This window comes from Elephas maximus, chromosome 1 (genome assembly GCF_024166365.1).
Source record: "Elephas maximus indicus isolate mEleMax1 chromosome 1, mEleMax1 primary haplotype, whole genome shotgun sequence".
Taxonomy (NCBI): Eukaryota; Metazoa; Chordata; class Mammalia; order Proboscidea; family Elephantidae; genus Elephas; species Elephas maximus.
In genome coordinates this window covers 42893764-43182121 of record NC_064819.1, presented here as the reverse complement: position 1 = coordinate 43182121, position 288358 = coordinate 42893764, and the positions used below count along the sequence as shown (strand labels likewise).

The window sequence follows — 288358 nt, the reverse complement described above, 5'->3', positions numbered from 1 at the left end:
TGAGCTAAGACTCAAAAATAGGCTCGAATTCAAAGCCCATGATCCCTCTGCTGCCCTTCTCCACCCCTTGGTGAGTGACTGTGGTACCAGGGGGTGGGGCAGTGAGAGGTAGATGGTTATAGAAGGAAGAAGGACAGATGTAAGAGGGGGCAGCAGTCAACTCAGTGGCTGCTTTTGATTGCACTCTCAAAAGATTACAGAGCAGAAGGAAATTCCCCTCAGACTTTTACAGTTGTTGAAGATGAAGACCCTCTGCCTAGTGCCCATTTCAAAATAAATTTGGAGCATTTTCTCAATAGGAAATCAGAATACCTAAAGTATCAATAAATAAAAATTTCCCGATGGGTAGGTGAGGAAGTGAGACCTGATCCCTACCCTGCCCTGTTCCTCCATCCTTCCCTGAACTCTCACAATGGGCATGGCTCTGAGTGGTGCTGAGTCATGGATTTAATAATGTAGCCATTCCTTGGTAAATTCTACCTAGCTCAGCTCTCACCCCATTTATGTCTTAGAGTTTTTCACAACTTTTCATTCCATGTTGCTGAAACCCAGTTTAAACTGGATTAGGCAGAAAGAAATGGGGGATTACTGGAAGTTTCAAGCTACCATGAAAACCGCAGAGGTGCTGCTGGCATTAGAAACATCTGTAACTAAGGACTTAAATATCTCCAGGCTCTCTCCTTCTCTTGACTGCTTTATTTCCTCACACTGGGTTTCTTCACATAGCAGGAAACACGTTCTCACACTTCTAAGCTTCGTGGCCAAAGAAGAAACAAGTCTTTCTCTCTATGATCCCAGGTTCAAATACTCCAGGGAACAACTTGGGTCAAGTGCTTATACTTTATGAGCATCAAAATAAGCCAACTTAGTGATATGTTCTCCCCTGGGCAGAAGGTGAGGGGGACTAGGCCTCTGAGACATTCACAGCTCAATCGCATGTCACATGCTTAGAGCAGAGAAAGCACATGTTCTTGAATAAAAGGGACTTCTGTTATGGATACACAAAATCATAGACATCCACCATAGCTGTCCAAGAAAATCTTCAACAATTCATTCCTGCCCACTGCCAGTGAAATGGATCATAGCATTGGATATTAAACCAGTAGTTATCTGTATTGCAACCTGTTGTAGGCAAGGATTAAAGTCCAATAGAGGACTTTACATGAATTTTATGTTTAAAATATTATTTAATTTGAAGTTACTATCACTACCTCATATGCATATCTTTAGATCTCAACAAATCTTTTTTAAAAGTATCCTTTTGGAGCTGGAGCAAGGTAGTGGCACAGGCAGCTATGCATTCCTGTCCACCCACAACAAATCCAGAAGAACAAACAAGCAAAGTTGGTGAAATCAACAGTCTTAGAACTCTGGACACCAAAGGGTTAGACGATTAATGTGAACACTGAACTAAGAAAAAGTCAATATATAAAGGATAGGGAAACATAGGTTCTACACTTGTCTGCTTCCAACACCCTTTCCTGGCTCAACGTGACCATCTCAGGGCAGCTGTGCACCCAGCACCCCCAGGCAGGGAGTCTAGTGGTGAACCAGTGACAGCTGGCACTGTCGGGGGGGGGGGGTGTCAGGTGGTGAATCTGCAACAGCTGGCACTCCCAGGTGTGTGTGTGTGGAGGGGGGCAATCTAGCAGTGAATTGGTGACAGCTGGGCCCCTGGGCAGGGATTCTTGTGCTGGGGTAGCATGGCCAGCACCCCCAAGCAGGGAGACAAGTGGTAAAGCAGCCATGGCAGGTGAGCCAACACAGGAAGTCTGATGTTGCAGTAGCACAAATCAGTTCCCCAAGGCAGAAGCCTGGCATTGTAGCAGTGACAGCTGGTGCTTCTAGGTAAGGTGTCTACTGCTGAAGTGAACTATAAAAAAAAAAAAAAAATTTTTTTTGAACTATAGCCTTCAATAATTTACAATAATAATACTAATAGTAATAAAGAAGAGCAAACCCTAGAGAAGGGGAAGACGCTAATCTCTGAATTTACCACAGTACTAGCTAAATGTCCCAGTCACAAGGGATATGAAGAAATAGGAATGGATGGCCCATGCAAAAAACCAAAATAAAGTGACAGAGACTGTCCCTGAGGAAGGACAGATAATGGACTCACTAGACAAAGGCTTTAAAACAACACTACTAAATATGCTCAAAGAGTTACAGGAAAACACAAAGAACTAAAGGGAATCAGGAAACAATACAAGAATGAAATAAATATTTCAACAAAGAGAGAAAAATTTTAAAAGAACCAAACAGAAATACTGGGGCTGAAAAGTACAATATAAGAAGTGAAAAATGCACTAGAAGAAAAAGAATGAAGGAATGAAGGGAAGTGAACTGAGCCTTAGGGGCCCGTGGGGCATCATCAAGTGGACTAATATACATATTATGCAAGTACCATCGGAAGAGAGAAATAAACAAGTAGAAAGAATATTTGAAAAAATAACGGCCAAAAATGTCCCAAATTTGAGGAAAGACATCAATCTAAACATCCAAGAAACTTGATGAACTCTAAGTAGGATAAACTCAAAAAGAGTCATGAGGAGACACATTATAATCAAATTCTCAAAAACCAAAGATAGAGAATTTTGAAAGCATCAAGAGAGAAGTAAATTACCACATACAAAGCATTTTCAGTAAGTACTAATTTCTCCTCAGAAACCAGGGAGGCCATAAGACAGTAGAATAACATATTTAAAGTGCTAAAAGGAAAGAATTGGCAATCAGGGATACTATTTATATCCAGCAAAATTGTCCTTCAAGAATGAGGGCAAAATTAAGACATTTTCAGAAAAACAAAACTGAGAAGGTTCATCACCACTAGACCTGTCCTACCAGAAATGCTAAAGGGAGTCCTTCAGATGGAATAGAAACAGCCTAGACAGTAACTCGGAGCTGTACATAGGAAAACTCCAAACATTGAACGAGATAACTCCTATTGTTCTTAAATTTTTCCAGACACAGAACAGGAGGGAACACTTCCTAACTCACATTCTATGAGGCTAGCATTACTCTGATAAAAGCCAGAAAAATATATCACAAGAAAACTACAGACCAATAAACCTTATGAATATAGATGCTAGGATCCTTAACAAAATACTAGAAATCTAAACGTAAAAGGATATTAAAAGGATTATATGCCATAATCAAGTTGGATTTATTCCAGGAATGGAAGAGTAGTACATTAGAAAATCAATCAATGTAATATACTACATTAATAGAACAAAGGAAAAGGACCACATGATCATTTCAGTCAACACAGAGAAGGCTTTTGACAAATCCAACATCTTTTCATGAGAAAAGCACTCAAAAGCTAGGGACAGAAGGGAAATTCTTCAATCTGATAAAGGGCATTCATTAAAAATCCACAGCAAACATCATACTTAATGGAGAAATACTGAGAATTTTACTATTAAAACCAGGAACAAGACAAGGATGCCACTCTCACCACTGCTATGTAACATGGTACTGGCTGGAAGTCCTAGCCAGAGCAAATAGAAGGTATCCAAATTGGGAAAGAAGAAGTAAACCTATCTTATATGATCTTATATATAGAAAATCCCAAAGAATCCACAAGGAGGCTACTTCTTGTGTTGTTGTTAGGTGCCGTCCAGTCGGTTCTGACTCATAGCGATCCTATGCACAACAGAACGAAACACTGCCTGGTCCTGAGCCATCATCCTTAACAATCGTCGTTATGGTTAAGCTCATTGTTGCAGCCACTGTGTCAATCCACCTTGTTGAGGGTCTTCCTCTTTTCCGCTGACCCTGTACTCTGCCAAGCATGATGTCCTTCTCCAGAGACTGATCCCTCCTGACAACATGTTCAAAGTGTGTAAGAAGCAGTCTCGCCATCCTTGCCTCTAAGGAGCATTCCGGCTGCACTTCTTCCAAGACAGGTTTGTTTGTTCTTTTGGCAGTCCATGGTATATTCAATATTCTTTGCCAACACCACAATTCAAAGGCGTCAACTCTTCTTCAGTCTTCCTTATTCATTGTCCAGCTTTCACATGCATATGATGTGATTGAAAATACCATGGCTTGGGTCAGGCGCACCTTAATCTTCAAGATGACATCTTTACTTTTCGAAACTTTAAAGAGGTCCTTTGCAGCAGATTTACCCAATGCAATGCGTCTTTTGATTTCTTGACTGCTGCTTCCATGGCTGTTGATTGTGGATCCAAGTAAAATGAAATCCTTGACAACTTCAATCTTTTCTGTGTTTATCATGATGTTGCTCATTGGTCCAGTTGTGAGGATTTTTGTTTTCCTTATGTTGAGGTGCAATCAAAACTGAAGGCTGTGGTCTTTGGTCTTCATTAGTAAGTGCTTCAAATCCTCTTCACTTTCAGCAAGCAAGGTTGTGTCATCTGCATAACACAGGTTGTTAATGAGTCTTCCTCCAATTCTGATGCCCTGTTCTTCTTCATATAGTCCAGCTTCTCGGATTATTTGTTCAGCATACGGATTGAATAGGTATGGTGAAAGAATACAACCCTGACGCACACCTTTCCTGACTTTAAACCAACCAGTATCCCCTTGTTCTGTCCAAACAACTGCCTCTTGATTTATGTAAAGGTTCCTCATGAGCACAATTAAGTGTTCTGGAATTCCAATTCTTCTCAATGTTATCCATAGTTTGTTATGATCCACACAGTCGAATGCCTTTGCATAGTCAATAAAACACAGGTAAACATTCTTCTGGTATTCTCTGGTTTCAGCCAGGATCTATCTGACATCAGCAATGATATCCCTGGTTCCACGTCCTCTTCTGAAACCAGCCTGAATTTCTGGCAGTCCCCTGTCGATATACTGCTGCAGCCATTTTTGAATGATCTTCAGCAAAATTTTGCTTGCGTGCGATATTAATGATATTGGCCTGTAATTTCCACATTTGGTTGGATCACCTTTCTTGGAAATAGGGATAAATATGGATTTCTTCCAATCAGTTGGCCAGGAAGCTGTCTTCCATATTTCTTGGCATAGACGAGTGAGCACCTCCAGCGCTGCATCTGTTTGTTGAAACATCTCAGTTGATATTCCATCAATTCCTGGAGCCTTGTTTTTTGCCAATGCCTTCAGAGAAGCTTGGACTTCTTCTTCATCATATGCCACCTCTTGAAATGGTTGAACGTTGACTAATTCTTTTTGGTAATGACTCTGTGTTTTCCTTCCATCTTCTTTTGATACTTCCTGCGTCGTTTAATATTTTCCCCATGGAATTCTTCACTATTGCAACTCGGGGCTTGAACTTTTTCTTCAATTCTTTCAGCTTGAGAAAAGCCGAGCGTGTTCTTCCCTTTTGGTTTTCCATCTCCAGCTACTAGCACTAATAAATGAATTCAGCAAAGTTGCAGGGTATAAGATCAACACACAAATATTAGTTGGGTTTCTATAAAATAGCAGTGAGCAGTCTCAAAAGGAAATTAAGAAAACAATCCTATTTACAATAGCAAAAGGATAAAATACCTAGGAATAAATTTTGCCAGGGAGATGAAAGGCTTGTACAAGAAAAACTAGTAATAAACTTTGCTGAAAGAAATTAAAGAAGTCTTAAATATATGGGAAGATATTCTGTGTTCATGGATTGAAAAATTTAATTATTTTTAAGATATCAATACTACCCAAAGTGATCTATAGATTCAATGCAAACCCAGTCAAATTTCTAACACCCTTCTTTGCAGAAATTAGAAAGCCAATCTTCAAATTTAGCAAGGGGCCCAGAATAGCCAAAGAAATCTTGAAAAAGAAGAACAAGTAAGAGGACTCACATTTCTCGATTTCAAAACATACTATAAAAATACAGTTATCAAAGCATTTTGGCACTCAATGGAATAGAATTGAGAGTCCAGAAATAAACCCATACATTTACGGTCAATTAATTTTCAACAAGGGTGCTAAGTCCATTCGATGGGAAAGAATATTTTCCTTAATAAATGAAGCTGGGACAGCTGGATTTCCACATGCAAAAAAATGAAACTGGACCCACATCACACACCATATATGAAAATTACCTCAAAATAGATCAAGGACTAAATTGTTATATCTAAAACCATAAAATTCTTAGAAGAAATCCTAGGGGTAATGCTTTGGAATCTAGATTTTTGTAGTTGTTGTTGAGAATATACACAGAAAAACATACACCAATTAAAGTTTCTGCATGTACCGGTTAGTAAAGTTGATTGTATTCTTTGAGTTGTGTAACCACTCTCACCTTCCTTTTCTGACTTGTTCCTCCCCCCGTTAACATAAATTCACTGTCACCTAAGGGTCTTATATAATCTTTCAAGTTGCTGTTGTCAATTTGATCTGATATACCAAACCAAAAAAAAAAAAAAAAAACAAACCCATTGCTCTTGAGTCTATTCCAACTCATAGCAACCCTGTAGGACAGAGTAGAACTTCCCCATAGGGTTTCCAAGGCTGTCATCTTTACGAAAGCAGACTGCCACATCTATTTCCAGTGGAGAAGCTGGTGGGTTCAAACTGCCAAACTTTCATTTACAACCGAGTGCTTAAAAGCATTGTGTTAGACGTGAGATTTGAATCCATGCCTCCATTTGGGGAGCTCTGGCGCTGCAGTGGTTAAAACTTGGTTGCTAACCAAAAGGTCGGCAATTTGAACGCACCAGCCACTCCTTGGACACCCTGTGGAACAGTTCTAATCTGTCCTATATGGTCGCTATGAGTTGAAATAGACTCAATGTTAGCAGTATGGCCTTCCTTCGCAGACTAGAAAGCCTGCAGGCAAGGTGTGCACCTTGAGCCCGGCGCCTTGGACCATTCGGCCATCTGACACTCAAGAGTGGGTTGGCTCCCTGACCTCATATAGATAGTTTTTAAAAGAGCATAATGCTCAAGGTAGACATTTTTCACTAGGTAAGCTAAACTGTTGCTTGCCTTTAAGAAGACTTCAGGGGATATTTTTGGCTTAAGGTTTAAAGATTATCTCAGGGCAGTAGTTTCAGGGCTTCACCCAAACTTCATAGCTCCAGAAAGTCTGGGGTCTATGAGATCTTTAAATTCTGTTCTGCATTTCCACCCTTTTTGATCAGGATTCTTCTGTAAAACCTTTGATCAAAATGCTTACTAAGAGTAGTAGGCACGAACCAGTTCTTCTTGTCTCATGGCAAAGGAGGCAGTTGTTCATGGAGGCAATTAGGCACACGTTCCATAGCCTTCTTCTGTTGCTGATGTGAGGTCACACAATATTTGTCCTTTTGTGATTGACTTCACTCACTCAGCATAATGTCTTCCATCTCATCCATATTGTAAAGTATCAAGATTTCATCTCTCTTACTGGCTGAGTAGTAGTCCATTTTATGGATGTACAACATTTTGTTTATCCATTCATCTATTGATGGCATTTAGGTTCTTTCCACCTTTGGGTTGTTGTGAACAGCGCTGCAGTGAACATCAGTGTACAAGTGTCTGTTTGAATGTCTGTTCTCAAGTCTTTTGGGCATATACCTAGGAGTGGAATTGCTGGATCATAGGGGTTGCTCTATTTTTAGTTTTTTGAGGACCCACTGCACTGTTCTTCACAACTGCTGTACCGTTTTTGCATCCCTATCAGCAGTGGATAAACGTTCCAATTTCCACACATCCTCACCAACATTTGTCATTTTCTGTTTGTTTTTTAATCTTAGCCATCCTGTTGTTGTTAGGTGCTGTTGAATCGATTCTGACTTATAGCGACCCTATGTACGACAGAATGAAACACTCCCCGGTCCTGCGCCTTGCTCACAATTGCTGTTATGCTTGAGCCCTTTGTTGCAGCCACTGTGTCAATCCAGAAGGTCTTCCTCTTTTCTGCTGACCCTGTACTTTACCAAGCATGATGTCTTCTCCAGGGACTGATCGCTCCTGACAACATGTCTATCCTAGTGTGAGTGAAACGGTATCTCGTTGTGGTTTGATTTGCATCTCTCTGATGACATTGAGCACCTTTTCATGTGTTTGGTGGCCATTTGAGTGTCCTTTTTGGTGAAATGTTTATTCAAGTTCTTTTTGCATTTTATGATTGGGTTGTCTTTTAGTTATTAAATTGTCAAAGTTTTATATATATTTTTGTTATTAAATTCTTGTTGGATATATGGTTTCCGAAGATATTCTCCCAGTTGGTAGCTTGTCTTTTCACTTTTCTAGTAAAGTCTTTTGATGAACAAAAGTTTTTGATTTTTATGAGGTCCCATTTATTTATTTTGTCTTTTGCAGTTTGTGCTTTTGTTATTATATTAAATAATCCACTGCTAAAAGCTGGGCCCTGACAGTGCTGTTCCCACTTTTTACTCTAAGAGTTTTACGGTTTTAGTTTGCACATTCAGGTCCTTAAACCATCTGGAATTTGTTTTTGTGTATGGTGTCAACCATGGGTCCTGTTTCATTTTTCTGCATGTGGAAATCCAATTTTCCCAGCATCATTTATTGAAGAGACCCTTCTTTCCCCATCAAATGGACTTAGCACCCTTGTCAAAAATCAGTTTATCATAGATGTATGGGTTTATTTCTGGACTTTCAATTCAATTCCACTAGTCTATGTGTCTATTATTAAACCAGTACCAGGCTGTTTTGATTATCATAGCTGAATGGTATATTTTAAAATCAGAAAGTGTGAGTCCTCCTACTTTGTTCTCTTTCAACATTGCTTCAGCTATATGGGAGCCTCCTGCCATTCCATATAAAGTTGAGGATTCATTTTTCTATTTCTGTAAAGAAGGCTGCTGGAATTTGATTGGGGTTGCATTGAATCTATATATTTCTTTGGGTAGTATTGACATCTTAACAATATTAAGTCTTCTAATCCATGAATATGGAATATCTTTTCATTTATTTGTGTCTTCTTTTGTCTCTTTCAGCAGTGTCTTAGAGTTTTCATTGTATAAGCTCGTCATAGTTCCTGTTAGATTTATTCCTAGGCATTTTATTCTCTTAGATGTTACTGTAAATGGAATCATCTCCCTAATTTTCCTTTCATATTTCTCATTGCTGATGTATACAAACCCAACTGATTTTTCTTTGTTGACCTTGTACCCTGCAACTTTGCTAAATTCCTCTATTAGCTCTAGAAGTTTTCTTGTGGACTCTTTGGGGTTTTCTATATATAAGATCACATCATCCACAAATAGAGATAATTTTTCTTTTTCTTTTTCAGCCAGTATACCTTTTATTTCTTTTTCTTGCCTCATTTCTCTGGCTAGGAGGAACTTCGTTTTTTAACAATTGATTCTTAGATATGATGATGAAAATATGAGCAACAAAAGAAAAAATAGGTAAATTGACTTCATCGAATTAAAAACCTGTTTGTCGAAGGACTTTATTAACAAACTGAACAGACAACCTACAGATTGAGAAAAAAAATTGGGGTTCAACTGTTTAATCTGATAAGGGTTTAATATCAAGAATATATAAAGAACTCCTACAACTTAATGACAACAACAAAAAGCAAACAACCCAATCAAAAAATGGGTAAAGGACTTGAATAGACATTTCACCAAAGAAGAAAGTGGTCAACAAGCATATAAAAATACACTCAGTGTCATCAGTCATTAGGAAAATGCAAAGCAAAACCACAATAAGAAATCACTTCATCCTAAGATTGCTATGATAAAAAGCAAAAACAGAAAACATCAGCTGTTGGTGAGGATGTGGAGAAATTGAAACTCTTCATCCATTGCTGGTGGAATTGTTAAAAGGTACAAGTGCTGTGGAAAACAGTTTGGCAAGCCCGCAAAAAGTTAAATATTAATTACCTATTACCCAGTAATTCCGTTCCTAGATATATACCCAAAATAATTGAAAACAGGAATGCACACAGATATTTGTACACCAATATTCATAACAGCATTATTCTCAATAGCCAAAAGGTGGAAACAGTGCAAACGACCATCAATAGATAAATGGATAAACAAAATATGGTGCATGCATACAATGGAATACTACTCAGCCGTAAAGAGAAGCGAAGTCCTGATAGATGCTACAACATGGATGAACCTTGAAAACATTATGCTGAGTGAAAAAAGTCAGACACAAAAAGACAAATACTGTATGATCCTAGTTATATAAAAAAAAACCCACTGCTGTCAAGTCGATTCCGACTCACAGCGACCCTATAGGACAGAGTAGAACTGCCCCATAGAGTTTCCAAGAAGCGCCTGGAGGATTTGAACTGCTGACCTCTTGGTTAGCGGCACTTAACCACTACACCACCAGGGTTTCCGATCCTACTTATATATGAATAGGTAAATATATAGAGACTAAAGTCTATTAGTGGTTACCAGGAATTGGGGGGAAGAGGAATGAGTGAGTCATTCATTAGGGGCACTGAGCTTCTGTTACGGTTGATGGGAAATTTTGGAAATGGATAGTGGTAACAGTTACACAACATGATGAACATAAATAACATCATTGACTCATACGTGTAAAAATGCTGAAATGGCAAATATTTTGTTACGTAGATATATACTTAACATGATAAAGTTTTTTTTTTTTTGCTTAAAAAAAGTATGGAGGGAGAAAAGGAGATAAGGATAGAGGGGGCAGAGAACATATTTGTCAGTTTAGATTGGAGTTCACTCCATTCCTGTTTGAATATCAAGCAAGCTGACGAAAAAAATCTGATTTTCATAGCATTAAAACTGAACCAAACCCATTGCTGTCAAGTTGATTCTGACTCATAGCAACCTTGTAGGACAGAGTAGAACTTCTCCATATGGTGGTGGATTTGAACTGCTGACCTTTTGGTTAGCAGCCAAATGCTTCACTACTGTGCCATCAGGGCAATTACTAATATTTTGTAACAATCATATATAAGTGGCCAAAAAATAATATTCCCTTACTTTTATACAGCACTTGAGGGTTGATAAGGTACTTTTCACCAATATTATCTTCTCATAAGAAACTTCCAATGTAAAAGCAGGTCTGAACAACAATGGAAAGGCCCTGCAGCCATCATGTGCCTCACTTTATTGCTGAGAAAACTGAGGTCTGAAGGAGTCAAGCGACTTGCCAGGGATTGAACGATGGCTTTGTCTCAAAATTGAGTTGTCACAACAACTGGAAAGATATAGAATGTACATTTTGATTTAATGACTCATCAGCAAAATGGGGAGTTAGCTTAAAGAGGCTTTAATGATGTGGGTAACAACTCTGCATCTTCAAACTGCATTAGCTTTTAGAGGTTATTGCAATTCACCCTCCTCTAGGAGATAAAGAGACCGAGGCTTTAGCAAGGCTAATGTTTTATGACTCTAGAAGCTATTCAAATCTATTTCATGACTTAACAGTTTAAGGAATGATTAATTTTTTATTCTACTTATTAAAACATCATGGAAAGGTAAAGAAGCACTGAATTTGCAAGCATAAATATATTGCAAAGGGACGTGGGTCCTGTTTTCAATACAGAAGTGGAACATTCATGCCATATTCTAAACTGCGTCCATCATTCCCAGTCGTACCACAGAAGCTAAGCTGCCAGACCTAGGAAAACAACCTCAAGATATGACCAATTCATTGACCTGAATAGAGAAAGTCACACCTACACTATCAGAGACAGGGGGATGTCTACACTTAAACATCACCATCTTCTCCAGCAGGTAAAGTCAATGAAACAAGTGCTTGCTGAAAACCCACTATGAGGCAAACATCATAGGGTAATGACATTATTGCTATTCTTGCCCTTGGACAGCCTGTGATCTAGTGCCAAGGAGACAGAAGGTGCAACATTAACCTTCCAGGTGGGACGCTGGCAGAGGAGGGAGCCATTTATTCTACCTGCATGGCAAGTGAAGGCTTCACATTTTTGATGGCTCTTGAGGCAGGATTTCAAAAAAACAGAGAATAGAAGCAATGCTGCATTCCAACTCCAACGCTTTTCTGCTTCAGGAAACAGTGCAGGCTGCCAGCTGGCTGTGTAACTTTCACTCGGCATAAGGAAATACCAGACCCAGGACGTTGTGGGTTGCTCAAGCTGATGGCTGCAATGGCCTGTGGCCCCTCAGAGCTGAGTGTAAGCAGAGCACTCCATTCCCCAGTCACAAGAGGCCCTCCTTGTGTCTGCACTTGAGAGTCAAGCTTCAAACACACGTGGTACGCTGTGTTCCCTGCACCCAGCCCAAGGGAATTTTTGTTTTCACTGCATTTATTTTCATTAACTGTAAGGTGAGGAAGTGGGGAGGCAGGTGGAGAATTTGCTGCAAAATGAAGCCCATGTATTTTTATGCCCCAGGAGGGAGCCAAGTGAGTAAGAAATTATTGGAGATACGCAAGAAGCACAGAAATCTGCTTGTTCAAAAATACCTCTTCCCTCACAGCCCAGCTAGCCCAGGTTGGTGACTTTGGCCAAATTAGAACAAACACACTCTTTTTAAATTTTAGCCTTCACACTTCCCTCCCAGCCAAGCACCCCTGGGCCTGGGGGACCTGCACAGCCACACAGCGGCCTTGTTTTCCCTACAATTTTGAATATGGCTAACTTCAACCAGCTATACCTGGACTCAATCAGCAGTTGTTATTTGAAGGGGCTCTGAAGGAGGAAGGAGTGGGGACAAGGGAGGCAGGCCCCAGTGGTATGGGGACTTTGTCCAGGCCTGGAGGTTTCCTGAGGGCACAGGATATCTTTGGAGCATGGAAGAAAGGTAATGGTACAGGTAGGGAGGCAAGAAGACACACAGGCAGTAGTGCCATGGGTCTGAGACAGCCCACCTGCCACTGAAGCATCTTTCTCAAGTACTGATGGCAGGTGCCACAGAGTACTGTATGTGGCACAGGAGAGTTCTCAAGGTGTGCTCATAAGACCAGCAGCTTCAGCATCAGCATCACCTGGAAACTTGTTACAAGAAACACAAATTCTTTGACCAGATCAGAAACTCTGGGAGTGGATCCAATAATCTTGGCTTTAACAAGCTCTCCAGGGGATTCTGATGCTCCCAAAAGTCTGAGAGCCATTGGCCAAGTGGTCGAGTTTATCAGACCATGGGTTTGGATTCTGTCTCTGTTTGCCCACTAGCTCTGTGGCCCTGGAGGAATTAATGAACTTAAGTCCCTGTGTGGTCTTCTGTGTGTAAACTAAAGACCACAGTATGAGCTCATAAAGTCACTGTAGAAATTGAGATACTATAAGTAAGACACTTTGAACACAGAATAGGCAGTATATGAATGCTTGAAATTATTGCTGCTAGCCAGAATTAAAGCATCACATTTACCTAGAAGTGTTTGCAACACCATCGCCCCCAGGCCAGCCTTCCCATTCAGCTGGCCCCTCAGAGAAGGAAACAGGAAGGATGTGCGGGAGGAGCCACCTTGGCCATACACTTCTATGCTCTGCTGGTCGCCCACTGTCCTGGAGCCCAGTTGGCACTCGGGACCCTGCAAGGCCTTGGGACATAGGTGGGTCCTGGCCTCTCATGCCTGACTGTCCACAGGGAAAGACCAATATCAGCTAATGGCCCCCTGGGCCCCTGTAAAACTGCTAGAAGAGCTGTAAGCCAAAGGACACAGGCTGTGAGGGCACATAAAGGCAGGGAGCTGGCAGGAGGGGCATCTGACCTAGCCTGAGGGGTCAAAGAAGGCTGCCCCAGAAAGCAGTGTCTCAGCTAAGGTGGGCATGGGTAATGGTGACAGCTCACTCTTTATGAGCACTGACTCTGTCAGGCATCACCAGGTGCCAGCACTTACATACTTTAAATCCACATTGTAAGTAAGTAATATCTTGGTCCCCATTTTACAGATAAGGAAGGTGAAAAACAAAGATGGTTACCTTGACCAAGGTCACAGAGCAGAGGAATGGCAGAGATGGAATTCCAACCCAAGCAGACAGTCTCCTGTGCCAATGCTCTTACTATGCACAGTTGGCAGAGAGCTGCCACCTGGTAGCTGGTGGGCAGGGAGGACAGGATGGTGGGAGGTGTGAAATGGTGCTGGAGGGGTAGGAGGGAGCAAGCCATGCAGGTTGGGTGGGTACGTGTTTTTGTCCTGAGAGCAGAGAGGTACCATGTAAGGGTTGACAGGACGCAGTCAGATGTGTGTTCTTCTTCACTAGCTGGAGTGGGGAGACTGCGTTGTAGGGCAGTGAGAAGGGTGTGCAGAAGTCCAGGGAAGGGATGAGGCTGGAATAGTTGAGGGTGACAGCAAAGCAGATGAAGGAAGTGGGTGGGTCTGCTGCTCGTGTGAGGTCCTCCAAACATATTCCACATCTCTGTAACTTTAGCGCCCACCTTAGAGCAACCAATGTGAACAGCAAGCCCTGTGTTGTGTAGCATACAACCTGTGAACCCACCTCCCCCAGCCCCCACAAATTACACAGCAAGAGACTAATTCGTGATGTGGAAAACCATGTGGCTAGGTGGAAAAAAGCAAGCTATAAAGCTCATGGTATCCTGTATGTTTCCAATTTCAGTGCACACACACACACACACACACGCACACACACATCCACATACGGAAACTACCCGAAGGATGTATGCAAGAACGTTAACTGTAGCTATCACCGAGAAGAAATAGTACAGTTGATTTTTATTATTTTCCCATGTGGGGTTTTTTTTTTTTTTTTTTTTGCATCCTCCTGTTTGGAAGTGATCATGTATTATTTTAGTAAGCAGAAAAATAAATAAGTAAAATTTAAGGCTGCTTATTAATATGTGAGGCTAATCACAAACGCTGGAACTCAAACTTGGCATGAGTTTGGCCATCTGCACCAGACAGAAGCTTGGAAGGGAGGCAGCTTACAGACTGGCTCAGTTCTATCACAGCTTACGCCTGACTCCTGGTGGACAGGGGCACTATGGGCAGACTTCTATTTTAAGACAGCTATGTAAATATGTCGTGAAAATTTACTTATTGATTCATTTTGTCACTTAACAAACATATAGATCACATTCTATATACCAAGCATGATGGAAACATACAAGTAAACTTAGGATAGTACTGTTTAGGAACTTGGCTTATCTCTACTTTTGGTCAGGCTTTGTATTTATGATTCGATAGTTTGGTATTTTATTCACATAGGTTCTGCTCAGTTACCGTTAAGTTTATTTCTAGGCTGCTATTGAGAATGGGGAGCCCTGGGGGTGCAGTGGTTAAGAGCTACAGCTGCTAACCAAAAGCTCGGCAGTTCAAATCCACCAGCCGGTCCCTGGAAGCCCTATAGGTCCTTATAGGGTCACTATGAGTTGGAATTGAATCAACAGAAATGGGCTTTGGCTTTCTTGAGAATGGACATTTTTTGGGGGTACATTTTCTGATTACAATTAGTCCAGAAGCTACTGATTTTTATATATTTGTTAATATCTGATCACTTTACTGGACTATGTTAATTTTTCAAACTATCCTCTTTGGTTCTCAAGGTGTACATTCGTGTGGAAAGCGTTCTGTTTCTTCTGAAATAGAGCCATTCTGCTTTCAGAACTCTGTCCATACTGGATTATTACTCCTTCAGATCCACCCTCCTCCTCTACCACCTTCACCTCCTCCAGGCCTGGAGGTGCAGCTGCCTCCCTCTCCACGCCTTGTAAATAGTCCCAAGTTTAAATGCCTTTCCCTTTGAGTGCCCTCTGGGTCCAACCAGGGGTTGGGGGCTGACTGCTGGGCCAGTCTGTGGCCGATAGCGTTCATTTGTATAGCAATGAGAGCAGGTAACTGCATCTCCCCTCCCTCCCCCCACCCCAATTTTAACGGGAATGTCTTGAGGTGCTGTAGAACATTTAGTTTTAAAATTATTGGTTTTATGAATATTCATGGTTAACCCTACTATTAAAAATATTTCTGCCTGGTTCTCACTTAAGTTATAAATGCCTTCGAGGGCTAGAGCTGTCTGGAATACATCTACAAATGTCTGCTACAGTGCCTTCAAACTGTAGTCACTACACAGACACTAATTCATTAAGAAGTAAGATACAGCATTTAAAGTATAGGAAATCTATACTTTCTAATATAACATCAAAATCCAAATTCCTCATTTGGAATAAAAAACATTGCCCAAGTTTGAAGATTTCTACCTGGAAAAAAGATGAGCAACAACTATCCTAATCGTACCGAATGGGACAATTCTCTACAAATCATTATCAACATTATTATAATTAAATCCAGAAGTGTGGCCATATAAGGATGAACAAAACTACAAAAATAAACATAGCACATGAGGAGTAGGGTGTGTTTTTGTGATTATACTGATTTTTTTCAGAATCGGTAAATACTCAATGTAAGTGGCTTACATTGGGAAGGCCTGTCCCCAGTCGAAAGTTCCACTATGTACAAAGGATCTGACTCTTAATGGCACCTGGTTACTGATTGGCTTTTCCTAAGTTTCAGCTAACTCGGTGCTTTCACATCCATGATTGTTATCCTAGGTGCTACCAGTCAGGCAGTGGTTCACTGCTTTAAACTTGAAGTAAAGACTCTGTTTCTATAGGCAGGGCCAAGACGGCGGAGTAGTCAGACACTCCCCGTGATCCCACTTACAACAAAGACTCGAAAAAACAAGTGAGGCGATTATATGTATGACAAGTTAGGAGCTCTGAACATCAAAGGCAAACTTAGGATATCAGACTGAGTGGCAGGGGGAGGGAGAGATGGTTCAGAAGTGGCGAGGAGTTGCTGGACATGACTTGGCGGGAACTGGAGCCCGAGGCACAATCCCCTGGTGCAACTGCAGCAGGGCTGACAGTGTTCGGGACCCGGTTTCCGCAGGAGAGACAGCGAGCTGCACAGACTACTCACACCTCTGGAACCAGAGAACAACAGCTCTCTCAGCAAAAGCGAAGTACTTATGTTTATTTTACCATGCCCCCAGCCCCCAAGCTGGCTTCAGTGGCTGTCGATTTCCCTGGGCCCAAGATAGGTCCTACTGCGTGCTCAGTAGCCATTCTCCCAGCCTTGGAGAAAGAATAAATTAACAATTGGGGGAAAGGTAATCTGCCAGCTCCCTTAAGCTAGGAACTCAGGGCATAAGTGACTCCTGTCCAGGCACAAACAGTCCACGGACTTTGAATGCCTTTCACCCCTGCATGGACCTGTGTGGGCCCGTTTCAGGAGCTTAGGCCCTTGATGGCAAACTGCAATGGTGTATGTGCCTGAAATCTGACTTCAACTGTTTCAACTGTGTGCTGAAGAGGCGGTTTTTTTTTTTTTTTTTAATATTGCACATCACTCTGTTATTATCTTGATCTGGAAAAAAGATTTAGTACAGTTATGCTCAAACTGAGTACGGGGCCCAAGTGGCAGGGCCAAGCAACTGGAACATGATTCAGAAATCAGACACAGAAAAAAGACACATTTGGACATGACTGATAGGCATCTCACTGCCCCAAAACAGTAAGGCAGGGGACGAATTCTAAAATACGGAGCAGAATGAACTCCTACCCCTTAGAAGTCAAGGAGGGTTTTTGATGTTTGACATTGCTCTGCCTATTAAGCAGGGTACTCACCTACACATATCAGGGGACTGAGGACTAGTGGCTCCACCCACGCCACCTAACCACCCACGACAGGGGTCCAAGGATAAGTGGTGGCTCCCTGTCAACCAAAAGTATTGGGTGCCCATAGTCTGACTGCAGAACCCACCCACCTGTGCATTTTAGAGAACAGGGATATGCTTTCCTCACAGACACAAGGGGAATGGTTGTCAGACCCCTGCCTGGCTCAGAGCGTGACCCTACTGCAACCAGATACCTGTGCCCACACCAATCACCGTGCCCCTCTAAGACTGTACAAGAGAGCCTGCACCATGGACTTGGTGACCGACTGCCTGGACACCTGAGCTGAATCCATACAAGAAGAGTGAATGGACTCCTAGGCTTATACATCTGGAAACAGCTCTAGCCATCTGGTGACAGGACGTGAGAGCTTCAAAGGCACAAATAATCAAGCTAGCTCTCTCAAGCAACCTATTTGGGCATATCAAAACAAAACAAAGCAAAAAGCTAGGATACAGTAAGCAAACATAAAATAATACAATAATTTATAGATGGCTTGGAGGCAACTGTCAATATCAAATTATATAAAGAAGCAGACCATGGTCACTTCAACAAGCTCTCAAAGCAAAATATCAAGGAATCTTCCAGGCAAAGATGTTTTCCTGGAATTACCAGAGGCAGGATACAAAAGATTAATTTACAGAACTCTTCAAGAGATCAGGAAGAAGATCAGGCAAAAAGCAGAACAAGCCAAGGAACGCACAGATAAAGCAGTGGAGGAAATTAAGAAGGTTATTCAAGAGCATAATGAAAAATTTAATGGGCTGCAAGAATCCACAGAGAGACAGCAATCAGAAATTCAGAAGATTAGCAATAAAATTGCAGAATTAGGCAACTCGGTAGAAAGTCAGAGGAGCAGAATTGAGGAAATGGAAGGCAGAATAAGTGAGATAGAAGATAAACACTTGGCACCAATATATTTGAAGAAAAATCAGATAGAAAAAAAAAAAAAACCCTAAGAATCACGTGGGATTCTATCAAGAGAAATAACCTATGAGTGACTGGAGTACCAGAACAGGGAGGGATAACAGAAAATACAGAGAGAACTGCTGAAGACTTGTTGGCAGAAAACTTCCCTGATACAGTGAAAGATGGTAAGAAATCTATCCAAGATGCTTACTGAGCCCCACATAAGGTAGATCCCAAAAGAAAGCCACCAAGACATACTATAATCAAACTTGCCAAAACCAAAGGTAAAGAATTTTAGAGTGGCTAGGGATAAATGAAAAGTCACCTAAAAAATAGAGTCAATAAGAATAAGCTCGGACTACTTAGCAGTAACTGGGCATGCAAGAAGGCAATGGGATGACATACATAAAGCACTGAAAGAAAAAAAATTGCCAGCCAAGAATCATATATCCAGCAAAAGTGTTTCTCAACTATGAAGGTGAAATTAGGACATTTCCAGATAAAGAGAAGTTTAAGGAATTTGCAAAAACCAAATCAAAACTGTAAGAAATACTAAAGGGAGTTCTCTGGTTAGAAAATCAATAACATCAGATATCAACTCAAGACTAGAACACAGGACACGCAACCAGATACCAACCTAGATAGGGAAATCAAAACAAAGAAATCAAGATTAAAAAAAAAAAACAACAACACTCAAAACAGGGAACAGCGATGTTATGATGTAAAAGACAACATTAAATCAATAAAGAGGGACTAAAAAATGTAGCCATTGATCTTTCATATGGAGAGGAAATCAAGGCAAAATAAATAAATGAAAGTTTGGCTTAAACTTACAAAAACAGGGGTAAATATTAAGGTAACCACAAAGGAAACTAACAATCCTACACATCAAAATAAAATACAAGAAAAAATAGACGCAGCAAAAACAAAATCAACAATGAAAAATAGGAAAAGATGATAAAGAACGACTCAGCACAAAAACAAGTAGGAAAAAGAAACTGTCAACAACAACAAAAAAAGACATCAAAATGATAGCACTGAAGTCATACCTATCCGTAATACGCTGAATGTAAATGGACTAACTGTACCAATAAAGACGCTGAGAGTGGAAGAATGGATTAAAAAAACGTGATCTGTCTATATGCTTCCTGCAAGAGACACACCTTAAAGAGACAAACTAAACTCAAGGGATGGAAAAAAATACATCAAGCAAACAACAATCAAAAAAGAGCAGTAGTGGAAATATCAATTTCTGACAAAACAGACTTTAAAGTAAAATCCACCACAAAGGATAAGGAAAGACACTACATAATCATTAAAGGAACCATATTAAATATCTATGCACCCAATGAGAGGACTGCCAGATACATAAAACAAATGCTAACAGCATTGAAAAATGAGATAGACAGCTCCATGATAATAGTAGGAGACTTGAACACACCCCTTTTGGTGAAAGACAAAACATCCAGAAAGAAGCTTGATAAAGACACGGAAGATCTAAATGCCACAACCAACCAACTTGACCTTGTAGACATATACAGAACACTCCACCCAACAGCAGCCAAGTATACTTTCTTTCTTTTCCAATACACATGGAACATTCTCTAAATAGCCCACATATTAGCGTCATAACGCAAGCCTTAACAGAATCCAAAATATTACAAAGTATTTTCTCTGAACATAAAGCCATACAAGTAGAAATCAATAACAGAAAAAGCAGGGAAAAGAAATCAAACACTTGGAAACTGAACAACATCTTGCTCAAAAATGACTGGGTTGTAGAAGACATTAAGGATGGAATAAACAAAGTCATAAAATACAATGAGAATGAAAACATTTCCTATCAGAACCTTTGGGACACAGCGAAAGCAGTGCTCAGAGGTCAACTTATAGCAATAAATGCACACATCCAAAGAGAAGAAAGGGCCAAAATCAAAGAATTATTCCTACAACTTGCACAAATAGTAAGAGAGCAACAAAAGAAAACTTCAGGCACCAGAAGAAAGCAAATAATAAAAATTAGAGCAGAATTAAATGAAACAGATAACAGAAAAACAACTGAAAGAGTTAACAAGACCAAAAGCTGGTTTGTTGAAAAATTAACAAAATCAATAAACCACTGGCCAAACTGACAAAAGAAAAACAGGAAAGAAACTGAACAACCTGAAGTAGAAATGAGATGGGCAATATCACAACAGACCCAACTGAAATTAAAAGAATCATAACAGTATACTATGAAAAACTGTACTCTAGAAAATCTGAAAACCTAGAGGAAATGGAGGAATTTCTAGAAACACACTACCTACCTAAACTAACACAGAGGTAGAACAACTAAATAAACCCATAACAAAAGAAGAGATTGAAAAGGTAAGTAAATCCCGCACCCCCCCCCCAAAAAAAAAGAGCCCTGGCCCTGACGGCTTCACTGGAGAATTCTACCAAACTTCCAGAGAAGAGTTAACACCACTACTGCTAAAGGTATTTCAGAGTATAGGAAAGGATGGAATACTCTCAAACTCATTCTATCAAGCCAGCATATCCCTGATACCAAAACCAGGTAAAGACACCCCCCAAAAAGAAAATTACAGACCTTATCCCTCATGAACTTAGATGCAAAAATTCTCAACAAAACTCTAGCCAAAAGAATTAAACAACATATCAAAAAAATAATTCACCCATGGCCAAGTGGGATTCATACCAGGTATGCAATGATGGTTGAATATTAGAAAAACAAAGTAATCCATCGTATAAATAAAACAAAAGACAAGAATCATATGATCTTATCAGTTGATGCAGAAAAGGCATTTGACAAAGTTCAACACACATTCATGATAGAAACTCTCAGCAAAATAGGATATAGAAGGGAAATTCCTCAACATAATAAAGGGCATTTATACAAAGCCAACAGCCAATATCATCCTAAATGGTGACAGTCTAAAAGCATTCCCTTTGAGAACGGGAACCAGACAAGGATGCCCTTTATCACCACTTTCATTCAACATTGTGCTGGAGGTCCTAGCCACAGCAATTACGCTAGATAAAGAAATAAAGGGCATCCAGATTGGCAAGGAAGAAGTCAAAGTATCTCTATTTGCAGATGACATGATCTTATACACAGAAAACCCTAAAGAATCCTCAAGAAAACTACTGAAACTAATAGAAGAGTTCAGCAGGGTATTGGGATACAAGATAAACATACAAAAAACGGATGGATTTCTCTACACCAACAAAGAGAACGTCAAAGAGGAAGTCACCAAATCAATGCCATTTATAATAGCCCCCCAAAAGATAAAATACTTTGGAATAAATCTAACCACAGATGTAAAGGACCTAAACAAAAAACTCTACAAGACACTACTGCAAGAAACCAAAAGAGACATACATAAGCGGAAAAACATACCTTGCTCACAGATAGGAAGACTCAACATTGTAAAAATGTCTATTCTACCCTAAGTGATATATAGGTACAATACTATTGCAATCCAAATCCCAACAACATTTTTTAACGAGATGGAGAAACAAGTCACCAACTTCATATGAAAGGGAAAGAGGCCCCGGATAAGTAAAGCATTACTGAAAAAGAAGAACAAAGTGGGAGGCCTCACACTACCTGATTTTAGAACCTATCATATCGCCACAGTAGTCAAAAGGGCCTAGTACTGGTACAACAACAGATACATAGATCAATGGAACAGAATTGAGAATCCAGACATAAATCCATCCACATATGAGCAATTGATATTTGACAAAGACCCGAAGGCAGTTAAATGGGGAAAAGACAGTCTCTTTAACTAATGGTGCTGGCATAACTGATATCCATCTGCAAAAAAATGAAACAAGATCCATACCTCACACCGTGCACAAAAACTAATTCAAAATGGATCAAAGACCTAAATATAAAATCTAAAATGATAAAGATCATGGAAGAAAAAATAGGGACAACTCTAGGGGCCCTAATACATGGCATAAACAGTATACAAAACATTACTAACAACGCACAAACACCAGAAGAGAAACTAGATAACTGGGAACTCCTAAAAACCAAACACGGTCACCCAGTAACTTCAACACAGAGTGGGAAAAAAATTTTAGCTATGAAAATTCCTATCACCGTCTGATCTCTAAAATCTACACCATATTGTAAAAACTCAAGAACAAAAAGACAAATAACCCAATTAAAAAATGGGCAGAGGATATGAACAGGCACTTCACCAAAGATGACATTCAGGCAGCTAACATATACATGAGAAAATGCTCACGATCATTAGCCATTAGAGAAATGCAAATCAAAACTACAACGAGATACCATCTCACTCCAACGAGGCTGGCATTAATCCAAAAAACACAAAATAATAAATGTTGGAGATTTTGTGGAGAGGCAAGAACACTTATACACTGCTGGTGGGAATGTAAAATGGTACAACCACTTTGGAAATTGATTTGACATTTCCTTTAAAAGCTAAAAATAGAGCTATCATACAATCCAGCAATCCCACTCCTTTGAATATATCCTAGAGAGGTATTTGCACACCCATGTTCACTGCAGCACTGTTTACGACAGCAAAAAGATGGAAACACCAAGGTGTCCATCTACGGATGAATGGATAAATTATGGCATATTCACACAATGGAATAATATCCATCCACCTACTGCCATTGAGTTGATTCCGACTCATAGCGACCCTATAGGACTGAGTAGAACTGCCCTATAGAGTTTCCAAGGAGTGCCTGGCAGATTCAAACTGCTGGTTAGTGGTCATATAGCACTTAACCACTACACCACCAGGGTTTCCAATGGAATAATACACAAGGATAAAAAACAATGATAAATCCGTGAAACATCTCATAACATGGAGGAATCTGGAAGGCATTACGCTGAGTGGAATTAGCTGCAAAAGGACAAATACCGCATGAGACCACTATTATAAGAACTCAAGAAAAAGTTCAAACGCAGAAGAAAATATTCTTTGATGGTTACAGGGTGGGGTGAATAAGGGGTATTCACTAATTAGATAGTAGACAAGAGCTATTTTAGGTGAAGGGAAATACAACACACAATACAGGAGAGGTCAGCACAACTGGACTAAACCAAAAGCAAAGAAGTTTCCTGATTACAACTGAATGCTCCCAAGGCCAGAATAGCAGCGGCAGGGGTCTGGGGACCATGGTTTCAGGGGATATCTAGGTCAACTGGCATAAGAAAATGTATTAAGAAAACATTCTGTATCCCACTTTGGGGTCTTAAACACTACCAAGTGGCCATCTAAGACGCATCAATTGGTCTCATCTCACCTGGAGCAAAGGAGAATGAAGAACACAAAAGACACAAGGTAATTATGAGCCCAAGAGACAGAAATGGCCACATAAACGAGAGCCTACATCAGCCTGAGCCTGGAAGAACTAGATGGTGACCAGCTACCACCAATAATTGCCCTGACAGGGAACACAACAAAGAATTCCTGACAGAGCAGGAGAACAGTGGGATGCAGACCTCAAATTCTCATAAGAAGACCAGACTTAATGGTCTGAGACTAGAGGGACCCTGGAGGTCATGGTCCCCAGAACTTCTGTTTGCTCAAGAGTAGAGCCAACTCTTCAGACACAGATTGGACTGGAGTATAAGACAGAAAATGATACCGGTGAGGAGTGGGCTTCTTGGCTCAAGTAGGCACATCAGACCATGTGGGCATGTCCTGTCTGGAGGGGAGATGAGAAGGCAGAGGGGAACAGAAGCTGGCTGAATGGACATGGGAAATACAAGGTGGGGAAGAGTGTGCTTTCTCATTATGGGGAGAGCAACTAGGAGTACATAACAATGTGTATGTAGGTTTTTGTATGAGAGACTGACTTGATTTTTAAACTTTCACTTAAAGCACAATAAAAAAACAACCTGCTTTCACTTTTAAAGTTTCTTGAAACAAACAAAAAACATATCCTAACTTTCAAACTTAATTTTACAATGACAAAGTAGGTGGCCCACCTAACATACTGCAGGAAATATGGACTGTATGAGAACAGGTACAATGTCTGTTTCATACAAGTGATATCAATGCCAAAAGTCTAATAAAACAAATGATCTCCAATAGTTCTAATCATCTGTTGGTTTGAGTTACAGTGTTTGAATCACCGGCATAGACTGATTCCCAAGCCTGACTCCCATAGCCTCTCTGGAAATAGGTAGGCGCAAACCATTTGTGGCTGACTCATAAAGGATCGTTTTAATTTCCGCTCCAAGTTACATCCAGAACACACTATCTTATCTGAAAGTGAATCTATCCCTTTATTTTTGAAGAATCAAACTCAAGGAAAATTGAGATGCAGACCTCTTAATGAAATATTAGTAAAGATGATGGATTGAACCTACATCTAATTTCACTTCCTCCGAACTCCCCGCCAAAACCACAGGAAAGGAATTTTTAGAAGACATTAACTCCAAGAATGGGAGAACAAGATCATAGCTTTGGAAACGCTATGGGGCACACAACAACATCATGTAGGAAGGAGAAAACAGAAATAAGAAATAATATCCTTAGGGAGAGAAGAAATGCAGACACCAAATAAATGCATACATACGGAGATGGCAGTTCCCAAGCAGGAGGACACTGAGTGGGGACATCAAACTGACAGATTACTGGGTGGGTCAGTCCTTGTGGAAATCTGTACAAAATGGCTACTAAAGAGTTTGAAGAGAATTGGGAATGGGCACTGAAAAAAAAAAAACACAAGTCGAGGGAGGGGGTGGAGGCATATTTAACTTCAGAAGACATCGAAAGTAAAAGAGGAATATATTATTTAGAAATATGGGCTGCAAGAAGAGACAGCTGGGGAAGGAGGAGGTATGCACAGGGACTGCTGGATTCTGGGATAAGCCTTCTGACACTGTGTGAATGCATCACTTTAATAAAATTAAAATTGACTTTCAAAAAGACATACTAACTTCTCACTAAGCTCTCCAATCTTCTCAAATATAATGATTTTTCTTTCACAGTATCATTTAGCTACCAAAATGTGCTAGCGACAGATATATCTCAGAGCCCAGGTAGGCAAAAAGCTTAAAGAACTGAAGAGTACTTTGAAATAGTTTTATTGGTTCATAAGACCTTTGCATATAAAAAAAATACCCAAAACACTATGCAGTATTAAATCACAATTACCTTTTTTTTTAAACCAACTGAAACTACCCAGAATATACATTTTTTAAACAAACAAAAAAATCCTATAGAACTGAAATTCTGAAATGACGTTATGACTTAAATACTATGACAAAATAGATAACTCCTTAGAACGTGAACTGCACAAGGCTGCCAGATACTTCCACAAGCGTAACCAGTGCACAGGGTGCAAACAAGCACAATTCCAACGCTACACATGTAGGTGAAGTAACTGTGCCACCACTTAGGGAATTCTTAAAATTCTGGCACAAACTGTTGGTCTGTCTGAACTCCCCCAGGCAGTCAACTTCACAATCTGTTACTCCTTCTCCCTGGCCCGCCCCAAAAAGAAACAGCTTTCCACTGTTGAGTCTGAAAGAGTCAGCATCGCCTTTGCTTGAAGAAGTCGACCCCTCGTAATTCTTCGGGCAGGTACTCCTGGTCCACAGGCTCACTGTACATGGGGTTGTACTTGTAGCCTTTGCCATACCCCAGATCCTTCATCAGCCTGGTTGGCGCATTCCTCAGGTGCAGCGGGACGGGTGGCAGAGGCCCCTGGTGGTTTCTCAAACAGGCTTTGACGTTGTTGTAGGCGCTGTATACCTCAACAGACTTGGGGGCTCTGGCAAAATAGACTACACACTGGGCCAGAAGCACCTACAACACAGAAGGTGAACATTTCATCACAAAGGTGCCAAGAAGGTTCTGTTTTGCAGTATGCTTTACAACACCTTTAGCTAATTCTTAAGTTTTCCAGCATGTTTTTATTATCCACTTCCCTGTTTTGCCTACAGTCTGGATAGCCAACTATCACAAGGAAAAAAAATTCCTATACAAGGTGACAGAATGAATTAGATGAGTGCTTTTCATTTTTTTTAAGCTGCAGAACTTTTGTTAAATAAAATTTTTCTTCAAACCCCAATGTATAAAATAGATAAACACAAAGGTGCTCTGTTTGGAGGTGAACTCTGCAAGGCTTTCCGCTCAGCTTCCTTAATGCTTCTGCGCCCGGAAGGCCCGAAGCCCATCCTTTGGACCCTAGAACTCCTAAAAACAGCTGGAAGACATGGCCTCAGGCCCGCGTCTCTCTAGTGACCTAAGAGCTAACATGAGAGTGAAAAAGGAGGGCAGCTTCTTCAGTGGCTCATTCATTAGTGGTGAAGTCTGACACAGTCAAATCCACAAAGGGACAGAGCACAGGAGAAGGGGGCTGACTGCAAAGAACTGAGCTGATTACTTTACCTCACATTCGGGCATGCCTATAAAATGACAGCCTTGGTAGGCAGCAACCGCTTGTGTTAATGCAGCCGGGTCTGCCAGACCTGCCACACATACAGAGACAAAGGAAAATTTAAGTCACAACACACAATATCATCCCGACCAGCGCACGTGCTTTCAGGACAGTAGACAATCACTACACATAGACTTTGCTGACCCGAAACAATCCCATTAGCACAGTGGATTGGTTTTTCTCTGATCTCACTAATTTATTCTAGAACTATTTACTGAGTGGTTACTGTGTACAAGAGAGGGTGCTAAGAATGGTTTCCTTGTGGATAAAAACTCTATAGTAGGAAAAACAAGGAACTGGGTACAACAAACAGAAGTAACAAGGGTCATAAGACATTCACAAGGATGAATACCTTAAAAACAAAACATTTATTAAGACCAATGAAAAGTAAAGCTTTTCTGATCTTTTTCTTTGAACAGTGTCCAGATCTTCCATTCCTATCTCAGGAGCTACCCAATGAAAATCTGAACACCTAGCTGCAAAGCAAATTAAAATTTTTTTTCTTTTAGTTCAATACTCTGAGTAAAAACGTTATCAAAGAGGAAACAGGAAATGGTGACTTTGTGACCACACTTAAAAGCACACACAAAGCAAGAAATAAACTTCTGAGTTCATATTTAAAAGCCCTCTTATATCCTCCTTACCTGTCCCACATGGTATATCAAGATATTCTCGGGCCACAAACAGGCAACACCTCCCCTCACCCCACATGGGCACCAGGTTCTGGGGCCTTCCCACTACACTTACCTATGTCCTCGCTAGCAAATCTCACAAGCCTCCTTGCCACATACAGGGGGTCCTCTCCTCCTTCGAGCATGCGGGCCAGCCAGTAGAGGGAGGCGTTCTGGTCGGAGCCGCGCATAGACTTATGAAGTGCAGAGATGCAGTTGTAGTGCTCTTCCCCTAGACGCCAGAGAATACCTCAGAGAGTGACAGGACAGAGGGCCCACAGAGCTCACGGGGCAGAATGATGCCCACATTATTCAACTGGCTGATTTTACGGAATTCTGTCAAAACACATGGACTCAGAAAGCTGGAGGACAGTAAAGTTTGACAGCTGCTCGCAAACAGCTCAGCAGGAAGGTGCAAAAAAATGCCCCTAGCATACCAGACCAAATAAAAACCAAACCCGCTGCTGTCAGGTTGATTCCAACCAGCAGCACAGAGTACCAGAATATGCCTCCAAATGGACATCTTTGGGGGTGGTAGGCTTCTCTGGGACCTCCGTCATCACTGAGAGGAATGTGATGGTACTGAGAAAGCCCTTGGCTGTCTACCCGGAGGGCAAGCAGACACTCCCTTTGTAAAGGTGGTCCTCCCAGAACCACAGGGAAGGGAGGGTGGTTCTGACGCCTTCACATGTCCTTGCTGTCCATGGGAAAAAAAACGACCATGGGCCTGGGTAGCCTTGCTGTCCGTGGGAAGAAAAAAGACCATGGGCCTGGGGGTAGCCACTATGATGGGGAGTCAAGTGGTAAGGGCAGCTGCTCAGCCCATGTGTCCCTCAAGTGTCATTCCAGCTGGTGTCATTTAAACCTCTCTCCCCCACCGCTGGTGTAGGAAACCAGTGTGGCTGGACCCAGAAGGACTGACTGACACCTCTCACTTGGGAGGTACTGCAGTACCTCTCTCCTCACTAGATCTTACCCTATTTCTGGCCCTAGGTTCACATGCAAGCAGATCAGTGAACTGTGTTTTAGAAAAACACCTACTTAGGAGCAGACAATCATGGCTACACAATCCTCTGTAAACGCGCAGTCCTTTATATGTTCTGGAGTGTTCTGCAGAGCACCCCCCTCCTGACAGGGCACAGGGCCTCCTCTCTATTTGTCTCAGTCCTTCAGGAGAAGCTCCTGGTCTGTGGTCACCATCAAGCGAACATAAAAGGTCAGACTGGAACTGCTTCCACCGCATGTGGACTCCGGTCACAAATCCTGGTAGCTGAGCTTGCCAGTCAGACACACTTGCCTCAAAGTGAAGGAGAAGGAGTGGCCAGAGTTGCCCCCTGCCAGAGAGTGAGGCGCACAGGGCTGACTGCAGAGGCCTGGGCAGTTCCCATCTCAAGAGCACAAGGGCTCATCCCAGTGGGCAGATTGACAGAATGAGTTTTCCCCCGGCCCATGGCTTCCTAAGTTAAAGCACACCACGGAGAAAGGCTGGACAGTGTCCCGAGCGAAATCCACATGGTTCTGGGCCCAGGAGCCTATCCTACTAGCCTGGGAACTCTAATTTTGTGCTGTCGTCCTCTCTGAAGATGACTGTGGTGTCGGGAAGAGGACCGGTGAGTCCCCTCCAGGGCAGGCTTGGCACCCGTGGACATGGAGGGAACAGAAAAAAAAAAAACACCGCTAGTTCACTTTGTCAAAATTAAATTAGGAGATGGACACGGGTCACTCCTTTCTCCTACCTTCACTGGGGCCCAGCGCAAGCAGTGGGCTATGGCGGACGCAGCACAGGCAGCTGGCTACAGCGGGTAAGGGCATGGGCTCTGATGTCAGGCAGCCTGGGTTTGAACTCCAAACTACTAGCTATGTGACCATGGATAAGTTACTTATCCTTTGCATGCCTTAGCCGTCTCATCTGAAAATTGGGGACTGTTAGAGTACCCACCGTGTAGGGTTGTGAGTCTTCAATAATATATGCCTGGTACAAAGTAAGTGCAATATAAGTGTGAGGTATTATTTTATTCTATGCTACCTTCCCTTTTTGCTTTTATTATACTGCTTTATAATCTGAAATTTCACATTTTTCATGTCAGAACTTGACTTCAATGCATGGTAGAGAACTTGCTTTCATGTGGAAAATTTTCACTCTGATGCAGAAGTAGCTGAGCTAGTTACTGGATCCCACAAATGACTACATACTAGCTGACATTAGGAACTCTGGTGGCACAGTGGTTAAGAGCTATGGCTGTTAACCAAAAGGCTCGTAGTTCAAATTCATCAGCCGCTCCTCAGAAACCCTATTGGGCAGTTCTTCCCTGTCCTGTAGGATCACTATGAGTCAGAATTGATTCAATGGCAGTGGGTTTTTAGGTGACATTAGAAGAAATAAATATTCTGGGGGCAAGGATCTTTGTTTCCACAGAGTGGCGAAAAGGCCAGAGTAACACCTTACAGGTTTCCAGGGCGATACTCCTACCACCCCTATTTACAGAACGGCACCAGTAGGGCAGTCTTGGGGACAGGACTGCTGAGGTCTGCAGACCTCCTGGGGAGCAGATGTGCTATGGTGGTGGAGGGGGTGTGCCCACGTGAGGCAGAACACAGACCTGCAGAATGTGGCGCTCTCAAGGCCTGTACTCCCAGCCACCTTCATGGCCCCAGCTCTACCTGGGACAGCACACAGCTGGAGAGGAGACCCCCAACATGCTTGGCTCCCCTGGACAGGATATGAGGCTCTATGAGTAAAAACCAGTGTTCTGTGTGGTGAGGAGGGCTCCAAAAGGGCCATCAGTGACCATGACAGCTCGACTTGGAGGCACCAGTAAACAGTTCCTGGAATCAGTCTGCTTTGTGAACTTAGGACAATGGGGATGATAACAATTGCTACCTCGAATGGTTATTTTTTTTTTTTTAGTGGCACAGTGGTTAAAGTGCTCAGCTGTGAACCAAAAGGTTGATGGTTTGAATCTACCAGCCATTCTGCAGGAGGAAGATTTGGTAGTCTGCTTCCATAAATATTCACGGCCTTGGAAACCCTATGGGGCAGTTCTACTGTGTCCTATAGGGTTCCTATGAGTCAGAATCAATTCAATAGGAAGAGGTTTGGTTTGGGTGGTGAGGCTATTTTGAGAATTAAAAAAGATAATGTATTTAAAATACTCAATGAGTAAGTGGTTTTTTTTTTTATTGTTATGGTAGACGGTAGCTCTCTGGTTTTTAACTGACAGTCTGATAAAACGGCAAGAAGGAGCTCCAGCTGGTCTTGTCACAAGAAGACAGTCTACGGGGGACACTGCAGAGAAGGGGGAAAGACCCCAGAAGCAATGAAGAATCCAGCATGTGGGAATTCTGCCTCTTAAATATTGTATTTATTCCTATCTTCAATTCTTATTTCTGGCCAAAATTAAAGTAGGGTTCTACACCCAGAATGCTTTGTTCTCTAGACTTGTCAAGCATTCATATGACATTCGCCAGCACGAGAAGAGTGGTCACCCAAACCCCTTGGGTTGTGCTAGGATAAGGGCCCTGCCAAGGGGCACATCCCCACCAGAATGCAGACAGGTAGCTCCACACGTCTCAGGATTTTTCACCAAATGTGTCTGATGTGTCCTCTGCACTGATTAACAATCACCACACGAAAAGCGTTACTTGCTTTACCAAGACTGCAGTGCTCACTCATGACGAGGCAGTGCCCGGACAAAGGTCACTCGTAAACCCCTCCACCCCTTCTCTAACTAGTAAGAAGTACTCTGTAATCAGAAAGCCTTCAGGAATACTGAAAATATGGTTCAGCCTACATGATACACTGGAATGTTCAATTATCAGCTTCCTTTTCTGGTGCAGCTTGTAAAGATGTGGAAATCCTATCCCACTTACTGCAATATAACTCTACCCAGAAGCACACAAACATATAAGTGTAAGTCCAGCCTAATCTGTGTGATGCTATCTTCATCACCTTCTCCTTCTATAAAAAGATATAAACGTGTTGTGCTTATGACATTGAATCCTGCCAGGCTACGACTGGATAAGAGCTGGTATCACATTTGGTCTTTGTAAGCGTCATTCTACGTCAGCAGATATGGGCACACAAAATTAATTTTTTAAAAAGCTTTCGTTTTAAAAGCTCCATATAAACTTAGTTTTTAGTTTAGATTCTAGGGGTTTAATTCTCAATCAAAACTAGTAAAAATAAGTCACTTATCGTAACAGTCCTCTTATCACTGACTGCCATTGTAAATGACCATAAGAATGCTTCACTGTTATCTGAGTAAACAGGCTTTTCAAGACACTTGTGTTCTAAAAGGTGCCATCACAGAGTAAGTGAAAAGGTATCTAACTACCTCAAAAGATAAAATTTGAAGCCTGCAATGTCAAACCCCAGCACCTCTCAATCCGGCCAGTGCAGCTCCTGTGTTACACAGTTGTTAAGAATGGTCAGGATGCCACTTCTCTGAAGGGTAGCTCTGTATGGGTTTACTTCTATTACCAACATGGAGCTCCTGGAAAGCAGGACATACGGACACGACTTCTTCCATCAGGGTTTCACTCTTTCCACCTTTCAGTGACTTACCTGCTCGGTCATATAAAATGTGGGACCGCTGCAGCCCCTCCTTCACATCGTTTTCCGTGATCAGAACTCTAGCGGGAGAATAGGTTTGCCCACTTTTCTTACAAAACATCTTCCTTGAGCTTAACCTGGCCAGAACTGCCAGCTGCAGCCCATTTAGTCCAGCTCTGGCATCCCCATCACTGAGATAAGCCAGCGTGTCCACAGCTTTATCTTCTATGAGCACGGACGGCCTGCAACACAACCAGTGGTGATTACTGTCACATGCACATCACACACTCTTCATTCTGCAGCACAACTTACTGACTCACACTTCTTAGGAAGGTCACTGACAAACTACCTTAGGTTCCAGGCAGTTTGCCCCTCATTCTTACCTCATGTTGTTAACATGGTTTTGCATTATCAGAACAGAGAACTGACCCGGCCTTATAAACCACAAGGGTACTTCACTGTATAAGCACACAGAGATATAAGCACACTCACATATAATCACGTGTGAAGGAGACACTGAATGTTTTGGAAAGTCACTGTTAACACATGGTCTCTCTGATTCTACCCTACAAGAGTTGGGCACTTGCAGCTTCTAGTGAAAACTTTTATTAAAAACGCTAGTACCTTACTATAACCCCGTTGCTGTAGTGTCGATTCTGACTCATAGCGACCCTATAGGACAGAGCAGAACTGCCCCATAGGGTTTCTAAGGAGCACCTGGTGGATTCAAACTGCCGACCTTTTGCTTAGCAGCCATAGCTCTTAACCACTACGTCACCAGGTTCTCCCGGTACCTCACTATAGTATACAGAAAGTGTAGCTCCAGACTACGCCCAGGTCTAAAAAGAAAGGTATGTTATAACACTGTGTGGAAACACGGGAAGGGGCAGCATCACATCAGAATGTCAGCTCTGAATGGCTCTAGAGACCCTATAGTTTAACTTCTGTGTCTTACAGATCACAAACGAGGGCCCGGTTATGATCAGGGCATGCAATAGGACCTAGCAGTGTGTCTCTGGAATAGCAGTGGACTGCTTCATGGTGGACATTAATCATCAGATGGTAACACAGAGAACAGAGGTCACTTGCCTTAGAATCAATCAGAAGACTGCCAGAACTCAGCTGTGGGGCTCGGAACATCAGGACTAAGATTCTACGATTACATTTCTAAATTTGGACCTTCATAAAGAAGGCCTAACTATGATTAGTTTCCAAGTCAGCAAAAGTTTCTATTCCTAGTCTAGTTAAACAAGATAGCTAATGTATTTAGGTACTTAGAAAGGTCTTATTAATTCCTGGCTGAGCTGCTAGCTGCACATTTGTGAAGCAAAAAAAATAATTTTTCAAAGCTCACTCATGCCATTGCCAACCTTCGGCTAAAAATATCAGTAGTAATTAGTAAGTCATCAGGGCCTTTCCAATTAGCTTCTTAGAAAACACTGCACAGGCACTGGCTGGGCTGGGCTGAGGAGGGAGGATCATGAGGGGTTCATCTTGCCTCTAAAAGTCAATACAGAATTCTTTACAGCCATACTACTTGCCTTTGTGACTGACTGGAAGAGTGCCAGTTTTTATTTCACTCACTAGAAGATTTAGTTCTATGATTTTAAACACTGGGTCGTCTCCTTCCCCTATTTACTGAAAGCCTGGCTTGTCTTCACTCTATAATGAATGACTCTCTCATCATTCATGTCACCACCGCATGGGTCCCAGGTCACAGCATGGCCTGGAGACCAGTCTTCTCCCTTCCTGAGAGAGCTCCACCTCAACAGAGATGCCCAGCCAGATACTCAAAACAGACACTGAGGCCATGTTCAAAAACCTTTGGGCCATTTCTCAATCAGATACTGTTTAGCAGACTTTCTGGAAGATGTAGGGACCGAAGTCAGAGGAGGGAGCATAGGCTTGCAATGTGGCTGAAAAGGAATTACTCTCATGGCTTTTGTTTGTACACTGTGGAGAGGGGAAGACAGGGTGAACCAGGAAGGCCTCAAAATCTCAGTTCAGTCTTGGAACTCATTAACGCAACGCCTTCCACCCTCTTGGAAAACTTCCTAGCAATAAAAGGCCTGTACGACACTCTGTAGGAAGAAAAAGAAGTAAAGGAGGGGCCGTAATCAATGCTGCCTTAGTAACTGACTGAGCCCTCACCAGAGCTGGCTATCTGCTGAGTTCATGTCATCCCTCTCCCCCGACTAAGTACTGCGTGCTCCAGGGCAGGAAGCATGATGTATTTATTCTTGTATCCCCAGTGCCTGGTAGATAACAGGCACGCAATATACACACAATGAATAGACTAACTACAACTATCCCACAACCTCACAGGGCAACTTTCATTTTTAAAAAATTATACTGTATGGAAAGTATAAAGAAAACAAAACACATAATACTGCCACCACCTAGAGAGGGCAACAGCTAATGTATTGTTGTTGGAATCTCCTTTATGCAGCCTGATACCCCTGCAACCATCAACCTTTCATCTAGTTTTTTCAACAAAATTGGGATAGTACTGGGTATAGTTTCACATCCTGCTGTTTTACTTAATAGTTTTTTGAAAAATAAATGAGCTACTCAGAACTCTGAATATCACTTAAAACACACACACACATACACACATTATATTACATCAAAAAAACGCAGACAAAGGGGCAGGGGGCAGAAGTCACGTGTACTACCTTGACATTACTCTGCTGGTTTGCCCTATGTGTCTATTTACGGCACATGGTGCCCTTGGGACGGTTACAAGATGGGTGGTCTTGCACAGTCTAGTCCTTACTATACTGCCCCCATTTCCATTAGTCCTCATGTAAAGGCAGGGAGTAAGCCTATTAATTATGAGAAAAGCAGACTGCTCCATACTAAAAAGTATGCTGTGAATAACAAGCCTTTTAAAATGGGTATATATTTTCGCTGGAAAACTCCTAACCAAAGAACAAACTGTTCTATTGTGGCCTTTTGTCATTAGGTTGAAGTCATGGGGGATGGGGGTGCCGTGACAACACAACCAGAGCTGAGTGCTTTGAACCAAGAACCCACTGCTCCATCCTCCTTCCTCCCCTTGGATAAGAAACAGATTTCAAATTTCACCCCTGGCCAAAATGAGGGAGTGTATTTTTATACACAAATGAATCTGTCAACAACTCTATTCAAGTAATAGAAGGAGGCAGCTGAGGGCAATCACAATGGCCATACAGATGAAATTACAAAACTGAAATCCAGTGTAAGAACATTGTGCAGGATGCTGAAGAGGTTCTACCTACCACCCAATACATCTGGAACCCCAGCTTAGGCTAGCTATGGTCCTAAAGACTATTAAAAGAAGATGTGCTAAAATACCCTGAGATCTCAGGAGAGGGAGATAGATTTGTAAAACTCCTCAGCAAATAGTAACTATTGCACAAAATATCTTGAAAGAGTAACCCTACTCTGGAGAGTTTAACATTATTTTTTAATTTGGGCATTAAATTTTAACGGGAAACTTACAAAATATTTTCCATCTGGAGATACCCTCTCACAGGTAAATTAGAATTAAGTTAGGCAAAATCTGCCTTGGGGAAAGAATGCTCGAAATTTAGTATCATCGTAACAGCCTGGGTGGCACAATGGTTAAGCTCTCATCTGCTAACCAAAAGGTCGGTGGTTCGAACCCACAAGCGGTCAGTGGTAGAAGAGACCTAGAGGTCTGCTCCTGTAAAGATTACATACAGCCTTGGAAACACCATGGGGCAGTTCTACTCTGTCACGTAGAGTCTGAATCAACTTGACTGCACACAACAACATAGGGAAATAGGCAAGAGATAATTACACCGTGCAATCTTTCGTCCCTGTTCCCTGTACAAATGAATACTGTTAGCCTCACACAGAGAACCCAGAAAGGTCAGAATGTTAACACTTACTGTAGCATTGACCCTAATTTTAACTTGGTGTCTAGATCCCTTCTAGCAACTAAGGTAGCTCAGGAGTTAGGCTCCATCACTTTCAAACTGGGTGACGTTTGACAAGTTACATAGCCTTTTTGTGCCTCAGTTTTCTCATCTATAAAAGGAGACACTATCTACTTCACAGAGCTATACTGTGGATTAAATGAGATAATATATGCAAAATGTTTAAATGTTAGATATTTTCATGGTTAATGAAGAGAATAATTTTATTAGCATACTCTCCAGAATAGCAAATCTTCAGGGCAGAGCCCAAATACTGCTGCTTCCATTATCACTGTAGGGAAAGCAAAACATAAAACTTACTGTCTCCACAAGGAGGGAATATACACTTCACAGATTCTGCCACCTTCCTGCTTAATCCCATGGAGGACATGTCCTTCCTTATCACACTGTACCTTATATCTGGTAGGGGCCATTATAGGATAATGGGCCCCAAAAAGATACATCCTGGTCCTAACCCCGGTAGCTATGAATGTGACCTTATTTGGAAACTGGGTCCCTGTAGGTGTAATTAAGGATTCTGAGATGATCCTGGATTTGGGGTGGGCCCTAAATCCAAAGACAAGTGTCCTTAGAAAAGAGAAAGGGAGTAGACATAGAGACACAGGGAAGAAGGCCATGTGAAGATGGAGGCATTGAAGTGATGTGGCCACAAGCCAAGTAACAGCAGGAGCCACCAGAGGTTGGAAGATTCAAGGAAGGATTCTCCCCTAGAGCCCTGGGAGGGATCACGGCCCTGCTGACACCTTCGTTTTGGACTGCTGGCCTCCAAAACTGTGAGAGAGTAAGTTTCTGTTGTTTGAAGCTCCCTGGTCTATGGCATTTTGTTATGGCAGTCCTAGGACACTAATACCAACTCAATGAGGTCTCTGTTCCTGGCTGCCAGTGTTTCCATGTCATCATTTTAATAACCTATACTAATGTAGGTGGCATAGTGGTTAAAAACTGAGCTGCTAACCAAAAAAGTGGCACTTCAAATCCATCAGCCGCTCCTTGGAAACCCTATGGGGGAGTTCTACTCTGTCCTATAGGGTTGCTATAAGTCGGAATCCACTTGACAGCAATGGGGTTTATACTAATGTGGAGTTCCTAGGTGGTGCAAACGGTTAATGTGCTCAGCTGCTAACCAAAAGGTTGGAGGTTCAAGTCTACCCAGGGACACCTTGGAAGAAAGGCCTGATAATCTACTTCCGAAAAATCAGCTACTGAAAACCCTATGGAGTACAGTTCTACACTGACACATGTGGGATCACCATGAGTCAGAGTTGCCTAAACTGCAACTCATTGTATTAATATAGCTTTAAATGTATACACATATAATTAAAACACTTTAAAGAGAAATTATTAAAATCTATACTCACAACTCATTCTGGTGAAGGTATACCTTCTATTCTGGTGTCCCACTATCCTTCTATTTGGTGTTAGAAAAGACTGAGAGGCAGGAAAAACATAAAAAAAGAAAATATAGCCATCTTGTTTGGGGCTCCCCTCTCATGACGACCAGGGAAACGCCCCAGCACCTCAGGTAGAAGCCCCGTGGTCTACACAGTTAGTTAGACACACTGTAGAAGCCACTGTGCATCCTTCAACCAGCTCTTGGAACTCTGCCAAGATAGACAGTAACAGGGCAGGTCCTGCTTCTCATTTCATTCTCTGCATCTCCACAATCTTAAGTGCTGCATCTGGTCCACACAGAGCTGACCCTTCAGATGACCTGGGACTCTACACCCTTCAAAGCAGTAAGCAGTGCAGGGTGGTTCAACACTATCTTACCTTCTCATTTCTGCAGCACAAGCTCGTCTTACAACAGGCCCGTCTCATTTTTTTTCCTGGCCTCCAAAACTGAGCCAGAACACAGAGAACATGTGCTTCTTTTTGAATCATGTGATCAAAATGCTTAGAGTGCAAAATACACTCTGTTACCCATAAAAACCAAGGAACTATGGCATAAGTACTTCAACAGAGATTGCCAGCTTACCTGTATCTTTCTCTTCACAGCCAAACTGCTTAAGACATCTGTCTATCCTTGCTACCTCCTTCTTCCCCTACAGCCATTCCTTCCCATGCTGAAGGCTGGAGTCTATCCCCACCACTCTACCAACATGGTTCTGAAGACATCAACGGGCAAATGCTGAATCCAATAATGCATTTCCTCTATCTCCTTGTGACCTTTCTGAAGCCTTTGACTGTTGTGGAAGAGCCTCCGAGTTACATTCTAAGCCACTGCCCCTCTAATTCTCAGCAGCCACCACCTCAAGTAAGTGTGGAATGCTAGTTCGCAGCCATCTCCCTAAAGTGGGGAGGGGATGCTGTTCTTTGACACTTCTTCCTGTTACCTGGAATGCAAACATACTGGCTCGAGCTCCAGCAGCCTCCTCAGAGCATGAAGTAGAGCCATGTGCTCGGGGTGGTGGAGCAGAAAAACAAGAGCCCAGGTCTCTGATGATACAGCATCATGCCCTGTCTACCTTCAGACTTCTACACAAGAAACAAACCTCTACCTTGTTTATGCCACAAGTAATTTGATTTGTTTCCATTACAGGCAGCCAAGCCTAACCCCAGCGCTCTTTCTTTGCTAGAACTCTCCTCTCAAGGGCTCCCTCTGGTTTTCCTCCTTCCTTCCTGGACTTTCTGTCTCCTTAGGCTCCTCTTCCTTTCCCACCCAATTTATGCTGACAGTACTCAATTTATCACCCGTAGCTCCTGGCTCTCTTCAGCTCTCCCTGGGAGAATTATTCAAATGCATGGGGTATACTCTCTCTTAAACGTTGCTGACTCCCAAATCTCTGTCTCAAACCTTTCTACTGTTCTCTTGAGGTCTGTATCTACCTGCCTAGTAGACCTCTCCATGTGGATCTGCTCAAGGTCCCACAAGCTGAACAAGTCTCAAACTGAATTCTGCAACATTTTCTACCCCCACCCTCCACCTTCTGCTCCCTGTCTCTTGCTCAAAGGACAACTGAGCCACCCTGATCTGAGCTTCTCGGACCCCTCATTTGTACAGCTTCATCACACCCTGGCCCCATAGACCTTACTTGCTCACTGTTTCTCACAGTTTTATCCTCCTCTGTTTCTGCTGCTCCTGCCTTTGTTCAAGTCCTTTGCATGTATCTGTCTTTTGCATCAGCCTTTTGCCTTCCTGCCTCCTGTGGGAGCTCCCTCCAACCAACCCTCTCCAAACTGCCAGTGAGCTTCCTGAAATGTACATCAGGGCATGACATTTTCCTGCTCAAAATCTTTCCATGGTTTCTCATAGCCTTCCACATCAACTGCTGACCCCAGAACACAAGCTCTTTAATATTCTGACCTCGTCCACCATCACTCCCTCATACCACTCTCCCATCCCACCACAACGAACGGATCGTGCTCATTATTACGTTTTTCCACAGGTTGTATCCTTTGCCAAAATCAGCTTTCTAATTCATCCAGTTAAACTTGGTTTATGCTTCTAAACTCAGTTTCAGCATAGCCTCATCGAGAAGGTGAAATTCTTTTTTCTACCCAGAGGCACCCTGGAAGAAATACCCAGAGATCCACCTCCAAAAATTCTGCCATCAAAAACCCCACGAGCACAGTCCCATTCTGACACACAAGAGGTTTTGATGAGTTTGAATGAACTCAACAGCAACTGGTGAGACAGCAGAACCATGCTGTCCAAAGATGTGAAATATCTGACCTCACACATTCTAGATGCCTCTTCTCTACACCCCACTGCTCCTTGCGTATAACTCTATTAGAGCACGTCCCTATAAGCCGACTGCGACGTGAGGGATCGCCTGTATACGGCCTTTCTCACCATGGTCTTATAACTCCCAACAAAAGACTGGTGGGACTATGCAACTGAGGGCTTGTGGCCCACCAAGGGGATTAGATAGCTTGCTAATAACGTAGATCAGGTGTATGGAACCCTAACAAGGGGATTAATTCATTTTGCCATCCTGCTAGTATTAAAAGAGAGCCGGGGGGGACCTCACTACCACCAAGGAGAGACAGGAGTGGGGCGTGTCCTTTGGATCTGGGATCCCTGCACGGATACCCTCCTAGACCCAGAAAACAGAAAGAGAGCTGTAACACTAAAGAGGGCAAGATGGTGAGAAAACATCAGCAGAGAAACGACGGCAGGAAAGGCAGCAGAACAAGCAGACTGGCAGGAGATGGCATAGTGGCTTCCTGGCCAAGGGAAAAGAAACCTTAGTGCCTTTGGGCAGGAGGCTTGCTGGTGGAGCAGGGTGCCTCCAGGCACTTGACAGAGCCAGGTTTGCCGACCCACAGAGCTAGAGCTGAGCACCTTTGGGCAGAGGCTTACTGGTGGGGTGGGGTGTCTCTGGGCACTTATACGCAGAGCTAAAAGAGCTTTATAACTCTTGCCCAAGCAGGGCAGAGGCTGCATCAGCCCAAAATCAGAGAGAGGCCTGCTTGCAGCACGGCTGAGATGAGGCTGTCCTGATGGAAGAACTGTATCCTGAGTGTTCCTGAACTTGAGAATTGTAACCTGTTACTTCCCTAATAAACCTCATAGCTATATGGTCTCTGAGTTCTGTGTGGCCACTGCAATAAGTTATCAAACCCAGGAGAGCAGAGTGGCATGGAAGGGATGGTTTGAGGGTGGAGGCATGTCTGACCTCCTCCTGATCGAAGAACTATATCCTGAGCACTGCTGCACCTGAATTGTAACCCGTTACTTCCCTAATAAACTCCATGACTGTGAGTATGGTCTGTGAGTTCTGTGTGGACATTGCAACCAATCATCAAACCCAGCAGAGAGGTGGAGTGCCGTGGGAGGGTCGGTTGGAGGATGTAGGCAAGTCTGACCTCTGCCTCATAGGAATCAGCCTTGGGCTGTTGATGCTGTTAACGATTCTCTCTTCTATTCTTAGAGGAGGTGAGACCCGCCCCTGTGCCATTTGCATACCAACCCACTCGCCTATCCCTTTCTCATATAACAAAGCTCTCTAAAGGCACAAGAACATGCTCTTTTCAACGCTCAGCCAAGGCCTAGCACAGGCAAAACTGTCAATTTCTACTAAATTAATAAGAGCGGGAAAAAAATTAAACCCTATGCCTCCCGGCACTTGTCGGTAGAGTTAGGCATGTAGACCCAAAGAGTGAGAGAGCTGAGAGCCTTCCTGCCTTCCTGCAGAGAAGCCAAGACACCAGAAGTTGAAGAGAAAGGAACACAGGAAGCAGAGCTGCCTCGGTCTTGAAGGGTAGGGTCATGACCTTTGGGGTCTCAAAGGGTGGAACCAAGACCTGCTGGGCCTCAAAGGATAAGGCCACAGTCTCCCAGATTTCAGAGAGTCAGATCTTCACCAACTCATTGTGTGGGGCGGCCATTCACAAGTGCCAGGGGGACGGGGCCAGATTCACTGACCAAAGCTGAGAGGGCGGGACTGTCATAACCAAGGGGCAGAAGAACAGGGCCTGCTAGGGCTTAACAGGTAGACTAGGAGAATGAGGCCAAGTTGCCATCCCAGTGGGCCTAGAAGGCAGAGCTGAAGCCCAGGGCCAAGAGGCCTCCACCCAGAATCCAGACAGGATGGCCAACGCCTAGAGGCTGGAGGGCAGGACTGCTGTCTAAATGGTCTCAGAAAAGAGAGGATTATTTTCAAGGCTTGAGAGGTAACGTAAATTATCCTGTTGGCTTTGGAGTTGATTGATGCCCATAATCTCTTCTTTCCCTCCGTTTTTTCCCATTTGTAATGGAAATATCTACCACTGTACTTTGGAAGACAGTAACTTGTATTTTAGATTAAGATGAAAAGCAATTTTGAAAAAGGTGAGATTTTGGACTTAGAGTTGATTTAAGACTTTTGGGACGATATGATGGGGTGAATGTTTTACAATGGTGCAAGGACATGAATTTTGGGGGCCAAAGGGTGGAATGTTATGGATTGAATTACACCCCCCCAAAATGTATGTCAACTTAGTTTTTAGGGCAAGATTCCCAGTATTATATGGTTGTCCTCCATTTTGTGATTTGATGTAATTATCCTATGTGTTGTAAATTCTAACCTCTATGATGTTAACGGGAAACCCTGGTGGTGCAGTGGTTAAGAGTTTGGCTGCTAACCAAAAGGTTGGCAGTTCAAATCTACCAGGTGCTCCTTAGAAACCCTATGGGGCAGTCCTATAGGGTGACTATGAATCAGAATCGACTCAACGGCAACAGGTTTTTTTTTGGTATGATGTTAATAAGGCAGGATTACAGAAAGTTATATTAATGAGGCAGGACATAATATATAGGATTGTCTCTTGAGTCAATCTCTTTTGAGATATAAAAGTGAGCAGAGAGAACAGGAACTTCATTTCTACCAAGGAAGAAGAGCCAGGAGTGGAGTGCATCCTTTGGGCCCAGGGTCCCTGTGCTGAGAAGCTCCGAGATCAGGGGAAGACTGATGACAAGGACCTTCCACCAGAGGCGACAGAAAGAAAGTCTTCCACTGGAGCTAGTGCCCTGAATTCGGACTTCTAGCCTCCTAAACTGTGAGAGAATAAATTTCTTTTTGTTAAAGCTGTTTACCTGTGGTATTTCTGTTACAGCAACATTAGATAACTAAGACATCCCGAATACTTTTATGTCAGTCTAGACAGATTGGTTTTAGACAGAATTTATTATGTACACATATAGACTATGGGAATTCACAATTTCTCAAGTACAATCTGGGATGCTGTGTCAGTGTGATTGGTTTCGAGTCCAGTCCCCCTACCAATCTTCTCTCATGCACAGCGGGGATAGTCTAGAATTTCTCTGTAAATGTTCTAGCTGCCATACAGTGTAGTACAATGGGACATAAGAATTCAAATGTAGACTCATGCCTTCCCAGAGAAAGCAGTTATTGGTGTTAAAAGTCCTTTATTCCAGTGACATTAGTATAACCCGAACTGACTTATGTCCACAAGAAGGTAGACATAGTTGAAGCTTGTCAACAGGCATTTGAAAGTAAAATTTCCCCTGAAACAGCTTAAAGACAATACAATCTACTCTGATTTATACATAGCAGCTGGGGTGGCAGGCACTTATATTATGAAATTACACATAACATAAGAGCTCTCTGATGGCCTACTGACATCTAACTTATCAGGATTGCTACCAAGTAGCCTTATTAATGCAGCAAAGTTTAATACTCTTTAATTTCATTCTGTTTGCTGATGATGAGATGGGTAATAGCATTAAAGACAAAGGTTCTTCATACCCGGGCAATGGGCCAATCATCCATTATTTTGGTCTATAATTCCCTTCCTCTACCCTTCTAAATTAAATTACGTCTCCCATATCGAAAGCTAGGATTTACTGACTTAATAGCCATTTATTAGCCCACATCGTACGTCAGGCACTGTGCTAGGTGCTGGAAATCCTGGTGGTGTAGTGGTTAAGTGCTACAGCTGCTAACCAAGAGGTCAGCAGTTCAAATCCACCAGGCGCTCCTTGGAAACTATGCGGCAGTTCAACTCTGTCCTATAGGGTCACTATGAGTCAGAATCAATACAACAGCAGTGGGTTTGGGTTTTTAAAAAAACATTTCTGGTGCTAGGTGCTGGGAATACGAGCAAGAAAGACAAGCTCCCAGTAAGGTGGGGGATATAAATGAGTAAACAAGATACAAGTTTAGGGATGATGGTGAGAAGAGAATGAGAAGCCATAATTAAAATCCATTATAAGCAACTGCTAATGATAGCAAAAGAAGTAATCTATTGGATATGGAATGTTTTCTCTGACTGAAATGTAATTTTAGTAATCTACAAATCACTGACTCTCTTTTAGATCGGGCTCTTAGTTTCAGTAACCAAAAAGAAATCTTAAATCTTTCACTTGACCCTCTCAAGCTTTAATATGCATACACATCACCTGGGGAGGCTGTTAGACTGTAGAACAGGGCTTCCAACAGGTTCCCCAGTTCACAAGCCTGCTGAGAATTTGCATTTCTAACAAGTTCCCAGGAAGTTATTATACATAAGAATCACCTGGGAATCTTGTTAAAATGTAGACGGTGATTCAGCAGATCTGGGATGGAAATGTAAATTCTCAGCAGGGGTTCAAATCAGAACAAACAGGTTCAAAGCTCTGCTACAGCCCTACACTTTAAGAGGAGGAGCTCAAAGTGCTACTGCCTATTTGGTCCAACAGGTTCAAAGCTCTGCTACAGCCCTACACTTTAAGAGGAGGAGCTCAAAGTGCTACTGCCTATTTGGTCCGTTCCAAATTCAGACCCATAATTTAATAATCTGGCAGTGACTGGAGAGAGGAGAAAACTTGAGGGTATCTGAAAAACTAAATCGCAGGAAACAACGGCATGAAACAAATAAAAATTACCTTAAATAAGTAAAAATACAGGATAAAATGTTGTAGATAGATCAGATAACCAGCACACTGAAAAAAGTTAGAAGGAAATACAACAAAATGTCAGAGTGGTTGTGTTAGGAATAAGGAATTTTTTTCTCCCTTCTCTTTCAATTTTTATTACTTGCTTATATTAGTTTTATAACGAAAATTTTGTTTAAAGAAAAGCTATACTAGATAGGAAGGGCTAGCAATAGCCACCGTCAGGCAGTGATAAGCATCCAGCTTACAAGGGGCTCTTGAATATTAGGACAAAATCAATACAACACAAAAATGTCCATCACTTATTTTTGGCCACAATTCTGAAGGCTAGCCCACCACAATCTATTCTAAAACAAGGATACTTCGTTCTGCCTGAGGGTCCTTAGCCAAATGCTTCCAGGCTGGTGCCAGGCATAGAAAATTCTTCTTATATGTGAGACAGGAGCAAATGGGAGAGGTCAGATGCATAAGGAGAATGTTGAAACCTAAACCCCAAGCTAAAGCTATGCCCTGTACTTTAATCCCCACAGAAAAGTGTCTCCAGGACTTAGCCTCAGGACAGGCACCAGCAGCTGTGGTGCACACAGTGCGAGGAGGAGGAAGGGCTCAGCCTCTTCCCAGACCAGATTATGTTCCACTGCTTATTTCAGTAATGAGATAAATAACATCTGAAGAACATGTTTTAATATAAATAAAAAGAAAAATTTTCTGACCCAAATAATCTAATTGGTTATTGGTGATGCACACTTTGTATTAATAAACTCGTTATTCATGATACAGAAACACATCACCAAAAGGAAAGGGACAGCACCCAGATGGCCATTTTCAGTTAACATTACTTTGATTGAATTCAGTTTGACTTTCAGAATGTGCAAAAAAAAAGGTTTAAAGAATTGTGTGCTAATGTTTACATTTTTAATTAATATTTTTAAAAGAACAGTAAAGAGCAAAAAAAAAAAAAAAAGGAATTTGAATCTGATTACAAATCTCACAAGGTTTATAAATTAAGAACCAAATCCCTAAGCACAAAAGCAAACATCCAAGGGCTAAGATAGAAGGCAAGACAATGTTAAAGGCTGAAGAACTGTAGACACACTCATTACAGGCCTAAGCATTAAAATCGCATTCTAAAAGAAATGTTTGCAGTCATATACTTGTCGGTATAATCTGGCACTTGCCTCCTCTTTTATTTTCATCACTCTTAGATCAACATTTTCTTCTCCCTGTCCCTAGTCTCTCCCTATTGACTCCCACAGCCTTTCCTGGCCCCCTGCCAAGAGATTCTTTGGGCAGTGTGCACCCTCATGATAGGGCATAACCAACTTACTCAGAAGTGCTGTTGCTGCTGTGGCTCAGAGGGTCAGTGGGTTGGCTAGAGTCTAGGACATGGATTCCCAGGGAGTTGATCGCTCGCATTAAAATAGTCACCATTGCCTCTACTGGAAGCTTCTCAAGAACGATCACCCGGCAGCGGCTCAGAAGAGCAGCGTTGACCTGGAAGGAAGGGTTTTCCGTGGTGGCCCCAATCAGAGTAATCGTCCCACATTCCACGTGAGGAAGAAAAGTGTCCTGATCATGGGAGGAAAACAGAAGACATTGACTCCAGTTAACAATAACCTGCAGAGTCCTATGTAAGTTGGCTATCAATGCCTCCCTTTTCCTAACTTTTATCTCTCAAGTTCACTGTGAAGATGAGTGTGACATTTGGGGAGTGCAGCCCTGGCTTTTTAAGTCCAGACGTGTCTTCTGGACACCAGTGTCTCAGCCTGGTCTCTCACTGGTAGGCAGATAGTGCTGAGGACAATTTAGCTTCACCAAAAATCATTTATGTAGAGAAGTATTTTTTCTCTCAAGGCTGAAATGGTATGTAACTTAAGCACAGCAAGACAGAAGAGGCTGAGAAAATACCAAAACATTAATCTTGATTTCCAAAACCATCTTCTATTGCAGTCATACTGTATTCTACCTGATGGTGTCTTAGGGGAAGAAATACTAACATGAGTCAATGGTCCAATGTTAAAGGTAGAGTGCTAGCATCCCATCAGAACTCCAAATGGTCTGTTTATTCAAGGAGATTCAAATCAGTAAAAAAAAGCTTATTAGGGTTTTGTGAAATATTTCTATCTGTGGCTGTAGTGGGTGGGTGGCTGTAAAACTGCAACAAAATATAAATATCGAAGAAAAAATTCTAGCTAAAAAAGAATTTTAATGTCTCTTTAGGAAGAATTGAGTGGTTTTCTTTATAAAAATGTATCTTGTTATTTCAGAAAGTCAGAAAATTAATAGGAACTACTGGATCTTGTAATGTTCACCTTGATAAGAGCCTGGAGTCACAGAGACTATAGACTCTTTAAGTGTGAAAACAAAAAAGTAACACTTCATAGGAAAAAAAGAAAATATATTCAAATAATGATCTTAAAATCAAGTTAAACTTCACTATGACTACAAATATAGATTAAAAATCTCTAAAAACTGGAAGGGGCTCTTGTGGTGCAATGGTTAAGCGCTCATCTGCTAACCAAAAGATCGGGGGTTCAAACGCACCCAGAGGCTTTGCTGGAGAAAAAAACCTGGAGTTCTGCTCCTATAAAGCTTAGGAAACCCTATGGGCAAGTTCTACTCTGTCACACTGAGTGGCTAGCAGTCTAAATCGACGCGACAGCACCTAACAACAAAAACTGGAAACTTGATCCAAATGCCAACCATTTCATTTTCAGATAAAGAATGCATTTTTTTTTTGGTCGCACACACAAAAAAATTGAGAAAAATAGGCTTGAGGCAGATAGGCTGACAAGTCTCTGTTTCTTTGTAGATGGAGTCGATAATGATAATGAGCACCTAACATGTGCACAAGGCTTTATACTTGTCAAAGTTATTTCACATGTATTTGATGTCTGCAATGTCCAAAGGTAGAAGAAAGATAATATACCTGCTGAGATTTATTGAAACGATGAATCTCATCAATAAAAAGGATTGTTTTCCTTTTGAAAAAGCTCTTTTCGTTTTGAGCTTGCTTTATGACGTCTCGCACATCATTTGTCTTGGCATTTGTCGCAGACAAAGTCACAAACCTAATGCTGTGCTTCTTGCTGTTGTTGGCGATGATGTGAGCCAGAGTGGTCTAGAACAGATGACAACAGAGCTTAGGGAGCCGATATGACAGAGAAAGAAGCGCACCCAGGGGTACTAACACAAGGAGAATCAGCACTGTTTAACTAGTGACAGCAAAGAATGCTAGCAGCACACATATAATCTGCAATTTCACTACACATTTTTAAAAATTAAAAACAAGGACATTACCAATAAAAAAGGAAAGCAGCTAAACCTTAAGCTAATCCCAACCTTTACTTTGTATTTAACCTGTTTTGATTCCTTTTCTTGGGGACTCTAAGATCTTTGGAACCCCAGTAAAAAGAGCGGCTGTCTTCATTTAGCAGTCTGGATGACAGCTGTGATCTCTCACCAAAGAGATAAAAATAATTCTCCCTGCTCCACCCAAGAAAGCATTGCTGCTAAAGGAACCCAAGTGTAGAACTGGACTGCACAGAACTAAGGCTGAACTGGAAGCTCACCAGTGTAGCTGCAAACCTTCCCCCTCCACCAATAGAAAATAGTGAATGAATTAGCTTTTGAGTTGAAAGACCAATGACAGCTACCTAATATTTAAGAAGACTGCATGCCAACTGTCTACTTTAAAAGTGGATGAAGTAACAGCACTTTGCTCATGTTAGTACTTATCAGAAAACAAATGAGATCCATGGAAAGCATTGCTCAGGTGGTTGATAAATATGTACATGCTGTTGTATTACTACTGTGAGCAAAGAAGCCCTGGTGGCACAGTGGTTAGGAGCTATGGCTGCTAACCAAAAGGTCAGCAGTTCAAGTCAACCAGCTGCTCCTTGGGAATCCTATGGGGCAGTTCTCCTCTGACCTGAAGGGTCGCTATAGGGTTGTTATGAGTTGGAATCAACTTGATAGTGATGGTGTTTTTTCAATTGTGAGGAGCATGATAATAAGTATGGGAATCAGAAAAAGGGAAAACTGTCCAATAACAGGAACAAATTGGCTCCTGGAAGGAAACGTGGCACTTTTTCTTAAGGTTGTGCAGCTGCTTCTTTACCAAACCCCAGCCTACCCACCTTTGGAACTGGACTGTGCCTAGGCTTGCGCCTGATCACCAACCATCATGCTGAGCAGCAAGGCCTGCTCAGTCACTTGCCTGGCTTTTCTGAGCTCACCCTCATCTCCCTGGGGGCTTTTTCTTGACATCTGGGACCACCAACTGATTATCCATTCTCACATTGTATGAAAAGAACCCACTGACAAGTAGTAAGAACACCACCACCCAATTCTCTAATGGGGTTACAAAGTAATACACAGGGATAGATGTCAACACCACCACTACTATCGTAAAAGGTTATCTGGGATAGATCTGATTTATTCTCAGTCAGAAGGAAAGCATGAATGCATAAGAGTAGAAGCATTCCAATGAACTGGCTGGAGCCCTGATGACAAAGTGGTTAAGTGTCTGACTGCTCAGAAAGAGGTCAGCAGTTTGAATCCACCAGCTGCTCCTTGGAAACCCTATGGGGCAGCCCCGCCCTGTCCTGTAGGGTCACTGTAATCCCAACTTGATGGCAATGGCTTTTTTTGGTTGGAGTAAAGGGTGGTGTGGTTAAGCTGTTGGAGATGAAGCCTGGGAGAAAAATGATAAGGGTTCTGAACCTCAAAGCTAAGAGAGAGCCTTTAAACTTTGATTCTGTATTTTGCCTTTCACTCACTGGTGCTCATTCTGCTCCTTCCTACAAATTTAAAAAAAAAAAAAAATTGAACACCTCTTAGTCTTCTCTTTCTTCAGGCTAGATTCTCCCAGTTTCTTTCAAGTGCCCTTAAAATAACATGCTTTGTAGACCCACAATATCCTGATTACCCTACCCTGGACTTGTGTTAATTTTTAACTACAGTAAGCACAACTGGACACCAAAATGCACTGATGTTTATTTTTCTAAAGTACAAGGCATACTGAAATACTAGCTCAAACTGACTTCAGAGGTAAAAGAGTTTCGCTGTAGTCCTGTTAAAGAAATATACTTTCCGGGATAAATAAAAACCAGTCTTACAAAATAAACCAAGAGCTAGAGGAAAGAGAAGGAAGTACGACATAGAAATAACAAAACTGTTTGATTATTTTATTCAAAGTGGAACCCATGTATGTACAAATGGAACATAAATGTCCCTCTGCAATTTTTGTAGTATGTTTTTTGCTTGACAACTGGGTCACTAAAAGTCGGGGGGGGGGCGGGTGGTAGAACACAAAGATGGATCAAATCTAAGAGTTCACATATTCATGTTAACCTGTGAATTAATAAGCATCTTAATTTTGAAGACGACTAGAAAACGTCTTAAGAATGGGCGGGGGGGGGTGCTGTTCCAGCACATAAGACTCCACCTGCGGGCTGAGCACCGCCCCAGCTCGGGCGGTATCTGAGCCTCTGGACTCTCAGGTGAGCCCAGGAGACTCCCTGGGAGACCGCAGCACGCCACCTTTTCTGAACCCCAAATACCTTCGACTGCTGGATCCGTTCCCGAGTTTTCCAGGCGAGTACACATCAGAGATGAAGGCCCGGTACCCCTTCTGTCAAGGCGGCACTCACCTTGCCACAGCCCGGCGGCCCCCACAGTATGAGGGAGGGGATTTCGTTCGTCTCCAGAAGGGACCTGAGCAGGGTCTCCTGCCCCACGGCTCTGCTCTGCCCGATGTAGTCCTGCAACGCGTCAGGACGCATCTTATCGGCCAGAGGCTTGGCCTCCAGCATCTGCCGGATCTCCTCGGCAGCCAGCGCCCGGGAATGCGGTCGCCCCCCGCCGCTGCCCCCGAAGGCCGCGGCGGCCGCGTCAGCATCCCAGGGGCCCTGGTCGTCCTCGCCGTCTCCGTCCGCGTCGCCATCGCCCACCGCCTCCTCCTCCTCCGGCGCCTCCACCTCGTCCCAGCTCCGCGGAGAAGCGCTCCCCGCCGCGGCGGCCGAGGCGGCCGGCCTTTTGCCCGACCCCTTCCTTCCGGGACTGCTGGCCCGGGCCACTGGGAAGTCGGGGATGAGGCGGGCCCCGCTGGGTGTGGGCGGAGCGTCGTAGCTCTCCCGGCTCTCCGTCTCGCCGCCGTCGTCGCCCTCCTCGCCCTCGCCCTCGCTGCTCTCGGCCGCCGTCGGGGTGGCGGGCTGCTTCAGGGCAGAGCTCTCTGACAGCCGCCGCCTCTTGGAGCGTGGCGGCGAGGGCCCTTTGGCCGGCTCCCCGGCGCCATGCGGCCCGGCCACGGGCTCCGCGTGCCCGGCGGGGTGCAGGAGCAGGCAGCGGTCCAGGTGCGAGTTGATGTGGGCGGCCGGCATCATCTGCTGGCACACAGGGCACTGCACCTGATGGAGCTGCGACAGGAAGGGGTCGTCCTCCGGCCCGCTCACCTCCATCGCTGCCGCGGTAGCCCCAGCTCGTGAGCAGGCCTCACGATCCCCGCCGCGTAGGCCCAGCGCCGCGCGACCCTCGGGAAGGCGGCAGGACGAGCGCGGGCCGCGGGAGGGCGCGTCTCATGCCGCACGTCCGGAGCTGCCGCGTCGGCCCGCCCCCTGGCCCCCGCCTGAGGCGCCTCGAGCGGCACTCCGGGAAGTGTAGTCCGCGGCCGCCGGCCCCAGGTCGCCGAGCAGTCCACTTCCGGGCCGCGCACGTCCACTTCCGGATCCGCGGTGTCTTGTGCAAGGCCAGAGGCTGCGGGTCGGCGCGACGAAGGAAGCGGTGCCTCACCCCCACCGTTAGGTGGGGGAGCCCGGGAGCGTCTTCGGTGCTACGAGGCCCGCGATGGCCTAGGAAACGTCGATGAAAACGCGCCGAGATTGCGGTTTTATGCGAGAACGGCTTTATGCGCTAGCGAGCTGAACTGCGGAGGAGCGCGCGGATCCCCACAGCGGGTTGTCTGTAATTTAAAGGAAATGGGATGAAACGTTCTAATGCAAACTGGAAGACTGACTTGAGTAAAAACAAAACAAAACAAAAAAACCCACTAAACAAGTGAAAAGCAAACATTCGTCATGGTAGTGGACAGAGAAATGCAAACAAAGAGAGTCGTTTTATTTTGCTTTTTTAGGTTTTTTTGGACTTTTACCCAAGGGCACTATCACAGCACCACTGAAGGTCCTACTTTCAGAGATGCTTATCTTTATATAATAGCAAAAAATTGGAAACAGACTTAATTCATTTAGATTTTTAGTCAGATTAGGGTATATGTCCCAGTTAAAACATGATGTTATGCAACCATTTAATATAGAAAGTGGAGAAAATTTCTACCTTAAATGGAAAAAAAGTTAAGATTAAAACATAAATATAGCATTCTACATCTTTGAATGGTAGGGTTATCAGTCATTTTATTTTCTGTAAAACTCCCCTTTAGAAAATGTACCCAAAATGCATTTTTATACAGGAGGAAAAATGAATTGAGGAAGAATGGCAATTTTTCTGAAATTTGACAAAAATGGAATTTTTATCTCACATACTACACAAGAGAATCACGTTGAAAGTTACCCAAAAGCAAATATTTAAGGGGTTTATGAGCCTTTTCACATCAAATGATTTTACGAAAAGAGGAATGACTCACGAAGAACTACAATGAGATAAGAGTAATAATAAAGTATGCAGGAAGTATTTTTTTTCAATTGGTATAGGCTGTCAAGTATATGTTTCAACCTGGCAATTGTAAGAGGAGTGAAATCTGATGTCTTGATGACTAATAGTTTTTCTAACTTGAAATGTTAGACTCAGGATAGAATAGAATAGAAAAGCTAAAGAAAGATGAGTAAAGAATATTCTTTGACCATCATATAAATTGAAATTGTGCAAAGAAATGGTGGGTTATAAACTTTTTATACCCTTTTATTTATCCCTCAGAGTGACCATCAAAGGATTTTTCCTATAGTTCAGCAAGTACTTTTTTGAAAAAAAGTTATAGGACTTCCATCAAAACAAGTTGTGCAGAGAAGTGTTACTAAACATGGGAATGTATATATATGTGGTCACCTTTAACATGCACAGATTTTTTTTTAAAGTGAAAACTGCACAACTGAAGTTTCTTGAATTTTTTTTCTATAAATATAAGCCTTAAAATTTTAGTTTTAGAAATTGTTGTTAGGTGTCATTGCATGACGGTATATGCAACAGAACAAAACACTGCCTGGTCATGCACCATCCTCACAGTCTTTGCTGTGTTTGCGCCACTGTGTCAATCCATTTCCTTGAGGGTCTTATTCTTCGCCGACACTCTACCTTGCCAAGTATGATGTCCTCCAGGGACTACTTCCTTCCGATAACAAAGTACGTGAGATGAAGGAGTGCTCTGGCTGTACTTCTTCAAGACAGACTTGTTCATTTTTCTGACAGTCCGTGGTATATTCAGTATTCTTTGCCAACACCGCAATTCAAATGTGTCAATGCTGCTTTGGTCTTTTATTCATTGTCCAGCTTTCATATGCACGTGAGGCGATTGAAAATATCATGGCTCAGGTCAGGTACACCTTAGTCTTCAAAGCGACATCTTTGCTTTTGAACACTTTAAAGAGGTCTTTTCAGCAGATTTGCTCAATGCAATACGTCATTTGATATCCTGGCTGATGCTTCTGTGGTTGATTGTAGATCCAGGTAAAATCAAATCCTTGAAAACTTCAACCTTTTTCCATTGGTCATGATGTTGCTTATTGGCCCAGTTGTGAAGATTTTTGTGTTCTTTATGTTGAGGTGTGATCTATAATGAAGGCTGCAGAATTTGATCTTCATCAGTAAGCGCTTCAAGTCCTCTTTGCTTTCAGCAAGCAAGATTGTGTCATCTGCATATCGCAGGTTGTTAATGAGTTTTCCTCCAATCCTGACTCTTCATGTAGTCCAGCTTCTCGGATTATTTGTTCAGTATACAGATTGACTAAGTATGGTGAAAGGATACAACACTGATGCGCACCTTTCGTGACTTTAGACCACTCAGTATCCCCTCGTTCTGTTCGAATGACTGCCTCTTGATCTATATACAGCTTCCGCATAAGCACAATTAAGTGTTCTGGAATTCCCATTCTTCGCGCTGGTGTCCATGTTTTGTCATGATCCACACAGTCAAATGCCTTTGCATAGCCAATAAAACACAGGTAAACATCTTCCTGGTATTCTCAGCTTTCAGTCAAGATCCATCTGACATCAGCAATGAAATCTCTTGTTCCAGCTTGAATTTCTGGCAGTTCCCTGTCTATGTACTGCTGCAACCATTTTTGAGTTATCTTCAGCTAAATTTTCCTTGCCTGACATATTAATATATTGTTTGATAATCTCCACATGCTGTTGGATCACTTTTCATTGGAATGGGCACAAATATGGATCTCTTCCAGTCAGTTGACCAGGTAGGTGTATTCCAAGTTTCTTGACATAGATGAATGAGCACTTCTGGTGCTGCATCAGTTTGTTGAAACATCTCAATTGGTATTTCATCATTTCCTGAAGCCTTGTTTTTTGCCAATGCCTTCAATGCAGCTTGGCCTTCTTCAATACCATCAGTTCTTGACCATATTCTACCTCCTGAAATGGTTGAACATTGACCAATACTTTTTGGTACAGTGACTCTGTGTATTCCTTCAATCTTTTGATACTTCCTGTGTCATTCTGGAAACCCTGGTGGTGTAGTGGTTAAGTGCTACGGCTGCCAACTAAAGGGTCAGCAGTTCGAATCCACCAGGCACTCCTTGGAAACTCTATGGGGCAGTTCTGTTATGTCCTACAGGGTTGCTATGAGTCGGAATCGACTCAACGGCACTGGGTTTGGTTTTTTGGGTTTTTGTGTCATTCAATATTTTGCCCATAGAATCTTTTAAAATTGCAACTTGAGGCTTGAATTTTTCCTTCAATTTTTTCAGCTTCAGAGATGCCAAGCATTTTCTTCCCTTTTGGTTTTCTAACTCCAGGTCTTTATACATTTCATCATAATACTTTACTTTGTCTTCTTCAGCTGCCCTTTGAAATCTTCTGTTCAGCTCTTTTACTTCCTCATTTCTTCCATTAGATTTAGCTACTCCATGTTTAAGAGCAAGTTTCAGAGTCTCTTCTGACATCCCCTTTTTGTCTTTTCTTTCTTTCCTGTCTCTGTTTTTTAATGACCTTTTGCCTTCATGTGTGATGTCCTTGATGTCATCCCACAACTCATCTGGTCATTAGTGTTCAGTGTGTCAAATCTGTTCTTGAGATGGTCTCTGAATCAGGTGAGATATACTTAAGGTCAGTTTTTGACTCTCATGGACTCTTTTAAACATCAGCTTCAACTTGAACTTGGAAATGAACAATTTATGGTCTACTCCTGTCAGCCTACTGCCCTTGTGCTGACTGATGATATTGAGCTTTTCTGTTATCTCTTTCCACAGATGTAGTTGATTTGGTTCTCGTGTTTTCCATCCAGTGAAGTCCATGTGTATAGTCACCGTTTATGTTGTTGAAAAAAGTATTTGCAATGAATAAGTCATTGATCCTGCAAAATTCTATCATTCGATCTCCCACATCATTTCTATCACCAAGGCCATATTTTCCAACTACCGACCCTTCTTTGTTTCCAACTTTCGCATCCCAATCACCAATAATTATCAATGTGTCTTGGTTGCATGTTCGATCAATTTCAGGCTGCAGAAGTTGGTAAAAATCTTTAATTTCTTCATCTTTGGCAGTAGTGGTTGGTGCATAAATTTGAATAATCCTATTAACTGGTCTTCCTTGTTGGTGTATGAATATTATCCTGTCACTGACAGTGTTGTATTATTTCAGAATAGATCTTAAAATATTCTTTTTGATGATGAATGAGATGCCATTCTTCTTCAATTTGTTATCCCTGGCATTGTAGACCATGTGATTGCCTGATTCAAAATGGCCAATACCAGTCCATTTCAGCTCACTATTAAAGCCTAGGGTTTTGATCTTCATGCATTCCATTTCATTTTTGATGACTTCCAATTTCTTGGATTCGTACCACCACGTGTCTATCAGTTTGTCTTACTGTGGTGTCTTTCATGTTGCTGTGATGCTGGAAGCCATGCCACCAGTATTTCAAATACCGGCATGGTCATCCATGATGGACAGATTTCAACAGAGCTTCCAGACTAGGACAGACTAGGAAGAAGGATCTGGTGGTCTACTTCTGAAAAAATTAGCCACTGAAAACCTTGTGAATAGCAGCGGAATGCTGTCTGACATAGTGCTGGAAGATGAGCCCCTCAGGTTGGAAAAGCCAAAACCCATTGCTGTTGAGTAGATTCCGACTCATAGTGACACTATGGGACAGAGTAGAACTGACCTATAGAGTTTCCAAGGAGCGCCTGGTGGATTCAAACTGCCAGCCTTTTGGTTATCAGCTGTAGTGTTACTGGTTGGAAACCTCAGGTTTTGCTTGGCATGACTCATATCGGCCAATAAATGAGAGACCAAGGTGGAAGAATGTAAAGGTGCCTTTTATTTCATTGCTCAAGGAAGGAAGCAGTCAGTGCTGCTGCCTCCAAGACTGTTTTATGTAGGCAAGGAAAATAGTTACTTTTAAGGGGTTTAATCGACTTGAGGGCACTGGGCAGGTATGAGTAGGGAGTTCATACAAGTTATATCAGCAACACTCAGTCATACCACACAGGGGCCAGGATTTCCAGGGGGCAGGCCAAGCAAAAGAACAGCAATTCTGATGCAGATTTGCCAAGCAATGGTACAGAAAATGGTGAGGCTGGCAGAGCAAAGGAGCCAACTCTGATGCAGATTGCAAGGCCAGCCAAAGGAGCTGCAATTCTGATGCAGACTGCAAGGCTGGCCAAGCAAGCTGCAGTGGAATTTTCTGCAGCCTGAAGACCTCTGTATTATTTCCTCATTTTCTTTTTTTGGACATTGGTCACTCAAAACTAGTGTCCATTCTGAACTATAGCCTTGGCTTGGAATTGTTTGGCATGTTCTCCTGGAGGGGGGCAAATATTGGACATAGGCTTGAACAGTTGGACTTTTTAACCAGAACATGCAGGCAGGGTTACATTGTACGCAACAGCAGGAGCATATACCCACGACCATTATTAACATTATAAAGATAACCAATGATTTTAACCATACCCATCATGGGTAACCATGGGTAACGATGATGCTAGCCAGCTAAAATTAGGACCCAAAGGCATCATTAATTGTTCAGTGGTCACACGATCTTGTTGTAGTTTTCTGACTACTAAACTCAGCTTTTCTTGTTTATGTTCAATCTGTTTAGATGCATTGACTAAAGAGCAACAGCTAGCGTTGATATAGAAACTTCTCTGTAAGAAGCTAACATTACATTTGAGGCAACCCGATTTTGTAGGAAAATGGTTTCGATGGAGTTTACTTCAGACTGCAAAGTTTGGGTCAGGCTTTTGGTGATACTGGCTCCTGTCTCAAGTGACAGAGATACATTCTTAATGAACTGGTGTAGGGTATGAATGTCATCATAATTCTTCCCAACCCCAAGCACTGGGAATAGCACCCTCAGTGCCTTTTCGCAAGCAGTCTTAGTAATATCTATGGTTTCTCTGTTAAACATATGGATGCTTCAGGTGGAATACAGAACCTCTTTAGGGAGAGTAAATGTATGCCTCCTGCCCACATCCAGCCCAGCGTACATGCGCCAGTATGATTAGCTGGCCATATCTTATAGGCTGAATACCCACACAACCAATAAAATCCTGATGTCTTAATGAGTAGGCTACAGGGGGAAATTGGAAGACTGCTTTTATAATGCTTTGATGGGTTACACTGTGTCCTAGTTTTTCTGACTTAACCGTGCTAGATCTGACCCATTTAAAAGAGGTGTTGGTATTGAATTTGGTCCATGTTTGGTTAGAGTAGACCCAGGTAGTATTGTATTGAGGCCACTGTCCTAGTGTTGAGGCATTATGGGTAGGATGCCACTGTATGCACCAAAATATGGGGTAGTCAGACCTCACAGTGGTGTATTGGACTCTGTCTAGGGTTTTGTTTTTATTTATTAATTATGCACCCTCTTCTTTTAGCCAGTAAACTGGATGAAGGGTACAGGGATTATGTGTAATCCTTGCCCTACATATGAGGGGAAATGTGAACAAATCCAGCAATTGTTAGCCCATGCAGTATGGTTTACAACTTCCTGGTACAACCTATTAAGAACATTGAAATCCCATTCAGCATTTACACACAGGGTGACTCCTAGGAATAACCACATTACCCTGCTCATGATTGGTTCTGCTCACTCAAAGGTCTATAGCAATCTAACCTGTTTAAGTAGAGTATACAGGTACAGGAAACATAATACTAATACCAAGGTTATTAGCAGTGTTAAGAGTCTTTGGGGGATCTCACCCATGCAGGAGGGTGAAAACAAGTACTTACGGTCTTGACTGGCTCACAAGTCCATTCCTCACAGTTCTGGTGAGTTTGTCTCTCAGCGTCCGGCAGGGTGGTTTTCTTTACTCAAGTATGGTGAATCCAAGCTTTGAATCTGTTGAGTTTGACAGCCATCAGGGTGGCCAAAAGAACTTCAAAGGGGCCAGTCTACTTCTGCTGAAGGGGGTTGGCTTTCCACGCCTTGAGAAGGACCCAATCACCAGGCTGCAATGGATGGACGGGCACCTCTGGCTCAGGTGGGCTCCTCAGGTGAGTGTACCTTTAGAGAGAAGACAGAGTCACCCAAAGGGACTGCAAGTATTTAGTAACTTGAACATCTCCAACCTCATGGATGGGGAGAGGTCTGTCATCATTAAAGCAAGCTACATTGGTCATATTGGGGTTCTCTCATAAAGGGTGTTCGTATAATAGCTCAAATGGGCTAAGTTTTAGTTTGGCTCTAGGGGTGGACCGAACTCTCAAGAGGGCCGTTGGCAATGCCTTTGTCCATACCAACAGCTTTGCTGGGTGTCTCTTTAGAATCTGGTTAGCCTGCTCTCCTTTACCACTGGACTGGGGTCTCCAGGCTGTGTGTAAGTTCCAATTAATATCCAGGGCAGTTGTCACTGATTGCACCACCAAAGCCACAAAATGGGGTCAGTTGTCACTGTCAATGGAGACAGGAAGCCCGAATCAAGGGATGATTTTGTTCAGGAGGTGTTTCACAACCTCAGTGGCATTTTCAGTCCTGCAAGGAAAAGTTTTAACCCAGTTAGTGAAGATGTCGATAAAAAGACAAACATATTTGTAATTCCAGGGACCTCGAGGCATCTCAGGGAAATCTACCTGCCAGTTGTCTCCAGTCATTGCCCCAGTTCGCTAGACCCCTTGGGGTGCTTCAGCAGTGTTTTGGGGATTATTGCACATCTGGGGCAGCTCTTCACCACTGCCAAAATAGTGGCATGGACTTTTGGTCCAATTAAATAGTTCTTAACCCAATCATATAGTCCATCGTGTTCATAGTGGGTGGACTGGTAGGTTCTCTGTAGAATAGGGTGCATGAGTTTTGATGGAATGAAAATATTTCCATGGGGGGTGTACAGCCATCCATCTTTGCTTAGAGTGGCCCCCCAGGTTTTGGCAATGTCTTTATCTTGTTGGGAACAGTCCGGGTGGAGGTCAGGTGGCAGTAACTCCAAATGGGGAATTAGCAGGGCTACTACATAGGTTTCTGTTGGATTGCAGCTTTCTTTGCTGCTGCATCTGCTTTGTAATTACCCTTGGCCACTGTGATGTCCCCTTTCTGATGCCTCTGCACTGTACTGCCACTACTTGGGTAGGTAGGAGAACGGCTTGTAAAAGTTGTAAGATCTCTTGAGAATATTTAATGTTTTTACCTCCTGCTGTTAGGAGTTCTCTTTCCTTCCAGATTGTCCTGTGTGCATGCAATACCCCACATATGTACTTTGAATCAGTAAAAATAGTTGCTTGCTTACCTTTGGTGATTTTAAGGGCTGGCAGCATGGCAATGAGCTCAGCCTTCTGGGCAGAGGTACCTGGGGGAAGTACATTAGCTTCTAGAACCTTCTCCAAAATGACCACTGCATAACCAGCTTTTCTTTCTCCTTGTTCCATGTAACTCCTTCCAGTTCAACTGTAACTCCTCAAACAGTTCAAGGTCTAGGTTTTAGAAAGGCTGTTCAGCAAGGTCAGGTTGACTTGCATACACCAGGTCAATGGTCCCGAGGCAATCATGTTCCTTTTCTTGCTTTGGCAGGGTAGGCAGTAGCATGGTTGAGTTTAAATTGACAGATTCTCATAGGGTACTGGCTGGGTTGTCTTACAGCACTGCTTGGTACTGGACCATTTGCCCCAGGGAGATCCAATGTGACCCTCTCTGCTCTAAGATAGTCAGAACTGAATGGGGCATGATCAGCTGAGAGATTGGCCAAGGGTGAGTTTCTAGGCCTCTTTGATGATTAAAACTGCTGCCGCTAGTGCCTGAAGGCACGCTGGCCATCCTCAGGTGACCAGGTCTATCTGTTTTGAGGACTACGCCTCCAGCTCCTTCCAAGTCCCATGAGTCTGGGTAAGCACCCCGGCTGCCACTCTGGCAGACTCCTGTATGAACAAGTCAAGTGATTTATTCATACCAGTCCTAAGGCAAGGGCCTCCATCTCCTTTGTTTTAATGGTATCAAAAGTCTGTTACTCTGTCCTGGTCCATTCTGAGGGGTCTGTGTATTTTCCCTCTAAGGCTCAGTACAAAGGCTTGTCAATAAGTCTGAAATTTGGGATCCAGATGCATCAAAAACCAGCCATTCCCAAAAAGCTGTCTCCAGTTGGTAGGGGCCGCCCATCTACAGATAGCGTCTTTTTGGGTGGGGCGGGGGGGCGCGGTTCTTATCTCCCTGTCAGGTTTTAAAACCCAGGTAAATCACCTCCTTTTGATTGACCTGAGCTTTTTCTTCTGAGATCCAATACCCTGCATTTCCTGGGAAGTTTAAAACTTCTACGGTGTTCTGAACTGAGTTGTACTCACTGAGACTGGCTATAAGTAGGTTGTCCACATATTGGAGGAGGGCACCATTAGTTAGGGTCAGTTGTCTCAGTTCTTGGGCCAAAGCTGATCCAGAGTAGGACTGTTTTTAAAGCCCTGTGGGAGGACTAGTCAGCACAGCTGCTGTTTCTGTCCTGTTCCTGGGTCCTCCCACTTGAAGGTGAAGATTTCCTGACTTTTCTCCTCCACTCGGATGCAAAGGAAGACATCCTTCAGGTCTAGCACAGAGAACCTGGAAAAGGTGGGCAACAGGGTTGACAGCAAGGCATATGGGTTGGGAACTACAGGGTAAGTCATGACTGTTGCCTGGTTGATGGCTCGTAGATTCTGAACGAGCCGGTATTCTCTGTTTTTCTTCTTCACTGGCAGGATGGGGGTGTTGAACTGTGACTGATATGATCTGAGCAGTCCATTTTTCAGGTATCTGGTGATTTTTCCAAAAGTGCCTGTCAGGCCTCTGCCTGGGTGGGGTATTGCTTAAGTTGGGGGAGAGCTATGCCTCGTAGGAGCTTGGCTGCCACTGGGGGAGTGTTTTTGGCACATCCTGACACCTTGTTGGCCCATACCCATGAGATTACTGCATCCTAGACATCTCGCCCTACCGATTATGAATAGTGTCCTTCTGCACTGTAGTTGATGGGTGACTCAGCAGTAACGGCCATCTGCCGTTGCCATCCGTTTTCTGGTGGTACCTGCATCTGCATGGTCCCTTTATTAAAGCTTGCAGTTTGCACAACAGATGCCTTCCCATCAAGGGAACAGGACAGTCGGGGGTGTAGAGAAAATAATGTATTAATGACTTCCCTTGTGTGGAGCAGGTTAGAGGCTGGAGGAAGGGAGGATTCTCTCCTTTACCTGAGACTCCCACAACTGACACAGTTTGTTTTATTTGTGCTGTCTTTTTCTGGGTCAGGACAGAGTGGGTTGCTCCAGTATTCACTAGAAACTGTATAGGTTCCCCTCCCACCTTCACTATAACCAGAGGCTCAGATGGGGAACTCAGCTCCAGTCCTCCTCAATCTGAGTCTTCCCCCATTGGCATCACAGGGCACTGGGCAGTCCCAGGTTCTTTCTTACCTCTGGGTAGAAATTTAGGGCACTCTCTCTTCCAATGTCCTCTCTCTTTACACCAGGTGCACTGGTCTTGGCCTAAGGGCGCTGGAGCCTCTCACCTCCTTCTCTTCTCAAGGACCCTCCTTTTCTTGGGCCGCTGGGAGACAGGCCATTTCTCTGCAAAGCGGCAGCCAGGAATGCAGCCTGTCTCCTCTGATTGGTGATTTTTCTCTTTTCCTATTCCTGGTCCTGATTGGAATATACCTGGCAGGCAAGCTCAACAAGCCATCAGATCCCTAACTTCACATCTCCCTCAAGTTTTTGGAGTTGCTTCCATCTACCTGGGGCACTCTGCCTGATAAAAATCATATTCTTCATGCAAGTGTTTTCGGGACTCTCAGGGCCTGTGTCTGTGAACTGTTTAAAAGCCTCATAAATTCTTTTCAGAAACTTAGAGGGATCTTTGGTTGGTTCTTGTTTGATCTCATATATTTTGCTAAGGTTTTTCTGCTTAGGCACCCCTTTTTAAGCCCTTTTAAAAGGCACTCCCTATGATAAGCGAAGTGGGCCTGTCCCTCAGCTGTATTCTGATCCCATTAAGGTCCTCCACAGGGAAAGTCTCTGCTTCAGGCAGATTTACTGCCTGCACTTAGTGGCAAATGTCGTCCTCAGCCTTAGCCTTTTCTAGGACCGTGCACCTTTCTTCTGGGGTGAGGAGCACATCTAGCAGCATCTGACAATTTTTCCCAGTTACGGTTATGGTTGTGGGAGATGAAGGCAAAAAGCTCCTGCATTCTCTTAGGCTCTTCCCAATACCCGGGGCAATGGTTTTTCCAGTTAAAAAGGTCACTTGTTGAAAAAGGTACATGGACTCAGACCGTGCTGGTGTCTTCTGCTGGGACTTGTTGGAAGGGGTGCATGCCCCTGGGCTCAACTGTGCGGCTGTCCTGAGAACTCGGTTGCCCTCGTGTTACTTTTGTTCTCCCTAGTCACTGAATTGGGGCACCCGAATGCCATTCCACTCTGTATATAGGGTGGAGAGCCTGACATTGGGGTGAAAGGGCTTGGGGGATGGATACAAAGGTTGAGGAGGCTTAACTGTGAGGGCTCTCACTGGCTCGGTGGCCCCGTGGGGTGGAGGCAGGGAGTAGGGAGGGGGTGGCAAGTTTGCTAAAGTGGCGGAGGCTGGGGTGAGGGTGGACAGCCAGCAAGCTGGTAATGTGGGGCCAGAAAATCCTTCTTGGGGTCAGGTCGTGATCTGCCTGCCCCCTTCTGGACTAGACTTTTACGTTTCTTCCGTAACCCCTCTTCCTGATATAGAGTCATGAAAGCTTCTACCTAATACTTCTCATTCAACTTTGCCTCTCGAATACAGAAAAGGTCCAACTGAAAGATGGTATTAAAAGATAAAAAAATTTTTTTTTTTTTTAGGGACCCATTTTTTAGCCATTCCTCCTCATCTGCTAATTTATACTTTGGCCAGGCAGTGAAAAAGAAAAATCATTTTTTCTTTTTCATGGGGCTTGGCCCTAAAGATTTCCAATTCACAAGAATACATCTTAAGGGGCTGCAATTGAGAATCCCTTGAACATTCCCCATTCTCTGGACACACACACACACACACAGTCACACAACCTAATTCAGTGCACCACCCTAATAATAGCAACCTTTGACACCCTGAACAGTCAGCTTCTCCCGCTTCTTGGGATTCTTCTAAGGCCTTACCTAGAAATTACCCTGTTATTTACCAAATGACCTCAGATGCCTAATGCCCTCAATGGTCAATTCCTCCCGCTTCCTGGGATGCTTCTAAGGCCTTACCTAGAGACTTAGCAAATAACCCAGGCAGGTTTCGTGTCTCCCACGGAGAAGTCATTGTTAGGTCCGAGGAGGATCACCTTTCAGAGCCAGTCCAATGTCTCCAGAAGAAATCTGGTGGTGCCAGATGTCGGGGTTAGTCTGTTGCCTGATCCACCTCTGGAACCAAGTGGATGACTCCTGGCTAGCTCACCAGAAATGTTCCTGGGTGGAAACCCCAGGTTTTGCTCAGCATGACTCGGATCGGCCAATGAACAAGAGACCTAGGTGGGAGAACATAAAGGTGCCTTTTATTTCATTGAGCAAGGAAGGAAGCAATGGAGAGCGCTGCCTCCAAGACTACTTCACGTGGGTGAGGAAAATAGTTACTTTCAAGGGGCTTACAAGTAAGGAGTTCATACAAGTTACATCAGCAACACTCAATCATACCACGCAGTGTCCAGTATTTTCAGGGGGAAGGCCAAGCAAAAGAACTGCAATTCTGACGCAGATCGCCAAGTAATGGTACTGAAAATGGTGAGGCAGCAGAGCAAAGGAACTGCAATTCTGATGCAGATTACGAGACCCACCAAGCAATGGAACTAGAAATAGTGAGGCTGGCCAAGCAAGCTGCAGTGGAATTCACTGCAGCCTGGAGACATGTGTATTAGTAGCTCTTAATCACTGTACCAAAAGGGTTTCCTCAGGTTGGAAGGCACTCAAAATATGACTGGGGAAGAGCTGCTTCCTCAAAGTAGAGTCAACCTTAATGACGTGGATGGAGCCAAACTTTCGGGACTTTTCACTTGCTGATGCAGCATGACTCAAAATAAGATGAAACAGCTGCAAATATCCATTAATAATCAAAATGGAATGTACAAAACAATGGCATCTGCTTTATTGGATTCCTTAGCATACTCTGAAATTACTGAAAATACACCTGATCTTCTCTGAGAGCTTTTGAGAGGAAGGTCAGGGTGGGAGTGGGGAGGTAGTTTCTTGGTTTTCCCATAACTGACTCTGAGCTTGTGTTGTCTCTTCCTTTTAATAATGGAGCTAAGAGCCACCGAGGACTAGACATACATTATAATTAAATTATTTAATCGCATAAAACTCTTGCAAGCTAGATACTTTTAGCCCCATCTTACAGAGAGTTAATGGGGGTTTTGAAAGTTTAAGGAATATCCTCGAGGTCTCATGACTAGTACATAGCAGATGTGGTATTTTAGCCAAAGTCTTGAACTTCAAAGCCATTGCTTATCCCATTTCTGCCAACTTGTGATATACTCAGCTTCATTAGGGGACATGTGACTAAGGGCCCAGCCTTCTTGGTTGGAAATAATGAGCATTTCCAAGGCTGGGCTCAGTGACATTTAGGGAGACTTTCTTCACGGGGTATCACAAATTACTTTTAAAAAACGGCCTTTATTTTTTAGAGCAATTTTGTTGCTGCTTTTGTTAGTTGTAATTCCATCAATTCCAACTCATGATGACCCCACATGTGCAGAGGAGAGCAGCTTTAGGTTTCCAGAAAAATTGAGCAGAAAGTACAGAGAGGTCCCATATACAGCCTCCCTACTCTCCCTCCGGCACAGTTTCCCCTATTATCAACATCTTGCTCTAGTGTGGTTCATTTGTTACAATCGATGAATGAGTTTTGAAAATTGTTTTTAACTATTGTCCATAGTTTATAGTAAGTTTCACTCTTTGTGTTATATAGTTCTATGGGTTTTGACACATGCATAATGTCATGATACCATTATGGTGTCATAGTTTCATTGCCCTAAAAATGTTCTGTGCCCACCTGTTCATCTCACCCTCTCTTCTCCTGAACCCCTGGAGACTACTGATCTTTTTTACTGCCTCTATAGTTTTGCCTTTTCAAAAATGTCATAGAGTTGAAATCATACAGTATGTAGCCTGGCTTCTTTCACTTAACAATATGCACTTAAGGTTACTTCATGTCTTTTCATGGGTTGATAGCTCATTTTTTAAAATCACTGAATAATATTGCATTGTATGGGTGTACCACTGTTTGTTGATTCATTCACCTGGTAAAGGACATCTTGGTTGGTTCCAAGGTTTGACAATTATGGAAAAAGCTTCTACAAACATTCATGTGCAGGTTTTTGTGGGAACATAAATTTTCAACTCGTTTGGGTAAACACCAAGGAGTGTGACTGCTGGATCATATGGTAAGACCTATGTTTAGCTTTGTAAGAAACTGCGAAGTGCCTTCCAAAGTGAGTACTATTTTTCATTCCTATCAGCAATAAATGAGAGTTCCTGTTGTTTCACGTCTTCTCCAGCATTTGACATTGTCAGTGTATTGGATTTTAGCTATTCTAATGGATGTGTAATGGTATCTCATTGTTGTTTTAATTTGAAATTCTCTAATGATATATGATATTGAGCATCTTTTCATATGCTCATTTGTCGTCTGTATTTTTGGTGAGATGTCTATTCAGATCTTTGCCCATTTTTAAAATTGGGTTGTTTGTTTCCTTACTGTTGAGTTATAAATGTTTTTTGTATATCTTGGATATCCTTGTTAACTGCCATTGAATCAGCCCCTGTCTCATGACAACCCCATGCACAACAGTATGAAATGATGCCAGGTCCTGCACCATCCCCACGATTAGTTAGTTACAGATAGGACTGTTGTTATCCCTTAGGTTTTTATTGACTAATTTTTTAGAAGTAGATCACCAGGCCTTTTACACTAGCCTGTGCTAATCTGGAAGCCCTGCTGAAGCCTGTCCACCATCATAGCTTCAGGCAAGCCCCCCCTGACAGATGGGTAATGTCTTAGATATCTAGGGCTGCTATAACAGAAATACCACAAGCGAGAAGTTTTAACAAACAGAAATTTATTTTCTTACAGTTTAGGAGGCCAGAAGTCCAAATTCAGGGTGCTGGCTTTAGGGGCTCTAGGGGAAGGCTTTCTCTCTCTGTTGGCTCTGGAGGAAGGCCTTTGTCTCTTTGAGCTTCTGCTCCTGGGCGAATCTTCATGTGGCTTGGCATCTCTCTCCCCCCATCTCTGCTTCTTTCGTTTGCTTGTTTAATCTCTTTTACATCTCAACAGAGATTGACTTAAGATACACCCAACTATAATATTGTCTCATTACCATAACAAAGATAGCCCATTCCTAAATGAGATTATAATCACAGGCGTGGAGGTTAGGATTTACAACATGTATTTCTATAGGGCCGCTATGAGTGGGAATCGAAGGCACTGGGTATTTCTGGGGGATGCAATTTAAATCTATAACAGATGGTGACTGCACATAAGGATACATATTTTCTCCCAGCCTGTGTGTTATCTTTTCATTCTGTTAGTGATGTCTTCAACAGAGCAGAATGTTTAATTTTAATGACGTCCTACTTATTAATTTTTTTTTTCCTGGATCGTTCTTTTCATTTTGTATCAAAAAAATCATTGCCAACCCCAAGGTGATCTAAAGTTTCTCTTATGTTGTCTTCTAGAGGTTTTAGATCTTGCATATTGTATTTAAATTTATAATGCATTTTTGAGTTAATTTTTTTGAAAAATGTAAGATCTGTCTCTAGATTCATTTTTTTTTTTTTTTTGCCATGTGGATGTCCAGTTGTTCCAGCATAATCAATTAAAAAGACTCTTTTCTTCATTAAATTGTCCTTTGTTCCTTTGTGCAAGATCAATTGGCTATACTTCTGTGGGTCTATTTCTGGGTTCTCTTCTGCTCTGTTGATCCATTTGTCTATTTTTTTCACCAGTACCATACTGTCATGATCATTGTAGCTTTGTAGTAAGTCTTGAAGTTGGGTAGTGTTAATCTTCTAGCTTTGTTCTTTTTTAGTATTGTGCTGGCTATCCTTGATCTTTTGCCTTACCTTATAAACTTCAAAGAATAATTTTACCTATACGCACAAAATAACTTACTGGGATTTGGATTTGGATTGCATTCAATCTATAGATCAAGTTCAGAAGAATTGACATCTTTAGGTTCTTATTGAGTTTTCTTACCTATGAACATGGAATATGTCTCAATTTATTTAGATCTTCTTTGATTTCTTTCGTCAGAGTTTTGTAGTTTTCCTCATGTAGATCTTGTACAATTTTTGTTAGATTTATCCCTAAATACTTCATTTTTTGATGCCAGTGTAAATAGTATTATGTTTTTAATTTCAAATTCTAAATTTTCACTGCTGGTATATAGAGAAGAATTGACTTTTGTTTATTAACCTTTCATCCTACAACCTTACTATAATTTGTTCTAGGAGTTTTTTTCTTGATTCTTTTGGGTTTTCTACATAGACAATTACATAATCTGTGAACAAAGAGAGTTTTGTTTCTTTCTTCATAATCTGTATACATTTTGTTTCCTTTTTTTTTTTTTAACTACATTAACTAGGATTTCCAGTGTGTAGTTGAATAGGAGTGGTGAGAGGAACATCTTTGTCTTGTTCCCAAACTTAGTGGGAAAGCATCTAGTTTCTCACTATTAAGTATCACATTAGCTGTAAATTTTTTGTTGATGTTCTTCATCAAGTTGAGGAAACTCCCCTCTATTTCTAGTTTGCTGAGAGTTTCTATAATGAATGGGTGTTGAATTTTGTCAAATGCTTTTTCTGCATCTATTGATATGATCACATGTTTTTCTTCTTAGGCCTATTGATGTAATAGATTGCATTAATTGATTTTCAAATGTCAAACTAGCCTTGCATTTTTTGAATAAATCCCACTTGGTGTTTTAGTATTAGAGTAATGCTGGCTTCAGAGAATAAGTCAGAAAGTGTTCCATCTACTGTTTTCTGGAAGAGATTGTAGAGAATTTGTGTATATATACATATACATATATATATATGTTATATATGTATCTTCCGTGGTCAGATGCCTAAATCCAGAGAGTTTGGCTATACAGATGTACTGTGTGGTGGTTAAGATTATGTGTCATCTTGGCTAGGCTATGATTCTCTGTGGTTTGGTAGATACTATGTAATCATCCTCCGTTTTGTGATCTGATGTGAGCAGGCAGTCAGTCGAAAAGGGAGTTTCTTTGGGAATGTGGCCTGGATCCAATATATATGAATGTTCTGGCAAAGCTCTTTCTCTCTTGATCCTGCATTCTCCTCATCATCCTCTGACCTCCAGTTCTTGGGACATGAGCCAGCAGCCTGCTGCCTGACCTGCAGATTTTGGGTTCATCAGCCCCTACTACCGTGTGAGTCAGGAGAAGCCTCCAGCCTGCCAGTGATTCATGGATTTGGGACTTGCTGGCCTCCACAATTCGTGAGCCACATCCTTGAAATATATCTTTCTATATATTTTATATATATATTTACATATAAGCTTCACTGGTTTACTTCTCTAGAGAACGCAGCCTAAGACATACTGTGATGTAAAAGTGGCACTAGAATAGGACTTCAAGGATCTGGGTTAGAGTTGACCACTACTTAACTTCTCAGACTCAGTTCTCAAACCTAAAAGAGGAGTAATAATGCCTACTACAATTCTGTTGAGAGAATTAAATGAATTTGTAAATGTCAAAGTATTTAGTATGGTGTTTACTACACAGAATCCTAGCTCATTCTGTCTGAAGTTCAGTGTTTTCTCCACTAGATGGTGGTGGAAGAGAAATACCATAAACCCATTGCCATCTAGTTGATTTCAACTCATAGCAACCCCATAGGACAGAGTAGAACTGCCCTATAGAGTTTCCAAGGCCGTAAATCATTGGAGCAGGCTGCCACATCTTTCTCCCAGGGAGCAGCTGGTCGGTTCAAACTGCCAACCTTTCAGTTAGCAGCCAAGCACTTAACCACTGTGCCACCAGGGCTCCTCTAGGGAAATAAATAAACCATAGCAATAAGGACTTAAAAAAAAAAAAATCACTTCTCTAATTTTGCTTTTCTAACCAAATTTAAACTTTCTTTTGGAATCAACATGCTGTTGTTGTTGACAACATAGCGGTTCTGACTCATAGCGACCCTATGTACAACAGAACGAAATGCAGCCCACTCCTGTGCAATTCTCACAATTGTTGCTATGTTTTGAGCCCACTGTTGCAGACACTGTGTCAGTTCTGTCTTTGAGGGTCTTGCTCCTTTTCTCTGACCCTATGTTTTACCAAGCGTAATGTCCTTCTCCAGGCACTGGTCCCTCCTGATAACATGTCCAAAATACATGAGACAAAGTGTCGCCTCCTTTGCTTCTAAAGAGCATTCAGCAGTAAATCCAAGACAGACTTGTTTGTTCTTCTGCCAATCCATGATATATTCAATGTTCTTCACTAACACCATAATTCAAAGGCATCAATTCTTCTTCGGTCTTTCCTTATTCATTTTCCAACTTTCACATGCATATGAGGCGATAGAAGATACCATGGCTTGGGTCAGGCGCACCTTAGTCCTCAAAGTGATATCTTTGCTTTTGAACACTTTAAAGAGGTTTTTTGCAGCATATTTGTCCAATGCAATATACTGTTTGATTTCTTGACTGCTGTTTCCATGGATGTTGACTGTGGATCCAGGTAAAATGAGATCCTTGACAACTTCAATCTTTTCTCCTTTTATCATCATGTTGCTTATTGATCCAGTTGTGAGGATTTTTTATTTCTTATGTTGAGGTGTATCCATGCTGAAGACTATAGCCTTTGATCTTCATTAGTATGTGCTTCAAGTCCTCTTCACTTTCAGCTAGCAAGGTTGTGTCATCTGCATATCACAGGTTGTTAATAAGCCTTCCTCCAATCCTGATGCTCTGTTCTTCTTCGTATACTCCAGCATCTTGGATTATTTGCTCAGCATACAGACTGAATAAGTATATGGTGAAAGAATGTAACCATGACCCACACCTTTCATGATTTTAAACGACACAGTATTCCCTCGCTCTGTTTGAACGACTGCCTCTTGGTCTGTGTAAATGTTTTGCATGAGCACAATTAAGTGTTCTGGGTTTCCCATTCTTTGCAATACTATTCATAATTTGTTATGATCCACACAGTCGAATGTCTTTGCATACTCAATAAAACACGGGCAAACGTCTTTCTGGTATTCTGTGCTTTCAGCCAATATCCATCTGACATCAGCAATGATATCCCTCATTCCATAGCCTCTTCTGAATCCAATTCAAATTTTTGGCAGTTCCCTGCCAATGTACTGCTGCAGCCATTTTTGAATTGTTACCTTTTACAAGTAGGTCATTTTTATTACTGTATTTTCTTGCTGGTCTTTATTGATGTGTAATAAATGCTTTGATTTTTATAAATTTATTTAATATGTGGCCTTTTTCTGAATTCTTTTATTAGTTCTCAGATGTTTTCAATTGATACTTTTGTCTCTTCCTTTTTTTTTTTTTCCAATAAATTCATCTATTATTTTGTTTTTCTTTTGAATTGCCTTGGCCACTATTAAAAATGTTTTCAATTGATACTTTTGTCTCTTCCTTTTTTTTTTTTTCCAATAAATTCATCTATTATTTTGTTTTTCTTTTGAATTGCCTTGGCCACTATTAGGTAATGATAAATTATTAGAGCAGGCTTCATTATCTTATAAAGGGAAATGTGAAATGACTCATCACCTCTTGCCATCGAGTTGAATCCGACTCATAGCCACCCTATAGGATAGGGTAGAATTGTCCCATAGGGTTTTCAAGGCTGTAATCCTTACTGAAGCAGACTGACACATCTTTCTCCCTGTGAAATGACATATGATAAAATTATGTTTCAATACCTGATTTACAAAGCCGTATAGTAAAATAGCAAATGAAACCTCTTTAACAAAAAGCCCTTTTGCCTTAAATTAGCAGCCATCATTACAGTCATTGTTATGCTTAATGGCTAAAAACACTGAAGGTATTTTTTGTATTCTTCACTAACCCACCCTGCACATCTTACTTCCTTGTCTTGGAATAACTTTCCAGCACCCTCTACTGCCCCTGCTATATCTGGGCAACAATTTACCCTTCAGTTTAGATATAACCTTGATAGCCTTCCCTGACTTTCCAGGCTAGTTTTGTACTCTTTGCCATATACTTATTTGACACTCTGTCTCTCATTTATAATAGCTACCTTACCATATTATAATTACCAATTTACTTGTCTATTTCCACACTGTATGCAACCTCATTGGAGGATAGTTTTTCCACCCTGCATCCCCAGTGGCAGACACCTTGCCTGACATGTACGAGGTGCTAAAGTGTGGTCGAGTGGAATCAGTGAGAGAAAACAATCAGGCAGGCTTTAAACCGCCTACTTTTGATTAGCAGCTGAGGACTTTAACTACTGTGCCACTAAGGCTCTTCAGGCAGGCTTGAGGGCTTATAATTATAGAAAGGTTAGATGACTTTCTGCTGATATAGAGAACACTTCCAAAAAGAAAAAAAAAGATTTTGTTTTATTATTTTTTTGAGATGAGAATAAAACGGTCATCTAGGAAGAATGGAGAGTTGCTCCTAGGAAGAAAGATTGTGTTGTTTTAGGAAGAGATGGGTTTTTAATTGAGGAAAAAAGAAAACATGGAGGTTATACTGTGGCAAGTTTTCTTTTTTGTCCATCGAGCTGTATTTAAAACCCAATGGTTAAAGGGCCAAAGACCTGGAGATGACCAAACTGTTCACAAGAAGCTGGATGTCCTGGGCATGAATGGTGCTGCTTCACAATCTAGAAGACCATGTGCAGCACCAAGCTAGAGAGGAAGCTGTATTTTCTGGCTCTGCCTGGGCACCTGAGGACAAGCAGCTTAGGGAGCACCTGCTGATAGCACTCACGGCCCAGACCTTGTTGTTCTCACCATAAGCACTGGTCAGAAGTACCAGTGGTCAGACTTCTTCAAGAAGTGTCTTGAGCAGTGGACTTCTGTCCAGGAATGGACCAGTAATGTGAAACTTGCCTCAAAAAATGGAAGATGGCGAGAGATGGAAGAAAGAAGCAGGCAACTCCAGTGTAAGTTTATTAGGGAGACTTACATATAAGGCAGTCTTATGTGGCTGCAGGACCAAAGCATATCTCTGTGCCCTGCAGTGGGAGGGCTGAGGTTTTATAGTGGCAGTGGACAATAGTGGCTACATGTCAGGGACTTACATAAGGATAATTTAGCAAACTGTAGTGAACTAGTGGACTAGATGAGGGTGCTCATGTTTGGCCTTGCAAAGCCTATTTCTCCTTCAGTCTATCCCTTGAGGCTGGCTCCTACCATCTGGCACATTCCCCTGCTTGTGCCAAAGCATGAGAGACCCTGTTTCCTCCCTGCAGTGAACAGATATAGAAGTGGGGTTGGCCAGACGCTGTATGGTGCCCACACATATATAAGAGACAAAGAAAATTACTGTGTGCCCAGAGCAGTGGGAAAGCTTCTACGATAAAGAGAAGGAACTAGGAGAGAGAAGGTGACCCAATTCTCAGCCTTCTTATCAGAGAATGTTCTGGGCCCAAGATCTTTACTTAGGCAGCCCAGATGGGAGGCGTAGAAGTGTACCATTAGCCCAACAGTCCACCCCCTGACTCCCATCAGGGTGCCAGAAAAAGAAGCAAAGTAGTACCAAGTCTGGTATGCCCATCACCCATTTTGGATGTTAAGCTGTATGTCCATGGTTTAGTGCATAACTCTGGTGAGTGTTGTATCTGTGCATCATTTGAGGCAGCATTTAATGAGGGTTACTAGTAGGACTGTCCCCAGCAGATAGATCAGGCTTGCTTGGGGGAAAGATCCCAATCTGCTGCCCTAGTTGTGGCTTAATCTAAGCCAACTGAATAGATCAAATGGCTGCATTTGTCCAATCTTATGTATGTATAACATGTCTTGATTCGTTTATGTAAAGACAGCATATTTCTCTCAGCTTAGCACAATTTATGAACAGTACAAGTAATACAAAATCCCTCTTTATCAGTGCAATTGAACAAGGTATTAGGATTGCCAGACCAGGCTAAGTCAGACTTATTGTAGTCAGTCAATGTACATCGGACCACCTGGTCATATTCTGTAAGTTTTCCATGTCCAGAGTAATGTCAAACTGTCTTAAAAGTACTGTTCTCAGAGTCAAACCATCCAGTCCCATGCCATTTACGCTTTTAACACACAGGGAGAAATTTCCTTCTCTGTAACACTGTGGGAAGATGACTCGTCATCTGAATTCAAATGTTAACAGAGCCAACAGTTGGTCTGATTGGTAGCTCTAACAAAAGCCTGTATCATTGGGGCCCATGGATGATGGGCCTGACCATCATTGTGAGATAATCTAGGAAGAAAAACAGACAAAATTAACAATTTCCCCCTTCCCATCCCTATCTCCCATGGGACTTGAGGTGAGGGTTGCCCTGGTATAGCCACCCAGGCTGTCTGTCATAGTCTTGAGGCAGTGATCTCTGTGGGAGCCCAGATCTTTTGACAGGAACTGTTGCGTACAAAAGAAACACATTTTATGGGATAGGCAGTTTGATCAAACATATGGTGTAAATGAGAAATGCCCTTGCAGGGAACTGCTGCACTGAGACCCCAGACTGCTTTCCTGAGATGTATAGTTCAGGTTGGTATTGTCTTGTCCCCTCCCATTAGCCATTAAAGCCTGTCCATTTAAGTGCTCAATGGCTCCTATGGCTTGAGGGTGATATAGAGTGTGAAGAGTTCATTCAAGATTCAGTGGTGGCCTCTGTACAGAATAAGAGGCAATGATACGATTTTTCTGCCGAGAATGCCCTGGCCTCTTGGCTTGGGAATCTGTCTTTGGGCAGGTATTATTTATTAAAAAAATTTTTTTTTTATTATTACATTCTTTTTAAAAATTTTTATTGTTTTGGGTGAAAGTTTACAGCACAAATTAGTCTCTCATTCAAAAATTTGTACACAGATTGTTTTGTGACATTTGTTGCAATCCCTGCAATGTGTCAGCACTCTCCCCTTTCCACCCTGGGTTCCCCATTTCCATTCATTGTGAGTTTTTATAATAGTGTTCTCATACAATATTTGTCCTTTTGTGATTGACTTCCTTCAATCAGCATAATGCCCTCCAGATTCATCCATGTCGTGAGAAGTTTTGAGGATTCGTCATTGTTATCATTATGTGATATTCCACTGTATGTACCATAATTTGTTTATCCATTCGTCTGCTGATGGGCACTTAGGTTGTTCCCATCGTTTTGCTATTGTGAACAGTGCTGCAGTGAACATGGGTGTGCATATGTCTATTCGAGTGATGGGTCTTATTTCTCTAGGGTATATTCCTAGGACTGGAATTGGTGAATCATATGGTATTTCTATTTCTAGCTCCATAGTGGTTATATCATTTTACATTTCCACCAGCAGTGAATAAGTGTTCCACTCTTCCCCACAACCTCTGCAACATCTGTTTTTTTTTTTTTTTTTAATGCCTGCCAGTAGTGTTGGATGACATGGTATCTCATTGTAGTTTTGATTTGCATTTCTCTAATGACTAATGATCTCAAGCGTCTGTTAGCTTCCTGAATGTCTTTGGTGAAGTGTCTATTCATATCCTTTGCCCATTTTAAAATTGGATTATTTGTCTTTCTGTTATTGATGTGTTGAAGTATTCTATAGATTTTAGCAGTTAGATCCTTCTCAGATATGTTGTAGCCAAATTTTTTTTCCCCAGTCTGTATGTTCTCTTTTTACTCTTTTGGTGAAGTTTTTGCTGAGCATAAGTGTTTAATTTTTAGGAGCTTCCAGTAATCTAGCTTATCTTGTGGTGTTGGTGCATTGTTAGTTATGGTTTGTATTGAATTTATGCCATGTATTAATTAGAGTCCCTAGCATGTCCTTGTTTTTTCTTTCATGGTCTTTGTTGTTTTAGGTTTTATATTTCAGTCTTTGGCTCATTTTGAGTTAGTTTTTGTGTATGGTGTGAAGTATGGGTTCTGTTTTATTTTTGTACCGATGGACCTACAGTTTTGCCAGCACCGTTTGTTAAAAAGACTGTCTTCCCCATTTAATGGACTTTGGTCCTTTGTCAGAGATCACCTGACCATAGGTGGATGGATTCAAGTCTGGGTTCTTGATTCTGTTCCATTGGTCTATGTGTCTGTGGTTGTTCCAGTATCAGGCTGTTTTGATTACCATGGTTGTATAGTAGGTTTTGAGATTAGGTAGCGTAAGGCCTCCTACTTCTTTTTCTTCAGTAATGCTTTGCTAATCCAGGGGCTCTTTCCTTTCCATATAAAGTTGTGTTAGTTTTTCCATCTCGTTAAAGAATGCTGTTGGTATTTGGGTAGAAATTGCTTTGTATCTGTAGGTCACTTTTGGTAGAATTGACATTTTCACAATGGTGAGTCTTTCCTTCCCTGAGCGTGATATGTTTTTCCATTTACGTAGGTCTCTTTTGGCTTCTTGCAATAGTGTTTTGTAGTTTTCTTTGTATAGTCTTTTACATTCCTGGTTAGATTTATTCCTAAGTATTTTATCTTTTCAGGGGCTATTATAAATGGTTTTGTTTTCCTAATTTCCTTTTTGAAGGTCTCGTTGATGGTGTATAGGAATTCAAGTGATTTTTGTATGTTGACCTTGTATCCTGATACTCTGCTCAATTTTTCTATTTGTCGCAGTAGTTTTTCTGTGGACTCTTTGGGCTTCCCTATGTATACAATCATATCATCTGTGACTAGGGGTAGTTTTACTTCTTCCTTTCCAATTTGGATGCCCTTTATTTCTGTTTCTTGCCTTATTGCTCTAGCTAGGACTTCCAGCACAATGTTAAATAGGAGTGGTGGTAAAGGGCATCCTTGTCTTGTTCCTGTTCTCCAGGGAAATACTTTAAGCCTCTCTCCATTGAGACTGATGTTGGTTTTGTATAGATGCCCTTTATTATGTTGAGGAATTTTCCTTCTATTCCTATTTTATTGAGAGTTTTTATCAGGAATGAGTGTTGGACATTATCGAATGCCTTTTCTGCATTGATTGAGATGATCATGTGATTCTTTTCTTTTGTTTTATTTATATGGTAGAGTACATTGATTGATTTTTTAATGTTGAACCATCCTTGCATATCTAGTATGAATCCCACTTGGTTGTGGTATATGTATAAATATATATATTATATGATGCTGAATTGTATTGGCTAGAATTTTGTTGAGAATTTTTGCATCGATATTCATGAGAGATATTTGTCTGTAATTTTTTTTTAGTGGTTCCTTTCCTAGCTTTGATATCAGGGTTATGCTGGCTACATAGAATGAATTCGGGAGTAATCCTTCCTTTTCAAACAAAATAGTTTTTGTGGTACTGGTGTGAGCCCTTCTCTGAATGTTTGGTAAAACATCTCCAGTGAAGCCCTCTGGGCCAGGGCTTTTTTGTTGTTGTTGGGAGTCTTTTTATTACCTTTTCTATCTCTTCTCTTGTTGATTTGTTCAGATTTTCTTTTTTCTTCTTTTTTGATGTGTGCATTTATTGATATAAATTGACCTCTAAGCACTGCTTTTGCTGTGTCCCAAAGGTTTTGGTATAATGTATTTTCATTCTCATTTGATTCTAGGAATTTTTTATTTTCTCTTTGATTTCTTCTATTACCCAGTTGTTTTTAAGCAAGGTGTTATTCAGTTTCTTTGTAAATGATTTTTTTTCCCTTTACCTTCCTGCTAGTGATTTCAACTTTTATGGCATTGTGATCGGAGAGAAATAGTAACCAAAAAGAGCAGGAGTGGCAATTCCTACTTCAATGATTTGGATTTTATTGAAGGTTGCTTTGTGGCCTAAAATAAAGTCTATTCTGGAGAATGTTCCATGTACACTGGAAATGAATGTATACTGTCCTGCTGTTCTGTGGGGTGTGCTACATATGTCTGTGAAGTCAAGTTGGTTAACTATGGCCTTTAAATTTTCTGTAACGTTGAGTTTCTTTCTAGATGTTCTATCCTTTACTGAGACTGGTGTGTTGAAGTCTCCTGCTATTATCGTGGAACTGTCTATTTCTCTTTTCTGTGCTGTTAGAGTTTCTTTTATGTATTTTGGAGTCTTGTCGTTGACTGTGTAGATATTTATTAAGGTTATGTCTTCTTGGTTGATTGTCCCTTTAGTCATTATATAATGTCCTTCCTTGTCTTTTATCGTTGATTTTGTCTTAAAGTCTATTTTATCTGAGATTAGAATTGCCATTCCTGCTTTTTTTGGTTACTATTTTTTTTATCTGCTTGATGTATTTTTTCCATCTTTTGATTTTTAATGTATTTATGTCTTTGTGTCTAAGGCATGTCTCTTGTAGATAGCATATTGATGGGTCATGTTTTTAATCCATTCTGCCACTCTCTGTCTCTTTCCAGGTGCATTTAAGCCATTTACATTCAGTGTGATTATCGATAGGTATGAGTTTATTGCTGTAATAGTGTTGTGCTTTGTTTTTTTGTGGTGCTCACATTTTCTCTATTCCTCTTACTTTTCTGTGCTGAGTTCCTTTTGTTTGTAAAATTTCTTTTCTTTTGTTTTTGTAGATTTTGTGTTTTCTGAGTCTTTATGGTTTTTTTTTTTTTTTTCTTTTGAGTAGGTTTGTTAACTTTCTTTGTGGTTACCTTGAAATGTACCCTTATTTGCATAAGTTTGAACCAGTCTTTTATTACTTTATATTTCCTTGACTTCCTCTCGAGTTTACAGACTGACATCTCTGTTTCCCTGTTTCTAGCCTTTTAGCTTTGTTTTTTTTATTGAGAGTTCTTTATCTAGTTGGTGTCTGGCTGATGCTGTCCTGTGTCCTAGACTCCAGTTGTTGTCTGATGTCGTTGGTTTTCTAACTGAAGGACTCCCTTTAATGTTACTTGTAAGTTTGTTTGAATTTCTCAGATTCCCTTGATTTCTGTTTATCTGGAAATGTCCTAATTTCGCCATTGTGTTTGAGAGAGTTTTCTTAGTTGGCAGATTTTTTTTCTTTCAAGGCTTTATGTATATCATCCCATTGCCTTCTTGCCTACGTAGTTTCTGCTGAGTAATCAAAGTTTATTCTTATTGTTTAAGTGTTTGGCTACTAACCAAAAGATTGGCAATTTGAATACACCAGCTGCTCTTTGGAAACCCTATCAGGCAGTTCTGCTTTGTCCTATAGGGTTGCTATGAGTTGGAATCAACTCAGTGGCAATGGATTTGGTTTGGTTTTCTTTGCAAGTGACTTTTCTTTCTTTCTGGTTTTTTTTTTTTTTTTTAAGCTTCTTTCAGGATTCTTTCTTTTTCTTTGGCTTTGGCAAGGTGATTATGATATGTCTTGGTAACTTTCTTTTGGGGACTATATGGGGCTCACTGAGCTTCTTGGCAGTCAGCTTTTCATCTTTCATGACATTAGGGTTGTTTCCCCTGGGCAGATTTTAGCCTTGACCATGGTCTCATAGGTAGGTCAGGTTTTCTATGCTGTCTGGCATTTTCTGATGACAGTGGCAATCCATACGTGGAGGCCAGTGGGTCCTTTCTTAAATATGGAGGTGTTCAGTTGCATGTCTCTTTTCTCTGGAGCAGAGGATGCTTCAGCCTCTGTAGTCATTTGGTAAGACTGGTCTGCTCATTGGTTGTTTTCTCCTTTAAGCATTGGGGCCTTTCTGGTGACCCTCCACACAAGTAACAGAAGCTTATCAGAAGCAGAAGTGATTTTTTTTTTTTTTTGGTCCAGATGTCTCATCCCCATAGGGTGTTGCTTTATACATCAGCCTGAGGGTTGTCAGTGACCAAATTGAATGGCCAGGCTATTAGCTATAGCCCACGTCACAATTTCCGTGTGCCTCCCCCACCCCCCCACCAAAAAATGGCCCTAATGGCAGCAATTCTCATCATGGCTTGGAGGCAAAAGTTTGCAAAGTATACAATAATACATCATTGCCATTAATACATACAATAAGGGTTTTTAGGGACCCAAAAGAGACTTATTCATAGGCTTGGGAAAGGGTCTCGATGATAGTGACCTCACACCCAGAAATTTTCCTCATTTTGGTGCCACAGATTATAGTCACCTGTGCAATAGTATCTAAAAACCCAAGATATACAATTCTTTTCATTTCCTCATTAAATTTTAATTGTAACATAAAACCTTTGGTCCTCCTTGGTGACAAAGGGACCTAGGCTTAATTCTCATCTTAATTATTTCTGAAAGGCAGAAGGTCTGGACAGAGTTGGCAGAGCCCTCAGTCATTTACACCTCCACCACATCAAGTGTAAGCCTGAGTTCAGCCTAGTCTCCTGGTAACCTGGAGGAGTGCCCTCCTCTTTTAGTTTCCCCCCTTAATATTGCAGCTGTGATTACTTTGCTGCTCAGTTATCTTGGCAGGGGCAATTATCAGAGAATTCCAGAGAGGACCTCTTAAGTCTTTTCAAGGCTGCTCAACACAAGCTATCTTGAAGGGCTTTTTACTGCTTTTCTTCCCTGCTGTTCTAGCTCTTGCTTTGAGCTAGGTATTAAAGGTTATTGTCAGCACCAGGGACCTACTTAGCCCCTCCATCTATCTCTGGTCTCCTCGTTGGAAGGATTTGAGCAATGGCTATGGGATTGCTCCACTAGTCATTGAATCTCGCGTTTTTACAAACCTGCACGCAAGCATTTTCAGTTGCTCATCCCATTGGCAGACATGGCTGCTCAATATGTCAGTCGTGGCCACACACAACTGCCACACATCTCTTTCTAACTGTAACTCTGCAGCTCTTATACATGCTTCAACAGCTGCCTGGGCTTTGGTGGCCCGCTAAACAGCCCAGAGCAGCAGCCATTTCACAGCCACTACTGCTCTTCTAGCTTTTTTTCCACACTTATGAAGGCATGTGTCTGCCCACAACTGGGCCATACTGCTTGGCATTTTTAGGGTGTCCCGGTACTCATATGGCAGTCAACAGAGAATAGCATAGGGCCAGACCTCCTCACATGGAGGTCACTGGCCAACCTGGTATTTCTCCCACAGAGATATCACTGACACTCGTCATTTCCTCAGTAGTCTGGTTGGCTCGCCAATTGTGCAGGCACAGACCAGTAGAGTTAAATTTGCCTCTAAAGATGGAGGGTGGTGAGAGACTGAAGAGGCGGGCAAATCTAGTGTGGCTGCGGAGGAGTTTATTAGGGAGACTTACATACAAGTCAGTCGTGGCTGGACACAGGAACAAAGCAGATCTCCACACCCAACAGTGGAGGCAGAGGTTGTATTGTGGTGGTGGACGATAGTAGCTACGTACCAGGGACTCACATAAGGATGACTAGCAAACTGTACTGAAGTTGCTGACTACATGAGGGTGCTTGTGTTCAGCCTCACAAAGACTGTTTCCCCTTCAGCTTCACTAAGTGCAAGTGATAGAACCTTGCAGACGTAACACATGACTAGCTGATGGAATGGCTTGGAGGACACTTAGGCAACTCTGAGGAATTCCCAGAAATAAGTAGGGGACACGCTGGGAGCTGCTGACTGTTTGATGGGGTGGTGTGGTGTAAAGGATAATCTCACAGACTTTGTTTAAAAGGCATTAAAAAATAAAGTGAAGATCAACAAATGTTGCTTTCAAAAACTGAATATCCAAAAGAAGAAACATGAGCCTCTACAACACATGCAAAAATTGATTCAAGATGGATCATGAGCCTAAATGTAAAAGCTAAAACTATAAAAGTTCTACAAAGAAAGAAAGAATATCTTCATGACTTTTGGGTACATAAAGATTTCTTAGAGAGGACACACAGCACTAGCCATAAAAATAAATAAATTGGTCTTCATTGAAGTGTGAAAACTTTTGCTTTTTAAAAGACATCTTTAAGAAAGTGAAAAGACAAGCCACAGACTAAGAAAATATTTATAATACATATATTTGCATTGGACTTGTATTCAGAATATGTAAAGAACCATTGCAACAAGACATCCCAATTGAAAAATGGGCAAAAAGTATGAAAGAATACTTCACAAAAAAGATACATAAACAGCAAAAAAACAAAAAAATTAAAAAAATTATGAAACATGCATAGTGAAATGCAAAATAAAATCACAATGAGATGCTACTATATACCCACTATCAGTACAAGTTGCCATTGGGTTGATCCTTACTCATGGTGACCCCATGTTTTTCAGAGTAGAGCTACTCCATAGAGTTTTCAGGGCCTTTTTGTTTTATTTTGTTTTAATGTTTGATTTGTTTTTCTGGAAGTAGATTGCCAGACCTTTCTTCCAAAGAGCCTCTGCATGGATTTGAACCTCCATTCTTTCGGTCAGTGGCTGAGCACTTAAACATTTGTGCCACCTAGGGACGTATTACCCCCATGTGTCTGTCAGTTTGTCATACTGTGGGGGCTTGTGTGTTGCTGTGATGCTGGAAGCTATGCCACTGGCATTCAGATACCAGCAGGGCAACCCATGGAGGACAGGTTTCCGCTGAGCTTCCAGACTAAGACGGACTAGGAAGAAGGATCCGGCAGTCTACTTCTGAAAAGCATTAGCCAGTAAAAACCTTATGAATAGCAGCGGAGCATCATCTGATATAGTGCTGGAAGATAAGCCCCCCAGGTTGGAAGGAACTCAAAAGATGACTGGGGAAGAGCTGCCTCCTCAAAGTAGAGTCAACCTTAATGATGTGATGCAGTAAAGCTTTCAGGACCTTCATTTGCTGATGTGGCATGACTCAAAATGAGAAGAAACAGCTGCAAACATCCATTAATAATCGGAACCTGGAATGTACAAAGTATGAATCTAGGAAAATTGGAAATCATCAAAAATGAAATGGAACACATAAACATGGATATCCTAGGCATTAGTGAGCTGAAATGGACTGGTATTGGCCATTTTGAATCGGACAATCATTATAGTCTACTATGCTGGGAATGACAACTCGAAGAGGAATGGTGTTGCATTCACTGTCAAAAAGAACGTTTCAAGATCTATCCTAAAGTACAATGCTGTCAGTGATAGGATAATATCCATATGCCTACAAGGAAGACCAGTTAATACGACTATTATTCAAATTTATGCACCAACCATTAGGGCCAAAGATGAAGAAATAGAAGATTTTTATCAGCTGCTACAGTCTGAAATTGATCAAACATGCAATCAAGATAATTTGATAATTACTGGCGATTGGACTGGGAAAATTGGAAACAAAGGAAGGATCAGTAGTTGGAAGATATGGCCTTGGTGACAGAAACAATGCCAGAGATCAAATGACAGAATTTTGCAAGATCAACGACTTCTTCATTGCAAATACCTTCTTTCACCAACATAAACGGTGACTATACACATGGACCTCGCCAGATGGAACACACTGAAATCAAATTGACTACATCTGTGGAAAGAGACGATGGAAAAGCTCAATATCATCAGTCGGAACAAGGCCAGAAGCGGACTGTAAAACAGACCATCAATTGCTCATATGCAAGTCCAAGGTGAAACTGAAGAAAATCAGAGCAAGTCCACGAGAGCCAAAATATGACCTTGAGCATATCCCACCTGAATTCAGAGACCATCTCAAGAATAGATCTGATGCATTGAACACTAGTGACCGCAGACCAGACGAGCTGTGGAATGACATCAAGGACATCATCTATGAAGAAAGCAAGAGGTCACCGAAAAGACAGGAAAGAAAGAAAAGACCAAGATGGATGTCAGAGGAGACTCTGAAACTTGCTCTTGAGAGTCGAGCAGCTAAAGCAAAAGGAAGAATTGATGAACTAAAAGAACTGAACAAACAATTTCAAAGGGCCTCTCCAGAAGACAAAGTAAAGTATTATAATGACATGTGCAAAGAGCTGGAGATGGAAAACCAAAAGGGCAGAACACACTCGGCGTTTCTCAAGCTGAAAGAACTGAGGAAAAGATTCAAGCCTCAAGTAGCAATAGTGAAGGATTCCATGGGGAAAATATTAAATGATGCAGGAAGCATCAAAAGAAGATGGAGGGAATACACAGTCATTATACCAAAAAGAATTATTCGATATTCAACCATTTGAAGAGGTGGCATATGATCAGGAACCGATGGTACTGAAGGAAGAAGTCCGAGCTGCTCTGAAGGCATTGGCGGAAAACAAGGCTCCAGGAATTGATGCAATATCAACTGAGATGTTTCAACAAACAGATGCAGTGCTGGAGGTGCTCACTCGTCTATGCCAAGAAATATGGAAGACAGCTTTCTGGCCAACTGACTGGAAGAGATCCCTATTTATGCCTATTCCCAAGAAAGGTGATCCAACTGAATGTGGAAATTATAGGCCAATATCAGTAACATCACACGCAAGCAAAATTTTGCTGAAGATCATTCAAAAATGGCTGCAGCAGTATATCAACAGGGAACTGCCAGAAATTCAGGCCGGTTTCAGAAGAGGTTGTGGAACCAGGGATATCATTGCTGATGTCAGATGGATCCTAGCTGAAAGCAGAGAATACCAGAAGGATGTTTACCTGTGTTTTATTGACTATGCAAAGGCATTCGACTATGTGGATCATAACACACTATGGATAACACTGCAAAGAATGGGAATTCCGGAACAGTTAATTGTGCTCATGAGGAACCTTTACATAGATCAAGAGGCACTTGTTTGGACAGAACAAGGGGAGACTGATCGGTTTAAAGTCAGGAAAAGTGTGCATCGGGGTTGTATTCTTTCGCCATACCTATTTAATCTGTATGCTGAACAAATAATCCGAGAAGCTGGACTATATGAAGAAGAACAGGGCATCAGGATTGGAGGAAGACTAATTAACAACCTGCGTTATGCAGATGACACAACCTTGCTTGCTGAAAGTGAAGAGGACTTGAAGCACTTACTAATGAAGATCAAAGACCACAGCCTTCAGTATGGATTACACCTCAAAATAAAGAAAACAAAAATCCTCACAACTGGACCAATGAGCAACATCAGGATAAATGGAGAAAAGATTGAAGTTGTCAAGGATTTCATTTTACTTGGATCCACAATCAACAGCCATGGAAGCAGCAGTCAAGAAATCAAAAGACGCATTGCATTGGGCAAATCTGCTGCAAAGGACCTCTTCAACGTGTTGAAGAGCAAAGATGTCACCCTGAAGACTAAGATGCGCCTGACCCAAGCCATGATATTTTCAATCACATCATATGCATGTGAAAGCTGGACAATGAATAAGGAAGACCAAAGAAGAGCTGATACCTTTGAATTGTGGTGTTGTCAAAGAATATTGAATATACCATGGACTGCCAAAAGAATGAACAAATCTGTCTTGGAAGAAGTGTGGCCAGAATGCTTCTTAGAGGCAAGGATGGAGAGACTGTGTCTTACATACTTTGGACATGTCATCAGGAGGGATCAGTCTCTGGAGAAGGACATCATGCTTGGCAGAGAACAGGGTCAGCGGAAGAGAGGAAGACCCTCAACGAGGTGGATTGACACAGTGGCTGCAACAATGAGCTCGAGCATAACAACGATTGTAAGGATGGGTCAGGACTGGACAGTGTTTCGTTCTCTTGTGCATAGGGTCGCTATGAGTGAGAACCTACTCGATGGCACCTAACAACAACGACAACAAGGGACATATACCAACTAGAATGACTGAAAGTAAAAAGACTAGCAATATTAAATATTCGTGGACATAATGAGCAACCAGAACTGTCATGCATTGCTGGGGATGAGTGAATGAATGAGTACATGAATGGTTTTTTTCTCATACAATGGAATTCTTTTCAGTAGAAAAGGAATAAACTACCAATACATACAACAAAACAGGTAAATTGTAGAAATATCGTGCCAAAAGAAACCAGACACAAAAGAATATACATGTATGATGATTCCAATTATGTGCAATTCTAGAACAGGCAAAACTCTAATGATAGAAGCTGTATCAGTGGTTACTTGGAGTAGGGGTTACAGGAGTGTTGATGGTGAAGGAGTATGAATGATTTTTGGAGGGCGATGGAAATAGGACATACATTAAGGAGATGCTTACACAGGTGTATAGGTTTATCAAAATTTATCAGACTGTACCTTTAAAATGAGTGCATTTTATCTACGTAAATCCTATCTCAATGAGGTTAATTCAAAAAATATGAGATCACTTCACACCACCTAAAATAACAAAAATTAAAAAAGCTGACAATATGTGAAAAGTTGGATAGGATGTAGAACAACTGGAAGTGTCATACATTGCTGGTGGAAGTGTAAAATGATACAAATACTTTGGAAAACTTTTTGGTAGTTTCCTATTCAAATTAAACATATACCCACCCTATGACCCAGAAATCGCGTGTCCAGGTATTTGCCCAAGGGAAAGGGGAACATGGCTACAAAAAGACTTAACCATTGTTAATATTTGGTATAGCAATCTTACTTATTTTCCTAGCTATATATGTCTCTGTAGAGGTCCCGGCATGGCACAAATGGTTTTCGCTAAAGGTCGGCAGTTCAAATCCACCAGCTGCTCCTTGGAAGCATATGGGGCAGTTCTACTCTCTCCTACAGGATTGCTGTGAGTCAGAATTGACTCAATGACAGTGGGTTTACCAACCTAAATGTTGGCAGCTTGAACTCACCCAGCAGCACTGTGGAAGAAAGACCTCATCTGCTTCTGTAAAGATTATAGCCAAGAAAACCCTATGGAGTAGTTCTACTCTGTGACACATTGGGTTGCCATGCATTAGCGTCTACTCGACAGCAGTGAGTTTGGGTTTGTTTTTTTAAAATATGTATCTGTATTATCTTTCACCTATGAGTCGGAACCACCTTGATGGCACCTGATAACAACAACAACAAATAAATGTTGATACTGCATCTTACTTTAATCAAATTTGGGTCCTACTGCATATACTAGTCCATAATCTGCTCTTTTCCCCCTAGCTAGAACATGGACTTTTCCCCATTTTGTTAAATATTCTACAGACGACTTAATGGAAGCGTATTATTCTTTCTTATGGAAACACCATTATCTATTTAACCAACTATCGTACTTAGTTTCTATTTCAGCATTTTAAATATAACTACATAATTGATATATTCAAAGATAAGTTTTTGTGTACAACTATTTCTTCAGCTTTCTTAAAATTCTTAGAAATGGAATCGTGTCATCCAAGAGAACAGCCAAATTGCCTCCCAGAAAGGTCAGAGCAACGTGCACTCTGACCAGAAGTGTCTGAGAGTGCCCATCACCTGACACTCTCCCAGCCTTCATTTACACCTTTAGTTTACCGGCTGCTGTGGTCCTTTTGCAGCAAAATATTTCAATACTTTTGAAGGTATAGAAGAAAACCTAACAACAGTTATGAACCATTACATAACCGCCCAATTTCTTTCCTACCTAAAAATACGCTTTTTACTTTAATAGGAAAAAGCACATCCCTGAAAGTGTGTGCAGGTTTCACCCTCTTCTGTGGGCCCTCAGTGCGTCCCTATGGCAGTGTTTCCGTGTGGAAAATTTCTCTCTGAACCTCACCCTCATGGAGAAAGCAGGGCAACATTTTGTGGAAAGAGCACGACTTGGGCTTTGCACTCCTGTAATTTCATGCCTTGTTACGATCATCAGCTTATTCTAGCTCTTGAAACTCACTTCCAATTTAGAAAAGTATTCCCGAGAATGTAAATATAAATATGCTCCTCTGTTTCCCCAAACTGGAAAATGATGATTCATGCTGTAGAATGGTCTTTTTAAAAATTCGGCATAGATACCCAATTGTTTAGAAGAGATATTCACAACAGCAGCATGAATTTTACTTTGTAGCAAACATATCAGGTTTTCTTTTGTTCCTCCAGTTTTAGATATAAAGAATTAATGGGTGGGAGATACAAATACAGAATGGTGTGTTGGAATTAGAAGTATAAAAGCATGAACTTTTACGATTATTTAAAAATGGTATTTCCTAGGGTTTTTTTTTCTTCCACTGAAAGGCCTAGAATCGATGACAGCCCAGTAGTAAAGAACACTTCCAGTGCCCACGTCTTAATGTCTGAATACCATTCTCCTCTAAAAGGAACCAGAGCTCCTCAGAGAAATGGTAGGCTCCAGAATTAGGGCCGGAAAAATATAAAATGGGCTTTGAACATCTTGTTATGCCACAAAGTAAGGAAATATTTTAAAAAAGTAATAGTGATATGTCAAAAGTATACAGGATCTAGCTTGAAGGTGCTCCCACCGGCGAAACCTAGGATAAGTTGAGCATCCAAAAGAATGAAGTAGGGAGTGTAAAAAAGAATCCGTAAGTTCGTACTGACACTAAAAAGGGGGACAAGGATAGGGATGAGAGTCCTTCCTAATAGAAGAATAGTAATTAGTAAATGCAGAAAAATGATAGAATTAAGACGTCACCATTCAATAATCACTGTGGTGATAATTCAAGCACTAAAAACACGGGATGAAGGATTGTTGTAGAACAGGATATCCACAGATTACTTGCTAATTACAAATAGAAACCCACTGCTGTTGAGTGGATTCCTATTCATAGCAACCCTATAGGACAGAGTAGAACTGCCCCATAGAGTTTCCAAGGAGTGCCTGGTGGATTTGAACTGCTGACCTTTTAGTTAACAGCGGTAGCACTTAACCACTACGTCACCAGGGTTTCCAATTACAAAGAGAAGAAGGGTAAATTTACTGTGGAGAAATCTGTCTGGCACCACGTTACTTGGGTCATCGAGCTTAACATCACCAATAATGAGACAGACTGATATCATGTGTATGTGTGTAAAATTCTGGGAAAGACACAAAATCACTTACGTCATTTTTCATGCCTCGATATTTGACTTGATTCCCAACATGAAGAAAAAATCAGGCAATTCAAATGGAAAGACATTTTATGAAGGAGTTGGTCTGGACTCAGAAAAAAAAAAAAATCAGTGTCGTAAAGGCTATAACACACAGAGAGACAGGTGACTCTTCTCTGAACAAAGGATCTAAAAAGACATGACAACTAAATGCAGTGCGTGGTTTGTGATTGGATCCTGTCACGTGAGAGCGAGTGTTCTTAGGAGACTTATGCTAACGTGTTTAGGGGCAATGTGTCCTGCATGACATCTGCAACTTACTCTCAGAAAAGGGAAAGACAGAATAAGGAAAACGTTAACATTTGGTGAGACTAGGTGGAAGATTAGGGATGTTCATTGTGCTATTCTTGCAAATTCTCTGCAGATTTGAAGTTTCTCAAGATAAAAGTTGAGGAAGTGTTATGGATTGAATTGTGTTCCCCAAAGATATTTATTGTAAATCCTAACCTTCTTGCCTGTGGTTATAATACTGTTCAGAAAAGAGTCGGAATTGATTCCACAACAACGGGTCTGGTTTTGTCTTTGTTATGTTAATGACAAGTGTGGAATGCGTCTTGAGTTGATCTCTTTTGAGATATAAAAGAGACTATACAAGCAATCGAGCCTGCGGAGATGGGGGAAGATTGATGGCAAGCCACATGGAGATCTCCAAGGAACTAGGAAACAAGCTAAAAAGACAAGGACCTTCCTTCAGAGCAGACAGAGAGAAAGCCTACTAGAGCCAGTGGAACCTGACCTTACTAATGCCCTAAATTTCCATTAGTCCTTAAACTAGCCCAAATCAGATTTGGCCTGCCCCGCATGCACAAAAGGGTCAGCTGTGACTGCTAATTGACCTCAACAGAGGACTCAGCAACAGGAGGAATGAATCAGAAGGAAATCATCACTTGGACTGTATTTCGAAGGGAGCAGCCTGACAAGAATCATGTCACCTTCTGTTTCTTGGCCACCTTTTTCCACCTTTTTCTCTCACCAGAACACCTGCTCAGCCACCATCTTGTTGCCCAAATCACAAATAAGCCCTGCCTAAATTTTTTTTTTTTAAACCCATAGCTCGGAAACCCTGGTGGTGTAGTGGTTAAGTGCTATGGCTGCTAACTAAAAGGTCAGCAGTTCAAATCCGCCAGGCTTTCCTTGGAAACTCTATGGAGCAGTTCTATTCTGTCCCATAGGGTTACTATGAGTCGGAATCGACTCGATGGCTCTGGGTTGGGGTTTACCCATAGCTTGAGGAGCTGCGTCTAAGGAACTTCCTCCGGGCTCCTTGCTCTGCGCATTGTAATAAAATTACTTTCTCAAAGACTGGTGTCCAGATAACTGGCAAGTCTGACCTTTCTGGACAAGGACCCACTCCCTGGATTTGGTAACACCAGCACACTGAATTTGAAATTTTAGCTTCCTAAACTGTGAGAAAATAAATTTCTCTTTGTTAAAACCATCCACTTGTGGCATTTCTGCTATAGCAGCACTAGATAACTAAGACTGGGGAAGGGGGCAGAAAAAACTTTAACAAAAATGACATGAAAGTCATATATGAGCTTTGGAAATTTATTTATGAATTTATTTATGAGTAGCAGTTGCATAATGAACTTTGTTTCCACTGAACGACACACGTTTTCCAAACAATACATTTACTCAGTGGCATATGTTTTCATTTTACAAGAATTAATGGAAGGATATAATTAGATGAACCATTTGTGCAACCATTACAGAAGCAATAACCATTACAGATGCAATAAACTAAAACATGTAATATTTCTGAAAGAGGTCAATTTTTATATGATCCCATTCATATTTTACCTATTTTTTAACACTCTCTTTAACTTTTATTATACAAAATTAACTTCCAATTGGAAAATTTAAGGGTCTAATATCAAACTGGGTGGTAAGTCTGGACATTTTGTAACATTACTATCTTCGTAGCTCCAAGTATTCTATCTCCAAGCAGAATAAGTCTAATGGGCTTGTGAAAAACTGAGCTCCTGACCTTTTCCCCAAAATTTGCTTCCACCAAGGCCTTCTCCACCTCAGTTAATGTCAGCTTCGTCCTTCAAGTGTCCAGGAAAGCATTTCTGAAGTCATCCTTCTCTCCCTTCTTTCTTTCACACCTCATACCCAGTCCACCACGAATCCTATTGGCTTTAAATGTAATGAGGAATTCTGATGAGATTCTGGAAGGGAAAAAGGTTATTAGGTAAAAAGTAATAAAATCTGAACAAAGTATCAGGTTCATTAATTGTGACAAGCATGCCATTACAAATGTAAGATGTTAAAAATAGGGAAAACTGGTGCCGGGTATTTGGGAACTTTCTGTACTAATTTTGCACCTTTTCTGTAAATCTGAAACTACTCTAAAATAACAAGTTTTTTTTTTTTTTTTTTTTTTTTAAAGAAAACAAAGGAGCAGTCTGTTAGTCTCTGGTTCGCTTGGGCCTGGGGTTGGGGGAGCAGATTTGTCGTCTTATCGGTAGTTTTTCACAATTTAATTGCACCAGGAACAACTGGTAACCTCAAATCAGTTCAGCCTTTCCATAATTTTGCCAGATAATTTAAACTTATTAGTTGTTTTTCCTGAAGAACAAAGTTCTCTAAGCCTGGAAAAATACCAAAAATTCTGTTTTTTAAGATTTTGCTGTAATTTTTTATATACTACTTAAGGTATTGAAAAATCTGTTTTTACTTTGAATAGAATACATTGCTCTGAATTAAAAATAACTCTTTTTTTAAAGCAAGAGTGCCCCACTAGAGGCTGGGGTTGGTGGTGGGGTGTGCAGGACTGGCAAAGGCTCCCAAGAAAGGAGCTTGAGAGTTGTAGGATGGTCTGTAGTGAGGGGAGTTTATGAAAATTCATCCCTATTCTTTCCACCTATGTGGATGCTGTACCCACTGGAGCTATCAGCAGTCAGCAGGTGCCTTTCAGGATTGCAAAAGCTAAAACATAAGTTGTCTAAATGCTTTCGGAAGATCTCTGACAGCCCAACTGGATATGCTCAAAGTGTAAGGTGAGTGAACAAAGTTGACCATGAAGGCCCCACACCCACAAGGCTGCCAGAGAGGGCAAACTCTTGTCATTCATTTGAAAGGCAGAGGAGGCTGGGCTTGAGACCGCCAAAGACAAACCCAGCTTTGTAATTCTGATATGACTGTCACCTGGGTGAGAGGGAAAGGTGAAGTGGTATTTCATCCTGTCCCCAGCTCATCCTCTCCTTACCTGACCTCTGAAATGGAGCCATTGGCCTTGAAAAGCCAAGTGTCTAAAATTAATGTTCTTCTTCATCTGACTAAGAAGGAACAGCTGAGCAATATGAGCTCAAGGACCATATTAGTTTAAACAGGGGCTGAAAGTGGCATTTGAGACAGAGGATACTTCCTTTCACAGTGGGACATGTCTGCTGACAGTAAAGGCTTTCACCAGAGAATTCCACAGTCAGTTTGAATTCTGCAAGGTTTCCTTTTATCTGTGGTACTTACACTCTACACCTGGACTGGCCAAGTGCTATGATGTCATCCTATACAAGGTAATTACCCTTTTTTTTTTTTAAATTGGTACAACCTCTCAAATCTCCTTTTCATCCTCTCCATGTTGCCTTAATAATAAGTTGTACTAACCTTCAGGTAGGGTTTATTTTTATTATATCTTAGATAAAAGCTTTTATTTTAATATGGTAATTTTCATGTGGCTTCCTGATTAAATTTGAGCACCATCTGCATTAAATACTGTATTTTATTCATAGTTTGCCTTAGAGATAGCCATGCATCTGTTTCCTTGTTTTAATAATGATTATTTTGCAGGACAATTTCAAAGATTGCTAATAATGGTCTATAATGTATCTATAGAGCTCTGATTAATAATTTTTAAGTTTGGATTTGTTTGAATATAAGCTCTTTATTTTTTTTTTTATATGGCTAAGTAGAATTTTGTGGAGCATTACATTTTAAATACTTTGGAACGCAAGAGTATTCTTGTATTATATGAGTTGAGGCAATGAAAGCGTTCTGGAGATCATCACAGATGATTTTTAAGCTGAGAAACAGCAGTAAGAAGTAATTTTTAGAAGTTCTCCAGCAGGGGGCCTCAGGATTCAGCCGTAAGAACACAGCATGTATCCTAATCTCAGTCTCTCCCTCCCCATCTCCCTCTTTCTCCCTTTCCCTGTGGGATCTAATGACGTGTTGATGCATGCACAAATGTCTCTAGCCAAAGAGCAGTGTCATGTGCTATGTGTATTATTTAATTTGTGAGAGAAGTATTTCAAGGAAAACCCAGGACTCTGAACCCCGTAGCCTTTAATGAAAATGCCTAGAAGTATCTGGGTACCTTCTCAATGTGAGAAGGCTGTAAGGAAACAAATTTCTTTCTTAAAATACACACCAACTGTTTTAAAGTATAGGCAGAGAAGAGTTCTGGAGATGGCATCATTTGGTGGAGATGGCATCATTTGGTGGAGATGATTCCCAGGAGGGGAAGTGTGAGAAAATCCTTCTGCAGAAAGCCTTCCACCATGGGGCCTGCCAGTGGCACAGAAGGCCATTCACAGCCCCTCTGCAGGACAGGACCGACACCTATGACTCCGAGCAAACTGAAAAAACTGTAGATTCTATATTTAAGCTGGCTACTAGATGTAGATCTTGTTTTAAATAATGAGGACATATTTAGTCACTGAATGAAACTCAAGCTTGCTTCTTGCTGTTTGCTTTTGTAGAGAAATGTGAAAAACAAACAAAAAATGTTTTCCTTTCTAAGTTCCAGCGTTTGAAACTGGACGTTAATATTAGTATCTCTCTTCCTAATTTTAGGTTCTCTCTCCAGCTTAAATAGAAGAGACTTCGAAATTCATATTGGTAATTTTCCGAAAGAGTCAAGTATTAAATAAGTGACCAGTACTTTCTTTGTTTCCCTTCTTGACAGCCTACAAAATGGGGCACTGAAAAGTCATGATTGCGTCATGATTTACAGATCGGAGTCTGAGGCAGACGGAAACCACACTCCAGACAGTACCCTGACCGAGCTGCCCACCACCGTGCTAACGGTCAACAGGCTGGAGGAAATCAACACCTGCTACAGCAGCGCCCGGCTGGGGGAAATGGCCTTTTTTCAGTGTATGGAAAAGGTAGGGAAAGTGAAACGTTATTTGGAAGAAAATTCTTATGAACAGGATTCAAGGTCCGGAAAGGATGAGGTAACTATCTGCTGATTTTGTCCCCTAAGAAGTGTTAGTTCTACACTGTCTTTTCCGATATCTTGCAGCCATTTATTAGGCCCTTTTCAAATTCTGTCTTGTCACTCGTGTCTGGAATTAAGGAAAGTTTACGAATAGAATTTCCATTGTGTTTCCCTGGAAGTAATTTGTGTAAACTGTCCATTTGAGCTTTGGTCAGTAGTTAAGAGGGTTGTCAGGGTCCATCTCTACCTGCAGCCTACTCCATGTTGTGTTTTCTGGTTCAGAACATACGAAAGCAAACTTTTGGTAACACGCATTTAAGAAGAATCACTTAAAGTGATGGATTTGGGCTTGACATTCAGAGTACTGTCAGGGGCACAACTTTGCTGCTGAAGAAGCTTCTAATTTCTGCAAGATCGTGAGTTCATGGAAGGCAGGTGGCAGGGCTGCTGACTGGGCAGCTGTGCTCAGACAAGGGGCGAGCGTGCTATACAAGGCTGTGCTGCGTGAACCCCACATCCTCATGTGTGTGGAGCATGGGCCTGAGTACATTCCAGTGGCCTGAACTTTGCCAAGTTACTAACCTCAGCCTTGGTGGCCTTGTTTGAGTAATGGGATTATAGTAGCCCCTATCTCACAGTGTTGGTGTGCACAATAAGTGTGATGAAGTGTATAAAGCAGCACCATAAGTGTCACCATAGTAACCATTCAGTAAGTGCTAGCCCTCATCATCACTATCACCGATCCCTCCCCTGCCTTGGCTTAGTCCATTCTCACTTATCAATCCACACGTATGAAGTTCCTTGCTCAGCGGAGGCCTCACAGCCTTTCGTCCGAGCCTTCATTCTAGCACATGCCATCGTTCTGAATGTGTTTACACCTTTCCTTAGTCATCTAGTGCTGCTATAACAGAAAGTGGATGGCTTTAACAAAGAGAAATTTATTTTCTCACAGCATGTTAGACTACAAGTCCCAATTCAGGGTGTCAGCTCCAGGGGAAGGTTTTCTCTCTCTGTTGGCTCTGGAAGAAGGTCCTTCTCGTCAGTCTTCCCCCGGACTGGAAGCTTTCCTTGCAGGAACCGCAGGTCCAAAGAATGTACTCTGCTGCCGGTGCTTCTTTATTGGTGGTATGAGGTCCCCAACTCTCTGCTTGCTTCCCTCTTTTACCTTTAGAGATAAAAGGTGGTACAGGCCACACCCCTGGGAGTCTCCCTTTACACTGGATCAGGGATGTGACCTGGTAAGGGTGTTACATCCCACCCTAACCCTTTTTAACCACAGGAAGAGATTATGATTTATATAACACACAGGAAGATCACAAAATGGAGGACAATCACAGATGGCCTAACCAAGTTGACACATATTTTTTGGGGACACAATTCAATCCATTACATCTTTCCCAGAAGAATGCTCCTCCAGGCCAGGCCCCTGTTACTCACCATGCATCCATGAAACACCAATGACGTTTATTGGACGGATAGATCTCTTTAAGTGAATGAAAAGATCTATCAAGCTCTAGTTAACAGAAGAGAGGACAGACCCTGGGTAGTGCAAATGGTTAACAGCTCAACTACTAGCAGAAAGATCGGAGGTTTAAACCTACCCAGAGGTGCCTCAGAAGACAGCCTGGTGATCTGCTTCTGAAAAGTCACAGCCTTGAAAACACTATGGAGTAGCTCTACTCCGCACACGTGGGATTGCCATGAGTCGGTGTAGCAAACACACAGACAAGGCACGTGACTGAGGAAGCTCAAACAAACCTAGACAGCAAAAAGCTGGACACAGAAGACTGACTTACATGTATGAACATGTCTGTCTTGTGGACTTTGAGAATTTTATATAAAAAATAAGCTAATAGTGAATTATGTCTGTGCCATTGTGAGCATAAAGAGGCATTACCCTTTGGCACTGGTTTCTAAAATGGCCTGGCCTGAAGTCCCAAGGTCCCACTGGAGCTGTATGCTTCCCTGTGAGTTCGTGATAGTCATTATCAAACAATAAAGATAATTATAAGAATGGTAACACGAAAAGTCAGCTGCCTGGTAAAATGGTACCCTGTACCCAGGACTTTGGTTAACTCTTCATAAGGCTTTGGACAGTGTTAGAATAATAAAGAGTGGTGCTTAGACCTCCACTCTAAAAGCCAGGAAACTCTCATGAGATAAGATTTACCATAGAAAATTACCAAACCTTGATGCTAATTACTGTGCTTTTAGTTTATGCTCTGGTACAGGCTTTGTAGCTTTTCACATGATAAACCAGGAATTCAATGTCTCACTATTTGGGACAAACATTGTTTTAAGCACCCTCTCATAGTCTGGATTAGTTTCAACCTCAACTTAAATGAAAGGAAAAATTAAGTGAGTTTTATTAAAAATGACAGTGTCTAAAAAAATCCATATTGAAGGAAAAAACACCTCTGGGCTAGTATGGTGTTTAGGCCCTAAGCTCACACACACAGGCTGCCCCCAGCCAGCCTGGTCTGTGCTTGTCACCCCAGCACGAATGTTCGGGTTGGCCCCTTTCACTCCCCAAATGGCCAGATTTATATGGTAACTTACACAGCTGCTCTATTAAAACCGCGTCCTGCTCTGGTGTCAAGATTGCCTCTCAGAGAACGAAACCAAAGGATGTGGAAGACTTTTAAGAGGGTGAGCATTTGGAAACAAATCCAGCAGTTGCAGTGGGGAACCGCTCCATTTCCCAAGCAGGGAGGAGGCTCAGCATACTGGACAGGAGGTCCTAGCCACCTGGAAACCTTAGTCCCACCCAGGAAAGAGATATGGCCTGTCCCCATGTAGATTACGCACACCTAAACCATCATCTTTGCTGGGTTCAGTAGGGACACTGAAGTAGAAAGGGGAAGAAAAACAGACAGGATTATGGATTCCTGTCCTGACTAGAACGATGTTTCTGTTGGAGCCTCCCAAGTAAGTACTTCACTGCAGAGTGGGAAAAGCTACAGAAGGCAGCAGGTGAGACTCTGAGTCTAGAGATCCTCAGAATGAGGAGGAAATGCAGCTGAGGACGCAGGCCACCCCTTCTGGGACCCTCAGGCCCTGTTCTTGCAGAGCTTAGGAAGTCAGTTGACAGGGAGCAAGGGGGTGTCTCCACTACTTGTTGCTGAAAACTTCCCTTAAATGTATAAAAACCAGTCTCCCTAATCGCATTCCACTCACGACGACCCCATATGTGCTGCATAGGGTTTTCAGTGGGTGACTTTTGGAAGTAGATTGCCAGGCCTTTCTTCCTAGGCAACTTCGGGTAGACTCAAAGGACCAACATTTTGGTTAGTTGCTGAGTGTGTTAACTGTTTGCACCACCCAGGGGCTCCTCAAATGTATAAATTGTGTAAATTTATATACGCAGCTCTGAACACTAGTGCCAGGGGAAACTGGGATGGACTATGCCCTCCCTCACTCTCCTCCTTAAATGTTGCTGGCTATGTTTGTTTGTTTGGGAAGGTATTTTTTAATTCAGGTTTTAAAAGTTGTAACAATGTTATCCATGCCCACTGTTTAAAGAACTGGTGGTCTGCTTCCAACATCCTCCCTGCCCAGGGACCACCTTTTGGGGGATACTCAGGTAATTGCACTGGAAATTTGATTTTTAGTTAAATGATGGTCTGTATGCCACAACAGTCAGGAAATCAAATCATGTGTTGCATTGAGCAAATCTGCTGCAAAAGACCTCTTTAAAATTTTAAAACGCAAAGGTGTCACTTTGAAGACTTAGGTGTGCTTGACCCAAGCTATGGTGTTTTCAATCGCCTCATATGCATGCGAAAGCTGGACAATGAATAAGGAGGACCGAAGAACTGATGCCTTTAAATTATTGTGTTGGCAAAGAATATGAATATACCAGGGTCTGCCAGAAGAATGAACAAGTCGATCTTGGAAGAAATATAACCCGAGTGCTCTCAAAGTTTGTCTCACATACTTAGGGCATGTTATCAGGAGGGATCAGTCCCTGGAGAAGGACATCATGCTTGGTAAAATAGAGGGTCAGCGAAAAAGAGGAAGACCCTCAATGAGATGGATTGACACAGTAGCTGCAACAATGGGCTCAAACATAAACAATTGTGAGGATGGCACAGCACCAGGCAGTGTTTCGTTCTGTTGCACATTGGGTTGCTATGAGTTGGAACCGACTTGACAGCACCTAACAACAGCAACAACATGCCACAGATCATGTGACAGGTAAGACATGCAGGTTACCAGATCCTCCTCTACTGATTTGGATTCTGGCTGAGGGCTGGAATCAGTAATTTTTTAATCTATTTTTAATTTTTTATTTATTGTGCTTTAAGTGAAAGTTTACAAATTAAGTCAGTTTCTCAAACAAAAACTTACACACCTTGCTATGTAGCTATGTATTCCTAGCTGCTTTCCCCCTAATGAGACAGCACACTCCTCCTCTCCACCCTGCATTCCCTGTGTCCATTCAACAACCTCGTGTCCCCATCTGCCTCCTCTTTTTGCATCCAGACAGGAGCTTCCCACATAGTCTCATGTGTCTACTTGAGCTAAGAAGCTCACTCCTCACCAGTACCATTTTCTGTCTTATAAAAAAAAAAAAAAAAAAATTATTGTAGTTCAGTTCAATCCCTGTCTGAAGAGTTGGCTTCGGGAATGGTTCCAGTCTTGGGCTAACAGAGGGTCCAGGGACCATGACCTCCAGGGTCCCTCTAGTCTCAGTCAGACCATTAAGTCTGGTCTTTTTACAAGAATTTGAGGTCTGCATCCCACTGTTTTCCTACTCCATCGGAGATTCTCTGTTGCGTTCCTGTCAGGGCAGTCATCGGTGGTTCTTTCAGTCTCAGGTTGGTGTAGTCTCTGGTTTATGTGGCCCTTTCTGTCTCTTGGGCTCATCTTTACCTTGTGTCTTTGGTGTTCTTCATTCTCCTTTGCTCCAGGTGGGATGAGATCAATTGATGCATCTTAAATGGCTGCTTGCTAGCGTTTAAGACCCCAAGCACCACTCACCAAAGCAGGATGCAGAACATTTTCTTAACACATTTTGTTATGCCAACTGACCTAGATGTCCCCGGAAATCATGGTTCCCAGACCCCTGTCCTGGCTACTCTGGTCTTCAAAGTGTTTGATTGTACTCAGAAAACTTCTTTGCTTTTAGTTTAGTCCAGTTGTGCTGACCTCCCCTGTATTGTGTGTCTTTCCCTTCACCTAAAATAGTTTGTCTACTATCTAATTAGTGAATGAATACCCCTCTCCCTTCCACTCCACCCTTGTAACCACAAAGAGTATTTTCTTCTGTGTTTGAACTTTGTCTTGAGTTCTTATAATAATGGTCTCATACAATATTTGTTCTTATGCAGCTGAGTAATTTCACTCAGCATAATGCCTTCCATATTCCTCCATGTTATGAGATATTTCACGGATTCATCATTGTTCTTAATCATTGTGTAGTATTCCATTATGTGAATATACCATAATTTATCCATTCGTCCGTTGATGGGCACCTTGGTTGCTTCCATCTTTTTGCTATTGTAAACAGTGCTGCAATGAACATGCGTGTGCATATATCTGTTCATGTGAGGGCTCTTATTTCTCTAGGATATATTCCAAGGGGTGGGATTGCTGGATTGTATGGTACTTCTATTTCTAGCTTTTTTTTAAAAAAAAGAAGTGCCAAATCAATTTCCAAAGTGGTTGTACATTCCCACCAGCAGTGTATAAGTGTTCCAGTCTCTCCACAACCTCTCCAACAATTATTACTTTGTGTTTTTTGGATTAATGCCAGCCTTGTTGGGGTGAGATAGTATCTCATTGCAGTTTGAATTTGCATCTCTCCAGTGGCTAATGATCATGAGCATTTCCTCATGTATCTGTTAGCTGCCTGAATGTTATCTTTGGTGCAGTGCCTGTTCATATCCTTTGCCCATTTTTTAAATTGGGTTGTTTGTCTTTTTGTTGTTGAGTTTTTGCATGTGGATTTTAGAGATCAGGCGCTGATCAGAAATGTCATAGCCAAAAACTTTTTCTCAGTCTGTAGGTAATCTTTTTACTCTTTTGGTGTAGTCTTTGGATGAGCAGAAGTGTTTGATTTTTAGGAACTCCTAGTTATCTAGTTTCTCTTTTGGTGTTTATGCATTGTTAGTAATGTTTCATATACTGTTTATGCCATGTATTAGGCCTCCTAGAGTTGTCCTTCTTTTTTCTTCCATGGTTTATATCGTTATAGATTTTATATCAGGTCTTTGGTCCATTTTGAGTTAGTTTTTTGCATGGTGTGATGTATGGGTCTTGTTTCATTTTTTTGCAGACGGATATCTAGTTATGCCAGCACCATTTGTTAAAGAGACTATCTTTTCCCCATTTAACAGATTTTGGGCCTTTGTCAAACATCAGCTGTTCATATGTGAATGGATTTATGTCTGGATTCTCAATTCTGTTCCATTGGTCTATGTGTATAATAGGTTCTAAAATCAGGTAGTATGAGGCCTCCCACTTTGTTCTTTTTCAGTGCCTTACTTATCTGGGTCCTCTTTCCCTTCCATATGAAGTTGGTGGTTTGTTTCTCTATCTCATTAAAAAATGTTGTTGGAATTTGGATCTGGATTGCATTGTATCTATAGATTGCTTTGGGTAGAATAGACATTTTTACAATGTTGAGTCGCCCGATTCACGAGCAAGGTATGTTCTTCCACTTACATAGGTCTCTTTTCGTTTCTTGTGTAGCATCTTGTAGTTTCTTTGTATAGGTCTTTTACCTTTCTGGTTAGATTTATTCCTAAGTATTTTATCTTCTTGGGGGGCTATTGTAAATGATATTGATATGGTGATTTCCTCCTCGATGTTCTTTTTGTTGGTGTGGAGGAATCCAACTGATTTTTGTATCCTGATACTCTGCTGAACTCTTGTATTAGTTTCAGTAGTTTTCTTGAGGATTCTTTAGGGTTTTCTGTGTATAAGATCATGTCATCTGCAAATGGAGATACTTTTACTTCTTCCTTGCCAATCTGGATGCCCTTTATTTCTTTATCTAGCCTAATTGCTCTGGCTAGGACCTCCAGCACAATGTTGAATAAGAGTGGTGATAAAGGGCATCCTTGTCTGGTTCCCATTCTCAAGGGAATACTTTCAGACTCTCTCCATTTAGGAAGATGCTGACAGTTGGCTTTGTATAAACGCCCTTTATCATGTTGAGGAATTTCTCTTCTATCCCTATTTTGCTGAGAGTTTTTATCATGAATAGGTGTTGGACTTTGTCAAGTGCCTTTTCCGCATCAATTGGTAAGATTATGTGATTCTTGTCTTTTGTTTTATTTATATGATGGATTGTATTGTTTTTCTAATGTTCAACCATCAGATTATGTGATTCTTGTCTTTTGTTTTATTTATATGATGGATTGTATTGTTTTTCTAATGTTCAACCATCATTGCATACGTGGTATGGATCCCACTTGGCCATGGTGAATTATTTTTTTGATATGTTGTTGAATTCTATTGGCTAGAATTTCGTTAGATTTTTGTGTCAAATTTCATGAGGGATATAGTTCTGTAATTTTCTTTTTTTTTTTTTTTTTGGTGTCTTTACCTGGTTTTGGTATCAGGGTTATGCTGGTTTCATAAAATGAGTTCGGGAGTATTTCATCGTTTTCTATGCTCTGAAATGCTTTTAATAGTACTGTTGTTATCTCTTCTCTGAAAATTGGGTAGAATTCTCTAGTGAAGCCATCAGGGCCATGGGTTTTCTTCCTGTTGGGATTTTTTTTTTTTAATGACTTCTTCGATCTCTTTGTTTGTTATAGGTTTATTTAGTTTTTCTACCTGGGTTTGAGTTAGTTTAGGTAGGTAGTGTGTTTCTAGAATTTTCCATTTCCTCTAGGTTTTCAAATTTGTTGGAGTGCGATTTTTCATAGTATTTTGTTATGATTCTTTTAATTGCAGTTGTGTCCATTGTGATATCATCCATCTCATTTCTTATTCAGTTTATTTTCTTCCTCTCTTATTTCTCCTCTGTCAGTTTGGCAAATGGTTTTTCAATTTTGTTGATCTTTTCAAAGAATCAGCTTTTGGACTTTTTACTCTTTCAATTGTTTTTCTGTTCTCTATTTCATTTACTCCTGCTCTAATTTTTATTATTTGCTTTCTTCTGGTGTCTGAGGGTTTCTTTTGTTCCTCTCTTTCTATTTGTTCAAGTTGTAGGATAGTTCTTTGATTTTAGCCCTTTTGTCTTTTTTTTTTTTCTTTTTGGATGTGTGCATTTATTGCTATAAATAGACCCCTGAGCACTGCTTTCACTGTGTCCCAAAGGTTCCGATAGGAAGTGTTTTCTTTCTCATTTCTGTATTCTACCCTTAACTTGTTCTATAAACCATTAGTTTTTGAGCAAGGTGTTGTTCATTTTCCATGAGTTTGATTTCTTGTCCCTGCTTTTTCTGTTACTGATTTCTATTTTTATGGCTTTATGGTCAGAGAAGATGCTTTGCAATATTTCGATGTTTTGGATTCTGTTAAGACTTGCTTTATGACCTAATACGTGGTCTATTCTGGAGAACGTTCCATGTGCGTTGGAAAAGAAAGTATACTTGGCTGCCGTTGGATGGAATGCTCTGTATATGCCTATAAGGTCAAGATGGTTGATTGTGGCATTTAGATCTTCCGTGGCTTTATTGAGCTTCTTTCTGGATGTTCTGTCCTTCACTGAAAGTGGTGTGTTGAAGTCTCTTACTATTATTGTGGAGCTGTCTATCTCTCTTTTCAATGGTGTTAGAATTTGTTTTATGTATCTTGAAGCCCTGTCATTTGGTGTGTAAATATTTAATATGGTTGTATTCTCCTGGTATATTGACCCTTTAATCATTATATATTGTCCTTTCTAATCCTTTGTGGTGGATTTTACTTTAAAGTCTATTTTGTTAGAAATTCATATTGCCACTCTTGCTCTTTTTTGGTTGTTGTTTGCTTGATATATTTCTTTCCATTCTTTCAGTTTTAGTTTGTTTGTGTCTCTAAGTCTAAAGTATGTCTCTTGTAGGCAGCATACAGAAGGATTGTGTTTTTTTAATCCATCCTACCACCCGCTGTCTCTTTATTGGTGCATTTAGTCCATTTACGTTCAGTGTAATTATGGATAGGTATGAGTTTTGTGCTGTCATTTGAATGTCTTTTTTGTATGTTGTTGGCAGTTTCATTTTTCCACTTAATTTTTTGTGCTGAGTAGTTTTTCTTTATATATTTTTGTTGTTGTTGTTGTTTTTGTTTTTGCTGAGTCTTTATGTTTTTCTTTTATTTTGATGTGTAAGATTGTTAGTCTCCTTTGTGATTACCTTAATATTTACCCCTATTTTTCTAAGTTTAAACCAAACTTTATCTCTTTATATCGCCTTGACTTCCTCTTCATATGAAAGATCTATGACTACATTTTTTAGTCCCTCTTTATTGATTTAATGTTGTCAACTTTTACATGACATTGCTGTTTCCCTGTTTTGAGTGTTTTTTTTTTTTTTTTAATCTTGATTTATTTTTGTGATTTTCCTATCTGGGTTGATATCTGGTTGTTCTGTCCTGTGTTCTAGTCTTGGATTGTTATCTGATGCTATTGATTTTTTAACCAGAGGGCTCCCTTTAGTATTTCTTGTAGTTTTCGTTTGTCTGGAAATGTCTTAATTTTGCCTTCACATTTGAGAGACAGCTTTGCTGGATACATGATTCTTGGCTTGCAATTTTTTTTTTCCTTCAAGGCTTTAAGTATGTCATCCCATTGCCTTCTTGCCTTCTGCTGAGTAGTCTGAGCTTATTCTTATTGACTCTCCTTTGTAGGTGACTTTTCGTTTATCCCTGCTGTTGTTAGGTGCCGTTGAGTTGGTTCCAACTCATAGTGACCCTATGCACAACAAAATGAAACACTGCCTGGTCCTGCGCCATCCTTACAATCGTTGTTATGCTTGAGCTCATTGTTGCAGCCACTGTGTCAATCCACCTTGTTGAGGGTCTTCCTCTTTTCTGCTGACTCTGTACTTTCCCAAGCGTGATGTCCTTCTCCAGAGACTGATCCCTACCCACTCTTAAAATTCTTTCTTTATTTTTGGTTTTGGCAAGTTTGATTATATGCCTTGGTGACTTTCTTTTGGGATCTGCCTTGTGTGGGTTTCGATGATCATCTTAGATAGGTATCTTCTCATCTTTCACGATATCAGGGAAGTTTTCTGTAAACAAATCTTCAACAATTCTCTGTATTTTCTGTACTCCCTCCCTGTTCTGGTACTCCAATCACTTATGAGCTATTTCTCTTAATAGACTCCCACATGATTCTTAGGGTTTCTTCATTTTTTAAAATTATTGTATCTAATTTTTCTTCAAATATATTAGTGCCTTGGAAACTCTATGGGGCAGTTCTACTCTGTCCTATAGGGTCGCTATGATTTGGAATCGACTTGACGTTACTGGGGGGATATTAATGCCAAGTGTTTTATCTTCAATCTCAGTAATTTGGATTTCCATTTCCTCAATTCTGCTCCTTTGACTTTCTATTGAGTTATCTAATTCTGAAATTTTATCGTTAATCTTCTGAATTTCTGATTGCTGTCTGATTGCAGCCTATCAGATTTGTCATTATACCCTTGAATAGCCTTCTTAATTTCCCCGACTGCTTCATGTGTGTGTTTCTTGGCTTGTTCTGTTTTTTGTCTGATCTTCTTCTTGGTGTCTTGAGGAGTGCTGGATATTAATCTTCAGAATTCTACCTCTGGTAATTCCAGGAATATCTCTCCATCCAGAAGATTCCTTGATTCTTTGTTTTGGGAGCTTGTTGAAGCAATCATGGTCTGTTTCTTTATGTGATTTGATATTGACTGTTGTCTCTGAGCCATCTATAAGTTACTGTATTAATTTATTTTATGTTTGCTTACTGTGTCCTAGTTTCTTGCTTTGTTTTCTTTTGATATGCCCAAATAGGCTGTGATCTAGCTTGATTATTGGCACTTTTGAAGCTCTAACGTTCTGTCACCAGATGGCTAGAGCTGTAACCAGGTATATGAGCCTAGGAGATCATTCAGTTTTCTTATATGTATTCAGCTCAGGTCTCCAGGTAGCCAGTCACCAAGTGCGTGGTGCAGGCTCTTGCCTACAGTCTTAGAGGAGCAGGGGTGATTGGTGTAGGCACAGGTATCTGTTTGCAGCAGGGATTCATGCTCTGAGCAATGCAGGGGTCTGACAACAATCCCCTGAGTGTCTGTGAAGAAAATGTATCCCCGTTCCCTAGATTGCACAGGTGGGTTGGCTCTGCAGCTAGACCATGGGCACCCAATACTTTCGTTGTAAGGACTGGGAGGTACCACTTATCCTTGGACACCTGTCACAGGTGGCTAGGTGGCATTGGGGGAGCCAGTAGTCCTCAGGCCCCTGATGTGGGTAGGTGAGGATCTTGCTTAATAAGCAAAGCAGTGTCAAATGTCAAAAGCCCACCTTTCCACCACACAGGGAAAACAGTTGAAGTCAGACCTCAGGCATGTACACTGTTGCACTCTGCCAACAAAGGCCTAAGCTGCTCAAATGGGCCCACACAGGTCCATGCTGGGCTGAAAGGCACTTAAAGTCCATGGACTGCTTGTGCCTGGACAGAAGCTGCTTCTGCCCTGAGTTCCCAGCTTAGGGGAGCTGGCAGATTATTTTTCCCCATTTGTTAGTTTGTTCCTTCTCCAAGGCCAGGAGAATGGCTCAGGATACTCAGCAGAACTTATCTCAGGCCCAGGGAAATTGACCACCAGTGAAGCTGGCTTGGGGTCTGGAGCAGAGGGAGGAGGGATCAGATAAATGGGAGAGAGTTCTTTCCAAAGGGGTGCCTTTTGATCTGCATGGTTTATTAGATCCAAGTACTTATCTTTTGCTGAGAGTGCTGTTCTTCACTGATTCCAGAGGCATGAGTAGACTCTGTGTTGCTCTCTTTCTTTCGCGGTGGAAAATGTGTCCTGAACACTACCACTAGCCCTGCCACGATCATGCCAGGGAAGCAGGCCTGAGGGGTGCCGGTTCCCACCGAGTCAGGTCCGGCAACCCCTCACTGCTTCTGAACTGTCTCTCCCACCCCCTGCAGCTCAGTCTGCTCTTAACTTTGTCTTTGACGTTCAGGGCTCCTTGCTTGTCATATGTAATCGATTCACTTATTTTTTTAGGTCTTTGTTGTAAAAGGGACCACCAGAAGCATCTGACTACTCCACTGTCTTGGCCCTGGCTGGAATCAGTGTTTTTAATCATTAGAACAGATGGTTTTTTTTCAGTCAAGCTTGGGTACTGTCCTTTCTTGCCCAGCACTGTTCTGACAATAGGACAGATGGAGAAATGGAGATGCTGGACACAAAGGACATGCTGGATTTCATGTACCTGAATGAGGAGCAGTAAAATGTGCTGAGAGAAGGAATGAGGTAGGTTTGAAGTTAGGGTTTTGAGACCTCCACTTTCCCTTTGAGTTGATATCTTGTTCAGTACAGACCAAGAAGAAATTTCCACAGGCAAGGTTAAATTGGATATGGAGTTCCTCACTAGGTCTGTTTATAAGACGAAGGAATAAACAGAAGGTATTCTGAGGGGATTTTTCTGTTCCTTAATTTTCAGAGGACCCAAAAGACAAATGCTGCTCCTGGGTAGCTTTGAAATTGTCATGGTTTACGTGCATTTGATTATTTTTTAAGTATCTTTTTCTCAAGTCCTGTATATAATTCTTGTAAGTAGGCAATATCTTTAAAGAGTGAGACAGTGATAAGTTGGAACATTAATGTTTTTTGGAAGAATTACTTGTGTGATAACAGACTGCTCCAGAATGTTAGAAATCTAATTATTTGGAAGTTAAATATTTTTATGATATTTTGAAAGGAAAGACTGAGAATGTTATGTGTGTATATAAACCCCAAAATAACATCCTTAATAATAAGTCTGTTCATCCATATTGCCACTTGGGGCCCACTGGCCTCAACTCTGCCTCTGGGGTGTCGGTGTAGAGGAGGAGGGAAGGACCAATAGCTCTAAATATTCCATTCAGTTTCTTATCTGAAAATGGTGAAGGGCCCAGAGATGTCAGTAATAAATTTTCCTCCTCCTCTCTTTCCCTGTGGGGAAGGGGTAGGCTTGTGGGCGGAGGCTCATACTTCTTCCTGTAGGGGCCCAAGCCTCTCTCTGGAGGGTCTTTCTCCCCTGTCAGGGAGCCCAGAGCAGCCCGAGGCCTTGGTGGGGAGGGTGGAGGGTCCTAGCAGCTCAGATGTCTGCAAGGTATGCAGACAGGGCTAGGTTAGCCGGTCTCCCTCTTCTGCCTGTAATGCAATAAATCTTCACAATGCCACTTTCTCTCCGGGGACTGTTACACAAATGCCTGTCGTGACTCCCCACTTATTCTCCTTTCTCTTTCATCCCTTCTCACTGTGAGAAGATTAGCACTGCTAATCATAGTGGAGACATTCTCTGTGGTGCCCTGAAAAGAATTCACTCTGAATTTGAGGTGCATTGGCAAAATTGAAGCTTTGTCTTGGAAGCTTGGAGGGCAATTTCTAGAAGAGCCTTTAACTACTCTCCAGTTCCAAAAGGGGATGAGGGATATTTAGAATTTAGAGTTAGCTGGTGAAATATTTACATGAAATTTATATATATATATATATATATATATATATATATATATATATATATATATATGTATGTTGGTAAAGCTCAGATTGTTTTTCTTTTTTTTTTTGCTCTTAACTGGGAGCCCTGGTGGTATAGTGGTTAAGAGCTCAGTTGCCAACCAGAAAGTCAGCAGTTGGGATACAACAGCTGCTCCTTGGAAACCCTGCGGGGCAGTTCTACTCTGTCCTGTGGGGTTACTATGAGTTGGAATCGACTTGATGGCAACAAGGCTTGGGCTCTTGACAGAGTTTTTTTAATTTAATTTTTTCTCCTCTGAGTTTATTTTTAACAATCCATTTTTTCTATCTTTTATTTTTGTTGAATTTTTTTCAATGCAATATATTTTTTATATTTTACTTAAGTTTCATTCTTTTTATTTTTCTACTGTACTTTTTTTCCTGCTTTCTGATGACTTTCCAGATTCTATTACATTCTAAAGGGTGTTCAAAATCACTTAGGTAGTGTAGGATTTTAAGTTTAAGCAGATAACCATACGTAATAGTACACTAAATCTAAGAATACACAGTTGAAATCAAGTAAAATTTATTTAACCATTCATCTATTGATGGACACCTTGGTTGCTTCCAGCTTTTTGCTATTGTAAACAGTGCTGCAATAAACATGGGTGTGCATGTATCTGTTCGTGTAAAGGCTCTTATTTCTCTAGGGTATATTCCGAGGAGTGGGATTTCTGGGTTGTATGGTAGTTCCATTCGTAACTTTTTAAGAAAATGCCAGATAGGTTTCCAAAGTGGTTGTACCATTTTACATTCCCACCAGCAGTGTATAAGAGTTCCAATCTCTCCGCAGCCTCTCCAACATTTATTATTTTGTGTTTTTTAGATTAATGCCAGCCTTGTTGGAGTGAGATGGAATCTCATGGTAGTTTTAATTTGCATTTCTCTAATGGCTAATGATTGAGAGCATTTTCTCATGTGTCTGTTAGCTGCCTGAATATCTTCTTTAGTGAAGTGCGTGTTCATGTCCTTTGCCCACTTTTTGATTGGGTTGTTTGTCTTTTTGTGGTTAAGTTTTAACAGAATCATATAGATTTTAGAGATCAGGCGCTGGTCGGAGATGTCATAGCTGAAAATTTTTTCCCAATCTGTAGGTGGTCTTTTTACTCTTTTGGTGAAGTCTTTAGATGAGCATAGGTGTTTGATTTTTAGAAGCTCCCAGTTATCTGGTTTCTCTTTGTCATTTTTAGTAATGTTTTGTATTCTGTTAATGCCTTGTATTAGGGCTTCTAATGTTGTCCCTGTTTTTTCTTCCATGATCTTTATCGTTTTAGTCTTTATGTTTAGGTCTTTGATCCACTTGGAGTTAGTTTTTGTGCATGGTGTGAGGTATGGGTCCTGTTTCATTTTTTTGCAAATGGATATCCAGTTATGCCAGCACCATTTGTTAAAAAGACTATCTTTTCCCCAATTAACTGACACTGGGCCTTTGTCAAATATCAGCTGCTCATCTGTGGATGGATTTATATCTGGGTTCTCAATTCTGTTCCATTGGTCTATGTGCCTGTTGTTGTACCAGTACCAGGCTGTTTTGACTACTGTGGCTGTATAATATGTTCTAAAATCAGGTAGAGTGAGGCGTCCCACTTTCTTCTTCTTTTTCAGTAATGCTTTACTTATCCAGGGCTTGTTTCCCTTCCCTATGAAGTTGGTGATTTGTTTCTCCGTCACATTAAAAAATGTCATTGGAATTTGGATCGGAAGTGCATTGTATGTATAGATGGCTTTTGGTAGAACAGACATTTTTACTATGTTAAGTCTTCCTATCCACGAGCAAGGTATGTTTTTCCACTTATGTAGGTCCTTTTTAGTTTCTTGCAGTAGTACTTTGTAATTTTCTTTATATAGGTCTTTTATATCTTTGGTAAGATTTATTCCTAAGTATTTTATCTTCTTGGGGGCTACTGTGAATGGTATTGATTTGGTGATTTCCCATTCGATGTTCTTTTTGTTGATGTAGAGGAATCCAAGTGATTTTTGTATGTTTATCTTGTAACCTGAGACTCTGCTGAACTCTTCTATTAGTTTCAGTAGTTTTCTGGAGGATTCCTTAGGGTTTTCTGTGTATAAGATCATGTCATCTGCAAATAGAGATAATTTTACTTCTTCCTTGCCAATCCGGATGCCCTTTATTTCTTTGTCTAGCCTAATTGCTATGGCTAGGACCTCTAGCACGATGTTGAATAAGAGCAGTGGTAAAGGGCATCCTTGTCTGGTTCCCATTCTCAAGGGAAATGCTTTCAGGCTGTCTCCATGTAGAATGATGTTGGCTGTTGGCTTTGCATAAAAAAATTTTTTTTTTTTTTTTTTTTGGCTCTGTATAGATGCCCTTTATTATGTTGAGGAATTTTCCTTCAATTCCTATTTTGCTGAGAGATTTTATCATGAATGGGTTTTGGACTTTGTCAAATACCTTTTCTGCATCAATTGATAAGATCATGTGGTTTTTGTCTTTTGTTTTATTTATATGGTAGATTTACATTAATGGTTTTTCTAATATTAAACCAACCTTCCATACCTGGTATAAATCCCACTTGGTCGTGGTGGATTATTTTTTTGATATGTTGTTGAATTCTATTGGCTAGAATTTTGTTGAGGATTTTTGCATGAGGGATATAGGTCTGTAATTTTCTTTTTTTGTTGTGTCTTTACCTGGTTTTGGTATCAGGGATATGGTGGCTTCATAGAATGTGTTAGGTAGTAGTCCATCATTTTCTATGCTTTGAAATACCTTTAGTAGTGGTGGTGTTAACTCTTCTCTGAAAGTTTGGTAGAACTCTGTGGTGAAGCTATCCGGGCCAGGGCTTTTTTTTTTGTTGGGAGGTTTTCGATTATTTTTCAATCTCTTTTTTTGTTATGGGTCTTTTTAGTTGTTCTACTTCTGATTGTGTTAGTTTAGGGTAGGTAGTGTTTTTCTAGGAATTCATCCATTTTTTCTAGGTTTGCGAATTTGCTAGAGTACAATTTTTTGTAAGAATCTGATATGATTCTTTTAATTTCCGTTGGGTCTGTTGTGATATGGCTTATCTCGTTTCTTATTCGGGTTATTTGTTTCCTTTCCTGTATTTCTTAGTCTGTAGTTCCTGTAGTCTGGCCAATGGCTTATCAGTTTTGTTAATTTTTTCAAAGAACCAGCTTTTAGCGTTGTTAATTCTTTCAATTGTTTTTCTGTTCTCTATTTCATTTAGTTCAGCTCTAATTTTTATTATTTATTTACTTCTGGTGCCTGATGGATTCTTTTGTTGCTCGCTTTCTATTTGTTCAAGTTGTAGGGACAGTTCTCTGCTTTTGGCTCTTTCTTCTTTTTTTATGTGTGCATTTATCAATATAAATTGACCTCTGAGCACTGCTTTTGCTGTGTCCCAGAGGTTTTGATAGGAAGTGTTTTCATTCTCGTTGCATTCTATGAATTTCTTTATTCCCTCCTTAACGTCTTCTATAACCCAGTCTTTTTTCAGGAGGGTATTGTTCAGTTTCCAAGTATTTTATTTCTTTTCCCTGATTTTTCTGTTATTGATTTCTACTTTTATGGCCTTGTGGTCTGAGAAGATGCTTTGTAATATTTCGATGTTTTGGATTCTGCAAAGGTTTGTTTTATGACCTAATATGTAATCTATTCTAAAGAATGTTCCATGTGCACTAGAAAAAAAGTATACTTTGCAGCTGTTGGGTGGAGTGTTCTGTCTAGGTCTATGAGGTCAAGTTGGTTGATTGTAGCAATTAGGTCTTCCATGTCTCTATTGAGCTTCTTACTGGAAGTCCTCTCCTTCTCCGAAAGTGGTGTGTTGAAGTCTCCTACTGTAATTGTGGAGGTGTCTATCTCACTTTTCAGTTCTGTTAAAGTTTGTTTTATGTATCTTGCAGCCCTGTAATTGGGTGCATAAATATTTAATATGGTCATGTCTTCCTGATCAGTTGTCCCTCTAATCATTATGTAGTGTCCTTCTTTATCCTTTGTGGTGGATTTAACTTTAGTCTATTTTGTCAGAAATTAATATTGCTACTCCTGCTCTTTTTTGATTGTTGTTTGCTTGATATATTTTTTTCCATCGTTTGAGTTTTAGTTTGTTTGTGTCTCTAAGTCTCAGGCGTGTCTCTTGTAGGCAGCATATTGACGGATAGTGTTTCTTCATCCAGTCTGAGACTCTCTGTCTCTTTATTGGTGCATTTAGTCCATTTACATTCAGTGTAATTATAGATAAGTATGTGTTTAGTGCTGTCATTTTGATGCCTTTTTGTGTGTGTTGTTGACAATTTCACTTTTCCACTTACTTTTTTGTGCTGAGATGTTTTTCTTTGTAAATTGTGTGTTCCTCATTTTCATAGTAGTCGAATTCATGTTTGCTGAGTCGTTATGTTTTTCTTGGTTTTTATTTTGAGTTATGGAATCATTGGACCTCTTTGTGGTTACCTTAATATTTACCCCTATTTTTCTGAGTAAAAACCTAACTTGTATCGTCCTATATCGCCTTGTTTTCCTCTCCATATGGCAGTTCTGTGCCTCCTGTATTTATTCCCTCTTTTTGATTATTGTGATCTTTTACATCATGACTTCAATGATTCCCTGTTTTGAGCATTTTTTTTTCTTTTTAAAATTAATCTTAATTTGTTTTTGTGATTTCCTTATTTGAGTTGATATCAGGATTTTCTGTTCTGTGACCTTGAGTTGTGTCGTTATCTGATGTTATTGATTTCTGACCAGACAATTTTCTTTAGTATTTCTTGTAGCTTTGGTTCGGTTTTTGCAAATTCTCTAAGCTTGTGTTTAGCTGTACATGTTTTAATTTTGCCTTCATATTTGAGAGAGAGTTTTGCTCGATAAATGATCCCTGGCTGGCAGTTTTTCTCCTTCAGTGCTCTATATATGTCATCCCATTGCCTTCTTGACTGCATGGTTTCTGCTGAGTAGTCTGAACTTATTCTTATTCATTCTCCATTGTAGGAGACCTTTCTTTTATCCCTGGTTGCTTTTAAAATTTTCTCTTTATCTTTGGTTTTGGCAAGTTTGATGATAATATGTCTTCATAATTTTCTTTTTGGATCAATCTTATATGGGGTTAGATGAGCATCTTGGATAGATATCTTTTCGTCTTTCATGATGTCAGGGAAGTTTTCTGCCAATAGATCTTCAATTATTCTCTATTTATTTTCTGTTATCCCTCCTTGTTCTGGAACTCCAATCACACACAAGTTATTGTTTTTGATAGAGTCCCACATGATTCTTAGGGTTTCTTCATTTTTTTAGTTCTTTTATCTCATTTTTCTTCAACTATGTCAATTGCTTTATCCTCCACCTCCCCCACTCTGCATTCCAATTCCTTGATTATGCTCCTCTCACTTCCTATTGAGTTGTCTAATTCTGTAATTTTACTGTTAATCTTTTGGATTTCTGAATGCTGTCCCTATGGATTCTTACAGCTTATTAATTTTTCCACTATGTTCTTGAGTAATCTTTTTGAGTTCTTCAACTGCTTTATCAGTGTGTTCCTTGGCTTTTTCTGTAGATTGCCTTATTTCATTTTTGAGGTCATCCCTGATGTCTTGAAGCATTCTGTAAATTAGTGTTTTATATTCTGCATCTGGCAATTTCAGGATTGTATCTTCATTTGGGAAAGATTTTGATTCTTTAGTTGGGGAGTCGTAGAAGCAATCATGGTCTGCTTCTTTATGTGGTTTGATATCGACTGTTGTCTCCAAGCAATCTATAAGACATTGTAATGATTTATTTTATGTTTGCTCACTGAGTCTTGTTTTGTTTTCTTTCAATATACATAGATGGGCTACTAGATTGCGCTGTCTTGATTGTTGTAGCCTTTGAATCACTTATGTCCTCTTACCAGCTGGTTTGGGCCATTACCAGAAATATAAGCCTAAGAGTCCGTTCACTATTCTTGAGTAGAATCCAATTTGGGGTCACCAAGTGTGTGTGGGTAGACTGTCACCTATTCGCTTAAAGGAGTAGTGGTGATAGTTGTGTGCACCAGATTCTAGTAGCAGCAGGGGATCACATTCCAGGGGGGCAGGATGCTGACAGGCCTCCCCCAAGTGTGAGTGAGGTAGGTGTGTCTGTATTCCTAAAGCACTTTGGTGGGTGGGCTCTGCAGCTGTACCTTAGGCACCCAATGCATTTACCTCTACAGATTGGTAGATGTCACTATCCTCAGACCCCTATGGCAGGAGGTTAGGTGGTTTGGGTGGAGCTTCAGCCCTCAGTTCCCCATTGTGGCTCATTGAGGGCTCTGTTTAATAGGTAAAGATATCAGACCTGGGAAACTTGTCTTTCCAGCAATCCGCTAAAGCAATCACAGTCAGATCCCTATCAGAATTGCCTTTGCATTATAATAGCCACCTTGTTCCCTGTAGGGATGAAAGCCCAAGACTGTGGATCTCATATGCTTGGCTGGAGCTGGTTCTGTATTTTTAGTCCAATTTCGGGAAATCAGGGAAGGATTCTTGGTCCCTGGGTTTTTTGTAGCTGCTTCTCTCAGGCCAGTAGAATGTGTTAGGAAAAGACAAAACAAACAAACAAAGAAAACAACCGCAGAGCACTTCACTGTCTGGCCCAGGAAATTCCAATGTTAATGAAGCCGCCTGGGGACGGGAGGGGAAGGATCAGATAGATAGAAGAGAGTAGCACTGAGGAATATAGACAAAGTTACTTATCTTTCTTGGTGAGGAATGTTTTATCTGAGATTCCCAAGGGGCAGGTAGCCTGTGTGCATTGGCTAGGTCAAGATTGCCCCCGGGGGTCAGGCCCACGTCCTGTGCTTGTGCTGTCTCAGAAGCCATGGTCAGTGCCTCCGCTCCCTGTCCAAAGCCCAGCACCACGGATCCCCGGCTGGGATGCCGCACTCCCGGCTCCAAAACCAGTCACTGCTTCCCGGTGACTTCTCCTCCTGTCAGCCGCATCGCTGTGCTGCCTGCGTGCACTGGCTGGGCTTCCCCCGAGGTCACGTCTGAAGGCTAGGGCTGCGTCCCATGTTTGTGCCATCTCAGGATGCCATTCTTAGCTCCCCTGCGCCCAGTCAAAAACCCGGCGCCAAGGTTTTCTGACTGGGATGCTGGATGCAGGCTCTGAAAACAGTTACTGCTCTCCGTGGTTGCTCGTTCGTTCTCTCTTTAGCCCCATTAATGTGCAGCCTGCTTGCGCTGGCTGAGTCTCTACGGAGGTTACCCCAGGGGGCTAGGGGTTAGGGCTGTGTCTTGTGCCTGCCCCGCCTCAGCAAGCCACTATCAGCCCTGCCACTCGGCACCAGAGAACCGGGAGGGCTCAAGGCTGTGGAGTGGGTCACGGGTTCCAGAAGTGGTCGCTGGTTCAGGTCTCAGCTTTTCACTCACCTGTCACTCAGGTGAACTCTTTAGATATGTGTTTGATGGTCAGGGTTCGTAGATTGTCATGTATGTGATCGATTCACTTGTTTTTCCAAGTCTTTGCTGCAAGAGGGATCCGAGGTAGCGTCTACCCAGTCAGACATCTTGGCCCCGCCTCTCCAGAGCTTTTATTTTATGGGGGTTCCATTCAACTGATCGAATCAGTGACCACGTGGTTGACCCTAACTTCCAGTCCCCTTCCCCTGAGGTTAGGCTGATATCATATGGTGGGCCTTTCTAGCATGTTCCCACCCAGCAAGAGTTGCCTCATAAGCATAAACTCTCCTGTGTGGTCTGGGGCCCTCACAAATAGCAAAGGCTCCAATCACTGAGGAAATTCCAAGGTGTTAGAGGTTCTGTATCAGAGATTCATTCATGTTGTTGTGTGTATTGGAAGTCTATTTTTTATTGATGAGAGATATTCCTTTGTATTGGACTTATGGCGACCCCATGTGTGCAGAGTAGAACTGCTGTATAGGACTTTCAAGGCCGTGACCTTTTGGAAGAAGATTGCCAGACCTGTCTTCCAAGATGCCTCTGGGTGGGTTCAAACTGCCAACCTTTTGGCTAGTAGTTGAGTGCTTAACTGTTTGTGCCACCCAGGGACTCCATTTTGTTATTCCTCAGAAGCTGAGACAAAGACCAAATTCTTTGGGTAAAGTTGATTGTAAACCCCATGCTGTTTAATATAATCACACACACATGCATATGTGCACACACATATGTACATGCACACATGCTTGGACTTGCACACATGCACACATGCACTCTGTATACATGCACACATACACTCATGCATGCGTGTATACACACAGGTGCCAGATGGTGTTCTCACACAAGCAGGGTTCCATTCACCCCTTCAGCTCTGTTTGCTTTCTTCTTCCTTCCCCATACACTACACACACACCCACCTTTTATTCCCAAGATTACTGTTTTCTGTACTCACCAAGGAGCCCTGGTGGCATAGTGATTAAAGAGCTCAGCTGCCAACCAAAAAGTCAGAGGTTCGAACCCACTACTGCTCAACGGGATAAAGTTGTAGCAGCCTGCTCCCATAAAGATTTCCAGCCTTGGAAACCCTGTGGTACAGTTCTACTCTGTCCTATACGGTCGCTATGAGTCAGAGTCAACTCGATGGCAATGGTTTTTGGTGCTCACCAACTTGGCCTCAGTTTTCTGCCACCTTCCTGTAATCCATCATTACCAATCCTCCTTCCAGAGGGCCTTGTCAAGAACGGAAGCTTTAGGACCAAGAATGTGGATGATTATTCTTCAGAACATCTACCACCACTGCACATCAGTGCTAGAAGACTTCTTATAAGTAAATTATTTCTAATTTATCTTAAGCCTCTTTGATTTATGTTTAAGTGTTCTCCTAAAACAGAGAATAGTGACTTTTAAAAATAGTGACTTTTAAATTTTCCAACTAGGGGAGTAAGAAGACTCTGTGGAGGTACAGGGCAAGGGTGGCCCTAACAGAGGCATGGGACCTGGCTACCCCTGGTGCAAACACCTCAAAGACCAAACAAAACAAAGTATTTACTAACAAGATGCATACTAGGATAGAGTGGGCTGCTGGGTCATGAAGCAAGGCTCCCTCTACTTTTATTGCAATGGGCCCATTTAATAGGGGATGGCATTTCCTGACTAGCTGCTATGAAATTGTACCATCAGCCCTGCTCATAATGACTCTAATTTAGGTCTCAAAATAACATAGCTGAGGGCGGAGGTTTGTGATTTTTTAAATTGCATTTCCCTCCCCCTATCCCTTTGCTCCTCAAGGCAAGGGCAAGAGATGGCCAGCCCTGGGCTGTGGCCCAGCCATGTCCACAGATGCCAGCTACAGTGTTGTTAATCGTCCTTGAACTGGTGACAAGTGCATTCGTGTTGCTGCAAATTACATCCAGCATGCCTCGCCCTGTTCTGCACCTGTCTCAGACCTGTCACACATGGCCATAATATTTTCCCTTTTAAAGAGGCAGATTATTTGTTGACCATGTAACCGGAAACACCCATTGCAGGACCCTGCCCCAACCTTCTGCAGTTTGGTGATGCCCACTCTTCAGAACAGAGTGTGGAAATGTCCTTGTGCTCCATCAAGAGAGGGAAAGAACCTATAAGCCAGGGACTGATGTGACTGCTTCCAGAGAATGGCTTTCTCGCTTAGAAGGCAAGGTGTTTGGGCTGTAGGTAGTTTGTGCCTTGTCTCTTCATGTCTCTGGTACGTGTTCTGGTACGTGATGACCCGGGGAAGCCACAGACAGGGTGCTGCTCTTGAGGATGCACAGGTAGTGGAAACGCTTTCACCAAGGGCAGAAGTGTTTTACAGCTCTGTTCTAATGTTTCCAGCCAGGGTGTGTTGCCCGCCAAAGGAAATGGAATGCATGCCTGGCTAATCCTTGCCTGGGACTGTGTGTCTTGGGAGGGGTTGGGATAGTAATAGTGCATGTGGCATAGTCAGTATTTCAAACAGTTGCAGCCACTTTCGGGGGAACATCCCAGCCATGTGTGGTGAATATTAAAGCTGGTCATCTATTTTTGTTTGTTGGAGCTAAAAATGATGTTAACATCAGAGGGACATTCTCCTACTTCTTGAATTAAATTACTTAATTATTAAAGTAAAATAAGACAAAAACAGCACGTCCTCCCCCCTTACTGAGAAGTCCAGTGCAGAGGCCATCCTGAAGAGTGACCACTTCTGCAAAAGCAATCTAGTGTGGCCTTCTACGCTTTTCCCTTTGAAGCATTGCCTGATAGTGCTTCTTGTGCAATACTGGAACTATCACAGGAATGGAATTCAGTCGGGGAAACAGAACTCTGGAAGAAGAAGAATTTAGATTGTAAGGAATTACCTGTTGCCATGGAATTGATTCCGACTCATAGCGACCCTATAGGAGAGAGTAGAACTGCCCCATAGGGTTTCCAAGGAGCGCCTGGTGGATTCAAACTGCCAACCTTTTGGTTAGCAGCCAAGCTCTTAACCACTGAGCTACCAGGGAGCCTCTGAAAAATTATCACTTTCCAAAGAAAGTATTCAAATCTGGGAAAACAGCTCTTTCCACATACTGTATTTAATTCTTTGTCAATTAGCATATGATAAAATTATTTTTAAAACAGTAGACCACAGTTTAGCGAATACCATAAATAACAGCCTGTACAAATCATTCTTCTGATACGAAGGTGGATTCACAGTAATGCTGCTCAGGCTTTTTCCCATTATCATCTTTTTCTCACTGGACATCTTATCCTAAGAACCTGTGTGCAGCCGGATGTCCCAGGGTGGGCTTGGGAAGAGGGGGTAGGGCAAGAGGCATTTGGATAGGGGCCTGACTCACACACAGGTTTCTCTCACTGTCAGTTGTGGGGCAGGAGCTGTTTGTTACCTTCCCTTTACAGACACAGGCAGGTTAAATTACCTGCTTGAGTCACATTTAGCAAGAGGTGGAGCTGGGCTTTGAAGCTGGGTGTCCTGTCCCAAGCCGCCACCCAGAAGGGTCTCTGGCTATAACTTGGTGCTTAACAGGTAAGTATACTGTTACAGGTGCTGACAGAGGTTGGGTGAGGGCCACTGAATTCAGGATGTGGGTTCTGATGCTGACTTCTGCCTCAGGGAAGTCCTTGCATTCCCTCCCTAACAGTTCATGCCTGATAATTTCTACACACACACACACACACACACACACACACACACACACACCATGAAGACCTATTGCAAGGGTCAAGTGAAATATATATCTGCAGTGGTGCTATGTGAACTGTAAAAAATTGACAGCAATTTTTTTTTGTTGCTGTTGTTGTTTATTTCTATTATTACACCAAATTGTTCCTTTTGGTGCTTCAGAACATCCTTGCATGGAGTCCACCTAAAACTACAACCTGTATTATTACTCTAAGTGATCCTTTCAGCCTCATTTACAATTGTTAATTAGGGAGAGTGTCCCTTGACCGAGCTTAAGCTGATACGTGCGGCATTCAGATACCAGCAGACACCTGTACTAGAACCCTGGCTCACGGCTTCCGCCTTTGGTGCTTCTGAGGGGTCAGCTGCGTGGTACTTTCATAGTGACTCAAAGATCAGGGACCTCGGAAGCCTAGATTTCAAGGAAACTTGGAGGTCAGCTCATCCAAGTCTTTCTTTGCAGGAGGCAATCAAAGTCCAAAGGAGGCTAAAAGTCCTGGCCAAGACCCATAACGAGGGGAGCATATGCCTCCCTAGACTCAGGATCTCCACCAGCCAGGGCCTGCCTGCCAGGGCTCCTGCGGCCGTCTGCCCACTTGTTTGCTCAGAGCCGCCCTCTCCTTGGAGGCAGTGGCAGAACCGTGCACGGTCGCTGTCACTGGCAGAGCCATCGCAGCTTCCCATGGTGGCCGCAGGCCGGCCGGAGAGGAGGTGTCTGCGAAGCCTGAGGGCCTCCTGAGCTGGGCGGTTAGGGTCGGCCAGGGGGCTTAGGTCTTGGCCCCGCCCCTTGGAGCTAAGCCCGCGCCCCGCCTCCTGGAGGCTCGGCCTCCAGAAACGCCCTGCTCCCCGCGGAGGTGCGAAGGCCGGGCCGAGGCTGGGCTCTGAGCAGGCGGGGGCTCCGGGGAGGTAAGGCTGCGGCAAGCAGGTTTGGTGCCCAGGTCCGTGGCCTGGTGTCTGGAGCCCTGATAAGGGCTGTGAACAAGCTGGAAGGGAGGGACGTGGGAACCTCAGCTGGGCCTCGTCCTTAGTATTTGCAGTTCATGGCGATGTAAAAATGTTCTGTTCTATACTTTCGTTGTGGTTTAGGGTTTATACTAACTTAGTATACAGGGTAATGAGTATAAAAATGAATCAGAGTATATCAAAATTTCGGTGTTGGTTTAAATCCTTATGCCCAGATTCCGAATTAGTTTATTCAACAAATACTGATCCCATCTCATCGAGGGTTTTCCTCATTTTCGCTCTCTCCCAAAGGTGATGTCCTTCTCCGGTAATTGGCCTTTCCTAACGATGTGAGGAAAGTAAGAGAGCCAAAATCTAGCCATCCTTTCTTCTGAGGAGCGGTCTGGTTATATTTCTTCTAAGACTGATTTGTTTGCTCTTCTGGCAGTCCACGGTATAGTCAATATTCTTCGCCAGTACCAAAGTTTGAATGCATCAGTTTTTCTTCTGTCTTCCGTTTTCACTGTCCAGCTTTAGCATGCATATGAGGCATTTGAAAAAAACATGGCTTAGGTCAGGTGCACCTTAGTCAACAAAGTGACATCTTCACTTTTCAGAACTTTAAAGAAGTCTTTTGCAGCAGTTTTCCTAATGCAATACATCATTTGATTTCTCAACTGCTGCTTCCATAGACATTGATTGTTGATACAAGTAGAATGAAATCCTTGATGACTTCAATTTATTATCCATTTATTATGTTTATTTGTCCAGTTGTGAGGATTTTCATTTTCTTCACATTCAAGTGTAATCCATGCTAAAAGGCTTTAGTCTGACCTTCATCAGTAAGTGCTTCAAATTGCCTCCATTTTGGGCAAAGTTTGATAACATAGAGGGCCAACCAAAACGAGGGAAACCCCCAATGAGATGGATTGACACAATAGCTGAAAAAATGGACTTAAACATACCAATGATCGTGCAGATGAAGCAGGACCAGGGAAGGTTTCATTCTGTTGTAAGGTCACCATGAGTTGGAGATGGAACTATGGCTGTTAACAGTAGCAACAAAAGTGTATGCAAGCCATATTCTAGTCATCCTGGGCCTCTCCTCAGGGAGTTTAACTCCAATAATTGTTGCCAAATATGACTCTGGTCTGGAGGGCAAATACTTGAAACCCAAAGACGTTCAAAGTTTCACCTATTAATGATTACTGATGGTCACAAAGATAGGCAGAATCAGATGAAATTGTTTATTTAAAAGGTGAACAGAGGACAAGTCTTCAGTTTACTAATTGTTCGTTCTCTGTCTGCAGCTTAGTGTTTCCCCTCAGACTACTCAGCATCTTAAAAAAAGGTTATAGCGAGGGTTTGGCCTCATTTCCTCCCAACCTTCTGGAATGAGCATGCTGAATTGATATCATAACATAGATAAGATTTTATATTCTTAAGGCTGTGTTGGTGTTTTATGTATATTAGTTACACATTTAACTTGAGTCTATTTATTTGTTTACATATTTTATTTAATAAACACAGAAATTGCCCTTACTGTAAGCCAGATCCTGTTCTAAGCAGTTTACAATATGAACTCTTAAACTTTGCTGCCTCGAAAAGTAGCTAGTCCTTGACGGCTCTGTGGACAATGATCATGATGGCTAAACTTTAGGTTGTGTTTATTGTGTTTCAGGCACTGTGCTAAGACTTACACACAGTATCTCAATTCTCACAACAACCCCGGGAAGTTGGCACAATTCTTGCCTCTGCTTTACAGATGAGTAAACTGAGGCTTAGAGAGGTTAGGAACTTGCCCAAAGTTATGCTCTAAATGCCACTGTATCCTTTTTCGAATGGATTAGCTTGTACAACATGTAGGACAGGCAGTTAGGTTTATTTGTAGAAAATTTAACTAGGATTTATTTAAAAAAAATTAAACATTAAGTATTTGAAAACAAGTCATTTTACTAATGAATTCTCTAAGGACAGTTTGCATTATCTTCACAAGATTTGAACTACATTTCACATTTGATGATTTTTTTTTGGAGGGGTTGTTTGATTTCTTTATAAAAATGCATCCATACTTGGTAGACAAAAACACTTTGTTTTCTTTGCCAGGACGAATTTTCTTCTCTGGAACAACGATGTAGCTGCTCCCTCCACTGGTGAGAAATTGCAAAGGTTACTGAGGCCACACAGCGTTCAGTGAGGGAGGCTCAGGTTGATCCTTGGATTGTTGAGACCTGTGTCCTGCGGCTGCACAGCCAGTCTGCCTTCAGCCCTGGTTCACGGACACAGGGGAGGCCATGAAAGAACACACAGGAACTAATGATTCCCTCAAGAATAGATTACCCATACCCAAACCCATTGCTGTCGAGTTGACTCCGACTCATAACAACCCTATAGGACAGAGTGGAACTGCCCCCAAGGGTACAGAATAAGGATATAGAATAAGGCTAGAGAATTATAAATTACATACTGTTTGTCAGTGTGCTGTAAAATACTTTTTATAGTTTCTATGTTCTTAGTACTTTATTAATCATAATTAAATCTTGAATGTTGAATGGAATTTACTTTTCACTAAAGATACCTCAGGAAGGTGGATAATTCAAAGATTATTTAATTTAGGTTTAATAGTATGACTTGGTATTTTTTTAGGTTTAGCTACTAAAATGGTTTACCTAATAATGAGAAGGTATAATATGATACATTTGGATTGTGCGATATAGTTTAGTTTAAGACCACAAGTGTAAATTTAATTTCTGCCTGTTGTCACCTCTGTGACACTGAGCATATTATTTAGCCTCTCTCAGGCTCCTTCCTCACTTGGGGCTCAGAGCACCTACCCAACGGTTGTTGCATAAAGCATTTAACACTGTGCTTGGCATAGAGAAAGTGCTCAATAGACAACACAATGTCGTTGTTGTTGTTAGCTGCTGTCGAGTTGATTCCAACTCATAGCAACCCTTTGGAACAGAGTAGAAGTGCCCCACAGGGTTTCCAAGGAATGGCTGATGGGTTTGAACTGCCAACCTTTTGGTTAGCAGCCAAGCTTTTATAAGCTTTTATTATTAATGGTAGCTAGACTTTTGCAATGTCCCAGACATCTTTTTCTGTGGCCTGATCTCTTTCTTGCTTCAAGTCGCACATTTCCAGTTTCCTGGAGGACGTAACTTTTACTCCGAAATGTCTCTAATACAGCAAAAGTTGCTTATAATTAGAGCCAAGAGCCATTGCAAATTCTGAATTCCCTTTTGGAATCATCCGAGAAAAAACTTAATTTGAACACAGTTTTTTTTGTGTCTTTTACATATTCTGGCCTTTGACAGTTGCTGTTTTATGTGTGATGCAACTGGCCCTTCACCACCAACTAGAATCTTTCAGGGTGTGGCCCACGGCTCCTCAGCATTGTCTCACCTCGGAACTGACTAGAAATGCAGAATCCTAGGCCCCACCCCGACCTGCTGAATAGGAATATGTGTTCCATGAGATCTCTAGGTGATTCATGCACATATTAAAGTTTGAGAAGCACTAGAATATGTGTTACTTCATACAATTGAAAATGAAGGATGAAATTGAAGTTTACTGTAAAAAAATTGCTGAAAGAAAAATAGGTTAACATTTACTGCCTCAGTTGTGAATATATGTTTGTTATTGTTGTTGTGTGCTGTCGAGTGGATTCTGATCATAAGGACCATATAGGACTGAGTAGAACTTCCCTATAGGGTTTCCTAGGCTGAAAACTTTACGAGAGCAGATTGCCAGATGTCTTAGATATCTCATGCTGCTGTAACAGATATACCACATCAATCCATAACATTCCATCCTTTAGACCCCCCCAAATTCATGTCCTTGCCACATGTAAAACACATTCACTCCATAATATCATAACAAAAGTCTTAAGTTAACTCCAAGTGTGAATCCCATCCTGGAGCAAAATTCCTCTTCATCTGTGAAATCTAGATTACAAGTAATCTGCTTCCAAAACACAGTGGTGGAATAGGGACAAGCTAGACATTTCCATTACAAATGGGAGAAGTTGGAGAGAAAGAAAGAATAACAGGCACCAAGCAAGACAGCAGAACACATTACATTAGACCTCAAGCCTTGAAAATAATCCTGTTCTCTGAGACCATTCATTCACACAATAGCCCTGCCCTCCAGACTCTTAAGTATTGGCCATACTCTCCAGATTCTGAGTGGAAGCCCTTCAGCCCTGGGCTTCAGCACCAACTTCCAGGGCCTACTGAAACAGGAAACTTTGCTCCCTCAGTTTTGGGTGCACAATTCTCCTTGTCCATCTGAGTGGCAACTCCATCCTTTGAGACTGAGGCAGCTCTGCTTCCTGTGTTCCTCTTCTCTTCAGCTTCTGCTTCCTGGTTCCTTGGCCTCTTGGCCCTTTGGGCCTTACGACCCATGTCTGCCCTGCTGGGGCAAGTGTTCCAAAGCTCTGTAGCTCCACTGATAAGTGCCCGAAGGCACCCTACTCCTCCAGGAAGTCTCCTGTGCAAAGGCACTAGGCTCTCTAGCTGCATGGGTTGGTGTGCTGGTCTCCTGGTTCTGCTGCTGCTTCTTGCTGTCTGCACCATCTCCAGTGTAGTAGTTCTCCTCACATTCTTCTGAGTCCTCACCAGAATTGTCTGACGTCCATAATTCCACCAACAGTCTCTTCAAGGCGATCTAGGCTTTTAGTATGAGGCATTTTAAAACTCTTCCAGCCTTGATCCATTCACAGTTTCAAAACTGCTTCCACATTTTAGGTGTTTGTTAGAGCAGCACCCCACTCTTGGTACCAAATTCTGTCCTAGATATCTCATGCTGCTATAACAGAAATACCACAAGTGATGGCTTTAACAAACAGAAACCCATCCTCTCACAGTGTAGGAGGCTAGAAGTCTGAATCCTGGGTGCCAGCTCCAGGGAAAGGCCCCCTCGCTCTGTTGGTTCTGGGGGATGGTCCCTGTCATTGCCTTCACTGGTGGAGGAGCTTCTCATTGCAGGGACCTCTTGGCTCTCATTTCTTGGAGGTATGAGGTCCTCCTGTCTCTCTGTTTGCATCTCTCTTTCATATCTCAAAAGATACTGGTTTAAGACACAGCCTAATGTTGTAGATTGAGTCCTGCCTCATTAACATAGCTCCCTGTAATGCTGCCTCATTAACATCCTAGAGGCAGGATTTAGAACATACAGGAAAACCACTTCAGATGACAAAATGGTGGACAGTCACATAATGCTGGAAATCATGGCCTAGCCAAGTTGATAGACATTTTGGGGGGACACAATTGAATCCATAACACCAGGTCTTTTCTGCCACTGAGCAGCTGGTGGTTTTGAACTGCTGACCTTTTGGTTAGCAGCCAAATGCTTAACTGTTGCATCACCAAGGCTCCCTGAATATATGCTTACCTAAGTAATATGTAAGGAGCTATGGTGGCACAGTGGTTAAGTGATTGGCTGCTAACCAAAAGTTTGGGGGCTCTAACCCACTGGCCAGTCCGTGGGAGAAAGATGTGGCACCTGCTTCCGCAAAGCCTTGGAAACCCTACGGGGCAGTTCTACTCTGCCATATAGGGTCACGATGAGTCAGAATTGACTTGATGGCAATGGGTTTGGTTTTTGGTTTAAGTAATAAGTATATTACACATCTACATATATTACATATATATCTATATATTACAGAATATATATAATTGTGTGTGTGTGTGTGTGTGTGTGTGTATGCACACACACATGTATTTTCCCAGGGGTTTCTCAGGCTATTCCTTGGAAACCAGGCCATATCCTTCCATGAACATTTTAAAAGCATATTTTCCTTGATAAAATAAGTATGTCTAATAATAGTTCTTTCTGTTAGATTTCCCGGACAAAGTTCAGACTTGCACTAGTGCCAGTTAGGTCTGTGGGGTGAGAGGACTGTTTGCACTAGTGCCAGTTAGGTCTGCAGGGTGAGAGGACCGTGGCATGCCGGGTGGATCCTGTCTCCCCCTGGGGCTGCCCCATCCTCTCCAGGGAAGGACAGGGACAATGAGTGATGAGACACTGACAGGGGCTCTGCAGGGTGGGAATCCTCAGTCTATTGGTCACAAAGCTGTGCTGGTCTAACCAAAAGCCAGTATGTGCTGAGTGTAGCACTGACCTGCTGTGCTGTGTACCCACTGACCTCGTTAGGCGCTTCCTAGCCAAGGTTGTAACCATGAGCCTGGCGGATGGGCGTCACGTCCTAAGGCATCCATGGTAGTGATTTTAGGGTGATGTTTGGCTCAGTCCCAGGATGGAGTGTAAGGATCACTGGTATCATAGTCTGTGGGTCCACCTGGGCTTTGCCACTCACACAAGGCACGTGTCCTTGACTTTGAAAAAGTGATGTGATGCTCCAGCACTTACTTCTCAGGGATGAGAACCCCTGTTCCAATGCGGTGTTTCTCAGACCTTCCTTGGTGGTGTACAAGTCCCCAGTACCCTAGGACTCCTGGAGCTGGGGATCTGTTCTTGACCCTCCTAGACATCCCTATGAAAAGTGCAGTTAGCACTCCTAGGCTAGGGGTCACTTCTTCTGCACCTCCAAACGGGCTTCTTTCAGGAGATGCCAGTTGGCAACTGAGAAGATGATATTGTGTCATTGATGGGATTTGGCTAGACTAAAAGAAAAAAAAGATTAAACTCTGAAATACTTGGTCTTTGTCATAGCCTGGGTTCTCTGTTGTTCTTGTTACGTGCCTTCCAGTCAGTTCTGACTCACAGCAACTGCATGTACAACAGAACGAACTGCTGCTCTATCTTGCACTATCATAATCAACAATGGGCTTGAGGCCATTGTTGTTGCAGCCACTGTGTCAATCCATTTTGTTGAGGGTCTTCCTCTTTCTCGCTGACCCTCTACTTTACGAAGCATGATGTCCTTCTCCAGGGACTGGTCCCTTCTCATAACTTGTCTGAAGTACGTGATATGAAGTTTTGCCGTCCTCGCTTCTAAGGAGCATTCTGGCAGTACTTCTTCCTTGAGTGTTGACAGTTTCATTTTCCCACTTGATTTTATGTGCTGAGTAGATTTGCTTTATATATTGTCCTTTCCTCATATTTATTGTTGATTTTGTTTCTGCTGAGCCTGCATTTTTCCCTTGTATTTTATTTTGATGAGTAGGATAGTTTGTCTCCTTTGTGGCTACCTTATTATTTACCCCTATTTTTCTAAATTTAAGACTAACTTTCATTTCTTCATATTGCTGTATCTTCCTCTCCATATGGAAGGTCTATGATTACATTTCTTAGTCCCTCTTTATTATATTAATGTTGTCTTCTTTTATTTAATAACATCGCCCTTACCCTGTGTTGGGCTTTTTTTTTTTTTGGATTTCCCTGTCTGGGTTGACTTCTGGTTGCTCTGCCCAGTGTTCTAGTCTTGGGTTGATACCTGATATTATTGATTTTCCAACCAAAGAACTCCCTTTAGTATTTCTTGTAGTTTTGGTTTGGTTTTTACAAATTCCCTCAACTTGTGTTTATCTGGAAATGTCTTAATTTCACCTTCATGTTTAACAGACAGTTTGGATGGATATATGATTCTTGGCAGGCAATTTTTTTCCTTCAGTTTTTTAAATATGTCATCCCATTGCCTTCTTGCCTGCACAGTTTCTGCCGAGTAGTCCGAGCTTATTCTTATTGGCTTTCCTTTGTAGGTGACTTTTCTTTTATCCCTCGCTGCTCTTATAATTCTCTCTTTATCTTTGGTTTTGGCAAGCTTGATTATGATATGTCTTCTTAGTGATTTGCTTTTAAGATTTACATTATGTGGAGTTCGATGAGCATCCTGGATAGATATCTTCTCATCTTTCATGATATCAGGGAAGTTCTCTGCCAACAAATCTTCAACAATTTTCTCTGTATTTTCTGTTATCCCTCCCTGTTCTGGTACTCCAATCACTTGTACATTATTTCTGTTGATAGAGTCCCACATGATTCTTAAGGTTTCTTCATTTTTTAAATTCTTTTATCTGATTTTTCTTTAAATATATTAGTGCCAAATGATTTATCTTCGAGTTCAGAAATTCTAGTTTCTACTTGCTCAATTCTGCTCCTCTGACTTTCTATTGAGTTATCTAATTCTATAATTTTATTGTTAATCTTCTGAATTTCTGATTGCTGTCTGTCTATGGATTTTTTCAGCTTAAACTTTTCATTATGTTCCTGAATAATCTTTCTAATTTCTTCGGTTGCTTTATCTGTGTGTTCCTTGGCTTGTTCTGCATATTGCCTCATTTCCTTCCTGATGTCTTGAAGGATTCTGTATATTAAACTTTTGTATTTTGCATCTGGTAATTCCAGGAATGCACTTTCATCTAGAAGCTCCCTGGATTCTTTGTTTTGAGAGCCTGTTGAGGTGATCATGGTCTGTTTCTTTATGTGACTTGACATTGACTGTTTTCTCCGAACCATCTATAAGTTATTGTATTAGTTTATGCTTGCTTACTATGTCATAGCTGCTTGCTTTGTTTTGTTTTGGAATACCCCTACGGGTTGCTTGAGTGAGCTAGATTGATTATTTTCACCTTTGGAGCTCTGGTGTCCTGTCTCCAGCTGGTTAGAGCTGTTATCAGGTATATCAGTCCATTCAGTTTTCTTCTATGAATTCAGCTCAGGTTTCCAGGTAGCTGATATCAAGTGTGTAGTACAGGCTCTGCCCTACAGTCTTAGAGGGGCAGGGGTGATTGGCGTATATACTGGTATCTGATTACAGCAGGGGGTCACTCTCTGAACAAGGCAGGGGGCTGAGAACTGACCTCCAAGTGTCTCTGAAGAAAATGCATCTCTGTTCCCTAGAGCATGCTGGTGGGTGGGTTCTGCAGAGGGACCATGGGCACCCAAGGTTTTTGGTTGTAAGGACTGGGAGGTACCAGTTATCTTTGAGCCCCTGTCATGGGTGGCTGGGTGATCTGAGTGGAGCTACCAGTCCTTAGGTCCCTGATGTGGGTAGGTGAGGACCTTGTTTAATAGGCAAAGCAATGTCAAACATCAAACACCCACCTCTCCACCGCACCACTGAAATGGTTGGAGTTTGCCCACAAGGGCCTATTCTCCCAAAATAGGCCTACACAGGTCCATGCAGAAGGGAAAAGTGCTCAAGGTCCATGGACGGTTTATGCCTGGACGGGAGCCACTTCTGTTCTGAGCTCCCCCGGTTAATGGAGCTAGCAAATTATCTTTTCCCCCCAGTTGCAAATTTTTTCCTTCCCCAAGGCCGGGAGGACAGTTTTAGTGCTCAGCATGGTCTATCTCAGGCCTAGGGATTCAGCCGCTGAAGCTGGCTTGGGGGTGGGGGAGGGTGTGGTAAAATATACGCAAGTACTTAGCTTTTGCCCAGAGCGCCGTTCTTCTCAGATTCTGGAGGTGTGAGTGGGCTGTGTGGCTGGCTGCTTCTCCCTGAGGAAACTGCGGCCAAATGCTAGTACCAGCCTGCCGCCGCTGCCGCCGCCACTGCTCTGGGAATGGTGCCTGAGGGCTCCCCACGATTCAGGTCCGTTAACTCCTCTCCAATTCTGAACGACCTCTTCCTCCCCCTGCCCCTCACTTCATTGTCTAAGCTTGCCTTTGATGCTCAGGGTTCCCAGCTTGTCAAAAATATACTCGTTTCACTTGTTTTTTTTGGTCTTTGTTGTAAAGAGGGCTTGACAGAAGCGTCTGTCTATTCTGTCATCTTGGCTCCACCTCCTGGCTGTACTTCTTTCAAAACAGATTTGTTTGTTCTTCTGGCAGTCCAAGGCATATTCAGCATTCTTTACCAACATCATAATTCAAAGGTGTCAATTTTTTGGACTTCCTTATTCATATGAAACTTTTGCATGCATATGAGGTTACTGAAAACACCCTGGCTTGGGTCAGGGGCACCTTAGTCTTCAAGATGATGTCATTGTTTTTTTTAACATTTTAAAGAGATCTTTTGCAGTAGATTTGCCCAATGCAATATGTCCTTTGATTTCTTAATTGCTGCTTCCATGGATGTTGATTGTGGATCCAAGCAAAATGAAATCCTTGACAACTTCAATCTTTTCTCCTTTTATCATGGTGTTACTTATTGGTCCAGTTGTGAGGATTTTTGTTTTGTGTTGAGGTGGAATCCATACTGAAGGAGTGTAGTCTTTGATCTTCATCGGTAAGTGCTTTAAGTCCTCTTCACTTTCAGCAAGTGAGGCTATGTCATCTGCATAACGCAGGTTGTTAATTAGTCTTCCTCCAGTCCTGATGCCCCGTTCTTCTGCATATAGTCCAGCTTCTCAGATTATTTGCTCAGCATATAGATTAAGTATGGTGAAAGCGTACAAACCTGACACACACCTTTTCTGATTTTAAACCATGCAGTATACCCTTGTTCTGTTGAAATGATTGCCTCTTGGTCTAAGTACAGGTTCCTCATGGGCACAATCAAGTGTTCTGGAATTCCCATTCTTCGAAATGTTATCCATAATTTGTCATGATCCAAACAAAATTCAATGAATGAATGCCTTTGCATAGTCAATAAAACACAGGTAAACATCTTTCTGGTATTCTCTGCTTTCAGCTAAGATTCATCTGACATCAGCAATGATATCCCTCATTTCACATCCTTTTCTGAATCCAGCTTGAACTTCTGGCATTTCCTTGTTGATGTACTACTGCAACTGCTTCTGATGATCTTCAGCAAAATTTTACTTCTGTGTGGTACTAATGATGTTGTTCAATAATTTCTATATTCTGTTGGGTCACGGTTCTTTGGAATGGGCACAAATATGGATCTTTTCCAGTTGGTTGGCTAGGAAGCTGTCTTCCAAACTTTTTGACATAGATAAGTGAGCACCTCCAGTGCTGTGTCCATTTGTTGAAGCATCTCAATTGGTATTCCGTTGGTTCCTGGAGCCTTGTTTTTCACCAATGCCTTCAGTGCAGCTTGGACTTCTTCCTTCAGTACCACTGGCTCTTGATCATATTCTACCTCCTGAATTGGTTGAATACTGACCAGTTCTTCTTGGTACAGTGACTCTGTGTATTCCTTCGAGCTTCTTTTGATACTTCCTGCATTGTTCAATATTTTGCCCATAGAATCCTTCAGAATTGCAACTGGAGGCTTGAATTTTGTCTTCAGTTCTTTCAGCTTGAGGTGTTCTTCCTTTTGGTTTTCTAACTTCACGTCTTTGCACATTTCTTTATAATAGTTTACTTTGTCTTCTTGAGCCTCCCTTTGAAATCTTCTGTTCAGCTCTTTTACTTCATCATTTCTTCCTTTCCGTTTAGCTGCTTGATGTTCAATAGCAAGTTTCAGAGTCTCTTCTGACATCCATTTTGTCTTTTCTTTCTTTCCTGGGTTTTTAATGACCTTTTGCTTTCTTCACGTATGATGTCCTTGATGTCATTCCACAACTCATCTGGTCTTTGGTCATTAGTGTTCGATGCATCAAATCTATTCCAGAGGTGGTTTCTAAATTCAGGTGGGATATGCTCAAGGTCATATTTTGGCTATTGTGGACTTCTTCTAAATTTCTTCAGTTTCAACTTGAACTTCCATATGAGTAATCGATGATGTGTTCTGCAGTCAGCCCCTGGCCTTGTTCTGACTGATGGTAATGAGCTTTTCCTTTGTCTCTTTCCACAGACATAGCCGATTTGATTCCTGCGTATTCCATCTGGTGAGGTCCACGTGTGTAGTCACTGTTTATGTTGTTGCAAAAAGGTATTCGCAATGAAGAACTCATTGCTCTTGCAAAGTTTTATCATGCGATCTCCATCATCATTTCTACTACCAAGGCCATATTTCCCAACTACTAATCCTTCTTCTTTGTTTCCAACTTGCACATTTCAATCACCAGTAATTATCAATGCATCTTGATTGCATGTTTGATCAATTTCAGACTGAAGAAGTTGGTAAAAATGTTCTATTTTCTCATCTTTGGCCTTAGTGGTTGGTGCATAAATTTGAATTAGTTGTATTAACTGGTCTTCCTTGTAGGTGTATGGATATTATCCTGTAACTGACAGCATTATACTTCAGAATTGATCTAGAAATGCTTCTTTTGACCATGAGTGCAATACCATTTCTCTTGAATTTGTCATTCCTGACATAGTAGACCATATGATTGTCTGATTCGCAATGGCCAATACCAACCCATTTCAGCTCACTAATGCGTAGAATATTGATCTTTATGTATTCCATTTTATTTTTGATGACTTCCAATTTCCCTAGATTCATACTTTGTACATTCCATATTCCAATTATTAATGAATGTTTGCAGCTGTTTCTTCTCATTTTGAATCATGCCATATCAGCAAATGAATGTCCTTAAAGTTTTACTCCGTCCATGTCATAAGGTTAACTCTACTTTGAGGAAGCAGCTCTTTCCTAGTAGTATTTTTGTGCGACTTCCAACCTGAGGGGCTCATCTTCTGGCGATATGCCAGACAATGTTCTGCTGCTATTCATAAGGTTTTCACTGGCCAATTTTTTTTAGAAGTAGACCACCAGGTCCTTCTTACTAGTCTGTCTTAGTCTGTAAGCTCCACTAAAACCTGTCCACTATGGGTGCCCCTGCTGGTGTTTGAAATACTGGTGACATAGCTTCCAGCTCACTGCAACACCCAAGCCAAGAAGCAAAACCAGTAAAGTGTATACACACAACACACACAGGCACACATATATATTTACAGAGAGAGAGAGATTTATCTCAAGCAAATGGCTCATGTGACTGTAGAGGCTGGCAAGTCCCGAGTCCGAGGGTCAGGCATCAGGCTGGAGGCTTCTCCTGACTCATGTAGCTGCAGGGGCTGATGAACCCAAAATCAGCATGTCATATGGTAGGCTGCTGTCTCACGGGCTGTGGAGGCCAATGAATCTCAAGATCAGAAGGTACTATGTGTTAACTCAAGTCCCGAGAACCAGAGGTCAGATGATGATGAGCCGGATGCAGGATCTAGAGCAAACAAAAGCCAGTGAGTTTTGCCAGAATGTCCATATATATTGGATGAAGGCCACACCCCTTAGGAAACTCCCCTTACAACTCATTGGCTGTCACATCAGATCACATCATGGAGGTGATTACATTATATTACAAAATGGAGGATAACTGCACCATTACATAACTGCCAATTATATCACTCCACAACTACCAAACTATATCATTACATAACTGCCAAACCACTGAGAATCATGGGCCACTCGAGCTGACACACAACCTTAACCTTCACAGCCTCTTTCTGGGCTGACTAATCACCCTACCTCTTACAATGAAATCAGTCTTTTAAAAAAAAGTTTGTTTAGCTCACAGCCAAGAATTTCTTCTTTCCCGTCATTCCTTACCTTAATGTGACAAAGCCTAGTTCATATTCTCTTTTCCTTTACCATCTTCTGAAGGGAAGTCATTAAAATTGGATATGATGGGATCAAAAATGCAAGACCAGATGGCATTTCTTTCTACTAGCCGTCTCCCAGAACTGCCCTATGTGCAAGTCAGGAAATTAAAGAAGGACCTTTTAAAAATAGAGGAATGAGAGAGGAAAGCATCGTCACCTATATTCTACTTCCAAGTGGAGAGTGTATATCCCAGTGGTGGGGACAACTTCTAACAGCTGGGCTTCAAATCTCAGCTCCTCTGCTTCTCCACTCATTACCCACAGAACTTTCTGCAAACATCCAGCCTCCACATGCCTCCATTTCCTTATCTATTGAATGAGGTTGATAACAATATGCACCTCTTGCAGAGTTCTTTGTATTGAGCACATGCTACATGATTGTAAGTGATATCCAGCTTCATGCTCCTGCTATTGTTTGCTTTATCTCTGAGGTCTCTTGATCTCTGGGGATTCTGAATTCATGGAAAATTTTGGAAAGTATAGTTTTACCTATATATTTTCATTTCTATTATAGCTCTTACTTCTGTATCAGTTCTATCAAGACTAAAATAAGAAATGTGTGTGGGATTAAAAATTTGGTTCTCTCATACCTAGTAGGCTCTCATACCTAGTAGATTCAGAAATCTTTTTCTGATAGAAGACTGTTTCTTTCATGGTTTGGTATAAGACCTATAGCATGTATTTTTGCACATGTAGTATATATAAGATATAACATATATGGAAACCCTGGTGGCGTAGTGGTTGAGTGCTATGGCTGCTAACCAAAGGGTCGGCAGTTCGAATCTGCCAGGTGCTCCTTGGAATCTCTATGGGGCCGTTCTACTCTGTCCTATAGGATCGCTATGACTCGGAATCGACTCGACGGCACTGGGTTTGGTATAACATATATATGTATAATATGTAACATATATGTGTATAATATGTAACATAATATGTAATCTGTAATATATGTAGAAATGGAGGGCAGTGGTGGTTCAGTGGTGGAATTCTCATCTTTCACATGGGAGACCTGGGTTCCATTCCCAGCCAGTGTACATTGTGTGCAGCCCCCACCCACCTGCCAGTGGAGGCTTGCATGTGACTGTGATGCTGAATGGGTTTCAGGGAGCTCCCAGACTAAAACAGACCAGGAAGAAAGGTCTGGTGATCTATTTCTGAAAATTAGCCAATGAAAAGTCTATAGATCACAAGGGTTCTATCGTGAGTAGGTCATCACGTTTTGGGGGCTACTCAAGAGCAGATAACAAAAATATATGTAAATGTATCACATGTGGGTACAATGTGTAGAAATACTAGCAAAAGGGATTTATGCTGGATAAATCCAGTAGATTAAAAATAAGTTAAAAAGAAAGATATTATACGAAAGTTTAAAGAAGCACTGAGTTGAGGATCATTTGCACCGTGTGAAATCAGGTAGAAGGGTCTCTCACTGTTTATAAATAAACCTTCCTTGAATGTACTTGAGAAATGGAATGAAATCCAACCCTAGTATTATTTGCCCAGAATGCATCTACAAATAGACGGAGAGGGCAGATGGGGACAGAGGGTCAAGGAAGGCTTCAAGTGAAAGACTATTTGGGATGAACAGCCCTGGCCAGGTGGAGTGAGGCCCAAACTCTCTGCAAAGTGGGTTCACTCTCAGCAGGGACAAAGCACGGCTTGTACCCTTGGCCTTTCCTACAAAGCCCTCTAGAGTTTCGGTTTTACAGCTCTGGAGGAAGACTTGGCAAATGTCTATCCCCGTACCTCCCCAGGACCCTCCTGCTTCACTAGTCTCAGGGCCACTCAGCAGGACCTGGCCATCGTGGTGCTACTAGGTTCACTGCTGAGGTGGCCGGAAACTCTAGGCAAGACCGGGGTCCACCTCAGACGGCCCCAGCAGCTGCAACAACTGTGCCCATAAACAGAAGGACCTGCACCGTTCTGCTTTGGTCACATTGGAGGCGTTTCTTCAGTGCTTTCTGCAAGCCTGAAACCTGCCAAGATCTGCAGGGGAGGCCAAAGAGATGGGACTTGCAGTCCGATCATCAGCAGCTGCTGGACCTGTAAAAAGTCCTTCAGTTTGCAAGCAGGTATTTGAAATACCGGTGAATGGGCTGCTGCTGTGCAGAGTAAACAGATACTGTGTACTAAGGGCTTCCCACTGTGCCTGGTACAGAGTAAGCACTCAATAAATGGTAGCTGAAATGGTTATGAGTATTATTGTTCCTGCTACACTAGGATTTCATTGCTTAATTGGAGTTGGGATGTCTGATTATATGAATCAAGGAGAAAACGAGGCAGGCAAATTCAAGCCTGGGCCTGTGGGACTGTAATTTACCAGGCACTTTACAGGGCAGGCTGGTCCCGCCAGGGCAGGCTGGTCCCGCCAGGGCAGGCCTGCAGGCCACGGCCTCTGGGGAGTTTGTGTGGCAGTGGAGCCAGCCCTCTGCACCAGCCTGACTGCAGCAATAGCCTGGCCCCTGTGCATGGGATAACACTGTCTGCTTGGTAGTTACCTCCCCTGGTTTCCTCTCTCTCTTCTCCAGCGAGCCCAGTAAAATTCTAACTTTGTAAGTAAAACCTCTGAGTCCTTTTGGCATAAAAGATAAAATAGGCTGTGAGGCTGGAGTCCCAGGGTCTGGCATTCATTCATTTCACCAATTCTTGGTGAGCACTCAGTGGGGTGCCTGGTACTTACCCGCACAGCGTCGGGTGGGGAAGTTTGGACACAAGGGTAAAAGAAACAGTGCCACCCTCACAATCTGACAGCCATGACAGGTAACTGAAAGGGTGCTGCGGTGTTGGGGTGCAAAGCAGGGCAGCTTACCTCACCCGCATGCTCTTGGTGAGTGCCCTGGGGCTGCCATAACAAAGGGCCACAAGGTGGCTGGTCTAGAACAATAGAAACGCATCCTTTTAGCTCTGGAGACAGAAAGTCTAAATTCAGGGTGTTACCTGGGCTACACTTTCTTTGAAGGCTCTCGGGGAAGGGCTTTCCTTGCCCGTTTCTGGTTCTGGTGGTTCCTGGCAGTCCTTGGTGCTCCGTGATTTATAGATGGACCATTCCAGCCTCTGCTTCTGTCTTCATGTGGCTGTCTTCCCTGTGTGTCTGTCTCTCTGTCTCTCCTCTCATCAGTACACCCGCATATTGGCTTAGGACCCTCCCTACCCCACTGTGGCCTCATGTTAACTGATTACGTTTTCAAAGACCCTATTTCCACACAAGGTCACATTCAGAGGTACAGGGGTTAGGACTTCAACATAGCTTTTTTGGGGACACAAAAGGATGAGCAGGAATAAAGCCAGGGCAGCATACCCAAAATCCAAAACCAAACCCATCACCATTGAGTCGATTCTGACTCATAGTGACACTATAGGACAAAGTGTAACTGCCCCATAGAGTTTCCAAGGAGCACCTGGTGGATTTGAACTGTTGCCCCTTTGGTTAGCAGCCGTAGCACTTAACTACTATGCCACCAGGGTTTCCAGGGCAGCATATATATAAAAAAAAAAAAAAAGAAACCAAACCCGTTGCTGTTGAGTAGATTCCAACTCATAGCGACCCTATAGGACAGAGTAAACTGCCCCATATAGGGTTTTCAAGCAGCGCCTGGTGTATTCGACTTGCCGACCTCTTGGTTAGCAGCTCTTTACTACTACTCCACCAGGGTTTCCCACAGAAGAAGAGGCCTGGTGATATACTTCTGAAAAATCAGCTGTTGAAAACCCTAGGGAGCACAGTTCTACTCTGACAAATGTGGGGTTGCCAGGAGTCAGAGGTGACTCAGCCGCAGCCAGCTTTGCTGGTTGTGAGTGAAGGAATGACTGAGGCAAGGCAGAGGGAGATGGGGAAGAGCACTGGAGGCCCTGGTTCAAGGGCAGGGGCGGGTCAGGCTCGCCTGCCTGGAGCCTAGAGAGGGGACTCTGCAGACCCCACCCGTGGTGCGCCTCCCTTCTCCGACAGGCTTGATTTCCTGCTAATATCCCTACCATTATTTTGTCAGCCCTAAAAGTTAATTCTGGCAGCTCTAGTGCTCCTTCCTGGGACTTCTTAGAAATGAAATTATAGTTGGTGCCATTTCCCCTCCTTCTGAAATTACTGCTGCTATATTTTTAGTACATTTTATGGGAGTGAAAACCATTACTTACCTCTAGTTTTCCATATAACCACTTCTGATGACTATCCATTTAAATTTTTTTTTTTCAGGCTCTCCAGCCTGAATTAACTTTTCTGTAAGAAAAGGTCTTTCGTGGTTTATAAATTTTAATGCAGGATGGTAACTGCCAGGATATTTTTGGAGTCCAACCAGGGACCTTAAGCAGCCTCCCTCTCCAGATGGAATGAGGTACAGCCTCGGCTGCAGCTGGACACAGTGGCTCTTTTCATATTTCAGTTTCAAAGTTATGACACCTTCTGGTTTTAACCTCTGGACAGCAGGAATTTTCTTTCAAAACCTGTTTCCTGGAAATGGGTTTCTGCTGTGCTGATGGATAACTTTTCAGTTCATTTTTTTTAAGGTGTATAAACTCTATTTTTTTCCTCCTGCAAGATAGGAAACAATCCAGGGTATGTGGGGCAGTAGTGAGCGTGTCCTGGGTATTAAGTAGGATGCGGCATCCCTCTCCTGGACTTCCCAACATTTTATTAGCAACAAGGGATTCCTACACTGTCCTATTCGTGCCTGTTCCTCTGCAGATATTGGGCTGATTATTTTGATGAAAAGTGCTGAGTAAGAGAATGTTGCCTGAAAATTAGCCCCTAAGTGAACACCAGAGCCTCTAACTCCATAGGGGCCTGTTCCTATGGCTATCTAGGGTCCCATATTCAACGCGGCCCGGAAGGAAATCTGGGTTTTTGAGACTTGCAGTCTACTTGCGTTTCTGTGTCCTTTCTTCCCCTCTGCTGGGCTTTTGCCAGGGATGGAGGGTTGCTCCAGCCTGACAAAGTGTCTTTCTACAAAGTTAAAAAAGTTGCTCCCTCCAGGGCAGTAGACTTGGAGGAAGGCAGCCCTCTGTGCCCTGCGGGCTCACAGCTTGGCCAGCTGATGGAGCCTTTGGAAGAGAAAGCTATCCCTTCTTGGACTTAAAGGGAGAAGCCGCTGGCCTTGGGCCTCAGTGCAGTGTGTGGACTGCACAAATGCACGTGGATACCTGGCTGGAGTTCACCCCAGAGCTTTGTTCCCGGCCAGCTGTCCCTTTGCTCCTGTTGAACTGCTGGTATTGTATGAGCAAGACCCCAGACAATGTATTTGTGAAGGTAGTGCAGTGGGTTTCCTGGTAGGCAGTGCTTTGGGGAGAAGAGCTATCACTTGAAGTTCTTTTCTGCTTGGAAAATGGTAAAAAGTTGCCTTGGTGATCCTTTATGTTTGTAAATGAAAATAAATGAATAAATAAACAACAGAACACACAGACCATTGCCTGAGGGACAGTCTTTTACAGTTTGCCAAAATCTTTTCCCCCAGTAACGGTTGGTATGTAAATGTTGAGAATTTCCTGGGGAGGATCCTCCTAGGAACAAAGGAGACCCTCTCCCCTTCTCTGCCTGTACCTGTGCCCCTCCCCCCATGTGTGTCAGAGTAAGTGTGCTGCATAGGATTTTCTATGGGGCAGTTCTACTCTGCCCTATAGGGTCACTATGAGTCGGAATTGACTCAACGGCAGCAGGTTTTTTTTTTGATAGGATTTTCAATGGTTGATTTTTCTGAAGTAGGTCACTAGGCCTTTCTCCCAAGGGGTCCTCTGGGTGGACTTGAATGTCTAACCTCTAGGTTAGCAGCTAAGCATTTGTACCACCCAGGGACCCCACCCCCTCCCCAGTGAAGTTCAAAGTCCTTAGAACCTAAGTCTGCAGCTTGGAGACGACTCTGTGAGGCTTAAAAGAGAGCCTCTCCTTGAGGGAATCTGGGCTGCTACTCCTGGCAGGGTCCAGGATAGAGCTTCCAGGTAAAATAAAAAAATACAGGAGTGAAATTTGAATTTCATATAAGCAATGCATTAGTTAAGTATAAGCATGTCCATGTAATATTGGGGGCATACTTATACTAAAAAGTTATTGGTTGTTTATCTGAAATTCAGATTTAACTGGGTGTATTTTGGTTTGCTAAATCTGGTAACATCGTTCCAGGAGAGGATTTCTTTGGGCATGGCCTGTAACTAAGAGAGCTTTGTGGCTGTGCGGGAGGTGAGCTACAGAGCCCAGTTTAGAGCACAGTTGGTTGGTTGTATAAAGAAGGAGTGGAAACTCTTTGAACAATTGTGTGGTCATGAGCATATGGACTGGCAAAGATTTCACGACAGTGTCCACAAGATCAACCTCACAGCAAAGTGGGAGGCAGGTGCAGCAAGAAGAGCCACAGGGAACTGATGAGTTAAATAAAGGACATAATAATGGCCCTTTTGGAGGGAGGAGGGACCAAACCCCTCCTGTTCTAGAGAAAACAGGATTTATTCCATTGCCTTCATCTCACAGGTGAAAAATACCTTAAAACAAACATGAAGAAACCAAGTATACAGCTTTGGAAGTTGCGACCTGCTTGCTACCACTTGTTGGTACTTTGTTTTTCAAACTGTGGTCCCTGGCTCACCTCAGGATGATCTGAGCTATTTAAAAGTAGAGGTATTGGCTCTGCTATTTACTACCCAAGTGACTTCAGACTGACTGCTTCACCTTTCTGTACCTCAATTTACCTGTCTGTGAAATGGAGAGAAATTTAGCACTTGTAAAACCTTGTGACGGTTAAATTAGGGTAGTGCCAGGGCTATTGTAAGCCCTCGAGAAAGATAGCTATTAATAATAAAGAGCTACGAACCAACACATTATTTTTTTCGTTTCTGAGCCCCACCCCAGCCCAGCTAAATCAATCTCTGATCCTTGTGTTTAAGTACAACCCTGAGTTGTTCTTGGGCATTGGAATTTCAGAAGCAGTGACCTTTTGTTTTCTGTTGAAGAGTGGCTGTCTTTTGGGGGCCTCCTGATCCATCACTTAGGCTGGGCTGTGTTCCTGGAGGTGCTGGAGGTGCCCCTGCCCCAGCCCTTTCTCCTGGCATTGCTCCCTCAGTTTCCAATTTCAGTGTTTTCCCTGAAAGCCTGTGGGGCTTTCCAGTTTCTGACTCCTTCCTTTAGGTCAGACTCTTAGAGTAGTAGAATCCAAATTTTTTATATTTGAGGTCAAGAGGTGGCTCAAAATAGTTTTAAAGGGTTGCAGCCTTTGACTTTGATCTAGTTCATGGAGCCTGGTCTTTAAGATTCCTGACAATTGACAGAGAGAGCAGAAACAACAAATTCCACTTGTCCTTCAAGGTCTGCCAGCTCTCTCTGCACTTGTACACTCAGAAATGCAACATCTGACATCACTGGACTACATTTCAAACAACAGGATCTGACACACGTTTAGAATTTCAAAGGATAACATATAACGAAACTAGTCTTTCCTGCTGTGTAAACTGTAAGATATTTACATTGAAATTTCAATCGATTGAGTTATACTTTGGTTAACTGATATTTACATTGAAATTTCAATAGATTGAGTTATACTTTGGTTAACTATCTAGTAGGCAAGGCTAAAGATTTGAGGATTAATTAGGCTTGGGATTCTCTTGGACCACTCCCACTTTTTACTATGCTTTCTTACCTCATGTAATGATCTGGCTACTCTGGACATGGTTTTTGTCTCCGCTAAGTTGGAGTGAATAATTTTCTCAGTGTTTGAAAAGAGAGAGTGTTAGGATGGAATTTACTTAAGCCGGCATGACACTGAAATCTGGTTTCAAGCAAACTACTCACCTGCAGTCTTAAAACCATTTCCTGGTGGAATGTGTGCCCATAGAGCCTTCCTTCCTTAGCTCACTGCACTTTCTTTGCTTCTCATTACAGCTGTCTAGAACCTTAAATATCTTACTTTTTGCAATTCTGCAGTTACGAAGTCTCGATATGATTTTTGGACTTAACAAGCAGTACGCATTTCCTAAAGGTGTTGGATATGCTGATTATTTCATAACCTTTTTAGAGATGTTTTCATGTCCCTTATCTCAATCTCAGTGAGATATGTGGTCATGTGTTCCACAGGTAATGAGAAAAGTCAGCCAACAGAATGGACGGCTCAGCTCCCTCAGACACTACTTGCTCCTTGGTAAACCCCTAAAAGTCAGTGTTCCAAAGATAAGAGATCAATAGTGTTAACCTTGGTAAAAAAAAAAAAAGAAAGAAAAGCGAAAAAGGAAACCCTGGTGGCAGTGTTAACCTTGGTACATAAGAATAAAAAATTAAAAAAAAATGGAAAAGAAACCAGGTGCCATGGAATAAACTCTGACTCACGGCTACCCCATGTATGTCAGAGTAGAATTGTGCTCCTTAGGGTTTTCAGTGGCTCAATTTTTGGAAGTAGATCTCCAGGCCTTTCTTCCAATTTGTCTCAGGGTGGACTCGAACCTCCAATCTTTTGGTTAGCAGCCGAGCATGTTATTAACTGCACCACCTAATGACTCAAACCTAAGAATAAAAAACAAAACCAAACCCATTGCCGTTGAGTCGATTCTGACTCCCAGCGACCCTATAGGACAGGGTAGAACTGTTCCCTATGGTTTCCAAGGAGCACCTGGTGGATTCGAACTGCTGACCTTTTGGCTAGCAGCCATAGTGCTTAACCACTATGCAACCAGTGTTTCCAAACCTAAGAATAACCCTTCCAAATACCGAGATCATTCAGTAATTGAACAGGCTCATGAGGTAGTAGGCTTGCTGCTTGTCAGAGATATTATAAAAGGAGGTTGAATGAGATACACTCACATGCCCCTTCAAACTATAGGATTCTTTGAGTGTTTTTATTTGGCATTCCCCAGTACCTGTGAGGTTAGTTTTTTTTTTTTTTTAAATGCTCTGCATATCAAGATTTAATTCAAAAAGGTAAGTCCAACATTCTACTTATCTATAACACATTCCTAACTATATATAGTTTAATATCCTTAAGTTGTTGTGTTTTGAGCCTTAACTTAGGAAGTTATGTTTCTTGAGTTAATAGAATATGTAATAGCTGATTTCATATGAGGCTTTCCATGTCTTTGTTACCATCAGGCACTTACTCATTTTTATCTGTGTGGTTCTGTACTGTGTACAGCGGTTAGAAAGTTACACAGGCCAGGTTGTGCTGTACATGTTCACCCATCACGGCAAAATAATTCCCTTAAGAGACCCAATAAATGAGCTTTAGAGTAGATCCCAATGTCTTGGTTACTTAGCAACTGACTATAAAGGTCTAAGGGATGAATTTCTGTAGTGTGATTTTTTACTCGGCCAGAAAAAAAAAAAGCTTTATTTTTGTCTTCACAACTTCCCCTATGGTTCTCGCGGATCCTCCCCACTTTCCTTCCCCAGCAGAGGGTGACAAAGTACCCCTAAATGCCTTTGACATGAGTTAGGGTTTGGTTTCTCCCAGCCGGATCAGTCAGGGCAGCTGTTTCATAAAAAAAAAAAACTATAAATGTGAACACACTCTGTGTTTTTCTTTAACATAACTGGACCCAGAGTAAACCACTGCTGGACCCTCACAGGCAGCAAGGTCAGAAACTCCCCAGCCCGTTGCCTTTGAGTGGATTCTGACTTGTAATGCCCTGGGTTTTTTGTAATGGTGACTAAGAAGCCTCTGGAAAGTTCTTCATGTGCATAGCTTATGTGCAGCAGGTTCAGGGTGAAGAGGTAAAGAAACCTCATTCTTGGCTGCAGGGAGACTAAAAGAGGACAAAGTCCTGTTTAAAATGATCACTCAATGTAGCCGGTGTGAAGACTGTCGGAAACAGACAGAATAACTGTGTGGAAGACAATCAAGTTGCCCTAGAGCCAGCCCTACATGTGGTCCAACCGCTTTGACTTGTGCTCCCCTTTGGAATGCTGAAAGCCCAAACCGTAGCTTTTTGAGCACTCTGCTGGACCACAAAAACCTGATTCCCACTGAAAGGACAAATGCAGAGCCTGGGGGCCAGTGAGAGTGAGACAACTTCAAGATAGCTGTGTACAAGGGAAGCCACCCAGTTTTTGGAGAGACCTTTATATCTTTCGTATTTCCAAGGATTTGATTGTTTGTTGAATTGCTTGAGCAAATTTATCTCAACTTAGAGTTTTAAAAATAAATTCTTCCTGATATTCCACAAGGATGAAAACAGGTTACTCTTAAAACCTTACTTAATCATCTTAATAATTACAGAGCTCATATAGCTTTTTATTTTTTTAAAAAAAGCAAAAATATTAGAAGTTGGTGTATAAGTTAACCCATGTGAATTATTAAGTGTAAAAATAAATTATTAAGTGATACAGTAGGTCTCAAATTGTCATACAAACATTAGGGCAGCCTTCCCATAATAAAAAAATTTATATATAAAATACAGAGAAATATTTTTACATAAAAGCCTTCATTTTTTTGTATAAACTTTTCATACATGTTATACATTCACATAGTTTAAAGATTCATGCAACTCTATAAAGGCTGTGGTGAGAAACAGTAGTTCCTACCCCCCATCCACATTTTCACCTCATCAGTGGTAAACTTTTTCATCTGGCTTAGCTGATTTTTTGTTATTTACCTCCATATGTCTAAGAAACATGCACATATTCTTTCTTTTTGATTTCATATTTATTATTTTTTTTACTTCTATAGAGAGAAATATGAGGACTAGGTCTATTTCATCTCTCACCTCCGATACACACATTCATGCACACAAACACACATAGACATACACACGAGCACACACATACATGCACAGAAACACACAGACATACACACATATATGCACAGAAACACACAGACATGTACACAAACACATACATGCACACAAACACACATATACATGCACACAAACACACACAGACATGCACACAAACACACACAGACATGCACACAAACACACACAGACATACAGCTTTTATGTTTGCCTCCAGACCTCCATCTTCCCAGCAAAGTTATGTTATAATTTTTGTTTAAATAAAAATTCAGTGTTTAAATTATTGTGACTTTGAAAATGCTATTCGTAGCTGAGAACAGTCAGAGTGCAGCTGTGAACATTCATTTCTTGCTCTGCTCTATCTTTTCCCTGGAGTTACTGGTTACCTTGAATTTTTAGGAAACCCTGGTGGTGTAGTGGTTAAGTACTATAGCTGCTAACCAAGAGGTCGGCAGTTCGAATCCGCCAAGTGCCCCTTGAAAACTCTATGGGCAGTTCTACTCTGTCCTGTAGGGTCGCTATGAGTCGGAATCGACTCAATGGCAGTGGGTGGGTTGATTTTTTAATTTACTGATTCTTTAAAACACTTACCACTAGTTTGACACCAAATGATCTCAATTGTCTGAATCTTCTCTGCATACCTTCAGATGTATTTATCTTCTTGAAGACGTTTATTCCAGAGACTCAACAACCTGGCCTTTATTCCACTCTACAGCGGCTGCCCTCTGAAGCACAGCTGGCACCTGAGGATTTCCGTTCACCATCAGTCAGGAGAGGCCCTCTGTCTCTGCTGGGTTAGAGAGCCTCTGTTGGATAGTGTCACAGATTGAATTATGTCCCCCCCCAAAATGTGTGGATTAACTTGATTAGGCCATGATTCCCAGTATTCTGTGTTGTCCTGCATTTCTTGATTGTAATTTTATGTTAAAGAGGATGAGAGTGGGATTGTAACACCCTTATCAGGTCTCATCCCTGATCCAATGTAAAGGGAGTTTCCCTGGGGTGTGGCCTGCACCACCTTTTATCTCTCAAGAGATAAAAGGAAAGGGAAGCAAGCAGAGAGTTGGGGACCTCATACCACCAAGACAGTAGCGCTGGGAGCAGAGTGTGTCCTTTGGACCTGAGGTTCCTGTGCTGAGATGCTCCCAGACCAAGGGAAGACTGATGCATCACAAGGACCTTCCTCCAGAGCCGACAGAGAGAGAAAGCCTTCCCCTGGAGCCAGTGCCCTGAATTCGGACTTACAGCCTACTGGACTGTGAGAGAATAAACTTCTCTTTGTTAAAGCCATCCACTTGTGGTATTTCTGTTATAGCAGCACTGGATGACTAAGACAGATAGCCTGTGCTTTTCTTTCTTGTATAACTCCTTTGTTTAGATGGAATACATCTTCCAGTAGTCTCATGAGAAATGGTGGTGGGATATACTATTTTTGAAACCTTGCATATCTGAAAAGGTCTTTATTTTACATGTAACTTGGATAACAGTTTATCTGGGTATATAATTCTAGGTTGGAAATAATTTCTTTTCAAATTTTTGAAGACATTTCACCATTGTCTTCTAGCTTTTATGTTGCTATGGAGAGGTCAGCATAAGTTTAGATTCCCGATCCTTTGTTTGTGGCCGATGTTTTTTTCTCTTTAGCAGCTTATGTGTGAGACCTGTTTGTCCCTGATATTCTGAAATTTCACAACGAAGGGCCTTGTACGGGTGTTTTCATCCATTGTGCTGGAGGTTTGGTGGACTTTCCCATCCTTTAGTGTGGGAAACTTTAGAGTTCAAAAACCAGAGGGGAAAAAAAAACTTACTTTCTCTTGCTCTTGAACTCCTATTATTTGAATGTTGGATCTCCAAGTCCAGTCTTCTAAATTTCTCATCTTTTCATTCCCATTTTTCTTCTCTATACCTGTTTGCTCGACTTTTAGAGAAGCTTCTTTACTCTTTCATGGATTTTTTTTTTTTTTTGCATTTTCCTTTCTGCTATCAGAGTCTTAGTTCCAAGAACTTTTTTCATTCTGCGAATGTTCCTTGTTCATTATTCCTGCTTTTATTACACAGATTTAATACATTTCCTTATCTCCCTGTGAATATTATGAGTTTTTTCTTCTTTTTTTAAAGTTTCCTTTCCCTGCAAAATCTCTGTTTCCTCCAATGTGCTGTGTCCTGTTAGTCTTAGTCTCTGTTTTTCATATTAGGCAGTGGTTCCCAAACTTGTCTGTACATTGGAATAATCTGGAGATCTTTGGAAATTCCAAAGCTCAGGCCACATGCCAGACCAATTAAATAATAATCTCTGCAAATGGGGCATAGGTATCAGTGTTTTGGGGGGCTTTCCAGGTGAGTTTATGGGTGTTCTCTGTAGTATTTCAAGTTGCTTCTCAGCTTTCTCTTCTGTTGTCTTAAGATTTAGCTTTCATGGGTTGCCCAGTCAATTACCACTTATCCATCTACCTTCTAGTTTCCAAAATTCTGTTACTGTTGTCTTCTCGCTTGTCTTTTTTTGGCTGTGTGTGTTCTATTTCATAAATCTCTTTACTGTTGGGGTTTAAAGAAGGAGCAGGGAGTGGAGTAAGCTAGGTAGTAAAGGATACTCTGAAGAAGTGGGATTTGAACTGGAGGGATCCCAATGACATATATACAAATATGTAAGCAGTAAGGTTTTTTTTTTTTTTTATAAGGTTGCTATGAGTTGGAATCAACTTGATGGCAATGTTTTTTTTTTTTTGTATACAGAAATATATCAGCATATATATATTTATATATATATTCACACAAATATATCAGCAGTAATTTAGACTGTATATTCAAAAAGACAAACCACATTTTCTTTAAATATGGGAGCAGTGGTATCATAGTTACACAGTAAAGCCTTATTTATTCAAACTCCACTAATATATAATTAGTAATAATGGACTTGGTTAATTTTATCTTTGCCCTGTTTGGCAGGGAGAGGACTAAAAAATATTAGTGTAAGCGCAGTTACAGGTTGGTTGTTAACCTGGCTAAGAGAGAAAATATTTAAGGATATTACTAGTATTTATGTGTAGGAAGACAAATTAGTTCTTTCGAGTATAGGTGAGGCTGATTAATGTGAACCTGATAGGACATATGCTTGAACCGCCCTTTGTAAGCTGTTAGTCTGTATTGCTGAAATAACAGGTCTAGAATAAACTTTGTGCCCCTTTTTAAACATATTTCATAATTTTTTTTTTTTTTTTTACAAACTAGTGTCTTCTCATATACCTGAACTTGAAAAGGTTGAGGGGTTATTCTAATGAAATTAACAGAAAACACAAACTGTGAAACATAATGTGTCATTTATAATTAATAAACCACTAAACAGACATGAAGCCCTGGCGGTACAGTGGTTAAGAGCTTGGCTGCTAACCAAAAGGCTAGGAGTTCAAATCCACCAGTCACTCTCTGGAAACCCTCTGGGGCAGGTCTACTCTGTCCTATAGGATTGCTATGAGTCAGAATTGATGGCAATGGGTTTTTAAAAACACAAACAAGAAATCCAAGGGCTATAAAATGCCATGAATATTCGCAGTCAGTTAATACTAAATCCTTTGACACAGTCAGTTCTGTAGCTGGGTGGGAAATTACTATATTTAACTGCTTTAATATATTTTGTGAATTGCTTTCAAATTCACAATTTTACCTGTGCAATGGTGGCCCTCTTTTGAATCTTTTAGGAACTATTATAAAACCTGGGGGATACTGTGCCGCAGGATTCTAATTCACCGAACAAATTGTTGGTTTGTTTCTTTCTAATACTCCCCATATTTGATCTGAGGATGGTCAAGATTCCCAAAGAGCAACATCAAGAAACCAAGCAGATGGATCCAGATGTTGCCAGTTTCTGTACGGATGTGGAAGATGATCTTGAAGCAAGCCCGAAAGGAGGGCGTGGGTGCTCTATGGCCATGCAGCAAGTAGTTATTGTCCTTCAGCCAGTCAGGGAACACATCATATGTACTGACTCTCTAATGCCCCTCCCAGACCTTACGCAAAAACTCCTCCATCTTCTCCATGGCGTGGTGGGCTTGCAGGGGAAGCGTCAGTACCTGCGCCTCCTCCTGTTCATCCTGGGACACTGGGCATGTTTGCTTTTCTTCAGTTTTGGTTGGATTGGTGATTGACTGTTTGCCTTTCTCTTCTAGCAAGGATCCCAGTTTAGCCAGTTCCACCGCGTCAATTTCCCTGTTACTGGCAGGGTTTGTTTCTTTCTAATACTCCCCATCTCGCATGTGTCTGACAGTTTGGTTTGTTGTACTGTGGGGGGTTGCATGTTGCTGTGATACTGGAAGCTATGCTGCTGGTATTCAGATGCCAGCAGGGTCACCCATGGACAACAGGTTTCAGCTGAGCTTCCAGACTAAGAGAGACTAGGGAGAAGGACCCCGTAGTCTACTTCTGAAAAGAATTAGCCACTGAAAACCTTATGAATAGCAGTGGAATGTTGTCTGATACAGTGCCAGAAGATGAGCCCTCCAGGTTGGAAGGCACTCAAAAGACGATTGGAGAAGAGCTGCCTCCTCAAAGTAGAGTCAACCTTAATGACTTGGATGGAGTAAAGCTTTCAGGACCTTTGGTTGCTGATGTGGCACGACTCAAAATGAGAAGAAACAGCTGCAAACGTCCATTAATAATTGGAACCTGGGATGTATGAAGTATGAATCTAGGAAAATTGGAAATCATCAAAAACGAAATGGAATGTATAAACATTGATATCCTAGGCATTAGTGAGCTGAAATGGACTGGTATTGGCCATTTTTAATGGGACAATCATGTCGTCTACTTTGCCGAGAATGACAGCTTGAAGAGGAATGGTGTTGCATTCATCGTTGAAAAGAACATTTCAAGATCTATCCTGAAGTACAATGCTGTCAGTGATAGGATAATATCCATATGCCTACAAGGAAGACCAGTTAATATGACTATTATTCAATTTACGCACCAACCACTAAGGCCAAAGATGAGGAAACTGAAGATTTTTATCAGCTTCTGCAGTGTGAAATTGAACATGCAATCGGGGTGCATCGATAATTACTGGCAATTGGAATGTGAAAGTTGGGAACAAAGAAAAAGGATAGGTAGTTGGAAAATATGACCTTGGTGATAGAAACAATGCTTGAGATAGAATGATAGAATTTTGTAAGACCAACGACTTCTTCATTGCAAATACCTTTTTCACCAGCATAAATGGTGACTATACACATGGATTCCACCAGATGAAATACACAGGAGTAAAATTGACTACATCTGTGGAAAGAGACGTTGAAAAAGCTCAATATCATCAGTCAGAACAAGGCCAGGGGCTGACTGTGGAACAGAGCATCAATTACTCATAAGCAAGTTCTAGTTGAAACTAAAGAAAATCAGAGCAAGTCCATGAGAGTCAAAATACAACTTTGAGTATATCGCACCTGAATTTAGAGACCATCTGAAGAAAAGACTTGATGTGTTGAACACTAATGACTGAAGGCCAGACGAATTGTGGAATAACATCAAGGACATCATACGTGAAGAAAGCAAGAGGTCATTGAAAAGACAGGAAAGAATGAAAAGACCAAGATGGATGTCAGAAGAGACTCTGAAACTTGCTCTCGAACATTGAGCAGCTAAGGCAAAAGGAGGAAAAGATGAAGCAAAAGAACTGAACAAAAGATTTCTAAGGGCAGCTAGAGAAGACAAAGTAAAGTATTACAATGACACATGGAAAGAGCTGGAGATAGAAAACCAAAGGAAACTTCACAAGCTGAAAGAACTAAATAAAAAATTCAAGCCTTGAGTTGCAATAGTGAAGGGTTCTATGGGGAAAATATTAAATGATTCTGGAAGCATCAAAAGAAGATGGAAGGAATACACAGAGTCATTATACCAAAAAGAATTAGTTGATGTTCAATCATTTCAAGAGGTAGCATATGATCAGGAACCGATGGTACTGAAAGAAGAAATCCAAGCTGCACTGAGGGCATTGGCGAAAAACAAGGCTCCAGTAATTGACGGAATATCAATTGAGATGTTTCAACAAATGGAAGCTGTGCTGGAAGTGCTCACTCGTCTATGCCAAGAAATTTGGAAGACAGCTACCTGGCCAACCGACTGGAAGAGGTCCATATTTATGCCTATTGCTGCAAAAAGGTGATCCAACTGAATGTGGAAATTATCAAACAATATCATTAATATCACACACAACCAAAATTTTGCTGAAGATCATTCAGAAACAGCTGCAGCAGTATATCGACGGGGAACTGCCAGAAAGTCAGGCTGGATTCAGAAGAGGACTTCGAACCAGGGATATCATTGCTGATGTCAGATGGATCCTGGCTGAAGGCAGAGAATACCGGAAGGATGTTTACCTGTGCATTATTGACTATGCAAAGGTATTCACCTGTGCGGATCATAACAAATTATGGATAATGCTGCAAAGAATGGGAGTCCCAGAACACTTAATTGTGCTCATGAGGAACCTTTACATAGATCAAGAGGCAGTTGTTTGGATAGAACAAGGGGATACCGAGTGGTTTAAAACCAGGAAAGGCGTGGGTCAGGGTTGTATCTTTTCACCATACCTATTCAGTCTATGTGCTGAGCAAATAATCTGAGAAACCAGACTATATGAAGAACAATGGGGCATCAGGATTGGAGGAAGACTCATAACAACTTGCGTTATGCAGATAACACAACTTTCCTTGCTGAAAGTGAGGAGGACTTGAAGCACTTACTGACGAAGATGAAGGACCACAGCCTTCAGTATAGATTACGCCTCAACATAAAGAAAACAAAAATCCTCGCAACTGGACCAATAAGCCACATCATTACAGATGGAGAAAAGATTGAAGTTGTCAAGGATTTCATTTTACTTGGATCTTCCAATCAACAGCCATGGAAGCAGCAGTCAAGAAATCAAAAGACCAGCACTGGGCAAATCTGCTGCAAAAGACCTCTTTAAAGTGTTGAAAAGCAAAGATGTCACCTTGAAGACTAAGGTGCGCGCCTGACCCAAGCCATGGTATTTTCAATCGCCTCATATGCATGTGAAAGCTGGACAATGAATAAGGAAGACCGAAGAAGAATTGATGCCTTTGAATTTTGGTGTTGGTGAAGAATGTTAAATATACCATGGACTGCCAAAAGAACACACAAATCTGTCTTGGAAGAAGTACAACCAGAATGTTCCTTAGAAGCAAGGATGGTGAGGCTACATCTTACATACTTTGGACATGTTATCAGCAGGGATCAGTCTCTGGAGAAGGACATCATGCTTGGTAAAGTAGAGGGTCAGTGGGAAAGAGGAAGACCCTCAAGAAGATGGATTACAATGATTGTAAGGATGGTGCAGGACTGGGCAGTGTTTTGTTCAGTGGTACATAGGGTCGCTATGAGTCGGAACCGACTCGACGGCACCTAACAACAACAACAATACTCCTCATTGGTCTTCCCTTCCCTTCCTTGTCCTCACTCCCCACACCTCCTAGACATTCAGTGTGCTGGTTTTTATGTGTGAATCTTACTGGAGTATTTTCTCCCATGCGTGGGTGGATGTAATTCAAGATCATTGTCATTGTCAGGTGCCGTTGAGTTGATTTCAACTCATAGGGACTAACACAAAATTTAGCCCAATACCCTGTCCTTTGAGGTCTTTTATATGAAGAGTGCTGGCTTTCCCTAAGAAGCCCCAAAGGTCCTGGGGCCCCTTTTTTGCTCTCTCCTTGATGGAGGGTCTGAATGTCCAAAACGGTGTCAGTGGGACAGTGGATAGAGCCACATTGTGTGTCCAGGGGACTCGACACAGAGAGTCACCTTAAGGGCCAAATGAGATCAGTGACTCCTAACCTTTTCAAATGTGAGCAACCTCTTTTAATGTCAAAGAAAAAAAAATTCACAAACTCCCTTACGATAAAAGCTGTACTTTTGTTATTTGCTGTTGAGAAAAATATATGACTTTATTTGGCAATTCTGTCAAATAAGTTTGAATTTTACTATCTACATGAGTTTAAACAAATATTTGAGTAATATCCATGCATTCAGTACTTGATAATATTTAGGCAGTATATTTGGCTTCTAGAAACAGAGGTCTAACTTTCTTGAACGGAGGCCTCATGGCGCAGTGGTTAAGAGCGTGGCTGCTAACCAAAGGTCAGCAGTTTGAATCTACCAGCCGCTCCTTGGAAACCCCATGGGACAGTTCTACTCTTTCAGACTCCGTCCTATAGGGTCACTATGAGTTGGAATTGACTTGACAGCAACAGGTTTGTTTTTTTTTAACTTTATGGGATAGATTTAGAGCCTCGCAATAAAGAAGCCCAGAGGTGTGAGTTTATAGCCAAGGTCTCTGAAATTTTCTGGGCTTTCCCTCATGGCCCCAGGGTGATTGCTGGAGCTCCTGACACATCTACTTTTCTTGCAGCCAGAAGGAGGAATGGTGATGACAGGGCAAAAAGTTTCCCTTGAAACCTTTTATCCTTTTATGCATATATCTCAATGGAACTCCACCTGCAAAAAATGCTGAAGAATGCCGTTTTTCAGCAGGGCACATTACTAGGTATCTGTCAAAGGAAGATGGGAGAGGAGATTGGATAGGCTGCTAGCAGCCTGTGATGGAGTCAGTCTACAGATGATGCTGGGAGTGTGGCTGCTAGCAGTCTGTGATGGAGTCAGTCTACAGATGATGCTGGGAATGTGGCTGCTAGCAGTCTGTAATGGAGTCAGTCTACAGTTTACACTGGGAGTGTGGCTGCTAGCAGTCTGTGATGGAGTCAGTCTACAGTTGATGCTGGGAGTGTGCAGGTAATCACAGACCCCACTGGGGCCTGCACTGTATGGATTGGAGACCACAGGGCTGGATGTTCCCAATTTCTTACATCTTTAACGCTCCATGACCCAGGAGGCTGACATCTTAGGGAGCAAAGTTTGAGTCATTTCTCAGAGAAGGTAGTGTGTAGCAGTGAAAAGTGCATTGAGGGGGTGGAGCCAAGATGGCGGAATAGACAGGTGCTTCCATTGAGCCCTTTTTACAACAAAGACCGGAAAAAACAATTTAAATGAGAATATTTGTGACAATCTGGGAGCCCTGAGCATCAAAGGCAAGCTTAGACAATGAACTGAGGGGCAGGGGGAGGAAGAGGCCATTCGGAGTGGAGAGAAGTTACAGGACCTGAATCACAGGGAGCCCTCAGGCACCATTCCTGGAGTGGCGGCGGCAGTGGTGGGCTGGTACTAGCATTTAGCCACAGTTTCCTCAGGCAGAAGCAGCCAGCCAAACAGCCCACTCACACCTCCAAAACCTGAGGAGAACGGCATGCTCTGGGCAAAAGCTATGTACTTGTGTATATTTTAGCACGCCCCCCCCCCCACCTCAAGCCGGCTTCAGTGGCTGAATCCCTGGGCCTGAGATAGACCCTGATGAGCACCTAGAGCCATCCTCCCGTCCTTGGGGAAGGAAAAAATTTGCAACTGGGGGGAAAGATAATTTGCTAGTTCCATTAACCGGGGGAGCTCAGGACAGAAGCGGCTTCTGTCCAGGCATAAAATGTCCACGGACCTTGAGCACCTTTCCCTTCTGCATGGACCTGTGTGGGCCTATTTCGGGAGAATAGGCCCTTGTGGGCAAACTCCAACCATTTCAGTGGTGCGGTGGAGAGGTGGGTGTTTGATGTTTGACATTGCTTTGCCTATTAAACAAGGTCCTCACCTACCCACATCAGGGACCTAAGGACTGGTAGCTCCACTCAGGTCACCCAGCCACCCACAACAGGGGTCCAAAGACAACTGGTACTTCCCAGTCTTTACAACCAAAAACCTTGGGTGCCCATGGTCCCTCTGCAGAACCCACCCACCAGCATGCTGTAGGGAACAGAGATGCGTTTTCCTCAGAGACACTTGGGGGTCAGTTCTCAGCCCTCTGCCTTGTTCAGAGAGTGACTCCCTGCTGTAATCAGATACCGGTATATACACCAATCACCCCTGCCCTTCTAAGACTGTAGGACAGAACCTGTACCACACACTTGATATCAGCTACCTGGAAACTTGAGCTGAATTCATAGAAGAAAACTGAATGGACTGATATACCTGATAACAGCTCTAACCAGCTGGGGACAGGACACCAGAGCTCCAAAGGTGAAAATAATCAATCCAGCTCACTCAAGCAACCCGTAGGGGTATTCCAAAACAAAACAAAGCAAGCAGCTATGACATAGTAAGCAAGCATAAACTAACACAATAACTTATAGATGGTTCGGAGAAAACAGTCAATGTCAAGTCACATAAAGAAATAGACCATGATCACCTCAACAGACTCTCAAAACAAAGAATCCAGGGAGCTTCTAGATGAAAGTGCATTCCTGGAATTACCAGATGCAGAATACAAAAGTTTAATATACAGAATCCTTTAAGACATCAGGAAGGAAATGAGGCAATACACAGAACAAGCCAAGAAACACACAGATAAAGGAACTGAAGAAATTAGATTATTCAGGAACATAATGAAAAATTTAATAAGCTGGAAAAATCCATAGACAGACAGCAATCAGAAATTCAGATTAACAATAAAATTACAGAATTAGATAACTCAATAGAAAGTCAGAGGAGCAGAATTGAGCAAGTAGAAACTAGAATTTCTGAACTCGAAGATAAATCATTTGGCACTAATATATTTGAAGAAAAATCAGATAAAAGAATTAAAAAAAATGAAGAAACCTTAAGAATCATGTGGGACTCTATCAACAGAAATAACGTACAAGTGACTGGAGTACCAGAACAGGGAGGGATAACAGAAAATACAGAGAAAATTATTGAAGATTTGTTGGCAGGAAACTTCCCTGATATCATGAAAGATGAGAAGATATCTATCCAAGATGCTCATCGAACTCCACATAAGGTAGATCTTAAAAGAAAGTCACCAAGACATATTATAATCAAGCCTGCCAAAACCAAAGATAAAGAGAGAATTATAAGAGCAGCAAGGGATAAAAAAGTCACCTACAAAGGAAAGCCAATAAGAATAAGCTCGGACTACTCGGCAGAAACTGTGCAGGCAAGAAGGCAATGGGATGACATATTTAAAAAACTGAAGGAAAAAAATTGCCTGTCAAGAATCATATATCCATCCAAACTGTCTCTTAAATATGAAGTGAAATTAAGACATTTCCAGATAAACACAAGTTGAGGGAATTTGTAAAAACCAAACCAAAACTACAAGAAATACTAAAGGGAGTTCTTTGGTTGGAAAATCAATAATATCAGGTATCAACCCAAGGCTAGAGCACTGGGCAGAGCAACCAGAAGTCAACCCAGACAGGGAAATCCAAAAAAAAAAAAAAAGCCCAACACAGGGTAAGGGTGATGTTATTATATAAAAGAAGACAACATTAAAATAAAAAAGAGGGACTAAGAAATGTAATCATACACCTCCCATATGGAGAGGAAGATATGGTGATACAAAGAAATAAAAGTTAGTTTTAAATTTAGTAATATAGGGGTAAATAATAAGGTAGCCACAAAAGAGACAAACTATCCTACTCATCAAAATAAAATCAAGGGAAAGATAAAAACTCAGCAGAAACAAAATCAACAACAACAAATATGAGAAAAGGACAATATATAAAGCAAATCTACTCAGCACATAAAATCAAGTGGGAAAAAGAAACTGTCAACGTGCAAAAAAAGACATCAAAATGATAGCACTAAATTCATAATAAAAAAAAAAAGAAAAATTCATACCTATCAATAATTACCCTGAATGTAAATGGATTAAATGCACCAATAAAGAGACAGAGAGTGGCAGAATGGATTAAAAAACAAGATCCATCTATATGCTGCCTACAAGAGACACACCTTAGACTTAGAGACACAAACTAAAACTCAAACGATGGAAAAAAATATATCAAGCAAACAACAATCAAAAAAGAGCAGGAGTGGCAATATTAATTTCTGACAAAATAGACTTCAAAGTTAAATCCATCAGAAAGGATAAAGAAGGACACTATATAATGATTAAAGGGACAATATACCAAGAAGACATAACCATGCTAAATATTTATGCACCCAGTGACAGGGCTGCAAGATACATAAAACAAACTCTATCAGCATTGAAAAGTGAGATAGACAGCTCCACAATAATAGTAGAAAACTTCAACACACCACTTTCGGTGAAGGACAGGACATTCAAAAAGAAGCTGAATAGAGACACGGAAGATCTAAATGCCACAATCAACCAACTTGACCTCATAGACATATACAGAACACTCCATCCAACAGCAACCAACTATACTTTCTTTTCTAGTGCACATGGAACATTCTCTAGGATAGACCACATATTAGGTCATAAAGCAAGCCTCAGCGGAATCCAAAACATTGAAACATCACAAAACATCTTCTCTGACCATAAGGCCATAAAAGTGGAAATCAATAACGGGAAAAGAAGTTAAACACTTGGAAACTGAACAATACCTTGCTCAAAAAAAAGACTGGATTATAGAAGACATTAAGGATGGAATAAAGAAATTCATAGAATCCAGTGAGAATGAAAACACTTCCTATCAGAACCTTTGGGACACAGCAAAAGCGGTGCACAGAGGTCAATTTATATGAATAAATGCACACATCGAAAAAGAAGAAAGGGCCAAAATCAAAGAATTATCCGTACAACTTGAACAAATAGAAAGAGAGCAGCAAAAGAAACCCACAGGCACCAGAATAAAACAAATACTAAAAATTAGAGCTGAACTAAATGAAATAGAAAACAGAAAAACAATTGAAAGAATTAACAAGACCAAAAGCTGGGTTTTAGAAAAAATCAACAAAATTGATAAACCACTGGCCAAACTGACAGAAGAAAAATAGGAGAGGAAGCAAATAATCCGAATAAGAAAGGAGATGGGCGATATTACAACAGACCCAATTGAAATAAAAAGAATCATATCAGATTACTGTGAAAAACTATACTCAAATTTGAAAACCTAGAAGGAATGGATGAATTCCTAGAAACACACTACCTACCTAAACTAACAGAAACAGAGGTAGAACAACTAAATAGACCCATAACAAAAGAAGAGATTGAAAAGATAATTAAAAAACTCTGAACAAAAAAAAAACCCTGGTCTGGACAGCTTCACTGCAGAGTTCTACCAAACTTTCAGAGAAGAGTTAACACCACTACCACTAAAGGTATTTCAAAGCATAGAAAATGATGGAATACTACCTAGCTCATTCTATGAAGCCACCATATCCCTGATACCAAAACCGGATAAAGACACATCAAAAAAAGAAAATTATAGACCTATATCCCTCATGAACATAGATGCAAAAATTCTCAACAAAATTCTAGCCAATAGAATTTAACAACATATCAAAAAAAACAATCCACCATGACCAAGTGGGATTTATACCAGGTATGCAAGGCTGGTTTAATATTAGAAAAACCATTAATGTAATCCACCATATAAATAAAACAAAAGAGAAAAACCACATGATCTTATCAATTGATGCAGAAAAGGCATTTGACAAAGTCCAACACCCATTCACGATAAAAACTCTCACCAGAATAGGAATTGAAGGAAAATTCCTCAACATAATTAAAAAAAAAAAAAAATTTTTTTTTTTTTTATACATAGCCAACAGCCTACATCACTTTAAATGGAGAGAGTCTGAAAGCATTTCCCTTGAGAACAGGAACCGGACAGGATGCCCTTTATCACCGCTCTTACTCAACATTGTGCTAGAGGTCCTAGCCAGAGCAATTAGGCTAGACAAAGAAATAAAGGACATCCGGTTTGGCAAGGAGGAATTAAAATTAACTCGATTTGCAGATGACATGATCTTATACACAGAACACCCTAAGGAATCCTCCAGAAAACTACTGAAACTAATAGAAGAGTTTGGCAGAGTCTTAAGTTATAAGATAAACATACAAAAATCAGTGGGATTTCTCTTTCCCAACAAAAAGAACATCGAAGAGGAAATCACCAAATCAATGCCATTTACAGTAGCCCCCAAGAAGATAAAATACTTAGGAATAAATCTTACCAGAGAAGTAAAAGACTTATACAAAGAAAACTACAGTACATTTCTGCAAGAAACCAAAAGAGACTTACGTAAGTGGAAGAATATACCTTGCTCCTGGATAGGAAGACTTAACATGGTAAAAATGTCTGTTCTACCAAAAGCCATCTATACATACAATGCACTTCCGATCCAAATTCCAATGACATTTTTTAAAGTGATGGAGAAACAAATCACCAACTTCATATGGAAGGGAAAGAAGCCCTGGATAAGTAAAGCATTACTGAAAAAGAAGAAGAAAGTGGGAGGCCTCACTCTACCTAATTTTAGAACATATTATACAGCCACAGTAGTCAAAACGCCTGGTACTGGTACAACAACAGGCACATAGACCAGTGGAACAGAATTGAGAACCCAGATATAAATCTATCCACATATGAACAGCTGATATTTGACAAAGGCCCAGTGTCAGTTAATTGGGGAAAAGATCATCTTTTTAACAAATGGTGCTGGCATAACTGGATATCCATTTGCAAAAGAATGAAACAGGACCCATACCTCACACCATGCACAAAAACTAACTCCAAGTGGATCAAAGACCTAAACATAAAGACTAAAATGATAAAGATCATGGAAGAAAAAATAGGGACAATGTTAGGAGCCATAATAAAAGGCATAAACAGAATACAAAACATTACCAAAAATGACGAAGAGAAACCAGATAACTGGGAACTCCTAAAAATCAAACACCTATTCTCATCTAAAGATTTCACCAAAAGAGTAAAAAGACCACCTACAGATTGGGAAAAAATTTTCAGCTATGACATCTCCGACCAGTGCCTGATCTCTAAAATCTATATGATTCTGTTAAAACTCATCCACAAAAAGACAAACAACCCAATCAAAAAGTGGGCAAAGGATATGAACACACACTTCACTAAAGAAGATATTCAGGCAGCTCACAGATACATGAGAAAATGCTCTCGATCATTAGCCATTACAGAAATGCAAATTAAAACTACGATGAGATTCCATCTCACTCCAACAAGGCTGGCATTAATCCAAAAAACATAAAATAATAAATGTTGGAGAGGCTGCGGAGAGATTGGAACTCTTATACACTGCTGGTGGGAATGTAAAATGGTACAACCACTTTGGAAATCTATGTGGCGTTTTCTTAAAAAGTCAGAAATAGAACTACCATACAACCCAGAAATCCCACTCCTCGGAATATACCCTAGAGAAATAAGAGCCTTTACACGAACAGATATATGCACACCCATGTTTATTGCAGCTCTGTTTACAATAGCAAAAAGCTGGAAGCAACCAAGGTGTCCATCAAAAGATGAATGGTTAAACAAATTATGGTATATTCACACAATGGAATACTACACATTGATAAAGAACAGTGACGAATCTGTGAAATATTTCATAACATGGAGGAACCTGGAAGGCATTATGCTGAGTTAAATTAGTCAGATGCAAAAGGACAAATATTGTATAAGACCACTATTCTAAGATCTTGAGAAATAGTATAAACCGAGAAGAACACAATCTTTTGTGGTTATGAGGAGGGGAGGCAGGGAGGGTGGGAGAGGGTTATTTACTGATTAGTTATTAGATAAGAACTACTGTAGGTGAAGGGAAGGACAATACTCAATACAGGGAAGGTCAGCTCAACTGGACTGGACCAAAAGCAGTTTCCTGGATAAACTGAATGCTTCAAAGTTCAGCGGAGCAAGGGCGGGGGTTTGGGGACTATGGCTTAAGAGGACTTCTAAGTCAATTGGCAAAATAATTCTATTATGAAAACATTCTGCATCCCACTTTGAAGTGTGGTGTCTGGGGTCTTAAATGCTAACAAGCGGCCATCTAAGATGCATCAATTGGTCTCAACCCACCTCGATCAAAGGAGAATGAAGAACACCAAGGTCACACGATAACTATGAGCCCAAGAGACAGAAAGGGCCATATGAACCAGAGACTTACATCATCCTGAGACCAGAAGAACTAGATGGAGCCACAACTGATAAGTGCCCTGACAGGGAGCACAACAGAGAACCCCTGAGGGAGCAGGAGAACAGTGGGATGCAGACCCCAAATTCTCATAAAAAGACCAGACTTAATGGTCTGACTGAGAGTAGAAGAATCCTGGAGGTCATGGTCCCCAAACCTTCTGTTGTCCCAGGACAGGAACCATTCCCGAAGACAACTCATCAGACATGGAAGGGACTGGACAATGGGTTGGAGAGAGATGCTGATGAGGCGTGAACTACTTGTATCAGGTGGACACTTGAGACTGTGTTGGCATCTCCTGTCTGGAGGGGAGATGGGAGGGTAGAGAGGGTTAGAAACTTGCAAAACCGTCATGAAAGGAGAGACTGGAAGGAGGGAGCAGCCTGACTCATTAGGGGAGAGTAAGTGGGAGTATGGAGTAAGATGTGTATAAGCTTATATGTGACAGACTGACTTGATTAGTAAACTTTCACTTAAAATAAAAATTATTTAAAAAACAAACAAAAATTTTAGACCTATATCCCTCATGAACGTAGATGCAAAAATCCTCAACAAAATTCTAGCCAATAGAATTCAACAACATATCAAAAAAATCATTCACCATAACCAAGTGGGATTCATACCAGGTATGCAGGGATTGTTCAACATTAGAAAAACAATTAATGTAATCCACCACATAAATAAAACAAAAGACAAGAATCACATGATTTTATCAATTCATGCAGAAAAGCATTTGACAAAGTTCAACACCCATTCATGATAAAAACTCTCAGCAAAATAGGAATAGAAGGAAACCTTCTCCACATAATAAAGGGCATTTATACAAAGCCAACAGCCAACATCACCCTAAATGGAGAGAGCCTGAAAACATTCCCACTGAGATCGGGAACCAGACAAGGATGCCCTTTATCAACGCTCTTATTCAACATTGTGCTGGAAGTCCTAGCCAGAACAATTAGGCTAGACAAAGAAATAAAGGGCATCCAGATTGGCAAGGAAGAAGTAAAAGTATTTCTATTTGCAGATGCCATGATCTTATACACAAAACACCCTAAGGAATCCTCCAGAAAACTACTGAAACTAATAGAAGAGTTCAGCAGAGTATCAGGATACAAGATAAACATACAAAAATCAGTTGCATTTCTCTACACCAACAAAAAGAACATCGAAGAGGAAATCACCAAATCAATGCCATATACAGTAGCCCCCAAGAAGATAAAATACTTAGGAATAAATCTTACCAGAGATGTAAAAGACTTATACAAAGAAAACTACAGTACACTTCTGCAAGAAACCAAAAGAGACTTACGTAAGTGGAAGAATATACCTTGCTCGTGGATAGGAAGACTTAACATTGTGAAAATGTGTATTGTACCAAAAGTGATCTATACGTTTAATGCAATTCCTCTCAAAATCCCAAGGACATTCTTTAATGAGGTGGAGAAACAAATCACCAATTTCATATGGAAGGGAAAGAGGCCCTGGATAAACAAGGCATTACTGAAAAAGAAGAACAATGTGGGAGGCCTTACTTTACCTGATTTTAGAACCTATTATACCACCACAGTAGTCAAAACATTCTGGTACTGGTACAACAGCAGATACATGGACCAATGGAACAGAATTTAAAATCCAGGCATCAATCCATCCACATATGAGCAGTTGATATTTGACAAAGGCCCCAAAACAGTTAAAGGGGGAAAAGACAGTCTTTTTAACAAATGGTGCTGGCATTCCTGGATATCCACCTGCAAAAAAATGAAACAAGACCTCATACCATGCACAAAAACTAACTCAAAATGGATCAAAGTCCTAAATATAAAATCTAAAACGATAAAGATCATGGAAGAAAAAAGGGACAACATTAGGAGCCCTAATACATGGCATAAACAGTATACAAAACATTATAAAGAATGTAGAAGAAAAACTAGGTAACTGGGAGCTCCTAAAAATCAAGCACCTATGCTCATCCAAAGACTTCACCAAAAGAGTAAAAAGGCTACCTACGGACCGGGAAAAAGTTTTTAGCTATGACTTTTCTGATCAGTGCCTGATCTCTAAAATCTACATGATACTGCAAAAATACAAATAAGCCTATTAAAAAAATGGGCAAAAGATATGAATAGACACTTCTCTAAAGAAGACATTCAGGTAGCTATCAGATACATGAGGAAATGTTCACGATCATTAGCCGTTAGAGAAATACAGATTAAAACTACAGTGAGATTTCATCTCACTCCAACAAGGCTGGCATTAATCCAAAAAACACAAAATAATAAACGTTGGAGAGGCTGTGGAGAGATTGGAACACTTAGACACTGCTGGTGGGAATGTCAAATGGTACAACCACTGTGGAAATTGATTTGACGCTTCCTCAAAAAGCTAGAATCCCACTCCTTGGAATATATCCTAGAGAAATAAGAGCCTTTACACGTACAGATATATGCACATCCACGTTTATTGCAGCAGTGTTTACAACAGCAAAAAGATGGAAGCAACCAAGGTGCCCATCAATGGATGAATGGATAAATAAATTATGGTATATTCACACAATGGAATACTACGCATCGGTAAAGAACTGTGAGGAATCTGTGAAACATTTCATAACGTGGAGGAACCTGGAAGGCATTATGCTGAGTGAAATTAGTCAGTTGCAAAAGGACAAATATTATATAAGACCACTATTATAAGAACTTGAGAAATAGTTTAAACTGAGAAGAAAACATTCTTTGTGGTTACAAGAGGGGGGAGGGGGGAGGGAGGGAGAGTGGGAGGGGGCACTCAGTAATTAGATAGTAGATAAAAACTACTTTGGGTGAAGGGAAAGACAGCACACAATATAGGGGAGGTCAGCACAGTTGGACTAAACCTGAATAAACTGAGTGCTTCGAAGGCCAGCATAGCAGGAGCAGGGGCCTGGGAACCATGGTTTCAGGGGACATCTAAGTCATTTGGCATAATAAAACCTACTAAGAAAACATTCTGCATCCCACTTTGAAGAGTGGCATCTGGGGTCTTAAACACTAGCAAGCAGCCATCTAAGATGCATCAATTGGTCTCAACCCACCTGGATCAAAGGAGAATGAAGAACACCAAGGACACAAGGCAATTACAAGCCCAAGACACAGAAAGGGCCACGTGAACCAGCGACTACAGCATCCTGAGACCAGAAGAACTAGATGGTGCCTGGCTTCAACTGATGACTGCTCTGACAGGGAACACAACAGAGAACCCCTGAGGGAGCAGGAGAGCAGTGGGATGCAGACCCCAAATTCTCATAAAAAGACCAGACTTAATGGTCTGACTGAGACTAGAAGGACCCTGGTGGTCATGGCCCCCAGACCTTCTGTTGGCCCACAACAGGAATCATTCCAGAAGCTAACTCTTCAGGCACGGATTGGACTGGACAATGGTTTGGAGAGGGATGCTGGTGAGGAGTGAGCTTCTTGGATCAGGTGGACACTTGAGACTATGTTGGCCTCTCCTGCCTGGAGGGGAGATGAGAGGGTGGAGGGGGCTAGAAGCTGGTGAAATGGACATGAAAAGAGAGAGTGGAGGGAGAGAGCATGTCTCATTAGGGGGAGAGTAATTGGGAGTGTGTAGCAATGTGTATATGGGTTTTTGTGTGAGAGACTGACTTGATTTGTAAACTTTCACTTAAAGAACAATAAAAACTATCAAAAAAAAAAAAAAAAAAAAAGGCATTCAAGGTGGAGCCAGCCAACCTGAACCCAAATCCCTATGTATTAACCATAGACTCTGGCAATACTAACTCTCAGAAGCTCAGTTTTTTCCCCTATAAAAAAGAAATCATGTCTACCCAGAGGTTTGTGGCCAGGTTTAGATGAGAGAATGTTTGTGGAAATGACTTAATGCAGATTCTAAACACATAGGTGCTTACTCAGCATGGTGCTGAGTTGTGAAGCCCATGGGTACACTCTAACCTCACTTTGGGGACATGTCGTAACCCAAGGTGATAGGTGGGTTGTGCTGGGTCTTTGCCTCTGAATCCCACCTAGCAGGGACTGAGGCGTACATGCCACAAGGCCAGTGCCTAGTGCCACGCCGCTGGGTTACAAATTCCCCAGCCCAAGAGTGGGTGTGATTGGGTTGCCGAGGTGTGAGGCTGCCGCTGGCTGCGTGTCTGGACTCTGGGGTCTGCTTAGGTATGTGCTTTACACTCCAGAATTTTCATTTTTTATACCAGCTCATTTATAGCTGTTTGATCAGGTGTGAAGTTGTACCAAGAAGACCATAAAAAGGAAATTTAACAAGAGTCTGAAATGCCATAACCAAGGGTCAGACTTACTGGACTTTCACGGCAAACAAAGTTGCTCTTTCTTTTTTGTTTCCTGGAGACACTCCTGGAAGGAACATTCAGGAGTTCACGTAGTTGTCCACGTGGTCAACTTCCACACCTGTGCTCATGCTGTTCCCTTTTCCTAAAATGTCCTTTCCCCCTCCTCCCCTGGCAAAAAACCTGTTTATCGTTTAAAATCTTGCTCAAACAGCATCTCTGCTTAGAAGCTTTGATAACCAGGGCCTGGGCAGAAGTAATTACTCACAAAAAAGAAGCCCAGAGGCGCTGGTTTATAGCTAAGGTCTCTGAAATTCTCTGGCCTTTCCTTCATGGCCCTAAGATGGTTGCTGGAGCTCCTGACACAATATCGACTTTTCCTGCAGCCTGAAGGAGGAATGGTGATGGAAGGGCAATGCCCAGCAGTGCTGGCATAACACCTGCTTCCTATGTTTACTGCAGTAACATCAGACACTGACTGGGCACTTACTGCCAGGCTCTGTGACAAGTAATTTACATATATTAATTCATATAATATTTGTGAAAACTCTGTAAGGTGAGAACTGTAACTATCCTCATTTTATAGATGAAAACTGAGGTACAGGAGGTAAGTAGCTTTCTGAAAGCTACACAGCAAGGAATGGCCAAGTAACGATTTGAAGCCTGGTAATCTGGTTCAGAGCCCAAACTCCCAACCAGTTACAGCACACATATGTAACTATAAAGAATTTTCAGTCAGGCCTCTGTCTTATTCTTCTGAGCATACCCACCCTTTTATCATGAATGAATGAATGTATCTGTACATATATACACACACATACGTGTATACACACACACACGCACGCACACACACACACACATACACAGTCATGCCCACATCATGTCCGTTCAGGCAACATCTGACTGCACATAAGTCTGTGGTCCCATAAGATTATATGAGGAAATAAATGGTGTGTTTACAGCGTTTGCAACCTCAGCCCTCCCCAGTGGCCAACTCTTGGACTTTGTGGTGCCAGGAGGCCAACAAATAATTGCTTAGCAACAGAGGTGCGCAATTTGCATGCATAGCATTTGTTATTTCAAAGCTGAGGTTGCAAATGCTGTAAACACACAACTGATTTCCCCATATAACTTTATGGACCACAAGGATATGCGATCGGGTGTTTGCAACACATGACTGTGTGGTGTTTGCACAATGTCTGAATCACGTAATTTCCTATTTCACAGAACATATCATGGACGTTAAGCAACCCATGACTGTATATATAGGTGTAAGTATATATACTGTATATATATGTGTATGTACTGTATATATGTATGTATATATATAGATACACACACATATATATATGTTGTTTTAGGGTTGTTGTAGTTAAGCACTGTCGAGTCAGTTCTGACTCATAGCAACCCTATGTACCACAGAATGAAACACTGCCAGGTCCTGGACCACCTTTACAATTGTTGCTGTGCTTGAGCTCATTGTTGCAACCACTATTTCAATCTATCTCCTTGAGGGTCTTGTTTTTCATAGACCCTTTACTTTACCAAGCATGATGTCCTTCTCCAGGGACTGATCCCTCCTGATCACATGCCCGAAGTAAGAGAGATGAAGTCTTGCCATCCTCGCTTCTAAGGAGCATTCTGGCTGTATGTCTTCCAAGACAGATTTGTTTGTTCTTTTGGCAGTCCATGGTACTGCCAACCCCATAATTCAAAGGCATCAGTTCTCCTTCGATCTTCCTTATTTATTGTCCAGTCCTCACATGCATATAAGGCATTGAAAACACCGTGGTTTGGGTCAAGCGCACCTTAGTCCTTAAAGAGACATCTTTGCTTTTTTTTTTTTTTTAACATTTTAAAGAGGTCTTTTGCAGCAGATTTGCCCAATGCAATATATATTTTGATTTCTTGACTGCTGCTGAAGCCAAGTAAAATGAATCCTTGACAACTTCAATGTTTTCTCTGTTTATAGTGATGTTGCTTACGGACCCAGTTGTGAGGATTTTTGTTTTCTTTATATTGAGCCGTAATCCATACTGAAGTTGTAAGTGTGTGTCTATGTATGTATGTATCTATAAATATACACACACATCTATCTATACACACACACTTCTATCTATACACACACATCTACCTACTTACCTATCTATCTACACACACATTTATCTATCTGTACACACACACACACGTCTATCTATACACACATGTGTATCTATCTATACAAACACACATCCATCCATCCACCCATCCACCCATCCACCCATCCACCCATCCACCCATCCACCCATCCACCCATCCACCCATCCATCCATCCATCCATCCATCCACCTATCTACACACACGTCTATCTATCCATACACACATGTCTATCTATCTATACACACATGTGTATCTATCTATATACACACACACACATCTATCTATCTGTCATCTATCTACACGCATTTATCTATCTATACACACACATCTATCTATCTACACACACATCTATCTACACACATACACACACAGTTACTCACATGTGGTAATAAATTAAAACTGTACACAAAACTCTAATATCAAGTGAGATTACTCTGTGGCCCCAACTCAAGTATCTCTCACCATAGTAAACACTCTTAATAGTTTCTTGTCATTTCTTCCAGAAGATTTTATGCATATACCTGCATATATGCATACGATTTAAGGGATTTATTCAAGCAGGATCACATGTAAACACATTCTGCTCCTTGTTAGGACATATAGGTCTAACTGAAATTATTTTCAACCTACAGAAAGTGAAAAATCAAAGAAGGGATGTTTCATGATATTTTGATTAACTGTCATACCTTGGAAAGTCCACTGATTTTGTGTCCATAAAGATGTTGGTCATTTAATCTTAACCCCAAATCCAATTTAAAAAATGCTCTAGCCACATGATAGTAACCTCCAATCCTTTGTGGAATAGGAAATGAAGTATGGAAAGAGATAATTACACATCTTAACCAAGATGCTTGTCAGCAGAGCTCACTGAGAGTCATTTGGTTTCTGTTATTCTTCTGCCTTTACAAAGAAGCTTTTACTGGGGTTAAGACAAAGGCGAGGGTGGTTCCAACTGGGACCAGAATGGGAAAGCTCTCGAAGCCACAGTGGCAGCTGACTTGGTAGCCTGGGTTGTTGTTAGGTGCCGTCGAGTCGGTTCCAACTCATAGCGACCCTATGCACAACAGAACGAAACACTGCCCGGTCCTGAGCCATCCTTACAATCGTTGCTATGCTTGAGCCCATCGTTGCAGCCACTGTGTCAATCCACCTCATTGAGGGTCTTCCTCTTTTCCGCTGACACTGTACTTTGCCAAGCATGATGTCCTTCTCCAGGGACTGATCCCTCCTGACAACATGTCCAAAGTATGTAAGACGCAGTCTCGCCATCCTTGCTTCTAAGGAGCATTCTGGTTGTACTTCTTCCAAGACAGATTTATTCGTTCTTCTGGCAGTCCATGGTGTATTCAATATTCTTTGCCAACACCACAATTCAAAGGTGGCGAGATATAATGAACCATGGATTCCTGGACCAGGGCAGAAAAGGTTCCATAAATCTTGGATTTTCCAAGGGCCTTTGGTTTCACACATGTTCTGAGTTACTCTACTGTGTAAACATTCATCTCATTCTCTAGCAGGGAAAACACCTTCATTTTCCATATGGTGCAAATATGCACCTTTCTCTAAAAGGGAGAAAGCAAGGATTTCTGCCACTGTGAGCCTGGGAAGAGCATACTCATGAGTAATGTTGATCCTCACCTACAGACCCGATTCAAAGTGGGACTAGTTGATTCTCAGAAGTGAGTGAGAGCTTTGACTTGGTTCTCTTCAGGGCTCTACCCGCTTTAGCATTTTAGATAAAATCTCCACTGCACAGGCCTTTTGTGCTTCAGGAGGGATCTTAACACCACACTTTTCTCTGCATACAGGGGTCCGGATCAGAGGACTATCTCCTCAGAACGTTCCCAAGCAGCAAAACAAATGGAATTAGCTTTCAGTACTTTTCGCATGTGGTTCGGTGGTAGAATTCTCCCCTTTCATGCAAGAGACCTGGGTTTGATTCCCAGCCAGTGCACCTCAAGTGCAGCCACCACCCGTCTGTCAATGGAGACTTGTATGTGTTGCTATGATGCTGAACAGATCAATGACAACTAACAACAACAAACTTTTCACCCTCAGCCTGACTTTGGGAGGGAGTGGCTGTGAGTTGTGCGTGTTTTGAAGAGGAATAAGAAAGGGCAGATTCTCCACTGACTGGTAGTTCAGGGCCTAAATATGGGATGTGACCTTTAGAAGCCAGGGTGGGAAACCCAGCACCACCTGCCTGTGCGAGCACTCAGTGAGCTCCCCTGGATTACGCCCCGTCCTGATGTGCGAACCCTCTGACATAACACCAGTGGCGTTTTTGTGGTATCTGTTAAAGGGGGAGTGCTTTTCCAAGCTCCAGGGTCAGGCACGGACACTCCTCATATTTCAGTGGTGGTGACAAAGACCTGACACCCCTCACACGGAGTCTCTTTCATGGAGAACTTTCCCTCTTGGCAGTAGAGAGAGGATTAAGTGCGCTGCTCTGTTTGCCACAGACACCTGAAAATCCTTTCCTGATGAAAGACTAATCAGTGTAGTGTTTATGTTGCTTTCTATTTTCCAGGACACTTTCACCTTTGCCACTATATCTGAAGCTCACAATAATCTTTGGAACATGTTGAAAGTATACCAGTTTGGCAAAGAGAAAATCTGTCTTTGAGGTACTAAATGCCTTCTTCAAGGACATGCAGTTGATCAGCAGGACTGGGACTAGAATACAGGTATCCTGACTGTAGACCACTAGCTGGCTTTGACCTAGATGTTTACATCCAGGTGTTTAAATGTTGTGGATATGAATACCCCATCTTCTTCAGGATTTTTATGGCTTGAAGCAAGTTACTCTGCTGAGCAGTGGCAGAGTATCATGTGTCTGGCCCTTTTTCCATAAAGCCTTGGTGTGCTGAAGCCCCAGGCAGGTGCCTGTCCCTGTGAGTACTGGCACATCTAAGCTGGACCTTTTTACCCTCAGAGAATACTACTTCGTACTCCTCAAAACTATTAGAAACTTGGTTTGGTTAATTCCACTTAGCTTAAGTTTAGAAACCATTGTTTGTGTCTTTCATGATCATTAAAACCAAGTCCTCAAAACATGAATGTCTTCGTCTAATGACATGGCTGTTTTTTTTGTTTGTTTGTTATTGTTGCTCTGCATAGCTCAACTCAGAGATAACTTGAAATTTTATATCACTGACAATGTTTTGTGAATGACTGTTGGATTTTTACCTGATTTTTAAAATGCCCTGAAGTAGATATACAGGCTTGGGTAGAACACATCAGGCTACCCATCAACGGCCCATCTTCTGGAATGTGCTAGTGGAGGACCTGAGTGTCCAGCACTCAACAGGTGGTGCCGCGGAGGGACAGAGGGAGCCAGTTTAGACCCATGGCTTCTACCCACAGAGGTCACCCATCTGCTCAGGGACCTCTGCTGCAGGGGGGCCACAGAGCATGACTAAGCTGCCGTTACAGGGAGGTGGGTGCTGGGGCTTTAGAGTTTTAGATTACGAAGAGTATTAGTAGGAAAATGTGATACCCATTATATACCCATTGCCGTCAGGTTGATTCTGACTCATAGCGACCCTATAGGACATAGTAAAACCACCCCATAGGGCTTCCAAGGAACACCTGATGGATTCGAACAGCCAACCTTTTGGAGCAGCTGTAGCTCTTAACCAGTATGCCATCAGGGTTTCCGGAAAATGTGATAGTTTATTTAAAGAAGCCAGTTAATGGCAGTTCCTCTTTTGCTTTAAAAGGTAAGAAAAAAACCTACTTCTGATGACCAACTCCAATACATATCTATCTGCATAATGTATGCCTTTTATTTATATTATTACATCTTTATGTAAACACCTTCCGTCAAGGGTATCATGATTAGAGTAGGGAGCTTTAATTACTGTGAAAGAAGTTTATCACATATATGCTGTTTTTGGAATGAAATCCTCAAAGCCTACTTTGTATTACCTTAAATTTAAATTAAATTTGCCTTATTTTTATTTAACCCCAAACACCCAACTTTAACTTCACTTGAAACATTTAAGTAATAGATCATGTTACATATTAAATACATGTCTCTGATCCTCTGCCAAAGCATCTTTGCCCTGTGGCTTCTCAGATAATACCACCTTGTTAAATCTTGTTGCTGTGCAATAGTGTTCATCCCATGAGGCTGACATCCCACAGCAAAGCCCACCCAAGATAACCAGAAAATGTCCTTTCTGTGTCTTTTTAAAATAATGTTTGAAAATTAAGTAAAGAATCTTTCTTCCATTTCATCTTTACTGAGCCATACAAAAAAATAAAAACCTGTTGCCTTTGAGTTGATTTCCACTTATAGCCACCCTGTAGGACAGAGTAGAACTGCCCCATAGGGTTTCCAAAGAGTGACTGGTGGATTTGAACAGCCAACCCTTTTTTTTTGTTGTTGTGTTTTAAGCGAAAGTTTACAAATCAAGTCAGTCTTTCATATAAAAATTTATATACACCTTGCTATGTACTCCTAGTTGCTCTCCCCCTAATGAGGCAGCACACTTCTCTCCACCCTCTATTTTCGTGTCCATTCGGCCAGCTTTGACCCCCTCTGCCCTCTCATCTCCCCTCCAGACAGGAGCTGCCCGCATAGTCTCATGTGTCTACTTGATCCAAGAAGCTCACTCTTCACCAGTATTATTTCCTATCCCATAGTCCAGTCCAATCCCTGTCTGAAGAATTGGGTTTGGGAATGGTTCCTGTCCTGGGCTAACAGAATGTCTGGGAACTATGACCTCTGGGGTCCTTCTAGTCTCAGTCAGACCATTAAAAAAAAAAAAATTTTTTTTTTTTTTTGGTCTTTTTTTGAGAATTTGGAGTCTGTGTCCCAATGCTCTCCTGTTCCCTCTGGGGTTCTCTGTTGTGTTGAACTGCCAACCTTTTGGTTAGCAACTGTGCTCTTAACCACTGTGTAGGCAAGGGAATTTAATGTGAAAATTTGGAAGCAACTGGCAACTCAGAATATTTAGGATATAGAACCTCCCGGGATGAATGTAGGGAAAGACTATTACATAAAAAACACTAAACAAATTTTTTTAATTTACATTCATCAAGAGAATGTCATGCTAAACTAATCTTACTCTCTTTTCTCCTGGGTTACTAACAGGCAGATTATCCAATGCTTACAAGAGCATCTGTAGTGAACAATTCCACATTTTTTCACTACATCAAAGATTTGCACCTAGATATGGCTGGCATCTATCTCTCTCCCAACCCTATAGCACCATTCTACAGAGTCAAAGCCTCTTTTCAAATTTAAAATCCCTGACAGGGGCGAATGACACAGTAATCAAGGTAAGCGTGGGCTTACTTATGCTTACTTACTAATCTCTAGTGAACAATGTCACATGGGTTTCGCCACAGCAAAGAAGTGACATTGTTCGCTACAGATGATCTGGTAGGCAAGGTAAGCGCCTATTGGTTACCAAGGTAGGCATTACCCCTGGTTACTAAATTAACCAATGAGGAAAATGCAATTAATTTCCGCAATTAAGTTTCTTCCCGTGTCCTTGTGTGAAATTCAGAGACATGCAAACTGGATAACAGAAGAGCTGGGTGAACTTGTGGTTACTGAAGGAACATACACAATGAGTGCTTGTTAAGGCGCTGATTCAAGCCAGGAGCATGGCCCTCCAGCTGCTTTCCAGGTGGCTCACGTGGAGGACTCGCGTCAGGGTCTTTTGTGGTCGTGTGCAGTCCAGCCATGCTGGCTGCAAGTCTAAATGTTGCCCCCACTCAAGAAAACATGACTGCACACAAGGAAGGGAAAGAGACAGGATTATAAGATTAAACCTGAAATGACTCTGATTTAGAAAAAGAAAAACTCACTAATTTCAATTCTTTGAGCATTATTGGTGACAATTATTTGTGATACTATAAGATACTATAGTATCTGTGATATGACACAGCCCCTTTGTCCCTAGGTCTCATGCTGGTCAACATTTTCAACACCAGCTCTAAAGAACACTAAAGGTTGGTATGATTTAATCTCCTGAGGAACCATCTCGTTTGAGAGCTTCTGACACCAAAGCTGAAAGCAACCTGTAGGAGTGAGACATAATCAAAAGCTGGAAATGGCTTTCAGTGCCACAAAGCCTATAGGTGAGGGGAGCTCTAGACCAGTATTAAAAAGTTGTTCATTTTTGAGAATGTATTCTTCATACCTCTACAAAAAAAAAAAAAAAAAAAAAAATTGAGGTGTTTTATTTCTCTAAGTCTTCCTCCTAGTGAAATTCTCTTATAAACAGAAATGTCAGTGTGGCTAATTATTAATTAGTTAAATATTTTACTCTTTTAAAGTAATGATTTCTTATTTTAATGAAATATATGTTCAAGTGTAGAAAATCTTATTTTCCTCTACCTCTGGACTGTTAGTTCCTTGAGGGCAGGGACAATATTTCTCTGTCTTTAAATCCTAGTGCATGCCCAACACACATTATTAAAGTTTATTGAATTAAACCCTAGTTAACCAAAACTGAAAGAGGAGACTTGGCTAGGGCTTCAGAATTCACTTTCCACTTAAGACAATTTCACAATGCAGTGCAATGAATCACTTTTATGTGACCTTTCTAGCCACGGCCTTGTATCTTCCATGGAATGATTGGGTGGGAATATGCAAATAAAGTGCATGGAGCCCTTGTGGGGACTGGACAGTCTGATAATGCAAATAAGGTGCATGTAACACTTGTGGGGTTGAGACTATGTAAACAAGCTGTGTAAAATTCTTGTAGGATTGGCTGGGATATGCAAATAAGTTACCATGGCCCACCAAGGGGATTGGTTAGTTTTGTCATCCTGCTAGGCTTAAAAAGAGCCAATCCCAGAGGTGGGGGATGGGGGCTCAAGAAGAAGTGTTGGGAGTGGAGCGCATCCTTTGGACCCAGGGTCCCTATGCTGAGAACCTCGTAGACCCAGGAGACAGATTGCTGTAACACTGGAGGCAGCAGCAGCATGGGACTGGCAGATAGCTGCAGTGGGTTCGCTGACCCAGGGAGCAAGAGAGCTGAGCGCCTTTGGGCAGGAGGTTTCCTGGCTGAGTGCGGTACCTCTGGATACTTAGGCATGAGCTAAAAAGCTGTAACACTTTCCTGAGCTGGACAGAGGCCAGGCCTGAATGGGGCTGGGTAGCAGGGGCCTGCCTACAGGCATGACCAAAAAGAACCTGTCGTGATCAAAGACCTGTATCCTGAGTTGTTCGTGTTACTTCCAGGTTGTTCCTGATCCTGAATTGCAACTTGTTATTTCCCTAATAAAACTCAATCATGAGTATGCTCTGTGAGTTCTGTGTAGCCATTACAATGAATTATCAAACCCAGCAGACAAGCAGCGAGTGCTGTTGTAGGGACATCTGGTGTCAGAATTGGTACAAAGCCTGAGGAGTGGAGGAATATTTGACCTCCACCTCATAGGAATCAGCTTTGGGCTGATCCTGATCTTGATTCTTACTCCTGCCCCTGAAGTTAGACGAGGTGTGACGCTGCCATTTTACATGTGGATTCTAGGAACAGCACCTTAGCCAGCTAATACTAGGACAACTGTTCTTAATCCTTGACTGCACATTAGAATCATACAGGGTTGCCATGTACAGGACACTAGTTGACATTGAATTTCAGATAAACAATGAATGAATTTTTTAGTATAATTGTATCTCAAATATTGCATGTGACACACTTATGATAAAAAATATTAACCATACTTACGATAAAAAATATTAAATGTAACCACGTGTCCTGTAGGAGCAGTGGTTAAAGTGATCACCTGCTGACTGAAAGGTTGGTGGTTTGAAATCATCAGCCACTTCGAGGGAGAAAGATGTGGTCGTCTGCTTGAGTAGATATTTAAAGCCTTGGAAACCCTATGGGGTTGCTATGAGTCTGAATCCACTTGACGGCAGTGGGTTTGGGTTTGGATTTTGGTCTGGGATAGGACACCAGTATTAGTATTTTTCGAAAGGTCTCTCCAGGTGATTCTATTGTGTTGCTAGGGTTAGGAATCATGGCCCTATAATGTGCATTTTAACTTTACTTCAGGGACTTCTGAGTGAAAGGTCCACCTCATTTCCAGGGTCGCTTCGTGCCTTAGCCTCCCCAGGCCAGTCTCGGTGATCTCTGAACCCTCAGGCTCAGTGTGAAGCAGAACCACTTGTGCAGCTTTGGCCTCTCTGCCCTTCCTGGTACAGTGGAGCTTTCGTTTTGGGAACTTCTTCCTATCAGAGTCATTGGGAGATGGATCGCCTCTGTGTGGACACTGGGCTCGTTTCTGGACCTCAAGCCATGGCATGAAGCCTAAGCTGATCTTGGTGCTTTGTGCTTCACAGATGTGCAGCTCACCCTTGCTGGCACCTCAGAGTCTCATAATGAGTCTCCTAGGCCTGGGTCTCCACAGCAGAGTGCTCCATTTACCAAATATGACCCAGATATCAGGACCAGGCTCTGTCAGTCCCCATTCCAAGATGTGGTTGTATGTACAAGAACTAAATCTACACTAAGCCCTTGTTGGACTCAGTCCTAGAGCCTGGACTCCCTCCTTGGACCTGAGCTCGGTAGCTAGGGCCCTACTAACCATGGGCAGGCCTTTCAAAATTTAGTCCTACTGGCTGGAATTCAGAGCAATGTTTCCCTAGATTCCCATGTGCTGTGCTCTACTGACCTCCTAGATTCCTGGTGTCATTGCATGACTAAACTTTGACTGGAGCCTGTCGTGGCCTTGTATCCTAAGGTGGGTGAACCTCCTTTGTTATATATGGCCAACGGGAGGATGAGGACTACTGCAAGGCACAGATCCAGCTCTGTCTTGCTTCAGGTGGGATCCCATGCTTTATTGATAGATCCACCAATCAGACAGAAGTATCGTAAAACTACTGACAGAAATTGGGACAACAGGAAGGCAAGCCAGTTGAGGTGTACGATGTTGAGTCATATTTTAGATACGTAGAGTTTAAAATTCTTGCAGCATGACCTAATGTGAAGGTCTAGTAACCACTGAGGTTATGAGAATAGAGATAACATTTTGGAATCATCTGGATAGTTTGGTTGAAAGGGTTGATAAGTTGTCCAAGAGGAATAACTCTTCATTCAATGTTCATAGATGTCAAGCAGACAAGGAGACCATCAGACTAGTAAAGTGTTATAATGACCAAAGCAGAAATAAATTTCAAACTGCTATCAGTTTCTAATTACGAAAAATAAAAGGATAAGCTCTATGGCATCCCTAGTCAATTTTGTATTATCAAGCTGCAGAAGTCAAAGGCTCGTCTAAGGCAATAAGGGGCAATATAAAATCTGATAGGTACCTGGTTTGAGAAAGGAGGTTTGACTTTTCAGATTTAAAAAAAATTGCTATATTAGAGTTTCTCATTTAGAAAGAAACCAGACAGTGTTTTCAAGGATATGAGCTATGCAGGAAAATACACTGAGATATAGAAGCCAGAAGACAAACCCAGGCCTTTCTATAATATAAAGATTTCAACGTTAAAGAAACTATGTAGAGATGAGATCAGAATGTTTAGTTATGAGCTGGAGCACACATTAACACACCAGAAGATTAAGTGAACTGGAACATATTGTCCTGGGCATACCAGAACAAGAACCTTGTGAGATGTTGAGAGCTGTCAGAATTCTCAGAATACTCTAAGCATAGTTGGAGTAGCCAGTTGCCTCCTGGGCTGCCTGGGACTAATGGTAACTTAAGTTAATGCAAATATGCTTTTTTGAGATTGGATAATAATTCCTTCTGCTTTGTTACCATGATTTTTTTTTTCATTGCAAAAATTCATGATAATGAAGGCTGTGTTGTATGGCAAAGGTTTTGTGAATCATTTCTCAGAGAATACAAAGAGCTGATATTTGCTTATCTAAGCTTAGCAAAGATCAGCTTTTTGGTATCCTCTGGAAAATGATTCACAAAGCCTTAGGGGGAGAATGTAACAAAATATAATGCTAAAAGTCAAATTTTAAAAAATGGGGTTTTCATCAAAAAATATTACTCATAAGCACGTAGTTTTCTTATTTCTAAGCACTAGTATATGATAGATTTGCTATAATCTTTCTCAACTTCTGTTTTGGAGCTGGTGTTATTATTTGTACTTACACTTAGTAAGATAAGTTATTTTCAATTATTATTAAAATAAAACATTGTTTGGAAAAATGTGTTTAGATATAAGGTAGTGATTACTACTATCAAAATTCCTACTTTTAAATTTTATTAAAGATATGAGATTACCTAGAGAGAAAAGGTTATGTACACACTTTGACTTGGATCTGGTTAAATCAATATTGATGGGAGCAATATTTTAATAAAAATACGGGTACAGATGAAATACATATGAATGGTATACTATTTCATTTAAAATATATATTCATATTGTATTATAAACTAGTCAGTTATTTAATCACTTAAAAAATACAGGTCTGAGGGTTTTGAGTTGAGGATTTTTATAGGATATGGATTTTCATAGAAATTTCAATCCTCATTTGGTTAAAATACTTTAAAATTGAAAAGAAAAGCTGCATTTGACTTTGATATCTCTCATTATTGTCACAACTTCTGGTAAAGAAAAATTCTCAGCTTATACTAACTAAAAGAGTAGAATTCGTAAAATGTACTTAGTACTTTTGTAACATCTACCTGGAGACTGAACTTAGCTATTTTTAAATAACCTACCTTCTCTATTAGGTAGGAAAAGTTGGTGCCAATCTGAATAAAAATGAACAACAGCAAAGTAATAGCATATAAAGAGCTTTTCATGGTCAGACTTGACTGATGTCACTATAGTAAATTACATATTTGTATAAATGTGTTCTACCAATAATGAAATCGGTTTGAAAAATATGTTGCTATATATCTGATTAAATCGAAATGAGAAATTTTACAGTGATGGTTAGTGCCAAATTGAACTGATCTCATTACATGTGAAATTCAAGTATATTTAGACTATTGCCTAAATATTAATACATGAAAATAATGAGATATGACCAGAATAATTGGAAAGAGTTACTATTTTTAAGCAATTTCTAATTTCATAGTTTAGGTTTATTTTTTGAAAGCTGATGAAATCGCTTAGCTCATGAGTATGAAGTATATAGTACCTCGCAGTTCACAGAGGGATAGCAAGTGGTGTTTTACACAGGCATTTTGCTCCTGATACTTAGTTAAGGTCGTTCCCGTTGTGTGTAGGTCAGCGTTCACAAAGAAAAAGTTCGTTAAATGTGAGGAAGGTGCAGCTGCATGTAGTAAACATAGATGGTGCATTTTATATGTGACTCCTAACTGAAAACAGACTTCCATTCTGCTCTTGGAATACCCATGGTTGAACTTGCCATCTGTGAGTGTACCCTTCTGCTGCTGAGGCCAGCTGTCCCCTCCTTGTGGTGTTTATTTATTGCTGTGCTGGGTTAGCTGGCAGACAGTCTCCTTGAAGGTAGAAGCACAAGTCAGCGTGGTTTTGCTCTGATGGAAATTCTCCAGTGGCATGGCCCTGCCCCTCTCCACTTACAGAGCCTCCAAGTAGGCTCTCTGGAGGCAGGGAAGGCGGTGCACATGCTCTCTCTGAAGGTTACAGACTCTGTTTAGATATTTTCTGCAGGTGATAATATAATTCTCTTCATCCTGTCCATTAGGATGTTGTTGTGGATTGAATTGTGCTGCCCCAAAATATGTGTCAACTTGGCTAAGCCATGACTACTGGTATTGTGTGGTTGTCCTCCATTTTGTGATTTGATGAATTTTCCTATGTGTTGTAAATCCTAATCTCTGCCTGTGGTTAATGAGACAAGGTTAGATTATGTTTAAAAAGATTAAGGTGGAATGCAACACACTTACTCAGGTCACAGCCCTGATCTGATGGAAGGGGAGTTTCCCTGGGGCGTGGCCTGCATCACCTTTTATCTTACAAGAGACAGAAGGAGAGAAAAGCAAGCAGAGAGAGAGACCTCATGCCACCAAGAAAGAAGAGCTGGGAGTGAGCCTGTCCTTTGGACCTGGGGTCTATGTGCTGAAAAGCTTCTAGGCCATGGGAAGATTGATGAAAGGACATTCCCATAGAGCCGACAGAGAGATAACCTTCCTCTGGAGCTGGTGCCCTGAATTCAGAGTTCTAGCCTCCTAAACTGTAAGAGAATAACTTTCTGTTTGTTAAAGCCATCCACTTGTGGTATTTCTGTTATAGCAGCACTAGATAACTAAGACAGGTAGATGTTTTATATGAGAGCATTTTTTCCTCCTACAGAAACACTCACTTTAGAGTTAAATTGACCTATCTCTGCACCTCTCGGTAGAGTAACCTGGCACCAAACACAAAATTAATGCTTATGCTTACACCAATAACCTCAAAAAACCAAATCAGTTGCCCTCGAGTTGATTCCGACTCATGGCAACCCCATGTGTGTCAGAGTAGAACTGTGTTCCACAGGGTCTTCAATGGCTGATTTTTTCTGAGGCAGTTCTGGGTGGGCTCGAACCTCCAACTTTGATGTTAGCAGCCATGCACTTAACCGTTTGTGCCACCTAAGGACTCCAAGCTTGTTCTGATACCTAACATAAATTAATCTACATATGCCCACTTCTTCTAAACGTCATAGAAAACTGCAGTATAATAACAAATGCAATGTTGAGAACTATGTGTGCGTTTGAAAGATGTGGAGATGGGCAAGGGTTTAATGAGAGAATAATGACGGAAAGGCTGTCCTCAACTGTGCCCTGTAACGTTTTTAAAGATAAATATGTTGGGGATAAAATCACCAGTAAAATCAACAGCCACCCCTTTTAGTAGAAATATTTTAAACGTTATTTAAAATGTCCTATAATTAGGGTAAATAAGTCGAATTTCATTTTCTCTACTCCAGTTGAACTGATTGGGCTTACATGCTTTTAAGGTCTTTCCAAATTCAAATGCATTTCATGATTTGGGAAGTTTTCTATTTCTTATTTTGAACCTTTCAAATGTTGTGTTCAATTAGTCAGGAATCCAAAAGAGTTGTGTTCATAGTCCACTGGATCGTGAGGCAAACTCCTACCATTACCTTCATTTCTTTCTAATATCTCATTTAAATCTGTGATGTTAGATTTAAGCGGATTTCTCCTTGTTTTGCCTTCAGCCAAGATGTGGAATAAACAGCTGATTTGCACCACAAAAAACTGCTACCTTCTTTGCGTTTGTTTTGATTTTGGCTGCTGTTCATTGAACAGCCTCTCCTGCCTTAGAGAACAACAGATTGTAATTCCTGTTCAAATCAGCTGATACAGTTCCCTGTGAAAACAGGCAGAATGGGGTCATTGCCATGGCTGGTAGAAACCAAGAATTTGAAATGCAACTGGGGAGGGGATCTTACAAGCTCAGAACCCTTCTCACCTCCTCACTGATAGCTACAGCAGAACAATGCTTGAGAAGAAGTTCGAAGAGCCCCAAGGCTATTCCTGTCACATTCCTTCCCCTTTGTAGAAAGGGGAAAATGGGAGGCTTTACTGATAAAGTCCCACTGAAAACTCCTTTTATGTTGTTGGTGGAAACCCTGGTGGTGCAGTGGTTAAGAGCTACAGCTGCTAACCAAAACGTTGGCAGTTTGAGTCTACCAGGCACTCCTTGGAAACTCTATGGGGCAGTTCTACTCTGTCCTATAGAGTTGTTATGAGTCTGAATAGACTCAATGGCAACAGGTTTGGTTTGGCTTTATGTTGACGGGGCCTAATGCAGTGGGGAGAGCCTTATTACTTCACAGCAGCAAAGCCCTTGCCTACTGAGAAATGGAGAAGAATTAAATAGACAATAACAGGTAAATAAATAAATAGACAAATAATGAGTACACAGCCAAACAAACAAGTACATCATTTCTTTCTATGATTTTCCACCCATTCTTACTTAAGAATCTGGGAACACACCAGAGAAACGTTCTCTTTCACGCACATCAAAAGCTTCTGAGCATGCTTATTAGCTGTGCCAAGCTTTCTTACAGGTGATGCGGAGTCATATAACTTTAGAGCTGAAGGGACCTTATAGTTAAACCGGCTACTTACTTGCCTTTAGGAATATTATCTAGGACTTTAGTGGTAAAATGCAAAGTCATTTATTTTAGTGTTGGGCTAGGTGATGTACAAAGAAATTTAAGCAGTCATTTCAAAGGAAAGAGCTATTGCAAATTGGCTTGACTCATGGCGCCCCGTGTACAACAGAAGAAAGCGTGGTCTGGTCCTGCACCATCTTCACGATTGTTGCTATGCTCTAGTCCATTGTTGAGGTCACTGTGTGCTTTGAGTGCCTTCCAACCCAGGGGGCGCATCTTCCAGCACCATACCAAGACAAAGTTCTGTTGTGATCCATAGGGTTTTCATTGGCTAATTTTTGGAAGCAAATTTCCAGGCCTTTCTTCCTAGTCTGTCTTATTCTGGGATCTCCACTGAGACCTGTTCACCATGGGTGACCCTGTCGGTATTTGAAATACCAGTAGCATAGCTTCCAGCATTGTCACAACACACAAACCACCACAGTACAGCAAACTGACGCAAGTATTATTATGAAATGTTTCTTCATACCAAGTCAGCACGGATGTTATCTAGGCCCATGTTTCTTGAATACAGTGTGCACAGGAGTCCCCTGGGATTGGTTACATGCAGATGCTCATGGCTGGGCTGTGCGGAGGGGCTGAACCTGCATATCTAACAGGCTCCCAGGGGATGTCGATGCTGCTGGCCCATGGACCCACCTCAAGGAGAAGCGACTAGACAACGAAATGTTTGGGGATATAAATAACTGATGGTTTTATATCTACAGGGTTTGTCTTACATATTCCAAATTCAGAGACTTTTTAAGACCTTTGCAGCCTCTTACTGCTTTTCAGAGCTAGCTTTTTAAAGCTACTTTGCTTTGTCATATGTGTGTAGAATTTCCTGTTCAGGGGAAGATGTGGAAAGGTAAACTATTAGGAGGTTAAATATTTTGCCCAAGATCAGAGAGGAAATCAGCGAGTCTAGAGCTCAGCTCTCAAGAGGTCCCTTACAGCCCACGGGACCATACCTGGCCCCACATGGGAAAGGCTGTGCTCCGTGACCCCTGCGGGCCTACCTGCCTCCCTGAGCTCGCCGGTGAGGAGAGATGGACTGCAGCTTGGCTGCTTAAGCTTGGACCAGGAGACAGGAGATGGGGTGATAAACGTGAACCTGAAATAAAAATTAAAAAGCATACCAAGAACATTCTGTGAAATGAATGCTTTATAAAACTGTCTGAGGCGGGAAGAAATCAAAGCATTTTATTAGGTGATGAAAAAATGCTGTAAACTTCATGTAAAAACATTCCAAGGTTTACTCTTGTATAGTATAATAGACTCATTTTAATCAAATGAACAAAAATAATTCCATTTATACCTGCTTTTGAAATTGGTATTAACACACACACACAAACACACACACACAAACACACACACACATATGCACCATTGCAGTGTCTTTGCAACCTTATCACATAGATTTTGAAATGCTCAAGGGCTTTTCTGGTTACAGAACCCTGAACCCTGGGGGTGGCAAACACATTCCATGATTACGTCTTTCATATATATATATATATATATATATATATATGGAGCCCTGGTGGCGTAGTGGTTAAGAGCTTGGCTGCTAACCAAAAAGTCAGCAGTTCAAATGCACCAGCTGCTCCTTAGAAACCCTATGGGGCAGTTCTACTCTGTCCTATTGGGTCACTATGAGTCAGAACCTACTCAACGGCATCTAACAACAACAAACATATATTTGTTTTGATTTTTACATTTTTAAAAATTTTAGTGTGTGTTAGGTAAAAGTTTACAGCACAAATTAGTTTTTAATTCAAAAATTTTAGACGCAAATTGTTTTGTGACATTGGTTGCAGGCCCTGCCATGTGTCAGCACTCTCCCCCTTTCTGCCTCCCCCCCGGGTTCCCTGTGTCCGTTCATCTAGTTTTCCTGCCCTTTCCTGTCTTCTTGTCTCTCTCTTTTGGCAGGTGTTGCCCGTTTGGTCTCCTATAGTTGATTGAACATTCCTCACATGTGCTATTGTTTGTTTTATAGGGCTGTCTAATCTTTGACTGAAAGGTGAACTTCGGGGATGGATTCAGTTCTGAGTTAGCAGGGTGTTCGGAGGCCATAGTGTCAGGGGTCCTTCCAGTCTTTGTCAGACCAGTAAGTCTGGTCTTTTATTGTGAATTTGAATTTTGTTCTACACTTTTCTTCTGCTCTGTCTGAGGCCCTCTATTATGATCCCTGTCAGAGAGTCGGTAGTGGCACCATCTAGTTCTTCTCAGATATATTTTTGTGTAAAGTGCTATACACAATTCTGTGCCCTGTACGGAGTCCCTGGGTGGTGAAAACGGCTAACATGCTCAGCTGCTAACCCAGAGGCACCTTGGAAGAAAGGTCTACTTCCGAAAAATCAGCCACTGAAAACCCTGTGGAGCACAGCTCTGTTCTGGCACATGGGGCCTCTGAGAGTTGGAGTTGATTCCACAACAACTCGTATAGTAGCGTTTCTCAACTTTATCCCGGCTCCTTCCGTTTTAGTGAGAATTAAGTCACTTTCCATTATTGAATTTTGGCCAAGAAGCAAGTCAGGAAGGTTTCGGGCTGAGGGCTATGAGACATAGTGTGCACATTGGCTGCCTCATTGGCTTGCACCCCTGGATGTCTCACAGGTAATTTTCTGAGGGGAGGTTTTGTGGTCTCCAAGGTGGTCTGCCCTTAAGCTCATTTCCCCATATGTGCCCCTGGGTGGGCGATGAGGAAGAGGCAGTGGCTTGGTAGATAATCCAGGCCGGAAAGGATCAAGGGCACTTGCTGAACGGTGGGAGGAATCAGGGATTAAGAGAAACACTTGGTCTCCGTTGTTATCACTGCCATTCAGACCTGGGGCTAGCGGAGCGTGGGTGAGTGGAGGCCTGAGAAAAGGCCAGAGTGACTGCGGCTGATGGGGCGGAGGGTCCAGGCCTCCCAGCACATTAGATCCGCTGAGGGAGCATTAAAGAAAATACCAGTGTCCGGGCTTCTCCCCAGGCTGGGCCCAGACATCAGCATTTTCCAGAAGTGCCTTGGGCGGTATTAGCATGGAGCCAGGCTTGAGAAACACTGTGTTAGAGAAAAAGAGAGTTTGGGCAAGCTGAGGCTGGACAGAGAGGTGAGGGCCACCAGGCAGGGCCTCAAAGGCCACGTTAAGTCGTTTTGGTACTTTTAGTGGATTAAAAGAATGGCAATGAGTCAGAAGTTCCGGTATTTTCTGTTTAGGGAAGACAGGCAAGGTGGTAATGGGGAGGAAATAGAAAAGTATGAATCATTTTTAAGATGTTTTAGTTAAGTTCATCCATTGGGTATGCTGTTGGGCACAAGAACCAATGTGCCCAAATATTTAGGTGAAACGTTTTAATTTGTTCAAAGTCAATTTTATCTGTTTTCCTTCAAATTGATAAGGATAGGCAGGACATAAAAATAAGGGAAAGCAAACATTTTTTAATAGTTTGTAACTTTGGTCCTCACCTTAAATTCTGGTGGCGATGGGGTAGATGTGTCCACAGGATTTTTAATGGCTACTTTTTTTGGAAGTAAATTGCCAGGCCTTTCTTCTGAGACATCTCTGTCCTCTACTGCACCCAAAGTCCATCAGCGTCCTTGGTCTTGCCACACTTCCTCAATATCAAACACTTCACCCCATGGTCTCTGCTATAACGAGGGGGTTACTGGAATAAGCAAACTTGAAAGCATATTAAGAAAGAAAAGGCAGTTTCCAGTAAAAAATAAGTGAATAGAGTAAATGTAACTAGCACTTTGTTCTGTCCAGTCTTTTCTTGCTAGAGGGGCTGTTACATGTGATAGTACACTTTTTTAATTATTAAATAGTACTGCTTACTGCATATTATAATTGGATAGAATTAAAATTATCCATGCAAGTTCACCTGACAGCTGGTCCAATTAGACTTTCCTGAATCAGCACCTTAATTTCAGGTCCTTTCTTAATCTGTGTTTTTGAAGAGCCGTGTTTATGTGGCTTCTGAACGAAGCACTGTTCATGTCATTGTGGATGTACCAAAGGCTTTAATTTTCCTGGCAGCGTTATTTTCTCAGGTGAGCGTGCGATCACTCTCATTCCCTCAGCAGCCTGGGGAGGATCCACTTACTGAGTTCTGAGGTCAAGGGTAACACGTTCCCTTCCTGAGCTGGTCAGCCAGATGCTGTCCTGCTTTACACCAGGCTGGTCCCCACAGGCCACAAACAGGCCACGCTTTGCGAGAATTCCTTCTATCTGCTAGGACTTTGGGCTGTCTACTCACTTCACACACAAGGAATATGAGTGTGCACTAAGGATGACTTTACAGAATGATTTCTAAAATTCTTTTATGTTCAAGCAAGGAAATGGAGTTTTAATATTTCTTCCGAAAGTCCTCTCTTTGTATTCTTTTAGGGTTTATTTTTTTCTCTTCTTTCTTAGGAGTCTAATCCAAGTTTAAGAGTCATTACCAAATGTTATAATTTTGTTTTTATATTTCTAAGCATTAGGTTAAAATTACTAAAAAGCATTGATCTTTTCAGCCTTAAGCAATAACTTGAAAAACATTTAGTTCAGGGCACATAGTTCCATCACCCATCTGTCAGTTTGTTGTACTGTGGAGGCTTGCATGTTGCTGTGATGCTGGAAGCTATGCTACCAGTATCTCAAATACCAGCAGGGTCAGCTCTGGTGGACAGGTTTCAGTGGAGCTTCTAGACTGAGACAGACTAGGAAGAAAGGTCTGGCAATCTACTTCCAAAAATTAGCCAATGAAAATCCTATGGATCACAACAGAACATTGTCCAGTATGGTGCTGGGAGATGAGCCCCCTAGGTTGGTGGGCACTCAAATTACACAGTGGCCCCCAAAATGGACTCAAGCATGCCAACTGCTGTGAAGATGGCACAGGGCTGGCAATATTTCATTCTGTTGTACATGGGTTACTGTGAGTCAGAGCCAGCTCGATGGCAACTAACAACAAAAACAACATAGTCTAGTTGCGTCCCATATGTGATGTTAAACAAATCATTCGCTGTGGCAGCTCTAACCCCAAACTGCAGGGCTGTGGATATTCAATGAAGTGATGCAAAGATATGAGAACCGTGACAGTAATTGTTACTCAATGGGAATGAGAGACTAGGCAAAGTCGTCCAATTGAGTGAATTCCCTTTTAGGTTATTCTATCACTTTCAGGAAAAGTGGAAGATTTTTACTGACGTGTCCTGGGTGGATGATGCCAGGATGGTCCGGCTCCTCCAGTGGTTCTGCCTTATGAAGGAACGTTCTCACAACGGACGCACCATTTCAGAAGCACAGGCTTCTTCCTTCACTGGCACCTTTGTTCATCAAGCCTTTGGGGAGCCCTGTGCCCCGTGCTGTGCTGGGGATACGAAGCTCAAGAGGGGACCTACACTCCACTGGGAGCATAGACCTGACCACCAGCAGCACAACAATGCAGAAAACTGGCACAGCTTTGTAGGGGTCAGATGAGCAGCAACAAAGTTAAATTCGTGTTAGGATCGATCTTTTACATTACTTGTTATTGAATGGTAATGAAAGAGGGACTAGGCAAAGTTGTCCAACTGACTGACTTTCCCTTTAGGTTACTCCGCCACTTTCAGGAAGAGTGGAAGGCTTTTAGTGACCTGGGAAAGGCTTGTGCTATAGGGCCAGGGTGAGCTCATTTCCAGTGGCTGGGCACACACTGTGGGTTTATGCTGCCCTCTTGTTAAAGTCCTAATTCTATGGCAATAAGTGAAGCTGCAAACAGAGACAGGAATATACAGTGCTTACAACTGCCTTAAATAGTCAAGTAGGCATTTGAACAATTGAATAGTGAATGATCTTTAAACTATTTTGATTTTGCACTGCTATCAGAAAAAAAAATGAATACACCCTCAACATATTTATTATTTATAAATTATACACACTGACAACCAATACATGTATATTTATTTTAATAAATAATATTTATTTTAATAAATAATATTTAATGTTATAAAAACAGTGTTTATTTTTATAAATAATATTTAATATGTTATAAAACCAAAACACATGGCTATTAAGTCAATCCTGACTCATGGCAACTGCAAGTGTTACAGAGCAGACCTGCTCCATAGGATTTTCTTGGCTGTATTTTTTTAATCTTTACAGAAGCAGATTGCCAGGCCTTTCTTCTGTGGAGCCACTGGGTAGGTTCAAACTGCTAACCTTTAGGTTAGTAGTTGAATGCAAACCATTTGTGCCACTTGGGGACCTTTTTTAATATATTATAAGTACGTATAAATTATGTGTGTATACAGTTTAATTAATATATATCTTGAAACATATGTAAGATATAAATTTCAAAGGAATGGAATAAAATAGGGATAAGAGCACTAATATCTTCTTCCTGCACCCTGAAAGGCTGCCTTGGACACTCCATGGGTACACACGTTCCACTAGGAGACCAGTCTAGAAAGCTCCACAGAGTGGTCAGAGCACAACTGTGAATTGGGTACTTGGGAATCTGGGCCAAGTCACCTGTCTTCCCTGTGTCATTCCAAATCCACTGATACATTATTATAAGAGAAACCGTTAGATAGCTACAAAAGGAACGGATATACAAACATGAAATGTTTATTAAGTGAATGGATTTGAATAAAATGAGACCCTTCTGCCTTCTCAGCCATCACCGTGAACTGGGCTGAGGGGCAGAGCCCGCGGCATGTTTTCTATTAACAGGGAACGAGGATTGGAATCCTTTCAGGAACATCATACTTAACAACATTGGTTCTAGTGGCTCTGATCAGTAGAAAACTGCTTCAGTTTTGGACAACAAACAAGGCTCATCCAAACAGCAATCTGTTTGCTTCTTATTTTAGCAACTTCTACACATAACTTGGAAATACTAAGCGAACGTGCTTCGTTTTGAAGTTTATACAGTTGCTGTCAGCAAACAGAAAAGGAGAAATACCACCTCTGTTTTTTTGAAAACTCTCCAGCTCAAAATGCCTCTAGATGTCAGTATTATATAGGAAAATAAAAATATGATAGCCTGTAGCAATGCCTAAATGCCTCCTTACACTCTTTAAATGATAAAACATATGTGGTATAATTGGAAAAGAAAAACCATCCTCATCTGGAAGCTGGTTCTGATATCCCTCAGGACTGACAGCTCTGCTGGCCGGTGCAGTAGGACTGCTGGACCCCAGGACGGCATTCACAGCCTGTGGGCGTTCCGCTGTGGATGCTTCACTGGCCTTAGACTAACGCTGCTTCCTCAGCATCCAAGGATTCTTACAACCAAACACTTTGATTGACTGGCCTTGACAATGTACACCATATGCTTTTGCCACAGTATTCATGCCATACAAAATAAACCTAGAGGCACAATTCCTACCCACCAGGGGTTTTCACTTGGAAAGGGAAGCAGCGAAAGACAAAGTTCTAAAATATCTTAAACACGACATTTCATAAAAAGTGTTTTTGAACTTAGTTAACTAATTTGGGTATATGGTTTTAAGACTGGACTTATTGTTCCTCTCTTTCATGTTAATTCCAATCTTTTGACAATAAATATCTATTTCTTCATTCTGCTAATTTGTTTTCTGTCCTTCTGTCCTAATCTTTTTTCTTATCTACTGGGGTGCCGACTATGTAGTAAATATTCAATAAATTTTAACAATGTAACTTGGCCGAAATCCTTCTATTCCTTTTTTTTTTTTTCAGAGTAACAGGAAAATGTAGTGCCTAAGAGCACAGACTGAAGTAGACGGTGGAATTAGAATGCCAGCCCTGCCATATCCAAGCTGTATAACCTTGGGAAATTAGCCAACTTCACTTATAAAATGGGGTTAATAGTTTCTACCCCAAGGGGTTGCTATGAGGAGCAACTGAGTTAATAATGTAACGTGCTTAGAATACTGCCTGGCAAACAGTCAGGCTTAATACATGTTAGCTGCCATCACCGTCATCACCATCATCATCATCACCGTCATCACTATGTGCTAGCCTGTGGGCTAAATGCCAGGATTCAAGAATAAGCCAGTCTTTTTGTCCATTTAACAAACAAACAAAAGAACAAAAACAGTTGCCATGGAGTTGATCAGTACTCACAGCACCCCCATGTGGGCCAGAATAGAATTGTGCTCCATGGGGTTTTCAATGACTGATTTTTCAAAAGTAGATTACCAGGATTTTTTCCAAGGTACTTCTGGGTGGAATTGAACTGCCAACCCTTCCATTAGCAGCTGAGCACATTAACAGTTTGCACCACCCAGGGCCTCCATTTGTCCATTGTTGTTGTTGTTAGGTACCATTGATGCGGTTTTGACTCAGAGAAACCTTATGTATAACAGAACAAAACATTGCGCAGTCCTGTGCCCATTGTTATAAACACTGTGTCAGTCTAGTAAAGGGTCTTCCCCGTTTTGCTGACCCTCTACCTTATCAAGCATGATGTCCTTCTCCAGGTATTGGTCCCTCCTGATAACATGTCTAAAATAAGTGAGATTAAGTCTTGTCATTCTCATTTCTAGAGAGCATCATGGCTGTACTTCTTCCAAGACAGATTTTTTCATTCTTCTGGCAGTTCCTATCCTTTGCCAACACCATAATTCAAAGGCATTGATTTTTCTTCTGTGTTATTCATTGTCCAGCTTTCACATGCATCTGAAAATAACATGGTCTGGGTCAGGAGCGCCTTAACCTCAAAGGTACTGATGGAAGAAGTACAAGCTGTACTGAAGTCATTGGCAAAAGACAAGGCTCCAGGAATTGGCAGAATACCAATTAAGATGCTTCAACAAATGGATGTAACACTGGAAGCACTTATTGGTCTATGCCAAGAAATCTGGAAGACAGCTACCTGAATAAATTACCTGGAAGAGATCCATATTTGTGCCCATCACAAAGAAAAGTGATCCAAAGTAGTATGGAAATTATTGAAAAATATCATTAATATCACATGCAAATAAAATTTAACTGAAGGGAATTAAAAAACAGTTGTAGCAGTACATTGACAGGGAACTGCCAGAAATTCAAGCTGGATTCAGAAGAGGACATAGAACAGGGGATATCATTGCTGATGTCAGGTGGATCTCTGCTGAAAGCAGAGAATGCCAGAAAGATGTTTACCTGTGTTTTATTGACTATGCAAAGGCATTCAATTGTGTGGATCATAGCAAATTATGGATAACATTACGAAGAATGAGAATTCCAGAACACTTAATTCTGCTTAAGCGGAACCTGTACACAGGCCAAGAGGCAGTCATTTGAACAGAACAAAAGGGGGTAATGAGTGGTTTAAAATCAGAAAAGGTGTATGTCAGGGTTGTATCCTTTCACCATACTTATTCAGTCTGTATGCTGAGGGAATAATCCCAGAAACTGAACTATATGTGATATGTGAATGACACAACTTTGCTTGCTGAAAGTGAAGAGAACTTGAAGCACTTACTAATGAAGATCAAAGACAACAGCCTTCAGTATGGATTACACCTCAACTTAAAGAAAACAAAAATCCTCACAACTTGGTCAATAAGCAACATCATGATAAACAGAGAAAATATTGAAGTTGTCAAGGATTTCATTTGACTTGGATCCACAATCAAAATCCATGGAAGCACCAGTCAAGAAATGAAACGATGTATTGCATTAGGTAAATCTACTGCAAAAGAACTCTTTAAAGTGTTAAAAAACAAAGGGGTCATTTTGAGGGCTAAGGTGTGCCTGACCCAAGCCATTTGTTCATTAAACCAAAAACCAGTTGCCATCGAGTCGATTCTAACTCATAGCGACCCTATAGGACAGAGTAGAACTGCTCTGTAGCGTTTCCAAGAAGCGGCTGGTGGATTCAAACTGCCAACCTTTTTTGGTTAGTAGCCTGAGTTCTTAACCACTGCACCACCAGGGCTCCGTTTAGGACCTTACAATCTTGTGGCAAAATGACAGGAAAAAAAAAAAACTCAATGATGTTGCAATGGCTACTGAGGGGTGTATGCTGAGTGCTGGAGAAGTGCAGGGTGGTTGGACTTTACCTGAGGAGCTGAAGAACATTTTCCCACAGGGGAAGTGCTTGTTCTCTTAAAAAGAAAACTATAAAATCCAAGGCTCTAATCTCTACTCTTGGTGTTTCCGCAGATTCACCAAACATGCCTCTGTGTTTTAAAATCCCATCTGAAAAATGAAACTGTTCCGAACATTGTTGAAAAGTTATTTGCAATTTGTCTTGATATTGCTGCTCTGCACTGACACTGTGTTACTTGCCTGCAAATCTCCTGAAGGCGATTCTTTCTGTTAGAAGGAAAAAGAAAAAAAAAAAAAGACTGATTCGTTGGGCATCCATACAATTTCACTTACTCAGAGTAGATAACTTCAGGATTTGTGATAATTTGGGGGGATTGGGCTAATGTTTACCTTTTACCTGGTACTTTGAAAGGATTTGCGAAAGTAGTTGAGAGTAGCCAGGATTTTGAGCAGAATGTTTATCCACTTAGGAAAGTAGCCATCTGGTTCTAAGCAATGGAAGCGCTCCTGTGTATGAAAGCATACTCTAGTCTCCTACTTTCTGGTTTACAGAGCACATCCACGTATATCCTCTCATTTCTATTTGATTTATGTATAAATGGTATCAAGACAATATAAGCAGAAGTCAAGGGTAGCACACAAATTATCAATATCCTTTCATCTATGCATTAAGATGGACTTTCTTCCACAAACAATGCCAGAGTTTTACAGAATCTCTTTGGAAGTAGTGAATACATTTGCTTCCAAATACTGTAGGCTATGAAGATTATCATTAATTCAGACTGTCTTGCCCTCTAAATTACTGTTAAATTTTGTATTTGAATCATGTAATATAATGGTTCTCAAAGGCAGACAGGTTTACCCCCAGGGAACATTTGGCAATCTCTGGAGACACTTTTGGTTGTCACAACTAGGGGGGGGAAGGTACTGACATCTAGTGAGTAAAGGCCAGGGATGGTGCTCAGCATCTTACAATGCACAGGACAGCCCCCCCCCCCCCCGCAAAGAGAATTATCCAGCCCCCAATGTCAATGGAGCTGAGACTGAGTAACCCTGATGCACTGTGTGACCTCAGTTGCTCTTTGTGTACCCACAGGCTAAAGAAAAGGTATGGTCGCACTCCAGCCTGAAGGACACAGCACCTGTCACAAGCAAAAGGACCTCAGCCCTCACAGGTAACATCTCTTGAAGACTAGATATTTACGGACAGGAGAGCTCTGTTACAAAAGTCATTTTTGCTGTTGTCGTTCTTATTCAGAGGAAGTTACACATTCACAAAGCTCAGATGTAGGGAGAGGTGTAGTTTGAATACCTTTGTCTGACTGGCTTTGGATCCAACTAGTTTCAAACAAAAAAGTCTTTAGGACCCCAACTTCGGTCAACCCGGAATATTTGCTTCTACTTTGCTTTTTAAAAGCTTATGTCTGCTGATAAAGAGAAGCCTGAATAGAGATACCATTATATGCAGCCAAATTACACTGATGACATGTGTCTACATTAAAATATTTTGTGTCCTGTGGTAGCTTCTAGAGAGATCTGGTCAGAAGAACCAGCCCTCCTCTGTGGAAGAAAAGGTTAATAAGCTCAGCAAGAAAAAAGTGGAGAAGACCAAGGCTTTCTAGTTCAAAAAAGTCTTGCCCCATTTCCTGCAGAAAGATGGCAGGACAAGGGAGAAGCTTTTGCTCCAAGAAATCCCATAGAGCCAGGAGCGACTAGAGATGGAAGAGACATTTCATGCACAGAGAGATGGAAAAGACAAGAACATGATAGTGTTGGAGATGAGAAGGAAGTCACTATGGATAGAAATGAAAGCCCAGTGTGCAAAGGAGAGAAAGACAGGCTTCATTCTAAGGAAGATGCTAGTGGAAGAGAAGCCAAGGAAAAGGGGGAACCAGAAACTGCAAAGGAATCTGTGTGGGACAAGTGTGCAAACAGCAACCAGTGTGTTGATGGAACTAGTGGTGATTCATTCTATGAAAGGTAGGGCTCACAGCACAATATCCACAGTACATCTGCATGCCCTGGCAACCTGAAGGCCATGTCAACTGCCAAGTCAAAGGATATCAAAGGCCAGTTTTCAAACAGTGATTGAGAACCCAGCTGCCCGGCTTATGTAGTGTTTTCACGGCCACATTTTCTTGTCATTTGACATTTTTAGCTATCTTATTGTTTTCTAATTCTTCTACCAACTGGTGGACAGAGACAATGATTATTAGTACTCACATGAATCAATATATTTTTTAAGATCAGATGAAAAGGTTTTATTTTTAGCAATATTCAAAAAAAAAAAAAACCCAAAATAAACCCATTGCCATCAAGTCAATTCTGACCCATAGCGGCCCTATAGGACAGAGTAGAACTGCCCCATAGGGCTTCCAAGGAGCAACTGGTGAATTCAAACTGCTGACCTTTTGGTTAGCCACTGAATGCTTAACCACTGCACCTCCAGGACTCCTTTTAGTAATACAGAGCACATCATTCCTAAAATCAAGTATTAAATAATAACCAGATTTACCTGTGAAAACTCGTATCTTAAAATAGTGTACCTACTCCATAATATATGACAAATTGGCTATTTTCCCACAAATATTGCGAGGGTTGAGTAAAAAGTAGATTATTGAATGATTTTCCTCCTGAATTGGAAAGTTTCGTATATAAACTTAAGTAATTTTGTAGCCAATCAAAATCAATTTTTCTAGGTTATAATGAAGCACAGTATCTATTTGAAACAAATAATATCCAAACATCTTTACTTTTTTTAGGGATTTTAGATATAACTTTTACTTTATTTGAAAATACTATATTAAAATCTAGGAGAAGTCTAATTCTCCACGAATTACAAATAATAGCTATTACTAAGAAAGTCCATCACTGTAAAGGAGGTCAGGAGCAACTGAAATTAGGTAAATTCTTTCACCAATGTACTCTCATTGCTGTTCATATTCAGAGTGATTATTGCTTCCTTTGCCTTGCTTTAGTTTCGTCATTTCTCTCTTCTGCATAAATGAGAGTGAAAAAAACGAAGCTCAAATGAGTTACGTATTACCATAAAATGACTGCTTTTGTAAAGGGTCTCAGTGAGGTTTAGAGAGACTGTCTGGATGCCTGCCAGGCACCTCCATCGTCACACCTCACTAGGGTCGACGGGAAGCCACAGCTTCACGTGATCCCAAAAGGCTGACATGCTCAACTCTCATCACGAAACTCATGTCTGCATCCACAAATGCCATTCTAAGGAAGTGTAAGAACATAAGCACTTGAATCTTTCTCCTTGACACTTTGAGCACTGTGATTGGATTCTGTGTTCCAGGTGCATCAGCGAGGCCAAGGCCATTCCTACCTCTCGACTCCCTGGAAACTCCACAATAGGACCCATTTTCCAGAACGCAGAACAGAGAGGGCACGCTGGCAGCAGCAAGTGTAGAATGACAAGAGAGGAGCTTCCTCAGGGAGGGCAGTAAAAAGTGCAGGGAAGCTGTAGTGGGTGCATGTCAAGACGCACGGGAAGCCAGGGAGGCCTAGGAAAGCTCACCAGGCAAGCGCCAGGAGCCCGGTGTGATTCAGCCCTGCAGAAAGCAAGCTCTGGTGGCCCTATTGGGTAGGATGTTGCTTTCGTTTCGGCCTTTTACAGCTTCTTAAGCCTTTCCAGCAAGGATTTCCCTTAGTCTAATATTTCTTCACGCCATATTGGTGCCGTTTGTGCTCCTAACTCGATCACTCCTTTTTTTTTTTTTTTTTTAATCTGATGAGATGAATGCCACGAAGAGAGCTCTCTCACAACCACTTTATTTTTCAGCTTATTTATGGCGTGAGAGGTGAATGTCTATGTCAAATGGGAAAATTCAGTTCCTAGAGTTTTATGTTATCTGGTTTTTACAAATATTAACACCTGCCAGAGTGCCTTGCACAAAACAAGTGCTCAGGAAATCTGTGTTGAATCAACTTGAACTTCCAAAAGCTCCACGCCTCCCTTAGGCTCCTCAGCGTAGGCTTGCGCAGACGGGTAATACGTGAACAAATGTAGACCCGCGCAGGTCGGTGGCAAGCTCGCCTTCACAGCCGCAGTCATGGAAACGTAGGAAGAACACTGGGAGAAATGCTGTCCAGTAGTTGCACATTTGAGAAATGCTGCTGATGTAGACAAGAGGCAAATGCTCGAGATGGAAGGTGGGAAGTGGAAGGAATTTAATAGCTGTACAATACGCACTTACAAGCTTTATTGAGTGTTTTATTTCCAGCCAGGAAAAATTCATCTCTGTGAACCAAATGTGTCTTAGATAAAGCCTAAAATATTTCACAAAGTAATATGTAATATCAAAAATTTTAATAATGTGAAGAAACTTTACCTTTTTCTCCCCATTTTTGTGAAAATAATGGGCTATATAGGTGGTTTTTTTTTTTTTTTTTAAATGGATCAAACAGTTTCTCACCTTAAATTAAGGTGCTCTCAAGTTTGGAAGTATGACCTGTTTGGACTATGCTGAGGCTGGAGATTTTGGCTATTTTAATATTTCCAAAAGCAGCCCTGAAGATGGTATGAACAGTAGTTGGGTGGCCCTGATATTCTTTCTTAAAGATGTTAGGCATTCCCTTCATGAATCACAGATAATGATATGCAAGGAAAACTTACATTCCTGAATCACTAGGAATAAAACATATGGCTCATTGTGTTTTGTGATTAAAACCAAAAACCAAACCCAGTGCTGTCGAGTCGTTTCCAACTCATAGCAACCCTATAGGACAGAGTAGAACTGGCTGTTGAGTTTCCAAGGAGTGCCTGGTGGATTCAAACTGCCGATTCCTTTAGGTTAGTAGCTGTTGCACTTAACCACTACACCACAAAGGCTTCCCTGTTTATACTGAGCAAATTTCTGTTATAAGGCTCAGGACTAGGTGCCATAAAGAGGTCTGACTGCTTAACGAACGACCCCTTCTCCCTCTCACTTCTAGAGGATGTCCCAGCTCCTCCTGCCCCATTTGATCATCGAATTGTGGCAGTCAAACAAGCAGCAGTCAACAGTTTTTACACCGTGAGCAGGACAGAAATTTTGGGAGGGTAAGTCATGCTGAATCTTAACAAGAGAGCTTTTGCAGAGACAGAGTCTAAGGATCTCATAAATATTTGCCAGCCTCAACCTGAGAACCAGATACATTACAAACGCACATTTAAGAGATTTTAGCCACTTCTTAAAACTGTTACTAGTGCCAGAGAGGTTGATGTGGTGACAGTGACTGAATTCTAAATTTATTATCTGCTTTCCTTCCCATGTTGTAATGTCTGAAAATGAGAGAAACCCAGTGAGTCACCAGAAGGTTTAGCAGTTGTCTGGTGCCTTGGCTTAAACACCAAGAAACAAAACGTGGAGATGAGTGAATACTGTGTATTTCTCGAGGCATGTGTAACTTTTTATCCTTGTTACTTGTTTTCCATTTTTTCCATTTATGGTGTTACTGCATTACTTACAGTTATCCACTTCAATTGATTCATTCATCACTGAAGAACTTATTTGGGGGCATCTAACCATCAGGGACTGAATTTATTTCTGGCAATGTTCTTTCTTCTTCTATTTCAGCCACAGTCCCCTATGATAACTCACTGCTTAAAACCTGAATTATAAAGTTTGCTACTATCAGCATTTCTATGTAAAATAGGAGAGAGAGAGCAGAAAGCATATATAAATATATTGAAATCTACTTACCAATGCAAAGAAAATATGCACAGTGACTGTAGTACATGGCTGTGCAGTTGGTCACAGGGGGTAGCTGACACTTAGGAAGTCCCTTTCTCCTCTTGCTGTTCCTTATTTCTTTTGCCCTGTGTCCCATGGCACCATCTGAACGAGTTCTCCCTCAGCTGCTGTTCAGAGGGCCTCCCCATGAGACTATGGGAATGAGCTGAGGGAGAAACTGGGTTCAGAGCGTGAAGAGGAGCCACGAGGACTGCACATGACTTGGGCAGCTTGTTTGGGTCTCCAGAGATTTCAGTGGCAAGTCTGGAACTATTTCTCTAGAGCAGAACGGTTATTTGCAGATGAGGGTACGGCTTTGTGACAATCCCTAGGGTTTATGCTGTTCCTCCAGTCAAGGTTTTCCAAGGGCTCCTTAAAAATGTCTTTCTGTTAGCGTGGCCCCCATTGATCTTCTCAGTCATAGGATCCAAGGGGCAAGGCAGGTTGTACTGCACTTGGGAACAACAACCTGCTGTTCTGGGCTCCACTCACAACTGGCAACCATAAGTTGCTGTTGTTGTTGTTGTGAGCCGCCATCGAGTTGGCCCCCAACTTGTGACAACCCCATGCACAATGGAACAAAACACTGCCTGGTCCTGGGCCATCCTGGTTTTGAGTGTGTTTCTGTATGTGATTATATATGTAAGAATCTGTCTTACAAAGTATGTATAGGCTTCAATCCAAGCTATACCATCAAAAATCTCATAGGTAACTCTACACTATGTATTTTTTATTATATTTACCTATGTGTAATGTCATTATAACTTATATTTATATGTGGAGCCCTGGTGGCAAAGTGGTTAAGAGCTCGGCTTCTAACCAAAAGGTCGGAGTTTGAATCCACCGCCGCTCCCTGGACACCCTATGGGGCAGTTCTACTCTGTCCTAGAGGGTCACCATGAGTCAGAATTTATTCTAACAGTAGTGGGTTTTTTTTTGGGGGGGGGGTTATATGCAATATTGTTATGCTTCTTATTTACATGCATTTTCTTATTTACATGCATTTTCCAAAAAAGTAATTTGATGTGTTATGTTCTTAAGCTTGGAAGTCCCCGGGTGGTACAAACAGTTAACATGCTTGGCTGCTAAGTGAAATGTTGGATGTTCCAGTCCAGCCAGAGGTGCTTTGGAATAAAGGCCTGGCAATCAACTTTAAGAAAAAACACACACAAAAAAACAGCCATTGAAAATCCTATGGAGCACAGTTCTCTGACACACATGGAGTTGCTGTGAGTTGGAGCCAACTCTACGGCAACTAGTTTTCAACTGCTCACAAAGCCTCGCTTATTACATTCACAAGTATTCAGAAGGCTATATTATCTACATAGGTGGTTCTCAAATTTTAGGGTGCATGTGAATCATCAGGGAAGCCCTGGTGGCGCAGTGGTTAAGTGCTACGGCTGCTAACCAAAGGGTCAGCAGTTCGAATCTGCCAGGCGCTCTTTGGAAACTCTGTGGGGCAGTTCTACTCTGTCCTATAGGGTTGCTATGAGTTGGGATCGACTCAATGGCAATGGATAATGGGTATGAGTCACTGCAGGGACTTGGTAAAAATGCAGGCTCTGGGACCTCACCCTGGAGTCCTACCTTGGTAGGGCAGGAGTGGGGCCCAGAAATCTTCATTCTTAATAAACCCCAGGTGTTTCTGATGCAAGTGATCTACAGACCACACTTGGAAAAACAATGTTTGCAAAGCTTACTGGATACAGTAGATACACTAATAGGTTTGCTCCTTCACATTCAAAAGAGGAAAGCCAGTGGCAGTAATGCACAAAGAACTTGGTAGCCCCAAAATCCAGGGCTCTTGCTGGATGGTAACACCTCACACTTGCACTCTTCCTTTCCTTTGCAGGGGGCGCTTTGGCCGGGTTTACAAGTGTGAAGAGAAAGCCACAGGTCTGAAACTGGCAATCAAAATCATTAAGACCAGAGGCACCAAGAATAAGGTGAGGATGGTGTCATGTGGGTTTCTCCCTTCTGGTTCAGGCATCGCCACACTGAAAGCCCTTTTCTTCTTCACAGGATGAAGTGAGGAATGAAGTCAGCGTCATGAACCAGCTGGACCACGTAAATCTCATTCAGCTCTATGATGCCTTGGAGTCTAAGAACGACATGGTCCTGGTCATGGAGTAGTATGTGTCCCTTCCTCACCTCCTACGTGTGCCCCCCTTCTCTTCCCCTGCCAAACCTCGGGCACTGCCAAGGGCCTCATCCGTCGCTATTTTCTTCTACCTGAAAAGTGGCTGGAACCATGTTTGGGACATCACTGATTCTGTTCTGCTTGAATTAGACACTCTCATTCAGTTCAGAAAGGAAATTGTTTATGAATATGCAATTTCCACATGTAATTTTATTTATCAGAGGTAGGATGGAAAAGCAGATTTAGCTTTTTATCTAAGCTATACTGTCAAAAATCAACCTTAAATATGATTCTGAATAACCTGGAGAAAAGTGATTTCTGAACTGCATTTCACTCTCAACCTGACCACTAATAAAAAGCTTAGCATAAACGCTGATGATTAGGGCTAAGAAGCTTCAATTTAAAGCCATCTTTATTTAAAAAATGTATATATATGTATATACATAACTGGTTACTCAGTTATAAGAAATGAGTAGTTCTAACTAAGACTGAATCAATATTGTGATTTAGTTAATTTTTTTTTCATTTTGGGTTTTATTTATCACTGTGCAGTAAGAACTTTTGGGTAATGAAGTATCTAGCATCGAACCCTATAAGCGGTTTATCACTGGAATTAATCTGTGTGCTCCAGTAGTTCTCTTTTATCTTCAGCATACATTAGAGAATGGCAGATGTGGACTCCCTCAAACCCCACAGCCACTGGATGAAAGGGACGTTATGATGTCCCATTGTGAAATTGAATGTCCATAAGATAAAGACCTTGACTATCAGAATCCTCTAATGAGGCAGTGGAGAAGGTAGAGAGACAACAGCATGCACAAAGCTTTTGGAAGAGTTAGAGGAACGTAAACACCACGTTGGGACGAGAAAACCATGTGGTCATTGAGGAATCCTGCTAAGGGCTTCTCACCTCTCCCCGCTGCAGCGTGGATGGAGGGGAGCTGTTCGACCGAATCATTGATGAAAACTGCAATCTCACAGAGCTCGATACCATCCTGTTCATCAGGCAGATCTGCGAGGGCGTCAGGCACATGCACCAGATGTACATCCTCCATTTGGACCTGAAGGTGGGGACAGAGCGCGTGTCTGCATGCCCTCAGCTCTGAGGCCCCAGTTCAGAGTCTTACATCCTGCCCATATTAAGGGAATCTACATGGGGGATGGTTTCACTAAAAGTTTAAAACCGCAATGACAAAAGGAGTTCTGGTAGTGCAATGGTTAAGTACTCGGTTGCTAAGCAAAAGGTGGATGTTTCAAACGTACCCAGAGGCTCTGGGAGAAAGATGTGGTCAGCTCCGGTAAGGATTATAACTTAGAAAGCCCATGGGGGAAGTTCTGCTTTGTCCCATGAGGGTGCTATGAGTTGGAATTAACTCGATGGCACCTTACAACAACAGCAATAGGCAGACATTCTGGCTCGCCAAGAGTCCCCATCACTCTCCTGAAATCTTCAGGAAAGTTCTGGGCTTTGGGGATTGACAGAGCACTGAGTAGGAACTGCTGGCAAAACAGGACTGCAGGGCAGCCAGAAGTGGGGTGCTGAAATGCCCAGGAGCCTAGAGGCTGCGTGTGGGGTTGGGGCGGCACACCGGGAATGGTAAAAGCATATGTGAGAACTGAGGGAGCGGAGCCACCTGCCGTCTTCTCTTGCTGATTGCTCCTTCCTGTTTCCGTCTTCGTGCTCTTCCTAAAACCGAGCAGCATATAGTTTCCATTTCCACCAATAACAGACCCAGGCCCCATAACCCTGGTCAGCTCTAGTATAGGGGCTCAGCATCACCAAGTGCATCTCCTTGTGTGGCTCCATCTCATCTTATTTCCCCGTTTGCATAGCATGACAGTGAGATAAAGTATTCTTAAATATAAACCACCATATCTTGTGAGTCCCAGGGACTGCAGAGCTGAACTTAGTCTCCTTAACTAGGCTTCCATGAGCCTGTCTTCCTCTCACGCAGGCTGCCTTGCTATCTTGATTTACACATTCCCCCTCCCATTCGCTCTCGTGGGAGGAGGGCAGGAGAAAGTAGCACAGAAAACGACAGTCAGAGGTTGGAAATCATCGGTGATGCACTTGGCTGTGAACTGAGCTTGATGATGTGTATTTTCATTCAGTGTAGACACTCTGCAGGTATTTCCACAGAGATTTGATAGGTGACTGGAACTAAAAGCTGACCTACCACAAGTCAAATTGCTCCACAGCTGGCTTCATGACGTTTTTTGAGGACTTGCAGTGCACAATTTCACTCACGGTTTTTATGTAGAGTATAATCAAGGTGAAACCTGGGTGGATCATTTAAGACTGTTCGTCACTTTCACATATCTCCCTTGGAAGGAGAGCCAAAACCCAAACCATTTCCTGTGGAGTTGATTCTAACTCATGGTGACCCCATGTGTGTCAGTGTAGAACTGTGCTTCATAGGATTTTCAATGGTTGGTTTTTCCAAAATAGATTGCCAGGCCTTTCTTTCAAGATCATGTGGGTGGATTCGAACTGACAACCTTTCAGTTAGCAGTAGAGTGCATTAAACATTTGCACCACCTAGGGACTCCTTGGAAGGAAAAGGACCAAACACAATAATGGCTGTGATTTTAAAATATTCTCCTTTATATTTTTCTGTGCTTTGCAAATGTTATTCAATGAACATGCTATAATTTCAAAATCAGAAAGAAATAACTTTTTGAAGTAACTCAAAGCTGTTTCTTTACATTTTTCAAATAAATGTTTTTTAATGTCATAGTATTCTTTGATAATTGGACAGTTTTATACATGATTGATTAGTTATTTAAGCATGAAACCAAATTTCTTACATAGCACCTACTTCTCTATAAATAGCTTTTACCCATAGAAATCTGTTTTACAGATATTTGAGAAAAAGGCTGCCAAATATATGTCCAATCAAATGGACTACTGAATATTGTTAAAGAGACATTGCATCATTTCATAAAGTGCTTCTGAATTTCTTATCTCCCTTGACCCTCTTTTCCACTCAGACAGGAAGAGGGAGCAGCATTATCCTACCTAGGAAGTGAGGAAATGGAATTCCAGGAACTGGGCAATTGGCTAATGTCCCCAGCTCTTAGGGCGAGTTGGAGCTTGAACTTGAGATTTCTGGGCTCTTCCATGAAAGCTTTATTTCTCTTTTATTGATGACCTGACTTTAAATCGAATCCCTTATTTTCCTCAGATGTCAGTGCACTTGTAAGGCATCCTATTAACACAGAGCAGTAGGGCTACCATCTATATTCTTCCCCCCATCACCCCAAAGACCGCGGGTAAAAATTCTTACCAGAGTCAAACTCCAAGGAAGCACTCAGTCAAACGTTTTGGGCATTGAAGCCAAGTTTAGCAGAACTTTGGAATTGCCCAGAATGAAGAATGAGAAGGGAGGAAAGCCTCCCTTTGACATACGACTTTCCCACTTGACAATGCTCAAAGGGAAAACCAAGCGAGCAGGAACATTCACATAATATTGCATATTCAGAGTGGCTGTTTAAATGAGCCAGGCTGTTTCTATCAGAGCCCTTAAATCTCTGGAAACACACTCCTCCACAGAGGGAAAATTCATACTTAATAATTCTGGGAGGCAGATGTTAAGTAGAGACAGCCTCCACTAGTCACCTGGAGAGCGCTGAGCTCTCTCTTCTTCTCTTGTGCATGGTGGTGACTGTGGAGCCAGGAGAGGGACAGGCGGGGGATTTCGGAGCCAGGGAGAGGGACAGGCGGGAAGTGCGAGGCTGGCAGGGGCCCCACAGCCTCACCCACCACATAATGAAAAGAGAAAGTACCCACACAGACAAGCCAGCTGCGACGTGAAAGGCCTGATGTGTTTTTCTGAGCACCGTTGTATTTTTAGTTGTGGTTCAAGGACAATTTGAGTGAATGATGGTTGTTTTCATTGCTAATGTGTCTCTTTCTCCTGCAGCCTGAGAATATCCTGTGTGTGAATCGGGATACTAAACAAATAAAAATTATTGATTTTGGATTGGCCAGAAGGTATGTCTATTTGGACTCTGGATATGAATGGAGTTAAGGCAGACGGGTGCTCTTTCTTTGCAAAGAAAAATCTTACGTACCCCTTGGTCCCAAGTTCTCATTTAGAATTAATTTAGCAAAAAGTATGCTCAGTCTTAAATTGTGAAATTTGGCATTTGAATGTTTGAAATTTTTACAGTGTATGCAAGAAAAAATAAGAAAATTAAAACCTAATATGGTAAATTTATTAAACTACAAGCCATTAATTTAGACTTTGTAAAAGTTTGTCTCAATCTTTTATATTACTCCCATCTGTACAGAGATTTATTTTTAAAAAATGAGTAGTGTAAACAAGAATGCAGAAGGCTCTAGCACATATAAGCTTCTTAAGGGAGCAATGCATTTTTGTGGAATTTGGCCCATTAATGAGGCATAGGACATGGCTGTTGTAACGGCAGTTTTTTTTTCTTTAATACAGGCTTATTTCAGCCATCTCCATGGCAGTGGCTGTGACAGTTTTCCTTTAAAGGTCTTCTGTCATGCAGATGTTCTAATTATTGTTAAGGTGTTTTACAGTATGAATTAGGACTTTTAAAACCCTTAGATTTTCTTTACAAGTTTTTGACACTGTCCCTTTACATACGTAATTTCCTTTAGAGTCTATTTTAAGTTCACTGTAGAACTAAATTAATTTGTCTTCCAGACTACATCTTTTCAATTTTCAAGATTTTTTTTTTTTTTTTTAATTCCTCCACATGCTCTTAAATTTCAGATATAAGCCCAGAGAGAAGCTGAGGGTGAACTTTGGCACCCCGGAATTCCTTGCCCCTGAAGTTGTGAACTATGACTTTGTCTCCTTCCCGACGGACATGTGGAGCGTAGGAGTCATCGCCTACATGCTGTAAGGGAGCTCCGTCTCCGTCTGACCTTCGTTCACAAACCCACAGGTCTCCTGTGAGGATTGGCCATTTTGAATAAAAGCACTAACTTAGGTCTTTTAAATTAATTAACATTGTGGAAACAGCCCAAGTGTCCATCAACAGATGGTACATTTGAACGGCCGACCTTTTGATTAGCAGCCAAGCTCTTAACCACTGTACTACCAGGGCTCCAGTGAGACTATAGGACACAGTTAGTGGCATCACTGGGGAGGTTCAGACTGCACTGGGTGACACTGTCACAGTGGGTGACACCAATACGACAGTCTGTAAAATTTTTGTGCAGTGTTTCAGTAGAAATTTATTATTATTTTACTGTGCCTTAAGTGAAAGTTTACAGCACAAATTAGTTTCTCATACAAAAATTTATACACATTGTTACATGACCCTAGTTTCTATCCTTATAATATGTCAGCACACTCCTCCTTTCTACCCCGAATTTCCTGTGTACATTCAACCAGCTCCTGTCCCTTTCTGCCTTCTCATCTTGCCTCCAGACAGGAACTTCCTTCTCATTTAGTCTCGTGTATCTACTTGAACTAGGAAGCACACTCTTCACAAGTGTTTTATGTCTTACAGTCCTGTCTAATCTTTTTAGAGTTGGCTTCGGGAATGGTTTTAGTTCTGGGTTAACAGAGAGTCCAGGGGCCATATCTTCTGGTGTTCTTCCAGTCTCAGTCAGAACGTTAAGTTTGGTCTTTTTATTAGAATTTGAGTTCTGCACCCCACTTTTTTCCTGCTCCATCAGGGACTCCGTTGTGTTCCCTGTGAGGGCAGACGTTGGTGGTAGCCGGGCACCATCCAGTTCTTCTGATCTCAGGCTGATGGAGGCTCTGGTTTATGTGGACCTTCCTTTCTCTTGGGCTAATATTTCCCTTGTGTCTTTGGTGTTCTTCATTCTCCTTTACTCCGGGTGGGCAGGGACCAATTGATGCATCTTAGATGGCCTGCCCACTAGCTTATAAGACGCCAGATGCCACTCACTGAAGTGGGATGCAGAACATTTTCTTAATAAATTTTGCTATGCCAGTTGACCTAGATGTCCCCCAAAACCATGGTCCCCAGACCCCAGCCCCTGCTACTCTATCCTTTAAAGTGTTTGGTTGTATACAGGAAACTTCTTAGCTTTTGGTTTAGTCCAGTTCTGCTGACTTCCCCTGTATTGTGTGTTATCCTTTCCTTCACCTAAGATAATTCTTGTCTACTATCTAGTTAGCGAATACCCTTCTTCTCCCGCCCCACCCTAGTAACCATCAAAGAATGTTTTCTTCTGTGTTTAAACTTTTTCTTGAGTTCTTATAATAGTGGTCTCATGTAATATTTGTCCTTTTGAAACTGACTAATTTCATTCAGCATAATGCCTTCCGGATTCATCCATGTTATGAGATGTTTTGAGGATTCATCATTGTTCCTTATCATTGTGTAGTATTCCATTGTGTGAATATACCATAATTTGTTTCTCCATTCATCTGTTGATGGGCACCTAGGTTGTTTCAGTCGTTTTGCTATCATGAACAGTGCTGCAGTGAACATGGGTGTGCACATATCTATTCGTGTGAGGGCTCTTATTTCTCTAGGATATATTCCAAGGAGTGGTACTTCTATTTCTAGCTTTATGAGGAAGTGCCAAATCGACTTCCAAAGTGTTTGTACCATTTTACATTCCCACCAGCAGTGTATAAATGTTCCAGTCTCTCTACAGCGTCTCCAACATTTATTATTTTGTGTTTTTTGGATTAATTCTAGCCTTGTTGGGGTGAGATAGTATCTCATTGCAGTTTTGATTTGCATTTCTCTAATGGCTAATGATCGTGACCATTTCCTCACATATCTGGTAGCTGCCTGAATATTTTCTTCGGTGAAGTGCCTGTTCATATCTTTTGCCCATTTTGTAATTGAGTTATTTGTCTTTTTGTTGCTGAAGATTTGCAGTATCTTGTAGATTTTGGAGATTAGACCCTGAATGAATATGTCATAGCCAATTTTTTTTTTCCCACTCTGTAGGTTTTTTACTCTTTTGGTGAAGTCTTTTGATGAGTGAAAGTGTTTGATTTTTAGGAGCTCCCAGTTATCTAGGTTCTCTTCTGGTGTGTGTGCATTGTTTAGTAATATTTTGAATTCTGTTTATACCATGTATTAGGGCTCCTAGCATTGTCCCTATTTTTTCTTCCATGACCTTTATTGTTTTAGATTTTGTATTTAGGTCTTTGATCCATTTTGAGTTAGTTTTTGTGCACGGCGTGAGGTATGGGTCTTCTTTCATTTTTTTGCGGATGAATATCCAGTTATGTCATCACCATTTGTTAAAGAGACTGTCTTTTCCCCATTTATTGGACTTTGGGCCTTTGTCAAATACCAGCTGCTCATATGTGGGTAAATTTATGTCTGGATTCTCAATTCTGTTCCATTGTTCTATGTATCCATTGTACCAATACTAGGCTGTTTTGACCATCATGGTGGTATAATAGGTTCTAAAATCAGGTAGTGTGAGGCCTCCCACTATTTTCTTCTTCTTTAGTAATGCTTTATTCATCTGGGGTCTCTTCCTTTTCCAAATGAAGTGGGTGATTTGTTTCTCCATCTCATTAAAAAATGTCATTGGACTTTGGGTCAGAATTGCATTGTAACTATAGATCATTTTGGGTAGAACTGACATTTTCACAGTGTTGAGTCTTTTTATCCATGAGCAGGGTATGTTTTTCCACTTACGTAAGTCTCTTCTAGTTTCTTGCAGTAATGTCTTATAGTTTTCTTTGAATAGGTCTTTTATGTCTCTGGTTAGATTTATTCCTAGACTTCCAGCAAACATGGCACCATAGACAGAAGCACCATACCATCCCTCCACAGCAAAGACCCAAAAAACTATGTAAAACACAAACAAAAGTCGTTCCTGGAACCTGAAGTACCAAATGAAGAGATAGAGAACTCAGCCAAACACTGAGTGGAATAAGAAACTGACAGAGGACGGAGAGCGAGGAGAGATATGTGTGGAGGGCCCCAACAGCTAACACAGCACTGATCTACCATCTTGGACTCCAGCTGGGGATCAGAAGACAAGGAGCACAGGAAAGCAGCTTTGTGGAGCTCCCAGCAGGAGACAGAGCACCCGGTAACCTGCAATACATGCTTTCCCACCCACCATTCTCTCCGATGCTCTACCTCTGAGCTTCCTGGCTGGCTGCAGAGGTTTGGCCAGCCAGGAAGTGCAGTGTCCGTGCTGGTTGGATTTACCCCATCCACATCAGAGATCAACAGACAAGGAGTACAGGAAAGCAGCTTCATAAAGTTCCCAGCAGGAGACAGAGCACCTGGTAATGAGCGATATACGTTCTCCTCGTCCCGCTCCTTCTCCCCCCACCCACTCTTGGCCTCTTCTGCTTCCTGCCATATGCAGTCTCTTGGCCAGGAGGCAACTGCTTTGGCCTCAGGCTGCTTGGATTCACTCTGCCCACACTGGCCGGGCCCCTGAGCTGTTATTGCTTCTTTTCATCTCTTTTGGTTTCTTCTATGCCTCCTACCACCTCCCCCTCCTTTCTCTGGAATACCTGGCTCCATGTGCCATCTTTGCTTCTTCTTGAAAGGCTGTGAAGCCACACTTGAATGGGAAAACACTCCCCTGGCCTGCAACACCATGCTGGTATGATCCCTGGGGCTTTTTTTTTTTTTTTTTTACTTGTTTTGCTTTGTTCTGTTTTGTTTGCTTTCTTTTTCTTTTTGCAGCTTGGGAACCCCTTCTAGCTGGGCTGCACTGCATGGCTTAGGAACCACTCCCCCAATCTGTGCAGCCCCCAATCTGTGCAGCCATGTAGGTGGAATCCCTGGGGGCATTTCTTTTTTCTTCTTTCTTTCTTTTTCCCTTTCTGTCTGTCTTCATTTCTCAGCTCTTGTCTCTCTACATTTATCTTCTTTTCCTGTCTCCTGAATACCTGGTGCTAGGTGACATCTATACCCCCTCTAGCCAGGCTACACTGTGCAGCCTGGGAACCGATTCCCCAGTCTTAGTAGCCCCACCAGAGGGACTCCGGGACTCCTGGGGGCTTTTCTTTTTCTATTTTCCAAATTTATCTAGGTATTTTTTCCTGTTTTCTTTTTCCATTTTGCTATTCTCCATTTCTCAGTTTTCATCTCTCTGCTCCAATGGTTAAGTTCCCTTAGCATTCTTTCTTTTTCTTTTTTTGCTTGTTTGCTTTTGGCTCGTGTTTTTCTCCCCTCTCTCTCATCTTTCCCCTACAACTCTTAGTTCCATACATCACAACCTCCTCCCCTCTTTCCTGCCTACCTGCACTGTGCACTGAATATCACACCTGCGAGCAACACAGGCATGGCCTACTGGAACCTGCCTGGCACTGATCCCTGTCCCCCCTCCCCGCCGTTGGCCCTAGTATGACTTGCCACAAACAACCCATCCCAGCCCCACCCCTTCAGCTTGACCTGCCCTGCTGCACCATAGCTGAATGACTGGCCCTGCCCATTGGGCAAGGAGGTGAAATTATCATGACTACAGACAAAAAAAATGAAACAATTCAAGAAAGTAACACAGGAACAAAATGCCAAAATAAATTCACAACTAGAAATCATACAAAAACAACAATTAGAAATCCAAAAGATAAACAACAAGATTTCAGAAATGGAGAGTGTCATAGAAGGGCTGAGGAGCAGGTTTGAAGCGATGGAAGACAGACTTAGTGAAATTGAAGACAAACACTTGGTTACGACACTGTTTGAGGAAAAATCAGAAAGAAGAACAAAGAAAGATGAAGAAACCCTAAGACTTATGTGGGACACAACCAAAAGCAAACATTTGCAAGCGATTGGAGTTCCAGAACAAGGAGAGAAAATGGAAAACACAGAGAGGATCATTGAAGAATTGCTGACAGAAAACTTCCCTAATACCATGAACGATGAAAAACTGACCATCCAAGAAGCTCAGCGAAGCCCATATAGGATAGACCCCAAAAGAAAATCACCAAGGCATATCATAATCACACTTGCTAAAACCAAAGACAAAGAAAAAATCCTGTGAGCAGCTCGAGAAAAACAAAAAGTCACATACAGAGAAGAAACAATAAGACTAAGCTCTGATCATTTGGCAGAAACCATGCAGGCAAGAAGGCAATGGGATGACATATATAAAATCTTGAAAGAAAAAAACTGCCAACCAAGAATAACACGTCCTGCAAAACTTTCATTCAAATATGACGGTGAAATTAGGATATTTCCAGATAAACAGAAATTAAGGGAATATGTAAAAACCAAACCAAATTTACAAGAATTATTAAAGGGAATCCTTCAGTCTGAGAACAAACAACATCAGACCACAGCCTGAATCTAGGATGCAAGATTGTACCAGCCAGATACCAACCTAGGAAATGAACTCTCAAAGACTATCCAAAACCAAAACAGTTGCAACAGGGAACCAGAGAGGTTAATCTGTAAATGACAACAACGTCAGAACAATTAAAGGAAGGAATAAACAGTATAGGTATAGAACTTTCTAATGGAGAGGAAGGCAAGGTGATACTAAGTAATAATAGACTGGTTCAAACCTAGGAAGATAAGGGTAAATTTCAAGGTAGCCACAAAGAAAGTTAACAAACCTACTCATCGAAATAAAAAAGAAAAACAAAGTCTCAATAAAAACAAAATCTACAAAAACAAAAGAAATGAAAAAGAAATCCATAAACAAAAGAAACTCAGCACAGGAGAGTAAGAGGAACAAAGAAAACATTAAAAACAAAAACCCAGTGCCGTCGAATCGATTCCAACTCATAGCAACTCTATAGGACAGAGTAGAACTGTTCCATACAGTTTCCAAGGAGCGCCTGGCAGATTTGAACTGCCGACCCTTTGGTTAGCAGCCATAGCACTTAACCACTACGCCACCAGGGCTTCCAAAGAAAACATTAGCACCACACACACAAAAAAAGATGACAGCAATTAACTCAAAAATAAAGAACAACAGTGGATCTGTGAAGCATCCCATAACATGGATGCATCTGGAGGACATTATGCTGAGTGAAATTAAGTCAATCACAAAAGGACAAATATTGCATGAGACCACTACTGTAAAAACTCGTGAAAAAGCTTACATATAAAAAGAAACAATATTTGATGGTTATGAGTGAAGGGAGGGGTGGGGATGGAAAAACTCCTAATAGACAATAGAGTAGCAGTAACTTTGGTGAAGGGTAAGACAGTACACAATACTGGGGATGCCAGCACAACCTCTACAAGGCAAGGCCACAGTAGCTACACAGACTCATCCAAACTCCCTGAGGGACTGAATTGCTGGGCTGAGGGCTGTGGGGACCACAGTCTCAGGGAACATCTAGCTCATCTAGCTCTTTATAAACTCCATAACAGAGTTTATAAAGAAAATGTTCTGCAGCCTACTATGGTGAGTAGCGTCTGGGGTCTTAAAAGATGGTCTTGAGCAGCCATCTAGGATACTCCACTGGTCTCACCCCTTCGGGAGCAAGGAAGAATGAAGAAAACTAAAGGCACAAGGGAAACTTTAGTCAAAAGGACTAATGGACCACGTCTGTCACAGCCTCCACCAGACTGAGTCCAGTACAACTAGATGGTGCCAGGTTACCACCACTGACTGCTCTGACAGGGTACACAATAGAGGGTCCTGGACAGAGCTGGAGAAAAATGTAGAATAAAATTCTAACTCAAAAAGAAAGACCAGACTTGCTGGCTGGACAGAGACTGGAGAAACCCTGAGAATATGGCCATCGGACACCCTTTCAGCTCAGTGATGAGGCCACTTCTGAGGTTCACCCTTCAGCCAAAGATTGAACAGGCCCATGGAACAAAACAAGACTAAAGGGGTGCACCACCCTGGGGCATGTACAGGAAGGCAGGAGGGAACAGGAAAGTTGGTAATAGGGAACCCAGGGTTGAGAAGGGAGAGTCATGGTGTTGTTAATCAATGTCATACAACTGTGTGTACTAACTGTTTGATGAGAAACTAGTTCGTTTTGTAACCTTCAACTAAAATTAAATTTTTAAAAAATGCAGCTTTGCCAAAAACAAAAAAAGATTTATTCCTAAGTATTTTATTTTCTTGGGGCCTTTTGTGAATGGTATTGATCTGGTGATTTCCTCTTCGAAGTTCTCTTTCTTGGTGTAGAGGAATCCAAGTGATTTTTATATGTTTATCTTGTATCCTGATACTTTGATGAACTCTTCTATTAGTTCCAATAGTTTTGTTGAGGATTCTTTGGGGCTTCTGTGTATAAGATCATATCATCTGCAAATAGGGATATTTTACTTCTTCTTTACCAGTTTGGATGCCCTTTATTTCTTTTTCCAGCCTAATTGCTCTGGCTAGGACCTCCAGCACAATGTTGAATAAGAGTGGTGATAAAAGGCATCCTTGTCTGGTTCCCATTCTCAAAGGGAATGCCTTCAGACTCTCCCCATTAAGGATGATGTTGGCTGTTGGCTTTGTATAAATGCCCTTTATTATGTTGAGGAATTTTCCTTCTACTCCTATTTTGCTGAGAGTTTTTTTTTTAATCATGAATGGGTGTTGAACTTCATCAAATGCCTTTTCTGCATCAATTGATGAGATCATGTGATTCTTGTCTTTTGTATTATTTATGTGATGGATTACATTGATTGTTTTTCTAATGTTGAACCATCCCTGAATACCAGGTATGAATCCCACTTGGTCATGGTGAATTATTTTTTTGATACATTGTTGAGTTCTATTCTCTAAAATTTTGCTGAGGATTTTTGCATCTACGTTCATGAGGGATAAAAAAACTAGTGATATTGGTCTGTAATTTTCTTTTTTTTTTTTTTTTTTTGTGGTGTCTTTACCTGGTTTTGGTATCAGTGTTACTCGGGCTTCATGGAATGTTTGGGAATATTCCATACTTTTCTATGCTCTCAAATACCTTTAGTAGTAGTGGTGTTAACTCTTCTCTGAAAGTTTGGTAGAATTCTCCAGTGAACCGTCCAGGCCAGGGCTTTTATTTGTTGGGAGTTTTTTAATTACCTTTTCAATCTTTTCTTTAATTATAGCTTTACTTACCTCTGTTTGTGTTAGTTTAGGTAAGTAGTGTGTTTCTAGAAATTTGTCTATTTCTTCTAGGTTTTCAAATTTGTTGGAGTACAATTCTTCATAGTATTCTGTTATGATTCATTTAATTTCAGTTGATTCTGTTGTGATATCACCCATCTCATTTCTTTTTTTTAATATAATTTTTATTGTGCTTTAAATGAAAGTTTACAAATCAAGTCAGTCTCTCAGATAAAAGCTTATATACAACTTGCTACATACTCCCAATTACTCTCCCCCAATGAGACAGCTTGCTTTCTTCCTCTACGCTCTCTTCGTGTCCATTTCCCCGGGTTCTAACCCCCCCTACCCTCTCATCTACCCTCCAGGCAGGAGATGCCAACATAGTCTCAAGTGTCCACCTGATCCAAGAAGCTCATTCCTCACCAGCATCCCTCTCCAACCCATTGTCCAGTCCAATCCATGTCTAAAGACTTGGCTTTGGGAATGGTTCCTGTCCTGGGCCAGCAGAAGGCCTGGGGGCCATGACCACCAGGGTCCTTCCTGTCTCAGTCAGACCATTAAGTCTAATCTTTTTATGAGAATTTGGGGTCTGCTCTCCTGCTCCCTCAGGGGTTCTCTGTTGTGTTCCCTGTCAGGGCTGTCATCGGTTGTAGCCGGGTACCATCTAGTTCTTCTGGTCTCAGGATGCTGTAGTCTCTGGTTCATGTGGCCCTTTCTGTCTCTTGGGCTTGTAATTACCTTGTGTCCTTGGTGTTCTTCATTTTCCTTTGATCCAGGTGGGTTGAGACCAATTGATGCATCTTAGATTTGCTAGCATTTAAGACCCCAGACACCACTCTTCAAAGTGGGGTGCAGGATGTTTTCTTAATAGATTTTATTATGCCATTTGACTTAGATGTCCCCTGAAATCATGGTCCCCAAACCCCTGCCCCTGCTACACTGGCCTTTGAAGCATTCAGTTTATTCAGGAAACATCTTTGCTTTTGGTTTAGTCTAGTTGTGCTGACCTCCCCTGTATTATGTGTTGTCTTTCCCTTCACCTAAAGTAAATCTTATCTACCATCTAATTAGTGAATACCCCTCTCCCACCCTCCCTCCCTCGCTCCTCTCCTAACCACAAAAGAATGTTTTCTTCTCAGTTTAAACTATTTCTCAAGTTCTTATAATAGTGGTCTTATACAGTACTTGTCCTTTTGCAACTGACTAATTTCACTCAGCAAAATGCCATCCAGGTTCCTCCGCGTTATGAAAGGTTTCACAGATTCCTCACGGTTCTTTATTGATGCATGGTATTCATTCTGTGAATATACCATAATTTATTTATCCGTTCATCCGTTGATGGGCGCCTTGGTTGCTTCTATCTTTTTGCTATTGTAAACAGTGCTGCAGATAGGCATGGGTGTGCATATATCTGTTTGTGTAAAGGCTCTTATTTCTCTAGGATATATTCCGAGGAGTGGGATTGCTGGATCGTATGGTAGTTCTATTTCTAGCTTTTCAAGGAAGTGCCAAATTGATTTCCAAAGTGGCTGTACCATTTAACATTCCCACCAGCAGTGTCTAAGTGTTCCAATCTCTCCACAGCCTCTCCAACATTTATTATTTTGTGTTTTTTGGATTAATGCCAGCCTTGTTGGAGTGAGATGAAATCTCACTGTAGTTTTGATCTGCATTTCTCTAATGGCTAATGATTGCGAACATTTCCTCGTGTATCTGTTAGCTACCTGAATGTCTTCTTTAGTGAAGTGTCTATTTATATCTTTTGCCCATTTTTTAATAGGCTTATTTGTCTTTTTGAAGTTGAGTTTTGCAGCATCATGTAGATTTTAGAGATCATATGCTGATCAGAAATGTCATAGCTAAAAACTTTTTCCCAGTCTCTAGGTAGTCTTTTTACTCTTTTGATGAAGTCTTTGGATGAGAATAGGTGTTTGATTTTTAGGAGCTCCCAGTTATCAAGTTTTTCTTCTGCATTCTTAATAACGTTTTGTATACTGTTTATGCCATGTATTAGAGCTCCTAATGTTGTCCCTATTTTTTCTTGCATGATCTTTATCATTTTAGATTTTATATTTAGGACTTTGATCCATTTTGAGTTAGTTTTTGTGCATGGTGTGAGGTATGGGTCTTGTTTCATTTTTTTGCAGGTGGATGTCCAGGAATGCCAGCACCATTTGTTAAAAAGACTGTCTTTTCCCCATTTAACTGTTTTGGGGCCTTTGTCAAATATCAACTGCTCATATGTGGATGGATTTATGTCTGGATTCTCAATTCTGTTCCACTGGTCTCTGTATCTGTTGTTGTACCAGTCCCAGGCTGTTTTGGCTACTGTGGCAGTATAATAGGTTTTAAAATCAGGTGAAGTAAGGGCTCCCACTTTGTTCTTCTTTTTCAGTAATGCGTTATTTATCTGGGGCCTCTTTCCCTTCCATATGAAGTTGGTGATTTCTTTCTCCATCTCATTAAAGAACGTCGTTGGAATTTGGATCAGAATTGCATTAAATGTATAGATTGCTTTTGGTAGAATAGACATTTTTGTAATGTTAAGTCTTCCTAGCCACAAGCAAGGTATGTTCTTCCACTTATGTAAGTCTCTTTTGGTTACTTGCAGAAGTGTACTGTAGTTTTCTTTGTATAAGTTTTACATCTCTGGTAAGATTTGTTCCTCAGTATTTTATCTTCTTGGGGGCTACTGTAAATGGCATTGATTTGGTGATTTCCTCTTTGATGTTCTTTTTGTTGGTGTAGAGGAATCCAAGTGATTTTTGTATGTTTATCTTGTATCCCGATACTCTGCTGAACTCTTCCATTAGTTTCAGTAGTTTTCTGGAGGATTCCTTAGGGTTTTCTGTGGATAAGGTCATGTCATCTGCAAATAGAGATACTTTTACTTCTTCCTTACCAATCTGGATGCCCTTTATTTCTTTACCTAGCCTAATTGCTCTGGCTAGGACCTCCAACACAATGTTGAATGAGAGTGGTGATAAAGGGCATCCTTGTCTGGTTCCCGATCTCGGTGGGAATGCTTTCAGGCTCTCTCCATTTAGGGTGATGTTGGCTGTTGGCTTTGTATAAATGCCCTTTATTATGTTGAGGAATTTCTTTTCTATTCCTATTTTGATGAGCGTTTTTATCGTAAATGAGTGTTGAACTTTGTCAAATGCCTTTTCTGCATCAATTGATAAAATCATGTGATTCTTGTCTTTTGTTTTATTTATGTGGTGGACTACATTAATTGTTTTTCTAATGTTGAAACATCCTTGCACACCTGGTATGAATCCCACTTGGTCATGGTGAATGATTTTTTTGATATGTTGTTGAATTCTACAGGCTAGAATTTTGTTGAGGATTTTTGCATCTACGTTCATGAGGGATATAGGTCTATAATTTTCTTTTCTTGTGGTGTCTTTACCTGGTTTTGGTATCAGGGATATGGTGGCTTCATAGAATGAGTTTGGTAGTATTCCATCCTTTTTTATGCTCTGAAATACCTTTAGTAGTAGTGGTGTTAACTCTTTGAAAGTTCGGTAGAACTCTGCAGTGAAGCTGTCCAGACCAGGGCTTTTTTTTGTTGGAGTTTTTTGATTACCTTTTCAATCTCTTCTCTTGTTATGGGTCTATTTAGTTGTTCTACCTCTGTTTTAGTTTAGGTAGGTAGTGTGTTTCTAGAAATTTGTCCATTTCTTCTAGGTTTTCAAATTTGTTGGAGTACAATATTTCATGGTATTCTGTTATGATTTGTTTAATTTCAGTTGGTTCTGTTGTGGTATTGTCCATCTCATTTCTTATTTGGGCTATTTGCTTCGTCTCCTGTTTTTCTTTTGTCAGTTTGGCCAGTGGTTTATTGATTTTGTTGATCTTTTCAAAGAACCAGCTTCTGGTCTTGTTAACTCTTTCAATTGTTTTTCTATTCTGCTCTAATTTTTATTATTTGCCCAAGGGCTTCTTTTGCTGCTGTCTTTCTATTTGTTCCAGTTGTAGGGTTAATGTTTTGATTTTGGCCCTTTCTTCTTTCTGGATGTGTGCATTTATTGCTATATATTGACCTCTGAGCACTGCTTTTGCTATGTTCCAAAGGCTCTGGTAAGATGTGTTTTCATTGTCATTTGATTCTGTGAATTTCTTTATTCTGTCCTTAATTTCTTATATAACGCAGTAGTTTTTGACCAAGGAGTTTATCAGTTTCCATGTATTTTTTTTCCTTGCTTTTTCTGTTATTGATTTCTACTTTAATGGCTTTATGGTCAGAAAAATATTTCAATGCTTTGGATTCTGTTAAGGCTTGCTTTGTGGCCTAGTATGTAGTCTATTTTGGAGAATGTTCCATGTGGGTTGGAAATGGAAGTATGATTGGCTGCTGTTGGGTGGAGTGTTCTGCATATGTCTATGAGATCACATTGGTTGATTGTGGCATTTAGATCTTTCGTGTCTTTATTGAGCTTCTTTCTGGATGTTCTGTCCTTCTCCAAAAGTGGTGCGTTGAACTTTCCTACTATTATTGTGAGGCTACTTCTCTTTTCAGTGCTGTTAGAGTTTGTTTTATTATTTTGGAGCCCTGTCATTGGGTGTGTAAATATTACTATGGTTATGTCCTGCTGGTGTATTGACCCTTTAATCCTTATCCTTTGTTGTGGATTTTGCTTTTAAAGTCTGTTTTGTCAGATTATTATTGCCACTCCTGGTCTTTTGTGAATGTTGTCTGCTTGACATATATTTTTCCATCCTTTGGGTTTTAAGTTTGTTTGTGACTTTATTATAAGGTGTGTTTCTGATGCTTTTTTATTCATTCTGCCATTCTCTGTCTCTTTGTTGATGCATTTAGTCCATTCACATTCAGTGTAATTATTGATAGGTATGAGTTTAGTGCTGTCATTTTGATGTCTTTTTTTGTGTGTTGTTGACAGTTCTTTGTTCCACTTAATTTTCTGTACTGAGTCATTTTTCTTTATGTGTTTTCTTTTCATCTTTTTAATTGCTGTTGATTTTGTATTTGCTGAGTCTTTATGTTTTTCTTGTTTTTTATTTTGATGCGTAGAATTGTTAGTTTCCTTTTTGGTTACTTTAATATTTACCACTATTTTTCTAAATTTTTCTGAGTTTAAACCAATCTTTTATCTCCTTATATAGCTTTGACTTCCTCTCCATGTGAAAGATCTATGATTACATTATTTAGTTCCCTTTTTTGTTTTAATGGTGTCATCTTTTACGTATTGACCTCTCTGTTTCCCTATTTTCTGTGTTTTAGCTTTGATTTATTTTTGTGACTTCTCTATCTGGGTTGATATCTGGTTATCCTGTCCTGTGTTTTACTCTTGGGTTTTTATCTGATGTTGCTGATTTTCTAACCAGAAGACTCCCTTTATTATTTCTTGTAATTTTGGTTTGATTTTTACAAATTCCCTAAACTTCTGCTTATCTGGAAATGCCCTAATTTTGCCATCATATTTGAGAGACAGTTTTGCTAGATTTATAGTTCTTGGTTGGAAGTTTTTTTCCTTCCAGGCTTTATATATGTCATCCCATTGTCTTCTTTCCTGCATGATTTCTGCTGAGTAGTCCGAGCTTAGTCCTATTGAGTCTCCTTTGTAGATGAATTTTTGTTTATCCCTATCTGCTCTTAAAATTCTCTCTTCATTTTGGTTTTGGCAAGTTTGATTATAATATGTCTTGGTGACTTTCTTTTGGGATCTACCTTGTGTGCGGTGTAATGAGCTTCTTGGATAGATATCTTCTTATCTTTCACAAAATCAGGGAAGTTTTCTGCTAACAAATCTTCACCAATTCTCTGTGTATTTTCTGTTATCTCCTCCTGTTCTGGTACTCCAATCACTTGTAGGTTATTCCTCTTAATAGAGTCCCACATAATTCTTAGGCTTTCTTCATTTTTTAAAATTCTTTTTCCTGATTTTTCCTCACATGAGTAGGTGTCAAGTGCTTTATCTTCAGTCTCACTAATCCAGTTCTGCTCCTATGATTTTCTATTAAGTTGTCTAACTCTGAAATTTTATAGTTAATCTTTTGGATTTCTGTTTGCTTTCTCTCTGTGGATTCTGGCATCCTGTTAAATTTGTCATTATGGTCTTTTATAACCTTCTTAAGTCTCTCTGTGTGTTCCTTGGCTTGTTCTGCATTTTGCCTCATCTCTTTTTTCCTCTCTTGAAGAACTCTGGTATTTCCAAGATGTGCTTTTCCTCTGGAAAGTTTTTTGATTCTTTGTTTTGGTCACTTCCTGAATCCATCATGGTTTGCCTCTTTATGTAATTTGATATTGACTGTTGTCTCTGAGGCATCAATAAGTTATTATGTTTATTTATTTTAGGTTTGCTTACTGTGTCCTAGCTTCTTGTTCTGTTTTGTTTTGATATGCTCAGATAGGCTGGTTGTGTGAGCTAGTTTGATTATGGGCATCTTTGAAGCTCTCACATCCTGTCACCAGGTGGTTAGAGCTGTTACTAGGTATGTGAGCCCAGGAGTCTGTTTACTTTTCTAGTATGGATTCAGCTTAGGTGTCCAGGTATTCGGTCACCAAATGCTTGGTGCAGGCTCTCACCTACAGAATTAGACTCGCAGGGATGATTGGAGTAGGCACAGGTATCTGGCTGCAGTATAGGGGCATGCACTGAAAAATGCAGGGGGCTGACAGCTGCCTCTGAGTGTCTGGGAGGAAAGAGCATCCTGTTCTCTACAGCATGTAGATGGGTGGGTTTTGCAGCCCAACTATGGGTACCCAGTGCTGTTGGTTGTAAGGATTGGGAGGCACCACTTATGCTTGGACCCCTGTTGTGGATTGCTAGGTGGCATGGGTAGAGCCACCAGTTCTCTGGTCCCTGATGTGGGTAGGTGAGGACCCTACTTAATAGGCAGGGTGGTGTCAAATGTCATGAATCTGCCATACTGCCTTATAGCTGATATAGTTGAAAATAGGCTTCAGGTATATACCCTGTTGTACTGTGCTAAGGAGGGCCTATGCTGTTGAAATGGGCCCACTCAGGCCTATGTAGGAGTGAAAGGCATTCAAAGTCCGTGGACCATTTACGCCTGTGTTTAGGCAAAGGGGCTGTGTTTTCCCTGAGTTCCTGGCTTAGGGGAGCTGGCAGATTATTTTTTCCTGTTTGTTACTTTGTTCCTTCTCTAATGCTGGGAGAATGGCTAAGGGTGCACGATGGGTCCTACTTCTGGCCCAGGAATGTGGCAATCGCTGAAGCTGGCCTGGACCTGGTGTAGAGCAGGAAGGGGGCAGGTAAATTGGAGACCAGTTCTTCCCTAAGGGTGTGTTTTTTTGCTCCTCGTGGTTGGTTAGACACATGTACTTATCTTTTGCTGATCGAGTGCCGCTTCTTGCTGGTTCTGGGTGGCTGAGCAGGCTCTCTGCTGCTCGGTCTCTCCCAATGTGGAAAACGCATCCCGAGTGCCACTGCTTGCCTCACTGTGCATGCCAACCGACCTAGCCTGCAAGGTGCCAGTTCCTGCTGGGTCAGGTCTGGCAACTCCTTGCTGCTTCTGAACTGTCTCTCCCTCCCTCTGCTGCTCAGTCCTATTCCTCAACTTTGCCTTTGATGTTCAGGGCTCCTAGATGGTCATATATAATTGACTCACCTGTTTTTTTCAGGTCTGTGTTGTAAGAGGGACCACATGAATCATCTGAGTACTCTGCCATTTGCCCCTGCCTCGAAATTTATTATTTTTTAATAAAAAATCCATGTAGTTACTTATAAGAACAAAAAATGTTTTCATAAGCCCAGCTTACGTGTCCTGGTATACGTACAAGGCTAGAACTCTATGCTAATTTACTTTTGAGCCTTCTAACGTACTTGGGTTAGAGCTGTCATTATTACCCAATTACAGTGACACTTTGAATCACATGATTTAGTCCACACATGTTACAAGCACTCACTCTTTTCATTGCTGCTGGTGCTTTTATAGTCGCCGACTTTGTCAAAATTTCTGGCGTTTTAGCCACAATATTGTAGTAATCAGTGTGAGGGGGTGATGTCATGACGTACCACACTGGGTGACACCAATCCTGGTGACACCACCGGACAGAGTAGAACTGCCCTATAGGGTTTCCAAGGCTGAAATCTTTATAGAAGCAGACTGCCACATCTTTCTCCTGTGGATCAACTGGTAGATTTGAACAGCTGACCTTTTCTGGCTAGCAACTAAGCAATTTAACTACTGTACCACCAGGTCTTCTTATACCTGCTACAACATGGATGGATTTTGAAAACATTATGCTGAGTGAAATAAATCAGACACAAAAGGACAAATAGTGTATGATCCCACTTATACGAAATATCCAGAACAGGCAACTGCATAGACCAGAGTTTATTAGTGGTTACAGGGGCTGAGGGGAGGGGAGATGGGAGTTACTGCTGAAGGGGTACTGAGTTTCTGTTTTTCAGTTGCTGTTGAGTGGATCCTGACTTGTAGCAACCCCATGTGTGTCAGAGTAGAACTGTACTCCATAGGGTTTTCAATGGCTGTGACCTTTGGGAAGGATATTGTGAGGTTTTTTTTTTCCAAGATGTCTCTGGGTGGACTTGAACCTCCAAACTTTTGGTTAGCAGCTGAGCACTTTAACCATCTGTACAACCCAGGGACTTGGAGTTTCTGTTTAGTGGGATGACAAACATTTGAAAATGGGTAGTGGTGATGGCAGCACAACATGTGAATGTAATTAATGTCATTAAGTTATACACTAAAAAGTGGTTAAAATGGCAAAGGTTTTGTAATACTTGTTTTACCACAGTAAAAAAAATTTTAAAGTAACATTTTACCATACCTGGGTAGTTTCTAGACTCTCTGAGTTCCCATGGGTGCAAGGACAGTGAATTATGTTCCCTTGACTCAACACTTTAACACCTAGGGCAACACCTAAAGCGCTAAAAGCAATCTTTTAAAAAAAAAAAGAACAAAAAACTGTGTCCTGCTAGCCTAAGCGAATGCTGCCAGCTTCCTGCTCCGAGGGGACACCTGGCTTTAGCTGCCTGTGTGTGACAGCACTTTGCTTGTAGGAGAAAGTGGTATTCTTCCTTCAGGCTCCACTTCTGTGACTGCTGTCCCCATTGCTGCGGTGGTTTGATTCGGGGCTAGGGGAGGGGAGTAAGCATTTTCTTGATTGCAATAATGTATTATAAAAGTATCCTTACTTATTAGGTGGTTTAGGAAAGCAGCCTGTCTTCTTCACAGGGTTGGATGTTGTCTAAAACACTCACCCTGGCTCCTCTGTCTTCTAGGCTTAGTGGCCTGTCACCTTTCCTAGGTGACAATGATGCAGAGACACTGAGCAACATCCTGGCCTGTAGGTGGGACCTGGAGGATGAAGAATTTCAGGGTGTCTCAGAGGAGGCCCGGGAGTTCATCTCCAAGCTCCTGATTAAGGAAAAGAGGTAAGCCGGGTTCAGTCCGTGCTCGTGGTTAGACTTAGGTCGAGGAGCCCCTGATTTGCTGTGGTGTTCAGTGCAGAGTTGTAGATAGAAGTAATGTGATGTCCCTGGTCTCCTGAGATCGGGACTACTTGGTCATTAGGCTTGAATGGGGCTGCCAAAAAGCTTCCCTCCTTCTGCCTTTCCATACGAGGCTCCAGCAAGCAAGGCCTCTCTTGGCCTCAGTTTACTCACCAACAAAATGAAGAGCTTGGGGTAAGTTATTGCTACAATGGTCCTTTTCACCTTTTAGAAGCACATATATGTTCTGTGTAACTGAAAACTTGGCTACCATTTCATTTGAGAGCTTATTATGTACCAGACTGTGCCAAGCGTTTTATAGACATTATCTCTTTTAATCATTAATGATGGTGATAGATGACCATTACTGTTTTATGGATGAAGCACAGAGACACTAAGTAATTTGCCTACGATCATATGGTAGTAAGCAGCAGAGCTAATGATCAAACACAAGGCCCCCTTCCCCCAAGTCCATACCCATAACCATAGGTGTCACATTACCTTCTATTTTCTGTCATGCCAAAGCCTCATTGATTCAACTTTCAGTGGGTGAAAAACAGTGATATAGACATATAGGGGCTTGCATTTTAGAATTACAGAGGAGAAAGGACATTGTGACTCACCTGTCGAACACGCTGCTTGAGGTTGTTTTATACTGAAAACATATCATGGTAGATAATATTCAGATACCGTTTTTTGCTTATTATCTTTACGGCTTTTAAGTCATTAATAAACATGACCACACCAATAGATAGGAGGGTACACAGGGGTCAGAGGATGCGGCATGTGTAATAGTCTGGCCCAGTACCTGACTCTCAGGAGCTTCATTCATTCCAGCATGCAATTGATTATCTATTATATGCCAGGAAAAGCATCTGGGGTGTCGAGAAAAGATGTACGAAGTCCAGTCCCCGCTTTAGGTAACTTACTATCTAATAAAAGCAAAGGTAGAGTGTATTGACAAGGGCCAGAACTGAGTCCAAAGGGTGAAGAGGACCTAGTCACGCTAAGAAGGGCCAGAACTGAGTCCAAAGGGTGAAGAGGACCTAGTCACGCTGAGAAGAGGGGCAATTAACAGATACTTGTTTTTTTTGTGTTTATCTTTGAGTTGGAATTGACTTGATGGCAATGTTTTTTTTTTATTTGTGTTTACGGAGCCCTGGTGCTGCCCTGATTAAGAGTTACAGCTGCTAACCAAGATGCTGACAGTTTGAATCCACCAACTGCTCCTTGGATTGGGGCAGCTCTACTCTGTTCTATAAGGTCACTATAAGTTGGAATTGACTTGAAATCAGTGGGTTGTGTTCTTTATCCTTAAAGGAAAGGCACAATAACAGTAATGTTACTATTGTTAATATTATTTGCACATCACTGTAGCCCAGGAAAGGAGCCCTGGTGGTGCAGTTGTTAAACACTCGGCTGCTAACTGAAAGGTCGGCGCAGCTCAAACTCACCAACCACTCCGTGGGAGAAAGATATGGCAGTCTGCTTCTGTAAAGGCTATTGCCTTGGAAGCCCTATGGGGCAGTTCGACTCTGTCCTACAGAGTCACTATGCTTTAGAATTGACTCTATGACAACAAGTTTTACCTGTAGCCCAGGCAGTAAACAGATGGAAAATGTCAACGTTACAGTATCCTTGGAAGATGAAAAGCCCACATTTACTGAGAGTCTTTTATGCATCTTGTGAATTAATCCTTCAGATAATCCTATGGTGCATGGCTATTGTTTTCTTTGTTTTACAGGCGAGGAAACTGAGCCTGAGTGCAGTGAGGCAGTCCCACGGCTAGGTCAGAGCAGACCCTGCCCTGCCCACTCCTCCAGTCAGGGGGTGTCCTTAGATTCCACAGAAGCATCAAATACACCCTGGGGTGAAGTGAAGCCTCACTGTTAGGACTGGTATTTGAATGAATCTAGGACCAGAGCCAAATATCACCATCATGGAATAAAGTTCTGGAGTACAAAAATAAGACTGAAATTTTTATGAAAAATGTAATGATTAGTACAGTTTTATTGCTAACTTTTAAACAGTCAATTTTTAAAAGTTTGACATGATCAGGTGGAGGAATAATAATTTTCAGCAAGCAAAATCAGCTGTTAGGATGCTTCTGGGGGTTCAATACTGAAAATTTGTGATATGGAACAGAATCTCACTTCAACTGAAATTGGCTAAGGATTGGAGATTTTGTTTTATTACCTCTGCCCATATGTTGTTGTTAGGTATGATCAAGTCAGCTCTGACTCATAGCGACCCTATGTATCACAGAATGAAATGTTGCCCAGCCCTGCGCCATGCTCATAATCATTGTTATGCTTGAGCCCATTGTTGCAGCCACTTTGTCAATCCATCTCGTTGAGGGTCTTCTTTTTCAATAGCCCTCTACTTTACTAAGCGTGATGTTCTTCTCCAAGGCCTGATCCCTCCTGACAACATGTCCAAAGTATGTAAGATGCAGTCTTACCATTCTTGCTTCTAGGGAGCATTCTGGTTGTACTTCTTCCAAGACAGATTTGTTTGTTCTTTTGGCAGTCCATGATATATTCAATATTCTTCACCAATACCACAGTTCAAAGGTGTCAATTCATCTTTGGTCTTCCTTATTCATTGTTCAGCTTTCACATGCATATGATGCAATTGAAAATACCATGGATTAGGTCAGGTGACATCTTTGCTTTTCAACACTCTAAAGAGGCCTTTTGCAGCAGATTTGCTCAATGCAATGCGTCTTTTGATTTCTTGACTGCTGCTTCCATGGCTGTTGATTGTGGATCCAAGTAAGATGAAATCCTTGACAACTTCAATCTTTTCCCTGTTTGTCATGATGCTGCTTATTGGTCCACTTGTGAGAATTTTTGTTTATGTTGAGGTATAATCCATATTGAAGGCTATGGTCTTTGATCTTCATCAGTAAGTGCTTCAACTCCTCTTCACTTTCAGCAAGCAAGGTTATGTCATCGGCATAACGTGGGTTGTAATGAGTCTTCCTCCAATCCTGATGCCCCATTCTTCTTCATGTAGTCCAGTTTCTTGGATTATTTGCACAGCATACAGATTGAACAGGTATGGCAAAAGGATACAACCCTGACGCACACCTTTCCTGACTTTAAATCACGCAGTATCTCCTTGTTCTGTCTGAACAACTGCCTCTTGATCTATGTACAGGTTCCTCATGAGCACAGTTAAGTGTCCTGGAATTCATATTCTTTGCAATATTATCCATAATTTGTTATGATCCACACAGTCCAATGCCTTTGCATAGTCAATAAAACACAGGTAAACATCCATCTGGTATTCTCTGCTTTCAGCCAGGATCCATCTGACATCAGCAATGATATCCCTGGTTCTGAATCCTCTTCTGAATCTGGCCTGAATTTCTGGCAGTTCCCTATTAATATACTGCTGCACCCACTTTTGAATGATATCCAGCAAAAATTTACTTGTGTGTGATAGTAATGATATTGCTCGATAATTTCCGCTTTCAGTTGGATTACCTTTCTTAGGAATAGGCATAAATATGGATCTTTTCCAGTTGGTTGGCCAGGTAGCTGTCTTCCAAATTTCTTGGCATAGACAAGTGAGCACTTCCAGCATGGCTTCCATTTGTTGAAACATCTCAATTGATATTCTGTCAATTCCTGGAGCCTTGTTTTTCGCCAGTGCGTTCAGTGCAGATTGGACTTCTTCCTTGATTACCATTGGTTCCTGATGCTACCTATTGAAATGGATGTTGACCAATTCTTTTTGGTATAGTGACTCTGTGTATTCCTTCCATCTTCTTTTGATGCTTCCTTCATCATTTAGTATTTTCCCCATATAGGGTCCAACTAATGGTGCTGTTGTCACCAGGATATTAAGCTTTCCTTCCCCCCAATTCTAACTGACTGAAGGAAAGTATCTCCTCTTCAACTCTTGTGCTTAAATATTTGGTATCTGATGAAGAAATCCTTCAAAGTGAAGTTTCATGCACTGCTTGAAGCTACTTTCTTGATATTTTTTCAAAAGCAAACATCAGGTTGTTGCATCCACAGTTTTTTATTTTGAAGGGTTATTTGGCTTAATGTGATATATGTTAGCATGCCAAACAAGTTTAGAATTAGGATACAACATAACCTTTATTATTCACAAAAGTTTTTCATACAAAATTTTTCTGGCTCCAAAAGGATATAGTTTCTTCCTAAAGGTATCTAACTAAAGTACTCTCTCTTAATAGTTATATCCACTCTCCATCTACTTCCCTATATTTAACTATTCAAAAGTTCTTAATTTGACAGTTATTAATACATATCATTCAAAAGTTTTAGTACATAAATTGATTTTGCAATAATCAAGAATCATTGTAGCATTTTGTTTTGCAAAGACGATATACATTTATTCTTCCACTGACTGATAGATCTATTTATGAAGCTCAGAGGTTACATCAAGAATGGTTACTTATATGTGAAAGCAGAGGTTCATAATTAACAAAAAGTTTGAGTTATATGCCTTACCTGCGCTTCCAGGGTTGTCACCCTGATTGGATATGACGCTCACACAATCACTGATAATGCACAAATCAGAGAGAGTGGAATTGATGATAAATTTGACATTCAGCTGTCTGGCCTCTGAAAGGCAGAGCCTCACTGGGTATGCCCACTAACAACCTTCTGCTTTTTCCTTTAGCTGGAGGATAAGTGCAAGTGAAGCTCTGAAGCACCCTTGGTTGTCAGAACACAAGCTGCACTCCAGACTCAGAGCACAGGTGACCACGTCTTGTCATTTTTCCTCTTCTCGTCAAGTTGACTTCAGTCTTTTGGTGACCACATGCTAGAGGCATAGATGTCTTAGATGAAGTTCTTTCTAATTCTTTTTCTCACAGCCTTCAAATCTAGTGCTCTTGTTGAATTGCTTAAAATGCATTTTTAGAGCATTTTGTATTAAAAAACATGCTAATATTACTCAAGAGTATTATTTATGGCATAACTGTTTAAATATTAAATTTATTATTAAATCATTATATCCATTATGACATGAATCACATCATTGTACTGTACTGTACACACGCACACACACACACACTTTCTACGTTAACATAGAAAGTTTTGGAAAATATATGCTAATATGCTTGCTTAAAATGGAATTCAGAATTCTTAAGTCTGTGCTTATTTGGTTTAGTCTGCTCTGGGAACCAAAATTTCACTCTAATACTCAGCTTTCCAGATACCCATCTAAGTATATGTGAAGAAGGCTCTTAGGGGAGGCTGAAAAAGACAACTGAAGTATTTGTTGTGAATAATTAAGCCCATGCTCTGGAATAACTTCTCACAACTAAATCTCAGCCTACTTCCATTGCTTTAACTTGCCATTTATATTCTGGCTCCCTCTTCTGTCTCTTTATCACAGATTTCTTTCCTAAGGTTGAGATCCATATATCCAACTGTGTACTAGACATATGCACTTGGATCTCCTCAATCCTAAACCAAACTCATCTCCCCTACTGCACCTCATCCTAAACAATCCTTTCTCAGGGAATGATGTCCCTGGGAGCCTAAATCAGACCCAGGGCACCTTCTTTGTTTCCCCCCTCTCCCTCAGCACGTCCCCCATCTCATACTTAATTTATCTCCAAGTTCTGTACATTCTGTCCCCTAATTACGTCTGGAATCTGTCCAATCCTCTCCATCCCCATGGCCATCCTGGACTAGGATATCTCTCACTCGAATTACTGTAGTCTTCTATCTGGCTTCTCTGTCTTCTCTTCTATGTCTCCATCCTAACAATTGTGGATTGTATTAATAACACCAAAACAAATGTGTAACATTCAAGTAACTTTATTAAACATGTAGGATATTCAGCTGGGCAGGATTAATGTGGAGGTGATCAGCAATTGATGCTTCCTGCCTTGCCTCAGGCCTCCTTGGGGCAGGTCTGATGTGAGCATAAGCTAAATGGTTGCCCTCATGCCCCTGGCACAGTGGGTGTTCAGTACATTCTGATTTCTCCCACCTTTGCCCCTCACCGCCTACTGCTTTGGTGTGGAACTTTTTCACAGAACAACAAACCTCGGAATGACTATGCTCAGGTACTCATTTTTTCCACACCAAGTTTTTATTAAAATTAACTTTATAATTCTAAATTTAGCATCAGTACTAAGTTTTATTTGTGGGCTGAATATACCTTCTGTGATAATTGGTACTGATGTCAGATAAAAATAGGCTTATTACCTAGTTGCTACCTCATCCAGACTACATAAACTGCTTATTAGGGTTACCAGCCTATTTTGAGCCAATTTTCCACCAATGTATTTTTATCCAAGCTTATTGGTGTCTAAATAACACTTTGCCATGGTAGGACAATATAGAAACCACAGCAGATGATTAATGACATTATAAATTTTTAGAAGTTTAAAAATATTTTAAAAACCATATAACAACAATAACAACAAAAACCACCTTTCGTTTATTCCGTCCAGCTGCTGGTATGTGAGGTGAACAGATAGTTCAAGGATAGTGAGGATTTTTGTTTTATGTTTTTTAGAAAAACAAATTTCATTCTATAAATCTAGTTTGTTATCATTAAAGTTGTAATTAATAGCAGCCCTCATGGTGCAGTGTTTAGGTACTTGGCTGCTAACTGAAAGGTTGGCAGTGCAAACCCACCAGCTACTCCACAGGAGAAAGATGCGGCAACCGGCTTCCCTAAAGATTATAGCCTTGGAAACCCTATGGGACAGTCCTTCTCTGCCCTATAGGGCTGATATGAGTTAGAATCAATTTGACAGCAATGGGTTTGGTGGTTTGTATATGCTAGACACTGTTCTAATTTCTCTACGCAAATGAACACATTTAATTCTCATACTAGTCATAAGAAATAGGCACTGTTATGCCATTACACAGATGAGGGAACTGAGGATGAGGGGTTAAGAACTTGCCCAGTGACAGAGCCAGCATGCAGCCCAGGCAGTCTGGCTCTGATCCTAGAGCAGAGCCTCAGAACACCCAGCCCAGTGACTGGCTGCTGGGCAAAGGGGGTCTGAGTGATGCTTCCAGAACTCTTCTTCTACCTTACATTTTTGGTCTTTCCGAAAGCCAATAGTCAAGCTTAATATGTTTATTTTGCATTGATATATTGAGACTCAATTTTTTCAGATTTATTTTTTGGATAATCTTAGTTCTGAGATGTTCCATAAAGTCAGAATTTAACTTTACATTGAAAATTTAACTTTTATCTAAAGCTATTTACCATTTAAACTGAAATTCTATTTTAAAAGTCTTTTGCAGTGTTTTGTTCTATTGTGCCTGGGGTTGCCATGAGTTGGGGGCCAACATGACAGCACATAAAAACAACCTGCCTTCTTATTTATCTCTTTTAATTGTCATAAAACTGTTAAAAGCAAGTGCTCTCTCTTAACTACTAAGTGTGCCTATAATCAGCCACTAAACTTAAGGTTCTTTTCTTCTTAGAAATTAAGGTACTGAAACTCTCCGTCCTCTGTACTTTGTTCAAGATGACATGTAGTGGTTCTCAGCCTTTCTTTTGTTTCCTAACCATCCACACATAACCTATCTTCCATCAGAAACAGCTGTCAACCTGGGGTGGGGAGAAGCATCCCAAAGTAAAAATTTATTAGAATTCATCTGGGGCTTGGAGGGGAGGGAAGAAGAATAAATATGACGTGGTTTCTTTTCTCCCAGAACTAATAAGCCCTCTTCCTTCTCATTCCCCATACTACTGCCTTATCTCAGCCCTTCTTCTCATTTATTGAACTAATAACCTACAAGCTAATATTCAACCTCCATTTATTTTGTTCCCTAATCCATCAAATCATTATTTTCCTAATTAAAGCTCTGATCATGTTACTCCCTGATCAACAGATTGCCCATTGTCCACACCAAACCAAACACACCAAGCAGTCAAGGCCTGCTGCAATATGGCCCAATCTGAGATTTCTAGTCTTATCTCCATACTCCCTCCGTATCAGCCCTAATCCTGGTTATCGTCCAAGGCCTATTTCAAATGCCACCTCCTTGAAGACATCTTTTCTCAATCCCCAGACTAGAAATCCTTTCTCTGTCTTCTTGAATCTCTCTTGCAGCACTTAGATTTTATGTGACACTCAATTAGCTTTTGTCTACTAGATTTAAAAGCTTCTGGAAGAAGCAGTTTCTGCTTCAGACACCTCTGTGTTCACTGCACCCCGTATGAGTCCTGACTCTTGTGCTTAGAAAGCACATAGTAAATGTTTGCTGAAGTGTTAACAAAACACACAAGCGTAAAACTTGAGTATAATTAGGTATTAAGCTTTTTGGCCCTGGATCTAAGTGAAAAGGAAGAATAGTGGTGGCAAGGACCAGAGGAAAAATGGGGAGAGGTAGGGACAAGTTTGAACTGGACTATGAAGGCAGTCAGGACCCAAGTCAGTGGACTTGTCTGGGAGTTGTCCACTATGTAGGCTTCAAGAGCCACTTTTGAAGAACATTTTCTACTCAGTAGCAAGTTATTTATTCAAGTGTTTTCTTAGAAGTCAGGAACTGACGGAAAAATCTCTGATCCTTCCCCAAATGTCTTCTGCTTTTTCTAGAAGAAGAAGAATTGCTACTCTGATGCCCAGAATCATGGGACCAAATAGTCTATGGAAAGAACCCGTTTGAAAGGTTGGTCTCAGATCTGTGGCTAAAGAGGTGTCTGCACAAGCCTTAGAGAGAGAAACAAGAAAGAACCCTGCCGTTTGTTGCACAAACCATGTGGGGAGCAGGATAGCGTTTTGGCTAAGGGAGTGAGATGAGCTCTGAGTTCAGACCAACTGTGTTTGTTCCCTGGCTCTGCCATCTCCTGGCTGGGAAACCTCAGGTTCCTAATTTGCATATTGGGATGATAATAGTATTGCTTCCTAAGGTTGTCATGTGGTTCAAATGAGATATTTTGAGCCACACAAGCAAAGCCCTGAGGCCAGGGCCTAACAAATACCAGGTACTCCATAAACCTTGGCTATTGTCAGTAGGTGCTGGTAACTGTACACAAACTATCTCACTTAGTCCTTTCAACAATTTATCAGCCCCTGCAACCACATGAGAAAGAAGCCTCCAGCCTGACGGCTGACCTATGGATTTGGGACTTGCCAGCCTCTACAACTGCATAGGCCATTTCCTTAAAATAAATCTCTCTATATATTTATGGAAACCCTGGTGGCGTAGTGGTTAAGTGCTGCGTCTGCTAACCAAACGGTCGGCAGTTGGAATCCACCAGGCACTCCTTGGAAACTCTATGGGGCAGTTCCGCTCTGTCCTATAGGGTTGCTATGTGTCAGAAATGACTCGACGGCAGTGGGTTTGACTTCTCTCTCTCTCTCTCTCTATGTATGTATATATATATGTGTACATATATATATACACTTATGTATGTATACTTCACTGATTTCTCTCTTCTAGAGAACCCAACTTAAGACATTTGGTACCGAGAGTGGTTCTGGATTGGTTCCCAAGTCTGGCTAGTCTTAAAAGGGCTGATGACTCTGCCTCCAGCAGTAAAGAGGACACTGCTAATCCATGGTGTGAGGTGGCAATGAAAATATGCAAAATATCACACCATTGATGGATTAAATATTTGTGAGAGACAAGGCTCTGAGTGACTGCATATTTGACACTTTTCTACAATTTTGTCAGAATGAAAAGTATAAGGAAGCTCGTTGGTTGGTCCTACCTTTACTAGACAGAGTGGTGATAGAAAGGAATGAGCTCAAAGCTTCAGAGTCACAGTGCAAGAGCCGCATACAAGAGCTGAAAGTTGCCTGCCACTTGTGCCCTGAAAAAAAGCCTTATTTTTTTTTGTAGTAACAGAGCTGATATTGCCGAAAACAAAACCCAGAGTTTTATTATAAGAGTGGCTGAATTACAATGCCAATTGAATTCTCAACCTTGAATGGTGTCTGAAGTTAAAGTGGGGGCATTGATTGGGAAGAAAGGGGATCCTGAAGCTTGGGATGGGACATATGGGCAGATATCAGGAAGCTGGGAATATTGAATCCCTAAATTCTGTTGAATCATGCTGCCAACAGAACCAGCCCTCTTACTCCCATCTCAAGAGATTACTTTATCTTTGTCTGCTAAACCACCCTCCCCACTACCATCTGATGAGCTTAACCCAGCTGTGCCCGAAGAGTTTTTGTCTGAGGTATTGCCTGGGATGGTGCCTGAGGCGTTGCCTAGGGCATCACCTAAGGCAGATGCCTTTCAAGACATTGCTGAATATCCCCAGAACTCAACCCTACCACCCTTATTTGCTTCTAGATGCATAACTAGACTTATTCCACTGAGCCTTAAAAGATGAAGTACAAAGTGTGACTCAGGAGGAGGTATGCTACACTCTAAAAGAACTGCTTGGTTTTTCTAATACATACAAATGGAAACCTGGGGTCTATGTGTTGGTGTGGGATAATCACGCAAGGAACATAAAATTGGACCAGTCTGAGTTTATTGATATGGGCCCGCTAGGCACAGGTTCTTCATTCAATGTTTCATCTCCAGAGGTGAGGAAAGGATCTAATAGTTTACTTGGTTGGTTCACTGAAGCATGGATTGTGTGGTGGCCTACACTAAATCAAGACCTGCCTTGGTATATTGTAGAAGAAGGTATCTAAAGGCTTAGGGAAACTGGCATGCTGAGTGGGTTTATCAGGTTGGACCCACAGACCCCCCCATGCAGTGCTCAGAGGACGCACCTTTTACCACATTGGTGAGGAACAAATATGTGAAAGGAGCCCCAGCATCCTTGAAGACTGCTGTGATTGCTATTTTATGTAAGTCGTATTTGACAGTAGGAACTACCCTAACTGAATTAAGACACCTAAGTACAATGGGGCTGATTGGATCCTGTGGCAAAGTGGCAGCACTTAATTGACAAAGATGAGGTGGGCTTGGTTACTATAATGGAGAGAAGAGTCAAAGCAGTAATCAGAATAGTCTGACTCATATGGACTTATTGCATTGGCTACTTAGTCTTGGTGTCACTAAAAGTGAAATAGGTAGAAAATCTACTAAATATTTACTTGATCTGTACAAATGAAAGAATTCTAAGTCAACTGAACAGTAGTTTAATTCAAATTGCCACAAGAGAGATTCACAGCCCCTCAATCAATTCCCAAACTTGAGCCAATTTACAGACCCACAAGGGGAGGCTGGATCCCCTTGAAGAAGGACCCAGCTGCACAAAAATCTTTCTCCCAGCCTTCCCTAAAGGAATCTGCAGCCACTTAGGAGAGTGACTGTTCACTGGGGAAGAGGAAATAATCAGACGTTTCAGGGATTACTGGACACTGGATCTGAACTGACGCTAATTCCAGGAGACCCAAAACATCACTGTGGCTTACCAGATGTGGAGGTATATGGATGTCAGGTTATTAATGCAGTCTTAGCTCAGGTCTGTCTCACAGTGGACCCAGTGTATACTCAAACCTGTCCTGTATTGATTTTTCCAGCTCCAGAATGCTTAATTGGAATGAATACTCAGCAATTGGCAGAACTCCCACATTAGATCCCTGACATGTGGAGTAAGGGCTCTTATGGTAGGAAAAGCAAAGTGGAGGCCATTAGAACTGCCTCTACCAAGGAAAATAGTAATCCAAAAGCAATACCATATTTCTGGAGGGATTGTAGAGATTACTGCAAAAATCAAGGACTTGAAGGATGCAGGGGTAATAATTCCCACCACATCCCCATTCAACTCACCTATATGGCCTGTGCAAAAAACAGATGGATTTTGGAGAATGACAGTGGATTATCGTAAACTTAACCAGGTGGTGACTCCAATCGCAACTGCTGTTCCAGATGTGGTTTCGTTGCTTGAGCAAATTAACACATCTCCTGGTATCTGGCATGCAACTATTGATCTGCCCAATGCATTTTTCTAGATTCTGGTTTCGAAGGAACACCAGAAGAAATTTGCTTTCAACTCTCAAGGCCAGAAATAGACCTTCACTGTCCTACGTCAGGGGTATATCAGTTCTCCAGCCCTGTATCATAATTTAGTCTGCAGGAACCTTGATCAATTTTCTCTTGCAAAAGGTGTCACACTGTTCCATTACATTGACGGTATTATGTTGATTGGACCAAGTAAGGAAAAAACTATCAATGATTCTAGAATTATTGGTAACTCATATGTGTGCTAAAAAATATATATATATTTTTTTCTTAAAAAGAGTAGGAAATTAATCTAACAAAGATTCAGGCTCTTTCCACCTCAGTGAAATTTCTAGGGGTCCAGTGGTGTGGGGTGTATCGATATATATTCCTTATAATATGAAGGGTAAGTTGTTACATCTGGCCCCTCCTTCATAGAGGAACATGATTGTAAAATTGGTGACAAGGACGTATAGGGAAGAGGTATGTGGATTGACCTCTCTGAATGGGCCAAAGAAGTGAAGACATTTGTGTCTCATGTGAATGCTCACCAAAGGGTGACCACAGCAGAGGAGAATTTTAACAATCAAGTGAATAGTGTGATGCTTTCTGTGGAAACCAGTCTTCCTCTTTCCCCAGCCACTCATGCCATTGCCTAATGGGCTCATGAACAAAGTGGCCATGCTGGTAGGGATGGAGGTTATGCACGGGCTCAGCAGCATGGACTTCCACTCACCAAGGCTGACTAGTCTACAGCCACTGCTGAGGGCCCAATCTGCCAGTAGCAGAGACCAACACTGAGTCTCTGATATGGCATCATTCCTAGGGGCAATCAGCCAGCAACCTGATGGCAGGTTTATTACATTTGACAAGGTCTGTCATATAAAGGGCAATATTTTCTTTTTACTGGGATAGACACTTACTCTGGATACAGATTTGCCTTCCCTGGATGCAGTGCTTCTGCCAAAGCTACCATCTGTGAACTTACAGAATGCTCTATCCACTATCATGATACCCCACAGAGCATTACCTCATATCAAGGAACTCACTTTGCAGTAAATGAAGTGTAGCACTTGGCCCATGCTCATGGAATTCACTGATCTTACCATGTTCCCCATCATCCTGAAGCAGCTTGCTTGATAGAACGATGGAATGGCCTTCTAAGGGCATAGTTACAGTGCCACTTAGGTGGCAATACCTTGCAGGGTTGGGGCAATGTTCTCCAGAAGGCTGTATATGCTCTAAAACACTGTCCAATATATGGTATTGTTTCTCCCACAGCCAGGATTCATCAGTCCAGGAATCAAGGAGTGGAATTGAGAGTGGCACCACTCATCATTTCCCCTAGTGACCCACTCACAAAATTTTTGCTTCCTGTGCCCTCAACCCCATGTGCTGCAGTTAGAGGTCTTAGTTCCAAAGGGAGGAATGCTCCCACCAGAAGACAACAGTGGTTCCATTGAACTGACAGTTAAGAATGCCACATGGCCACGTTGGGCTCCTCATGCCTCTGGATCAAAAGGCAAAGAAGGGAGTTACCATATTTGCTGGCGTGATGGATCCTGATTACCAAGGGGAAATTGGATTGATATTACATCATGGAGGTAAAGTAGAATATGTCTGGAATACAGGAGCTCCCTTAGGAAGTCTCGTTGTACTACCGTGCCCTGTGATTAAAGTCAATAGAAAACTATGGAAACCCAGTTCCTACATGACTACTAATGGTCCAGGCCCTTCAGGAATGAAGGTTTGCATCACCCCACCAGGCAAAGAACCACGACCAGCTGAGATGCTTGCTGAGGGCAGAGGGAATACCAAATGGGTGGTGGAAGAAGGTAGTTCTAAATACCAGTTATGGCCACATGACCAATTGCAGAAATGATGATTGTATTTGTTTTGTTACAAGTGCATGTTTGTGTGTGTGTATACACACACACACACACACACATATAGCAAGGAAACCCTGATGGCATAGCGGTTAAGTGCTATGGCTGCTAAATGAAAGGTCAGCAGTTCAAATCTACCAGGTGCTCCTTGGAAACTCTAGGGGGCAGTTCTACTCTGTCCCATAGGATTGCCATGAGTTGAAATCAACTCGATGCCAATGGGTAACAAGTATGAATCAGTGAAGGAACTGGGTAGGGCCCAGAAATCTGCATCCTTAATAATCACCAGGTGTTTCTGATGCAAGTTTTGGTGTTTTATATGTAGCAAATATCTTTGTTTCCTTCCATCCCTTATTCCATTACTTATTATGAAATATAAGTTGTAAACAGGGCTAGTAAGTTTTCAGTTGGTATGTGTGTTAGTTGTATCATGTTAGGTGCAAGTATAACTTTATAACTGTCTTCATTTAGAGATCATGTATGGTTTAAGGAGATGTGTACAGGTGCCAAGTTGACAAGGGGTGGACTGTGATGGTTAATGTTGTATGTCATTTTGGCTCAGCCATGATTCTCTGTATTATGTAATTATTCTCCATTTTGTAATCTGATGTAAGGGGAGTTTTCTTGGGGGGTGTGGCCTGCATCCAATATATATGGATGTTCTGGCAAAGCTTACCCTCTCTGGATCCTGCATCCAACTCATCATCCTCTGACCTCTGGTTCTTGAGATGTGAGCCAGCAGCCTGCCGTCTGAGCTGAAGATATTTGGGTTTGCCAGCTCATGCAGACCCATGAGCCAGCAGCCTGCCATCTGGCCTGCCAATTCTGGGTTTGTCAGCCCCTGCAACCACATGAGTCAGGAGAAGCCTCCAGCCTGATGCCTGATCCATGGATTTGGAACTTGTCGGCTTTCACAGCTGCATGAGCCATTTCCTTGAAACAAATCTCTATATGTGTTTATATATATATGCTTTACTGCTTTTGCTCCTCTACAGAATCCAGCCTAAGACACCAGCGTTAGGAAAACATTTGACCCTTGATAGAGTCACTTATAAGTCTATTATTTATTTAGAAATATGTGAAGGATCAAAACGAAGGCTTGTACTATTTACAAAAACAATTTTTGTTTGTCAAAAATAGCTAGGATATTAATGTGTCGGGAAGAGCACAAAGTAGTTTTGTTTCTTGTGATCATATGGGGAACGAAGGGCTCCCCATGCTCCCCAGGTCTGCACAGCCCCTGCCTTCACTGTGAGCTGTGGTGACCAGGGTCTATGGGCAGCTAGGCCGTGGCTGTTCTTGCTCTCCCATCCCTGCCTGCTCACCCAGAAGCATTCTTGAAGCCCCCTGTCCCAATCACCACAAACCCTGAGGGTTTGCCACAAACTGTCTTCCCACTGTAACTATAGTCACTTTAGAGGCCCAGTGAGAATGAATTCATTGGGAGACAGAGCGGGTTGTGTTCAAGGCTGCTGGGATCCTAGGGGTGGGAAAGAGCTATGAGGAAATGGGGGTGAGATGCGTAGGGTTGGCTCCCTTTGAACCCAGTGTGGCAGATGACAATGGCAGCCCCAGGAGGTGACATCTGCAAAGAAATGGAGAAGAAAGTTTTTGACTGGTCACACTGGCCTGGTAGACACAAACTTTGCTGGAATTGCTGATGAAACCCTTTTCTGAACTTGGTCAACCACCTTCTGACTTGGCTGGCTGCCTGCCTTTCCTGGGCTCCTTAGTCACATTTGGCCACAGCAATTCACCTGGGTCTACCTCAGGCCAGAAAGAGTCCTTTTGGATTCAGGTGGTATGATGCTTCTCTGCTTCTTTCTTTCTCTCTCCCTCCCTTCCTTCTTCCCCCCTTCCCTCTTCCTTCCCCTCCTTCCTTCCCTTCCTTCGTTTCTTCCTTCGCTCCTTCGTTCCTTCGTTCCTTCGTTTTTTCGTTCCTCCCTCCCTCCCTCCCTCCCTCCCTCCCTCCCTCCCTCCCTCCCTCCCTCCCTCCCTCCCTTTTTCTCTCTCAAATTAAAACTTGGAATGAGGGTATTAACCCTGGGAGCTGCCTCATTTGAGAAGACAGTTTAAAAAGAAAGAAAAAAAGATCACTCTTCACAATAATATTCCGTGCCAGAATGAGATGGGCTTTTTGGCCAGATATATTATGAGTAAAGCCAAATTTGTGATAATATTGATTTTTAAAATCTGGTGGTTGAAGATTATCCCTGTGGAAACTGAAAGATTTCCAGGCTGCAGGAATAAAGCATAGTCCACCATGTATAGAGGCATATAAATCTCCTGCAGTTTGCTAGAGGTTTTCTGATGTGTTCAGGAAACATTCCAAAAATCCACCTAGTGGCATTTCATTTCTCATTTCTATTGCATCTTTTGCCAACCTGTGAGATGTAAATTTAGGATACCTTCTTAGACCTGTAGGGATAATCTGGGGGAGTGAGTGGCCTAACCAGCCCAGGTCAGATGTGGTTTTAAAACAAAATGAAAATATTCACACACGTGATTTGCATCCTCACACTGACGACAGAATGAATGAGCAGCCACAGCTTCAGTGCTGGTTGTACTTCAGATGAAACAAAGGAGCCTTGTCCTTCCAATTTAGCAAATAGCACTAAAATATCTTATATCAACTAAAAAAAAAAAAAAAAAAAAAATCCCTTGGTAAGCAGTGGAATCCTTCAAGAGGTTTCTTTTTTTTTCTTCCACACACACATATGTTGTAAAAAAGTCATCTGTGGTTTTCCTGAGGAGCATAAGCAGCTAATTACAATTTTAAAAGCCCTGCTGAATTAAACAAGATTCATATTTTGTTTGCTTTGCAGGAAGACTGCTGTAGTTGCTGCTGCTGTGAGAAGATTTTGGGGGAAATTCAGCAGTTCCGATGCCTTGACCCCTGTTTTGACTGGCAGGAGCCTTAGCCAGTGGAGCCACCCAACTTCTTGAGCTGCAGAGTACCTGAGGGACCCACTGAGAGATCCAGGAAGCGAACCCCATGCCTGCATCCTGTACCTCACCATCCTGTCTCCCCCGTGGAAATTCACACTTGGGAAGATACTTGCCTGCCTTTTTTAGCTTTTTAAAATCTGTATTCTAGTTTTTCATCTTTGTTACTGGGTGAGGGGTTGCATTATGTCTGCCATTTCTCAGATTACTGGAGAAATCATGTTGTTGTCGTTGATGTTAGCTGCTCTCCAGTCAGCCCCCCACTCATAGCAACCCCATGCACAGCAGGATTGGACCCTTGTGACCCACAGGGTTTTCAGTGGCTGACTTTCAAAAGTAGATCACCAGGCCTTTCTTCCTGGTCCATCTTAGTCTGGAAGCTCTGCTAAAACGTGTTCAGCCTCATAGCAATACGCAAGCACGGACTGACGGGCGGTCAGTGGCTGCACTCAGGTGCATTGGCTGGGAATCTGGGTCTCCCACACCGAAGGTGAAATCATACTGGAGATTTACTTGAGCTTTTAAAATCTGAGGATGCTTTTAGGGGGAGAAAACTGCATGCAACTATTAAACTCTGACTTTTAAAATGATGGTTATATGGCCAGAAAAAATTCTAAGTCTGATGCACTCTTAAATGCTTAGTTTCTCAGACTCGATAATTTTAGCTTGGTCTGAAATCAAATGAGTTCAATTGCTAAATAATTTGCTGTTAGAGACATAAGACGTCTCTGAATTCTGAGGTAAGAGGCGTCAGACACTGTATTTTCCATTCGTTCTGAATTCTCTTCAAAGCACATCTGTTTCTTTAAAGTGGCTGGTTCTGCTTTTAAATTAGTGAAACACATTTTTGGAATTCACTTCCTGGTGTCTTCTGAACCATCCATATGGAACACACTAACTTTTAGAGGTATCTGTTAATTGTTGGTCTTTCAAATTACCACCTCTGGAATACTGTCCCATTCACCAGAGGTTTCTTAAGTCCCGACTGTTAAGAGACAAGTGTATGCGTCCCTGGGAAGGACGAGCTTGGCTTCTAGGGTTAGAGTCATTTAGGAAACAGCTCTCAAGTCTCTGGGTAAATGCAAACATTCATCAAGACCAGTTGTCCCACCTATGCATAGACTCATGTGACTCAGTGGTTGTGGAAAATATAATTCAGAAACCAGAAGTCAGGAACACTCTATTCACTTTTTGGACTTGAGAACTATTTCCATTCAGAAGCTTCTTATTCTCTGAGGTTGAATGCCATTTCATTAGAGATATTTATTAAGGGAAATGAGCTCTATTGCATATGGCAGGTGGTTGGGCAGAAGGCACGGGGCCTTTAAAAAGCAAATACATGAGTCATTTCTTTGTGAAGAGACAATGTGAAGCCCCACTTCACCTGTATTACTCGCTGGACACCAAGAGAGCCAGTTAGCTTTTTAAGCTTTCTTTGCACATTCTGTTTCCAAGACAGTCATATTGAGATCAGCTCTAATAATGCCTTTATCTTTACCAATAAATCATTCTATGCTACCATTGTCAGAATAGCAATTAAAGGTAATAAAAATAACTTAGTGGCTGTGTTAGTGAGGGCAGATTTAAATTACTCTGGCTTTTTCTATTATTTCTCATATCCACCTAATGAATCCTTATAGTATGCCCATGAATAGCTCTCCACTCAACATCCTCAGCCTCAGGTTTAAGGTAAGGGGAGACAGAGAGAGGAGAAAATGTGTAATTTGGTTAAGGCCACATGCCAGTTTTGTGGTCATGCCAAGTATGAAACCGGCTTTTGCTCTTACATGATGATGCATTTCTGTTTTCCTTCGGCCTGTGCATTTATCCACGTTTGCTTTCTCTTGTTCCTGTTATGTGACTGTGCTTAAAATGTCTAATTTATTTTCCTTTAAAAAAAAAAAAAGAGAAAAAGGCCATGACTGAAGTGTTACATTACTGTGCTATCTTTAGGTGATGCTATTCATCGAGTCTGGAAAAACACAAGCCAGAGCATGCATTAATACTCTGTCATACCACAGAGCACTGGCCTTCATTCAACTGCTAAATAAGACACAAAAGCCTGATTTTTAAGGCCCGTGTGGAAAGGCATTTCTGTCCTGCCGCACAGATTATCTACCAGACCATCAGTAGGTCCCTTTAAGACGAGTGGTTTGTGTCCAGCTTCCATTCTGACTCTCCCTGCAATCAACTGTCCCCAGAGCCCATTGAAGAGACAGCCTAGACCTGCCAAATTAAGGCACCGATGACCCTGTGGTTAGAGGGTGTACAGCTTTTTTTTTTTTTTTATAAAGGTTTAGAAAGGAAGCTCCACTTTGAAAATGGATCTTGTTTAACTTTGTAGTTGGATTTCCATATTTAGATGGGTGCCACCTCATGCTAGTGGGGTACGTTTTATACCCCAGTTGGGGATAGTTGGCAGTGTCCAGTCTCAAGGATGGTGAAATGTGAAACGTGAGAGTATCAGTCTGGCACTCCCCCCAGTGTGCATCTGTGCCAGAGAGCCTAGCATTCAGATACTGCTGCTCCGCTGGGAACAGGCTCTGCAGAGTAGAGGAACCAGGCCAGATGGAAGCATGGGCCCAGAGAAGCGAGCCTGGCTGGACTGGGGTGATTGTGATCCATTTTTCCAAGAAGTCATTACAGAAGCTGGATTTCCCCTTCATCCTCTTGATGGCATTTTCTTCCCCACATTGCACTTTATGGCTATGCCTCACTCCCCATCCCAGTTCTTTCTTTAGCCAGTAGAGGAAATTAAGCACTGATGTGGCACTTCCCACTGTCTGGGGAGAAATAGACCTCACAAAGAATGAGGAAAAAGAATGCCCATACCTGTAGTCTGGAGGGCACCAAGAGTTACCCAGAGTCTGTAGCCATTTAAAAATTGAGGAGATAGGGCTGACGCCCCAATTTGTTACATAATGTACAGAAAGAACTTTAGAATTGATTTGACTAACTTAGTGAAAAGGTTTCTAGGTTGAAAAGGCATACCGCTTATCTGTTGAGCACCATCGGTTTGTTTGCATTTGCTTCTTGTCTGACTTGATATTAATTTGCTTTCTTTCCTCAAAAATTTAAGTAGGCATGTTGCCATTGTCATGGCATACTTTGGTGTGAATGTTTTGAAAGATGTATGAATGTTTTCATTTTTATTCATTTTATGGAAATTAATTATTATAGCAATTTTTCTTGTTTTAGAATCAAAATGTGGATTTTATGTTAGAGAAATAGAGTTCTACTCCTATTTCATTCCTTTTATGTCCCTTCAGTTCTCTTTACCCTGCCCTTGCTGTTAGACAGGTGTGCAGACATTGCTTATTTAATCTGGAGCCCTGGTGGCCTAGTGGTTGAGAATTTGGTGGTAACCAAAAGGCCAGCAGTTCAAAACCATCAGCTGCTCCTTGGAAACTCTGTGGGACAGTTTTACTGTGTCCTTCAGGGTCACGATGAGTTGGAATCGACTTGACAGCAGTGAGTTTGGTTTTTTTAAGAGAACAATCTAAGGAGCTTCAGTTGGAAAACTCATTTGTGAGAGCATAATTGAGAGGAAGAAGCAAGATGCTTTGCTTTCATGGCTGTGATACCCAGCTCAGCTATCTGTTCCCTGGCACTCCATCACCATTGAAGGCAGCAGCACAAGTGTCAGGCTCAGCATTACTGAGGCTCACTTCTCAAAATCTTAGATGCGCCCTACTTTCCTTTTGCTCTTTATTTATTTTTCTTAGTTAGAATTAAAATACATCTTTTTATCCATCACAACTCCCCCCAAAGGCTTTTCAAGATGAAACTAATGATTCAAAAAAGGAATTGTTTTCTGTCCTAAGGGAAACTTAGATGTTGTCTTAGTTATCTAGTGCTGCTATACCAGAAACACCACAAGTGGGTGGCTTTAACAAACAAATTTATTTCCTCACAGTTTAGGAGACTAGAAGTCCAAATTTAGGGTCCCAGCTCTAGGGGAAGGCTTTCTCTCTCTGTCAGCTCTGGAGGAACGTCCTCATCTTTTCTGAGTTTCTGCTCCTGGGCGATCTTCATGTGGCTTGACATGTGTCTCCCTCCATCTATGCTTCCTTGTTTAATCTCTTTTATAGCTCAAAAGAGATTGACTCAAGAACACCCTACACTAATCCTATCAGCATAACAAAGACAACCCATTCCCAAATGGGATTATAACCATAGACATAGACGAAGGATTTACAACACATATTTTGGGGGGACACATTTCAATCCATAACATTCCACCCTTTGGCCCCCCCCAAACTCATGTCCTTGCCACAGGCAAAACACATTTGTGCCATCATCCCTAAAATCTTAAATCAACTCCAAGTCTCAAGTCTCATCTTCTGAATCATCTAAATCAAATATGGGTGAGACTTTAGGCATATTCCATCCAGGAACAAAGTTCCTCTTTACCCATGAACCTATGAAATCTAGTCTACGAGTTATCTGCTTTCAAAGTACAATGGTGGAACAGGCCCAAGGTAGACATTTCCATTACAAAGAGAAGAAATCCAAAGGAAAGAAGGGATAAAGGCTCCAAGAAAATCCAAAACCCAACAGAAAACTTGTATTAGCTCTCAAGGCTTCAAAATAATCCTATATTCTCTGAGACCATCTGGGCAAGGGCTTTGCCTTCCAGACTCTTGGTGTTGGCCATGCCATCTGGACTCTGGGTAGAAGCCCCTAAGCCCTAGGTTTCAGCTCCACCTTCTAGACCCATTAGGATGGCAACTCTGCTCCCTTGGCTTTGGGTGGCCCCATTCTCCTAGTCCATCTGAATGACAACCCCACATCCTCAACCCCAGCAGGCCCCATTCTTCTGCACTTTGGGCATGGAAACCCTATCCCCTCAACTTTGGGCAGCAGCCCCATCCTCTTGGCCAAGCTGAATGGCAGCACCACACTCTGGAACTGAGTTGGTGAAAATCTGGCACTTCGAAACCTAGGAGGTCATGGCTCTACCCTTTGACACCCCAGAGGCATGGTCTTGCCCTTTAAGACCCCAGAGGCTGTGGCCCCATGCTTTGAGACCGATGCAGCTCTGCTTCCCACGCTCCTTCCAATAGTTCTGTTGATCTCTGAGCTGATCCAGGGATGGTTCTTTTCTTGAAGGACAAAAGATGTAGCTCCTTTGGCCTGTTTCCTGCTGGTAGAATTCCAAGAGGCAGACAGTGTTCTCTCCTGTCGTTCATTCTCTGTCCCCTTCAGTCTAAGCTGATGGTTTTCTGCTGTAGTAGTTGGTTAGATCCATCAGCCACAGGATTAATCTCTTTCACAAAGATTGTGCAGACACAGCCTTGGTGAATATTCTAGGACACATGTCTTTAGTTTGTACAACAGAATTTTCCAAATCTTTAAGTTCTGTTTTCATTTTGCACTGCTCATTTTTAAGTGTATCTCTTTCCTCTCACATTTGACTATAAGCGGCAAGGAGAAACTGCACAGCCCCTTTAAGATCTTGCTTAGAAATCTCCTCCTTCTCAGCCAGATATCCAAGTTCATCACTTACAAGTTCTGCCTTCCACCAAATATTTGAACATAATTCAGACAAGTTCTTTGCCACTGCGTAAAAAGCATTGTCTTTCCTCCATTGTCCAATCACATGTTCATCATTTCCTTTTAAAGCCTCGCCAGAAGCACATTTAACATCCTTATTTCTAGCAACATTCTGTTGCTGGCACCATATGTATTCTCTAAGATCATAGAGACTTTCTCTACAGCTCTCCTCACTTCCCTCTGAGCCCTCACCAGAATTTCTTTTGATGTCCATAATTCTACCAATCTCTTCAAGTCAACCTAGGCTTTAGGCACCTTAAAACTCTTCCAGCTTCTATTCATTATCAATTCCAAAACCACTTCCACATTTTAGGTATTTGTTAGAATATCATGCCTACTTCTTGGTACCAAATCCTGTCTTAGTTATCTAGTGTTGCTACAACAGAAATACCACAAGTGGGTGGCTTAACAAACAGAAATCTATTTTCTCACGTTTTTAAGAGGCTAGAAGTACAAATTCAGGGTTCTAGCTCTAGGGGAAGACTTTCTTTCTTTATTGGCTCTGGCGGAACGTCCTTGCCTCTTCTGAGCTTTTACTCCTGGGTAATCTTCATGTGGCTAGACATGTGTCTTCCTTCATCTATGCTTGCTTTTTTAATCTCTTTTATAGCTCAAAAGAGATTGACTCAAGAACACCCTACACTAATCCTGTCTTATTGACATAACAAAGACAGCCCATTCCCAAATGGGATGATAACCATAGGCAAAAAAAACCCAAAAACCTGTTGCCATCGAATAGGTTCCGATTCATAGTGACCCTATAGGACAGAGTAGAACTGCCCCATAGGGTTTCCAAGAAGCACTTGATGGATTCAAACAGCTGACCTTTTGGTTAGCAGCTGTAGATCTTAACCACTACACCACCAGGGTTTCCAACCACAGGCGTAGATAGAGGATAGGATTTACAACACATATTTGGGGAACACAGTTCAATCCACAGCAGATGCTGAGTTCCTGGGATAGGCTACTTCCTAGCATACATAGCAAGAGGTCTATATTTTCTCAGATTAGAAGTGCTGCATATTTCTTCTTGCTCCATTTTGGTGACATGTGTTTTGCATAAGTGGACTTGAAATGGGCAGTTTCACCTTCCATAAAGGCTTCTAACTCAACTACTGTTACCTTTTCAAAACAGCAAAAAACTTCCAATACCCAACTGTACATCTGTTGATTTATATGTGTTTTCTGGTCATCCCAGCAGATAGGTGCCAGTGAGTCCTTTTGATGAGGTTTATCAGTGTAGATAAGAAATAAAAATGGATTCATAATATGGGGACTATATATGTTGCATACTTTTATTTCTGAACATGATTTCATTCAGCTGTATCTCTTTGCCTTACAAAAATATATAACAATCATATATGTGTGTGTATCATATTGAAGAATAAATATGGGTTTTATCATTTGGTTAATGAGCTAAATTATTCAATGAAGTGGACTTGGCAAATGCAATACAAAGTCTCTCCTTTATGACAAGGTCCGACATGTCAATGGTCACTGTGACATTAAAAACCCAGAAACCTAAAGGAGTATGCACTTACAGGGGCCCCCATCCATTGGCAGGAATGCCACCAGCCCCGCAGGAAAGCAACTCCCCGTTTGAAAACACAGTGATTGCAGTGTGCCAACACAAGGTTCAGGGTATTTCCTATTAATAAAAAGATACTGACTGAGATGTACATAAAGTGGTGCCTGAACAGTGTTTAGTAAATTATTAAGGCCATTAGCAGCGGTACATCCCTGTGATGTGACTTAGCGGATTTTCCTCAGTCTCTGAACAGTGCTTCAGAAAACCTTCTATTGGAAGACCATTGATGCAGGTGGCTTCCCGGAGTCACCATCTTGGCTGGAAATGCCACTTGATTATTCAGTTCAGAGGCCTATGTCTCTGGGTGATGTCTGGGTCCCTGTCTGCGTTAGCCCAGCTGGGGCTGGCTCGCTTAGGACGGATGGACGATGGAATGCCCCTGTCCCCCGCCTGGCTTGAGGCTGCTCCACAAAATTTTCTATTACTATCTCCAGTGCATGCAGGGATGGGGTCTTTTTGTTCTCACACTTCAACCTCTAGGAGGTATTCTGACTTCTTTCCTGAGGCAAGGAAGCCTCATTGGCCCTCTAAGATCAACACAAAAATAGGTCTCAGTGGACAGTGCTCCACACTTTCCAGGCCTAGATTCTCAACATTTGCTCAGGGTGCTGACAGGGAGACAGGAGCCAGCCATCTTACTCCCAGCCCCCTTCCCCCTCCTCAGGTGTGGTGGAGTGGACAGCCTCCCTTATCTTCCCTCACCTTACCACAAGGGAGGGCTCCACCCACTTCCTCACCGCCCCTCCCTGCTTTCTACACATCATGGCCCTGACCCAGGAGGAGCGTAAGTGCTCGCCCATGCTTCTCCTTCAAGTTCTTCTTTCTGCCACTGCTAACAGGGAGCTTCCCCAAAAGCTAGCGATCAGCATTCCCCAGGCATCGTTGTGGTACAAAGAAGGTCTCATGAAAGATATGAACCCGTGTTCAGCTATCTTATGGACTCAGCTGCAGAGCTCAGGGCCTCTGAGTCCCCCAGAGCTCTCCTAGTAATTTCTAGAGACCCCCAGAATATTCTTACACATGCTTAGGAGCCATTGTGTCAGAGAGAGCTCCCTTTTCTGGCAGAACCCCACGTGCAGGTGCCCCCTGTGCTGCTCTGATCCGCCCTGACGGACATGGCTGCGCCTGCCAAGGGCACTGTCTCCTGGTGTCCTTCTAGGTGCAGGTGGACACGGTGCTTCCTGGAGCCCTCATAGCACTCACACTACACGCACATCCACTCAGAGGGCAGAGAAAGCCCACCCCCAGGCTTAGCCTCATCCAACAGACCAAAGCAAACTTGATTATCACAACTGTTAGAAGGCCCTAGGTCTCTGCCCCCATAACCTGTCTGCTGTTGGTGACCCCATGCAAAACAGAGTGAAACAATGCCCAGTCCTGCACCAACCCTGTGATTGGTTGAGGATTAGGCCTTTGTGATCCATAAGGCTTTCCTAAAGCTGATTTTCATAAGTAATTTGCTAAGCTTTTCTTTCTAGTCCTTCTCAGTCTGGAAGCTCCATTGAAACCTGTTCAGCATCACAGCAACACATAAACCTCCTCTGACAGATGAGTGATGGCTGTGCATGAGGTCTCCTGCATGGAAGGTGAGCTTTCTACCACTGAGTCACCAAGGGCCCCTGTCTACCAGGTGATATTTGGTAGAATGAAGGCAAGGCTCATGCTGAAGTCTGCCACACATGCAAGTGATGATTAGCAGGTGGAACCACAGTAAAGCAAATACAGCAGTGTTATTCCAATGAAGCCTCGGCTTTCTGATCTTTAGGCCACCTGGCGGTACCTTTCATGAAAGACTCACTCAAGGCAGATGTGACAATATTCTGGTGACAAGATTCAGCTAATTGTCTAATTGGATCAAATGACAGCATCTTCTAGAAGTGGCTGGACACAACACCCATAGAATTTGAGGCCTGAAGCTCACTCCCAAGAGTATAACCTCCTAAGCTTGCTAGTTTCTTGTAGCTACTTCATTTAAGAGTAGAAGAGTTTTACGGTATTTCTAGCCAATCTACACACCTTAAGCACTAATTTCAGCAGTTAAAAAAATCATTTTTTCTATCACTATGCTAATTTAGCCCCAACCATCTGTCAGTTTGTTATATCGTGGTGGTTTGCATGTTGCTACGATGCTGTAAGCTATGCCACCAGTATCTCAAATTCTAGCAGGATCACCCATGGTGGACAGGTTTTCAGTAGAGCTTCTAGACTAAAAGACTGGGAAGATTGGCCTGGCAATCTTCCTCCAAAAATTAGCCAATGAAAACTTTATGTATCACAACAGAACACTATCTGACTTGGTTGCTTTGGACATGTCATCAGGAAAGATCAATAACTGGAGGAGGACATCATGTTTGGTGAAATAGAAGGCCAGAAAGGGAGAGCGAGACCCTTGAAAAGAGGGATTAACACAGCGGCTGCAAGATGGACTTGAACATGCTGGTGATTGTGAGGATAACGCAGGGCCAGGCAATGTTTTGTTCTGTCTGTAATTTACTATAAAATACCTTAGCATAGAAGTTAGTTGATGTTTGAAGTACCCTAATCAAAAATAGATTGCCATGAGTTGGAGTCAACTCAACAGCAACTATCCACCCCTCAGTCCATCCGTCCATCTGTCCGTCTGTCCATCCGTCCATCCGTCCGTCTGTCCATCCATCCATCTGCCTGTCTGTCTGTCTGTCTTTCTATCTTAATTTAAAGCTCTTCTGGTGTTGAGCAGGCATAAGAAGGAAATGTTGTAAAAACCAGCCTTCTTATTCTAATTTTTAGGGCTAACTACCAACCCCAAGAAGCCCTAGTGGCACAGTGGTTAAAACGATTGACTGCTAACTGAAAGCTGAGCAGTTTGAACCCACCAGCTGCTCCATGACAGAAAGATGTGGCATTTGCTTCTGCAGAGATTTAAAGCCTTGGAAAACCTATGGGGTTGCTATGAGTCAAAATCAACTCAGCAGCAATGGGTATGGACACCTGCCAACACCTGGAGTATATATTCTTGATTGTTTTTGTTGTTGGGTGCCATTAAATGGGATCTGACTCATAGCAGCTTATTCTTGATTAGGGTGCTTCAGAACTAACTTCTATACCAGAGTATTCCATTAAATTACAGAAGCAATCATACTGTTTGGCCATAGCATCTTACACAATGCTTCCTGAGAAAGCTTTTTCAGCTTCTGCCTCTGGCCCCTCATTTGGCTGTTTGAGGAGCATATGAGTCCCTGGGAATGGGCATGGTTCCTTTTCCTTTTTCTGCCATGAAGTCTAGTTCTCTCCAAAATACACATCTCATAAAGCCACCAGGCATGTCTACTCCACCCCCCCCATCCTTGCTGTTACCTTTAGTGACAACTAAAGCTAGGACTTAACGAATCATCACAGGACTATTAAACAAGAACGCTTTCTGTTCCTCTTAACAGTCTGGTGAGGTATGCCCCTGAAATAGATGCAAAACAGCAGAGAAGAATCTTGCTGCTCTAGCAGACTCTAGGACCACATGCATCAAGCTCTATGCCCCTTAAAGAGGAAAGGCTCTTCTGAGTTCATATAGCTCTGAAAACTAAGATCCTGCAATGTTCTGTGGAGATGCCCCTTAAAGAGGAAAGGCCCTTCTGAGTTCATATAGCTCTGAAAACTAAGATCCTGCAATGTTCTGTGGAGAGTTGAACTAGTGATGAGCAAATACCGTCCTTAAGTAACCATCTGCATCCTATGTCCCCAGTTTTGTTGTTGGAGAGCACTAGCTTTACACGTTCATACGTCATAGATCATGTCAGATTTCATACTTGATCTCTTGGACTCCAGTCTCTTCCTTCTTCAGTCTTCCATATTGATGTCAATTTTATTTCTAACACAAATCTGATTATATCACTTTAAAGTTTGGAAATTTTATCATAAAAAAAAAAATTTCAAACTCCTTAAAATTCTCATGTATTCTTGTGGTCAGGTTTACTTTCCAACATCGTTTGCTACACTTTCCCACGCCTCTCTACCCTAAAGGTTCTACTTCTAGGCCTTCAGTAGGGTCATAATGCCATGTTTCTGACCAGAAGAGGCTTACAGAAGAGAGGTCTTTTGGATATCACAGTTCCTAAAATTTTTAATTTGAATGCACTAATGAAGGTCTCAAACCATATGTGATGTTATTTCTCTTTGTCGCAGACAACTAGTGCCAGAAAAGACAATGACTGAGGCTAGAGGTCTCACTTCCAAGATGGCTCACTTGCAAAGCTGCGAAATTGATGCTGACTCTTTGCAGGAGACCTGAGTCCTTCCAGATGAACTGCTGCATGATGCTACTCATGATATGACAGCTGGCTTCTCAGAGAGAGTAATCAAAGAGAGAGCAGATGGAAGCCTCAATGTCTTTTATGACCTACCCTCAACAGTCACACTCCTAAATTCCCACAATGCCCTATTCCATGTGGGAGGGGACTACATGAGGCAAGAATACTAGAAGGTGAGAATTACTAGACTATTCTGAAGGCTGGCTACCATAGTCCATCCTATGGCTCCCCAATGATACATGTGCCTCTCATATGCAAACCACATTCAAGCACTCCAAATGCTCCTCAGAGTCTCATCCCATGACAGCATCAACTCAAAGTCAAGAATCTCATCATCAACATCATCTTTTTTTTCTGGAAGTCTATAAATAAAATTTTTATTTATTTATTGTTGTTGTTTTTGAAAATACACACAGCAAAACATACACCGATTCAGTGACATTTATTATATTCTTAATGTTGTACAACCGTTCTCACCCTCATTTTCAGAACTGTCCACCATTAATGTAAACTCCCTGCCCCCCAAGTTTCCTACCTAATCTTTCGATTCGCTGTTGTCAGTTTGATCCCATATAGATAGATCTTAAAAAAGCACAATGCTCAAGGCAGGCATTCTTTACTAATTAAGCTAAACTTTTTTTTTTTTTTATTGTTTGGTTTCCCCCATGTGTCTGTCGGTTTGTTGTACTGTGGGGGCTTGCATGTTGCTGTGATGCTGGAAGATATGCCACCAGTATGCAGATATCAGCAGGGTCACCCATGGCAGACAGGTTTCAAGTGAGCTTCCAGACTAAGTCAGACTAGGAAGAAAGGCTCAACAGTCTACTTTTGAAGAGAATTAGCCAGTGAAAACCTTATGAATAGCAGCAAAACATTGTCTGATATAGTGCCGGATGATGAACCCCCCTAGGTTGGAAGACATTCAAAAGACGAGTGGGAAGAGCTGCCTCCTCAAAGAAAAGTCAACCTTAATCATGTGGATGGATTCAAGCTTTTGGGGCCTTCATCCACTGATGTGGCATGACTCAAAATGAGAAGAAACAGCTACAAACATCCATTAATAACTGGAACGTTGAATGTATGAAGAATGAGTCTAGGAAAATTAGAAATCATCCAAAATGAAAAGAAAAACACAAACATGAATATTGTAGGCATTAATGACCTGAAATGGACTGGTATTGGCCTTTTTGAATCAGACAATCATATGGTATACTATGCTGGGAATGACAACTTGAAGAGGAATGGCATTGCATTCATTGTCAAAATGAATATTTCAAGATCTATCCTGAAGTATAACACTGTCAGTGATAGGGTAATATCCATACGCCTACAAAGAAGAACAGTTAACATGACTATTATTCAAATTTGTGCACCAACCACTAAGGCCAAAGACGAAGAAACTGAAGATTTTTACCAACTTCTGCAGTCTGAAATTGAACATGCAATCAGGATGCATTGATAATTACTGGTGATTGGAATGTGAAAGTTGGATACAAAGAAGGATCAGTATTTGGAAAATATGGCCTTGGTGATAGAAATGATGCTGGACATCGCATGATAGGGTTTTTGTAAGACCAACAACTTCTTCATTGCAAATACCTTTTTTCACCAATGTAAACAGTGAATAATCACATGGACCTCACCAAATGGAATAAATGGGAATCAAATTGACTACATCTGTGGAAAGAGATGATGGAAAAGCTCAATATCATCAATCAGAACAAGGCCAGGGGCTGGCTGCAGAACAGACCATCAATTGCTCATATGCAAGTTCGAGTTGAAACTGAAGAAAATTAGAACAAGTCCACAAGACCCAAAGTACAACTTTGAATATATCCCACCTGAATTTAGAGACCACTTCAAGAATAGATTTGGAGGTGGGGCCAAGATGGCTGACTAGGTAGAAGCTACCTCAGATCCCTGTTGCAACAAAGACTCGGAAAAACAAGTGAATCGATCACATACATGGCAATCTACAAACCCTGACCATCAAACACAGATCTAAAGAGTTGACCTGAGTGACAGGTGAGCGAAAAGCTGCATCCTGAAGCAGCAACTGCCTCTGGAGCTGGCATCTGGCACCACAGCCTTGAGCCCTCACAGTTCCCTGGTGCCGAGTGGCAGGGCTGATTGCCGCTTGCTGAGGTGGGGCAGGCATGGGACACAGCCCTAACCTCTAGCCCCTGGGGGAACCTCGGTAGAGACTCAGCCAGCACAAGCAGGCTGCACACTGACGCGGCCGAGAGAACGAGCAACCATGGGGAAGCAGCGACAGTTTTTGGAGCCTGGAGCAGCGTCCCAGTCAGAAAAGCTTGGCGCTGGGCTTTGGACTGGGAGCGGAGGAACTGACCACGGCTTCTGAGACAGCACAAGCACAGGATGCGGGCCTGACCCTCAGGGGCAATCTCGACCCAGCCAGCGCACACATGCTACACATCTCTCAGGAATCTCAGATAAAACAGTCATCACCAAGCAAGATAAGTAACTTTGTCTATATTCCGGGGTGCTACTCTCTCCTATTTATCTGATCCCTCCTCCCCTTCCCAGCTGCCTTCACTAACATTGGAATTTCCTGGGCCAGAGAGTGAAGTGCTCTGAGGTTTTTGTTTGTTTGTTTGTTTTGTCTTTTCCTCACCCATTCTCCTGGCCTGAGAGAAGCAACTACAAAAAACCCAGGGACCAAAAATCCTTCCCTGACTTCCCAAAATTGGAATAAAAATACAGAACCAGCTCCAACCAAGCATATGAGATCCACAGTCTTGTGCTTTCATCCCTATAGGGAACAAGGTCGTTATTATAACGCAAAGGCAATTCTGATGGTGGTCTGCCTGTAAATGTTTTAGCGGATTACTGGAAAGGCAAGTTTTCCAGGTCTGATATCTCTACCTGTTAAACAGAGCCCTCACTGACCCACAACGGGGAACTGAGGGCTGAAGCTCCACCCAAACCACCTAACCTCCTGCCCTAGGGGTCTGAGGATAGTGACACCTACCAATCTGTAGAGGTACATGCATTGGGTGCCTAAGGTACAGCTGCAGAGCCCACCCACCAAAGTGCTTTAGGAATAGAGACACACCTACCTCACTCGCACTTGGGGGAAGCCTGTCAGCATCCTGCCGCCCCTGGAGTGTGACCCCCTGCTGCTACTAGAATCTGGTGCACACAACTACCACCACTACTCCTCTAAGTGAATAGGTGACGGTCTACACCACACACTTGGTGATCCAAAATCAGATTCTACTCAAGAATAGTGAATGGACTCTTAGGCTTATGTACCTGGTAATAGCCCAAACCAGCTGGTAATAGGACATAAGTGATTCAAAGGCTACAACAATCAAGACAGTGCAATCTAGGAGCCCATCTAAGTATACTGAAAGAAAACAAAACAAGATAAGACTCAGTGAACAAATATAAAATAAATCCTTACAATATCTTATAGATTGCTTGGAGACAACAGTCGGTATCAAACCACATAAAGAAGCAGACCATGATTGCTTCTACAACTCCCCAAATTAAAGAATCAAAATCTTTCCCAAATGAAGATGCAATCCTGGACTTGCCAGATGCAGAATATAAAAAACTAATTTACAGAATGCTTCAAGACATCAGGGATGACCTCAGAAATGAAATAAGGCAATCTACAGAAAAAGCCAAGGAACACACTGATAAAGCAGTTGAAGAAATCGAAAAGATTATTCAAGAACATAGTGGAAAAATTAATAAGCTGCAAGAATCCATAGAGAGACAGCATTCAGAAATCCAAAAGGTTAACAGTAAAGTTAGACAACGCAATAGGAAGTCAGAGGAGCAGAATCGAGCAATTGGAATGCAGAGTGGGGGAGTTGGAGGATAAGGCAAAGGCACCAATATAGTTGGAGAAAAATCAGATAAAAGATTTTTAAAAAATGAAGAAACCCTAAGAATCATGTGGGACTCTATCAAGAAGAATAACTTGCGTGTGATTGGAGTTCCAGAACAGGGAGGGATAACAGAAAATACAGAGAGAATAGCTGGAGATCTGTTGGCAGAAAACTTCCCTGATATCATGAAAGATGAAAGGATATCTGTCCAAGATGCTCATCGAAACCCATATAAGATTGATCCAAAAAAAAATCATCAAGACATATTATCATCAATCTTGCCAAAACCAAAGTTAAAGAGAAAATTTTAAAAGCAGCCAGGGATAAAAGAAAGGTCTCCTAAAAAGGAGAATCAATAGGAATAAGTTCAGACTACTCAGCAGAAACCATGCAGTCAAGAAAGCAATGGGATGACATATATAGAGCACTGAAGGAGAAAAACTGCCAGCCAAGGATCATATATCCAACAAAACTCTCTCTCAAATATGAAGGCGAAATTAAAACATTTACAGGTAAACACAAGCTTAGAGAATTTGCAAAAACCAAACCAAAGCTACAAGAAATACTAAAGGAAATTGTTTGGTCAGAAAATCAATAATATCAGATACCAACACAACACAAAGTCACAGAATAGAACATCCTGATATCAACTCAAATAGGGAAATCACAAAAACAAATTAAGATTAATTTTAGAAAGAAAAAAATGCTCAAAACAGGGAATCATTGAAGTCATTATGTAAAACATCACAATAATCAAAAAAAGGGACTAAATACAGGAGGCACAGAACTGCGGTATGGAGAGGAAAACAAGGTGATATACGATGATAAAAGTTATGCTTTTACTTAGAAAAAAAGGGGTAAATATTAAGGTAACCACAAAGAGGTATAACAATTCCATAACTCAAAATAAAAACCAAGAAAAACATAACGACTCAGCAAACATAAATTCAACTACTATGAAAATGAGGAACACACAATTTACAAAGAAAAATGTCTCAGCACAAAATAAGTGGAAAAATGAAATTGTCAACAACACACAAAAAGGCATCAAAATGACAGCACTAAACACAAAAAAACACATACTTATCTATAATTACACTGAATGTAAATGGACTAAATGCACCAATAAAGAGACAGAGAGTCTCAGACTGGATAAAGTAACGTGATCCATCTATATGCTGCCTATAAGAGACACACCTTAGGCTTAGAGACTCAAACAGACTAAAACTCAAAGGATGGAAAAAAATATATCAAGTAAACAACAAGCAAAAAAGAGCAGGGGTAGCAATATTAATTTCTGACAAAATATTCTTTAGACTTAAATCCACCACAAAGGATAAACAAGGACACTCCATAATGATTAAAAGGACAATAGATCAGGAAGATATAACCATATTAAATATTTATGCACCCAATGACAGGGCTGCAAGATACAAAAAACAAACTTTAACAGAACTGAAAAGTGAGATAGACATGTCCATAATTATAGTAGGAGACTTCAACACGCCACTTTTGGAGAAGGACAGGACTTCCAGTAAGAAGCTCAATAGAGACACGGAAGACCTAATTGCTACAATCAACCAACTTGACCTCATAGACCTAGACAGAACACTCCACCCAACAGCTGCAAAGTATACTTTTTTTTCTAGTGCACATGGAACAGTCTCTAGAATAGATCACATATTAGGTCATAAAACAAACCTTTGCAGAATCCAAAACATCGAAATATTACAAAGCATCTTCTCAGACCACAAGGCCATAAAAGTGGAAATCAATAACAGAAAAATTAGGGAAAAGAAATCAAATACTTGGAAACTGAACAATACCCTCCTGAAAAAAGACTGGGTTGTACAAGACATTAAGGAGGGAATAAAGAAATTCATAGAATGCAATGAGAATGAAAACACTTCCTATCAAAACCTCTGGGACACAGCGAAAGCAGTGCTCAGAGGTCAATTTATATCAATAAATGCACACATAAGGAAGAAAGAGCCAAAAGCAGAGAACTGTCCCTACAACTTGAACAAATAGAAAGCGAGCAACAAAAGAATCCATCAGGCACCAGAAGAAAACAAATAATAAAAATTAGAGCTGAACTAACAGAAAAACAATGGAAAGAATTAACAAAGCCAAAAGCTGGGTCTTTGAAAAAATTAACAAAATTGATAAACCATTGGCCAGACTGACTAAAGAAATACAGGAAAAGAAACAAATAACCTGAATAAGAAACGAGATGGGCCATATCACAATAGACCCTACTGAAATTAAAAGAATCATATCAGATTCTTACAAAAAAATTGTACCCTAACAAATTTATAAACCTAGAAGAAATGGATGAATTGGTGGAAAAACACTACCTACCTAAACTAACACAATCAGAAGTAGAACAACTAAATAGACCCGTAACAAAAAAAGAGATTGAAAAGGTAATCGAAAAACTCCCAACGAAGAAAAGCTCTGGCCCAGACGGCTTCACTGCAGAGTTCTACCAAACTTTCAGAGAAGAGTTAACACCACTACTACTAAAGTTATTTCAAAGCATAGAAAATGATGGAATACTACCTAACGCATTCTATGAAGCCACCATATCCCTGATACCAAAACCAGGTAAAGATACAACAAAAAAATAAAATTACAGACCTATATCCCTCATGAACACAGATGCAAAAATCCTCAGCAAAATTCTAGCCAATAGAATTCAACAACATATCAAAAAAAAATCCACCACGAAAAAAAAAATTTTTTTTTATGCAAGGTTGGTTTAATATTAGAAAAACCATTAATGTAATCCACCATATAAAGGAAAAGACAAATACCACATGATCTTATGAATTGATGCAGAAAAGGCATTTGACAAAGCCCATTCATGAGGAAAACTCTCAGCAAAATAGGCATAGACGGAAAATTCCGCAGCATAATAAAGTGCTCACTCTTTTACGCCAAGAAATTTGGAAAACCCCTACCTGGCAAACCAACTGGAAGAGATCCATATTCATACCTATTCCCAAGAAAGCTGATCCAACCAAATGCAGAAATTACTGAACATTATCATTAATATCACATGCAAGTAAAATTTTGCTGAAGATCATGCAAAAGTGGTTCCAGCAGTGTATTGACAGGAAACTGCCAGAAATTCAGGCCAGATTCAGAAGAGGACGAGGAACCAGGGATATCATTGCTGATGTCAGAGGAATCTTGGTTGAAAGCAGAGAATACCAGAAAGATGTTTACGTGTGTTTTATTGACTATGCAAAAGCATTCGACTATGTGGATCATAACAAATTATGGACAACATTGCAAAGAATGAGAATTCCGGAACACTTAACTGTGCTCATGAGGAACCTGTACATACATCAAGAGGCAGTTGTTCAGACAGAACAAGGGGATACTGAGTGGTTTAAAGTCAGGAAAGGTTTGCCTCAGGGTTGTATCCTTTCATCATACTTATTCAATTTGTATACTGAGCAAATATAATCTGAGAAGATGGACTATATGAACAAGAATGAGGCATCAGGATTGGTGGAAGACTCAATAACAACTTGCATTATGCAGATGACACAGCCTTGCTTGCGGGAAGTAAAGAGGACTTGAAACACTGATAAAGATCAAAGACCACAGCCTTCAGTACGAATTGCACCTCAATGTAAAGAAAACAAAAACCCTCACAACTGGGCCAATAAGTAACATCATGATAAATGGAGAAAAAATTGAAGTTGTTAAGGATTTCATTTTACTTAGATCCACAATCAACACCCATAGAAGCAGCTGTCAAGAAATCAAAAGACACATTGCATTGGGCAAATCTGTGCAAAAGACCTCTTTAAAGTGTTGAAAAGCAAAGATGTCACCTTGAAAACTAAGGTGCACCTGACCCAAGCCATGGTATTTTCAATCGCATCATATGGTTGTAGAAGCTGGACAATGAATAAGAAAGATGGAAGAAGAATTGATGCCTTTGAATTGTGGTGTTGGCCAAGAATATTGAATATACCATGGACTGCCAGAAGAACAAACAAACCTGTCTTAGAAGTACAACCAGAATGCTCCTCAGAAGCAAGGATTACGAGACTACGCCTTATATAATTTGGACATTTTGTCAGGAGAGATCAGTCCCTGGAGAAGGACATCATGCTTGGTAAAGTATAGGGTAAATGAAAAAGAGGAAGGCCCTCAATGAGATTGACTGACACAGTGTCTTCAACAATGTGCTCAAGCATTACAATGTGATTGTGGGCATGGCGCAGCACCAGGCAGTATTTTGTTCTGTTGTATATAAGGTCTCTATAGTTGGAACTGACTTGAAGGTACCTAACAACAGCAACAACATTGTTTGGTTTAAAGAAAACTTCAGGAGATGTTATTGGTTTAAGGTTTAAAGGTTATCTCAGAGTAATAGGCTTCAGGAGTTCCTCCAGCCTCAATGGCTCCAGAAAGTCTGGATTGCATGAAATTTGAAATTCTGTCTTGCATTTTCCCCTTTTTGATTAGGATTCTTCTATAAAGTCTTTGAAAAATATCATCTTCTAAATCAAGTCTAGTTGTGGATGAGTCTTCTTTAGTGGAGACCGTTAAGTGTAGCTCCTCAAGTCCAGTTCCGCTAGGTCCAAAGACAAGTAAACTGAAGAGAAATGTTATATGTGTCCCTTCCCCACTGTGATGACTAAGATTGTGTGTCAGCTTGGCTGGGCCATGATTTTCTGTGTTTTGGCAGTACTGTCATGTTGTGGTCACTTCCCTGTAGAAATTTGGTATGTGATCACCCCCATGATGGGATCTGCTGTGAGTAGCCATTCATTTGAAGGGGAGCTTCTTTGGGTGTGTGACCTGCATCAAGTGTGGATGGATGTTCTAACAGGGTTCAGGGGCTTTTGCTCATTCTGGATCCTGCAGCTGGCTCCTGTTCATCTGAACTCTAGTTCTTGGAACTTGAGCTAGCAGTTTACCTTGGTCTTGCCAGCCGATCTTGAGATTTGTTATCTTCACAGCCTGTGAGCAACAGCCCTGCTCTCTGATCTGCTCATCTGGGGTTCTCCAGCCCCAGCGGCTACATGAATCAGGAGAAGCCTCTATCCTGACCCATGGATTTGGGACGTTACAGCCTCTACAACCCCGTGAGCCATTTCCTTGATCTCTCTCTCTCTATATATATACATATTTATACATTTTACTGCTTCTACTTCTCTAGAGAACCCAGCCTAAGACACCCACCATACCCACCTAACATACAATGTTGGGGCAGACATAGAATAGCCACTAAAAAGATTCGTATTCCAAAAAAGGGAAGGGGGGACACATACAAGAATTCTGAAATGCAGCGGGGTAAATGTTGGAAGTTCCTTGTTTAGGACTCAGTCTTACTCCTTCCCAGGAATGATTCACCACACCTTTTGGCCCTATCCTCTGGGCTCTTGATTTTACCTTCTGAGTTATTCTTCCTTTTTCATGAAAGCTAGCCTGTGTTTGCAGCAGTGTAGGTTTCTCAGCCTACTTGCTGCTGGTAGGAGTTTGAGAGTACAAAGGCCTCTTTCCTCTTGGTGGCCTCTGTCCATTTCAGTCCAAGCTGGCAACTTTTCTTCCAATATGATTTCTTTAAAAACTTGATAGGTTTCCTGCGAATTTTATTGGGGTTCACTCCATGTCACATCCACAAATCTCTTTGAGATAAGCTCTTGTCTACCTTGGACTCTGCCAAACCTGTTGAGGGACAACACCCTCAAATGTCTTAGAAGTCCTATTGTTTGACTGAATGATTTTCTGCAGCACTGTCTTGAGTATTTCTGAGGTCTCTAAAGAATTTTAAACTCTTGGCTTCATGTTTGACTATGTTTCCTTCAGATTGACCTCATTTGATCTTTGCCTAAAGCCATTTCTTAATTGTAGCATCACTTGTTGTCTGGTAAGACTAGAAATATTAAATTCTTTTTTGTTCAAAAGCCCTTCTTTTAGTTTATCTCATTTTGTTTAAAAGTCCTTCCTTTAATTTACCTCTCTTTTCACACATTTTGTTATAAGCAGCAAGAAGAAACCAACCATACTTTACGACTTTGCCTGGAAATCTCCTTAACCAGATCACACAGGTCAGCTTTCCACTTTCCCCACTATTGCAGGTGAAGGTGTTGTTATACTCATACCACTATAAAACAAAGATCTCTTTCTTTCAGTTTCAAATAACATTTTACTTACTTTCCTTTAAGCCTTCATTCCCACTACCTGTCTGTCAGTTTGTGGTACTGTAGTAGTTTGCATATTGCTATGATACTAGTAGCTATGCCACCAGTATTTCAAATACCAGCAGGGTCACTCATGGTAAGCAGGTTTCAGTGGAGCTTCCAGATACAAAAGACTAGGAAAAAAGGGCTGATAATTTACTTTTAAAGATTAGTCAATAAAAACTCTATGGGTTACAACAACCCTATGGATTGTCTAAGTCACTTGCTTTGGACATGTCATCAGGAAGGATCAATCACTGAAGAAGGACATCATGTTTGGTGAAGTAGAGGGCCAGCGAGGGTGAAGGAAATCTTTGGTGAGATGGATTGGCACAACAGCTGCAACGATGGACTTGAACGCGGTGGCAATTGTGAGGATGACACAGGATTCACAATGTTTAGTTCTGTTGCACGTAAGCTCGCCATGAATTGGAGTCAACTCACTGGCAGCTAACAACAAGTCTTCACTCACAACCACCTCAAGAGTGATTAGAATTTCATGAAACACTCATCAATGCTATTCCAGCTTCCATTAATGCTCTTCTCAAAGTTTCCAGCTTTTGCCCACTGATTGATTCTAAAGGTACTCCTATATTTTAGGTTTTTGTTGTGTTACACTAATACTCTAAAACTTTTGACAGCGCCTATACAATAAGCTTGTTCATAATTCTGAAGCTTTGTACATCCTCTTCCCTTTGTCTGAAATATTTTCCACTAACCTTGTTTACCTGATCAACATCCAAATCCTATTCATGTCCAACCTAGGGCAAAGTCCTTATGTCCTCATTGTATCTTCTATACATTTCTCTTATAGAACTTGCCACATTATTCTCTAACCTTTTGCTAAAAAATCTTCCCTCCATAGTGTAAATTCCTTGAGTACAGGTCTTTGGGTCTTATATTTGGTTCATTTATTCTTTTTTTCCTCAAGTCTCAACAAAGACACTCTATGAGTGCATGAATCCTTGTTTTGCTGAATTTGTAATGAGAACATTTTAACACTATTAGCAAGACTTACTGAATGAAAACCCATTGCCAGCAAGTCCATTCCGACTCATCAAGAACTTACAGGACAGAGTAGAGCTGCCCCTTAGGGTTTCCAAGGAGCACCTGGTGGATTCAAACTGGTGAATTTTGGTTAGCGACTGAGCTCTTAACCACTGTGCCACCACAAACTTCCAAAAGTATTTAGAATCTTTTTTTTTTAACCTTTTGGTTTAAACCCTGTCTTGTTTTTCTTCCATGTCTCATCACTGATTAATGGCAAAAGTCCAGAATATTATGAATAAGTAAAAGCTTACTTTTCCTATATATTCATAATTTTAAAATATATCCTTTATACATATGATTAAAAATATGTCAACTTGAGAGAAAATAATCCAACAAGAATATTCATAATTCTTGGTAATTAAAGTCTGAACTTTTTTTCCCCTCAATTATTTCACACACCTGTTCACTGTAAATTCCACCAGCAGTTTTTATACCGTATTAATGCTGCCCAGGACTTGGAAGAACACCTGAGGTTTTTCTAAATTTTGATTATTTCAAATTAATTTTAATATTCTGAGCAATTTCAAACCCACCCATATGTTTAATAAAATTGAAATTTTCATTAAAAAAAATTATGTTTTCCTAAGGTTTCAAAAGACAACATTATGGTCTACTTTTAAAAATAGCTTGCTTTAAAATTCTTTCATTGAAAACCTTCCTATTTGTCCCAAATCTTATCATTCCATGATTAACATAGTAGCATGTCTTGTGTGCAGTACATCACAGCTGTCCAAGGTCTTCATGGATGTTGCTGCTGTGCTCCTCTGCCAAGCTCACCTTCTACTAGCTTTCCTTAAACCAGATCCCTCTGTTTTATAACAATAGTTTTCACTTTTTTTCTCCTGCTCTCAATAGCTCTACTTCGTGCTATCTTACAAATTTGGCTAACATTCAAATGCTTCTTAAAACATCAAATATTGTTTGCTTAAGGTGCTTTACAACATTAGGATGTTACAACACAAAAAGAACCAAATGAGATAATGATTGTTCCTATTGTGACCATCTACTGGGACTTGTATTTTTTAAACAATATCCTGTAAAGTATAGGATAAGAGGAGGCATTGTTCATTTGGTAAAATAAGTTTTCTGTTTGCTTACAGTAAGAAGTAAACACAGTTTACTCTTTAGCTTGTATACAGTAATTTATTGTCTTAGTTATCTAGTGCTGCTATGACAGAAATATCACAAGTGGGTGGTTTTAAAAAACAGAAATGTATTCTCTCACAGTTTAGGAACTGGAAGTCCAAATTCAGGATGCCAGCTCCAGGGGAAGGCTTTCTTTTTCTGTTAGCCCTGGGAGAAGGTCCTTATCTCCTTTAAACATCTGTGGGCCTAGTGTTCTTTAGAGATCTCCTTGTATCTTGGCATCAATCTTCTCCTGGGTCTAGGAGGGTCCCAATGCAGGGACCCCAGGTCCAAAGGACTCACTCCACTGCCAGCTTTTCTTTCTTGCTGGTAGTGAGGTCCCTCCCCTTCCCACTTCTCTCACCTTTTGCCTCTTGTAAGATAAAAGGCATGACTCAAGAAAGGGTGTGACTTGAGGAAGACTATGACTTGAGTCACAGCCTTTTGGTAGGTTGTGACTCAAGATACACCCCACACTGATCCTGCCTCATTAACATATAGAGATTAGGATTTACAACACATCACAAAATGGAGAATAATTACATCAGATCACTAAATGAGTAGAGCCACACAATACAAGGAATCAAGGCCTAGCCAAGTTGACACATATTTTGGAGGGACACATTCAATCCATGACATTCCACACTTTGGCCCCAAAAACTCATGTCCTTGCCACATGTAAAACACATTCGCCCCCTCCGTATCATCCAAAAGGTCTTAAATCAAATCCAAGCCCAAAATCTCATCTCCTAAATCATCTAAATCAAATATGGGTGAGATTTTAGACATAGTCCATCCTGGACCAAAGTTCTGCTTCATCTGTGAACCTGTGAAATTAAGACTGCAAGTTACCTGTTTCTAAAGTAGTGTTGGAACAGGCACAAGGTAGACTTTTCCATTACAGATGGTAGAAATTGGAGGGAAAGAGGGGATAACGGGTACTAAGCAAGTACAAAACGCAGCAGAAAAATTTGCATTAGCTCTCAAGGCTTGAAAATAATCCTCTGTTCTCTGAGACCACCTAGGCGATGGCCCTGCCATCCAGACTCTGGGTGTTGGCCATGCTCTCTGGATTCTGGATGGAGGCCCCTTGGCCCTGGAGCTCATCTCTGCCTTCCAGACCCACTGGCATGGCAACTGTGCTCCATTGGCTTTGGGTGGCTCCATTCTCCTAGTCCATCTGAATAGTGACTCACACCCTCATCCCCAGCAGGCCCCATTCTTCTGGCCCTTGGCAGCCCATAGTATATTGAATATTCTTCGCCAACACCATAATTCAAAGGCATTGATTTTCTTCTGTCTTCCTTATTTATTGTCCAGCTTTCACACGCATAAGAGGTGAATGAAAATACTATGGCTTGGGTCAGGCACACCTTAGTCCTCAAGGTGACACCTTTGCTTTTTAACACTTTAAAAAGAGGTCTTTTGCAACAGATTTACCGAGTTCAATACATCATGTGATTTCTTGGTTATGGATCCAAGTAAAATGAAATCCTTTACAACTTCAATGTTTTCTCCATTTATCATAATGTTTCTTATTGGTCCAGTTGTGAAGATTTTTGTTCTCTTTATGTTAAGGTGAAACTCATACAGAAGGCTGTAGTCTTTGATTTTCATCAGAAAGTGCATCAAATCCTCTTTACTTTCAGCAAGCAAGTTTGTGTCATCTGCATATCACAGGTTGTTAATGAATCTTCCTCCAATCCTGATGCCATGTTCTTCTTCATATAGCCCAGTTTCTCAGATTATTTGCTCAGCATGCAGATTGAAGAAGTATGGTGAAAGGATACAATCCCTACACATACCTTTCTTGATTTTAAGCCATGCAGTATCCTCTTATTCTGTTTGAATGACTGTCTCTTAGTCTTTGTACCAGTTCCACATAAGCACAAGTAAGTGTTCTGGAATTCCCATTCTTCTCTATGTTATCCATAATTTGTTACGATGCACACAGTTTGATGCCTTTGTGTAGTCAACAAAACTCAGGTAAAGATCTTTCTGGTATTCTTTGCTTTCAGGCAATGTCCATCTGGCATCAGCAATGAAATCCCTCATTTCATGTCCTCTTCTAAAGCCAGCTTGAATTTCTGGCAGTTCCCTGTAAATGTACTGCTGCAACAGCTTTCGAATTATCATTAGCTAAATTTTACTTGCCTGTGTTATCAATGATATTGTTTGATAATTTCCACATTTGGTTGAATCACCTTTCTTTGGAATAGACACATATTTCTTTCAGTCAGGTGGCCAGGTAGCTGTCTTCCGAATTTCTTGACATAGAAGAGTGAGTACTTCCAGCGTTGCATCTTTTTGTGAAATATCTCAGTTGGTATTCTGTCAATTCCTGGAGCATTGTGTTTCACCAATGCCTTCTGTGCAGCTTGGACTTCTTCCTTCAGTAACATTGGTTCTTGATCACATGCTACCTACTGAAATGGCTGAATATCAACCAATTCTTTTTGGTAGAGTGACTCTGTGTATTCCTTCCATTTTCTTTTGATGCTTCCTGCATCATTCAATTTTTTGTTCATAGAATCCCTCAATATTGCAACTTGAGGCTTGAAAATTTTCTTCAGTTCTTTCAGCTTGAGAAATGCCAAGTATGTTTATGATGGTTAAGCTCTGTGTCAACTTGACTGAGCCATGATTCTCTGTGTTTTGGCAGTTATGATGTAGTTTGGCAGTTATGATGTAGTTTGGCAGTTATGTATTGACGTAATTTGGCAGTTACATAATGATGTAATCAATTTCATGATGAGATCTTCTACAAGCAACCAATCAGTTGAAAGAGAGTTTTCTTGGGTGTGGCCTGCCTCCAGTATGTAAATGGATGTTCCAGCAAGGCTGTCATAATTTGACCTTCAGTTCTTGGGACTTGAGCTAGCTGCTTACCTGCTGATCTTGGGATTCATCAGCCTGTGCAGCATGTGAGCCAGAGGCCTGCCATCTGACCTACCAATCTTGGCTTTGTCACCCCTGCAGCTACGTGAATGAGAAGAAGCCTCCACCCTGGCACCTGACCCACAGACTTGGGGCTTGCCAGCCTCTACAACTTCATGAGACATGTCCTTGAGATAAATTTCTCTCTATATTTATGTATATGTATGCTTCACTGGTTTTGCTTCTGGAGAATCTGCCTAAGACATTTGGTACCAAGAGTGGTTCTAGAGAGGTAAAATGGTAAGGATGAGTTTTCTAAATTGGTCCTTGAGACTGATTACTCTTACAGAGTTTGATGATCCTGCTTCCAGTAATAAAGAGAGCACTGATAATCTGTGGCATGAGGTAACAATAGAAATATGCAAAATATCACCACCAATATGTCAAATATTGGTAAGAGATATGGCCCTGGGTTATCACATGTTTGTTACTTTTCTACAATTTTATTAGAATGAGAAGTATAAGGAAGCTGGTTGCTTGGGTCTACATTTGCTAGATAAAGTCATAAAAGAAACAGATGAGATGAGGGCTGCAGAATCAGAGCTCAGGTTCTGCATAAACAACCTCAAAGTTGCCACTCATGCCCTGAAAAAGGTTTATTTCTTGTAGTAACAGAGCTGATATTGTCAAAAACTAAACCTAGAGTCTTATCTTAAGAGTGGCTGAATTATAAGCCCAATTGAATTCTGAATTCCCAAACTTGAATGGTGTCTAAAATTAAATTTAGGGCATTGATTGGAAAAAAATGGGATCCTGAAACATGGGATGGGTATATATGGACAGAAAATCAGGAAGCTGGGGACACTGAGCCCCTAAATTCTGTTGAATCATTCCTGCCAACAGAACCAGCCCTCTCAATCCCATCTGAAGAGATTATTCCATCTTTGTCTGCTAATCACCCTCCCGAGTAAAACCATTATCCCCTCCACCCCATCTGATGAGATTAACTCAGTCGTGTCTGAAGAGTCTTCATAGGAGTAATTGCCTTGGGCATTGCCTGAGGTAGATGCCTTACAAGACATTGCTGAATATTCTCAGAACACATGCCCACTGCCCATTTTGGCTTCTAGACTTATAACTAGATTGGGCCCCAGCAAGCCCCAAAAGGTTAAATGCAAAGGGTGACCCAGCAGTAGACATGCTAAACTCCAAAAAAAACGGCTTGACTTTTCTAATATGTGCAAACAGAAATTTGGGGAATATGTGTGGGAATGGCTATTAACAGTGTGGGATAATGGTGCAAGGAACATAAAGTTGGACCAGTCTGAGTTTATTGATATGGGCCCACTAGGCACAGATTCTTCATTCACTGTTTCAGCTCAAGCGATTCGGAAAGGACCTCATAGTTTATTTTGTTGGATCACTGAAACATGGATTAGACGGTGGCCTACACTAAATCAAACTGAAGTACCAGACCTGCCTGGGGGTACTGTAGAGGAAGGTATCTAAAGGCTTAGGGAAATTGGCATGTTAGAGTGGATTTATCAGGTTAGACTCACAGACTCACGCATGGAGAATCCAGAGGACACACGTTTTACCACAAGGTAAGGAAAAAATTCAAGCATCCTTGAAGACTGTTGTGATTGCTATTTTACATAAGTCAGATCTGACAGCGGAAACTGCCCTAATTGAATTAAGACATCTGATGGGGGCAAATCTGCTGCAAAGACCTCTTTAAAGTGTTAAAAAGCAAAGATGTCACTTAAAGGACTGAGGTGCATCTGACCCAAGTCGTGGTGTTTTCAATTGCCTCATATGCATGTGAAAGCTGGACAATGAATAAGGAAGAAAGAAAAAGAATTCATGCCTTTAAATTATGGTGTTGGGTAAGAATTTTGAATATACCATGGACTGCCAGAAGAATGAACAAATCTGTCTTGGAAGAAGTACACCTGCAATGCTCCTTAGAAGCAAGGATGGCAAGACTTCATCTCACATGCTTTGGACATGTTATCAGGAGGGTCCAGTCTCTGGAGAAGGACATCATGCTTGGTAGAGGGTCAGCAAAAAAGAGGAAGACCCTGAACAACATGGATTGACACAGAGGCCGCAACAATGGGCTCAAGCATAAGAACAATTGTGAGGATGGCACAGAACCCGGCAGTGTTTCATTCAGTCTTTATGAGTTGGAACTGACTCGATGGCACCTAACAACAACAGCTACAATGGGGCTGATTTGATTCTGTGGTGGTAAAGACCACATGGCATCACTGAATCGATAAAGACAAGGTGGGCATGATTACAGTAATGGACAGTGGAGTCAAAGTAGTAATCAGAATAGTATGACTTAACAGGGACATATGGCATTGACATGGTAATCATGGGGTCCTTAGGAATGAAATAGATAGGAAATGTACTAAATATTTACTTGATCTGTACAAGCAGAAGAATTCTAGGTCAAGTGAATGGCAGTCCAACTTGAATCACCAGAATAGGGATTCACGGCCCCTCAATCAATTCCCACACTTGAGCCAGTTTACAGACCCACAACCCCTTGAATGAAGGTGAGGCTGAGTTCCCTTGAGGAAGGACCCCTCTGCACTTCCAACAATTTATTCTGTTCATCTTTCTTCCAGCCTTCTCCAAAGGGATCTACAGTCCTTTATGAGAGTGAGTGTGCATTGCAGAAAAGGAAATTTTCAGATTTTGGGGGGATTGCTGGACACCAGTTGTGAACTGACACTAATTCCAGGAGAAACAAAATGTGGCCCATCAGTAAGATTGGGGACATATAGAGGTCAGATTAATGAAGCAGTTCTAGCTCATGTCTGTCTCACAGTGGGTCCAGTGGGTCCCTGAATACATCCTCTAGTGATTTTCCCTGTTCCAGAATGCATAATCGGAATAGATATACTCAGTAACTGGCAGAACCCCTACACTGGATCCACGACATATGGAGTAACGGCTATTATGATAGGAAAGGCTAAGTGGAAGCCATTAGAATTGCCACTACCTAGTAAAATAGTAAACCAAAAGCAATAACACATTCTTGGAGGGTTTGCAGAGATGACCACACCATTAAGGATTTGAAGGATATGGGGGTGGTGATTTCCACCACATCCCTATTCAACTTTGCCAGTGCAAAAACCAAATGGATACTTAACCAAGTGGTGACTCCAACTGAAGCTGCTGTTCCAGAGGTAGCTTCCTTGCTTGAGCAAATTAATACATCTCTTAGTACCTGGTATGCAGCTATCGATCGGGCCAATGCCTTTTTCTCAATACCTATTTTGAAGGACAATCAGAAGAAATTTACCTTTATCTGGCAAGGCCAGCAATAAACCTTCATAGTCCTACCTCAAAGGTGTATCAAATCTCCAGCCCTATGTCATAATTTAGTCCACAGGGACCTTATCACCTTTCCCTTCCAAAAGATGTCACACTGGTCCATTACATTGATGGTGTTATGCTGATTGGACCAAGTAAGGAAGAAATGTCAATGACATGGACTTATTGATAAAATATTTGGGTGCTAAGGGTGGGATATGAATCTGACAAAAACTTAGGCACTTTCCACCTCAGTGAAATTTCTAGGGGTCCAGTGTCGTGGGGCATGTAGAAATATTCCTTCTAAAGTGATAGATCAGTTGTTGCATTTGGCCCCTGCCACAACTAAAAAGGAGCCACAATGCCTTGTGGGCCTCTTTGGATTTTGGAGGCTGCATATTCCTCATTTGGGTGCCTACTCCAGCCTATTTACCAAGTGATTTGAAAAGCTGCTAGTTTTGAGAGGGACTCAGAACAAGAAAAGACTCTACAGAAGGTTCTGGCTGTTGTGCAAGCCACTCTACCATTTGGGCCATATGATTCAGCTGATCCAGTGGTGCTTGAAGTATCAGTGGCAGACAGAGATGCTGTTTAGAGCCTTTGGCAGGCCCCTATTGGTGAATCACAGTGCAGACCCTTAAGATTCTGGAGGAAAGCTCTGTTATCCTCTGCAGATAAACTACTCTCCTTTTGAGAAACAGCTTTTGGCGTGTTACTGGGCCTTAGTAGAGACTGAACTCTTAACCACGGGCCACTAAGTCACCATGTGGACTGAGCTGCCCATCATGAACTGGATGTTGTCTAACCCACAGAATCATAAATGTGGACACGTACAGCAGCACTCCATCATTAAATGGAAGTGGTATATAACAGACTGGGCCTAAGCAGGACCTGAAGGCAAAAGTAAGTTTCATGAGGAAGTGGCTCAAATGCTCATGGCCTCCACTCCTGTCACATTACCTGTCCTTTTCCAGCCTACATCTATGGCCTCATGGGGAGTTCCTTATGATTCATGGACTGAGGAAGAGAAAACTTGTGCCTGGTTTATTGATGGTTCTGCACAATATGCAGGGACCACTTGATAGTGGACAGTGGCAGCACTACAGCCCCTTTCTAAGATCTCCCTGAAGGACAGTGGTGAAGGGAAATCCTCCCAATGGTCAATATTTCAAGTAGTGCACCTGGATGTTCACTTTTCTTGAAATGAGAAATGGCCAGATGTTGACTACACTGATTCATGGGTTGTGGCCTATGGTTTGACTGAATGGTCAGGGACTTGGAACGAACATGATTGGAAAATTGGAGACAAGGAGGTAAGGGGAAGAGGTATGTGGATAAGCTTCTCTGAATGGGCCAAAGAAGTGAAGATATTTGTCTCATGTGAATGCTCACCAAAGGGTGACCTTGGCAGAGGAGGATTTTAAAAATCAAGTGGTTAGGATGACACTTTCTGTGGAAACTAGTCATCCTCTTTCCCCAGTCACTGCTGTCATTGCCTAAGAGGCTCATGAACAAAGTGGCCACAGTGGCAGGAATGGAGGTTATGCATGGGCCTAGCAACATGGACTTCCACTCACCCATGCCAACTTCAATGAGCCATATCTATTCCTGAGATGGTGTCTAAATTCAGGTAGGATATACTCAAGGTTGTACTTTGGCTCTCGTGGACTTGTTCTAATTTTCTTCAGTTTCAGCTTGAACTTGCATATGAGCAATTGATGGTTTATTCTGCAGTCAGCCGCTGGCCTTGTTCTGACTGATGATACCAAGTTTTTCCATCATCTCTTTCCACAGATGTAGTGAATTTGATTCCTGTGTATTCCACCTGGTGAGGTCCATGTGCACAGTCACTGTTTATGTTGTTGAAAAAAGGTATTTGCATTGAAGAAGTCGTTGGTCTTACAAAATTCTATCATGTGATCTCCAGCATCATTTCTATCACCAAGGCCATATTTTCTGACTACCCATCCTTCTTCTTTGTTTCCAATTTTCGCTTTCCGATCCTCAGTAATTATCAATGCATCCTGGTTGCATGTTCAATCAATTTCAGATTGCAGAAGTTGGTAAAATCTTCAATTTCTTCATCTTTGGCCTTAGTGGTTGATGTGTAAATTTGAATAATAGTCATATTAACTGCTTTTCCTTGCAAGTGTGTGGATATTATCCCACCATTGACAGCATTGTACTTCAGCATAGATCTTGAAATGTTCTTTTTGATGATGAGTGCAATGTCATTCTTCATCATGTTCTCATTCCCAGCAGAGGATCATTCGATTCAAAATGGCCAATACCAGTCCATTTCAGCTCACTAATCCCTAGGATATTAATGTTAATGCCTTCCATTTCATTTTTTGACAATTTTCAATTTTCCTAGATTCATACTTCATACATTCCACATTCCAATTATTAGTGGATGTTTGCAGCTGTTTCTTCCCATTTTGAGTCATGCCACATCAGCAAATGAAGGTCCCAAAAGCTTGACTCCATCCACGTCATTAAGGTCAACTCTACTTTGAGGAGGCAGCTCTTCCCCAGTCATATTTTGAATGCCTTCCAAACTGAGGGATCATCTTCTGGCACTGTATCAGAAAATGTTCCACTGTTATTCGTAAAGTTTTCACTGCATAAATTTTTTCAGAAGTAGACTGCCAGGTCCTTCTTCCTAGTCTGTGTCAGTCTGGAAGCTCAGCTGAAACCTCTCTGCCATGGGTGACTGCTGGTATTTGAATAAAGTGTGGACTGTGATGGTTGTGTGTCACTTTGTTTGAGGCATGATTCTCAGTGGTTTGGCAGTTATAATGTAGTTTGGCAGTTATATAATGATGCAATTTGGCAGTTATGTAATGATGTAATCCCCTCCATGATGAGATCTTCTATGAGCAGCCAATCAGTTGAAAAAGAATTTCCTTGGGGGTGTGGCAAGGCTCTTGTTCTTGATCCTGCTTCTGGCTTGTCATCATTTGACCTCCAGTTCTTGGGACTTGAGCTAGCAGGTTACCTACTGCTTTTGGGAGTTGTTAGGCTCTGCAACCTGTGAACCAAAGACTTGCCATCTGACCTGCTGAATGTTGGGTTCATCAGCCTCTGCAGCCTGTGAGCCAGAGACCTACTGCCTGACCTGCAAATCTTGGGTTCATCAGCCTCTGCAGCTACAAGAGCCAGGAAAAGCCTGACACCTGACCCACAGACTTAGGACATGCCGGCCTCTACAACCACCTGAGCCATTTTCTTCAGATCGATCGATCTATCTATCTATCTATCTATCTATCTATCTATCTATCTGTCTGTCTGTCTGTCTGTCTGTCTGTCTGTCTGTCTGTCTGTCTGTCTGTCTGTCTGTCTATCTATCTATCTATCTATCTATATCTATCTATCTATCTATCTATCTATCTAATCTATCTATCTATCTATCCATCTATCTATCCACAAATATGTATGTACCATATATATACACTTCATTGGTTTTGCTTCTCTGGAGAACACAGCCTAAGACAGTGTTCTTCCCTTTTGGTTTTATAATCTCAGGTCTTTGCACATTTCATTACAATACTTTACTTGATCTCCTCAAGCTGCCCTTTGAAGCCTTCTGTTCAGCTCTTTTACTTCATCATCTCTTCCTTTCACTTTGGCTACTGTACCTTCAAGTGCTAGTTTCAGAGTCTCTTCTGACATCCATTTTGGTATTTTTTCCTTTTCTGCCTTTTTAATGACATTTTGCTTTCTTCATGTATAATGTCCTTGATGTCATCGCACAACTTGTCTGATCTTTGGTCATTAATGTTTAGTGCATCAAATCCATTCTTGAAATGGTCTCTAAATTCAGGTGGGATATACTCAATGTCATAGTTTGGCTCTCATGGACTTTTAATTTTCTTATGTTTGCATCTGAGCAATTGATGGTCTGTTCCGTAGTCAATTTCTGGCCCTGTTCTGATGGATGATATTGAGCTTCTCCATCTTTCTTTTCCACCGATGTAGTCAATTTGATTCCTATGTATTCCATCCAGTGAGGTCCACATGTATAAAAAAAGTCACTGTTTATGTTGTTGAAAAAGGTATTGCAATGAAGAAGTTGTTGGTCTTGCAAAATTCTATCATGTGATCTCCAGCGTTGTTTCTGTCACCAAGGCCATATTTTCCATGATCCTTCTTCGTTTCCAACTTTCACATTCCATTCACCAGTAATTATCAATGCATCTTGATTGCATATCTGATCAATTTCAGACTGCAGAAGTTGGTAAAAATCTTCGATTTCCTCATCTTTGGCTTTAGTGCTTGGTGTATAAATCTGAGTAATAGTCATATTAACTGGTCTTCCTTGTAGGCATATGGATATCACTGACAGTGTTCTATTTCAGGATAGATCTTGAAATGTTCTTTTTGATGATGAACACAATCCCATTCCTCTTGAATTTGTAATTCCTGTTATAGTAGGCCATATGACTGTCCAATTCATAATGGCCAATAGCAGTCCATTTTAGCTCACTAATGCCTAGGATATCCATATTCAAGTGTTCCCTTTTGTGTTTGACAACTTCCAATTTTATTTGATTCATACTTTGTACATTTCACGTTCCAATTATTTATTTATTTTTATTGTGCTTTAAGTGAAAGTTTACAAATCAAGTCGGACTCTCATTCAAAAGTTTATAAACACCTTGCTAAGTACTCCTAATTGCTCTCCTGCTAATGAGACAACACACTCCTTCCCTCCACTCTCTCTTTTCGTGTCCATTCAGCCAGCTTCTGACCCTCTCTACCCTCTCATCTCCCCTTCAGACAGGAGATGCCAACATGGTCTCAGGTGTCTACCTGATCCAATAAGCTCATTCTTCACCAGTGTCATTGCCTATCCTATAGTCCAGTCCAATCCCTGTCTGAAGAATTAACATTAGGAATGGTTCCTGTCTTGGGCTAACAGAAGGTCTGGGGACCATGACCTCCGGGGTCATTCTAGTCTCAGTCAGACCACTAAGTCTTTTTTTTTTTTTACAAGAATTTGGGGCCACATTCTAATTATTAATGGATGTTTGCAGGTGTTCTCATTTTGAGTCATGCCACATCAGCAAATGAAGATCCTGAAAGCTTGATTCCATCCATGTCATTAAGGTCGACTCTCCTTTGAGGAGTTAGCTCTTTGTGAGTCATATTTTGAGTGCCTTCCAACCTGAGGGGCTCATCTTCTGGCACCATGTCAGAAAATGTTCCACAGCTATCCATAAGGTTTTCACTGACCAATTTTTTCCAAAGTAGATTGCCAGGTCCTTCTTCCCAGTCTGTTTTCGTCAGTGAGCTCCTCTGTTACCTGTATACCATGGATGACACTGCTGGTATTTTAAATACCGGTGGCATAGCTTCCAGCATTGCAGCAACACACAAGCCATCATAGTACGACAAACTGACAGATAAATGGTGGACAGAGCAGGCTGATTGGACCAAAAAAAAAAAAAAAACTTATATACTGCACATGGAATTTTTTACTTTAAAATGGTGTATCATGTTTTGCATGTGCAGATTTATACGTACATACACATTCCTTGTCTTATACACAGATGGTCTATGGTCACAATAGTGGAGAAAAACCAAATTAAGATCAAATAAAAACTCATTTAATCCATATAAACTCGACCTGAAGGATCAAAGTTCTAGGCCAGTTCTTGCCTACCTACCATTGCCAATTTCCCTTTATTGCAATAAAACCCGTTGCCGTCGAGTCAATTCCGACTCACAGAGACCCTATAGGACAGAGTAGAACTGCCCCATAGAGTTTCCAAGGAGCGCCTGGCGGATTTGAACTGCTGACCTTTAGGTTAGCAGTCGTAGCACTTAACCACTATGCCACCATTATTGCAACAGAACCCCCAAAAAACCAGTGCCCTCATAGATATAATTATAACTACCTGAAAACAATAGGAATCATAAAGTGATTATGAGGTATTGAGGATAATTAAAGAAATTCCTAAATGTTACACATTTAAATGACCATCATCCTCAAATAGCCATCCTCTATAGCTATAAAGGGTAACTAGTTGCTCTTGAGTCTGTTCTGACTCGTGTGTGCCAGTTCTTTACTTCAGGCAAACTTGGAATTTTCTCTTCCAGGAACTGCCACTGTCCTGTTTTTCAAATGCCTTCCTGGCAGTCAGTATCATTTCTTTAAAAAAATAATAAAAATTATTATTATTTTTTTTAAGTACTCCCTAAAATGGCATGGCATACTCTACTTTTGTGTTCAATCACTAATATTGTAGTTGCATTTAATAATTCTATTATGAAATCATTCTGCATCCCACTTTGAAATGTGGCGTCTGGGGTCTTAAATGCTAACAAGCGGCCATCTAAGATGCAGCAGTTGGTCTCAACCCACCTGGAGCAAAGGAAAATGAAGAACACCAAGGCCACACGACAACTAAGAGCCCAAGAGACAGAAAGGGCCACATGAACCAGAGACCTACATCATCCTGAGACCAGAAGAACCAGTTGGTGCCCGGCCACAATCGATGACTGCCCTGACAGGGAGCACAACAGAGGACCCCTGAGGGAGCAGGAGATCAGTGGGATACAGACCCCAAATTCTCATAAAAAGACCAAACTTAATGGTCTGACTGAGACTGGAGGAATCCCGGCGGCCATGCTCCCCAGACCTTCAGTTGACACAGGACAGGAACCATCCCCGAAGACAACTCATCAGACATGAAAGGGACTGGTCAGCGGGTGGGAGAGAGACGCTGATGAAGAGTGAGCTAATTATAATAGGTGGACACTTGAGATTGTGTTGGCAACTCTTGTCTGGAGGGGGGATGGGAGGATAGAGAGAGAGGGAAGCCGGCAAAATTGTCAAGAAAGGAGAGACTGAAAGGGCTGACTCAAGAGGGGGAGAGCAAGTGGGAGTAGGGAGTGAGATGTATGTAAACTTATATGTGACAAACTGATTGGATTTGTAAACGTTCACTTGAAGCTTAATAAAAGTTATTAAAAAAAAAAAAGAAGTTACACCATGGTTAGTTAAGACACACACACGTGCACACACACATATATATAACTCAGATATTCCGTTCAAATGGGTGAATAAGCAGAGGACGGGCACCACAGATGATCAGTGTTTAGGACCCTCACATGCCTTGATCTCACCCTGTGTTCAGAGTAGGGGTAGAGTTTAGCCTCTCTACTCCCTTTATTTACCAAAGTGGCTTCAAATAACTTCTGCTTTCAGAAGTTAAAATTTGGAATTCAAAATTAAATTTAAATTTAAAGGGCTGCCATTATTGAAGATGTTTTAAAAACCATAATGGAACTCTAAAAGTTATTCCAGAAAAGTTCTGATATGACTTTGAAATATGATTGTACAACAGAATCTATGTAACTACCAAGTTACTTCCATGATGGTGACCAGATTTTCCTGTTACTGATTTCTAATTTAATTCCACTGTGCTCAGAGCATATAATTGCATGATTCCAATCTTTTTAAATTTATTGAGAATTTATGGCCTAACACATGGACAGTATAGACACATCATATCTGTGACTCACTCATCAGTTATTTAAACAATACAAATGTATTATTATGGTGCACATGTTCATTGTTCACTAATAACTTCACGTTCATGCAGTCAGAGGTAGAATGCACAAGGCCCTCCCTCCCAGTGTTAGCACACGGAAGGCAGATAGCAACCAACAGATAAACAAATCAGTTTCATGGGAGGAATGAAGGTCTACTCTCACCTCATGGGGCTGGCAGATCTTTTGGCTCTGCCCCCTTCACTGCTGGTCCAACTTTCAACCAGCAGCCTTGGGATATTCTGGACCAACGTTTCTTGAAGCAGAACTGCTCTGAGGTCAGCTTCTTCGCGGGGTGTACCCAGGCCCTCTGAGCTTCAGAAAGGCCCTCTAACACATCTGACAGGCCCCCTGTGCTTCAGACAGGCCCCCCAGCACTTCAGACAGGCCCCCTGAGCTTTGGACAGCCCCCCTTACCACTTCAGACAGGCCCCCTAACCCTTGGGACAGGTCCCCTAGTGCTTGGGACAGGCCTTTTAGCTCTTAGGACAGGCCCCCTGTGCATCAGACAGCCCCCTACCACTTCGGACAGGCCACAGAACTCTTGCGACAGGCCCCCTAGCGCTTGGGACGGACCTCCCAGAGCCTTGGACAGCCCCCCTGAGCCTCAGACCAGCCCCCTGTGCTTCCTTGGGGCCTCTCGCTGTAAGCTGGGGTTCTTGCGGGTGCCTAGCCCCCTGGTGGCTGCCCAGGTCTGCTGGTGGTCTCAGCTGCCTCTGGTGCTGCTGCAGCACCTAGTGCATCACGGTTGTTGGCCCATTCCTCTCAGACTGCTCTGTTTCTCCTGGCCTCTGCTGCTGCTTTCACCAGGCTTTGCCTTCTACTGCTGCCTCTGGAGCCAGTCCCTCCTGGTGAGCTTTCCAACCTCTTATCCCCTAGCTGACGTCTCCACTCTGGGGCAAGGCTGGGGGAAGGGTCTTCAGCACAGAGTTTCCCTGTCCCCAGGGGATGTACTCACCCGTTGTCCTCGGAGAGCTGAGAGTTCACACTCTCCGTCCAGTGCACCTCTGCCTCTGGCTTCCTAGGCTGTTACCAGCCTCACCACGGGCTTAGGTTTAGGCAGTGATCCCTCTTGGTTGGGTCAGCCCTCACTCATTGGTCTCAGTCGTGGTCCCACTCTCAGAACCAGGGCCAAAGGCCAAATCTTTCACTGCAAAAGGCTCCATACCCGACAATATGATTTATCCTGGAGAAAGTTCTATGTGCACTTGAGAACAATGCGTATTCTTGTTGGGCGGAGTGTTTTACAGATGCCTGTTATTCCCCCTATCAACATCTCATTTCCCAGATATTTCTAAGTTTTTCAACCAGCCTCTTGTTTTACCCCTACTGGTAACAGTGCCTCAGGCAACTAAGATGTTAAATGATAGCTGTTGATTTTCTTCAACAAATGCCCTCTGGATAGGGCTTTTCCTACTGAATGAGCTCTGAGTCAAGTAAAATAACGAGCCCTGCATATGCGGATTTTTCAGGAAGCTGTCAGACAGGTCAATAGTGGCAATGCTCTGGGGCTAGAGCTTTTTGAAGAGCTTCAAACTTGGTCTGCCCCCACTAGGGGCTGCTAGGCTGCTGGCTGGAGTTTTCTTTGTGGGAAAGATTTTAACTACAAATTCAAGTTCATTAATAGATATAGGGTTATGCAGAGTACCCATTTGTTCTTTAGTGTTGGTAGTTTGTGTTTTTCAAGGAAATTGTCCATTTCACCTGAGCTTATTTGCTCGAAAAATACTATTTCTCTCTGACCCTTTTAATATACAAAACCCAAAGAAACCAAACCCACTGACATCAAGTCAATTCTGACTCATAGCCACCCTATTGGACAGAATAAAAGTGCCCCACAGGGCTTCCAAGGCTGTAACTCTTCATGGAAGCAGGCTGCTGCATCTTTCTTCTGTGGATTGGCTGGTGGGTTCCAACCACTGATCATTTGGTTAGCAGCTGAGTGCTTTAACCACTGTGCCACTAATTTGTGTCTTGTCTCTTTTTTCCTGATCCATATGACTGGAAGCTAACCAATTTTATTGACCTTAACAAAGAATCAGCCTTTATTTCATTGATTTGTCTATTTAATTAACTGTTTTCTATTTCATTGATTTCTGTTCTTAATTTTATTACTTAATTTCTTTACTTTTTGTTCAGTTAGCTGTTTTTTTCTAATTTCTTAAGGTGAAACCTTAGGTCATAGATTTGAGATCTATTCATTCTAACACAGGCATTTAGTGTTATTAATTTCCCTGTAAATGCTGTTTTAGCAGCAACCCCAAGGAAGTCTGTGATACAGGTGGAAAGCTATCCAGTTGTCAGTGTAAAATAAAATTACCAGCAATATTCTAATGGCACACTGGGATCTCCTTGCAGGCAAAATTGCATTAACGACTTCATGTTTGTACTCCTTGGGTATAATTAATGGTAGATAAGTATTTCTGAGTTTTATGCTGTCATGTACCATATTAAAATGAAGTTCCATTGTGCTTCCCAGAGAGGTAGACTGGACCCAAGATAGAAACATTTCAAAGAATTATTCAAATATTGGTGGGTATGTGCATGAAAATCATCTGATATACCATGTCCATAGTTATCGTCATTAGTTGAGCAGATACTTTGTGCCTGGGCTTGTCCTTAAGAAGTTTACTCTTATTATATAATTTAATCTTCACGACAACCCTTGGGAGTATGTCCTGTTGTAATACCAATTTTCCAGATAAGAAAACTGAGTTTTCTATAGCTAGGTGAATTGTAGAAGGTCATTCAGTTAGGAAGTGGCCAAGTTGGCATTTACCTTCAGGTCTTTCTGATCTCAAAGACACATGAACCACTACACTACACAGCCTCCAATGCCTGTCCCCAGGTATATCTTCACCATGCAGGCACTGATGTGGTGAGGATGGCACCAAATCATTGGGGACAAGCAGGACAATGTGAAAGTACCCCTTTGAGAAACTTTGACATTCTTTCCACTGTGAAAATTAAAGATGTGTTTCAGCTGCTTCTTCCCCAGGAGCTGCTAAGGAGATACTGCTGTGATGCTATGTCATTGCAGCAGTAGTCATTGTAGTAATAAAGGCAGCTAGCACCCATATGATACTTATGGCCTCATCAAGAGACTCTTCTGCCTGTGTTCACTGGTGTTATTCTCTATGAACACACACACAGTGTTTCAACCTTGGAAATCTTAAACAAAAGTCAAGATAAAAGATCAAACATTCATATGTAAGACACCACAGTACAGTAATGTTGGCTTAAGGATGGTGTCTTAATCATCTAGCGCTGCTATAACAGAAATACCACAAGTGGATGGCTTTAACAAAGAGATATTTATTTTCTTACAGTCTAGTAGGCTAGAAGACCAAATTCAGGGCATCAGCTCCAGGGGAAGGCTTTCTCTCTCTGTTGAAGGTCCTTGTCTTCAATCTTCCCCTGGACTAGGAGCGTCTCCGTGCAGGAACCCCAGGTCCAAAGGATGCACTCTGCTCCCAGTGCTTCTTTCTTGGTGGTATGAGGTCGCCACTCTTTGTTTGCTTCCCTTTCATTTTATGTCTTGTCAGATATAAGGTGGTACAGACCGCACCCCCCAGGAAAACTCCCTTTACGTTGGATAAGGGATGTGACCTTAGTAAAGGTGTTACAATCCCACCCTAATCCTCTTTAGCATAAAATTATAATCACAAAATATAGTACAACCACTTAATACTGGGAATCATGGCCTAATGAAGTTGATACTTTTTTTGAGGGACACAATTCAATCCATAACAGATGAAAAATTGTTTAAAAATATACCCACACCCACACCCTCCCAGCCAGGTTCTCCTGCACATTGCCTTACACCTACAGTGAAATGCCACGAAGTAATAAGTGAAAGACAAGGAAGCACATGTGGAAAATAGAATAGCCTAGCCTTCCTCCTAGGCTAGGTCAGTGTTTACTGGATAACTGCTCATTGTAAACATGTTTGTGAGCTTGCTTAGTAGATGTTCCTATATCTATTTATCTATATTGTAAAATCAATCTATTCATTCAAAATGAAAGCATTCCATTACTTCCTTCCTTTCACTTCTAGTCTAAAGCTTTGTTTATATTTGTCAGCCATTCTGGAACTGTTTAAATTAGTTCAGGTTTTTTATTGAGTGTCAAATACACTCTGGGGATAGGCTGGCCCCACAGTTACCCGAAATGTTTAGCCAGGCCCTGGAAATTTGGTGGGTGATACAGGGAAACACCATGGTTAATAAAAGGTTTTTGTTACTAAGAACTTATCTGAGATCTCTGCTCTCTCCCTCCTTCCTTTTTGTGAGCTGCCTGGGGGTTTGAGTCTCCTACTTTGGGAGGACAAGAGTTTTGTTGCAGGATGTGAGCTTCTCTGAGAATTAAAGACATGCCCTCAAAGCTTGAGGGTTGGCTGACCTCCATACACAGTCTGGGCATGGTTAGTTGATATTTCAAATATGGCAGAAATTGGCTGATCATTCCCTGTCTCCAGTGAAAAACTAAAAAAGCACAGATTATCCCTCCAGCCATCACCCGGAGCTCTTATTACACATGTGTGTATTATGCACACCTACCCCAGGAATAAGGCTCGGGTATCAGATTATCCCCAGTGTGTCCTGTCTTCTTCCATCGACATCTGGGGCCTTTTCTTGCAGGTGCAAGGCATGAGGGCAGGAAGTGTGCCCTTGGCCTGTCTTGGAGGAATTGGATATCATTAAAATAAAACTATTAAAACCTTCTCCAAGTGTTTGTGTGTGCTGTGGCTTATCCTAAGTCCTAGGATAATAAGCACATGGTCACAATCTACCACCTCTGGTGCTTCCAGAAGCAGGAGACCTATACTATCTCACGTAAACACCCTGCATCCAAATGTGTGTCTGAGGCTCTGCTTTTAAAGTAATTCAAACTAAACAGACACCATCCCAATGTCCTTGTGGTTAGGTCTACATAGCAACAAAATGACCAGCTGGCCAAAATGATCAAGTAGGCCATTTCAGCTAATGACCCACTGGTCAGTAAAGTGGAAGAAGTGGTCAGTTGCTGGCTACTGGGATCAACAATCCACCTGGTTGTTTGAGTGGATTGATTGCCTTTTACTGATTTTAATACAGTGAGGGTGAATGCAGCTTCCTACAAATGGTTTTCCCACTTCACTTTCCCACTTTGGTTTGACACCTCCTGTGGGCCTCTTTCTCACGCAGGACCTGCTCTTGTCCTTCAACTTCTGCCTTCTCTCCTGGGAGGATCTCTCGCCCCTTTAGTTGTCAGCCCCTGAGAGCCCTTGAGGGATGGGGAAGCCTCCTGCCAGCATCCTCTCTGCCCCGAGCTCTGCCTTAAAAGGCCCCTCGCTCCTGCAGTTGTTTGGTTCTCCTGCTGGAAGCAGAAGGCTTCTGCCATCCTGGACTATAAAAGAAACAACCAGCACCTCAGAAAGCATGGAGACAATAATGACGCTGGCCACCAGGGAGTATCACTGGGTGAGAGCACTGTCTGCCCTGAGGTCAAGGCTGTGATGGATTTATGATGGATGTTGCATGGAGGGTAACTCATTAAAATTTTTTTTTTTAACTTTGTTTTTGTCAGTTGCTGTTGAGTTGGCTCTGACTCAAGGTGATTTTACATATAACGGAACAAAATATTGTCCAGTCCTGCACCATCAACATGACCATCGTTATATTTGAATCCATTGTTGTGCTAATTGTATCAATACATCTCACAGAGGGTTTCCCCTCATTTTTGCTGACCCTGTGCTTATCGAACACCATGTCTTTTCCTACGGATTGGTCTTTCCTAAGGACTTGTCCAAAGCAAGTGAGCCAAAATCTCACTATCCTCTCTTCTAAGGACCATTCTGGTTGTATTTCTTCTAATACTGATTTGTTCATTCTTCTGGAATTCCGTAGTATATTCAATTTCCTTCACCAACACCACAATTTAAAAGTATTAATCCTTTGTATAAGTCTTTTACATCTCCGGTAAGATTTATTCCAAAGTATTTTATCTTCTTGGGGGCTACTGTAAATGGCATTGATTTGGTGATTTCTTCTTTGATGTTCTTTTTGTTGGTGTAAAGGAATCCAACTGATTTTTGTATGTGTATCTTGCATCCTGATAATCTACTGAACTCTTCTATTAGTTTCAGTAGTTTTCTGGAGGATTTCTTAGGGTTTTCTGTATATAAGATCATGGCATCTGCAAATAGAGATACTTTTACTTCTTCCTTGCCAATCTGGATGCCCTGTATTTCCTTATCTAGCCTAATTGCTCTGGCTAGGACTTCCAGCACGATGTTGAATAAGAGCAGTGATAAAGGGCATCCTTGTCTGGTTCCCGATCTCAAGGGGAAGGCTTTCAGGCTCTCTCCATTTAGGATGATGCTGGCTATTGGCTTTGTATAAATGTTTTTTATTATGCTGAGGAATTTTCCATCTATTCCTATTTTGCTGAGACTTTTTATCATGAATGGGTGTTGAACTTTGTCAAATACCTTTTCTGCATCAATTGATAAAATCATGTGATTCTTTTGTTTTATTTATGTGATGCATTATATTAATTGTTTTTCTAATGTTGAGCCATCCCTGTGCACTTGGTATAAATCCCACTTGGTCATGGTGAATTATTTTTTTGATACGTTGTTGAATTCCATAGGCTAGAATTTTGTTGAGGATTTTTGCATCTAAGTTCATGAGGGATCTAGGTCTGTAATTTTCTTTTCTTGTGGTGTCTTTACCTGTTTTTTTGTATCAGGGATAAGCTGGCTTCATAGAATGAGTTTGGGAGTATTCCGTCCTTTTCTATGCTCTCTGAAATACCTTTAGTAGTAGTTGTGTTAACTCTTCTCCGAAAGTTTGGTAGAACTCTGCAGTGAAGTCGTCCAGGCCAGGGCTTTTTTTTTGTTGTTGGGAGTTTTTGATTACCTTTTCAAACTCTTCTTTTATTATGGGCCTATTTAGTTGTTCTACCTCTGTGTTAGTTTAGGTAGATAGTGTGTTTCTAGGAATTCATCCATTTCTTCTAGGTTTTTGAATTTGTTAGAGTACAATTTTTCATAGTAATCTGATATGATTCTTTTAATTTTAGTTGGATCTGTTGTAATATCGCCCATCTCATTTCTTATTCAGGTTATTTGCTTCCTCTCCTGTTTTTCTTTTGTCAGTTTGGCCAATGGCTTATCAATTTTATTGATTTTTTTCAAAGAATCAGCTTTTGGCCTTGTTAATTCTTTCAATTGTTTTTCTGTTTTCTGTTTCATTTAGTTCAGCTCTAATTTTTATTATTTCTTTTCTTCTGGTGCCTAAGGGTTTCTTTTGTTGCTCTCTTTCTGTTTGTTCGAGTTATAGGGGTAATTCTTTGATTTTGGCCCTTTCTTCTTTTTCGATGTGTGCATTTATTGATATAAATTGACCTCTGAGCACTGCTTTCACTGTGTCCCAAAGGTTCTGATAGGAAGTGTTTCCATTCTCACTGGATCCTATGAATTTCTTTATTCCATCCTTAATGTCTTCTGTAATCCAGTCTTTTTTGAGCAGGGTATTGTTCAGTTTCCAAGTGTTTGGAAACTGAATACTTCTGCAAGAAACCAAAAGAGACCTACATAAGTGGAAAAATATACCTTGCTCATGGATAGGAAGACTTAACATTGTAAAAATGTCTATTCTACCAAAAGCAATCTATAGATTTAATGCAATTCTGATCCAAATTCCAACGACATTCTTTAGTGAGGTGGGGAAACAAATCATCAACTTCATATGGAAGGGAAAGAGGCCCTGGATAAGTAAAGCATTACTGAAAAAGAAGAACAAAGTTAGAGGCCTCACTCTACCTGATTTTAGAAACTATTACACCACTACAGTAGTCAAAACAGCCTGGTACTGGTACAAAAACAGATACATAGACCAAGGGAACAGAATTGAGAATACAGACATAAATCCATCCACATATGAGCAGTTGATATTTGACAAAGCCCTCAAATCAATTAAATGGGGGAAAACACTGTCTTTTTTTTACAAGTGGTGCTGGCATAACTGGATATTCATCTGCAAAAAAAATGAAACAAGACCTATACCTCCCACCATGCACAAAAATGAACTCAAAATGGGTCAAAGACGTAAATATAAAATCTAAAATGATAAAGATCATGGAAGAAAAAATAGGGACAATGTTAGGAGCCCTAACACATGGCATCAACGGTATACAAAACATTGCTAATAATGTGGAAGGAAAACTAGATACCTGGGAGCTTCTAAAAATCAAACACCTACGCTCATCCAAAGACTTCACCAAAACAGTAAAAAGATTACCTACAGACTTGGAAAAAGTTTTTAGCTATGACATGTCCGATCAGTGCCTGATCTCTAAAATCTACGTGATACTGCAAAAACTCAACTACAAAAAGACAAATAACCCAACTAAAAAATGGACAAAAGATATGAATAGACACTTCATAAAAGAAGACATTCAGGTAGCTAACAGATACACGAGGAAATGCTCACGATCATTAGCCATTAGAGAAATGCAAATCAAAACTACAATGAGATTCCATCTCAATCCAACAAGGCTGGCATTAATCCAAAAAACACAAAATAATAAATGCTGGAGAAGTTGCGGAGAGATTGGTACACTTATACACTGCTGGTGGGAATGTCAAATGGTACAACCACTTCGGAAATTGATTTAGTGCTTCCTTAAAAAGCTAGAAATAGAAGTTCCATATGATCCAGCAATCCCACCCCTTGGAATATATCCTAGAGAAATAACAGCCTTTACATGAACAGATATATGCACACCCATGTTCATTGCAGAACTGTTTAGAATAGCAAAAAGATGGAAGCAACCAAGGTGCCCATCAACAGATGAATGGATAAATAAATTATGTTATATTCACACAATGGAATACTATGCATCGATCAAGAACAGTGATGAATCTGCAAAACATTGCATAACATGGAGGAATCTGGAAGGCATTATGATCAGTGAAATTAGTCAGTTGCAAAAGGACAAATATTGTATAAGACCACTATTATAAGAACTTGAGAAATATTTTAAACAGAGAAGAAAATATTCTTTGATGGTTATGAGAGAGGGGAGGGAGGGAGGGAGAGGGGTATTCACTGATTAGATAGTAGATAAGATCTATTTTAAGTGAAAGGAAAGATAACACACAATACAGGTGAGGTTAGCAGAACTGGACTAAACCAAAAGTGAAGAAGTTTCCCGAATAAATCAAATGCTTTGAAGGCCAGCAGCATACCAGGGCGGGAGTTTGGGGACCATGGTTTCAGGGCACATCCAAGTCAATGGCATAATAAAATCTATTAAGAAAACATTCTACATCCCACTTTGGAGAGCAATGTCTGGGGTCAAAATAAAATAGAGAGAGAGAAAAAAAAAAAAGCATTAATCCTTCTGTCTTCTTTCTAGCTTTATCGGGGCATTATTTACATATGATATAATTTCTGCCATTTTAAGTGTACAGTTTGATGGATTTTGGTAATTTTATACAGCAACCATCACCACAATCAATATATAGAATATTTCCATCACCCGGAAAATGTCCCTGTGTCCATTTGAAGTCGATGCCCTTCTGACTCCCAGCGCCTCTTAACTATTTATTATTTATTTACTCTTTTTTCTCTCACTTTTTAAAAAAAATTGTACTTTAGATGAAGGCTTACAGAACAAACTAGCTTCTCACTAAACGTTTAGTACGCATTTTGTGTTGTGACATTGGTTACCAACCCCATGACGTATCAACATTCTCCCCTCCTGGACCTTGGGTTCCCTATTAACAGCTTTTCTGCCTCCTCCTGCCTTCTAGTCCTTGATCCTGGGCTGCTGTGCCCATTTAGTCTCGTTTTGTTTTATGGGCCTGTCTAATCTTTGGCTGAAAGGTGAACCTCAGGAGTGACTTCATTACTGAGCTAAAAGGTGTCCAGGGTCCATACTCTAGGAGTTTCTACAGCCCCTGTCAGGCCAGTAAGTCTGGTCTCTTTTTGCGAGCTAGAATTTTGTTCTACGTTTTTCTCCAGCTCTGTCCGGGACCCTATATTGTGATCTTTGTCAGAGCAGTCAGTATATTGATTATTTTTATGTCACTATAGTTCTGTCTTTCCTAGACTTTCATGTAAATGGAATCTATGTGATCTTTTGCATTTGAGTTCCTTCACTTAGCAGAATGTGTTTGAGATCCATTCATGTTGTTGCTGTGTTAATATTTTCTTTTTTTTTCTCTTACTAAGTAGTTTCCCATTGTATGGATATTCTATACTTTATTTATTTATCAATTGATGTGTACTTGGGTTCCTTCCAGTTCTTGATTATCTGAGTGATGCTGCTATGAATATTGCCGTTGGAGTCTTTTTTCGGACCTATGTACTCATTTATCTTGCTTAAATACCTAGGAGTGGGGATTGCGGGACATCTTATAAGTACATATTTAACATACAGTCACACTGTTTTCCGAAGTGGCTGGACCGTTTTGCATTTCTCCCAGTCAAGTGTAAGAGTTCCAGTTGTTCTATATCCTCTAACACTTGCTATAGTCAGTTTTTTAACTTTAGTCATTTTAGCGGAAGTATAGTTTGTAGTGGTTAAGTGCTACAGCTTCTAACCAAAAGTTAGGCAGTTCGAATCTGCCGGGCGCTCCTTGGAAACTCTATGGGGCAGTTCTACTCTGTCCTATAGGGTGGCTATGAGTCGGAATTGACTCGAGGGCACTGGGTTTGGTTTTTTTGGTTTGGTTATAGTGTTATCTAGTGTGGATTAAATTAGCATTTCTCTGATGAATAATAATGTTGAGCACCTTTTCATTTGCTTATTGTCTTGCTAATATTGCTGCTAAGCAGTATGTTAAAATGTTTTCAAGGGATTTACCAACCCTTTTTTTTTTTTTTTAGGGTAAAGATGTTATTATTCCTAGTTTACAGATAAAGATCTGAGACTTGCAGTGGCTTAATGGCTGACCTAAGTTACTTCTGGCAGATTTGGGGATAGAGTTGAGCTTCCTAGTGCAGTGGATTTTCCAGGGGGGCCCTACGTTCTCAATTTCTTGGAACAACTGTTCTTAAAGGGCCTTGCAGATGTATTAGTAATCTCCATTTGTGACAGACTGTTGGCACATAGGGTCATATTTTGACGTTAATAGTCAACTACTCAACATTTTCCAAGTACTTTGTTCTTTTAAACTGTTGAGCCCTTAATCATTTCCATCAGATTTAATAAATGGCTTTGTCACATGCTTAATTAGTAACTGTTGAAAGTTATGCTGTTATGAGGTGTTCCCCTCCACAAACTTGGCCCATTTGGGGCTTGCAAGAAGGAAGGACTCCAGTTTATCCTCTCATATCCTCTGGAGTACATGGGAATGGCCCCGCATCACTCAGTTCTCCTCTCCCTCCTAGTTGATGCTGGAATGCTCTCTGTCCCTGGTAGAGTTAGTCTTTGACTTTATGCTTAAAGCCCAGTGGGAATGCATCCTGGAAACACACCTGCCAGCAGGGATGCAAAAAGGGGACCTTAGTGACACAGGATTCTCATGGGAACTTAAAGCGGAGTGGTAGGGAAGGGTGGGGTGGGCTGAGGTGTATGTTTTACCTTCAGAAAAAAATGAAAGACCTGAAGCTTTTGGGTTCCCAGGCCATTCACTGGGAAACCACAAGTAGAGGCCAGAAGCAGGAGAAGGTCCTTGATCTGGAAAAGGCAGCCAGGAAACCAGGTCCATGGAAAAAAGAATCTTCTGTATTTCCTGACTCTCTGGGCTTTTCCCTGTGCTTATTATTTCTAGACTATGTCTATTTCCCTGTATTTTTAAAAGTAAAATTCTCTACAGTGAACAGGACTTGTAGACTTATATTTAGGAAAAGTGCAGGAGAGGGACCCTGAGAGATAGTAATCATAAGGAAAGAGGAAACACAAGAAGCGCAGTAGTTAGTAGAAAGTTTTTAAAAGGAAAAAAGAAATGAACACTTTAGATGTGAAGAAAGATGGAGATGCACAGAACACTGACGAATGTGGAGAGAAGCCAGCTGCTTTAATCTGTGTGTGTGTGTGTGCGTGTGCTTCTATATGTAGATGAGTGTGCGTGCACCTGTGGTGTGTTCATGCGTGTGTGTGTGCATGCTTGTGTACGCAAGCATGAATGTGTGTGTGTGTGTGTGTGTGTGTGTTGGAGGTGTGGGGAGAAGGGATCAAGTGAGAAAATTCCAGGAAAAAGGATCACTTTGGTTATCATTGGTAATTTACTCTTTCCAAAACCAAATCTAACCCATTGCCATTGAGTTGATTCTGACTCATAGCGACCCTATAGGACAGAGTAGAGCTGCCCTATAGGGTTTCCAAGGCTGTAATCTTTATGGAAGCAGACTGCCACATCTTTCTCCCATGGAGCAGGTTCAAACCGCTGACCTTTCAGTTAGCATCTGAATGCATTAACCACTGCACCACCAGTGCTTCTAATTTACTCTTTTGAGTAAATTAATTAAATTCATAAATTGAGAGCAATTTTTAATGAGGACTGAGGAAGAAAGATGAAAATTTCTGAGTCTGGAATAGGAAAGAAAGTATGTGGGTGAAAAAGGGGTTTGCAAGACTCGGCTCTCAGTTTTGGTTTTCGTGCATTTATTTGTTCCGTGCTTTGTTTGGCTTTAGAACCTTCTCAGAGGACAGCTACTCACTGTCAGCAGTCAAAGAATTTTTGATCTGTTATTTCCTTTCAAACGTTTTACGGCTCCAGTCACCAGCATGGTAGTCCCGCTAGCCCTGGTGCTTTCTGTAAACATTCCACCTCAGAATTAACTAGGGACCTTTTTTTTTTTTTCTTCCTTAACCAACCCTGCTGCCTGGCCATCCCCAGAGATTCTGATCCAAATGGTCTGGGTACAGCCCAGGGCCCAGGCCTTTGAAAACCTCTTCAGGTCTTTCTTATGGGTGGCCAATGTTGGACGCCTCATCACTAAGAGAAGGAACAGGAAACAGCAAGATTGTCAGGAACATAGAACCTGGGGTAACAACTACAAAGATGGGAAAGAGGGCAACGGGTTTTGTACTGAGGGACATCCCTCAGCTTATTACTCAGGTTTTCTACTGAGCCTAACTCACTGGAAATGCACAGCCTTCCCAAGAAGACTGCTCCTGTAACTGTCAGCCTCAGGTCTTCTTCATAGCCCTGTGAGCGAGCCTGGGACTGAGGTTTATAGGTACAATTTTTTGCACGGGTGAGAGTTAGTGTAGACTTCTCAGTAGGAAACTGGGGAAGTAAGGTGAGTAAGATGTGAAACAGAGGCAATCACTTCAGGCTGTTTTATCTTATTCCAATATTCAAACATCAAAACAGGCAGACAAATTAACTTTTCATGGGGAGCTCTGGATAACTTCCAACAATACCAATAGTCTGGGGTTATACTTCTCCAATATCTACAATAAAATTATTTCAAATACAAATAAAAAGCCAATAATTAAAATGACCACTTTAGAACAACTGTGCTATAGTCACTAACTCTTACACCAACAGTGCCTGGGAAATCAGATAATTGGCTATAAACAGGCTCTATTTAGATGATTTCCCATCTCAACTCATTCTCATGCCTGGCCAAAGCCACAGAGCTTCCCACTGGATTCTTCTTGCCTGGCGGAGTCTTGTTCCCTTATAACCTGCTGTTGCTCCCTCTTCCCAGGCTCCACTGGAAACCACGGATGTTTGCATTGCCAGACCAGGTGGCCACCAAGACCCAAGAACCTGGGGCTGTGAACCTTGGGCTTTGAGGGCGTCCAAGTTGTGAGAGGCAGCTGTGTGGTCAGTGTGGTTGCCGCTTTTCCTCCAGATGCAGCCCAGGCACTGGTCTCTCCACAATCTTGGGCGTCCTCCCCGTACCCACTCTCAATGTACTTTTAGGGGTTGAGGGATGAGAGGCAGGAGAAAGTGCAGGAAGAAGTGTAGTGGAAATGGAGAAGAGGGGAAGGGCTGGGTGTTGGAGAGCAGGGGCTGTCACAAACCTATCCGGACCAGGTCATGACTAACTATATCCACTTAAGTACTTTCTTCTTGGAGATGATCATGGCACAGGGGCACCATGAACAGGAATCATGTGATGTGAGTTTCTTTAGAGTTCACAGGCAGAAGATGTGACAGTCACAGTCATCAAAGAAGGCAGCCTTACTGCCAGAGGAAGACACGGTCTCTGTGAAGGAGGCCCTCCTCCACTTACTTGGAAGGCCCCCAGCGCTCAGGGATGAAAGTTTCCTGGGTCTCCCTGTCCAGTGACAACCACCGATCTTTCTCGTCCCATGAAGGTCCTCTTGCCAGCATTCATCGGGATCTGAGGTGAAACAGTGGACAGTTTACATAGTGCAACTTGGACCTGGGTATATTCCCATTTTTGTTTGTTTGGATTTTATTTTTCTATGATGCTTAGAGTTCCATCAAAAAACATCCCTTTCTTTAGACTGATACTTCTATTTTCTAAGCACTTAGACTCCTGAAGATAAAAATTACAGCCATTTCCACATTTCCTTGAAGTCTACATCAATTTATTTAGGAACAGATTTGACATATAATATTAGAGCACTTCTTACTTTCAAGCAAAGTATCAAAATATCTAAATATATATTTTTTCTACTTCATTAAAGGTAACTTTCATAAAGTTGTTCCCTTGGAAGAAGTTCAAAGACTTTCTAAATACCCATCTTATGAGTCTTTCCCACACAGTAATGTGGTAGAATTGGGAGCACTATGGTTCTTTCAGTTTGTGGAGGATTAGAGAGAGTTGAGACTCTGAGATTACCTGGATAAAGAATGGAAAACACCAAAAGGAATATGCCTTCATGGGCTACAATACTTCACCACAATTTCCAAGTATGCAACAACGTTTTCCTCAGTCCAGACTGGAGATATTTATAGCAAGTGGTTTAACTTTAATGAAATGTCC

The 288358-nt window shown here is 41.5% G+C and overlaps 2 protein-coding genes across 3 annotated transcripts; one reads left to right on the top strand and one right to left on the bottom strand.

The window, feature by feature from the left end:
* Window positions 1-25486: 25486 nt before the first annotated feature.
* Window positions 25487-50914, bottom strand: WRNIP1 (WRN helicase interacting protein 1). 2 transcript variants are annotated; one of them, XM_049882420.1, is made up of 7 exons: window positions 49964-50911; window positions 47239-47430; window positions 45637-45878; window positions 32061-32290; window positions 27573-27728; window positions 26777-26856; window positions 25487-26191 (listed from the first exon to the last, which is right to left on the bottom strand). In XM_049882420.1, the coding sequence occupies exons 1-7, from the start codon at window positions 50768-50770 to the stop codon at window positions 25916-25918; spliced, it is 1983 nt and encodes a 660-aa protein (XP_049738377.1). In that variant the 5' UTR covers window positions 50771-50911; the 3' UTR covers window positions 25487-25915. The 2 variants fall into 2 exon arrangements, with proteins under 2 accessions (XP_049738377.1, XP_049738385.1); XM_049882428.1 differs by lacking the exon at window positions 26777-26856 and having other exon boundaries at window positions 26036-26191; window positions 49964-50914.
* Window positions 50915-91240: 40326 nt separating this feature from the next.
* Window positions 91241-227923, top strand: MYLK4 (myosin light chain kinase family member 4). The gene is made up of 12 exons (XM_049882441.1): window positions 91241-91280; window positions 92672-92942; window positions 190154-190232; window positions 194008-194113; window positions 196639-196732; window positions 196809-196918; window positions 197852-197993; window positions 200850-200920; window positions 201672-201800; window positions 219109-219261; window positions 223978-224056; window positions 227876-227923. Exons 1-12 carry the CDS (start codon window positions 91261-91263, stop codon window positions 227921-227923), a joined length of 1302 nt encoding a protein of 433 aa, XP_049738398.1. The 5' UTR covers window positions 91241-91260.
* The last annotated feature ends 60435 nt before the right edge of the window (window positions 227924-288358 follow it).

Excerpts from the sequence above, each read along its gene's own strand:
- WRNIP1 (XM_049882420.1), bottom strand. The coding sequence starts at position 50,770 with ATGGAGGTGAGCGGGCCGGAGGACGACCCCTTCCTGTCGCAGCTCCAT. Across the intron at positions 47,431-49,963 it reads GGCCGCCGGGCTGTGGCAAG|ACCACTCTGGCTCACATCAT; the intron begins GTGAGTGCCGCC and ends CATCTGTTCTAG. Across the intron at positions 45,879-47,238 it reads GTTTCAATAAATCTCAGCAG|GACACTTTTCTTCCTCACGT; the intron begins GTATATTATCTT and ends TCCCATGATCAG.
- MYLK4 (XM_049882441.1), top strand. The coding sequence starts at position 91,261 with ATGATGTCATCCTATACAAG. Across the intron at positions 190,233-194,007 it reads AAGGACCTCAGCCCTCACAG|AGGATGTCCCAGCTCCTCCT; the intron begins GTAACATCTCTT and ends TCTCACTTCTAG. Across the intron at positions 196,733-196,808 it reads CCAGAGGCACCAAGAATAAG|GATGAAGTGAGGAATGAAGT; the intron begins GTGAGGATGGTG and ends TCTTCTTCACAG.